The sequence below is a fragment of the Callospermophilus lateralis genome, chromosome 6, assembly GCF_048772815.1.
Source record: "Callospermophilus lateralis isolate mCalLat2 chromosome 6, mCalLat2.hap1, whole genome shotgun sequence".
NCBI classification, from domain to species: domain Eukaryota; kingdom Metazoa; phylum Chordata; class Mammalia; order Rodentia; family Sciuridae; genus Callospermophilus; species Callospermophilus lateralis.
Window position 1 is genome coordinate 43,131,976 of NC_135310.1, and position 288,358 is coordinate 43,420,333.

Genomic DNA, 288,358 nt, shown 5'->3' on the forward strand with positions numbered 1-288,358 from the left:
TCTTAGATGGCTCACCAGAGTAAAAATTATGCAGAAAGATTGCATTCTCCCAAATGATACAGTGCCTTAAAAGAGTATTCGTAAACCCTGCAAGTATTTAGGTATCTAGTGATAAGAAAGTTAACAAGAACAAAATAATACTTTGAAGTTAAACCAATATAGATTTTATTGAATTGGGCTGTTTAATAATGTTTTGTTTTAAATAACCCAGAGGGAACACTTTCTTTGCAAATTCTTACTCTCTGGCTCTGGCCCTGCTATCAGGTAGGCTCTACTATTGAGCTGGCATAGTTTCACTCTTAATTGCCGAGCAAAGAATGTAGCACTTTAGCTTGTGCAGAAACATACCAGTTCTTTTCTTTTTCTTTGCTTCCTTACCTCCCTCCCTCTTTCCTTCTCCTCTCTCTCTCTCTCCTTCCTTCCTTCCTTTTCTTTCTTTCTTTTGACAATTTACTTAACTTTTTCCTATCTCTTTCCAAAAGTGACCTCCCAACTTTGTTTTCTAATCTCTTGTCTCTGTTAATTTCTTCCTCCCATCTGTATTTCTCTGGAACTGCTAACGTCTTTCATTAACCAGCAGAGCCCTCTTGAGCTATCAAGCTAAGCCTAATCTGTGAAAGAAGCATATTAACAGGTTACACATATGCCATGTCTGGAATTATTCTTGCTCATATAATTTGAGTATTTGGTGGTTTGAATAAAGTGCACAGTTTTGCCCCAGAGGAAAACATTATCTTTATTATCTTAGTTAGGAAACAAATCAGCCCCTGCCCAGAAATGATAACCTAACTTCCTGAGTACTCAGCAAACTGAATGGGACCAGGATGTAGAGATTGGCTCAATTCTTAGCACTGGTTTTTAACTTACATGTTCCTGTCTCAGATGAACCTTGACCCCAAGCATACTCTACTTGACTGGAGCCCTTCCATGTTACCCAGTGTTGTTAATCTGTTTTACCAAGGTGTGATATCATCTCTGCCTTGTGTCCCTTTAGTAACTGATGAATGCACCTTTGACTCCAAGGACTTGAATTTGAATCAGATTGGGAATATCAAGGTAAGCAAACACACACTAAGCATAGCTCAATCATACATTTTGGGGCTTTTGTCAGACTATACAGTAGATTTCACAGAAATCTACTTCATTCAGATTTTTCCTCTGATACTGTTGAATTGTGGAACAATTCTTCATGACATTTCCGTATGACTGTGTCAGCTTTTATTTCTGGATAGTTTTGTAAGAATGTTTTCCTGTCGGTCAGTCTTAATAGCCTTGATAAATAAGATGGTGTATCCCCGTGATAAATGCCAGATTTGTTTCCTGACTAGGAAAATAAAAATAATATGTCTCTTTTGAACAAAAGTTGACCAAGTTAGTTAGCATCACCCTTTATAAGATCAGGGGTTTTCTAAGTGTGGAGTTTGTGAACTGTGAAAGAAACCATTGTATGTTCACTGTCCACCTTGGCCAGTCTATATTACCCCTGTGGAACTTGGGGGGCACAAAGAACAAGATTCAAATATGCTTCTGCTTGCAGCACTTTGAGTAATAGAGCCCTCAGCTGTCATAGGAGTTTTGTCTTCCACAAATGTGTATGAAATTGTGGCAGGCTTAAAACTAAGACCCTACAGAGTTCTTGCTATTGTTCTACCAGTTTCATGAAGTGGGAAGAATGCAGATTTTAGCCAATACAAGAGTTTCAATTCAGTTACTTATATACTTTATGATCTCAGAAATTAATAGCCTGTCTCTCTGTTTCCCCTTTCATAGCACAACTGGAAATGAAGAAAAAATATTTTCTTGGTGTATATTACATTGTGGATCCAATTCACAGATTTTTACTTTTCACCAACTAATTTGATTAATCCAAGATACTCAAGTCTCTAAATTTCTTATTTGTTTCTAGAAGTAGAATTTTCATATTGTAAAAAATCTTGCTATGGGAACAACTTCTGAAATAAAATAAATTTAATTAGAGTATATACTTTAAAAAAAGATCATAAGAACTCCTTCAAAATTTTTTATTTTCAAAATTTAAATTAAATTAATTTTAAATTGATGCATTATTTTCAAAATTTAAATTAAATTAATTTTAAATGGTACATACGAATGGGGTACCATTTAACATTTTGATACATGCATACACCATATAATGTTTTATTCAGATTAAACATACCAATCTTCTCAAATATTTATCATTTTTTTGTGGTGAAAAGATTCAAAATCTCTTCTCTTCACTGTTTGAAATGTATAGTACATTGATGTTATCTGTAGTTACTCTTCTGGGCAATAGCACACCAGAACTTCTTAATCCTATTTAACTCTAACTTAGTATTTAAACAGCATACAGCTATATTATTTTGGAAGGAAGAAATTGTGAAATATAATTGTTATTCACCAGAGGGTGCTATCGCCATCTGAAATGAACAGTACCACACACAAACTTCAGGTGTCAGGAGCTTAAACTTTTGCTTTGGAATACATAATATTAAAGATATTTTCTCACTATAAAGAACAGAGGCAGGGGGAATAATAGTATTTTCCCTTCAACTTTTTTTCCCTTCTCTTATTTCACCAAAACTCCATCAAATGTCTATCCCTCTAGTTAAACTACATGTCAATTGATATTAAAATTATTTGAGATCACTTGGGTCATAAATATTGATAGTGACTATGGTTAAAGAACATGTTGGTATTTCACAAAATGTTACAGGCATATGTAAGCAAATTTGATATTCTGAAATACATTTTTTTAAATTTTAAATTTACTTCATGTTTTTATCATGAAAAACACTAACACTGGGGTACAGGTTGTGGCTCAGTGGTAGAGTGCTCATCTAGCATTCAAGAGGCACTGGGTTCGATCCTCAGCAACACATAAAGTAAAATAAAGATATTGTGTCCACCCCCCAAAAAAACCCCCAAAAAATACATATAAAAAACCCCACTAATATATATATATATATATATATATATATAATTCTCTTGTCATATATATATATATGACAAGATAATAATAGTATGTCTTTTGCTTATGAGGTTCATAGCTCCTATTCAAATAAGAAAATAAACATCCATTGTTCTCGGTTTCATTTCTTTTCCTATTTAATGCTTCATGTATATTTCCCCCTGTGTAAATAAAAACTTTGTGAATATTTTAATGGTTGAGTATTATTTTATTTTGTTGGGATGAGTAAATGTCTTAATCCACAATGGTTTGGACATTTTAATTGTTTCTAGATTTTTAATTTTATAAAATTGATATAAAATTTAACATTTCTTAATGAGCATAGCTTTGCTCACTTCTCAGGCTAGTCCTAGCTTAATAAAAATTGTCTGACTGAAAACATGTTTTAATCATATGAAATACAGTCATATAAACTTGAAATATATCAGGATTGTATAATTCTGTGTCCCCCTTTTATTTCAAATTATTTCCTACCAGTGTTTATATTTCCTGAAAAATAGGCTCCTATGTCTCACTTGTACAAGTTTGCACTCCCTGAGATGATACTAAACCAGCAGGGAATATCAGCATTTACAATAATTTTGCATAGTTTATCTTCCCCTTCTTGTATATAATTTTCCTTTGTATTGGGGGGGTAAAATATGTTTCAAAGCACGATCCATATAGTCCCCTTCCTCTTCCTCTAACTTTGTCTCCAGGCAGAAGAGAAAATTTTATAAACCTTCTACCAAGAGCAATAGTCACAGTGGACTTTCTATACAAGACACTTGTTTTGTCTTTCCTCTTCCATGTAGAACAGTAAAGAAGGGCATCTAGGCCCAGTATATGCAACGAATCACAATTGTCTGGCTGGTGCAGACTGTGCATGAAAGACAAATGGATGTGCCTCTTCACTGATGACACTGTAACCCTGGTGGTATTCAAGGCGACTGAGAATAGTGGTGTGATTCTACTTGAAGTGATTGAAAGGTTGCTTATACTAATGTGCACATTAGCAGAGGTACACATTTTTTCACTTTTTTTAAAGGAATTCTTCATGATCTGTAACAACCCAATGCTTAGGACTCAAATATTTCCAACTGTCACAGTTTAGGGTTAAAAATGTCTCTGAAAGAGCATAATATATGCCAAAAAATAAAGTGTGATGCAAATAAAGTTTTTTTTTTTTAAATCTGAGAACAAATCACTTGCTTCCCTTCTATTACCCTACCCTGTACACTGTATTCATAGAAATAAACAAGAAGGAAATAGAAAATAATTTTAAGTTGCAATTTAAATGTAGTACCCATAGAGACTGATATGAATATATGATGTTTGCATTCTCCTTTAGGAATATAGAAGGGAAGACTCAATTTTTCTGAGAGCCTATTTTATGTAGATGGTATGGAAAATGTTAAAAATAGCCAGGCATTCACAACCCTGAAAACCTCATAATTAAAGTTGAATGTGTAAACTGAAATGAGCATGTGAGAAGAACAACAGATTATTTTTCAGACCTCCATTCTCTGTGTATAGGTGTATGATGTTCAGTTTAATAGGTAGCACTGCCAACATCTCAACAACTCCCCCAAAGTTTTCTTTCTGTGTTGGTTTTTGCCTTCTATCAGACAATGTTGTTGCTGGGAAAAAATAAATAAATCATAGTTCATTTACTGTGTACTGTACTGGTCATTCCTTATTAAAGTGGCAATGGAGAATCAGGCTAGAAAGTTTATTAAATTTGAAGATTGATGATTATTGAGAGCCAGCGTCTGAGTTCTGTAAATACTTTGTAGGTTTCAGTTTCAATGACTAATACAGAGAAGTCCTCCTCAGGCCCCTGCTGCTAGATGATACAGGCATAAAAAGGAGACTTCCAATTAAAATGAACAACGCATTTTGCTTTGTGTTCTGGGATTGTTTCAAAAAGTTGGGATTGAATAAACTTTTCTCCTAAATCAAACCCAATTTTTTTTTTTTTTAGACTTAGAACAGTTCTCCAAATTTTGTTTTAATACTTTGTGGGCACATTAGTAACATTAGTAATATTTTTCAGAGGGAGACTTCCCAATAGCTAAAGCAGGAGCTAGGGTTGAGAACCAGCACTAAGGTAAATTCAGGGGCTTTCTATTAAAGATAAAGAGGTCTGAATACTTGGCCATGACTGGCACTACCATCTATTAAATCAGGACATCTGGACCTTATCTCCAACATTTGACTGAAGACTTCCTAAAAGCTTCCGTGTTTATAATAGAGTAAGAATTATAAGAGTTCTATAGCCATGGAGTACCTGTTCTGTGTCAGGTAATGTACTAACCTGTTTATTTCTCACAAGGTAACTAGTCATATTATTTCTATTATTGTATTGGTGAAGAAAAAAATTAGACTTAAAAATACACTGCAAGTCACACATTAAGAGACAGAGTGAGGATTAAATGTTAAGTATTTCCTTCCAAACACTATGATTTGAGTCCCTGTTATAGTATTTGAAATTCCTAAAGCTTCATGTTAGCTTAGATTAAAAAGTTTGCTTTCATATGAATTTTCAAAATCTCTGAAACATTTGTCTGAACATGAACTTCTCTTAGTTCTACACTATAATATCCCAAATTTGAGCAGTGGAAACAGCAGGAGGCCAGTGTTATAGTTAAACATAATCAAACCTAGCTTTGTGAATCTCAGGCTCTAGATTTTAGAAATTAAAGGTGTTGATAACTTTTGTTTTGTAATGATGTATAATTACATTTTTAAAAAAACTTATGTGACCAAAACATTGTTCCTAGGATTCAAAGCATCTAAAAATACCTGCTTTAAAACAAATTAGTAATGTAATATCTATTGATGAGACATTAACGTTTATTCTGTGACATAATTAGTGTTTTCATATCACAGAAAGGACATGCACATAGTATCTTTTGAGGACAGAATGGGAAAAAGAGTTTGATTGTTGGCACTAATGCCAGTTTAACCAAGTCATTCTAAGTACCCAGTCTGTATATTTGAAAACATGTACATAAAAGTTTATAGTGTGAAAGTGTGATGTGGAAGCAGACTTAAACTTCTCATTTTTGAGTGTGTGTTTGATGTACCTAATTAATAAAGTACAATACATGGGAGGCTTAATTCCAAGGGGTTTTTAAGGGTGGTGATGAATTTTGCTTTAGACAGCAAGCAAAAATCTAGAGAGGGAATTTTCTAAAACAAACATTAACCTTTCATTGAATCGCACTATTTCTTGTTTTTTGTGCCATTTTAAACTTTAGCTATGCCCCTCTCAAGTATAGCTGTTATGGTTGGATCTTAAATGTCCCTCAAATGCCAGGCACTAACGTCTGGGTTGCCAGCCTGTGGTGCTAGGGACAGGTGATGGAACCTTGAGGAGGTGGAGCCTAATGGAAGGAATTTAAGTCTTTGGGGGGATGTCCTTGGAGAGGATATTTCTCTTTCTGCATCTTGGCTGCCATGAGGTGAGCAGCTTTGCTTCACCATGTGCTTCCCCATCATGATTTTCTGTCTCACCTCAGGCCCCAAAGCAAGGGAACCAGCTAACTAAGGACAGAAACCTCTAAAACTGTGAGCCAAAATCAATCTTTCCACCTCTTCAGTTAATTTCTTTAGGTATTTTGTCGTAATGACAGAAAATCTAACACAATCCACATTTTATTGTTGAGGGTCACTAACAAGGTATTCGACAAGATAAAATAGGTTCCTAGGATGTATGAAAGAAGAAAATATTTCATTACTCTCCTTTTCCCACCTTTATTTTGTTTTAGTTGTTTAGAGGTTACCATGTATACTCTCTTATAAGGAACCAATGATTACAAAAGGGTGTCCTTCTTACTTTAATTGATATCAACAAAAGATGGGGAGCATTATCTTTGTACCAGACATTGAATTAGGAGCAGTGTCCCTGTTGAAACCTGTCTCCAAATCCTCTATTACTAAGTTAGCAATGTTCCTCTGTAGTTTCAGCATGAAACTTCCCACAAATTACCCTTTTCTTTGTGAATTGTCCAATGCTGAAGCTCCCACTACTGTGAGCCTCTCATACTGTACATTCTATGCAACCCTATGTGGGCCCATGAAATCTCATGCTGTTACACTTCTTCCTGCTCTGAGCTTCCCTTCTAGTGTCTATAAGTATGCATTTAACCTGTATACTATAAAACCCCATATTTTGCTATTGTCTTTAGCCAACAGTACAAACTACTTGGTCTCCCTTATTTAGTTACTCAAAGTCTAAAATGGAAATCTCCAAAGGCTTTGTTATTTTACTATCCATTTACAAAGACTTGCATTTGAATCTGTTAAGATCAAAAAGTTTTATCCTTCAATAAAGTAAATGCTTTTTGTTAGTCTTTGTTTCTTTTTTGCATTAAAACAATTGTTCCTTATACATATAGTAGAATCTATTTTGATGTATTTGTACAAACATGGAATATGTAATTTATTTAGTTATTTTTGATGAAAGCTAGATAGAGCACTATTCTAAGCTATATATTTATTTGATACTACATAATCTCTTTGCTTTAATAATACTTACTTTATAAGACCCGTCTTCAATATGAGGTAAAGTGAGGACTATATATCTCAAGTAAACTTTGGGAAAATTTTGCTCAAGAACCTAGGAATTATCTTGATTTATATTCTTCCTAATCATCTTTTTTTTTCTTAATAGTACAGTTGCTTCTATTTTAATTTTTCTTGTTTTCATTTTCTAGAAATACAAGTCACTATGAAAGGATATTATGTTAGTTTTATGTAATTATATTGAAATATCTAAGGCAAGTAAATTATAAAGGGAAAAATTTTATTTTGGATTCCTGTTCTGTAGATTCCAGTTCAAAATTTCAGTGGCCCCATCAATTTGGATCTCTCACAAGGACAACACATTATAGTGGAAACATGTGGTAAAGAAAAATGCTTACTTCATGAGTCAAGAACCAAAAAGAGAGGGATAAGAAGAGATCAGGGTCCCACAGTCCCCTTCAAGAGCATGCTAATAATGACCCAGAGACCTCTTCAAGGCTCCAGGATTTAAATGTTACATCACTCGTCAATAGCACCATGCTGGGAATCAAGCCTTTAGCATATGAACATTTGGGGGAACTTCAACATTCAAATTGCAGCAGATAGCTGTTTGGTGAAAAGTTTGTTCAAATGATTAATTAACCAATTTTGTGTGGCATTGATTGATTATATCTAAGTGATACAGAGGAAAGGACCTCTGCTTTTACTGGATTTCTGGTTGTAAGGCAGCTGCTTAAATACAGCAGATTATTTTATAGCTACAGAGATATATAAAGCTTTTTTTTTTCCTGTTGTGCTGGGTATTGAACCCAGGGCCTTGTGCATGCAAGGTAAGCACTCTACCAACTGAGCTTTATCATAGTCCTGAGATATAAAACTTAATAACAACACTTAAAAGGCACATTAACCATTGATTTGCTTTAAAAAATAAATTTTTCTGTCCTATGCATTTTACATGAATGGAATTAAACAGTGTATAATTTTTATCTGTCTAGATTTTACCACTTAGCATGTTTTCAAAGTTTATCAATGTTGTAGCATGTTAGATTGTCAAATAGCATTTCATCATATGAGCATACTAAATTTAATTTATCACTTCTCCATTTGATGGATCCAAAAAAATTAATAGAATTAATAAATGTGTTTAGCACTGTTATAAAATGAAAATCGTTTGTATTTCTATTTTATAGTATTAAAAATCCTAAGCTGAAATTTAGTACAAAATACAACTCAGAATAGTATTAAAAATAATAAAATACTTAAGAAAAACTTAACAGAAGTTTAACTTTTGCACACTGAAAACTATAGAACATTGAAAAATGTAAAGGCATTCCAAATGTGTGCATTGGGAGCAAGTGTGATTAAGATGGCAATGCTTGATGAATACATCTATCGATTCAACATAATTTAATACTGTCTAAGTTGCCTTTTACCAGAAACTGACAAGCTGAGACAAAAATTCATATTGAAATGTAAAGAACCCAGAATGGCTGATACAATCTCAAAAAATTTGAGGATTCATACTTTATCAAAACAAGAACAAAAACAAACACAAAACAACAGCTACCAAGAGTAAGTGATGCTCACATAAAGAAAGGCATATAGACTAATAGAATATAATTGAGAATCACAATTAAACACACTATGAACAATAGTGTTTTTTTTAACCAAGGGTACCACAAAAATTTAATAAGGAAAGAATAGTCTCCAGTGATGAATTATCCATACACAAAAGAATAAGGCTAGACCTCCCACTGTATAAAATATTAATTCAAAATGTATCATAGGCCTATACTAATGAAAATCCTAAACTGAATTTGGTAAAAAATGCAATTTAGAATAGTATTAAGAATAATAAAATACTTCACTTTTGTTAAATTTTTAGAGCTAACCCAATAAACTGTCAGAAAAAAATGCAAGTTAATGTTCAAGATCTTATATTAGGCAATGGTGTCTTATGAAGGACAAAAGCACAGAAAATGAAACAAATAATTAAACTTCAGTGAAATTTAAAACTTTTAGCCTCATAGGACACTATTAAGAAAGCAAAATGGCAATCCACAGAATATGAGAAAATACTTGCAAATCATATATGTTATGGGAGACTTGAATCCAGAATAAATTACTCTTAATAATTCAACCATAAAAAGATAAATAACTAAAAAGTGGGCAAAGAGTTTTAGTAAAAATTCTCCAAAGTAGGTATACAAATGGCCATTAGACACAGAAGAGATATTCAAAATCATTAATCATGAAGGAAATGCAAATACAAATCACAGTGCAATGCCCCTGTAAACACACTAGGATGGCTACAATAAAAAATACATGCAGTCCCCTAAAGTTCAGGAAATAATGCTGAGAGTTATTAAATGGGATGGCATTGAATTATAAAGATTCTGCCAAGCAAAGGAAACAATTGAGAATGTAAAGAGAGAACCTACAGAATGGGAGAAAATCTTTGCTAGCTATTCTTTTGATATAAGATAAATACCTAGACTATATAAATAATTTTAAAAATAACACTAAAAATCAAACAAACAAATAACCCAATTAATAGTGGGCATATGACTTAAACAGACACTTATCAAAAGAAGAAATGAAAATGGACACAATGGAATATTACTCTGCACTAAAAAATGACAATATCATGGAATTTGCAGGGAAATGGATGGCATTAGAGCAGATTATGCTAAGTTAGCCAATCCCTAAAAAACAAATGCCAAATGTCTTCTTTGATATAAAGAGAGCAACTAAGAACAGAGCAGGGAGGAAGAGCAGGAGGAAAATATTAACATTAAACAGAGACATGAGGTGGGAGGGAAAGGGAGAGAAAAGGGAAATTGCATGGAAATAGAAGGAGACCCTCATTGTTATACAAAATTACATATAAGAGGTTGTGAGGGGAATGGGGAAAAAAAAACAAGGAGAGAAATGAATTACAGTAGATGGGGTAGAGAGAGAACATGGGAGGGGAGGGGAGGGGGGATAGTAGAGGATAGGAAAGGTAGCAGAATACAACAGTTACTAAAATGGCATTATATAAAAATGTGCATGTGTAACTGATGTGATTCTGCAACTTGTATTTGGGGTAAAAATGGGAGTTCATAACCCACTTGAATCTAATGTATGAAATATGATATGTCAAGAGCTTTGTAATGTTTTGAACAACCAATAAAAACAAGAAATTGTGAAAAAAAAGAAAGAAAATGGATAACAAATACATGAAGAAAATGTTCAACATCATTAGCAATCAGAAAAATGCAAATCGAAAAAACCGTGACCCCAAATCAACTTTTCCTCTTCTAAAATTATTTTTGTTGAGTTTTTTAGTTATAGCAGTGAAAAAGCTAAGACTATAGTGTAAAAGGATACCATTGTATTTTATTTATTAATCTCGTGTCTTGCAACCTTCACCATTTTTTTGGTTTACTTTTGATTACTTTACTAGTTCTAGCAGATTTTATGTTGGGGTGTATGTGTATTTTAGATTTTTCTGCGTAAAATAATATGTCATTTTTGCATAAGATAAATTTATACCTCTTTTTCAATATAATTGTCTTTATCCTCATCAACCTCATCATCATCCTTTGAGTTTGAAACCTCCTGTACAATGTTGAATGAGGCATCAAGATCAGACATTCTTGTGTTTTGCCCACTCTTAGGAGAAAAGCATTTAGTCTTTAATCAATATGATTTAGCCATCAGGTTTTATATATTTTCTTTATCAGGCAACCAATTCCCTTCCCTTCCCAATTTGTTAAGAGATTATTTGTGATTGTGTGTTTTATTTTCGAAATACTTTTTTCTGCATCTATTGTAATCAGGTGAGTTTTGTCTTTTATTCAACTGACAGATTGTATTACATCAACTGAATTTGAATGTTAAAACCTCCTTGCACTACTGAGATAAGACCTTATTTATGATGGACCTTTTGTAAATACTGCTGTTTTTGCTTTGCTAATATTTTATTAAGGATTTTGTGTCTTTGTATGAGCAATATTGGTCCATAGTTTATTTTTTCTTGTGATGTCTTCATTTGACTTTGGTTTCAGAGTAATTGGTATCAAGGTAACAGTTACAATTGGTACATTCTCCCACTGCCTGTATTATCTGAGGGCAGGATTAGGTATTTTCTACTTTTCAAATATATATAGAATTCACAGTCATGGTAGTGCAGTGGCTGATGTTAGTCACATGTACTACTACTGCCACTGTTAAGCTGACTCTTCACACATTTCATAGTTTAATTGTATGAAACAAGCCTAAATGAAGGCAGATAATTTAGTATTTAAACAACAAAAACAAGATAAGAATTATGTCAACTCCCTATGCCCTTAGTCCCACTTGATGACATCAGACCAGAGTGCATCTGACAACAAGTAGTATTTTCATGGAGAAAGAGACTTTAAACTATATCCAGTTTTTATAGATTTCCAGATAAATATAAAGATGTATCCTAAGGTGTGCCAGTTTGTTGAGAGCCACAACCAAGTCAAGATGGTGCCTGGCACTTTGCCAGAGGGAGTGGTTTGTGAAGTAATGCCAGGGAGCTATTAAGATGATGGAGATTCCTCAATGACTGACTGCTGTATCTAGTTTATGTTCATTGAGTTAAGCTGTGTGTAATTATTAACATGAGGATTTCTTAATGACTGATTGCTGTAACTGGATGATGCTAAATTGAAACAAGCTGTGTATTCAGTTATGTATAAATACCTCTGCTGTTCAGTTATTCTATGAGAAGTAATTAAATCTTCTGTGAAGAGTACTTTGAGGATAAAAAATAGCACTAAAAACGTAAGATTTTGTTGTTATTCTTTGACTTTCATCAGTACTTTTGCTAAGTGCTTTTCTGAACTAAAAAAAAAAAAAAAAAAAAATAGCCCTTGAGCAACCTTCAGGATTACCAAAAGACCAGGTAAAAGAACCTGTTTAGTACTTAGCTCTTTCACTGCAACTGTGGGTGAGTTATTTCTTGAATTCATTCTGTAGGTATTTTGAATGCTTTGACTTTATTTGAACATTTTTTTTATTGGATAGGAGTCTAAATTAGATTGGAGCTGATAAATAATTGAGCTGCCTCCAGTTAGAAACCTTAGGTAGGTACCATTTGAATGTGGGTTTTTTTGATTCTAAAGAGCATGGACCTTCATTTTCTGGGACTCTGGCTGATTTAGGCAAGAATTACCAGCCTAGAATCTATGTATGTTTGGAAAAATGGATTAGCCATACTAAGGACAACTTTTAATTATAGCAGACACTGAGGAGAATTATTAATCTAGATAAAGTTGCTCATTTGAAAGTCATATTAGAAAAGAAAAAAAATCCAAAAACATCAAAAGAAAAAAATGGAATGCAGTCTTTAACTGATACACAGAGTCATCTCTAAAATTAAATGAATCCAAGATTGCCTCTAAAAGATTCCTTTTAGAAGGCAAATGAAGTATACCCAATTTTTTTACCACAAGTATTAGTCACAAGCTTTGACAATCTGGGCCAGTAATCTTGTTCATTGCCTAGAAAAGCAATTCAGCTCCAGATATTCTTTAATAAATTAGTAAGCTTTGTATTATTATATTTGGCTTGTATATAAAAATTTTAAATAAAATATATAAGATATGCTTTTATTTATATGTGTTTATATGTTATCTGTATGTAAACTTTTCTACTCTTTGTAGTATTGCCAAAATTAAGTTGTCATAGAACTTTATTTAATTAACAAATATAATAATAAGTGCTTACATTAATTAAGTATTCCTTAAATTCTTACAAGGATATAAACTAACCCAAATTATTTTCCAAGTTAATGTATACTGGGATAATCTTTGGGAAAAAGAAAAACACCTAAAATGTGTCATTTTGATTAAAATAGACATGTGTTTTGAGTTGTCAGAAATAAATATAGAATGAAACTTTTCCTACTTAGGTTTATTAGTAAAATAAGCTGATGTTATCTCTATAGTACAAAATTTTTTCAACAAGGAAAATAACTCAAGATGATTGCTATCTATGCATTGTCTCATTTTCATAAGCAATAGTAGCAAAATTGCTAGTGTCTTAAAATATGTAAGTAAGATAAAATTCCCATGTGAGAGATGTTTTTCCTATACCAAAATGTTTTACTATTCTTATCATGATGCACAGAAAGTTGAGGCTGAGAGAAATCCCAATTAACTATATAATTCTCAGGCCTAACTTAAAAAAAAAAAAAAAAAGTAAAAGCTAAGAGGATTGAAATAAAATTTTTCCTCCTTACAGTTTTTTATTAAAGAGAGACTGAAGATATTTGGGACAGTTAGTAAACATGTTCTGTGATGCAATGAAAATTGTGCTATAAGAAAACAAATACTTGTAGAAATTATAATTCATAGACTTCCAATCCACACATTATTGGTGTGATTGACAGTTCACAAATTGCCAGTGTTCACTGAAAATTAAGGTAAATAAGGGTTAAGAATTCTAACTAATGTATATGTAGTTGAAATCAATGGAAGCAATAAAGGAAACAATACCATATGCAAGAATACAAAGAAGGGAAGATGTACTTTTTAGGAAATCTAAAAGGCATGAGAATGTTAAGGGAAACAGAGGATCATTTTTGTTTTAAAGTAGAAAGACTAGTGGTTTCAAAGTGAAAAAGAGGAAAGGTATGGGACAAAAACTGAATGGATATAAGAAAGTTTTGCAAGATTTATTGAAGAGTTTGAAAATGAATTGTGTGTATTAAGATAAAAAGTAAATTATAAGTTTTTCTAAAAAATGAAAATTGATGTCAAAATTACATTGATGAGAAACTAGAAGCTGATTCTCTCTGTTAAGTAATTTTTTTTTCCTGAAGTGTTTGTCTGCTCTAAATAGAGAATTAAGAAAGGATTTTCTCTGTATTTCAGAAAATTGAACTAGAAAACAAAGGCTCTGTTTCTATCAAGATATTTCTTTGTTTTCTCTATAAGATTGAGCCAGGGTCAAATTACCTATGATAATCTACTTAATAAACAGTGATACACACCTGAATTGTAGAAACAAAACAAACCATATTTAAAGATATTCCTTTGTTTCACTTTGTCTTTATTAGGTCATTTATTACTTAAGAAAACTGAATTTTATTAAATGAGCTAAGGGGTTTTCCCCCCTATAACTATGTAACTTTCTCTATTTGCCTTTGAAGTATTTTTTTAATCATTTGATTAATCAAATGACTATTGTGATTCTGTTTTAATGAAAAGCTTTAAACTCTTAGAAATTTTTGATAATTTCTCCAGAACAAATTTTAAAGAAATTCTGATGAGATATTTTTAGAGTATTAGTTTCTTATGGCTCCCTAAAATATCATAAAAACTTTATTACTTCTCCTTATAAAAATAGGACTACTAAATTAAGATGATTTGATATGTAAAATTGCATGAGAAGCATTATAAAATAATAAATTATACTTAGCTTTCTTTAAGTTATGTTGAGTATGTTGAGCATGTAACCAGGGTGTGTTTAAAAAATGTATGAAATCTGAGAGTCCAGGTGTAGTTATAGTCAGCATACTAATTATTATCTTAAAGTATTGTGTTTTGAAGAAATAACAAAATTTCCTGTCAATTGCATTCTCATAAACTCTCATCAGATCTTTAACCATGGTTATGTAAAACCTTGTCATCAGCTGATAGTTAATTATTTAATTTTGGTACACTTCTGAAAGCTATGCACGGAAGTATAAACCTAAGGTCTTTAATACTGAGAAGATTTATGGAGAGAACACTGGCAAGTACAAGTTTTTGATAACTTTAATATCATACCATTGAACTGGGTAAGAATTCTCAGAAATCCATTGAAGAAAGTGGTTGGCTCATTTAAAACATCTAATCTAACATTAAGTAGTGTAGGAATTAATTTAGTACTAGGGAAATGCTTTAGGAGACTTTTAAGTGAGCCAGTAATGAAACTGTTAAAATATACAAATTGAATGAACTCTATAAGATTGAGCCAGGGTCAAATCACCTATGCTAACCTACTTAATAAACAGTGATACACACCTGAATTGTAGAAACAAAACAAAACATATTTAACAGAATAAAAATTCAGTGTTAAGGGTGGATATATGGGTAGTCTAGATGACCAACTGGCCTTCTTGAGTACTTTTTAAAAATTTTTTTAAATTTGTTCTTTACAGATATACATGACAGTATTATTATGCATACATGGAGTATAACTGGTTCTAATTAAGATTCCATTCTTAAGGTTACACATGAAGTAGAGTTCCACTGGTGGGATGTTCATATATAAATTTGGAAAGGAATGTTCCATTCATTCTACTGTCTTTCCTATTCCTATCTCCCTCCCATTCATTCATTCCCCTTTGTCTAAACTATTGAATTTTTATTCTTTCCCTCCCTACCTGTTGTTGTCTGTTAGCATCCACATATCAAAAAGAACATTCAACTTTTGCTTTTTGGGAATTGACCTATTTCACTTAGCATGATGTAGGGATTCTGACCATGAAAATGTACAGAGAAGCATTCCCCTAATGAACAAACTCCTAGGAGTTAACAGGCACCCTGTTTCCCGCCCTTACAATGCCATGCAATCTCTTAGGATCTAGTAATATAGCTAATATATGTGCCATGTCTAGCTGGTATGCAATGCCCTGAGAAGCCTCTGTGTTAGAGCTTCATCAAGCCTTGACCTTGATTGCAAGCACATAGCTCCTGGGAATAAAGAAACTTGTTTGATAGATAACTACAATGTTTCATCAAGCTCTGTTGCTTCTGGATCTACCTGCCTAACAACTGCCTCTGCACCTTGTCTCTGTCTCCTCTTTATTATTATTCCCTACAACTGGTGACCAATGTTGGGGCACAAGACATCTCCCCCCAAATCCTCTCAATCCACAGAGAGTTTGGGACAGCAGAATCTGCCTTAATAGAGACCCTTTTTGACCTTGACAGGCAACAGGGAAGGGAGTAGCTTACTCATGCCTGGAACAGGCTTCTGACATGCATCTCTTTCATCGGCTAGTACTAACCGCTAATCAGTAGGCTATGGGTAATTCTCCATCTCTATCTGACACTCAAGGACATCATCAGGTTGAGCTTTCTCTCCTATTTGCAAGGCTGGACATACCATAAATAATGTTGATCTTACTGCCTTGCTGACAGAGATAAGCTCTTGTCTTTTTATCCAGAAAGGGGAAACTAAATTTAAAGGACCAGGACAAAATAGGTGAAACACTTCACGAGAAGCCACAAACTTCTATACCTATGCTTCAAACTTGGTTTCTTTTTAGATGTGCTTGATAAAACCTCTATTTCTCAACCTGCCTGCTCTTCTCCTTCTGTGCCTGGTTATGTGGCACCTTTAAATCCCTCACTGCTCCTCCAACAGCATTGACATAGCCCTGGCAACAACTCTTTGTCCTGGAGCCTCCCATACATAAGAGGCCTCTAATTAATTCACTGCCATTGCCTCTGTGGTCTGCTATAGCAACTGTGCTGCTCCCAGCTAGATCCCAGTAAATTGAGTGTTTGGGACAACCTGTGGAGGAGGGGAAGTCTCATAAAGATAAATTCTGTTAATAAACCTAAATAAGAACAGCTCCCTTTTGCTGTATTCAAAGAGTTAAAACATTTAAATGAAAGGAAAAATATAAGGTTTGACTCTACTGTCATTGAAGCATTTTTATCAGTTACTGTAAGTAGACCTAACTTAACTCTTTGTTTAAGTGAGCAGTCAAGGGTTATCAGACACAAATACTAATGTCATGGTAATAAATAATTTTATGGTATGGCTTTATGCATAGCCTCAAGAGGCCACCATGGTTTGGGGCAAAGGAAGTAAAAATAAACAAGTATCCAAAAGCTCCCTGTGGCTACCATGCTCTATCCTTTCTAGTCCACAACAAATCATTACTTATAACCAACCATATGTGGAAACTGTTACAAGATTTACAAGATTTAAAACAAAAAGAAAAAAGAAAAAATAACTCGCCACAAAGTATATAAACTACAACACCATGCTTTAAGAAAATTATAAAAGAAAAGAAAAAATGGTTACAACAGTTTTACTTACCTTGTAACTTCTGCTGGATCTCTAATTTTCCTAGCCTTATATTTAAAATATAAATTACAGGACCTACAAGATTTACCTTATGAAAAACAGTTAAAACAAAAGAAAAAAAGCATCTCTTTTAAATCCAAACTGCTTGGCTAGCTATCTTACCTTTTTTTCAGCCAGCTTTCTTAACCAGTTCCTAATGTTATAACACAGAGAAAAATAGAAACATTCTAAAAGTATAAGCTTCTTTTTGAAAAAAAGTTTAGTCATTAATATGGTATTATGTAAAAATGTGGATGTGTAACGGATGTGATTCTGCAACTTGCATTTGGGGTAAAAAATGGGAGTTCATAACCCACTTGAATCAAATGTATGGAAGATGATATGTCATGAGCTTTGTAATGTTTTCAACAACCAATAAAAAAAAAAAATTTCACAGGCTTTCACCTGGCTCTTATCTGAGCCAAAAGTGCACTCTGACCTGATAAAAAGTTAGTATTTCAGCGATGTAAATTTTTAAATATTCTATATAAGTTGATGTATTTTTCTGATCAGTCTTGTTTTAACTAACTATAAAGGTTTTTACATTCTGTCTTTATCCAAAGGCCAATTTCTCTGGAGTTAATTCTCAAATACATTCAAAATTTCTTTTAATAAATCCTAAAAAGATAAAAACATGGTTATATTGGGAATGAATATGATAATCATCAAGGACATATATCTGCCCATGGACTTAGGTTCTATACCTGACATTTCCAATTGTACAGGCCTGTTTTAAATCTCTATATTATGTACTTGATATTAAATTGACACTTAAACAAATACGTGGTTCATCAATTAAAATTTAAATTAAAAAAATGGATCCAAATAACTTAATTCAAATCAAGTAATCAAATAAAAATATAGATGTCTTTAAGGTTCTGGCTTATGAGTTTTTCTAGGTGACCAAACAATAACGTCTTAATTTCTAATATATAATATAATATTCATTATGCATAAAATTTTTCTTCAACAAAGATGATTAATAGTATAAATCATGTTTGTCTTATGTTTTTGTTATAATTAAAGTAAGTAAATTAAATTTAACATAAGAGAAATTAACCTTTGTAAGTATAGTTTCTTAAATATATAAATTAAAAATTACAGCTGATGCAAAACTGTTCTCTTATTTTTTCCAGTTGTTAAAAAAAAGACACTGACTCCTTTCTTTATTTAACTTCTTCTTTAAAACAGACTTTACAGGGGGCTGGGGATGTGGCTCAAGTGGTAGCACGCTCACCTGGCATGCGTGCGGCCCGGGTTTGATCCTCAGCACCACATACAAAGATGTTGTGTCCACCAATAACTAAAAAAAATGAATATTAAAACAGAGTTTACAGAAAATTAATAAGGATTATCAAAAATAATGATGGATCAACTTTCAATATCTAATGTGTCATTGTCATTGATAGTTATTGGTAAAACACCTATGTTTTAACAACAACATTTGATAATTATAATAAAAAAATGTTAAAATAATTAAATTGTCCTCATTTTTTCAGGCTATGATATTTTGCCTTTTGCTGACATGTATGCTCAATTAATTACTGATAATCATACTAAAACTTTATCTTTACCCGACTTGGACATTCATATTTTACACCTTAGTTATGAAAAAACTTCCATATCTCTATACTTACAGATTTCCTCTACTATCAAGTTATATAAACAGATATTTTAACACTAATTGATTTTCACTTGCCTCATATCAGGTTTCTTAATTATAGCCTCCTAATTTCTACCATTCTTCTTATAAATGGATTTAAGGTGTATACAGATAAAAATAAATAAAGAGGGGTAATATCTGTTCTTATTAATGATAAATGGACTACTATACCCTACATCTCTCCACAGTGAGAGGAATTAGTTGCCATTATCTTAGTGCCAAGACTATTTTCTACTATTTTAAATGTTATTACAGACTCTAAATTTATTTTATTTGTTTAATTTTATGTGGTGCTGTTAGAGTCTGTAAACAAGTCTGAATGGCACCTGGCAAAATGCCAGAGGGAGTGGTTTGTGAAGTAACACCAGTGAGTCATTAAGTGTGGAGATTCCTTATTGGTTGACTGCTGTATCTAGTTTATGTTAATTAAGATAAGCTGTGTGCAATGTATATATACCCCTCCTGTCCTACAATAAACGGCTCCCACTCCTGCTGTATCAATGTACACAAATTGTTCATCACACCCCCCCCCCCAACTCTCAGGACTTACAAAACCACTATAAAACTGGCCTGTGCTATTGTAAAAACATATAAATCATACCTCTATGACAATTGATATGCTTAATGTAGAACAAAAACAACATCATCAAACTCTTCTTGATAATCGGGCCACAATTGATTATTTGTTGCTATTACATCATAAAGGATGTCAGGAGCTTAATAATGTGTTGCTTCAATTTAAGTGATAATAGTAACTGTATCGCAAAGGAGTTAGACTACCTTAAAGATATCATTTAAAAGGCTCAAGAAGACAATGGAGGTTTAGATTTATTGGATTGGCTAATTTCTTGTTTATCCAACTTTACTTGGGTCAAACAATTATTCATAGGTACATGTTTATTAATATTGGGATTATTATGTTGTGCTTGATGTTGCCAATGTTTACCCTATTATTTTTGCCCCTGCTGACATTAACAAAAAAACAAACAATTATTATTCATCTGAAAGGCCTTAAAAAACAAGAAGGGGGCCATGAAAGGATTCTGACTGTGGAAATGTACAGGGGAGTGTTTGCTTGATGAGCAAACTCCCAGGAGATTATAGGTACCCTGTTTCTCACCCTTAGAAAGCCATGCAATCTCTCTTGGGATCCAGTAATATAGCTAATACATGTACAAGGTCTAGCTGGTATGCAATGCCCTGAGAAGCCTCTGTGTTAGTGTCTCATCAAGCCTGGATCTTGATTGCAGGCACATAGCTCCTGGGTATAAAGAAACTTGTTTGATAGATAATTATAATGTTTTATCAAGCCCTGGTGCTCCTGGATCTGCCTACCTAACAGTAACTTCAGACAATGGACTTTCTGGAGAACTGCACAAAGCTCCTAACCTTGAATATTGTAACTGTGAAATGTAACTGCAGTATAAGCAACCTTACTGCTACTCTAAACAATAATGTAGTTATGGTACTAATGACCTAATGTAACCTACTGGTATAAATAAATGTGGCCTCTTGAACAAAGAGCCACTCTGCTACCTTCCCTGCCTCTGCACCTTGTCTCTGTCTCCTCTTTATAATTATTACTTACAGCATGATAGTTTCCAGAACCATCCTTTAACCAGCAAAAGTCATAATCATTCTTTTTTATGGCTGAGTAATATTCCCTATGTACATATATACATTTTCATTATCAATTAATCTGTGGAAGTGCAGCTAGATTGGTTGATAGCTCTGCTCATAGTAGGTCAATTCACAATAAACATTGATGTGGCCATGGCCCTCTAGTATGTTGATTTTAAGTCCTTTGTGTATAAACCAAAGAGTGGGAAAACTGGGTCAAATGGTGGTTTCATTCCAAGTTTTCTGAAGAATCTCTAGACTGCTCTCCAGAGTGGTTGCACACCCATCAGCAATATATGGGTGAACCTTTTCCTCAACATGCTTATTTCCAACATTTATCATTACTTGTATACTTGATAATTGCCATTCTGACTGGAGCGAAATGAAATCTCAATGTAGTTTTTATTGTATTTCTGTCATTTAGTTTGATACCATACCAATTATTGATTCTTTATTTTACTCCTTGTGTTTTAGGAGTTTTGTTGAGGAATTTGGTTCCTAAGCTGATATGATGGAGATTTGGCCTACATCTAGTAGGCACAGGATCTCTGGTATAATGCCTAGGTCCATGATCCACATTGAGTTGAGTTTTATGCAGAATGAGGGGGGGGGGTGTGATTTAATTTTGCTACATATGTATTTCCAGTTTTCCTAGCATCACTTGTCAAAGAGGCCATTTTTTCCTCCAATGTATGTTTATGGCACCTTTGTCCAGTACGAGATAACTCTACTTATTTGGGTTTGTCTCTGTTTCTTCTATTCTGTTTTATTGTGTCCATGTTTGTTTTTTTACCAATGCTATGTAGAATTTTTGTTGTTGTTTTTTGTTTGTTTGTTCATTTTAAGGCCTGGTGTTGTGATGCCTCCTGCTTCACTTTTCTTGCTAATGATTGCTTTGGCTATTCTGAGCCTCTTATTTTTTCCAAATGAATTTCATGCCTGCTTTGCTATTTCTATGAATAATGTCATTGGAATTTTAATAGGAATTTCATTAAATCTGAATAACACTTTTTGTGTATGGCTATTTTCACAATATTAATTCTGCTTACCCAAGAACATGAGAGATCTTTTCATTTTCTAAGATCTTCTTTAATTTCTTTCTTTAGTGTGCTGTAGATTTTATTATAAGGGTCTTTCACCTCTTTTGTTAGACTGATTCCCAAGTATTTTTTTTTTTTTTTGGAGGATATTTTGAATGAAGTAGTTTTCCTAATTTCTCATTCAGGTGATTCATCATTGATGTATAGAAACACAGTTGATTTATGGGTATTTATTTTATATCCTGATAATTTTCTGAATTCATTTGTGAATTCTAGAAGTTTTCTGGTAGAGTTTTTTGTTTCTTCTTAATATAGAATTATGTCCTCGGCACTAGGGAAAGTTTGAGTTCTTCTTTTTCTATTTATATCCCTGTAATTTCTTTCATCTGTCTGATTGCTCTTGCTAGAGTTTCAAGGACTAAGTTGAATAGAAGTGGTGAAAGTGGGCTTCCATGTCTGGTTCCATGTGGGGGGAAAGCTTTCAATTTTCTCCATTTAGAATGATATCGACTTTGGTTTCCATCTACATAGCATTTGTGAAGTATGTTCTTACTATCCCTAGTTTTTCTAGTGTTTTGAGCATGAATGAATCCTAAATTTTGTCAAAATTTTTTTCTGCATCTATTGAGATAATCATGTTATTCTTCAATATGGTGAATTACATTTATTGATTTCCATATAAATAACAAAATTGCATCCCCAGAATGAAACTCACTTAATCATGGTGCACTATCTATTTAATATATTTTTTGTGTGTGATTTGCCCATATTTTATTAAGAATTTTGGCATCTATGTTCATCAGGATATTGGTTTGAAGTTTTCTTTCCTTGATGTGTCTTTGTCTGGTTTTGGTGTTAGGGTGATAGTAAATTCATAGAATGAGTTTGGCAATCTTTCCTTCTTCTCTAGTTCATGGAATAATTTGAGGATTGATGTTAGTTCTTCTTTAAAAGAAAAAAATTCTACAGATTCGGAGAATTCATCTTATCCTAGGCTTTTCTTTTTTGGTAGGTTTTTGATAGCATTTTCAATTTCTTTACTTGAAATTGATCTGATTAAATTTTCTGTATCCTTCAGATTCAATTTTGGTAGGTCATACGTCTTTAGAAATTTGTTGTCTTTAAATTTTTCTATTTCATTAGATTATAAGTTTTCAAAATATTTTCTGATAATCCATTGTGATATTTCCATTTTCATCATGGAATTTGGGCCTTTTTCCCTTTCTCTTGGTTAGGTTGTCTAAGGGTTTTATGTATTTTTTCAAAGAACCAACTTTTTGTTTTGTTGATTTTTAAAATTTTCTTCTTTCAATTTTATTGATTTCAACTGTGATTTTAAGTTTTCCTGTATTCTACTGCTTTGGTGTTAATTTGTTTTTCTTTTTCTAGGGCCTTGAGATGTAATGTTAGGTTATTTATTTGTTGAGTTTCTATTCTTTTAATGAGTGAACTCAATGTAATAAACTTTCTTCTAGAACTACCTTCATAGTGTCCCAGAGATTTCATATGTGTGTCACTATTCTCATTTGCCTCTAAGCATTCTTTAAATTTCATTCCTCATTTCTTCAGATGAACATTGGTCATTTAATAGCATGTTATTTAGTCTCCAGGGTTGTGTGAGACTCTCCATTTTTTATTTTCTCATTGATTTCTAATTTTATTCCATCATAATCTGACAGAATGCAAAGCATTATTTCTATTTTTTTGTATTTTCTAAGAGTTGCTTTTTAGCCTACGATGTGGTCTATTTTAAAGAAGGATCCATGTGCTACTGAGAAGAAAGTGCATTTAGTCACTGATGAATGAAATATTCTATGTATGTTTGTTAAGTTTAAATTAGTAATTGTATTTTTTAGTTCTATAGCTTCTTTATTTAGTTTTTGTTTGGAGGATCTATCTGGGTTTGGGAGAGATGTGCTAAAGTCACCCAGTACTATTGTGTTATGGTCTATTTGATTCTTGAAATTGAGAAGTTTGTTTGATATACATAGATGATCATTGTTTGGGCATAAATATTTACAAATGTTATGTCTTGTTGATGCATCTTTCCCTTAAGCAGTTTGAAGTGACCTTCTTTGTCCCTCCTATTAACTTTCGTTTGAAGTCCACTCTAACAGTGTGGTTTTGAGGCAGCAGAATTTCAATCCTGTGGGAGTATAGTATCCCTGAAGGATTGCAGTATGTCACTGCTTAGTGGGAGACAAATAATAACAACAACCAATGTAAACAATATACGGCATTAAACCAAATAGTTCCTGCTATGACATCTACAATGTTAGTCATCACAATAAATAGAAATGACATTAACAATTATTATCCACAGTAAAAACAGTAAGATTGCAAATGGGTTTACCATTTTGAGTGGTTAACAGGGAGCAAACTAGGAGTGATTGAGGATGTGTTGATTATAAGTGGGATACAAATATAAATAAAATATTATTGGGAGAGTGAATGATAGAGCAATAAATATTGGCTGTTAGCAGATAAAAAGAGAAAAATAGAATCAAGGGAAACAGATAAGTGAGAGAAAAATATGTAAAATAAAAATTTTTTAAATAAAAATAAAAGAATACAAAACAAAACCACAATATACTAATAAAACATCCTACTCCTTAAAATATTGATCAATGAAAAATAACTACCTTCAAAAAATTCTAGAGATGAGAAAGAAGAAACAAACATGAATATGTATAAATGTCCATAAACTGTTCAGGTCACAATTAAAGAGAAAGAAAGAAAGAAAAAAGATAAAAAATAAATAAAATTAAAAGAAAAGAAATAGAAAAAAATGATGAAAATTTATAGAATTGATTCTGTTGGAGTTGATTCTGATCTTCCCTTCTCAGCAGTGATTGGTGGGGTGGGATGGAGTGTGATGTCTGCTCTATCCTCAGGATGGGGTCATTGGAATATTCTGTGAGAGAAAATCCCATAGGCAGAGCTACTGGAGATGAGGTTTAGTCTTGGGTAGGCTCTGGTTTCTTCTTGATTGACAATTGGTCTGAAAGTTTTAAATCTATACATCTCCAGGGCCAAGAAGTTGTCAGTCCGTGCTGGAACACTGCACCCCAGTATCTCTCCTGGGTTCCACTCATGCAGTGGAAGAGCCAATCCTTAGTTAACTCTGTCACCTGCAGACCCTTTGTTTCCTGGTCACTCTTCAATAAATCACTCCTGTCCCTGCCCTTTCAAATTCCTGGCTGGGTGCTTCTCTCCTAGCTGGTCCTGCAAGCCACCAGTCTTGAGGGAGAGGGGAGCCAGGTGGGTTTCCATGACCTGCATTCCTCTGTGTAAACTTCTCTTCATGTTTGATTTTCTCCTGGTCACTTAGGCACACTCTATGCTGTGCAGCATTGGTTTCTCAGAACTGCAATTTCAGTTAAGCTCTAGTTTTCCAGGAATTGGCTCTGACAGCTGCTGAACTCAGTGAAGCAGATACAAACTATTTCCTTCATCTGTACTCCATGTCCACCTGGGAGAGATGTGGCTTCTTTCCAACAAAAGGATGTGCAGCATGCCTTTCAGTTTAGTCAGACAATGTCTTTTATCTCTGATCTCTCCATACCCAAGCATGCCTCAGGCTCCTAAAAATGTGGATTCCTTTAATTCCCTACCCTTCCACTTTGCTCACTGGGGTACCACTTTGGTTGGTGCCGCTGCTGGTGATGTCACTGGGAATTTCTCCCTTATTTTATTATAGACAACCTGCTGAGTTCCCATTTGCTTTGAATGTCCAGTTTTAATTCCCAGTAAAGTGCCCCCTCTTTTTTTTTTTTTTTTTTTAATCTACCTTCCTGTGAAGCTGCCTATTTGCTTTCTTGGTTTAACACCAAGAAGCAACCAGGAAAGCAACCCCCTCTATTCTCCTATCTTGAAAAAGTCCCCCATCTTGAGTTTATAAATAATTTTGAGTTTTTAAAAAGTTTTTAGGGGGCTGGGAATGTGGCTCAAGCGGTAGCGCGCTCATCTGGCATGCGTGTGGCCCGGGTTCGATCCTCAGCACCACATACAAACAAAGATGTTGTGTCTGCCGAGATCTAAAAAATAAAAATATTAAAAAATTCTCTCTCTCTCTCTCTCTCTCTCTCTCTCTCTCTCACTCTTTCTTTAAAAAAAATAAAACAATAAATAAGTTTTTAGTTGTAGATGGACACAACAATGTTATTTATTTATTTACTTTTCTATGGTGCTGAGGATCAAACCCAGTGGCTCATATCTACTCTACCACTGAGCTACAACCTCAACCCCCTTCTTGAGTTCTTAAAGCTTTCATTGTTAGAAGTTTTTCACTCCATGACTCATCACAAATTAGCTCAAACCAAAAGAAATTATGGAAAAAAAAGATTGGTATGATGACTGCTCTAAAATTGCTGGTTTATAACCCCCATGTTTGATGTGTTTGTAAACCCATAATTTGGTACAAGAATCAAATTCTAAGATAGTACTTTTCTGGTACTGGCTGTACTATATGAATACTTACAGATGCAATTCATTCAATTGATACCTTCAAAGCACATTTTCTGGTTGTATTGGAATTCTACCTTGTAGAATGTTGATGCCATATGGTATCTCAAAGGCTATTAGAAAGTATATTTTATTTATGGTGCATTCCTGACAAAATATCCAGTGATAGATGTACTTATATCATTGGATACTCGATCCATTTTATTCACATGCACTTGATAATTTCATGCCTTCTTGTTTGTCTATGGCCTGATTTTTGTAATTTATTTATTGGATTGAATGTGGCATTTAGACTCTGCTTCTCTGCCCTGAAGTTTTTTTTTTTTTTAATTTAATTTGATTGTTTGTCTTAATTTTGAGCTCTTATTAAATTTATGTCCTTATTAAATTCTTTTGTAGCACAATTCTGGGGAATGATATTTCACTAGGTTTGATCATTTGTTTTTCCTAAAACAAATTCTTCATCTAGCTTTTACATATCATGATCTCCGGCTTTTTTTTTTTTTTTTTTTTTTGCTTTTCTTTTGATGTAGTGTGTGTGTGTGTGTGTGTGTGTGTGTGTGTGTGTGTGTGTTTACAAATGTATGCATATAGTTCCTTCATTTAGCTTATGCTTCATAGAAGCAGCTTTGAATAGACCTCTCACTGGATCTTATTTAGAGAATATGTGGTCGTAATTTGCCTTTAATTACCATATCTGATATCTTTCTACTTCTGAGATAAATTTTAGAGCCATGATATGGTGTTTCAAGTTACATTTCAGAGCCTCTTTGTGGGCAAAACCCAGACAAGTCATGAACTTGTTAAGTCTTGAATATACCCTATGTTGAGTGGCCCTGTTCCTTATTTCCTGACTTGAGATTTTTGTCTTATGTCAAGTTGGAGTTGTACCATTTGTCCTATGGCAGTTGGTTTGGGATTATTTTCTCAATTTTGATTGAAGCTTTGTAAAATAGTGAGCTCAGGCAACTCTGCTGCATTTGCTGAGAGCACACAACCCAGTCACTAATAACACTCTTCAGGATACCATCATGACTTAGTCCTGATTGCTTATCTCTCTACTGATTATGTGATACTAATGAGATTTGTCAGAATTTGACTTTCTTCTTTCAATTCAGCTTTGGAGGCCCTGGATAGGAGGAGCACTTTGCTAGCCATAATTCCGTTTCTTACCTTGGCTGTCACTTTATAAAGGTCATAGAAGATATGTTGGAGTTCTAATCCCCAGTGCCTCAGAAGATATCTGTATTTGGAGAGAACATTATAAAGAGAGGATTAAAATAAAACGTGTGATTAGCATGAGTCCTAATTTGATAGGATTGGAATCCTTATAAGGTGAAATTTGGACCTAAATGTGTATGAGGGAAAGACCATTTAAAGACACCAGGAGAAGATGGCCATCAATAAGCCAGGGAGACTGGCTTCAAAACAGAGCTGCTCATCTCATGGAGATCAGAAAAAATGGTAAGGAAAAGGAAGAACTGAGGAATGAGATGTTCCCTTCTAGGGAATAAACTCCAATGATCTACCTTCCAACCAGGCCTTACTGCCCACAGTTTTTACCAAATCCCAATTATCCTGTCAAATTATGAACCCATTAGTGGATTAATGCACTGATGAGGTTAGAGCTCATGATCCAATTCATTTTTCTGTAAAGCCACCTGGGCCACCAACTGCAAGTGCCCCTCAGCTGTCTTTTGTAAACATCTCTATTTGAATTACAGATTAACACTCTCAGCTCTGAGATAGAAGCCAAAATTTATGTATCCTTTATACTGTTTAAACAACAACAGATAACATTTATGTCACTATACTAAGCATTTACATAATAGATAAGAGAGCAGAAGTCTTTTATTGGGGGGGGAGTGGCTATTAGGGATTGAATCAGGGACTCTGGACCCACATCCCCAGCCCTGTTTGGTATTTTATTTAGAGACAGGATCTCACTGTTTGGTATTTTATTTAGAGACAGGATCATCAGGAGTTCAAAGAAAGCCTCAGCGATTTTGTGAGTCTTTATACAAGTTAGAAAGACCCTGTCTCAAAAGAAAAAGTTAAAAAAGGGTTGTGAATGTGACTCAGGGTTTAATGCCCCTAGGTTCAATCCTATATACCAGAATAAAAAAAAATTAAACCTGAGCTACTCTAAATGCCTTTGATGCCTTGTCTTATCCACTCCCCCAGCCTCCACAGGGATCTCAGATCTGCCTCCCCTTATTCTGACGTTCCAATCCACCCGTCTTGTTTCAGTTTGTCAATTCAGAAAAAACTCTTTCCTGATACAGTTCACACATCAGTTTTCTTTGCCTAGAACTGCAAATTTCTTCATAATTTACCTGCTAAGCATACTTAATGCTGCAAGAAACAGATGATATTTCATTTACTCAGACTCTTTTTGGACAATCTATTGCAAAGCAAGCATTTCAGTTCTGCTTTCTTGCAATAATTGTACATTTTGAGTAGAGTATATTTTAAAATATGTACTTATTCATCTAGTTATTCACTTATTTATTCTTTCTTCTAAATTAGTTTTCTAATTGGACAGAACTTATGTCTGTTTGTTCCTCACGAATTCCTTTGCTGAGATAGTACCAAGAACCTTGTCGGTGTTAAAAGTATACTTTTGGAGTGAGGTAATAATATTGGCCCTATAGAGTTGCGCATTCTATGTATACTTTAGGAGAGCAAAGGAACACTATGAGGCTTATTTTCCAGATAAATAGAACACATGATTTTAAAGCATTGTACCTATTGTGAGAATTTAGAAAAAGCATAAGAGCTACAAGCTATAAAGTGCCAGGCATTTTATATTCACTATAGTTAATTTTTACAATGACACTGAGCTCTACAGATGAATTAACTTCAGATTAGGAAAGTCAAGAAATCTACCCAAAATCAGGTTATGAATAATAACTTAGTTAAGATTCAAAACTAGATGGTTTGTTTCTAAGACCTCCCTTTTCTTTGCACTACTATCCTGTATTGTATGCAACATTTGTTGACCTAAGAAATACTATTAATATTTTTACAAATTTTACAAGTAATTTGTTTTATGGAAATTAAAGTGACATTTCATGCTTGAACTTGATTTACAGTAAGACAGACATAAAATATAATTACTAATTCACATTATTTTTCCAATTTGTACAACTGAAGAAATATTCAAAATATCTCCTTATACTAAAGCCTTAGATTCTGTGAACAAAACAAATTTTGTTGAGTTCAAATTATCACTGTAAATAAGCATGACCATAAGAATTGATGGGTGTGTGAGTGTTAGTTTCTATTTCTTTGTTAAGGTTGTATGGAAGGGTTCTATTCAATACTTTCCATAGTTCAATTCTTCTATACATTATAATAACAAGTCACTTTGGGGCATTAAATTATTTCACATAGAGTTGACAAAAATATCTGAATGTTTGATTAAACATCTGGATGATTGATTAAATCAGTGACTACTCTATTGGAACATTTGTACACTATAAAATCACACAAAGAGCTGTCATTGTCTTACTGTGCAAGACAGAAATGGGAAAAAATCAACCTTTCCCTTTAAGACCTTTCTTCACCTGCCTAATACTCTAAATGTGTCTCACAGGGCCATAAGCATTGTGTGTGTTACATTCCTGTCTTCCCTAGAGGGGTGTTGTTTGTTTAGTTTCTGTGGCTGTAAATTGAAACAGAAACCAAGAGAACAACTTAGAAAGATTTTCAGAAAAACAATAGACTCATTCCACTCTTATTATAACATTATTTTCATTTAGCCTGTATTTTAATAAGCAGTTTGGCAATAGAAGCAAGAAAGAAATGATATAAAAACCTAGCACCCACTAGATTATAAATATTAGGAAAGAAAAATCAAAGAAAATGTAATGCATCAGTATAAAGTATATCTGCCTAAGAAAAAGTTCCATGATAAACCCATGAAATCAATGCAAAACAGGAGATAACCCAACCATATATCAATTACTGACTACCTTAATGTACATCAACAAAAACTCTCAAGGTAAGAATTAACACTTCTCTTGAACTAGTGATTTTTCACAGATTAAATTTAAATGACATATTTTTTTTCAAAATCACCAATTTATACATATATAAAAGGGAAGAGTCTCTGATATAAAGAAAATATTCAGAACTACTAGAAAGGAAAATACTTCATTGTTCCCTTTTCAGCATTCAGTATATGAATGGATTTTATAAATATGTGCTTAATGAGGATCCAGGATCCATGGGTCCTCTTTTTCAGAGAGAGAAACATGGAAGGAAATGAGACAGAAGACCACAAGGAGAAAGTTACAAGAGATAAAGTATGAGGGGAATTAGGTCTTGTTCTGTAGCATGAAGGGGATATGAAGGAAAAGGCACTATCTTTGTTGAATGCTGACTTGAACCTTTGAGCAGCTCATCCTGACTACCTTGAAATCCCACTTTCACGCCCCATGAACCACAAAGATCATCAATAACCAACTTCCTCAGGTTTCATCCTCAATGTGCCCCTCATGCAGCATCTGACCACGTACACCAACCTTTGCCCCCATCCTCTTTCCTTTTGCCTTAATCACAAACAATATCATGATTTTTCTTTATCCATTTCTCCTCTCATGTTCTTTCTTCTTCAAATCCTTCTCCTCTTTTTTTTTTCTTCCAGTTCTTCTACTAGATATTCCCCCCAAATTTTTATACTAAATAAATAAAATACTGTCTAGGAAAGAACAAACCAATGCTGAAACATAATAAGCAATTGAAAAACTGAAGCTTCCTTTTCCTCCCTGTGCCTTCTTTTCTCAGTGAAATCCTCCATGCTCATGATTTATCGCTTCCACATAGTCAAGACTTAACTTTCTTTATGATATTGGTGATTTATTTTGATCATTTTATACACAGCAGAACTACATTTAATTCTCTGTCCTAGTTATAAAAGTCACTAGATGCGAAAGCATCTAATTTCACAGTTTGTATAACATTTATGGACAATTTAAATTCTTTTTTAAAAAAATATTTATTATTTAGCCTTTATTGGACACAACATCTTTATTTTTTTTTTTTTTAATGTAGTGGCTTCTAAAACGCACACACACACACCGACACCCAAACACAAACACCCCCCCCCCCACACACGCACACACAGGAGGAATGGTCAAAAGGGAGAAAAGGATACTTGGTATTGTTGATGGCTTCTTCAACAGTAGACACAGCTGGGATATAGCGTGGATTCTCAACTTCAGCAGATGCTGAAAGGGGCTTAAATTTTTATATTAGTCTTTTATGAAGAAAGATTGACTAATACAGGCCTGATTTCTCTCTCAGATTTGGAGATGAATAAGAAAGACAAAGAAGATTTCCTTTTCTAGCACAAGACACAAATGCAGTCACTAGTTTCTGATAGCAATCTGAGGAATTATGTCTACTTGCTCTATCTTGAAGGCAAGAGACATTATGAGGTGATTAATATAATCCTTAGAATCTATTTAACCATTAATTTTCCTAAAATTCTTCCTTTTTAAAATTTTATTTCTGCCACCTTGAGTATTTGCTCCCTGAATACACATATAGAAAGAAGAGCTCAAGGAAAAGAGTCTCCTGAATATGGGCTCTGGGAAGAGAGTAATGGGAGCAAACCCAAACCCCTTCTAAAGGGTAATAAGGAAAATGATCCTAAACAAAACAAAAAGCAAATATGAACAAAATGGCAGCAGGCTCTATTTGTTGGCCACTTTCTCTGCACCAGCCATCAGGTGAGAACTACACACTATGTTCTCATTTACTCTTCAACTCTTGCAAGTGAGAGAGGTTTTATAAATGCATTCTGTCAGTTTAGCTCCAAAATTGCTTTGGTCCCAATTGGTATGCCTGTTACATCCCATGTGCTTCATCTCTTTGCTTTGTCCCCAACTCTACAAAACTGCCTCTTCATTAACTTGTTGGAATTTAAACACCTTGGAAAGCAGGGCCTTATCTTAACTCCTTCAGATCCTTAACTTGAGGTATGGGATTTAAATTTAGGATTGTTCCTCCATAGTAGAAAATTTCTCAACTTTTTATTTCACTCTGCACTGTTCAAACCTGGATTATATTTGGCATTGATAAACAACAATAGGTTAAGTGAACATCAACCTTTTGGCTCAAAAACAATGTTTCTTAAGTGCAACTGAAGTGGAATTTTTGAGCACTTAAATGAACTTCAATCAGAACTTACAAGGACCATATAATGTTAAAATGAACTCAAAAATTTATAGATTAAGAGCAAAAAATTATTTTTGGAAAGGGTAAAGATGGTTCTTTAGTGACATTTAATCCATATTATAATCTGAATTCTGAGAATGATTAAGACTTTGTGATGGTTAATTTTATATGTGAAATAAAATTAACCATCTGAGCTATGATGCTCACATATTTGGCCAAATATTACTCTGGTAATTACTCTGGTGTTTTGGGGTGAGATTTACTTTTGAATCGGGGACTTTTAATTAAATAGATTGCGTTCTGTAATGGAGCGAGACCTCACCTTGTCAACTGAATGCAACTGAAAGCAACAAAAAATCCACCTCTCCCAGACAAGAGGGAACTGTCCAGTGAACTACCTTTGGATTTCAACTACAACATTGATTCTTCGTGGGAGTGCCTTTGGACTCAAACTAGGACACTTTCCTGTATCTCTAGCTCCTCCCAGCCAACCCTGCCCAATCCTGTGAGCCAATAGCTGACAGGCAAGTGCAGGGAAGAAGCAGAGGCCCTGCAGGGGGTGAGTGTGCTACTGGCTGCCAGCCCCCGGTCAAAGCCCAGGACCGGCTTCTGAGTTTAGAGGCAGGGAGGGATGGTTGGTATTGGTGGAGCCCCAGGAACCTCGCGCTGTGAGGAATTCTGAGCGCTTGGGTCATAATTGACCCTAGCAACGCTGGAGGACGTTCGGGGCAGAGAAGTGGACGGTGATGGACGCGGTTTTTGGAGCTGGTCCGATGGATCACTGAAGTGGCGGCGATGTCGTCCTGGTTTGGAGGCCTGGTCTCAGGCTTGGGCCACTTCTTGGGTCAGGTGGGGAGCAGCTTGGCTTCCCTCACTGGCCATATCTCCAGCTTCACCAGGAAAATACTTCTGGATGACTTAGGAGACCCAGAAGCAGCATTACATCATTGCTGGGAAGAGGAAATGGAAACTACTGATTCCACACTAAGATGTGAGAATGAAAGACTGAAAAAGTATTGTACTGATCTGGAAGAAAAGCATGAAGCATCAGAGCTGCAAATAAACCATCAGTCTGTAAGTTACCAAAATCAACTGCAACAGAAAGAGGTAGAGATCAGCCGCCATCTTAAAGCAAGACAGATTGTACTGCAAAATCAAGTGTTTCAACTACAGGCAGCTGCTCAATGGGTACCTTCAGGAGCTGGTGGCGTACCAACAACAACTGCTCTGGCTCCATTCGGTTCCGGGATCAGTAGTCATTTTTCAGCCTTTCGTGATGATGACATGGATTTTAGTGACGTAATTTTATCACGACAAGAAACAAGCAGATTGTCAATTAAAGTTGCAAGATATGAACCTGAAGTTGGTCACTCGAGGCAGATTGCTGAGGCTCAGGGAAAATATCATTCTGACACAAGTGAAATCTGCAAAGTACAAAATGCTATCAAGACTCTTCAACCAAACCAAAGTCCAGACATAGATGATCATCAGCATGAAATGTCAGTTTTGGAGCAGAGTTCTACTGTGGCAGAAAAGGGAAAAATCCTTCCTCAGAGTTCAGCAGTGGAAGAAGTGTTCAGGCTAAAACAAGCCCTGGCTGATGCTGAGAAGGAAATCATGAGACTAAATGGCTTAAACCAGGATAACCGTCTTGCTGAAGACAATCTGAAACTTAAAATGCATGTTGAAGCTTTAGAAAAAGAGAAGTCATCATTGAGTCAAGAAAAAGAGGAACTTCAGATGTCACTGTCAAAATTGAGCTGTGACCATCAAGTCATGAAAAACAGAGCTTCAACAGACATGAATTTGAATGTACGATTACTAGACTTACAAGTTCACTTGAAGGCAAAGGAGGAAGAACTGAATGAGACTATCAATGAAAAGAAAATGCTGATAGCTGAGTTAGAAGAACTGGATCATCCGAATCAGGAAGCTACAAAGCACATGATTTTGATAAAAGATGAGCTATCCAAACAACAAAATGAAGGAGACCTTGTCATCAAGAAGTTGGAACAAGAACTAGATGATGAAAAAAAGAGAGTTCATCAACTTGAGGATGATCAAATGAACATATCCCAAGAGTTGCATGTGCAGAAGGAGAAGTTGACTGGGAATGCACAGAGCCTCAGTGATTTGCATTTAACCAAGCAGAAGCTTGAAGGTAAAGTAGAAGATTTAGTAGATCAGCTAAATCAGTCACAAAAAAATAGTTTAAACATCCAGCAGGAAAACCTTGGGCTTAAGGATCCCATTAGACAAATTGAAGATGAGCTGTCTGGATTTAAGAGTAAGTACCAAAGTTCTCTGAATGAAGACTCTAACAGTCATTGTAAGGATGACATGCTTAAAGAACGGGAAGCTGAAATTGGCAACTTAAGGCAAAATCTTTCTGAAGTAGAACAGCTCAATGAAAATTTAAAGAAAGTTGCTATTGATCTCAAAACAGAAAATGAAATGTTGATTTTAGCACGTGAAGATGTAAGGCGTAAGTTGGAAGAATCTATTGCTGCTAACAATCAAATCTCTCAAGAAAAAGACACTATCATGGAGACTCTAAAAAGAGACAAAGAAGAGATAGAAGCCAAACTTCACCAGGCAGAAAAAAGACTGTTGGAAGAAGCAAATAATCACAGGCAGACTATTCAGGAACTCTCCAATGCACATAATTTGAATACCTCTGCCTTACAGCTGAAACACGAGTGTGTCGTGCAACTCAATCAAGAGAAGGACTTTGAAATAGCAGGACTCAAAAAGAATATTGAGCAAATGACTGCTGATGAAAAAGAAATGGAGGAAATTTTGGCATCTTATATAGAAGACGAGGAGCAATTGAAACAAGTCCTAAATGAGAAAGAAGTTTTTATTGAAAAACTCGAAGAAAAAAATTCAGAACTACAAAAGGATTTAGATAAGTGTTCTCAGGCCTTAAGAGAAAATGAAACTTTAAGGCAAGTCATTGAAAGAAAGGACAGAAATCTTACCTACATGAAAGCAGAAAACAACTATCTGCAATTAGAACTGGAAACACTTAGGGAACAGCAAAATCAAGCTGTACCAGTGGCTGAGCCTAAAGCTCTTGATGCTATCACAGAACTAGAATTGGAGGTATCTCAACTGAATATAGTCAAAAATCATCTGGAAGATGAAATTAAAGACCATCTGAATATAATTGAAAATCAAAACCAGCGTAAAATGCAACTACTTCAGTCTTTACAGGAGCAGAAGGAGGAAATGGATGAATTTAAGTACCAATACGAGCAGATGAATGCTGCGCATAGCCAGTTACTTTTAGACAAAGAGGAGGAGATTAAGAACTTGCAGACAACTATTGAAAAAATAAAAGCCCAGTTGCCTGGAGAAAGAGGAGATGCTCAAACATTGAATTCTGATATTTTTCAAGAGACCAAAGTAAAAATCCTAAGAACAAAAGAGGTTCAACACTTACAGGACCAAGAATTACGCCTAAACGGGGAGCTAGAAAGGCTACGCAGCCAGCTCTTGGAATCAGAAGAGTCTTACGCCCAGGAAATATTGGCTGCGGAAGACAAAGAGATTCAACTGAGACAGAAAGTCACACTCTTGGAGGAGAAGCTAGCTACATCTTCTAAGGCAAGTCATCAAGCCAGTGTGCAGATAGAGTCCCTGCAGGAACAGTTGAGTCTGGTCTCTCAACAGAGGGATGAGAATGCACTGCAGCTTTCGCTCTGCCAGGAACGAGTAAGGCAGTGTGCCCTGTCATCAAGTAACCTAGAGCACTCCCAAGAAGAAGAGAAAGCTATGCATTCTGCTGAACTAGCCAAAGAAAAACAGTTGGTAGCTGAATGGAAGAACAAGGCCGAAAAGCTAGAAGGAGAAGTATCATCATTGCAGGAACGTTTGCATGAAGCAAATGCTATGTTGGATTCTGCTTCCAAACTGAGAGAAGACTTAGATCTCAAGGAAGAAGAGATGGAAGAACTGAAAAAACAAAACGAGCTCCGAAAAGAAATGTTGGACCATGCACAACAGAAATTGTCCACTTTGGTCAACAGCACAGAAGGAAAACTAGACAAGGTCCTCATGAGAAACCTTTTGATCGGTCATTTCAAGGCACCAAAAGGCAAACGTCTTGAAGTATTGCAGTTGATGGGGAGCATTCTGGACATTCCAAAGGACAAAATGGAGCAGTTGTTGCATAAAGATCATGGTGGTGTCAGTAAGAGAAAGCAAAAAAGCGGGTGTATGTAAGTGTATAGGTACTAGGCATTTTATTTTATTTTTTGAGTTCTTGTTGTTGTGATTTTTTGCCATAGTACTTTTTTAAAAATTTGTTTTGTTTTTTGTAGCACTTTTTGTTTATAGAATTTTGTTCCAATGTAACAGTTAATCATCACCAGTCATCAATTCTGATGTAATTTTGTGAGCAACTGTACAGAGCAGCATTCTTGAACCATTAGTTCCAACCTCTTTTTTTAAAAAAAGAATAATATTTCTTAAATTTAATGGCATTAAGATAAAAATGATACATGTAATTACAGGAAACAAGAACAATCCAACCCATAAGAAGGAGGTCTCAGATTTAGAGTACATGAAAACCAAATATAATGTTGCAAAAAGTTGAGAATATTTATTTTATCCAAGATAACATTGTACAACTACCAAGGGAAAATTCCAACGGGGAGGACCTAAACATGAAGCTTAGTGGATAAATTCTAAGATGCTTTGAATCCCAATTCTATGACCCCTATCCATTTTGCTTATTTCCACTTCTACAGAAAAGTCACTTCACATTAATCCAGTTTTCCAGATGTTAAATATGTCCAGAAGGAAGAGTATTTTTATGAGTCAACCCCAAAGTGGGATCACATGATCCATTGCCAATGCAAAAGTTAATTAGTAAGAATGCATCATTAAATATCTGGACTGTTTATCTACATACTATTGGGGGCTCTACAATAATTCTTATAAACACATTTTATACAACAGTAGATCAAAACAAGTTGGGGAGAGAAATAAGCTAACAACAGTTTTTGAAAGATGAAAAGCTTAAAATAGTAGTAGTTACAAACTTTTGATAAATTAAGGTAAAAGATGAATCAAAAGTTTCTATCTTAAGTAGGTGAAATCAGAGAAGAGAAAAAGCAGATTGCATAGCACATACTTCTCTGACACCTGTCGTCTCTAAAACCACTCAGAACATTTTTATTAAAATTAATTTAAATTAAATTTAATATATTTTTAAATATAAATTATATTATCATTTAATATAAATTAATCGAATTTAAATTTACTTTATTAATTAGTATTGTTTAAATTTCTTTTATTAATACTATTGTTTGATTTACATTTATTTTATTAACTGATATTGTTTATTAACTTGAATTATAGTATGATTTATATTTAAAAATTCATTAAATTTCATTTAAATTAATACAATTTAACAAAGTAAATTTAAATAATATAATATAGATTGAATTATTTAATATTTACTCTATAATTTAATATACATGTCAACAAAGTTAATTTTAATAAAAATGCTCTTAGTTGTTTTAGAAATTACAGGTGGCAGTGAAGTATTAGCTATATTATCTTCTTTTTTCTCCTCTTTGATTTTACCTAACTTAAGATAGAAACTTTTGGTTTATCTTTTGTTTCACTTTACAAAAATAAAAAAAAGGAAGACAAAACACCCAGTAGCTACCCATATCAGCTTTTCCTTTCTTATTTCTAAATTTCACCTTAACATTTACATTATTTTACCAAAATTAAGATGCCATCAGTTGTTAGGCATGAACAAAATCACTGAGACAACAACTGGAAGATGCATCCCAAAGTCAGATTGGCTAAGTATTCAAAACATATAAATATCTGAGAACTGATGACCTCTAAGAGTAAAGTTTCCAACCTATGGAAAGTTTCCAAATGCTATGGAAAATGATGACATTTCTTTTTTTTGTGTTTTTAAGTTGAGAACCTTCTAAGTACCAAGGTACGTTCTCAGAAATTGAAGGTAACTCAAGTCTTGAAATTTCTTATTTTTCCTGTACTATAGAAAAAGGGACTCACAATTCCTTGAGCTCTGCTAGCATTTTAGTGACAGGAAAAACTTCAATGATGCATAGTTTTTTGTTTGCATTCAATGTCTACCGATCTTACATACTTTGGGAAGGGTCACAAGCCACAGACCTTATGCCTTCTGCTCTATTTCGAAGCTTCCAGCATCAGTTGCAACAATTCTAGGAAACACTGGGAATACTCTATGGTACAAAATGCACAATTAATTTTTTTTGAAACCATCCCTAAGACATGAGTCATTAGGTGACTTTCTCGTTCTAAGTATATTTACTGAATTATTATTAAATGATAACATGTTAAGCCAAAATGAAAAATGAAAGCACATGCTTCACATCAGAGCAAGGAAGAAGGAAGAAGGTCTGATGTGTGGTAAAATGCATGAACATGCAAATATTATCCAGCCTTCTGAAGTCTAATTTTCTCCCTTTATAATTTATTTTTTGGAGGTTACATTCTTGCATGATATGCCTGGAACAACTTTTGGGGGGATACAATCAGAAATTCAGCACTAAAATCTGCCTTCCTGCAACATAACATGGCTAACTCCTGAGAAGAATATCAAAGTATATATTTTGCTTCGACGTGCCAAATTACTTGGAATCTTCTTCCAATAGACTTCACATGGTTGGGAAAAGCAGAGTTCAGATTTGTCAGGAGAGATTTTTATGTATTCTGCTCACTCCATTGTGTCTAGGTGAGCCTTTGGGTTTCAATGCCTGGAAACACACTTCTTATATTTCAGAATTGAAGAGCTCTTGGAAACAGCGACCTCACTGCATGCTTGAGAAAAACATGTTATATAGGTAGCCAGAAAATTACAAAGATTAATATAGATTCAAGATTTTTAAGACAGGGGTTTAATGGAGAAAACAGCAAGAGAGCCTTAGAAATTTCATACTCCCTGCATTCTTAGGAAAAGCTTCTATGTTGTAAAGAAGATAACACCAAACAGAAAAGTTCCTAAGAAAATATTGTGCTTTCAGTTTCCTTGTCTCATAAATTTTATTAAAGTTTCATTAAAGACCCTGAATTTGCTAGCCTTTTTATTAAATACTTATTTGAGATATTCTATTAATGTCTATCCCTGGATTTGATTTGGTCTCACATTAATGTCGCTCCCTGTGACAAAGGGTACACGGGAGGCAGGCAGGATCAGCCTGTCCTCTCCAAGGCACCAGCTGTGGGAACCACCCTCTGACAGAGGTAGTGAAGCACACTAGCTTCTCCTGGGCTGAGCTAGAGGGTAAGTATCTCAACCTGGCCTGCCACCCAACCTGGCCCACAATCACACTGAGTCGGGAGAGGAGTCAACCAAGAAGGTGCAACAGTCTCAACTTTATTTTGTCAGGGACAAGTTTATATAGTGATAGAAGGAGGGAGTAGGAAGAGACAGTAGGAAGAACGAAGAAGGGGCAGGTACGTCACTATCACTAAGGGGCCTAGGAAGATTTCAGATTCAACCATTAGGCAGCACTAAGGTCAAAAGCCCATGCAGAGGCTAAAAGCCTGCGAACACCAATCCAGCCAGGTCATGTATACGGAAATGCTCTGGAAGAACCCATGAGGCCACCTCAGCCACCAACCAATAATGGCCTCGGTCCCAAGAGAGGTAAAAGGTTCCAACAATTAAAATGTGTCTACTTTTTATGAGCACAGATGAAATAGTATTTGAGATGATTTATTGCAAACCTTTAGTGCCACAGTCCGGCTGCAGCAAAATAACCGGGGTGTGAGGAGCAACTTGTGTACATTGATACAGCAGGAGTGGGAGCTGTTTATTGTAGGACAGGAGGGGTATATATACATTCCACACAGCTTATCCTAATTAACATAAACTAGATACAGCAGTCAACCAATAAGGAATCTCCACACTTAAAGGCTCCCTGGCGTTACTTCACAAACCACTCCCTCTGGCAAAATGCCAGGCGCCATCCTGACTTGTTTACAGACCCTAACACTTTAGTAGTTTATGGACATGGAGTGAGTATCAAATGATGTAAAAAAATGGAGTTTTCTTTCATGTCTATCATAAGTCTTTGTTTCCTCAGTTGCTGGGGAGGAACATTAGGATGATTTGCTTAGAGTAAGAAAGACTAGACTGGACAGAAGGGACTGGAGCAGCTTTTCTGGTTAGCTTGTCCATTTGAAAAACTTTTATTTGGGACAGGCAAAATATAACAAAGACCAAAATCTATTGAACTGATCAAACCCTGCAACAGTTAACCAGAGTAGCTTCCTCTTCTCTGCCCCCAATTTTGGAGCAATGCACTGTAGGTGATACTTTGAATGATCCTTGGCACTGAAGAACTGTCATCCAGCAATTTATTTCCTTTTTTCATGTCCTTCTCAGGGATGATAATAAGTGATTTCCAGACATGAGGAGAGGGAGGAGTAAGAGAAGGTACTGGGAAATCTAATAACCCAAATTAGGTTATGTGAATGTACCAATGTGTAATAACAAAGGCCATTATTTTGAACAATTGTAATGCACCAAACAATGATGTTACTAAAAGAAACAAAAAGAATAATATGATTTCTATAACTTCAAAATAATCTGATCTTTAGGAAAACTATTTTAAAAATAGTTTGTGCCTATCTATCGGACTTTTTACCTGTTTATCAAGGCTTAGTCTTATGAGGACATGGATTAAAAAAAAAAAAAAATCTTGTAAACTTAGCAGGGTGTGGTGACAGATTCCTTTAATTCCAGGGGTTCCAAGCCAGCCTCAGCAATTTACAGACACTCTGTAACAAAATAAAATAAATACAACTGGGAATATGGCTCAGTGGTTAAGCATCCCTGGGTTTAATCCCATACCTAAACAAACAAACAAAAATCATATAAACAATCTTTTTTTAAACCTATGCAATTGAGATTGATCACAAAGTCATTCAAATCACCAGTGGCACAAACACATAATGAATTTGAATTTGAGTTTTAGATACCAATGAATCTTATGCAAAATGACTGTCCTAACAAAAAATGTGTGGACTTTCATCTGTGTATGTGCAGAGATTCATGTATCTTCAGGTCTATAAAGAAATTCAGTAACCTCATGAGGCAGTTTTTCAACAATCTAATTTCACAAGTGCTAATCTCTTGCTGTAATATATGGGCTAAAAATAACCTTTCTAACTCCATATTCTACCTGTTATGGTTTCCTAGAGATGCTGAGTCTATGTAATCTTATTTAGTCAGCTTAGTAACTACTTTAAAAAACAATGACAACTCTGAAGGTATTTTAATTAGGGAACTGGTTGGAAATAGTGCTCTATCCTTCCTATCCTGGTAGAGCAAGAGAAAGAGGTTCAATTGTTGCTTCTAAAGACCTAAGTTGGATTCAGGCTTAGGAAGCCCTTTGATTTACTTCTCTAGCAGCCACGCTGAGAGTTTCCAAGTCATTTATGTGTATACAGAACAAAATCAGATCAAGATGAATAAGCAAATGAGGGTATGGAATCCTGGAGTGCCCATCCACCTGAGGATGTGTGTGGGAGCCACAGAGAGTTCCTCTCATTGACAAGCAGAGGGAGTGCTTCATTGAATCCTTGGGTCCATCTGTGTTGACACACACCTTGTGGTCTTCAGGCAAGGACAATGATATTGGAGTTGACAACTGAAAAACTAGTCAGGTGACTTTAACTAATGGGACTTAAGAACCAACTGATAAGCTTGATGGAACTTTCACAGTAACTAATGAAATGTGGACTTATTCTATCTTATTTTTGGTGCTCTGGGCAACTTGCCAGACAACAATATTTGAACATATATTCACCACTGACATTTTAAGATGTTCTGGAAAATGCCAAAGCAACAGGACTTCAAACCAATATTTCTATCTATTTCACAGTGCCAATCTCAGCTCTTAGCTAGGGCTGGTTACATAAAGACATGAGCTAATGGTCTTTGGCGGTAATGTGTGTGTGTGCATGAGGATTAAGAGTAGTGGTGGTGGAGAGATGTGGAATGTCCATTCAGTAGTTTAATTACTTCAGGATTTTTGAGTGATTATACATACTTTACCTGGCAATTTCCATTAACCAGTAAGAAAGGGATGATATTCTCCTTCCCATTGAAAGGAAATCTGGGTCACTAAGTTAAGAAATACATTTTCTATTTTATGTAAGGCTTAGGGCTAAATGCAGCTTTTATTTTTTTATACAAGAGTAGGCCAGTGCTGAGCACAGGGAGCATATGAAGCTGGAGGTGGCACTTACAGTGAGCAAGGCTGAGCCACACTAAGGAAGGCTAAACCACAGTAGTCTTTGGCCTAGGACCTTAGCTCACCTTGGCTACAAGAATAGTATTGTCACAGGGCAACACATTTCTTCTCCTTTCATATTCAGGATTAATGCTTCTAAAGGAATTGGATGGTTTGGGTACAGAATTAATAGCAACTTCATCTTGAATATCCCCCATACAGGCCACTTCATCCTCAGGATTATGGACTCTGGAGCTTTGTTCTCATGGAATTTATTAAGGGGCATATAATATCATGAAAAGAAAGACTAAAAAACAGCTCCAAGAACAATACAGCACTTTAAGCTCCATGAAGAGTATATAATACCCTTGAAGCTAAAAGGAAAAGTATTTGTTGAAATAGTTTTGCTAAAATATATACTTCTGCACATAAGAATAGCCAAGAATTGAAGATGATAAAAGTAATAATATAAACGTTGCTTTATTATATAGAAAGGGGCCTTAATAAGTTTTAAAAAGTTTCTTACAGGAACACTTTTTATATTTTATCTCATAAAGACATTTAACAAATATATACAGAGAGGGAAGTATAAAAATCTTTTTAGAGCAAATGTTCATATGCAGAAATGTTTAACAATTTAAGTGTTCTATCAGAATTCTCCTTGGGATGTTGATTTTTTAGTTTTTGTGAGAGACTGAAAGAATTTTGACAAATAAGGTGATCCCTTAGGCTTTATAAGGAAAAATCATAAATTAATTAGATTTCTTGGTATACAGTTGATAGTTTTTTCTCTAAACTTGTGACCTAAGCCAAGTATCTCTAGTGGATAAATATCTCCCTGTTTATTTCAAAAATTTTCCCAATCATCCCTGAATAGTGCTTTCAAGGATCCTTTAGCAGTAAAAATCGTAGTTAAAAAGTATATCCTCTGTATCACACTGAGAATAATTGATGGCTAGATATCCCAGATTTCAAGTCAAGTTTCTTCCAGACACATCTGTGCAACAAATGAAAATGCAAAGCATTTCATTGTATAGTGTTTCATTTGATTGGGGAATAAATTGAAAATTTATTCCTGTTTATTTTTCTGTTCACATTAAATATGTGATATAGAATATGAAAGCAAGTTACAATTTGGTAATGTCTTGAGTATAACCAACTTGTCAAAAGCGAGGATTTATATATTTCTAAAAATAGATAGCTATCACTACTTCAGCTATTTGATACAATATTTTGAATGTTTATCTTAAAAATAAATTTTCCTTCTATGTAAGCATATCTGTTTCCTGAATGAACATACTATGTTCTGTGTATTAATTAGCCTTATGCTTGAGTACAGAGATTGCAAAACTTTTTCTTCATAACATTGTATTTACTGTTACAAAAGCAGAAAACATTGCTGAGAAAGCTCAATCTAGTGAGTTTTGAAACCCACCAGAACATAACAATGGTAACATAAAATAATGGAAAATTGCATTGAGGAAAGAAAGAGAAAATAGTGTATTGCCTCTTTTAGAACTCAATTCAAGATGGGAAGAAATAAGTGAAGGGATTTTGTTGTTTTGAAAAATTATAGAGTCACAGAAAGTGTTAAAGGAAGTATAGAACAGTAGTATGTACCTTCCACTCGGTTTCCCCAATGGTTTCTTCTTATACAACTGTAGTGCAATATCAAAACTAGGAAGACCAACCAATGTTAGAACAATGGGTTGTAGTTCTATGACATTGTATCATCTGTGTAGTGACCAATACAAACCAGATAGAGAACTATTCCATTACCACTAAAATTTCTCTTTCCACTTTCTATTTTCTGTTGTGTGTATGTCTGTGTGTATGTGTAGAGTTTACATATGGTAATCATAGTATTTAATATATGTATACAGTGGCATTTCAATATATAAATACAATGTATAATAATCATGTCATGGGCATATCTCTCACAGAGGACATGCCAATTCTTTGTGTGGGGAACATTCAAAATTCTCATTATTAGCTGTTTTGAAATATTACTTATTGTGAGCCGTAGTTATCCTACATGTTACACAAAATAAGGAGTCATTCCATCCATCTGCACCCCTGCACCTATTAATCATTCTCTGTCTACACACCCACACACACCTCTCCCAGGCTCTGTTACCACTATTCTTTCTTTTACTTCTTTGAGATCACCTTTAGTTTCCACATGTAAGTGTGAACAGGCAGTATTTGTCTTTCTGTGCCTGACTTGTTTTGCTTAATATAATGTCCTCCAGTTCTCTTCCCTCTTGCTACCCTTTTACAACATCACTGCCAACACCACCCCCATCACTATCCACTAACTTTCTCTCCCTCTCCATAATTTTGTCATCTCAAGAATGTTTTATGAATGGAATCATGCCACTATATGACTTTTTGAGATTGGCCTTTTTCCATGCAGCATGATATCCTTGGGATTCACCTGAGTTGCTGCATGGGTGAACATTTCATTCCTTTTTATTGGAATAAACATCCACCAGAGTCAGAGCTGGTCCCTGTGATAAGGGTAGGTTTACTTGTTTAAGAAACTAGTGACCTGTTTTCAGAGTGGCTGTACCATTCTCAGTATTCACCAGCAAGGTATGAGAGATCCAGTTTCTCTGCGTCCTGTATCATCTGTATCTGGTATTACCACTTTGGTTATCTTTGTTTAACCTGTGAAGTGTGATGATGCCTCAAGATGGTCTCAGATTGCATCTCCCTAATGCTAATGATTTCCAACATCTTTTCAGATCGTTATAGTCATCTTTATATCGTCTTCAAAAAAACTATATGTCTTCTTATTTTAACTATATTCATAGGTACCGAGTGCTATTGCCAAGCACCAAGTGATTTCTTCAAGTAGTAAGAGCATTTTTAAATTAAATGTTAGTTTTTCTACAGAGGACCCTTTAGCAAGATACCCTAGGAAGTGTATAGAATAAAATTACAATGCATATATACCATTCTATAGTTAATGATTATGAGTAAAATTTAAGAATCACTTTCAAATTGCCAAAGATACAAATAATATAAATTTCTCAAACAAAGTGAAACAGACAATTACATAACATTTTTCAAATTTTAAAATAATAAGTAAGATTATAGTTGTAGTAGAATACAATGGAAAGGATTATAATTTTTTTTCTGGGTAAATCTGTATAGAATAATATCATGTAATGAATATGGTTATAAGAATCAGAAAGTGGCTGGGGATATAGCTCAGCTGGTACAGTGCTTGCCTATCATGCACAAGGCCCTGGGTTCAATGCCCAGCACCAGTAATAATAATAATAATAATAATAATAATAATAATAATAATAATAATAATATCATAATAATTATAGTCGGAAAGTAAGAAAAGATGACTAAGCACATGTCTTTATATAGGATTAATTGTTCAAGTGACTTCTCTTTATTCTCCTTTTCACTTTTAGTTCATAACACAAAGAAAACTACTGACTCAAAAATTCAATGTAAGTAAACAGTGTAGGGGAATCAAATGCTCACCTGAAAGCAATCAAAATTGTGTTTTGAAATCTCCTGATAATTCTCCTGAATGACTGACTTAACTTATCTGAAATTATTCATCATTTTATCCAACCAATATTTACTAGCACTCATGTGTCTTTACTAAGCTAGCACTGTGTAAGACTCTTGGAGTCCATGACACATAAAATATATTTGATGCTCTTAAGAGACTTAAAATAGAGTAGACAGAGACAAAATTGTAAACTGCTTAATGTTTCCTTAAAAAATTTAAAAAAAAAGAAATGATCTCTGTGGTTCAGAAGGGTTAACTCTCTGAACTATTTTAAATATTTTCTTGATAATTCAAATTCATGACTAGAAAAGAGAAAGCAAGAGAAAGACGGAGAGATAGTAGTTGAAAGCAATGGTCTATACATAAAAGTTACTCAGGACATTTTGTTCATTTGCTCTATCATTTTCTCTAAATAAGGCGATGTGCTTTTGGCTAATGAAAATGGTTGTATCTATTGTGTACTCTATGTATGCATTTGCATGTCTTTGTTACTTAATAACTAACCAGCCCCACACATTGCACATAATGGTTTTATCAGTTACCTTTAGAGTACTTTTTTTTTTTTCTTTCCCATTTGAGATTTGATAATCAGAAAAATTCTTCTGGGATAAGCTGAAGAGTGTCCCTGCCCCAAATTAATATGTTGGGGTTCTAATCCCCAGTGCCTCTGAAGGTATCTGTATTTGGAGAGAACATTTTAAAGAGAGGATTAAATTAACACGAGATTATTAGGATGACTTCTAATTTGCTAGGATTGGAAATCTTATAAGGTGAAATTTGAATATAGATGTGTATAAGGGAAAGAATATTTAAAGACACCAGGAGAAAATGAACATCAACAAGCCAGGGAGCCTGGCTTTAAAACAGAGCTGCTTATCTCACAGAGATTAAAAAAAAAAAAAAAACCAGTGAGGGAAAGAAAGATCTGAGGAATGAGATGTCCCCTTCTAGGGAATCAACTCCAATGACCTACCCTCCCATTGGGAGTTGGTAACAAATGTATGCCCTACTGCCTACAGTTTTTACCAACTCCCAATAATCCTGTCAAATTATAAACCCATCAGTGGATTGATCCACTGATGAGGTTTGACCTCATGATCCAATTCACCTTTCTGTGGAGCCACCTGGGCCACCAACTGCAAGTTACCCTTCACCTGTCTTTTGTCCACCTTTCTATTTGGATTACAGATTAACACTCTCAGCTCTGAGATAGAAGCCAAAATTGATGTATCCTTTATACTGTTTAAACAACAACAGATAACATTTATGTCACTATACTAAGCATTTACATAATAGATAAGAGAGCAGATGTCTTTTTTTTTTGGGGGGGGAGTGGCTATTAGGGATTGAATCAGGGACTCTGGACCCACATCCCCAGCCCTGTTTGGTATTTTATTTAGAGACAGGATCTCACTGTTTGGTATTTTATTTAGAGACAGGATCATCAGGAGTTCAAAGAAAGCCTCAGCGATTTTGTGAGTCTTTATACAAGTTAGAAAGACCCTGTCTCAAAAGAAAAAGTTAAAAAAGGGTTGCGAATGTGACTCAGTGTTTAATGGCCCTAGGTTCAATCCTATATACCAGAAAAAAAAAAAAAAAAAAAAAAAAAAAAACCATTAATCCTAAGCTACTCTAAATGCCTTTGATGCCTTGTCTTTTCCACTCCCCCAGCCTCCACTGGGATCTCAGATCTGCCTCCCCTTATTCTGACGTTCCAATCCACCCGTCTTGTTTCAGTTTGTCAATGCAGAAAAAAACTCTTTCCTGATACAGTTCACACATCAGTTTTCTTTGCCTAGAACTGTAAATTTCTTCATAATTTACCTGCTAAGCATACTTAATGCTGCAAGAAACAGATGATATTTCATTTACTCAGACTCTTTTTGGATAATCTATTGCAAAGCAAGCATTTCAGTTCTGCTTTCTTGCAATAATTGTACATTTTGAGTAGAGTATATTTTAAAATATGTACTTATTCATCTAGTTATTCACTTATTTATTCTTTCTTCTAAATTAGTTTTCTAATTGGACAGAACTTATGTCTGTTTGTTCCTCACGAATTCCTTTGCTGAGATAGTACCAAGAACCTTGTCAGTGTTAAAAGTATACTTTTGGAGTGAGGTAATAATATTGGCCGTATATAGTTGCACATTCTATGTATACTTTAGGAGAGCAAAGGAACACTATGAGGCTTATTTTCCAGATAAATAGAACACATGATTTTAAAGCACTGTTCCTATTGTGAGAACTTAGAAAAAGCATAAGAGCTACAAGCTATAAAGTGCCAGGCATTTTATATTCACTATAGTTAATTTTTACAATGACACTGAGCTCTACAGATGAATTAACTCCAGATTAGGGAAGTCAAGAAATCTACCCAAGATCAAGTTATGAATAATAACTTAGTCAAGATTCAAAACTAGACGTTTTATTTCTAAGCCCTCCCTTTTCTTTGCACTACTATCCTGTATTGTATGCAACATCTGTTGATCTAAGAAATACTATTAATATTTTTACAAGTTTTACAAGTAATTTGTTTTACGGATATTAAAGTGACATTTCTTGCTTTGAACTTGATTTACAGTAAGACAGACATAAAATATAATTTCTAATTATAATATAATTTCTAATGTACGTGTTAAGCATACTTATGCTTCAAGAAACAGATGATATTTCATTGACTCAGACTCTTCTTGGACTATCTATTGCAAAGCAGGCATTTCAGTTCTGCTTCCTTGCAGTAATTGTACATTTTGAGTAGAGTGTATTTTATAATATGTACTTATTCATCTAGTTATTCACTTATTTATTCTTTCTTCTAAATTAGTTTTCTAACTGGACAGAACTTATGTCTGTTTGTTCCTCACGAATTCCTTTGCTGAGATAGTACCAAGAACCTTGTCGGTGTTAAAAGTATACTTTTGGAGTAAGGTAATAATATTGGCCCTATAGAGTTGCGCATTCTATGTATACTTTAGGAGAGCAAAGGAACACTATGAGGCTTATTTTCCAGATAAATAGAACACATGATTTTAAAGCACTGTACCTATTGTGAGAATTTAGAAAAAGCATAAGAGCTACAAGCTATAAAGTGCCAGGCATTTTATATTCACTATAGTTAATTTTTACAATGACACTGAGCTCTACAGATGAATTAACTTCAGATTAGGAAAGTCAAGAAATCTACCCAAAATCAGGTTATGAATAATAACTTAGTTAAGATTCAAAACTAGATGGTTTGTTTCTAAGACCTCCCTTTTCTTTGCACTACTATCCTGTATTGTATGCAACATTTGTTGACCTAAGAAATACTATTAATATTTTTACAAATTTTACAAGTAATTTGTTTTATGGAAATTAAAGTGACATTTCATGCTTGAACTTGATTTACAGTAAGACAGACATAAAATATAATTACTAATTCACATTATTTTTCCAATTTGTACAACTGAAGAAATATTCAAAATATCTCCTTATACTAAAGCCTTAGATTCTGTGAACAAAACAAATTTTGTTGAGTTCAAATTATCACTGTAAATAAGCATGACCATAAGAATTGATGGGTGTGTGAGTGTTAGTTTCTATTTCTTTGTTAAGGTTGTATGGAAGGGTTCTATTCAATACTTTCCATAGTTCAATTCTTCTATACATTATAATAACAAGTCACTTTGGGGCATTAAATTATTTCACATAGAGTTGACAAAAATATCTGAATGTTTGATTAAACATCTGGATGATTGATTAAATCAGTGACTACTCTATTGGAACATTTGTACACTATAAAATCACACAAAGAGCTGTCATTGTCTTACTGTGCAAGACAGAAATGGGAAAAAATCAACCTTTCCCTTTAAGACCTTTCTTCACCTGCCTAATACTCTAAATGTGTCTCACAGGGCCATAAGCATTGTGTGTGTTACATTCCTGTCTTCCCTAGAGGGGTGTTGTTTGTTTAGTTTCTGTGGCTGTAAATTGAAACAGAAACCAAGAGAACAACTTAGAAAGATTTTCAGAAAAACAATAGACTCATTCCACTCTTATTATAACATTATTTTCATTTAGCCTGTATTTTAATAAGCAGTTTGGCAATAGAAGCAAGAAAGAAATGATATAAAAACCTAGCACCCACTAGATTATAAATATTAGGAAAGAAAAATCAAAGAAAATGTAATGCATCAGTATAAAGTATATCTGCCTAAGAAAAAGTTCCATGATAAACCCATGAAATCAATGCAAAACAGGAGATAACCCAACCATATATCAATTACTGACTACCTTAATGTACATCAACAAAAACTCTCAAGGTAAGAATTAACACTTCTCTTGAACTAGTGATTTTTCACAGATTAAATTTAAATGACATATTTTTTTTCAAAATCACCAATTTATACATATATAAAAGGGAAGAGTCTCTGATATAAAGAAAATATTCAGAACTACTAGAAAGGAAAATACTTCATTGTTCCCTTTTCAGCATTCAGTATATGAATGGATTTTATAAATATGTGCTTAATGAGGATCCAGGATCCATGGGTCCTCTTTTTCAGAGAGAGAAACATGGAAGGAAATGAGACAGAAGACCACAAGGAGAAAGTTACAAGAGATAAAGTATGAGGGGAATTAGGTCTTGTTCTGTAGCATGAAGGGGATATGAAGGAAAAGGCACTATCTTTGTTGAATGCTGACTTGAACCTTTGAGCAGCTCATCCTGACTACCTTGAAATCCCACTTTCACGCCCCATGAACCACAAAGATCATCAATAACCAACTTCCTCAGGTTTCATCCTCAATGTGCCCCTCATGCAGCATCTGACCACGTACACCAACCTTTGCCCCCATCCTCTTTCCTTTTGCCTTAATCACAAACAATATCATGATTTTTCTTTATCCATTTCTCCTCTCATGTTCTTTCTTCTTCAAATCCTTCTCCTCTTTTTTTTTTTCTTCCAGTTCTTCTACTAGATATTCCCCCCAAAATTTTTATACTAAATAAATAAAATACTGTCTAGGAAAGAACAAACCAATGCTGAAACATAATAAGCAATTGAAAAACTGAAGCTTCCTTTTCCTCCCTGTGCCTTCTTTTCTCAGTGAAATCCTCCATGCTCATGATTTATCGCTTCCACATAGTCAAGACTTAACTTTCTTTATGATATTGGTGATTTATTTTGATCATTTTATACACAGCAGAACTACATTTAATTCTCTGTCCTAGTTATAAAAGTCACTAGATGCGAAAGCATCTAATTTCACAGTTTGTATAACATTTATGGACAATTTAAATTCTTTTTTAAAAAAATATTTATTATTTAGCCTTTATTGGACACAACATCTTTATTTATTTATTTTTTAATGTAGTGGCTTCTAAAACGCACACACACACACCGACACCCAAACACAAACACCCCCCCCACACACACGCACACACAGGAGGAATGGTCAAAAGGGAGAAAAGGATACTTGGTATTGTTGATGGCTTCTTCAACAGTAGACACAGCTGGGATATAGCGTGGATTCTCAACTTCAGCAGATGCTGAAAGGGGCTTAAATTTTTATATTAGTCTTTTATGAAGAAAGATTGACTAATACAGGCCTGATTTCTCTCTCAGATTTGGAGATGAATAAGAAAGACAAAGAAGATTTCCTTTTCTAGCACAAGACACAAATGCAGTCACTAGTTTCTGATAGCAATCTGAGGAATTATGTCTACTTGCTCTATCTTGAAGGCAAGAGACATTATGAGGTGATTAATATAATCCTTAGAATCTATTTAACCATTAATTTTCCTAAAATTCTTCCTTTTTAAAATTTTATTTCTGCCACCTTGAGTATTTGCTCCCTGAATACACATATAGAAAGAAGAGCTCAAGGAAAAGAGTCTCCTGAATATGGGCTCTGGGAAGAGAGTAATGGGAGCAAACCCAAACCCCTTCTAAAGGGTAATAAGGAAAATGATCCTAAACAAAACAAAAAGCAAATATGAACAAAATGGCAGCAGGCTCTATTTGTTGGCCACTTTCTCTGCACCAGCCATCAGGTGAGAACTACACACTATGTTCTCATTTACTCTTCAACTCTTGCAAGTGAGAGAGGTTTTATAAATGCATTCTGTCAGTTTAGCTCCAAAATTGCTTTGGTCCCAATTGGTATGCCTGTTACATCCCATGTGCTTCATCTCTTTGCTTTGTCCCCAACTCTACAAAACTGCCTCTTCATTAACTTGTTGGAATTTAAACACCTTGGAAAGCAGGGCCTTATCTTAACTCCTTCAGATCCTTAACTTTAGGTATGGGATTTAAATTTAGGATTGTTCCTCCATAGTAGAAAATTTCTCAACTTTTTATTTCACTCTGCACTGTTCAAACCTGGATTATATTTGGCATTGATAAACAACAATAGGTTAAGTGAACATCAACCTTTTGGCTCAAAAACAATGTTTCTTAAGTGCAACTGAAGTGGAATTTTTGAGCACTTAAATGAACTTCAATCAGAACTTACAAGGACCATATAATGTTAAAATGAACTCAAAAATTTATAGATTAAGAGCAAAAAATTATTTTTGGAAAGGGTAAAGATGGTTCTTTAGTGACATTTAATCCATATTATAATCTGAATTCTGAGAATGATTAAGACTTTGTGATGGTTAATTTTATATGTGAAATAAAATTAACCATCTGAGCTATGATGCTCACATATTTGGCCAAATATTACTCTGGTAATTACTCTGGTGTTTTGGGGTGAGATTTACTTTTGAATCGGGGACTTTTAATTAAATAGATTGCGTTCTGTAATGGAGCGAGACCTCACCTTGTCAACTGAATGCAACTGAAAGCAACAAAAAATCCACCTCTCCCAGACAAGAGGGAACTGTCCAGTGAACTACCTTTGGATTTCAACTACAACATTGATTCTTCGTGGGAGTGCCTTTGGACTCAAACTAGGACACTTTCCTGTATCTCTAGCTCCTCCCAGCCAACCCTGCCCAATCCTGTGAGCCAATAGCTGACAGGCAAGTGCAGGGAAGAAGCAGAGGCCCTGCAGGGGGTGAGTGTGCTACTGGCTGCCAGCCCCTGGTCAAAGCCCAGGACCGGCTTCTGAGTTTAGAGGCAGGGAGGGATGGTTGGTATTGGTGGAGCCCCAGGAACCTCGCGCTGTGAGGAATTCTGAGCGCTTGGGTCATAATTGACCCTAGCAACGCTGGAGGACGTTCTGGGCAGAGAAGTGGACGGTGATGGACGCGGTTTTTGGAGCTGGTCCGATGGATCACTGAAGTGGCGGCGATGTCGTCCTGGTTTGGAGGCCTGGTCTCAGGCTTGGGCCACTTCTTGGGTCAGGTGGGGAGCAGCTTGGCTTCCCTCACTGGCCATATCTCCAGCTTCACCAGGAAAATACTTCTGGATGACTTAGGAGACCCAGAAGCAGCATTACATCATTGCTGGGAAGAGGAAATGGAAACTACTGATTCCACACTAAGATGTGAGAATGAAAGACTGAAAAAGTATTGTACTGATCTGGAAGAAAAGCATGAAGCATCAGAGCTGCAAATAAACCATCAGTCTGTAAGTTACCAAAATCAACTGCAACAGAAAGAGGTAGAGATCAGCCGCCATCTTAAAGCAAGACAGATTGTACTGCAAAATCAAGTGTTTCAACTACAGGCAGCTGCTCAATGGGTACCTTCAGGAGCTGGTGGCGTACCAACAACAACTGCTCTGGCTCCATTCGGTTCCGGGATCAGTAGTCATTTTTCAGCCTTTCGTGATGATGACATGGATTTTAGTGACGTAATTTTATCACGACAAGAAACAAGCAGATTGTCAATTAAAGTTGCAAGATATGAACCTGAAGTTGGTCACTCGAGGCAGATTGCTGAGGCTCAGGGAAAATATCATTCTGACACAAGTGAAATCTGCAAAGTACAAAATGCTATCAAGACTCTTCAACCAAACCAAAGTCCAGACATAGATGATCATCAGCATGAAATGTCAGTTTTGGAGCAGAGTTCTACTGTGGCAGAAAAGGGAAAAATCCTTCCTCAGAGTTCAGCAGTGGAAGAAGTGTTCAGGCTAAAACAAGCCCTGGCTGATGCTGAGAAGGAAATCATGAGACTAAATGGCTTAAACCAGGATAACCGTCTTGCTGAAGACAATCTGAAACTTAAAATGCATGTTGAAGCTTTAGAAAAAGAGAAGTCATCATTGAGTCAAGAAAAAGAGGAACTTCAGATGTCACTGTCAAAATTGAGCTGTGACCATCAAGTCATGAAAAACAGAGCTTCAACAGACATGAATTTGAATGTACGATTACTAGACTTACAAGTTCACTTGAAGGCAAAGGAGGAAGAACTGAATGAGACTATCAATGAAAAGAAAATGCTGATAGCTGAGTTAGAAGAACTGGATCATCCGAATCAGGAAGCTACAAAGCACATGATTTTGATAAAAGATGAGCTATCCAAACAACAAAATGAAGGAGACCTTGTCATCAAGAAGTTGGAACAAGAACTAGATGATGAAAAAAAGAGAGTTCATCAACTTGAGGATGATCAAATGAACATATCCCAAGAGTTGCATGTGCAGAAGGAGAAGTTGACTGGGAATGCACAGAGCCTCAGTGATTTGCATTTAACCAAGCAGAAGCTTGAAGGTAAAGTAGAAGATTTAGTAGATCAGCTAAATCAGTCACAAAAAAATAGTTTAAACATCCAGCAGGAAAACCTTGGGCTTAAGGATCCCATTAGACAAATTGAAGATGAGCTGTCTGGATTTAAGAGTAAGTACCAAAGTTCTCTGAATGAAGACTCTAACAGTCATTGTAAGGATGACATGCTTAAAGAACGGGAAGCTGAAATTGGCAACTTAAGGCAAAATCTTTCTGAAGTAGAACAGCTCAATGAAAATTTAAAGAAAGTTGCTATTGATCTCAAAACAGAAAATGAAATGTTGATTTTAGCACGTGAAGATGTAAGGCGTAAGTTGGAAGAATCTATTGCTGCTAACAATCAAATCTCTCAAGAAAAAGACACTATCATGGAGACTCTAAAAAGAGACAAAGAAGAGATAGAAGCCAAACTTCACCAGGCAGAAAAAAGACTGTTGGAAGAAGCAAATAATCACAGGCAGACTATTCAGGAACTCTCCAATGCACATAATTTGAATACCTCTGCCTTACAGCTGAAACACGAGTGTGTCGTGCAACTCAATCAAGAGAAGGACTTTGAAATAGCAGGACTCAAAAAGAATATTGAGCAAATGACTGCTGATGAAAAAGAAATGGAGGAAATTTTGGCATCTTATATAGAAGACGAGGAGCAATTGAAACAAGTCCTAAATGAGAAAGAAGTTTTTATTGAAAAACTCGAAGAAAAAAATTCAGAACTACAAAAGGATTTAGATAAGTGTTCTCAGGCCTTAAGAGAAAATGAAACTTTAAGGCAAGTCATTGAAAGAAAGGACAGAAATCTTACCTACATGAAAGCAGAAAACAACTATCTGCAATTAGAACTGGAAACACTTAGGGAACAGCAAAATCAAGCTGTACCAGTGGCTGAGCCTAAAGCTCTTGATGCTATCACAGAACTAGAATTGGAGGTATCTCAACTGAATATAGTCAAAAATCATCTGGAAGATGAAATTAAAGACCATCTGAATATAATTGAAAATCAAAACCAGCGTAAAATGCAACTACTTCAGTCTTTACAGGAGCAGAAGGAGGAAATGGATGAATTTAAGTACCAATACGAGCAGATGAATGCTGCGCATAGCCAGTTACTTTTAGACAAAGAGGAGGAGATTAAGAACTTGCAGACAACTATTGAAAAAATAAAAGCCCAGTTGCCTGGAGAAAGAGGAGATGCTCAAACATTGAATTCTGATATTTTTCAAGAGACCAAAGTAAAAATCCTAAGAACAAAAGAGGTTCAACACTTACAGGACCAAGAATTACGCCTAAACGGGGAGCTAGAAAGGCTACGCAGCCAGCTCTTGGAATCAGAAGAGTCTTACGCCCAGGAAATATTGGCTGCGGAAGACAAAGAGATTCAACTGAGACAGAAAGTCACACTCTTGGAGGAGAAGCTAGCTACATCTTCTAAGGCAAGTCATCAAGCCAGTGTGCAGATAGAGTCCCTGCAGGAACAGTTGAGTCTGGTCTCTCAACAGAGGGATGAGAATGCACTGCAGCTTTCGCTCTGCCAGGAACGAGTAAGGCAGTGTGCCCTGTCATCAAGTAACCTAGAGCACTCCCAAGAAGAAGAGAAAGCTATGCATTCTGCTGAACTAGCCAAAGAAAAACAGTTGGTAGCTGAATGGAAGAACAAGGCCGAAAAGCTAGAAGGAGAAGTATCATCATTGCAGGAACGTTTGCATGAAGCAAATGCTATGTTGGATTCTGCTTCCAAACTGAGAGAAGACTTAGATCTCAAGGAAGAAGAGATGGAAGAACTGAAAAAACAAAACGAGCTCCGAAAAGAAATGTTGGACCATGCACAACAGAAATTGTCCACTTTGGTCAACAGCACAGAAGGAAAACTAGACAAGGTCCTCATGAGAAACCTTTTGATCGGTCATTTCAAGGCACCAAAAGGCAAACGTCTTGAAGTATTGCAGTTGATGGGGAGCATTCTGGACATTCCAAAGGACAAAATGGAGCAGTTGTTGCATAAAGATCATGGTGGTGTCAGTAAGAGAAAGCAAAAAAGCGGGTGTATGTAAGTGTATAGGTACTAGGCATTTTATTTTATTTTTTGAGTTCTTGTTGTTGTGATTTTTTGCCATAGTACTTTTTTAAAAATTTGTTTTGTTTTTTGTAGCACTTTTTGTTTATAGAATTTTGTTCCAATGTAACAGTTAATCATCACCAGTCATCAATTCTGATGTAATTTTGTGAGCAACTGTACAGAGCAGCATTCTTGAACCATTAGTTCCAACCTCTTTTTTTAAAAAAAGAATAATATTTCTTAAATTTAATGGCATTAAGATAAAAATGATACATGTAATTACAGGAAACAAGAACAATCCAACCCATAAGAAGGAGGTCTCAGATTTAGAGTACATGAAAACCAAATATAATGTTGCAAAAAGTTGAGAATATTTATTTTATCCAAGATAACATTGTACAACTACCAAGGGAAAATTCCAACGGGGAGGACCTAAACATGAAGCTTAGTGGATAAATTCTAAGATGCTTTGAATCCCAATTCTATGACCCCTATCCATTTTGCTTATTTCCACTTCTACAGAAAAGTCACTTCACATTAATCCAGTTTTCCAGATGTTAAATATGTCCAGAAGGAAGAGTATTTTTATGAGTCAACCCCAAAGTGGGATCACATGATCCATTGCCAATGCAAAAGTTAATTAGTAAGAATGCATCATTAAATATCTGGACTGTTTATCTACATACTATTGGGGGCTCTACAATAATTCTTATAAACACATTTTATACAACAGTAGATCAAAACAAGTTGGGGAGAGAAATAAGCTAACAACAGTTTTTGAAAGATGAAAAGCTTAAAATAGTAGTAGTTACAAACTTTTGATAAATTAAGGTAAAAGATGAATCAAAAGTTTCTATCTTAAGTAGGTGAAATCAGAGAAGAGAAAAAGCAGATTGCATAGCACATACTTCTCTGACACCTGTCGTCTCTAAAACCACTCAGAACATTTTTATTAAAATTAATTTAAATTAAATTTAATATATTTTTAAATATAAATTATATTATCATTTAATATAAATTAATCGAATTTAAATTTACTTTATTAATTAGTATTGTTTAAATTTCTTTTATTAATACTATTGTTTGATTTACATTTATTTTATTAACTGATATTGTTTATTAACTTGAATTATAGTATGATTTATATTTAAAAATTCATTAAATTTCATTTAAATTAATACAATTTAACAAAGTAAATTTAAATAATATAATATAGATTGAATTATTTAATATTTACTCTATAATTTAATATACATGTCAACAAAGTTAATTTTAATAAAAATGCTCTTAGTTGTTTTAGAAATTACAGGTGGCAGTGAAGTATTAGCTATATTATCTTCTTTTTTCTCCTCTTTGATTTTACCTAACTTAAGATAGAAACTTTTGGTTTATCTTTTGTTTCACTTTACAAAAATAAAAAAAAGGAAGACAAAACACCCAGTAGCTACCCATATCAGCTTTTCCTTTCTTATTTCTAAATTTCACCTTAACATTTACATTATTTTACCAAAATTAAGATGCCATCAGTTGTTAGGCATGAACAAAATCACTGAGACAACAACTGGAAGATGCATCCCAAAGTCAGATTGGCTAAGTATTCAAAACATATAAATATCTGAGAACTGATGACCTCTAAGAGTAAAGTTTCCAACCTATGGAAAGTTTCCAAATGCTATGGAAAATGATGACATTTCTTTTTTTGTGTTTTTAAGTTGAGAACCTTCTAAGTACCAAGGTACGTTCTCAGAAATTGAAGGTAACTCAAGTCTTGAAATTTCTTATTTTTCCTGTACTATAGAAAAAGGGACTCACAATTCCTTGAGCTCTGCTAGCATTTTAGTGACAGGAAAAACTTCAATGATGCATAGTTTTTTGTTTGCATTCAATGTCTACCGATCTTACATACTTTGGGAAGGGTCACAAGCCACAGACCTTATGCCTTCTGCTCTATTTCGAAGCTTCCAGCATCAGTTGCAACAATTCTAGGAAACACTGGGAATACTCTATGGTACAAAATGCACAATTAATTTTTTTTGAAACCATCCCTAAGACATGAGTCATTAGGTGACTTTCTCGTTCTAAGTATATTTACTGAATTATTATTAAATGATAACATGTTAAGCCAAAATGAAAAATGAAAGCACATGCTTCACATCAGAGCAAGGAAGAAGGAAGAAGGTCTGATGTGTGGTAAAATGCATGAACATGCAAATATTATCCAGCCTTCTGAAGTCTAATTTTCTCCCTTTATAATTTATTTTTTGGAGGTTACATTCTTGCATGATATGCCTGGAACAACTTTTGGGGGGATACAATCAGAAATTCAGCACTAAAATCTGCCTTCCTGCAACATAACATGGCTAACTCCTGAGAAGAATATCAAAGTATATATTTTGCTTCGACGTGCCAAATTACTTGGAATCTTCTTCCAATAGACTTCACATGGTTGGGAAAAGCAGAGTTCAGATTTGTCAGGAGAGATTTTTATGTATTCTGCTCACTCCATTGTGTCTAGGTGAGCCTTTGGGTTTCAATGCCTGGAAACACACTTCTTATATTTCAGAATTGAAGAGCTCTTGGAAACAGCGACCTCACTGCATGCTTGAGAAAAACATGTTATATAGGTAGCCAGAAAATTACAAAGATTAATATAGATTCAAGATTTTTAAGACAGGGGTTTAATGGAGAAAACAGCAAGAGAGCCTTAGAAATTTCATACTCCCTGCATTCTTAGGAAAAGCTTCTATGTTGTAAAGAAGATAACACCAAACAGAAAAGTTCCTAAGAAAATATTGTGCTTTCAGTTTCCTTGTCTCATAAATTTTATTAAAGTTTCATTAAAGACCCTGAATTTGCTAGCCTTTTTATTAAATACTTATTTGAGATATTCTATTAATGTCTATCCCTGGATTTGATTTGGTCTCACATTAATGTCGCTCCCTGTGACAAAGGGTACACGGGAGGCAGGCAGGATCAGCCTGTCCTCTCCAAGGCACCAGCTGTGGGAACCACCCTCTGACAGAGGTAGTGAAGCACACTAGCTTCTCCTGGGCTGAGCTAGAGGGTAAGTATCTCAACCTGGCCTGCCACCCAACCTGGCCCACAATCACACTGAGTCGGGAGAGGAGTCAACCAAGAAGGTGCAACAGTCTCAACTTTATTTTGTCAGGGACAAGTTTATATAGTGATAGAAGGAGGGAGTAGGAAGAGACAGTAGGAAGAACGAAGAAGGGGCAGGTACGTCACTATCACTAAGGGGCCTAGGAAGATTTCAGATTCAACCATTAGGCAGCACTAAGGTCAAAAGCCCATGCAGAGGCTAAAAGCCTGCGAACACCAATCCAGCCAGGTCATGTATACGGAAATGCTCTGGAAGAACCCATGAGGCCACCTCAGCCACCAACCAATAATGGCCTCGGTCCCAAGAGAGGTAAAAGGTTCCAACAATTAAAATGTGTCTACTTTTTATGAGCACAGATGAAATAGTATTTGAGATGATTTATTGCAAACCTTTAGTGCCACAGTCCGGCTGCAGCAAAATAACCGGGGTGTGAGGAGCAACTTGTGTACATTGATACAGCAGGAGTGGGAGCTGTTTATTGTAGGACAGGAGGGGTATATATACATTCCACACAGCTTATCCTAATTAACATAAACTAGATGCAGCAGTCAACCAATAAGGAATCTCCACACTTAAAGGCTCCCTGGCGTTACTTCACAAACCACTCCCTCTGGCAAAATGCCAGGCGCCATCCTGACTTGTTTACAGACCCTAACACTTTAGTAGTTTATGGACATGGAGTGAGTATCAAATGATGTAAAAAAATGGAGTTTTCTTTCATGTCTATCATAAGTCTTTGTTTCCTCAGTTGCTGGGGAGGAACATTAGGATGATTTGCTTAGAGTAAGAAAGACTAGACTGGACAGAAGGGACTGGAGCAGCTTTTCTGGTTAGCTTGTCCATTTGAAAAACTTTTATTTGGGACAGGCAAAATATAACAAAGACCAAAATCCATTGAACTGATCAAACCCTGCAACAGTTAACCAGAGTAGCTTCCTCTTCTCTGCCCCCAATTTTGGAGCAATGCACTGTAGGTGATACTTTGAATGATCCTTGGCACTGAAGAACTGTCATCCAGCAATTTATTTCCTTTTTTCATGTCCTTCTCAGGGATGATAATAAGTGATTTCCAGACATGAGGAGAGGGAGGAGTAAGAGAAGGTACTGGGAAATCTAATAACCCAAATTAGGTTATGTGAATGTACCAATGTGTAATAACAAAGGCCATTATTTTGAACAATTGTAATGCACCAAACAATGATGTTACTAAAAGAAACAAAAAGAATAATATGATTTCTATAACTTCAAAATAATCTGATCTTTAGGAAAACTATTTTAAAAATAGTTTGTGCCTATCTATCGGACTTTTTACCTGTTTATCAAGGCTTAGTCTTATGAGGACATGGATTAAAAAAAAAAAAAAAATCTTGTAAACTTAGCAGGGTGTGGTGACAGATTCCTTTAATTCCAGGGGTTCCAAGCCAGCCTCAGCAATTTACAGACACTCTGTAACAAAATAAAATAAATACAACTGGGAATATGGCTCAGTGGTTAAGCATCCCTGGGTTTAATCCCATACCTAAACAAACAAACAAAAATCATATAAACAATCTTTTTTTAAACCTATGCAATTGAGATTGATCACAAAGTCATTCAAATCACCAGTGGCACAAACACATAATGAATTTGAATTTGAGTTTTAGATACCAATGAATCTTATGCAAAATGACTGTCCTAACAAAAAATGTGTGGACTTTCATCTGTGTATGTGCAGAGATTCATGTATCTTCAGGTCTATAAAGAAATTCAGTAACCTCATGAGGCAGTTTTTCAACAATCTAATTTCACAAGTGCTAATCTCTTGCTGTAATATATGGGCTAAAAATAACCTTTCTAACTCCATATTCTACCTGTTATGGTTTCCTAGAGATGCTGAGTCTATGTAATCTTATTTAGTCAGCTTAGTAACTACTTTAAAAAACAATGACAACTCTGAAGGTATTTTAATTAGGGAACTGGTTGGAAATAGTGCTCTATCCTTCCTATCCTGGTAGAGCAAGAGAAAGAGGTTCAATTGTTGCTTCTAAAGACCTAAGTTGGATTCAGGCTTAGGAAGCCCTTTGATTTACTTCTCTAGCAGCCACGCTGAGAGTTTCCAAGTCATTTATGTGTATACAGAACAAAATCAGATCAAGATGAATAAGCAAATGAGGGTATGGAATCCTGGAGTGCCCATCCACCTGAGGATGTGTGTGGGAGCCACAGAGAGTTCCTCTCATTGACAAGCAGAGGGAGTGCTTCATTGAATCCTTGGGTCCATCTGTGTTGACACACACCTTGTGGTCTTCAGGCAAGGACAATGATATTGGAGTTGACAACTGAAAAACTAGTCAGGTGACTTTAACTAATGGGACTTAAGAACCAACTGATAAGCTTGATGGAACTTTCACAGTAACTAATGAAATGTGGACTTATGCTATCTTATTTTTGGTGCTCTGGGCAACTTGCCAGACAACAATATTTGAACATATATTCACCACTGACATTTTAAGATGTTCTGGAAAATGCCAAAGCAACAGGACTTCAAACCAATATTTCTATCTATTTCACAGTGCCAATCTCAGCTCTTAGCTAGGGCTGGTTACATAAAGACATGAGCTAATGGTCTTTGGCGGTAATGTGTGTGTGTGCATGAGGATTAAGAGTAGTGGTGGTGGAGAGATGTGGAATGTCCATTCAGTAGTTTAATTACTTCAGGATTTTTGAGTGATTATACATACTTTACCTGGCAATTTCCATTAACCAGTAAGAAAGGGATGATATTCTCCTTCCCATTGAAAGGAAATCTGGGTCACTAAGTTAAGAAATACATTTTCTATTTTATGTAAGGCTTAGGGCTAAATGCAGCTTTTATTTTTTTATACAAGAGTAGGCCAGTGCTGAGCACAGGGAGCATATGAAGCTGGAGGTGGCACTTACAGTGAGCAAGGCTGAGCCACACTAAGGAAGGCTAAACCACAGTAGTCTTTGGCCTAGGACCTTAGCTCACCTTGGCTACAAGAATAGTATTGTCACATGGCAACACATTTCTTCTCCTTTCATATTCAGGATTAATGCTTCTAAAGGAATTGGATGGTTTGGGTACAGAATTAATAGCAACTTCATCTTGAATATCCCCCATACAGGCCACTTCATCCTCAGGATTATGGACTCTGGAGCTTTGTTCTCATGGAATTTATTAAGGGGCATATAATATCATGAAAAGAAAGACTGAAAAACAGCTCCAAGAACAATACAGCACTTTAAGCTCCATGAAGAGTATATAATACCCTTGAAGCTAAAAGGAAAAGTATTTGTTGAAATAGTTTTGCTAAAATATATACTTCTGCACATAAGAATAGCCAAGAATTGAAGATGATAAAAGTAATAATATAAACGTTGCTTTATTATATAGAAAGGGGCCTTAATAAGTTTTAAAAAGTTTCTTACAGGAACACTTTTTATATTTTATCTCATAAAGACATTTAACAAATATATACAGAGAGGGAAGTATAAAAATCTTTTTAGAGCAAATGTTCATATGCAGAAATGTTTAACAATTTAAGTGTTCTATCAGAATTCTCCTTGGGATGTTGATTTTTTAGTTTTTGTGAGAGACTGAAAGAATTTTGACAAATAAGGTGATCCCTTAGGCTTTATAAGGAAAAATCATAAATTAATTAGATTTCTTGGTATACAGTTGATAGTTTTTTCTCTAAACTTGTGACCTAAGCCAAGTATCTCTAGTGGATAAATATCTCCCTGTTTATTTCAAAAATTTTCCCAATCATCCCTGAATAGTGCTTTCAAGGATCCTTTAGCAGTAAAAATAGTAGTTAAAAAGTATATCCTCTGTATCACACTGAGAATAATTGATGGCTAGATATCCCAGATTTCAAGTCAAGTTTCTTCCAGACACATCTGTGCAACAAATGAAAATGCAAAGCATTTCATTGTATAGTGTTTCATTTGATTGGGGAATAAATTGAAAATTTATTCCTGTTTATTTTTCTGTTCACATTAAATATGTGATATAGAATATGAAAGCAAGTTACAATTTGGTAATGTCTTGAGTATAACCAACTTGTCAAAAGCGAGGATTTATATATTTCTAAAAATAGATAGCTATCACTACTTCAGCTATTTGATACAATATTTTGAATGTTTATCTTAAAAATAAATTTTCCTTCTATGTAAGCATATCTGTTTCCTGAATGAACATACTATGTTCTGTGTATTAATTAGCCTTATGCTTGAGTACAGAGATTGCAAAACTTTTTCTTCATCACATTGTATTTACTGTTACAAAAGCAGAAAACATTGCTGAGAAAGCTCAATCTAGTGAGTTTTGAAACCCACCAGAACGTAACAATGGTAACATAAAATAATGGAAAATTGCATTGAGGTAAGAAAGAGAAAATAGTGTATTGCCTCTTTTAGAACTCAAGATGGGAAGAAATAAGTGAAGGGATTTTGTTGTTTTGAAAAATTATAGAGTCACAGAAAGTGTTAAAGGAAGTATAGAACAGTAGTATGTACCTTCCACTCGGTTTCCCCAATGGTTTCTTCTTATACAACTGTAGTGCAATATCAAAACTAGGAAGACCAACCAATGTTAGAACAATGTGTTGTAGTTCTATGACATTGTATCATCTGTGCAGTGACCAATACAAACCAGATAGAGAACTATTCCATTACCACTAAAATTTCTCTTTCCACCTTCTATTTTCTGTTGTGTGTATGTCTGTGTGTATCTGTAGCGTTTACATATGGTAATCATAGCATTTAATATATGTATACAGTGGCATTTCAATATATAAATACAATGTATAATAATCATGTCATGGGCATATCTCTCACAGAGGACATGCCAATTCTTTGTGTGGGGAACATTCAAAATTCTCATTATTAGCTGTTTTGAAATATTACTTATTGTGAGCCGTAGTTATCCTACATGTTACACAAAATAAGGAGTCATTCCATCCATCTGCACCCCTGCACCTATTAATCATTCTCTGTCTACACACCCACACACACCTCTCCCAGGCTCTGTTACCACTATTCTTTCTTGTACTTCTTTGAGATCACCTTTAGTTTCCACATGTAAGTGGGGACAGGCAGTATTTGTCTTTCTGTGCCTGACTTGTTTTGCTTAATATAATGTCCTCCAGTTCTCTTCCCTCTTGCTACCCTTTTACAACATCACTGCCAACACCACCCCCATCACTATCCACTAACTTTTTCTCCCTCTCCATAATTTTGTCATCTCAAGAATGTTTTATGAATGGAATCATGCCACTATATGACTTTTTGAGATTGGCCTTTTTCCATGCAGCATGATATCCTTGGGATTCACCTGAGTTGCTGCATGGGTGAACATTTCATTCCTTTTTATTGGAATAAACATCCACCAGAGTCAGAGCTGGGCCCTGTGATAAGGGTAGGTTTACTTGTTTAAGAAACTAGTGACCTGTTTTCAGAGTGGCTGTACCATTCTCAGTATTCACCAGCAAGGTATGAGAGATCCAGTTTCTCTGCGTCCTGTATCATCTGTATCTGGTATTACCACTTTGGTTATCTTTGTTTAACCTATGAAGTGTGATGATGCCTCAAGATGGTCTCAGATTGCATCTCCCTAATGCTAATGATTTCCACCATCTTTTCAGATCGTTATAGTCATCTTTATATCGTCTTCAAAAAAACTATATGTCTTCTTATTTTAACTATATTCATAGGTACCAAGTGCTATTGCCAAGCACCAAGTGATTTCTTCAAGTAGTAAGAGCATTTTTAAATTAAATGTTAGTTTTCCTACAGAGGACCCTTTAGCAAGATACCCTAGGAAGTGTATAGAATAAAATTACAATGCATATATACCATTCTATAGTTAATGATTATGAGTAAAATTTAAGAATCACTTTCAAATTGCCAAAGATACAAATAATATAAATTTCTCAAACAAAGTGAAACAGACAATTACATAACATTTTTCAAATTTTAAAATAATAAGTAAGATTATAGTTGTAGTAGAATACAATGGAAAGGATTATAATTTTTTTTCTGGGTAAATCTGTATAGAATAATATCATGTAATGAATATGGTTATAATAATCAGAAAGTGGCTGGGGATATAGCTCAGCTGGTACAGTGCTTGCCTATCATGCACAAGGCCCTGGGTTCAATGCCCAGCACCAGTAATAATAATAATAATAATAATAATAATAATAATAATAATAATAATAATATCATAATAATTATAGTCGGAAAGTAAGAAAAGATGACTAAGCACATGTCTTTATATAGGATTAATTGTTCAAGTGACTTCTCTTTATTCTCCTTTTCACTTTTAGTTCATAACACAAAGAAAACTACTGACTCAAAAATTCAATGTAAGTAAACAGTGTAGGGGAATCAAATGCTCACCTGAAAGCAATCAAAATTGTGTTTTGAAATCTCCTGATAATTCTCCTGAATGACTGACTTAACTTATCTGAAATTATTCATCATTTTATCCAACCAATATTTACTAGCACTCATGTGTCTTTACTAAGCTAGCACTGTGTAAGACTCTTGGAGTCCATGACACATAAAATATATTTGATGCTCTTAAGAGACTTAAAATAGAGTAGACAGAGACAAAATTGTAAACTGCTTAATGTTTCCTTAAAAAATTTAAAAAAAAAGAAATGATCTCTGTGGTTCAGAAGGGTTAACTCTCTGAACTATTTTAAATATTTTCTTGATAATTCAAATTCATGACTAGAAAAGAGAAAGCAAGAGAAAGACGGAGAGATAGTAGTTGAAAGCAATGGTCTATACATAAAAGTTACTCAGGACATTTTGTTCATTTGCTCTATCATTTTCTCTAAATAAGGCGATGTGCTTTTGGCTAATGAAAATGGTTGTATCTATTGTGTACTCTATGTATGCATTTGCATGTCTTTGTTACTTAATAACTAACCAGCCCCACACATTGCACATAATGGTTTTATCAGTTACCTTTAGAGTACTTTTTTTTTTTCTTTCCCATTTGAGATTTGATAATCAGAAAAATTCTTCTGGGATAAGCTGAAGAGTGTCCCTGCCCCAAATTAATATGTTGGGGTTCTAATCCCCAGTGCCTCTGAAGGTATCTGTATTTGGAGAGAACATTTGAAAGAGAGGATTAAATCAACACGAGATTATTAGGATGACTTCTAATTTGCTAGGATTGGAAATCTTATAAGGTGAAATTTGAATATAGATGTGTATAAGGGAAAGAATATTTAAAGACACCAGGAGAAAATGAACATCAACAAGCCAGGGAGCCTGGCTTTAAAACAGAGCTGCTTATCTCACAGAGATAAAAAAAAAAAAAAAAAAAAACCAGTGAGGGAAAGAAAGATCTGAGGAATGAGATGTCCCCTTCTAGGGAATCAACTCCAATGACCTACCCTCCCATTGGGAGTTGGTAACAAATGTATGCCCTACTGCCTACAGTTTTTACCAACTCCCAATAATCCTGTCAAATTATAAACCCATCAGTGGATTGATCCACTGATGAGGTTTGACCTCATGATCCAATTCACCTTTCTGTGGAGCCACCTGGGCCACCAACTGCAAGTTACCCTTCACCTGTCTTTTGTCCACCTTTCTATTTGGATTACAGATTAACACTCTCAGCTCTGAGATAGAAGCCAAAATTGATGTATCCTTTATACTGTTTAAACAACAACAGATAACATTTATGTCACTATACTAAGCATTTACATAATAGATAAGAGAGCAGATGTCTTTTTTTTGGGGGGGGGGAGTGGCTATTAGGGATTGAATCAGGGACTCTGGACCCACATCCCCAGCCCTGTTTGGTATTTTATTTAGAGACAGGATCTCACTGTTTGGTATTTTATTTAGAGACAGGATCATCAGGAGTTCAAAGAAAGCCTCAGCGATTTTGTGAGTCTTTATACAAGTTAGAAAGACCCTGTCTCAAAAGAAAAAGTTAAAAAAGGGTTGCGAATGTGACTCAGTGTTTAATGGCCCTAGGTTCAATCCTATATACCAGAAAAAAAAAAAAAAAAAAAAAACATTAAACCTAAGCTACTCTAAATGCCTTTGATGCCTTGTCTTTTCCACTCCCCCAGCCTCCACTGGGATCTCAGATCTGCCTCCCCTTATTCTGACGTTCCAATCCACCCGTCTTGTTTCAGTTTGTCAATGCAGAAAAAAACTCTTTCCTGATACAGTTCACACATCAGTTTTCTTTGCCTAGAACTGTAAATTTCTTCATAATTTACCTGCTAAGCATACTTAATGCTGCAAGAAACAGATGATATTTCATTTACTCAGACTCTTTTTGGATAATCTATTGCAAAGCAAGCATTTCAGTTCTGCTTTCTTGCAATAATTGTACATTTTGAGTAGAGTATATTTTAAAATATGTACTTATTCATCTAGTTATTCACTTATTTATTCTTTCTTCTAAATTAGTTTTCTAATTGGACAGAACTTATGTCTGTTTGTTCCTCACGAATTCCTTTGCTGAGATAGTACCAAGAACCTTGTCAGTGTTAAAAGTATACTTTTGGAGTGAGGTAATAATATTGGCCCTATAGAGTTGCGCATTCTATGTATACTTTAGGAGAGCAAAGGAACACTATGAGGCTTATTTTCCAGATAAATAGAACACATGATTTTAAAGCACTGTTCCTATTGTGAGAACTTAGAAAAAGCATAAGAGCTACAAGCTATAAAGTGCCAGGCATTTTATATTCACTATAGTTAATTTTTACAATGACACTGAGCTCTACAGATGAATTAACTCCAGATTAGGGAAGTCAAGAAATCTACCCAAGATCAAGTTATGAATAATAACTTAGTCAAGATTCAAAACTAGACGTTTTATTTCTAAGCCCTCCCTTTTCTTTGCACTACTATCCTGTATTGTATGCAACATCTGTTGATCTAAGAAATACTATTAATATTTTTACAAGTTTTACAAGTAATTTGTTTTACGGATATTAAAGTGACATTTCTTGCTTTGAACTTGATTTACAGTAAGACAGACATAAAATATAATTTCTAATTATAATATAATTTCTAATGTACGTGTTAAGCATACTTATGCTTCAAGAAACAGATGATATTTCATTGACTCAGACTCTTCTTGGACTATCTATTGCAAAGCAGGCATTTCAGTTCTGCTTCCTTGCAGTAATTGTACATTTTGAGTAGAGTGTATTTTATAATATGTACTTATTCATCTAGTTATTCACTTATTTATTCTTTCTTCTAAATTAGTTTTCTAACTGGACAGAACTTATGTCTGTTTGTTCCTCACGAATTCCTTTGCTGAGATAGTACCAAGAACCTTGTCGGTGTTAAAAGTATACTTTTGGAGTAAGGTAATAATATTGGCCCTATAGAGTTGCGCATTCTATGTATACTTTAGGAGAGCAAAGGAACACTATGAGGCTTATTTTCCAGATAAATAGAACACATGATTTTAAAGCACTGTACCTATTGTGAGAATTTAGAAAAAGCATAAGAGCTACAAGCTATAAAGTGCCAGGCATTTTATATTCACTATAGTTAATTTTTACAATGACACTGAGCTCTACAGATGAATTAACTTCAGATTAGGAAAGTCAAGAAATCTACCCAAAATCAGGTTATGAATAATAACTTAGTTAAGATTCAAAACTAGATGGTTTGTTTCTAAGACCTCCCTTTTCTTTGCACTACTATCCTGTATTGTATGCAACATTTGTTGACCTAAGAAATACTATTAATATTTTTACAAATTTTACAAGTAATTTGTTTTATGGAAATTAAAGTGACATTTCATGCTTGAACTTGATTTACAGTAAGACAGACATAAAATATAATTACTAATTCACATTATTTTTCCAATTTGTACAACTGAAGAAATATTCAAAATATCTCCTTATACTAAAGCCTTAGATTCTGTGAACAAAACAAATTTTGTTGAGTTCAAATTATCACTGTAAATAAGCATGACCATAAGAATTGATGGGTGTGTGAGTGTTAGTTTCTATTTCTTTGTTAAGGTTGTATGGAAGGGTTCTATTCAATACTTTCCATAGTTCAATTCTTCTATACATTATAATAACAAGTCACTTTGGGGCATTAAATTATTTCACATAGAGTTGACAAAAATATCTGAATGTTTGATTAAACATCTGGATGATTGATTAAATCAGTGACTACTCTATTGGAACATTTGTACACTATAAAATCACACAAAGAGCTGTCATTGTCTTACTGTGCAAGACAGAAATGGGAAAAAATCAACCTTTCCCTTTAAGACCTTTCTTCACCTGCCTAATACTCTAAATGTGTCTCACAGGGCCATAAGCATTGTGTGTGTTACATTCCTGTCTTCCCTAGAGGGGTGTTGTTTGTTTAGTTTCTGTGGCTGTAAATTGAAACAGAAACCAAGAGAACAACTTAGAAAGATTTTCAGAAAAACAATAGACTCATTCCACTCTTATTATAACATTATTTTCATTTAGCCTGTATTTTAATAAGAAGTTTGGCAATAGAAGCAAGAAAGAAATGATATAAAAACCTAGCACCCACTAGATTATAAATATTAGGAAAGAAAAATCAAAGAAAATGTAATGCATCAGTATAAAGTATATCTGCCTAAGAAAAAGTTCCATGATAAACCCATGAAATCAATGCAAAACAGGAGATAACCCAACCATATATCAATTACTGACTACCTTAATGTACATCAACAAAAACTCTCAAGGTAAGAATTAACACTTCTCTTGAACTAGTGATTTTTCACAGATTAAATTTAAATGACATATTTTTTTTCAAAATCACCAATTTATACATATATAAAAGGGAAGAGTCTCTGATATAAAGAAAATATTCAGAACTACTAGAAAGGAAAATACTTCATTGTTCCCTTTTCAGCATTCAGTATATGAATGGATTTTATAAATATGTGCTTAATGAGGATCCAGGATCCATGGGTCCTCTTTTTCAGAGAGAGAAACATGGAAGGAAATGAGACAGAAGACCACAAGGAGAAAGTTACAAGAGATAAAGTATGAGGGGAATTAGGTCTTGTTCTGTAGCATGAAGGGGATATGAAGGAAAAGGCACTATCTTTGTTGAATGCTGACTTGAACCTTTGAGCAGCTCATCCTGACTACCTTGAAATCCCACTTTCACGCCCCATGAACCACAAAGATCATCAATAACCAACTTCCTCAGGTTTCATCCTCAATGTGCCCCTCATGCAGCATCTGACCACGTACACCAACCTTTGCCCCCATCCTCTTTCCTTTTGCCTTAATCACAAACAATATCATGATTTTTCTTTATCCATTTCTCCTCTCATGTTCTTTCTTCTTCAAATCCTTCTCCTCTTTTTTTTTTCTTCCAGTTCTTCTACTAGATATTCCCCCCAAATTTTTATACTAAATAAATAAAATACTGTCTAGGAAAGAACAAACCAATGCTGAAACATAATAAGCAATTGAAAAACTGAAGCTTCCTTTTCCTCCCTGTGCCTTCTTTTCTCAGTGAAATCCTCCATGCTCATGATTTATCGCTTCCACATAGTCAAGACTTAACTTTCTTTATGATATTGGTGATTTATTTTGATCATTTTATACACAGCAGAACTACATTTAATTCTCTGTCCTAGTTATAAAAGTCACTAGATGCGAAAGCATCTAATTTCACAGTTTGTATAACATTTATGGACAATTTAAATTCTTTTTTTAAAAAATATTTATTATTTAGCCTTTATTGGACACAACATCTTTATTTTTTTTTTTTTTTAATGTAGTGGCTTCTAAAACGCACACACACACACCGACACCCAAACACAAACACCCCCCCACACACACGCACACACAGGAGGAATGGTCAAAAGGGAGAAAAGGATACTTGGTATTGTTGATGGCTTCTTCAACAGTAGACACAGCTGGGATATAGCGTGGATTCTCAACTTCAGCAGATGCTGAAAGGGGCTTAAATTTTTATATTAGTCTTTTATGAAGAAAGATTGACTAATACAGGCCTGATTTCTCTCTCAGATTTGGAGATGAATAAGAAAGACAAAGAAGATTTCCTTTTCTAGCACAAGACACAAATGCAGTCACTAGTTTCTGATAGCAATCTGAGGAATTATGTCTACTTGCTCTATCTTGAAGGCAAGAGACATTATGAGGTGATTAATATAATCCTTAGAATCTATTTAACCATTAATTTTCCTAAAATTCTTCCTTTTTAAAATTTTATTTCTGCCACCTTGAGTATTTGCTCCCTGAATACACATATAGAAAGAAGAGCTCAAGGAAAAGAGTCTCCTGAATATGGGCTCTGGGAAGAGAGTAATGGGAGCAAACCCAAACCCCTTCTAAAGGGTAATAAGGAAAATGATCCTAAACAAAACAAAAAGCAAATATGAACAAAATGGCAGCAGGCTCTATTTGTTGGCCACTTTCTCTGCACCAGCCATCAGGTGAGAACTACACACTATGTTCTCATTTACTCTTCAACTCTTGCAAGTGAGAGAGGTTTTATAAATGCATTCTGTCAGTTTAGCTCCAAAATTGCTTTGGTCCCAATTGGTATGCCTGTTACATCCCATGTGCTTCATCTCTTTGCTTTGTCCCCAACTCTACAAAACTGCCTCTTCATTAACTTGTTGGAATTTAAACACCTTGGAAAGCAGGGCCTTATCTTAACTCCTTCAGATCCTTAACTTGAGGTATGGGATTTAAATTTAGGATTGTTCCTCCATAGTAGAAAATTTCTCAACTTTTTATTTCACTCTGCACTGTTCAAACCTGGATTATATTTGGCATTGATAAACAACAATAGGTTAAGTGAACATCAACCTTTTGGCTCAAAAACAATGTTTCTTAAGTGCAACTGAAGTGGAATTTTTGAGCACTTAAATGAACTTCAATCAGAACTTACAAGGACCATATAATGTTAAAATGAACTCAAAAATTTATAGATTAAGAGCAAAAAATTATTTTTGGAAAGGGTAAAGATGGTTCTTTAGTGACATTTAATCCATATTATAATCTGAATTCTGAGAATGATTAAGACTTTGTGATGGTTAATTTTATATGTGAAATAAAATTAACCATCTGAGCTATGATGCTCACATATTTGGCCAAATATTACTCTGGTAATTACTCTGGTGTTTTGGGGTGAGATTTACTTTTGAATCGGGGACTTTTAATTAAATAGATTGCGTTCTGTAATGGAGCGAGACCTCACCTTGTCAACTGAATGCAACTGAAAGCAACAAAAAATCCACCTCTCCCAGACAAGAGGGAACTGTCCAGTGAACTACCTTTGGATTTCATCTACAACATTGATTCTTCGTGGGAGTGCCTTTGGACTCAAACTAGGACACTTTCCTGTATCTCTAGCTCCTCCCAGCCAACCCTGCCCAATCCTGTGAGCCAATAGCTGACAGGCAAGTGCAGGGAAGAAGCAGAGGCCCTGCAGGGGGTGAGTGTGCTACTGGCTGCCAGCCCCCGGTCAAAGCCCAGGACCGGCTTCTGAGTTTAGAGGCAGGGAGGGATGGTTGGTATTGGTGGAGCCCCAGGAACCTCGCGCTGTGAGGAATTCTGAGCGCTTGGGTCATAATTGACCGTAGCAACGCTGGAGGACGTTCGGGGCAGAGAAGTGGACGGTGATGGACGCGGTTTTTGGAGCTGGTCCGATGGATCACTGAAGTGGCGGCGATGTCGTCCTGGTTTGGAGGCCTGGTCTCAGGCTTGGGCCACTTCTTGGGTCAGGTGGGGAGCAGCTTGGCTTCCCTCACTGGCCATATCTCCAGCTTCACCAGGAAAATACTTCTGGATGACTTAGGAGACCCAGAAGCAGCATTACATCATTGCTGGGAAGAGGAAATGGAAACTACTGATTCCACACTAAGATGTGAGAATGAAAGACTGAAAAAGTATTGTACTGATCTGGAAGAAAAGCATGAAGCATCAGAGCTGCAAATAAACCATCAGTCTGTAAGTTACCAAAATCAACTGCAACAGAAAGAGGTAGAGATCAGCCGCCATCTTAAAGCAAGACAGATTGTACTGCAAAATCAAGTGTTTCAACTACAGGCAGCTGCTCAATGGGTACCTTCAGGAGCTGGTGGCGTACCAACAACAACTGCTCTGGCTCCATTCGGTTCCGGGATCAGTAGTCATTTTTCAGCCTTTCGTGATGATGACATGGATTTTAGTGACGTAATTTTATCACGACAAGAAACAAGCAGATTGTCAATTAAAGTTGCAAGATATGAACCTGAAGTTGGTCACTCGAGGCAGATTGCTGAGGCTCAGGGAAAATATCATTCTGACACAAGTGAAATCTGCAAAGTACAAAATGCTATCAAGACTCTTCAACCAAACCAAAGTCCAGACATAGATGATCATCAGCATGAAATGTCAGTTTTGGAGCAGAGTTCTACTGTGGCAGAAAAGGGAAAAATCCTTCCTCAGAGTTCAGCAGTGGAAGAAGTGTTCAGGCTAAAACAAGCCCTGGCTGATGCTGAGAAGGAAATCATGAGACTAAATGGCTTAAACCAGGATAACCGTCTTGCTGAAGACAATCTGAAACTTAAAATGCATGTTGAAGCTTTAGAAAAAGAGAAGTCATCATTGAGTCAAGAAAAAGAGGAACTTCAGATGTCACTGTCAAAATTGAGCTGTGACCATCAAGTCATGAAAAACAGAGCTTCAACAGACATGAATTTGAATGTACGATTACTAGACTTACAAGTTCACTTGAAGGCAAAGGAGGAAGAACTGAATGAGACTATCAATGAAAAGAAAATGCTGATAGCTGAGTTAGAAGAACTGGATCATCCGAATCAGGAAGCTACAAAGCACATGATTTTGATAAAAGATGAGCTATCCAAACAACAAAATGAAGGAGACCTTGTCATCAAGAAGTTGGAACAAGAACTAGATGATGAAAAAAAGAGAGTTCATCAACTTGAGGATGATCAAATGAACATATCCCAAGAGTTGCATGTGCAGAAGGAGAAGTTGACTGGGAATGCACAGAGCCTCAGTGATTTGCATTTAACCAAGCAGAAGCTTGAAGGTAAAGTAGAAGATTTAGTAGATCAGCTAAATCAGTCACAAAAAAATAGTTTAAACATCCAGCAGGAAAACCTTGGGCTTAAGGATCCCATTAGACAAATTGAAGATGAGCTGTCTGGATTTAAGAGTAAGTACCAAAGTTCTCTGAATGAAGACTCTAACAGTCATTGTAAGGATGACATGCTTAAAGAACGGGAAGCTGAAATTGGCAACTTAAGGCAAAATCTTTCTGAAGTAGAACAGCTCAATGAAAATTTAAAGAAAGTTGCTATTGATCTCAAAACAGAAAATGAAATGTTGATTTTAGCACGTGAAGATGTAAGGCGTAAGTTGGAAGAATCTATTGCTGCTAACAATCAAATCTCTCAAGAAAAAGACACTATCATGGAGACTCTAAAAAGAGACAAAGAAGAGATAGAAGCCAAACTTCACCAGGCAGAAAAAAGACTGTTGGAAGAAGCAAATAATCACAGGCAGACTATTCAGGAACTCTCCAATGCACATAATTTGAATACCTCTGCCTTACAGCTGAAACACGAGTGTGTCGTGCAACTCAATCAAGAGAAGGACTTTGAAATAGCAGGACTCAAAAAGAATATTGAGCAAATGACTGCTGATGAAAAAGAAATGGAGGAAATTTTGGCATCTTATATAGAAGACGAGGAGCAATTGAAACAAGTCCTAAATGAGAAAGAAGTTTTTATTGAAAAACTCGAAGAAAAAAATTCAGAACTACAAAAGGATTTAGATAAGTGTTCTCAGGCCTTAAGAGAAAATGAAACTTTAAGGCAAGTCATTGAAAGAAAGGACAGAAATCTTACCTACATGAAAGCAGAAAACAACTATCTGCAATTAGAACTGGAAACACTTAGGGAACAGCAAAATCAAGCTGTACCAGTGGCTGAGCCTAAAGCTCTTGATGCTATCACAGAACTAGAATTGGAGGTATCTCAACTGAATATAGTCAAAAATCATCTGGAAGATGAAATTAAAGACCATCTGAATATAATTGAAAATCAAAACCAGCGTAAAATGCAACTACTTCAGTCTTTACAGGAGCAGAAGGAGGAAATGGATGAATTTAAGTACCAATACGAGCAGATGAATGCTGCGCATAGCCAGTTACTTTTAGACAAAGAGGAGGAGATTAAGAACTTGCAGACAACTATTGAAAAAATAAAAGCCCAGTTGCCTGGAGAAAGAGGAGATGCTCAAACATTGAATTCTGATATTTTTCAAGAGACCAAAGTAAAAATCCTAAGAACAAAAGAGGTTCAACACTTACAGGACCAAGAATTACGCCTAAACGGGGAGCTAGAAAGGCTACGCAGCCAGCTCTTGGAATCAGAAGAGTCTTACGCCCAGGAAATATTGGCTGCGGAAGACAAAGAGATTCAACTGAGACAGAAAGTCACACTCTTGGAGGAGAAGCTAGCTACATCTTCTAAGGCAAGTCATCAAGCCAGTGTGCAGATAGAGTCCCTGCAGGAACAGTTGAGTCTGGTCTCTCAACAGAGGGATGAGAATGCACTGCAGCTTTCGCTCTGCCAGGAACGAGTAAGGCAGTGTGCCCTGTCATCAAGTAACCTAGAGCACTCCCAAGAAGAAGAGAAAGCTATGCATTCTGCTGAACTAGCCAAAGAAAAACAGTTGGTAGCTGAATGGAAGAACAAGGCCGAAAAGCTAGAAGGAGAAGTATCATCATTGCAGGAACGTTTGCATGAAGCAAATGCTATGTTGGATTCTGCTTCCAAACTGAGAGAAGACTTAGATCTCAAGGAAGAAGAGATGGAAGAACTGAAAAAACAAAACGAGCTCCGAAAAGAAATGTTGGACCATGCACAACAGAAATTGTCCACTTTGGTCAACAGCACAGAAGGAAAACTAGACAAGGTCCTCATGAGAAACCTTTTGATCGGTCATTTCAAGGCACCAAAAGGCAAACGTCTTGAAGTATTGCAGTTGATGGGGAGCATTCTGGACATTCCAAAGGACAAAATGGAGCAGTTGTTGCATAAAGATCATGGTGGTGTCAGTAAGAGAAAGCAAAAAAGCGGGTGTATGTAAGTGTATAGGTACTAGGCATTTTATTTTATTTTTTGAGTTCTTGTTGTTGTGATTTTTTGCCATAGTACTTTTTTAAAAATTTGTTTTGTTTTTTGTAGCACTTTTTGTTTATAGAATTTTGTTCCAATGTAACAGTTAATCATCACCAGTCATCAATTCTGATGTAATTTTGTGAGCAACTGTACAGAGCAGCATTCTTGAACCATTAGTTCCAACCTCTTTTTTTAAAAAAAGAATAATATTTCTTAAATTTAATGGCATTAAGATAAAAATGATACATGTAATTACAGGAAACAAGAACAATCCAACCCATAAGAAGGAGGTCTCAGATTTAGAGTACATGAAAACCAAATATAATGTTGCAAAAAGTTGAGAATATTTATTTTATCCAAGATAACATTGTACAACTACCAAGGGAAAATTCCAACGGGGAGGACCTAAACATGAAGCTTAGTGGATAAATTCTAAGATGCTTTGAATCCCAATTCTATGACCCCTATCCATTTTGCTTATTTCCACTTCTACAGAAAAGTCACTTCACATTAATCCAGTTTTCCAGATGTTAAATATGTCCAGAAGGAAGAGTATTTTTATGAGTCAACCCCAAAGTGGGATCACATGATCCATTGCCAATGCAAAAGTTAATTAGTAAGAATGCATCATTAAATATCTGGACTGTTTATCTACATACTATTGGGGGCTCTACAATAATTCTTATAAACACATTTTGTACAACAGTAGATCAAAACAAGTTGGGGAGAGAAATAAGCTAACAACAGTTTTTGAAAGATGAAAAGCTTAAAATAGTAGTAGTTACAAACTTTTGATAAATTAAGGTAAAAGATGAATCAAAAGTTTCTATCTTAAGTAGGTGAAATCAGAGAAGAGAAAAAGCAGATTGCATAGCACATACTTCTCTGACACCTGTCGTCTCTAAAACCACTCAGAACATTTTTATTAAAATTAATTTAAATTAAATTTAATATATTTTTAAATATAAATTATATTATCATTTAATATAAATTAATCAAATTTAAATTTACTTTATTAATTAGTATTGTTTAAATTTCTTTTATTAATACGATTGTTTGATTTAAATTTATTTTATTAACTGATATTGTTTATTAACTTAAATTGTAGTATGATTTATATTTAAAAATTCATTAAATTTCATTTAAATTAATACAATTTAACAAAGTAAATTTAAATAATATAATATAGATTGAATTATTTAATATTTACTCTATAATTTAATATACATGTCAACAAAGTTAATTTTAATAAAAATGCTCTTAGTTGTTTTAGAAATTACAGGTGGCAGTGAAGTATTAGCTATATTATCTTCTTTTTTCTCCTCTTTGATTTTACCTAACTTAAGATAGAAACTTTTGGTTTATCTTTTGTTTCACTTTACAAAAATAAAAAAAAGGAAGACAAAACACCCAGTAGCTACCCATATCAGCTTTTCCTTTCTTATTTCTAAATTTCACCTTAACATTTACATTATTTTACCAAAATTAAGATGCCATCAGTTGTTAGGCATGAACAAAATCACTGAGACAACAACTGGAAGATGCATCCCAAAGTCAGATTGGCTAAGTATTCAAAACATATAAATATCTGAGAACTGATGACCTCTAAGAGTAAAGTTTCCAACCTATGGAAAGTTTCCAAATGCTATGGAAAATGATGACATTTCTTTTTTTTGTGTTTTTAAGTTGAGAACCTTCTAAGTACCAAGGTACGTTCTCAGAAATTGAAGGTAACTCAAGTCTTGAAATTTCTTATTTTTCCTGTACTATAGAAAAAGGGACTCACAATTCCTTGAGCTCTGCTAGCATTTTAGTGACAGGAAAAACTTCAATGATGCATAGTTTTTTGTTTGCATTCAATGTCTACCGATCTTACATACTTTGGGAAGGGTCACAAGCCACAGACCTTATGCCTTCTGCTCTATTTCGAAGCTTCCAGCATCAGTTGCAACAATTCTAGGAAACACTGGGAATACTCTATGGTACAAAATGCACAATTAATTTTTTTTGAAACCATCCCTAAGACATGAGTCATTAGGTGACTTTCTCGTTCTAAGTATATTTACTGAATTATTATTAAATGATAACATGTTAAGCCAAAATGAAAAATGAAAGCACATGCTTCACATCAGAGCAAGGAAGAAGGAAGAAGGTCTGATGTGTGGTAAAATGCATGAACATGCAAATATTATCCAGCCTTCTGAAGTCTAATTTTCTCCCTTTATAATTTATTTTTTGGAGGTTACATTCTTGCATGATATGCCTGGAACAACTTTTGGGGGGATACAATCAGAAATTCAGCACTAAAATCTGCCTTCCTGCAACATAACATGGCTAACTCCTGAGAAGAATATCAAAGTATATATTTTGCTTCGACGTGCCAAATTACTTGGAATCTTCTTCCAATAGACTTCACATGGTTGGGAAAAGCAGAGTTCAGATTTGTCAGGAGAGATTTTTATGTATTCTGCTCACTCCATTGTGTCTAGGTGAGCCTTTGGGTTTCAATGCCTGGAAACACACTTCTTATATTTCAGAATTGAAGAGCTCTTGGAAACAGCGACCTCACTGCATGCTTGAGAAAAACATGTTATATAGGTAGCCAGAAAATTACAAAGATTAATATAGATTCAAGATTTTTAAGACAGGGGTTTAATGGAGAAAACAGCAAGAGAGCCTTAGAAATTTCATACTCCCTGCATTCTTAGGAAAAGCTTCTATGTTGTAAAGAAGATAACACCAAACAGAAAAGTTCCTAAGAAAATATTGTGCTTTCAGTTTCCTTGTCTCATAAATTTTATTAAAGTTTCATTAAAGGCCCTGAATTTGCTAGCCTTTTTATTAAATACTTATTTGAGATATTCTATTAATGTCTATCCCTGGATTTGATTTGGTCTCACATTAATGTCGCTCCCTGTGACAAAGGGTACACGGGAGGCAGGCAGGATCAGCCTGTCCTCTCCAAGGCACCAGCTGTGGGAACCACCCTCTGACAGAGGTAGTGAAGCACACTAGCTTCTCCTGGGCTGAGCTAGAGGGTAAGTATCTCAACCTGGCCTGCCACCCAACCTGGCCCACAATCACACTGAGTCGGGAGAGGAGTCAACCAAGAAGGTGCAACAGTCTCAACTTTATTTTGTCAGGGACAAGTTTATATAGTGATAGAAGGAGGGAGTAGGAAGAGACAGTAGGAAGAACGAAGAAGGGGCAGGTACGTCACTATCACTAAGGGGCCTAGGAAGATTTCAGATTCAACCATTAGGCAGCACTAAGGTCAAAAGCCCATGCAGAGGCTAAAAGCCTGCGAACACCAATCCAGCCAGGTCATGTATACGGAAATGCTCTGGAAGAACCCATGAGGCCACCTCAGCCACCAACCAATAATGGCCTCGGTCCCAAGAGAGGTAAAAGGTTCCAACAATTAAAATGTGTCTACTTTTTATGAGCACAGATGAAATAGTATTTGAGATGATTTATTGCAAACCTTTAGTGCCACAGTCCGGCTGCAGCAAAATAACCGGGGTGTGAGGAGCAACTTGTGTACATTGATACAGCAGGAGTGGGAGCTGTTTATTGTAGGACAGGAGGGGTATATATACATTCCACACAGCTTATCCTAATTAACATAAACTAGATACAGCAGTCAACCAATAAGGAATCTCCACACTTAAAGGCTCCCTGGCGTTACTTCACAAACCACTCCCTCTGGCAAAATGCCAGGCGCCATCCTGACTTGTTTACAGACCCTAACACTTTAGTAGTTTATGGACATGGAGTGAGTATCAAATGATGTAAAAAAATGGAGTTTTCTTTCATGTCTATCATAAGTCTTTGTTTCCTCAGTTGCTGGGGAGGAACATTAGGATGATTTGCTTAGAGTAAGAAAGACTAGACTGGACAGAAGGGACTGGAGCAGCTTTTCTGGTTAGCTTGTCCATTTGAAAAACTTTTATTTGGGACAGGCAAAATATAACAAAGACCAAAATCTATTGAACTGATCAAACCCTGCAACAGTTAACCAGAGTAGCTTCCTCTTCTCTGCCCCCAATTTTGGAGCAATGCACTGTAGGTGATACTTTGAATGATCCTTGGCACTGAAGAACTGTCATCCAGGAATTTATTTCCTTTTTTCATGTCCTTCTCAGGGATGATAATAAGTGATTTCCAGACATGAGGAGAGGGAGGAGTAAGAGAAGGTACTGGGAAATCTAATAACCCAAATTAGGTTATGTGAATGTACCAATGTGTAATAACAAAGGCCATTATTTTGAACAATTGTAATGCACCAAACAATGATGTTACTAAAAGAAACAAAAAGAATAATATGATTTCTATAACTTCAAAATAATCTGATCTTTAGGAAAACTATTTTAAAAATAGTTTGTGCCTATCTATCGGACTTTTTACCTGTTTATCAAGGCTTAGTCTTATGAGGACATGGATTAAAAAAAAAAAAAAATCTTGTAAACTTAGCAGGGTGTGGTGACAGATTCCTTTAATTCCAGGGGTTCCAAGCCAGCCTCAGCAATTTACAGACACTCTGTAACAAAATAAAATAAATACAACTGGGAATATGGCTCAGTGGTTAAGCATCCCTGGGTTTAATCCCATACCTAAACAAACAAACAAAAATCATATAAACAATCTTTTTTTAAACCTATGCAATTGAGATTGATCACAAAGTCATTCAAATCACCAGTGGCACAAACACATAATGAATTTGAATTTGAGTTTTAGATACCAATGAATCTTATGCAAAATGACTGTCCTAACAAAAAATGTGTGGACTTTCATCTGTGTATGTGCAGAGATTCATGTATCTTCAGGTCTATAAAGAAATTCAGTAACCTCATGAGGCAGTTTTTCAACAATCTAATTTCACAAGTGCTAATCTCTTGCTGTAATATATGGGCTAAAAATAACCTTTCTAACTCCATATTCTACCTGTTATGGTTTCCTAGAGATGCTGAGTCTATGTAATCTTATTTAGTCAGCTTAGTAACTACTTTAAAAAACAATGACAACTCTGAAGGTATTTTAATTAGGGAACTGGTTGGAAATAGTGCTCTATCCTTCCTATCCTGGTAGAGCAAGAGAAAGAGGTTCAATTGTTGCTTCTAAAGACCTAAGTTGGACTCAGGCTTAGGAAGCCCTTTGATTTACTTCTCTAGCAGCCACGCTGAGAGTTTCCAAGTCATTTATGTGTATACAGAACAAAATCAGATCAAGATGAATAAGCAAATGAGGGTATGGAATCCTGGAGTGCCCATCCACCTGAGGATGTGTGTGGGAGCCACAGAGAGTTCCTCTCATTGACAAGCAGAGGGAGTGCTTCATTGAATCCTTGGGTCCATCTGTGTTGACACACACCTTGTGGTCTTCAGGCAAGGACAATGATATTGGAGTTGACAACTGAAAAACTAGTCAGGTGACTTTAACTAATGGGACTTAAGAACCAACTGATAAGCTTGATGGAACTTTCACAGTAACTAATGAAATGTGGACTTATTCTATCTTATTTTTGGTGCTCTGGGCAACTTGCCAGACAACAATATTTGAACATATATTCACCACTGACATTTTAAGATGTTCTGGAAAATGCCAAAGCAACAGGACTTCAAACCAATATTTCTATCTATTTCACAGTGCCAATCTCAGCTCTTAGCTAGGGCTGGTTACATAAAGACATGAGCTAATGGTCTTTGGCGGTAATGTGTGTGTGTGCATGAGGATTAAGAGTAGTGGTGGTGGAGAGATGTGGAATGTCCATTCAGTAGTTTAATTACTTCAGGATTTTTGAGTGATTATACATACTTTACCTGGCAATTTCCATTAACCAGTAAGAAAGGGATGATATTCTCCTTCCCATTGAAAGGAAATCTGGGTCACTAAGTTAAGAAATACATTTTCTATTTTATGTAAGGCTTAGGGCTAAATGCAGCTTTTATTTTTTTATACAAGAGTAGGCCAGTGCTGAGCACAGGGAGCATATGAAGCTGGAGGTGGCACTTACAGTGAGCAAGGCTGAGCCACACTAAGGAAGGCTAAACCACAGTAGTCTTTGGCCTAGGACCTTAGCTCACCTTGGCTACAAGAATAGTATTGTCACATGGCAACACATTTCTTCTCCTTTCATATTCAGGATTAATGCTTCTAAAGGAATTGGATGGTTTGGGTACAGAATTAATAGCAACTTCATCTTGAATATCCCCCATACAGGCCACTTCATCCTCAGGATTATGGACTCTGGAGCTTTGTTCTCATGGAATTTATTAAGGGGCATATAATATCATGAAAAGAAAGACTGAAAAACAGCTCCAAGAACAATACAGCACTTTAAGCTCCATGAAGAGTATATAATACCCTTGAAGCTAAAAGGAAAAGTATTTGTTGAAATAGTTTTGCTAAAATATATACTTCTGCACATAAGAATAGCCAAGAATTGAAGATGATAAAAGTAATAATATAAACGTTGCTTTATTATATAGAAAGGGGCCTTAATAAGTTTTAAAAAGTTTCTTACAGGAACACTTTTTATATTTTATCTCATAAAGACATTTAACAAATATATACAGAGAGGGAAGTATAAAAATCTTTTTAGAGCAAATGTTCATATGCAGAAATGTTTAACAATTTAAGTGTTCTATCAGAATTCTCCTTGGGATGTTGATTTTTTAGTTTTTGTGAGAGACTGAAAGAATTTTGACAAATAAGGTGATCCCTTAGGCTTTATAAGGAAAAATCATAAATTAATTAGATTTCTTGGTATACAGTTGATAGTTTTTTCTCTAAACTTGTGACCTAAGCCAAGTATCTCTAGTGGATAAATATCTCCCTGTTTATTTCAAAAATTTTCCCAATCATCCCTGAATAGTGCTTTCAAGGATCCTTTAGCAGTAAAAATAGTAGTTAAAAAGTATATCCTCTGTATCACACTGAGAATAATTGATGGCTAGATATCCCAGATTTCAAGTCAAGTTTCTTCCAGACACATCTGTGCAACAAATGAAAATGCAAAGCATTTCATTGTATAGTGTTTCATTTGATTGGGGAATAAATTGAAAATTTATTCCTGTTTATTTTTCTGTTCACATTAAATATGTGATATAGAATATGAAAGCAAGTTACAATTTGGTAATGTCTTGAGTATAACCAACTTGTCAAAAGCGAGGATTTATATATTTCTAAAAATAGATAGCTATCACTACTTCAGCTATTTGATACAATATTTTGAATGTTTATCTTAAAAATAAATTTTCCTTCTATGTAAGCATATCTGTTTCCTGAATGAACATACTATGTTCTGTGTATTAATTAGCCTTATGCTTGAGTACAGAGATTGCAAAACTTTTTCTTCATCACATTGTATTTACTGTTACAAAAGCAGAAAACATTGCTGAGAAAGCTCAATCTAGTGAGTTTTGAAACCCACCAGAACGTAACAATGGTAACATAAAATAATGGAAAATTGCATTGAGGAAAGAAAGAGAAAATAGTGTATTGCCTCTTTTAGAACTCAATTCAAGATGGGAAGAAATAAGTGAAGGGATTTTGTTGTTTTGAAAAATTATAGAGTCACAGAAAGTGTTAAAGGAAGTATAGAACAGTAGTATGTACCTTCCACTCGGTTTCCCCAATGGTTTCTTCTTATACAACTGTAGTGCAATATCAAAACTAGGAAGACCAACCAATGTTAGAACAATGTGTTGTAGTTCTATGACATTGTATCATCTGTGCAGTGACCAATACAAACCAGATAGAGAACTATTCCATTACCACTAAAATTTCTCTTTCCACTTTCTATTTTCTGTTGTGTGTATGTCTGTGTGTATCTGTAGAGTTTACATATGGTAATCATAGCATTTAATATATGTATACAGTGGCATTTCAATATATAAATACAATGTATAATAATCATGTCATGGGCATATCTCTCACAGAGGACATGCCAATTCTTTGTGTGGGGAACATTCAAAATTCTCATTATTAGCTGTTTTGAAATATTACTTATTGTGAGCCGTAGTTATCCTACATGTTACACAAAATAAGGAGTCATTCCATCCATCTGCACCCCTGCACCTATTAATCATTCTCTGTCTACACACCCACACACACCTCTCCCAGGCTCTGTTACCACTATTCTTTCTTGTACTTCTTTGAGATCACCTTTAGTTTCCACATGTAAGTGGGGACAGGCAGTATTTGTCTTTCTGTGCCTGACTTGTTTTGCTTAATATAATGTCCTCCAGTTCTCTTCCCTCTTGCTACCCTTTTACAACATCACTGCCAACACCACCCCCATCACTATCCACTAACTTTTTCTCCCTCTCCATAATTTTGTCATCTCAAGAATGTTTTATGAATGGAATCATGCCACTATATGACTTTTTGAGATTGGCCTTTTTCCATGCAGCATGATATCCTTGGGATTCACCTGAGTTGCTGCATGGGTGAACATTTCATTCCTTTTTATTGGAATAAACATCCACCAGAGTCAGAGCTGGGCCCTGTGATAAGGGTAGGTTTACTTGTTTAAGAAACTAGTGACCTGTTTTCAGAGTGGCTGTACCATTCTCAGTATTCACCAGCAAGGTATGAGAGATCCAGTTTCTCTGCGTCCTGTATCATCTGTATCTGGTATTACCACTTTGGTTATCTTTGTTTAACCTATGAAGTGTGATGATGCCTCAAGATGGTCTCAGATTGCATCTCCCTAATGCTAATGATTTCCACCATCTTTTCAGATCGTTATAGTCATCTTTATATCGTCTTCAAAAAAACTATATGTCTTCTTATTTTAACTATATTCATAGGTACCAAGTGCTATTGCCAAGCACCAAGTGATTTCTTCAAGTAGTAAGAGCATTTTTAAATTAAATGTTAGTTTTCCTACAGAGGACCCTTTAGCAAGATACCCTAGGAAGTGTATAGAATAAAATTACAATGCATATATACCATTCTATAGTTAATGATTATGAGTAAAATTTAAGAATCACTTTCAAATTGCCAAAGATACAAATAATATAAATTTCTCAAACAAAGTGAAACAGACAATTACATAACATTTTTCAAATTTTAAAATAATAAGTAAGATTATAGTTGTAGTAGAATACAATGGAAAGGATTATAATTTTTTTTCTGGGTAAATCTGTATAGAATAATATCATGTAATGAATATGGTTATAATAATCAGAAAGTGGCTGGGGATATAGCTCAGCTGGTACAGTGCTTGCCTATCATGCACAAGGCCCTGGGTTCAATGCCCAGCACCAGTAATAATAATAATAATAATAATAATAATAATAATAATAATAATAATAATAATATCATAATAATTATAGTCGGAAAGTAAGAAAAGATGACTAAGCACATGTCTTTATATAGGATTAATTGTTCAAGTGACTTCTCTTTATTCTCCTTTTCACTTTTAGTTCATAACACAAAGAAAACTACTGACTCAAAAATTCAATGTAAGTAAACAGTGTAGGGGAATCAAATGCTCACCTGAAAGCAATCAAAATTGTGTTTTGAAATCTCCTGATAATTCTCCTGAATGACTGACTTAACTTATCTGAAATTATTCATCATTTTATCCAACCAATATTTACTAGCACTCATGTGTCTTTACTAAGCTAGCACTGTGTAAGACTCTTGGAGTCCATGACACATAAAATATATTTGATGCTCTTAAGAGACTTAAAATAGAGTAGACAGAGACAAAATTGTAAACTGCTTAATGTTTCCTTAAAAAATTTTAAAAAAAAGAAATGATCTCTGTGGTTCAGAAGGGTTAACTCTCTGAACTATTTTAAATATTTTCTTGATAATTCAAATTCATGACTAGAAAAGAGAAAGCAAGAGAAAGACGGAGAGATAGTAGTTGAAAGCAATGGTCTATACATAAAAGTTACTCAGGACATTTTGTTCATTTGCTCTATCATTTTCTCTAAATAAGGCGATGTGCTTTTGGCTAATGAAAATGGTTGTATCTATTGTGTACTCTATGTATGCATTTGCATGTCTTTGTTACTTAATAACTAACCAGCCCCACACATTGCACATAATGGTTTTATCAGTTACCTTTAGAGTACTTTTTTTTTTCTTTCCCATTTGAGATTTGATAATCAGAAAAATTCTTCTGGGATAAGCTGAAGAGTGTCCCTGCCCCAAATTAATATGTTGGGGTTCTAATCCCCAGTGCCTCTGAAGGTATCTGTATTTGGAGAGAACATTTTAAAGAGAGGATTAAATTAACACGAGATTATTAGGATGACTTCTAATTTGCTAGGATTGGAAATCTTATAAGGTGAAATTTGAATATAGATGTGTATAAGGGAAAGAATATTTAAAGACACCAGGAGAAAATGAACATCAACAAGCCAGGGAGCCTGGCTTTAAAACAGAGCTGCTTATCTCACAGAGATAAAAAAAAAAAAAAAAAAACAGTGAGGGAAAGAAAGATCTGAGGAATGAGATGTCCCCTTCTAGGGAATCAACTCCAATGACCTACCCTCCCATTGGGAGTTGGTAACAAATGTATGCCCTACTGCCTACAGTTTTTACCAACTCCCAATAATCCTGTCAAATTATAAACCCATCAGTGGATTGATCCACTGATGAGGTTTGACCTCATGATCCAATTCACCTTTCTGTGGAGCCACCTGGGCCACCAACTGCAAGTTACCCTTCACCTGTCTTTTGTCCACCTTTCTATTTGGATTACAGATTAACACTCTCAGCTCTGAGATAGAAGCCAAAATTGATGTATCCTTTATACTGTTTAAACAACAACAGATAACATTTATGTCACTATACTAAGCATTTACATAATAGATAAGAGAGCAGATGTCTTTTTTTTTTGGGGGGGGAGTGGCTATTAGGGATTGAATCAGGGACTCTGGACCCACATCCCCAGCCCTGTTTGGTATTTTATTTAGAGACAGGATCTCACTGTTTGGTATTTTATTTAGAGACAGGATCATCAGGAGTTCAAAGAAAGCCTCAGCGATTTTGTGAGTCTTTATACAAGTTAGAAAGACCCTGTCTCAAAAGAAAAAGTTAAAAAAGGGTTGCAAATGTGACTCAGTGTTTAATGGCCCTAGGTTCAATCCTATATACCAGAAAAAAAAAAAAAAAAACCATTAAACCTAAGCTACTCTAAATGCCTTTGATGCCTTGTCTTTTCCACTCCCCCAGCCTCCACTGGGATCTCAGATCTGCCTCCCCTTATTCTGACGTTCCAATCCACCCGTCTTGTTTCAGTTTGTCAATGCAGAAAAAAACTCTTTCCTGATACAGTTCACACATCAGTTTTCTTTGCCTAGAACTGTAAATTTCTTCATAATTTACCTGCTAAGCATACTTAATGCTGCAAGAAACAGATGATATTTCATTTACTCAGACTCTTTTTGGATAATCTATTGCAAAGCAAGCATTTCAGTTCTGCTTTCTTGCAATAATTGTACATTTTGAGTAGAGTATATTTTAAAATATGTACTTATTCATCTAGTTATTCACTTATTTATTCTTTCTTCTAAATTAGTTTTCTAATTGGACAGAACTTATGTCTGTTTGTTCCTCACGAATTCCTTTGCTGAGATAGTACCAAGAACCTTGTCAGTGTTAAAAGTATACTTTTGGAGTGAGGTAATAATATTGGCCATATATAGTTACACATTCTATGTATACTTTAGGAGAGCAAAGGAACACTATGAGGCTTATTTTCCAGATAAATAGAACACATGATCTTAAAGCACTGTTCCTATTGTGAGAACTTAGAAAAAGCATAAGAGCTACAAGCTATAAAGTGCCAGGCATTTTATATTCACTATAGTTAATTTTTACAATGACACTGAGCTCTACAGATGAATTAACTCCAGATTAGGGAAGTCAAGAAATCTACCCAAGATCAAGTTATGAATAATAACTTAGTCAAGATTCAAAACTAGACGTTTTATTTCTAAGCCCTCCCTTTTCTTTGCACTACTATCCTGTATTGTATGCAACATCTGTTGATCTAAGAAATACTATTAATATTTTTACAAGTTTTACAAGTAATTTGTTTTACGGATATTAAAGTGACATTTCTTGCTTTGAACTTGATTTACAGTAAGACAGACATAAAATATAATTTCTAATTATAATATAATTTCTAATGTACGTGTTAAGCATACTTATGCTTCAAGAAACAGATGATATTTCATTGACTCAGACTCTTCTTGGACTATCTATTGCAAAGCAGGCATTTCAGTTCTGCTTCCTTGCAGTAATTGTACATTTTGAGTAGAGTGTATTTTATAATATGTACTTATTCATCTAGTTATTCACTTATTTATTCTTTCTTCTAAATTAGTTTTCTAACTGGACAGAACTTATGTCTGTTTGTTCCTCACGAATTCCTTTGCTGAGATAGTACCAAGAACCTTGTCGGTGTTAAAAGTATACTTTTGGAGTAAGGTAATAATATTGGCCCTATAGAGTTGCGCATTCTATGTATACTTTAGGAGAGCAAAGGAACACTATGAGGCTTATTTTCCAGATAAATAGAACACATGATTTTAAAGCACTGTACCTATTGTGAGAATTTAGAAAAAGCATAAGAGCTACAAGCTATAAAGTGCCAGGCATTTTATATTCACTATAGTTAATTTTTACAATGACACTGAGCTCTACAGATGAATTAACTTCAGATTAGGAAAGTCAAGAAATCTACCCAAAATCAGGTTATGAATAATAACTTAGTTAAGATTCAAAACTAGATGGTTTGTTTCTAAGACCTCCCTTTTCTTTGCACTACTATCCTGTATTGTATGCAACATTTGTTGACCTAAGAAATACTATTAATATTTTTACAAATTTTACAAGTAATTTGTTTTATGGAAATTAAAGTGACATTTCATGCTTGAACTTGATTTACAGTAAGACAGACATAAAATATAATTACTAATTCACATTATTTTTCCAATTTGTACAACTGAAGAAATATTCAAAATATCTCCTTATACTAAAGCCTTAGATTCTGTGAACAAAACAAATTTTGTTGAGTTCAAATTATCACTGTAAATAAGCATAACCATAAGAATTGATGGGTGTGTGAGTGTTAGTTTCTATTTCTTTGTTAAGGTTGTATGGAAGGGTTCTATTCAATACTTTCCATAGTTCAATTCTTCTATACATTATAATAACAAGTCACTTTGGGGCATTAAATTATTTCACATAGAGTTGACAAAAATATCTGAATGTTTGATTAAACATCTGGATGATTGATTAAATCAGTGACTACTCTATTGGAACATTTGTACACTATAAAATCACACAAAGAGCTGTCATTGTCTTACTGTGCAAGACAGAAATGGGAAAAAATCAACCTTTCCCTTTAAGACCTTTCTTCACCTGCCTAATACTCTAAATGTGTCTCACAGGGCCATAAGCATTGTGTGTGTTACATTCCTGTCTTCCCTAGAGGGGTGTTGTTTGTTTAGTTTCTGTGGCTGTAAATTGAAACAGTAACCAAGAGAACAACTTAGAAAGATTTTCAGAAAAACAATAGACTCATTCCACTCTTATTATAACATTATTTTCATTTAGCCTGTATTTTAATAAGCAGTTTGGCAATAGAAGCAAGAAAGAAATGATATAAAAACCTAGCACCCACTAGATTATAAATATTAGGAAAGAAAAATCAAAGAAAATGTAATGCATCAGTATAAAGTATATCTGCCTAAGAAAAAGTTCCATGATAAACCCATGAAATCAATGCAAAACAGGAGATAACCCAACCATATATCAATTACTGACTACCTTAATGTACATCAACAAAAACTCTCAAGGTAAGAATTAACACTTCTCTTGAACTAGTGATTTTTCACAGATTAAATTTAAATGACATATTTTTTTTCAAAATCACCAATTTATACATATATAAAAGGGAAGAGTCTCTGATATAAAGAAAATATTCAGAACTACTAGAAAGGAAAATACTTCATTGTTCCCTTTTCAGCATTCAGTATATGAATGGATTTTATAAATATGTGCTTAATGAGGATCCAGGATCCATGGGTCCTCTTTTTCAGAGAGAGAAACATGGAAGGAAATGAGACAGAAGACCACAAGGAGAAAGTTACAAGAGATAAAGTATGAGGGGAATTAGGTCTTGTTCTGTAGCATGAAGGGGATATGAAGGAAAAGGCACTATCTTTGTTGAATGCTGACTTGAACCTTTGAGCAGCTCATCCTGACTACCTTGAAATCCCACTTTCACGCCCCATGAACCACAAAGATCATCAATAACCAACTTCCTCAGGTTTCATCCTCAATGTGCCCCTCATGCAGCATCTGACCACGTACACCAACCTTTGCCCCCATCCTCTTTCCTTTTGCCTTAATCACAAACAATATCATGATTTTTCTTTATCCATTTCTCCTCTCATGTTCTTTCTTCTTCAAATCCTTCTCCTCTTTTTTTTTTCTTCCAGTTCTTCTACTAGATATTCCCCCCAAATTTTTATACTAAATAAATAAAATACTGTCTAGGAAAGAACAAACCAATGCTGAAACATAATAAGCAATTGAAAAACTGAAGCTTCCTTTTCCTCCCTGTGCCTTCTTTTCTCAGTGAAATCCTCCATGCTCATGATTTATCGCTTCCACATAGTCAAGACTTAACTTTCTTTATGATATTGGTGATTTATTTTGATCATTTTATACACAGCAGAACTACATTTAATTCTCTGTCCTAGTTATAAAAGTCACTAGATGCGAAAGCATCTAATTTCACAGTTTGTATAACATTTATGGACAATTTAAATTCTTTTTTAAAAAAATATTTATTATTTAGCCTTTATTGGACACAACATCTTTATTTTTTTTTTTTTTTAATGTAGTGGCTTCTAAAACGCACACACACACACCGACACCCAAACACAAACACCCCCCCACACACACGCACACACAGGAGGAATGGTCAAAAGGGAGAAAAGGATACTTGGTATTGTTGATGGCTTCTTCAACAGTAGACACAGCTGGGATATAGCGTGGATTCTCAACTTCAGCAGATGCTGAAAGGGGCTTAAATTTTTATATTAGTCTTTTATGAAGAAAGATTGACTAATACAGGCCTGATTTCTCTCTCAGATTTGGAGATGAATAAGAAAGACAAAGAAGATTTCCTTTTCTAGCACAAGACACAAATGCAGTCACTAGTTTCTGATAGCAATCTGAGGAATTATGTCTACTTGCTCTATCTTGAAGGCAAGAGACATTATGAGGTGATTAATATAATCCTTAGAATCTATTTAACCATTAATTTTCCTAAAATTCTTCCTTTTTAAAATTTTATTTCTGCCACCTTGAGTATTTGCTCCCTGAATACACATATAGAAAGAAGAGCTCAAGGAAAAGAGTCTCCTGAATATGGGCTCTGGGAAGAGAGTAATGGGAGCAAACCCAAACCCCTTCTAAAGGGTAATAAGGAAAATGATCCTAAACAAAACAAAAAGCAAATATGAACAAAATGGCAGCAGGCTCTATTTGTTGGCCACTTTCTCTGCACCAGCCATCAGGTGAGAACTACACACTATGTTCTCATTTACTCTTCAACTCTTGCAAGTGAGAGAGGTTTTATAAATGCATTCTGTCAGTTTAGCTCCAAAATTGCTTTGGTCCCAATTGGTATGCCTGTTACATCCCATGTGCTTCATCTCTTTGCTTTGTCCCCAACTCTACAAAACTGCCTCTTCATTAACTTGTTGGAATTTAAACACCTTGGAAAGCAGGGCCTTATCTTAACTCCTTCAGATCCTTAACTTGAGGTATGGGATTTAAATTTAGGATTGTTCCTCCATAGTAGAAAATTTCTCAACTTTTTATTTCACTCTGCACTGTTCAAACCTGGATTATATTTGGCATTGATAAACAACAATAGGTTAAGTGAACATCAACCTTTTGGCTCAAAAACAATGTTTCTTAAGTGCAACTGAAGTGGAATTTTTGAGCACTTAAATGAACTTCAATCAGAACTTACAAGGACCATATAATGTTAAAATGAACTCAAAAATTTATAGATTAAGAGCAAAAAATTATTTTTGGAAAGGGTAAAGATGGTTCTTTAGTGACATTTAATCCATATTATAATCTGAATTCTGAGAATGATTAAGACTTTGTGATGGTTAATTTTATATGTGAAATAAAATTAACCATCTGAGCTATGATGCTCACATATTTGGCCAAATATTACTCTGGTAATTACTCTGGTGTTTTGGGGTGAGATTTACTTTTGAATCGGGGACTTTTAATTAAATAGATTGCGTTCTGTAATGGAGCGAGACCTCACCTTGTCAACTGAATGCAACTGAAAGCAACAAAAAATCCACCTCTCCCAGACAAGAGGGAACTGTCCAGTGAACTACCTTTGGATTTCAACTACAACATTGATTCTTCGTGGGAGTGCCTTTGGACTCAAACTAGGACACTTTCCTGTATCTCTAGCTCCTCCCAGCCAACCCTGCCCAATCCTGTGAGCCAATAGCTGACAGGCAAGTGCAGGGAAGAAGCAGAGGCCCTGCAGGGGGTGAGTGTGCTACTGGCTGCCAGCCCCCGGTCAAAGCCCAGGACCGGCTTCTGAGTTTAGAGGCAGGGAGGGATGGTTGGTATTGGTGGAGCCCCAGGAACCTCGCGCTGTGAGGAATTCTGAGCGCTTGGGTCATAATTGACCCTAGCAACGCTGGAGGACGTTCGGGGCAGAGAAGTGGACGGTGATGGACGCGGTTTTTGGAGCTGGTCCGATGGATCACTGAAGTGGCGGCGATGTCGTCCTGGTTTGGAGGCCTGGTCTCAGGCTTGGGCCACTTCTTGGGTCAGGTGGGGAGCAGCTTGGCTTCCCTCACTGGCCATATCTCCAGCTTCACCAGGAAAATACTTCTGGATGACTTAGGAGACCCAGAAGCAGCATTACATCATTGCTGGGAAGAGGAAATGGAAACTACTGATTCCACACTAAGATGTGAGAATGAAAGACTGAAAAAGTATTGTACTGATCTGGAAGAAAAGCATGAAGCATCAGAGCTGCAAATAAACCATCAGTCTGTAAGTTACCAAAATCAACTGCAACAGAAAGAGGTAGAGATCAGCCGCCATCTTAAAGCAAGACAGATTGTACTGCAAAATCAAGTGTTTCAACTACAGGCAGCTGCTCAATGGGTACCTTCAGGAGCTGGTGGCGTACCAACAACAACTGCTCTGGCTCCATTCGGTTCCGGGATCAGTAGTCATTTTTCAGCCTTTCGTGATGATGACATGGATTTTAGTGACGTAATTTTATCACGACAAGAAACAAGCAGATTGTCAATTAAAGTTGCAAGATATGAACCTGAAGTTGGTCACTCGAGGCAGATTGCTGAGGCTCAGGGAAAATATCATTCTGACACAAGTGAAATCTGCAAAGTACAAAATGCTATCAAGACTCTTCAACCAAACCAAAGTCCAGACATAGATGATCATCAGCATGAAATGTCAGTTTTGGAGCAGAGTTCTACTGTGGCAGAAAAGGGAAAAATCCTTCCTCAGAGTTCAGCAGTGGAAGAAGTGTTCAGGCTAAAACAAGCCCTGGCTGATGCTGAGAAGGAAATCATGAGACTAAATGGCTTAAACCAGGATAACCGTCTTGCTGAAGACAATCTGAAACTTAAAATGCATGTTGAAGCTTTAGAAAAAGAGAAGTCATCATTGAGTCAAGAAAAAGAGGAACTTCAGATGTCACTGTCAAAATTGAGCTGTGACCATCAAGTCATGAAAAACAGAGCTTCAACAGACATGAATTTGAATGTACGATTACTAGACTTACAAGTTCACTTGAAGGCAAAGGAGGAAGAACTGAATGAGACTATCAATGAAAAGAAAATGCTGATAGCTGAGTTAGAAGAACTGGATCATCCGAATCAGGAAGCTACAAAGCACATGATTTTGATAAAAGATGAGCTATCCAAACAACAAAATGAAGGAGACCTTGTCATCAAGAAGTTGGAACAAGAACTAGATGATGAAAAAAAGAGAGTTCATCAACTTGAGGATGATCAAATGAACATATCCCAAGAGTTGCATGTGCAGAAGGAGAAGTTGACTGGGAATGCACAGAGCCTCAGTGATTTGCATTTAACCAAGCAGAAGCTTGAAGGTAAAGTAGAAGATTTAGTAGATCAGCTAAATCAGTCACAAAAAAATAGTTTAAACATCCAGCAGGAAAACCTTGGGCTTAAGGATCCCATTAGACAAATTGAAGATGAGCTGTCTGGATTTAAGAGTAAGTACCAAAGTTCTCTGAATGAAGACTCTAACAGTCATTGTAAGGATGACATGCTTAAAGAACGGGAAGCTGAAATTGGCAACTTAAGGCAAAATCTTTCTGAAGTAGAACAGCTCAATGAAAATTTAAAGAAAGTTGCTATTGATCTCAAAACAGAAAATGAAATGTTGATTTTAGCACGTGAAGATGTAAGGCGTAAGTTGGAAGAATCTATTGCTGCTAACAATCAAATCTCTCAAGAAAAAGACACTATCATGGAGACTCTAAAAAGAGACAAAGAAGAGATAGAAGCCAAACTTCACCAGGCAGAAAAAAGACTGTTGGAAGAAGCAAATAATCACAGGCAGACTATTCAGGAACTCTCCAATGCACATAATTTGAATACCTCTGCCTTACAGCTGAAACACGAGTGTGTCGTGCAACTCAATCAAGAGAAGGACTTTGAAATAGCAGGACTCAAAAAGAATATTGAGCAAATGACTGCTGATGAAAAAGAAATGGAGGAAATTTTGGCATCTTATATAGAAGACGAGGAGCAATTGAAACAAGTCCTAAATGAGAAAGAAGTTTTTATTGAAAAACTCGAAGAAAAAAATTCAGAACTACAAAAGGATTTAGATAAGTGTTCTCAGGCCTTAAGAGAAAATGAAACTTTAAGGCAAGTCATTGAAAGAAAGGACAGAAATCTTACCTACATGAAAGCAGAAAACAACTATCTGCAATTAGAACTGGAAACACTTAGGGAACAGCAAAATCAAGCTGTACCAGTGGCTGAGCCTAAAGCTCTTGATGCTATCACAGAACTAGAATTGGAGGTATCTCAACTGAATATAGTCAAAAATCATCTGGAAGATGAAATTAAAGACCATCTGAATATAATTGAAAATCAAAACCAGCGTAAAATGCAACTACTTCAGTCTTTACAGGAGCAGAAGGAGGAAATGGATGAATTTAAGTACCAATACGAGCAGATGAATGCTGCGCATAGCCAGTTACTTTTAGACAAAGAGGAGGAGATTAAGAACTTGCAGACAACTATTGAAAAAATAAAAGCCCAGTTGCCTGGAGAAAGAGGAGATGCTCAAACATTGAATTCTGATATTTTTCAAGAGACCAAAGTAAAAATCCTAAGAACAAAAGAGGTTCAACACTTACAGGACCAAGAATTACGCCTAAACGGGGAGCTAGAAAGGCTACGCAGCCAGCTCTTGGAATCAGAAGAGTCTTACGCCCAGGAAATATTGGCTGCGGAAGACAAAGAGATTCAACTGAGACAGAAAGTCACACTCTTGGAGGAGAAGCTAGCTACATCTTCTAAGGCAAGTCATCAAGCCAGTGTGCAGATAGAGTCCCTGCAGGAACAGTTGAGTCTGGTCTCTCAACAGAGGGATGAGAATGCACTGCAGCTTTCGCTCTGCCAGGAACGAGTAAGGCAGTGTGCCCTGTCATCAAGTAACCTAGAGCACTCCCAAGAAGAAGAGAAAGCTATGCATTCTGCTGAACTAGCCAAAGAAAAACAGTTGGTAGCTGAATGGAAGAACAAGGCCGAAAAGCTAGAAGGAGAAGTATCATCATTGCAGGAACGTTTGCATGAAGCAAATGCTATGTTGGATTCTGCTTCCAAACTGAGAGAAGACTTAGATCTCAAGGAAGAAGAGATGGAAGAACTGAAAAAACAAAACGAGCTCCGAAAAGAAATGTTGGACCATGCACAACAGAAATTGTCCACTTTGGTCAACAGCACAGAAGGAAAACTAGACAAGGTCCTCATGAGAAACCTTTTGATCGGTCATTTCAAGGCACCAAAAGGCAAACGTCTTGAAGTATTGCAGTTGATGGGGAGCATTCTGGACATTCCAAAGGACAAAATGGAGCAGTTGTTGCATAAAGATCATGGTGGTGTCAGTAAGAGAAAGCAAAAAAGCGGGTGTATGTAAGTGTATAGGTACTAGGCATTTTATTTTATTTTTTGAGTTCTTGTTGTTGTGATTTTTTGCCATAGTACTTTTTTAAAAATTTGTTTTGTTTTTTGTAGCACTTTTTGTTTATAGAATTTTGTTCCAATGTAACAGTTAATCATCACCAGTCATCAATTCTGATGTAATTTTGTGAGCAACTGTACAGAGCAGCATTCTTGAACCATTAGTTCCAACCTCTTTTTTTAAAAAAAGAATAATATTTCTTAAATTTAATGGCATTAAGATAAAAATGATACATGTAATTACAGGAAACAAGAACAATCCAACCCATAAGAAGGAGGTCTCAGATTTAGAGTACATGAAAACCAAATATAATGTTGCAAAAAGTTGAGAATATTTATTTTATCCAAGATAACATTGTACAACTACCAAGGGAAAATTCCAACGGGGAGGACCTAAACATGAAGCTTAGTGGATAAATTCTAAGATGCTTTGAATCCCAATTCTATGACCCCTATCCATTTTGCTTATTTCCACTTCTACAGAAAAGTCACTTCACATTAATCCAGTTTTCCAGATGTTAAATATGTCCAGAAGGAAGAGTATTTTTATGAGTCAACCCCAAAGTGGGATCACATGATCCATTGCCAATGCAAAAGTTAATTAGTAAGAATGCATCATTAAATATCTGGACTGTTTATCTACATACTATTGGGGGCTCTACAATAATTCTTATAAACACATTTTATACAACAGTAGATCAAAACAAGTTGGGGAGAGAAATAAGCTAACAACAGTTTTTGAAAGATGAAAAGCTTAAAATAGTAGTAGTTACAAACTTTTGATAAATTAAGGTAAAAGATGAATCAAAAGTTTCTATCTTAAGTAGGTGAAATCAGAGAAGAGAAAAAGCAGATTGCATAGCACATACTTCTCTGACACCTGTCGTCTCTAAAACCACTCAGAACATTTTTATTAAAATTAATTTAAATTAAATTTAATATATTTTTAAATATAAATTATATTATCATTTAATATAAATTAATCGAATTTAAATTTACTTTATTAATTAGTATTGTTTAAATTTCTTTTATTAATACTATTGTTTGATTTACATTTATTTTATTAACTGATATTGTTTATTAACTTGAATTATAGTATGATTTATATTTAAAAATTCATTAAATTTCATTTAAATTAATACAATTTAACAAAGTAAATTTAAATAATATAATATAGATTGAATTATTTAATATTTACTCTATAATTTAATATACATGTCAACAAAGTTAATTTTAATAAAAATGCTCTTAGTTGTTTTAGAAATTACAGGTGGCAGTGAAGTATTAGCTATATTATCTTCTTTTTTCTCCTCTTTGATTTTACCTAACTTAAGATAGAAACTTTTGGTTTATCTTTTGTTTCACTTTACAAAAATAAAAAAAAGGAAGACAAAACACCCAGTAGCTACCCATATCAGCTTTTCCTTTCTTATTTCTAAATTTCACCTTAACATTTACATTATTTTACCAAAATTAAGATGCCATCAGTTGTTAGGCATGAACAAAATCACTGAGACAACAACTGGAAGATGCATCCCAAAGTCAGATTGGCTAAGTATTCAAAACATATAAATATCTGAGAACTGATGACCTCTAAGAGTAAAGTTTCCAACCTATGGAAAGTTTCCAAATGCTATGGAAAATGATGACATTTCTTTTTTTTGTGTTTTTAAGTTGAGAACCTTCTAAGTACCAAGGTACGTTCTCAGAAATTGAAGGTAACTCAAGTCTTGAAATTTCTTATTTTTCCTGTACTATAGAAAAAGGGACTCACAATTCCTTGAGCTCTGCTAGCATTTTAGTGACAGGAAAAACTTCAATGATGCATAGTTTTTTGTTTGCATTCAATGTCTACCGATCTTACATACTTTGGGAAGGGTCACAAGCCACAGACCTTATGCCTTCTGCTCTATTTCGAAGCTTCCAGCATCAGTTGCAACAATTCTAGGAAACACTGGGAATACTCTATGGTACAAAATGCACAATTAATTTTTTTTGAAACCATCCCTAAGACATGAGTCATTAGGTGACTTTCTCGTTCTAAGTATATTTACTGAATTATTATTAAATGATAACATGTTAAGCCAAAATGAAAAATGAAAGCACATGCTTCACATCAGAGCAAGGAAGAAGGAAGAAGGTCTGATGTGTGGTAAAATGCATGAACATGCAAATATTATCCAGCCTTCTGAAGTCTAATTTTCTCCCTTTATAATTTATTTTTTGGAGGTTACATTCTTGCATGATATGCCTGGAACAACTTTTGGGGGGATACAATCAGAAATTCAGCACTAAAATCTGCCTTCCTGCAACATAACATGGCTAACTCCTGAGAAGAATATCAAAGTATATATTTTGCTTCGACGTGCCAAATTACTTGGAATCTTCTTCCAATAGACTTCACATGGTTGGGAAAAGCAGAGTTCAGATTTGTCAGGAGAGATTTTTATGTATTCTGCTCACTCCATTGTGTCTAGGTGAGCCTTTGGGTTTCAATGCCTGGAAACACACTTCTTATATTTCAGAATTGAAGAGCTCTTGGAAACAGCGACCTCACTGCATGCTTGAGAAAAACATGTTATATAGGTAGCCAGAAAATTACAAAGATTAATATAGATTCAAGATTTTTAAGACAGGGGTTTAATGGAGAAAACAGCAAGAGAGCCTTAGAAATTTCATACTCCCTGCATTCTTAGGAAAAGCTTCTATGTTGTAAAGAAGATAACACCAAACAGAAAAGTTCCTAAGAAAATATTGTGCTTTCAGTTTCCTTGTCTCATAAATTTTATTAAAGTTTCATTAAAGACCCTGAATTTGCTAGCCTTTTTATTAAATACTTATTTGAGATATTCTATTAATGTCTATCCCTGGATTTGATTTGGTCTCACATTAATGTCGCTCCCTGTGACAAAGGGTACACGGGAGGCAGGCAGGATCAGCCTGTCCTCTCCAAGGCACCAGCTGTGGGAACCACCCTCTGACAGAGGTAGTGAAGCACACTAGCTTCTCCTGGGCTGAGCTAGAGGGTAAGTATCTCAACCTGGCCTGCCACCCAACCTGGCCCACAATCACACTGAGTCGGGAGAGGAGTCAACCAAGAAGGTGCAACAGTCTCAACTTTATTTTGTCAGGGACAAGTTTATATAGTGATAGAAGGAGGGAGTAGGAAGAGACAGTAGGAAGAACGAAGAAGGGGCAGGTACGTCACTATCACTAAGGGGCCTAGGAAGATTTCAGATTCAACCATTAGGCAGCACTAAGGTCAAAAGCCCATGCAGAGGCTAAAAGCCTGCGAACACCAATCCAGCCAGGTCATGTATACGGAAATGCTCTGGAAGAACCCATGAGGCCACCTCAGCCACCAACCAATAATGGCCTCGGTCCCAAGAGAGGTAAAAGGTTCCAACAATTAAAATGTGTCTACTTTTTATGAGCACAGATGAAATAGTATTTGAGATGATTTATTGCAAACCTTTAGTGCCACAGTCCGGCTGCAGCAAAATAACCGGGGTGTGAGGAGCAACTTGTGTACATTGATACAGCAGGAGTGGGAGCTGTTTATTGTAGGACAGGAGGGGTATATATACATTCCACACAGCTTATCCTAATTAACATAAACTAGATACAGCAGTCAACCAATAAGGAATCTCCACACTTAAAGGCTCCCTGGCGTTACTTCACAAACCACTCCCTCTGGCAAAATGCCAGGCGCCATCCTGACTTGTTTACAGACCCTAACACTTTAGTAGTTTATGGACATGGAGTGAGTATCAAATGATGTAAAAAAATGGAGTTTTCTTTCATGTCTATCATAAGTCTTTGTTTCCTCAGTTGCTGGGGAGGAACATTAGGATGATTTGCTTAGAGTAAGAAAGACTAGACTGGACAGAAGGGACTGGAGCAGCTTTTCTGGTTAGCTTGTCCATTTGAAAAACTTTTATTTGGGACAGGCAAAATATAACAAAGACCAAAATCCATTGAACTGATCAAACCCTGCAACAGTTAACCAGAGTAGCTTCCTCTTCTCTGCCCCCAATTTTGGAGCAATGCACTGTAGGTGATACTTTGAATGATCCTTGGCACTGAAGAACTGTCATCCAGCAATTTATTTCCTTTTTTCATGTCCTTCTCAGGGATGATAATAAGTGATTTCCAGACATGAGGAGAGGGAGGAGTAAGAGAAGGTACTGGGAAATCTAATAACCCAAATTAGGTTATGTGAATGTACCAATGTGTAATAACAAAGGCCATTATTTTGAACAATTGTAATGCACCAAACAATGATGTTACTAAAAGAAACAAAAAGAATAATATGATTTCTATAACTTCAAAATAATCTGATCTTTAGGAAAACTATTTTAAAAATAGTTTGTGCCTATCTATCGGACTTTTTACCTGTTTATCAAGGCTTAGTCTTATGAGGACATGGATTAAAAAAAAAAAAAAATCTTGTAAACTTAGCAGGGTGTGGTGACAGATTCCTTTAATTCCAGGGGTTCCAAGCCAGCCTCAGCAATTTACAGACACTCTGTAACAAAATAAAATAAATACAACTGGGAATATGGCTCAGTGGTTAAGCATCCCTGGGTTTAATCCCATACCTAAACAAACAAACAAAAATCATATAAACAATCTTTTTTTAAACCTATGCAATTGAGATTGATCACAAAGTCATTCAAATCACCAGTGGCACAAACACATAATGAATTTGAATTTGAGTTTTAGATACCAATGAATCTTATGCAAAATGACTGTCCTAACAAAAAATGTGTGGACTTTCATCTGTGTATGTGCAGAGATTCATGTATCTTCAGGTCTATAAAGAAATTCAGTAACCTCATGAGGCAGTTTTTCAACAATCTAATTTCACAAGTGCTAATCTCTTGCTGTAATATATGGGCTAAAAATAACCTTTCTAACTCCATATTCTACCTGTTATGGTTTCCTAGAGATGCTGAGTCTATGTAATCTTATTTAGTCAGCTTAGTAACTACTTTAAAAAACAATGACAACTCTGAAGGTATTTTAATTAGGGAACTGGTTGGAAATAGTGCTCTATCCTTCCTATCCTGGTAGAGCAAGAGAAAGAGGTTCAATTGTTGCTTCTAAAGACCTAAGTTGGATTCAGGCTTAGGAAGCCCTTTGATTTACTTCTCTAGCAGCCACGCTGAGAGTTTCCAAGTCATTTATGTGTATACAGAACAAAATCAGATCAAGATGAATAAGCAAATGAGGGTATGGAATCCTGGAGTGCCCATCCACCTGAGGATGTGTGTGGGAGCCACAGAGAGTTCCTCTCATTGACAAGCAGAGGGAGTGCTTCATTGAATCCTTGGGTCCATCTGTGTTGACACACACCTTGTGGTCTTCAGGCAAGGACAATGATATTGGAGTTGACAACTGAAAAACTAGTCAGGTGACTTTAACTAATGGGACTTAAGAACCAACTGATAAGCTTGATGGAACTTTCACAGTAACTAATGAAATGTGGACTTATGCTATCTTATTTTTGGTGCTCTGGGCAACTTGCCAGACAACAATATTTGAACATATATTCACCACTGACATTTTAAGATGTTCTGGAAAATGCCAAAGCAACAGGACTTCAAACCAATATTTCTATCTATTTCACAGTGCCAATCTCAGCTCTTAGCTAGGGCTGGTTACATAAAGACATGAGCTAATGGTCTTTGGCGGTAATGTGTGTGTGTGCATGAGGATTAAGAGTAGTGGTGGTGGAGAGATGTGGAATGTCCATTCAGTAGTTTAATTACTTCAGGATTTTTGAGTGATTATACATACTTTACCTGGCAATTTCCATTAACCAGTAAGAAAGGGATGATATTCTCCTTCCCATTGAAAGGAAATCTGGGTCACTAAGTTAAGAAATACATTTTCTATTTTATGTAAGGCTTAGGGCTAAATGCAGCTTTTATTTTTTTATACAAGAGTAGGCCAGTGCTGAGCACAGGGAGCATATGAAGCTGGAGGTGGCACTTACAGTGAGCAAGGCTGAGCCACACTAAGGAAGGCTAAACCACAGTAGTCTTTGGCCTAGGACCTTAGCTCACCTTGGCTACAAGAATAGTATTGTCACATGGCAACACATTTCTTCTCCTTTCATATTCAGGATTAATGCTTCTAAAGGAATTGGATGGTTTGGGTACAGAATTAATAGCAACTTCATCTTGAATATCCCCCATACAGGCCACTTCATCCTCAGGATTATGGACTCTGGAGCTTTGTTCTCATGGAATTTATTAAGGGGCATATCATATCATGAAAAGAAAGACTGAAAAACAGCTCCAAGAACAATACAGCACTTTAAGCTCCATGTAAAGTATATAATGCACTTGAAGCTAAAAGGAAAAGTATTTGTTGAAATAGTTTTGCTAAAATATATACTTCTGCACATAAGAATAGCCAAGAATTGAAGATGATAAAAGTAATAATATAAACGTTGCTTTATTATATAGAAAGGGGCCTTAATAAGTTTTAAAAAGTTTCTTACAGGAACACTTTTTATATTTTATCTCATAAAGACATTTAACAAATATATACAGAGAGAGAAGTATAAAAATCTTTTTAGAGCAAATGTTCATATGCAGAAATGTTTAACAATTTAAGTGTTCTATCAGAATTCTCCTTGGGATGTTGATTTTTTAGTTTTTGTGAGAGACTGAAAGAATTTTGACAAATAAGGTGATCCCTTAGGCTTTATAAGGAAAAATCATAAATTAATTAGATTTCTTGGTATACAGTTGATAGTTTTTTCTCTAAACTTGTGACCTAAGCCAAGTATCTCTAGTGGATAAATATCTCACTGTTTATTTCAAAAATTTTCCCAATCATCCCTGAATAGTGCTTTCAAGGATCCTTTAGCAGTAAAAATCGTAGTTAAAAAGTATATCCTCTGTATCACACTGAGAATAATTGATGGCTAGATATCCCAGATTTCAAGTCAAGTTTCTTCCAGACACATCTGTGCAACAAATGAAAATGCAAAGCATTTCATTGTATAGTGTTTCATTTGATTGGGGAATAAATTGAAAATTTATTCCTGTTTATTTTTCTGTTCACATTAAATATGTGATATAGAATATGAAAGCAAGTTACAATTTGGTAATGTCTTGAGTATAACCAACTTGTCAAAAGCGAGGATTTATATATTTCTAAAAATAGATAGCTATCACTACTTCAGCTATTTGATACAATATTTTGAATGTTTATCTTAAAAATAAATTTTCCTTCTATGTAAGCATATCTGTTTCCTGAATGAACATACTATGTTCTGTGTATTAATTAGCCTTATGCTTGAGTACAGAGATTGCAAAACTTTTTCTTCATCACATTGTATTTACTGTTACAAAAGCAGAAAACATTGCTGAGAAAGCTCAATCTAGTGAGTTTTGAAACCCACCAGAACGTAACAATGGTAACATAAAATAATGGAAAATTGCATTGAGGTAAGAAAGAGAAAATAGTGTATTGCCTCTTTTAGAACTCAAGATGGGAAGAAATAAGTGAAGGGATTTTGTTGTTTTGAAAAATTATAGAGTCACAGAAAGTGTTAAAGGAAGTATAGAACAGTAGTATGTACCTTCCACTTGGTTTCCCCAATGGTTTCTTCTTATACAACTGTAGTGCAATATCAAAACTAGGAAGACCAACCAATGTTAGAACAATGTGTTGTAGTTCTATGACATTGTATCATCTGTGCAGTGACCAATACAAACCAGATAGAGAACTATTCCATTACCACTAAAATTTCTCTTTCCACCTTCTATTTTCTGTTGTGTGTATGTCTGTGTGTATCTGTAGAGTTTACATATGGTAATCATAGCATTTAATATATGTATACAGTGGCATTTCAATATATAAATACAATGTATAATAATCATGTCATGGGCATATCTCTCACAGAGGACATGCCAATTCTTTGTGTGGGGAACATTCAAAATTCTCATTATTAGCTGTTTTGAAATATTACTTATTGTGAGCCGTAGTTATCCTACATGTTACACAAAATAAGGAGTCATTCCATACATCTGCACCCCTGCACCTATTAATCATTTTCTGTCTACACACCCACACACACCTCTCCCAGGCTCTGTTACCACTATTCTTTCTTGTACTTCTTTGAGATCACCTTTAGTTTCCACATGTAAGTGGGGACAGGCAGTATTTGTCTTTCTGTGCCTGACTTGTTTTGCTTAATATAATGTCCTCCAGTTCTCTTCCCTCTTGCTACCCTTTTACAACATCACTGCCAACACCACCCCCATCACTATCCACTAACTTTTTCTCCCTCTCCATAATTTTGTCATCTCAAGAATGTTTTATGAATGGAATCATGCCACTATATGACTTTTTGAGATTGGCCTTTTTCCATGCAGCATGATATCCTTGGGATTCACCTGAGTTGCTGCATGGGTGAACATTTCATTCCTTTTTATTGGAATAAACATCCACCAGAGTCAGAGCTGGGCCCTGTGATAAGGGTAGGTTTACTTGTTTAAGAAACTAGTGACCTGTTTTCAGAGTGGCTGTACCATTCTCAGTATTCACCAGCAAGGTATGAGAGATCCAGTTTCTCTGCGTCCTGTATCATCTGTATCTGGTATTACCACTTTGGTTATCTTTGTTTAACCTATGAAGTGTGATGATGCCTCAAGATGGTCTCAGATTGCATCTCCCTAATGCTAATGATTTCCACCATCTTTTCAGATCGTTATAGTCATCTTTATATCGTCTTCAAAAAAACTATATGTCTTCTTATTTTAACTATATTCATAGGTACCAAGTGCTATTGCCAAGCACCAAGTGATTTCTTCAAGTAGTAAGAGCATTTTTAAATTAAATGTTAGTTTTCCTACAGAGGACCCTTTAGCAAGATACCCTAGGAAGTGTATAGAATAAAATTACAATGCATATATACCATTCTATAGTTAATGATTATGAGTAAAATTTAAGAATCACTTTCAAATTGCCAAAGATACAAATAATATAAATTTCTCAAACAAAGTGAAACAGACAATTACATAACATTTTTCAAATTTTAAAATAATAAGTAAGATTATAGTTGTAGTAGAATACAATGGAAAGGATTATAATTTTTTTTCTGGGTAAATCTGTATAGAATAATATCATGTAATGAATATGGTTATAATAATCAGAAAGTGGCTGGGGATATAGCTCAGCTGGTACAGTGCTTGCCTATCATGCACAAGGCCCTGGGTTCAATGCCCAGCACCAGTAATAATAATAATAATAATAATAATAATAATAATAATAATAATATCATAATAATTATAGTCGGAAAGTAAGAAAAGATGACTAAGCACATGTCTTTATATAGGATTAATTGTTCAAGTGACTTCTCTTTATTCTCCTTTTCACTTTTAGTTCATAACACAAAGAAAACTACTGACTCAAAAATTCAATGTAAGTAAACAGTGTAGGGGAATCAAATGCTCACCTGAAAGCAATCAAAATTGTGTTTTGAAATCTCCTGATAATTCTCCTGAATGACTGACTTAACTTATCTGAAATTATTCATCATTTTATCCAACCAATATTTACTAGCACTCATGTGTCTTTACTAAGCTAGCACTGTGTAAGACTCTTGGAGTCCATGACACATAAAATATATTTGATGCTCTTAAGAGACTTAAAATAGAGTAGACAGAGACAAAATTGTAAACTGCTTAATGTTTCCTTAAAAAATTTTAAAAAAAAGAAATGATCTCTGTGGTTCAGAAGGGTTAACTCTCTGAACTATTTTAAATATTTTCTTGATAATTCAAATTCATGACTAGAAAAGAGAAAGCAAGAGAAAGACGGAGAGATAGTAGTTGAAAGCAATGGTCTATACATAAAAGTTACTCAGGACATTTTGTTCATTTGCTCTATCATTTTCTCTAAATAAGGCGATGTGCTTTTGGCTAATGAAAATGGTTGTATCTATTGTGTACTCTATGTATGCATTTGCATGTCTTTGTTACTTAATAACTAACCAGCCCCACACATTGCACATAATGGTTTTATCAGTTACCTTTAGAGTACTTTTTTTTTTTCTTTCCCATTTGAGATTTGATAATCAGAAAAATTCTTCTGGGATAAGCTGAAGAGTGTCCCTGCCCCAAATTAATATGTTGGGGTTCTAATCCCCAGTGCCTCTGAAGGTATCTGTATTTGGAGAGAACATTTTAAAGAGAGGATTAAATTAACACGAGATTATTAGGATGACTTCTAATTTGCTAGGATTGGAAATCTTATAAGGTGAAATTTGAATATAGATGTGTATAAGGGAAAGAATATTTAAAGACACCAGGAGAAAATGAACATCAACAAGCCAGGGAGCCTGGCTTTAAAACAGAGCTGCTTATCTCACAGAGATAAAAAAAAAAAAAAAAAAAAAAAAACCAGTGAGGGAAAGAAAGATCTGAGGAATGAGATGTCCCCTTCTAGGGAATCAACTCCAATGACCTACCCTCCCATTGGGAGTTGGTAACAAATGTATGCCCTACTGCCTACAGTTTTTACCAACTCCCAATAATCCTGTCAAATTATAAACCCATCAGTGGATTGATCCACTGATGAGGTTTGACCTCATGATCCAATTCACCTTTCTGTGGAGCCACCTGGGCCACCAACTGCAAGTTACCCTTCACCTGTCTTTTGTCCACCTTTCTATTTGGATTACAGATTAACACTCTCAGCTCTGAGATAGAAGCCAAAATTGATGTATCCTTTATACTGTTTAAACAACAACAGATAACATTTATGTCACTATACTAAGCATTTACATAATAGATAAGAGAGCAGATGTCTTTTTTTTTGGGGGGGGGAGTGGCTATTAGGGATTGAATCAGGGACTCTGGACCCACATCCCCAGCCCTGTTTGGTATTTTATTTAGAGACAGGATCTCACTGTTTGGTATTTTATTTAGAGACAGGATCATCAGGAGTTCAAAGAAAGCCTCAGCGATTTTGTGAGTCTTTATACAAGTTAGAAAGACCCTGTCTCAAAAGAAAAAGTTAAAAAAGGGTTGCAAATGTGACTCAGTGTTTAATGGCCCTAGGTTCAATCCTATATACCAGAAAAAAAAAAAAAAAAAAAAAAAAAACATTAAACCTAAGCTACTCTAAATGCCTTTGATGCCTTGTCTTTTCCACTCCCCCAGCCTCCACTGGGATCTCAGATCTGCCTCCCCTTATTCTGACGTTCCAATCCACCCGTCTTGTTTCAGTTTGTCAATGCAGAAAAAAACTCTTTCCTGATACAGTTCACACATCAGTTTTCTTTGCCTAGAACTGTAAATTTCTTCATAATTTACCTGCTAAGCATACTTAATGCTGCAAGAAACAGATGATATTTCATTTACTCAGACTCTTTTTGGATAATCTATTGCAAAGCAAGCATTTCAGTTCTGCTTTCTTGCAATAATTGTACATTTTGAGTAGAGTATATTTTAAAATATGTACTTATTCATCTAGTTATTCACTTATTTATTCTTTCTTCTAAATTAGTTTTCTAATTGGACAGAACTTATGTCTGTTTGTTCCTCACGAATTCCTTTGCTGAGATAGTACCAAGAACCTTGTCAGTGTTAAAAGTATACTTTTGGAGTGAGGTAATAATATTGGCCGTATATAGTTACACATTCTATGTATACTTTAGGAGAGCAAAGGAACACTATGAGGCTTATTTTCCAGATAAATAGAACACATGATCTTAAAGCACTGTTCCTATTGTGAGAACTTAGAAAAAGCATAAGAGCTACAAGCTATAAAGTGCCAGGCATTTTATATTCACTATAGTTAATTTTTACAATGACACTGAGCTCTACAGATGAATTAACTCCAGATTAGGGAAGTCAAGAAATCTACCCAAGATCAAGTTATGAATAATAACTTAGTCAAGATTCAAAACTAGACGTTTTATTTCTAAGCCCTCCCTTTTCTTTGCACTACTATCCTGTATTGTATGCAACATCTGTTGATCTAAGAAATACTATTAATATTTTTACAAGTTTTACAAGTAATTTGTTTTACGGATATTAAAGTGACATTTCTTGCTTTGAACTTGATTTACAGTAAGACAGACATAAAATATAATTTCTAATTATAATATAATTTCTAATGTACGTGTTAAGCATACTTATGCTTCAAGAAACAGATGATATTTCATTGACTCAGACTCTTCTTGGACTATCTATTGCAAAGCAGGCATTTCAGTTCTGCTTCCTTGCAGTAATTGTACATTTTGAGTAGAGTGTATTTTATAATATGTACTTATTCATCTAGTTATTCACTTATTTATTCTTTCTTCTAAATTAGTTTTCTAACTGGACAGAACTTATGTCTGTTTGTTCCTCACGAATTCCTTTGCTGAGATAGTACCAAGAACCTTGTCGGTGTTAAAAGTATACTTTTGGAGTAAGGTAATAATATTGGCCCTATAGAGTTGCGCATTCTATGTATACTTTAGGAGAGCAAAGGAACACTATGAGGCTTATTTTCCAGATAAATAGAACACATGATTTTAAAGCACTGTACCTATTGTGAGAATTTAGAAAAAGCATAAGAGCTACAAGCTATAAAGTGCCAGGCATTTTATATTCACTATAGTTAATTTTTACAATGACACTGAGCTCTACAGATGAATTAACTTCAGATTAGGAAAGTCAAGAAATCTACCCAAAATCAGGTTATGAATAATAACTTAGTTAAGATTCAAAACTAGATGGTTTGTTTCTAAGACCTCCCTTTTCTTTGCACTACTATCCTGTATTGTATGCAACATTTGTTGACCTAAGAAATACTATTAATATTTTTACAAATTTTACAAGTAATTTGTTTTATGGAAATTAAAGTGACATTTCATGCTTGAACTTGATTTACAGTAAGACAGACATAAAATATAATTACTAATTCACATTATTTTTCCAATTTGTACAACTGAAGAAATATTCAAAATATCTCCTTATACTAAAGCCTTAGATTCTGTGAACAAAACAAATTTTGTTGAGTTCAAATTATCACTGTAAATAAGCATGACCATAAGAATTGATGGGTGTGTGAGTGTTAGTTTCTATTTCTTTGTTAAGGTTGTATGGAAGGGTTCTATTCAATACTTTCCATAGTTCAATTCTTCTATACATTATAATAACAAGTCACTTTGGGGCATTAAATTATTTCACATAGAGTTGACAAAAATATCTGAATGTTTGATTAAACATCTGGATGATTGATTAAATCAGTGACTACTCTATTGGAACATTTGTACACTATAAAATCACACAAAGAGCTGTCATTGTCTTACTGTGCAAGACAGAAATGGGAAAAAAATCAACCTTTCCCTTTAAGACCTTTCTTCACCTGCCTAATACTCTAAATGTGTCTCACAGGGCCATAAGCATTGTGTGTGTTACATTCCTGTCTTCCCTAGAGGGGTGTTGTTTGTTTAGTTTCTGTGGCTGTAAATTGAAACAGTAACCAAGAGAACAACTTAGAAAGATTTTCAGAAAAACAATAGACTCATTCCACTCTTATTATAACATTATTTTCATTTAGCCTGTATTTTAATAAGCAGTTTGGCAATAGAAGCAAGAAAGAAATGATATAAAAACCTAGCACCCACTAGATTATAAATATTAGGAAAGAAAAATCAAAGAAAATGTAATGCATCAGTATAAAGTATATCTGCCTAAGAAAAAGTTCCATGATAAACCCATGAAATCAATGCAAAACAGGAGATAACCCAACCATATATCAATTACTGACTACCTTAATGTACATCAACAAAAACTCTCAAGGTAAGAATTAACACTTCTCTTGAACTAGTGATTTTTCACAGATTAAATTTAAATGACATATTTTTTTTCAAAATCACCAATTTATACATATATAAAAGGGAAGAGTCTCTGATATAAAGAAAATATTCAGAACTACTAGAAAGGAAAATACTTCATTGTTCCCTTTTCAGCATTCAGTATATGAATGGATTTTATAAATATGTGCTTAATGAGGATCCAGGATCCATGGGTCCTCTTTTTCAGAGAGAGAAACATGGAAGGAAATGAGACAGAAGACCACAAGGAGAAAGTTACAAGAGATAAAGTATGAGGGGAATTAGGTCTTGTTCTGTAGCATGAAGGGGATATGAAGGAAAAGGCACTATCTTTGTTGAATGCTGACTTGAACCTTTGAGCAGCTCATCCTGACTACCTTGAAATCCCACTTTCACGCCCCATGAACCACAAAGATCATCAATAACCAACTTCCTCAGGTTTCATCCTCAATGTGCCCCTCATGCAGCATCTGACCACGTACACCAACCTTTGCCCCCATCCTCTTTCCTTTTGCCTTAATCACAAACAATATCATGATTTTTCTTTATCCATTTCTCCTCTCATGTTCTTTCTTCTTCAAATCCTTCTCCTCTTTTTTTTTTCTTCCAGTTCTTCTACTAGATATTCCCCCCAAATTTTTATACTAAATAAATAAAATACTGTCTAGGAAAGAACAAACCAATGCTGAAACATAATAAGCAATTGAAAAACTGAAGCTTCCTTTTCCTCCCTGTGCCTTCTTTTCTCAGTGAAATCCTCCATGCTCATGATTTATCGCTTCCACATAGTCAAGACTTAACTTTCTTTATGATATTGGTGATTTATTTTGATCATTTTATACACAGCAGAACTACATTTAATTCTCTGTCCTAGTTATAAAAGTCACTAGATGCGAAAGCATCTAATTTCACAGTTTGTATAACATTTATGGACAATTTAAATTCTTTTTTAAAAAAATATTTATTATTTAGCCTTTATTGGACACAACATCTTTATTTTTTTTTTTTTTTTAATGTAGTGGCTTCTAAAACGCACACACACACACCGACACCCAAACACAAACACCCCCCACACACACGCACACACAGGAGGAATGGTCAAAAGGGAGAAAAGGATACTTGGTATTGTTGATGGCTTCTTCAACAGTAGACACAGCTGGGATATAGCGTGGATTCTCAACTTCAGCAGATGCTGAAAGGGGCTTAAATTTTTATATTAGTCTTTTATGAAGAAAGATTGACTAATACAGGCCTGATTTCTCTCTCAGATTTGGAGATGAATAAGAAAGACAAAGAAGATTTCCTTTTCTAGCACAAGACACAAATGCAGTCACTAGTTTCTGATAGCAATCTGAGGAATTATGTCTACTTGATCTATCTTGAAGGCAAGAGACATTATGAGGTGATTAATATAATCCTTAGAATCTATTTAACCATTAATTTTCCTAAAATTCTTCCTTTTTAAAATTTTATTTCTGCCACCTTGAGTATTTGCTCCCTGAATACACATATAGAAAGAAGAGCTCAAGGAAAAGAGTCTCCTGAATATGGGCTCTGGGAAGAGAGTAATGGGAGCAAACCCAAACCCCTTCTAAAGGGTAATAAGGAAAATGATCCTAAACAAAACAAAAAGCAAATATGAACAAAATGGCAGCAGGCTCTATTTGTTGGCCACTTTCTCTGCACCAGCCATCAGGTGAGAACTACACACTATGTTCTCATTTACTCTTCAACTCTTGCAAGTGAGAGAGGTTTTATAAATGCATTCTGTCAGTTTAGCTCCAAAATTGCTTTGGTCCCAATTGGTATGCCTGTTACATCCCATGTGCTTCATCTCTTTGCTTTGTCCCCAACTCTACAAAACTGCCTCTTCATTAACTTGTTGGAATTTAAACACCTTGGAAAGCAGGGCCTTATCTTAACTCCTTCAGATCCTTAACTTTAGGTATGGGATTTAAATTTAGGATTGTTCCTCCATAGTAGAAAATTTCTCAACTTTTTATTTCACTCTGCACTGTTCAAACCTGGATTATATTTGGCATTGATAAACAACAATAGGTTAAGTGAACATCAACCTTTTGGCTCAAAAACAAAGTTTCTTAAGTGCAATTGAAGTGGAATTTTTGAGCACTTAAATAAACTTCAATCAGAACTTACAAGGACCATATAATGTTAAAATGAACTCAAACATTTATAGATGAAGAGTAAAAAATTATTTTTGGAAAGGGTAAAGATGGTTCTTTAGTGACATTTAATCCATATTATAATCTGAATCCTGAGAATGATTAAGACTTTGTGATGGTTAATTTTATATGTTAAATAAAATTAACCATCTGAGTCCCTACATAGCCACTGGAATACAGCTGGCCCACCAGTCCAGACTGGTCAAGGTTTCATGAAGGAAGAGATAGAAATAGAAATAGAGATGTGCGGGGGGGGGGGGGGGGGCAGGGAGTATGGGAGGGGGAAAGAGGGAAGGAGAGAGAAAAAGAAGGAGAGGGGTTGAAGAAGGGAGGGGAGGGAGAAGGGTTGAAGGAGGGAGGAGGGGGGGAGGGGCTGAGACAGAGAGCTTACAAACTATTTAAGCTTTTGTATTTGGGGGTCGCCTTTTCCAGCTAAACATTACCTTAACTACTATACTTTGAAAACTGAATGTTGCTGTTGCCCCATCCCCCCTTCCCCTTACTGTTCCTAAATTAATTCTTTATAGCTCCTTCAACTTAACTATTAATCAAATAGATACAAACTAAAGCTTCTGCACATCAAAGGAAACAATTAAGAGCATGAAGAGAGAGCCTGCTGAATGGGAAATCTCTGCCAGCTGCTCCTCTAATAGGGGATTAATAATCTGAATATATGAAGAACTCAAAAAAAAAAACCACCAAAAAACAATCAATTAACAAATGGGCAAAAGAACTAAACAGGTACTTTACAAAATAAGAACTACAAATGGCTAACAAATATATGAAAAAGATGTTCAACATCTCTAGAAATCAGAAAAATACAAATCAAAACTTCATTGAGATTTCATCTCACTCCAGTCAGAATGTCATCATAAATACAAATAATAATAAATGCTGGTGAAAATGTGGGGAAAAGGTACACTTATGCACTGTTGGTGGGACTTCAAATAACTACAACTACTCCGGAAAGAAGTATGGAGATTTTCAAAGAACTAGCAATGGAAGCACCACAAGACCCAGCTACCTTACTCCTTAATATTTCTAAAGAACTGAAATCAGTATACTCTAGTGTTTCAAGCCAAACTTCAATGGTTGTAACAGTGCAGTTCACAGTAGTCAAGTTATGAAACCGGCCCAGGTGCCTGTCTGCAGATGAATGGATGAAGAAAATGTGGCCAAGGAAGTCCTATTTAGCCATAAAAAAAGAATGAAATTGTAGCATTCTCTGGTAAATAGATAAAACTGGAGAACAACACACTAAGTGAAATAAACCAGACTCAAAAAGTCAAGGGTTGAATGTTTTCTCTCATATGGGGAAGTTAAAATAAGGGGAAAAAAGTGGATATGAAGAATACAATAAAAATAGAAGGGAGATCAGTGGAGTAGAGGAAGGGGACAGTGGGACAAAGAAAAGAGAGGGGTAATCACTGGGGACTTAAATGAAGCAAATTATATTCCATGCATGTATGATTATAAAAATGAACCACAATAGTATGTATAACTATAATGTACTTATAAAAATATATAAAGAATGTGATGTTTTCATGTATCACTTTATAAAAAACTAATAATATTCACTGAAAGTGCAAATGTGGAAAGTAGCACTTACTAATTGATGGTGGGATGACAAACTGATACAAGTTCTTTGGAGGAAAATTTGGCATAATTAATAAAAAGTATGAAAGCATAGACTCTTTGATCTAACAATAATATCTCTAGGAAGCCATACTATTTATACAGAAAGTTCTGTTTATAAAAACATTCATTGTAGCATTATTTTCAGTAGCAAAAAAACTTAAAGCTATTAATAGGAAGAGCATAGATTAGTGTTTGCCTGTATTTTGAAATTCTATACCACAATTAAAATGAGATTGGTCCACATAGAAGAATTGAATAAGTAATATAAAAATGTCCATAATATCACATGAAACAAATAAGTATTGGTATGTGAGGACCCAACATGGCGGCTGGCAAGGAGGCAGCACTTTCAATGCCTCCGCAGTAACGGGATCAGAGAAACCCATTCATACACCTACATGTGACCTGCTGAGAAACTTCTAGCAAAATTCCGCTGAAAGGAGACCTGCCGGGAATTACATCAAATAAATTAATAGGAGTAAACAGTAACTCAGCAGTCAAACAGAACAAGAAGCAACATGAGCAGCATGAAAAAGCAAGGAAGAAAAGGAGTACAAACAATGCAGGACAGCCTAAATATTCAGGAGGATATAGAGTCATCAGAAAAAATGGTCATATAAAGAACTCAAGGAATACCTTAGACAGATGGAATGGAACCTTAACGAAGATATGAGACAGCAAATTCAAGCAGCGAAAGAACACATTGAGAATGAATTACATAAACAGATAAAAGAAGAAGTTAAGCATCTTTATCAGAAGATAGAGATTATAAAAAAGAATCAAACAATAATCTTAGAAATGAAGGAAATTGTAAACCAAATTAAAAACTCAAATGAGAGTATCACTAATAGAGTGGAGCAAGTAGAAGCCAGAACATCAGATAATGAAGACAAAATATATCATCTTGAAAAGAGTCTAGCCAACTCAGATAGGCTGGTTAAAAATCACGAGAGAAACATCCAAGAGATATGTGATAACATAAAAAAACCAAATTTAAGAGTCATTGGGATAGAGGAAGGAATAGAAATTCAAACCAAGGGAATGAGTAACCTGCTACATGAAATAATTACAGAAAACTTTCCAGAAATAAAAAAGGAAACAGATATACAAATTGTAGATGCATACAGGACACCGACCATACAAAATCACAGTAGACCAATGCCAAGACACATTGTTATGAAGATATCCAATATACAGAACAAAGAGAAAATATTAAAAGCTACAAGAGAAAGGAGGCAGATTACATTCAGGGGTAAACCAATAAGGTTAAGAACGGATTTTTCATCACAGACGCTGAAAGCGAGAAGATCCTGGAACAACGTATTTCAAACACTGAAAGACAATGGATGCCAACCAAGAATTCTGTATCCAGCAAAATTAAGCTTCAGGTATGACAACGAAAGAAAAATCTTTCATGATACACAAAAGCTAAAAGAATTTGCAGCCAGAAAACCAGCATTGCAAAGCATCTTGAGCAAAACACTACACGAGAAAGAAATGAAAAACAATAACCAAAGCCAACAGTGGGAAGTACCTCAGTAAAGACAGACGGAGAGGGGAAAGCTAATCATGGAGAAACAAACTAAATTAAAAAAAAAAGAGAGAGAGAGATAAATAATCAAACATGGCTGGAAGTACAATCCATATATCAATAGAAGAAACTCTAAACATTAATGGTTTAAACTCTCCAATAAAGCGACGTAGGCTGGTAACATGGATTAAAAAAACAAATCCAACAATATGCTGCCTCCAGGAGACACATCTGACTGGAAAAGACATACACAGGCTGAAGGTGAAAGGCTGGGAAAAAATATACCACGCACACGGTCCTCGCAAGCAAGCAGGGGTGGCCATCCTCATATAGAATAAAATCGACTTCAAGACTAAGTTAACCCAAAGGGATAAGGAAGGACATTATATACTGTTAAAAGGAACCATTCACCAACAAGATATAACAATTATCAATATTTATGCACCAAATAATGGTGCTGCGACGTTCATAAAACAAATTCTCCTCAAGTTCAAGAATCAAATAGACCACAACACAATAATTATGGGTGACTTCAACACACCTCTCTCACCATTGGACAGATCCTCCAAACAAAAGTTGAATAAAGAAACTATAGAACTCAATATCACAATCAATAACCTAAACTTAACTGACATATATAGAATATATCAACCATCATCAAGTGGATATACTTTTTTCTCAGCAGCACATGGATCCTTCTCAAAAAGAGACCATATATTATGCCATAGGGCAACCCTCAGTAAATATAAAGGGCTGGAGATAATACCATGCATTTTATCTGCTCATAATGGAATGAAACTGGAAATCAATGATAAAAGAAGGAAGGGAAAATCCTATATCATATGGAAAATGAACAATATGTTACTGAATGATCAAGGGGTTACAGAAGACATAAAGGAGGAAATCAAAAAATTCTTACAGATAAATGAAAATACAGACACAACTTATCGGAATCTATGGGACACAATGAAAGCAGTTTTAAGAGGGAAATTCATCGCCTGGAGGTCATTAGGCAAATCCACTCACCAATACACATATATTTAAATATAAATTTGATGAAACAATATTAGTGTTCATGAAAAACTGAAATTCAATGTAACTATTATACTAATAATTCTTGTATAAAAAAAAAAACCCTACAGATGAAGGTGTATTTTAAGTTAACATTTAATCAAAATTGTGTTTTCTGAAAAATATTAAAGTACATATTAAAATACATGTCTTCTTTTATATCAGATATTCTTAAAAGTGGTATGCATTAGAGACCCCAATAAAAATGTTTAAAACACATATTTAAACTAAACACTTAGATTTGAATTCTCCTATATTCAACCTTCATTTGCACACTGATTAAAAAAAAAAAAGAAGAATCTATTTTGACTACAGACCAAAGGCTGCAATTACTATTTATTTCTGCTCTAAGTTTGCTCCACTAGACCCAGATCTTGTCAGTCACAGACCTATTTTTAGTTCAAGGGCCTTCCAAGTAGGAACAAGCTGAAGCTCTCCCCCATCTTCCCATTAAAAAACCTGCAGCTTAGAGTCCATTTACTCATAAGTAAAAAAATAGCTGCCTTAATTATTTTTATATTTCATCTGTTATTAACAAATGAAAGTTGATATGCAAACATTAAATCAGAAGAACACATTTTAGGTTCAATATAAAATCTAAGAGTCATTTTACAGCATTATATTAATGATTTTATTTTATTATGGTAATCATCATATTACGATTTCATGCAGAAACTAATAATGGCATCCACTGAAAAATCCTTTTGAATTCTTAATTGGGTCAAATTATTTAAAAATTAACTATGAATATTATAGTAAAAAGTAAGGGGAAATCTCCCACAAAACACAGTAAGACTGTTTTATAATAATAATAATAATAATAATAATAATAATAATAATAATAAAAAGAGCTAAGAAATTGGCTAGTGTATTAATTAAGCTCCCAAGAATAAAGTATCTCAAAATTGTTATGCCAGGTAAAAGCTAATGAGATATTATATGAGAGTATAGAACAACCATCATTATCTATGAGAAATGTTTCTGCTGTTGTTAAAAAGGATATATAACACTTGGCTTAATTTGGTTGTCTTCAAAATTTTACTTTTGTGTACCTAATACATAAAAAACTAAGATCAATTACTAACTACTCAACAGAGGTTTTTTTTGTGTTACACACATTACTCATTAAACGAATGCAAATGATAGTCACAAGGAAAAGAGCTTCTTACCTTTCGAATAACTTGTTGCTGCTTTGCATGCTTTGCTCTTAATTCAGACAACTCCTTCCAAAGGGACTCATTCTCACTATTATAATTAAAAAAAAAATAAAATAAAAAAGATTTAGTCAGAAAACCAAACCCCAGTATCTTTAATTAAGAATACTAGAGAATTAAAAAACACAAACCTAGAGAACTTAACTGTGTTTGTTTTCAGTATGATATGTATTTTTATGAGACCAGAAAGCTGGTTCAATAATACAGGAATGACAACTATCAACAAAACTCCAGAATCATTCCTTCTTAAATGTATTATCTGCTATTCATGGCAAAATATAAAAAAAAAAAAAACTTAAAACACACTTCTATATCCATATACATTACACAAATGGCCCGATTCCAAAGAATACTTTGCCATTTTCTATTTAATGTTTGAAAAAGCCATTGATAAGCAATAGCCTGCGTTTGAACATCTACCTACTCCCCTACTCCCCGACAGCTCTCCTCATAAAAGATCCCAGATGCAAAGTGAGGGGTGTGTGCGTGTGTTCAGGTCGCTAGGGTACAGATTTCCCCAGCTAACCCCACGCCAAAGAGCCCGGCCTGGATCTCCGGTTCCCATCCCTACCGGAGCCGGATGGAGGATGAGTGTGCAATAACGTGGCTCCAGCGTCCTAGGTACCTAGTCTGCCTAGGCTGCGCGGGCCAGGAAAGCGACCTGGCCAGACCTTTACGGGCCGCCACTCCCCCACCTCGGCCCGCGGCGAGCATTGCGGCCTGGCCCCAGCTCCCCTCGTGAACAGTACCAGGGGTCCTCTAGAGGCTGCGCGCAAAGGCCGCGCGCGGTGGCTCACAGCCACCAAGCGCCGCGGCCGGCAGGGAGCCTCCAGCCGCAGGCCGCGAGAGACAACCCCGCGGGAGGGAGCGGGAGGAGGCGGGAGGAGGCCGCGGTGCCCGACCATACCTGGCTCCAAGTGATGAACTCCTTGCTGTGGGTTTCCTCCACAAGCTTCCACAACTTGCTGAGGAAAGCGGTGGCGGGAGGCGGCGGCAGCGGCGGCGGAGCAAGGGCGGAGCACAGAGATTTGTCTGTCATGTGTGGTCGCCAGGCCTCCCAGCCTACCTGAGCACCCCGCGGGGCTGGGTGGCGGTGCCGGTCCCAGAGCAGCTGCACCTGCGTGGTGAGTGTTCTCGGGGCGCTGCCTCCCGCGGGGCGCCGCCTCCCGCGGGGCGCCGCCTCCCGCCTCCCGCGGGCGCCGCCTCCCGCGGGCGCCGTGAGAGGTGCCTAGTACCTTAGTGCACCTTCCAAAATGCAAATTTAGAAAATCAAAAATACTATCAAAGTGTGAAATATGATATATCAAGAACTATGTAATGTTTTGAACAACCAACAATAAAAAAAAAAGAAAATCAAAAATACACTGCATACCCATGATTATAATTCAAAGCTTCCCTATTATAAGAATTTTTTGTGATCTACTCAAAGGGAGATTTTGTTCTAAAAGCCCAGGGTGGAATTCTAGGAAAAGAATAAACTTCACAGCTCATCAAGAGAGAACCCAAGAAATAATCATTAAAAAAAAAAAAAATTCTTTAAGTTTCCGTGAGCAGTAACATCTTAGGGTTTTTTCTTTTCCTTCTGCTAAATTCCCTGTAATTTTCTCAAGCCTTTTTATTACCACATTCCACTTTTAATTAAATTTATACAGTAATGGCTACATGGCAGGTCATTGCCTTTCATGGTTTACAGCCCTTTTATGGATTCAGTAAAACTAGCTTATTTCAGTAAAAGATATTCATTCAAAAATGTAATAGTTAATGCCTATCATGTACAAAGGACTTATTCTATACAATGGATATATATAAGTAAACAACAAAAAAAGTCCTACAGTGAGGACTTTTTTTCAGTCAAAGCAGGAATGAAACTTCCTATTATAATAATGACTCTTCATCCTCAATCAGAATGTTGTAAGCATTTTCCTTTCATCAAGAAAATGAAGAATGAGCTCTCTCTACAGATGAACACAGGGAAAGATGGAGGATAGAATATTTAATCAAAGTTTTATTGGTCTGATTCATTCTAACAAAGGACACCTGTGTATTTTCCGTACATTCTGCATTACAATAGCTAAAATTGCTCCTTGGTCAACCATCCATGTCAAAATCTTAGCTAAATAATGTTAACAACAACTCACCTTCCTTTTAATGTTCTCCAACAAGTCATCCTGGCCTTGTTTGAAGTAAGGATGCTGAAATTCAACAGGACCATCTCTTTCCTGCTTTACTATTCCAGAGTCAATAATTTGTACTACTTTACGGAAACCATCTGAAAAAAACTGAAAATTTACTCACACTGGAATTAGACAACAGTCAAAAAGTCACAATGCTTGTGTGGAATTTTCCTTTATCATCTTAATGAGAAAAAAATGGTTTAATCAGTAATTGGTTAGCAGAACTAATAAACTGCTGTCCATACTTAAACATATTTAGTTGCCTTACAAAGCTTGCCATGTTATTGTGCTTGAAGTATTTTGGATGAATTTCTTTTGCAAATCTTTGTTCATCCAGGACCAGAAAACTTTGGCCATTCTAAAGAAAACCAGAAAAGGTCAATTCTTTCACACCTCTGTATATTTCCACCACTGCTGCCTCTCCTGGAGAGTCCTTCTGGTTCCCCATTATACCCTAAATTCCTCCTTAAAGTTCAAGGTCAGTTGCACACAGATCTCATCTCTTTGGTGAAATCTTCCTTGGTGATCTTTATTATAGCACTTATTACATCATATTGAAATGTATGTGCCTTTTTATACTGGACTATGAAAATACTTTTAATATAAAGACTGTCATAATTACATCCATTCACCTACAAAGCTATCACAGTGTTTTGTATACATTAAACTCAATAAGTATTAGTTGGATAAATCATGAATACACAGATAAGGGCTAACCATCCATTTAGTCAAGCTTCCTTTTCCTTTAAAAGGCCAGGATAGAACTGAATGACTTCTGACCTTTTAGATCAAAGTCTGAATCAAGGACTCCCTGGGACACATTAAAGACTTGCTAATTAATGACAGAACTCTTGCTTTATAAAGCCCTTATATGTGGTGATTTTGTTAGATTTGCTATAATTTACTCTAAAATACTCCTACTTAAACAGTAATATGTAGTTTGACCCTTAATTGTAATTTGCACACAGACCTGAGTTCATTTTCATTTTCCTACTGGCATATTAGAAAAATGAGTAGTTCAAATATACACTAAGCTGGGCACAGTGTCGCACGCCTGTAATCCCAGTGACTCAGGAGGCTGAGGGAGGAGGGCTGCAAACTCAAAGCCAGCTTCAGCAACTTTTGAGACCCAGTCTCAAAATAAAAAATAAAAAGGGCTGGGGATATGGCTCAGCAATTAAATGCCGGTGGGTTCAGTCCCCTGTGCAGACAGGGGAAAAAAAAAAAAAAGCTAAGACTTAATAATTTAATAATGGAATAAAAAATTACTGTCTTATTTCTTTGCTTTAAAATTCATGAAACTAAGTATTTGTGGATGAGTATGAAACTCTGCATTTGATACTGCAGAGAAAAAAAGACTGTTATTAATATACTGGGCTTATGAGAATTTATTGGACTTGCCACTAACATAATAATAACCTTTTATTAAAACCAATTACCAATATATTTAGGTACCATTTCTAAGTAGTACAAACAAGGCTTTTCCAAGTCAAAAAGGTATGATAAAGTCAGCTCAGGCAGAAAGAGGACCTCATCCAATTTCTAACATGAATACATAGATGAGTAACAGACTGTGCTGATCCATCCTTGTCAACTTTTAATCCTTCTGACTGATGAAAAGCATGAGACATCCGTTTATTTTAAGTACATCCTAGTGGCTGGCTTTCTTATTTTCACCTTTCCTTGCACAACTGTACAGAATTCATCAAATGCTTAATACGCACAGCTTCACCCAGAAGGGTTTAAAAAAAAAATCCAGTTGACAACACAAGAAAATTAAACACTAGAAAGTTTAAAAATGAATAAATGACACTAAGAATAGTCAAAATCTCATATGCTTGATAGGGTAGACTATTAAAAATAAAATTGAAAACTATTAATAAAAAGGAAAGAAACAAAGAAAAGGGAAAAGGAGACAACATTTATTTAGCATGTAACAGGTGTCAGGCATTATGCTGGTAGTTTTGACTTGTTCTCAAAAACTCCATACATGAAAATATTCCCAACTGAGTGATCATCTACAGTTAAGAAAAACCCAAAATGCCTCATAAATTGATTCCAATAATCCAAGTGTCTACTAAAGTAAATGTAGTGTCGATGTTAATAATCATTCTGTCTAGACTCTTTGTGTTTGGAACTAGAAAGGGTCTCGGGTCATGGAGGCAACCTATCCATCCATCTTATGCACAGAGAAACTTAGACCAGACAGGATAAGAGGCTTGAGTGGGGTTATCCTTGTTTGGAAGCAGAGTCATGATCAAATAATCTAGGCACCCATATACCATTCTGTGGGCAACTGTTTGGGGAAATTTAGTAATTCATCCTTAGCTCCTCATCAAGTTACTGAACACGGTCTATTAGCACTTTCATTATCATAATTATAAAATACCCGATTACACAAATGGCCCGATTCCAAAGAATACTTTGCCATTTTCTATTTAATGTTTGAAAAAGCCATTGATAAGCAATAGCCTGCGTTTGAACATCTACCTACTCCCCCGAAAGCTCTCCTCATAAAAGATCCCAGATGCAAAGCGAGGGGTGTGTGCGTGTGGTCAGGTCGCTAGGGTACAGATTTCCCCAGCTAACCCCGCGCCAAAGTGCCCGGCCTGGATCTCCGGTTCCCATCCCTACCAGAGCCGGATGGAGGATGAGTGTGCAATAACGTGGCTCCAGCGCCCTAGGTACCTAGTCTGCCTAGGCTGCGCGGGCCGGGAAAGCGACCTGGCCAGACCGTTACGGGCCGCCCCTCCCCCACCACGGCCCCCGGCGAGCGTTGCGGCCGGCCAGAGCTCCCCTCGTGAACAATACCAGGGGTCCTCTAGAGGCTGCGCGCAAAGGCCGCGCGCGGTGCCTCACAGCCGCCAAGCGCCTCAGGCCGGCAGGGAGCGTCCAGCCACAGGCCGGGAGAGACAACCCCGCGGGAGGGAGCAGGAGGAGGCGGTTCGGAGGCCGCGGTGCCCCGACCATACCTGGCTCCAGGTGATGAACTCCTTGCTGTGGGTTTCCTCCACAAGCGTCCACAACTTGCTGAGGAAAGCCTGCACGTTCAAACTCTGCTTCAATGGTAACGGGAGGGAGGCAGCGCCGGCGGCGGGAGGCGGCGCTGGCAGCGGCTGAGCAAGGGCGGAGCACAGAGATTTGTCTGTCACGTGTGATCGCCTGGCCTCCCAGCCTAGCTGAGCACCCGGCGGGGCTGGGTGGGGGTGCCGGCCCGAGAGCTGCTGCGCCTGCGTGGTGGGCGTTCTCGGGGCGCCGCCTCCCGCCGGCGCCGCCTCCCGCCGGCGCCGCCTCCCGCCGGCGCCGCCTCCCGCCGGCGCCGCCTCCCGCCGGCGCCGCCTCCCGCCGGCGCCGCCTCCCGCCGGCGCCGCCTCCCGCCGGCGCCGCCTCCCGCCGGCGCCGCCTCCCGCCGGCGCGGGCGGAAGCGGTGCCTAGTACCTTAGTGCCACGGGCTGCAGGGAGTGTCCAGCCGCAGGCCGCGAGAGACAACCCCGCGGGAGGGAGCGGGAGGAGGCGGTTCGGAGGCCGTGGTGCCCCGACCATACCTGGCTCCAGGTGATGAACTCCTTGCTGTGGGTTTCCTCCACAACCGTCCACAGCTTGCTGAGGAAAGCCGGCACGTTCAAACTCTGCTTCAACGTTAACCAGAGGCAGAACGCAGCGGCGGTGCCTGTCAGAGGCGGTGCCGGTGGGAGGCGGTTCCCGCGGGAGGCGGTGCCGGCGGGAGGCGGTGCCGGCGGGAGGCGGTGCCGGCGGGAGGCGGTGCCGGCGGGAGGCGGTGCCGGCGGGAGGCGGTGCTGGCGCAGGCGGTGCTGGCGCAGGCGGTGCGGGCGGCTGCTGCTCCCCGCCCACCACGCAGGCGCAGTAGCTCTCGGGCCCCGCCCCCCCACCCAGCCCCGCGGTGCGCTCAGCTAGGCTGGCAGGCCTGGCGACCGCAGGTGACAGACAAATCTCTGTGCTCCGCCCATGCGGCTGGTCTCCCGCTGGTCCTCCGCGGATCCCGTCCTAGCCCGGCCGCGCCGCAGAGAAAACTGATTGGATGCTGCCGGCGCGATGGGTGGGAGTTAAAGGGGGCGCTGCCTTCTCATTTGCCTTTTATACCGGAGGTTTGGCTGTAGCGGACCTTCAGCTTAGGAGAAGGCGCTCAGTTGTTTCTATTGGGAAGGGCATTGAATTCTCTGGCTGTGCCAGAAAGGGCTATAAAAAGCCATTAGGGGCTTTGTAATTTGCATCTGGGTAGTGGAAGGGATAAATCACTGAGGCAGAGGGCAGCTTTCCAATGTGATGTGTTAGGCCCAAATACAAACTGTTAAAATAATGAACCTTATCCTTAAATTTTAATTAGAGGAAAGCGACTCCTTTAAAATATTTATCGAAAAGAGGAATTTAAACAATAACTATTTTGTAAATACGGATTACTGTAAACCAGGCACTGTAATAGGCATGCTGTTACATATTGTTTATAATTATGCAAACATCAGTGCCTACTCTGTGCCCAGCCTAAAATGAATTAGCCTAATTCTTTTCTGGGGAGTGGGTAAGGAGAGTGAGGGGGAGTTTAGGAGGCGGAACAGAATTAAACCCAGGCGCACTTAACCACTGAGTCACATCTCCAGTCTATTATTATTATTATTATTATTATTATTATTATTTTGATGTAGGGTCTTCCTAAATTGCTAAGGGCCTCAGTAAATTGCAGAACTTTAATTCTCCTGCCTCAGCCTCTGGAGCTGCTGGGTTTACAGGCCTGTGCCATGAGACCCAGCTCATTGTCTAATACTTTATATTATTTTAGTCAAATTAATTGTTCCTTCAGGTACACTGTAGGTACATTTTTATTTACCTGAAATAGTTTGGCATATGGAAAAAATTATTGGGCAAGGAAAAAGTAAGTCTGAGTTTGGGTTCAGCTTCAGGGACACTTTAATGTATGTTAAATTACACTGGTACTGTGTCATTTGGAAGAATTCTTTAATGTATCTGCAAAGTTTTTTTCCCATTTCTTCCTTGGAGATAAGAATATATTTTCCCTAATAATATAGCTGAAAAATTCTTTGAAAGTATGAAGGGTTGTGCAAAATTAAACTTTTAGCTTTTACAATAGTCAGCAAAAAATAAGATTTGCAAATAAAGATAATTCACTATAGAATTAGTTTCCTTCCTAGGTATATGTAAAATAGTCTATTTTTTAAAATGTACATAATTTCCAATGAGCACATATTGATTGAATACTGACTTTGTGTTCAGCACTGGCTTATTCCCTGAAACAAAATCAGATGTATGAAGGGATACAAGTAATAAAGGATTTTTGATTAGCTTGTATATATGACAAGGGCTTTACAGCTCTTATTCAATCCCCACAACCATCCAATTATTGAAGCTTCAAAGTACTTGATTCAGATTCTGATCCAATCAATTATGCAAAAATCTGGTATCAACAGTGTAACCAGACTTAGTGATTAATAATTATTTTCAAGGATAAGAAGACTGAAGCCAAAGATGAACTACACAGAGGTTTCTACCTACATTCCTTTCTGGACAATGTGTTGATTTTTCTCCATTTTGGAATGGTATTTACCAGATCTAGTGCCTCTTACATCAAATGTGAGTGAAAATACCCCCTATACTTACTTCACAGAGTGAAACTCAACGAACTGACATTTTTCTCCACAATCCTACAGACACCTTTCTAAAACACAAATCTGAAAACCTTATCTTCTCTTTGAAGTCATTCAGTGGCTTCCCATAATTTCCAGAACTAAGTCTAAACCTTTAAGATGGCATGAAAGACCTTCAGTGTTCTGATACTACCTACTATTCGAGTCATGGTCCAGCACTCTTCACACCTTAGCCTGAGCCACATCTGACTGCTTCACTGCTGTTATTTTACAAGTCACATTCTTTCACACCTCTGTATATTTCCACCACTGTTGCCTCTCCTGGAGAGTCCTTCTGGTTCCCCATTATACCCTAAATTCCTCCTTAAAGTTCAAGGTCAGTTGCATGCAGATCTCATCTCTTTGGTGAAATCTTCCTTGGTGATCTTTATTATAGCACTTATTACATCATATTGAAATGTATGTGCCTTTTTATACTGGACTATGAAAATACTTTTAATATAAAGACTGTCATAATTACATCCATTCACCTACAAAGCTATCACAGTGTTTTGTATACATTAAACTCAATAAGTATTAGTTGAATAAATCAATGAATACACAGATAAGTGCTAACCATCCATTTAGTCAAGCTTCCTTTTCCTTGAAAAGGCCAGGATAGAACTGAATGACTTCTGACCTTTTAGATCAAAGTCTGAATCAAGGACTCCCTGGGACACATTAAAGACTTGCTAATTAATGACAGAACTCTTGCTTTATAAAGCCCTTATATGTGGTGATTGTTAGATTTGCTATAATTTACTCTAAAATACTCCTACTTAAACAGTAATATGTAGTTTGACCCTTAATTGTAATTTGCACCCTGGGAATAGTTAATGGTTGAAATACTCTAATTAAGAATACACACTCCAGATGCATTTGGTTAGCATTTGAAAGATGTATCAAATTCCTACTCTCTGAAAGCATTCTTTCTTTCTTTCTTTTTTTTTAATCAGCATCAAAGTTTTGTTAATTAGGATAATATATGTGAAAATGAATTTGTGTGTGAAATGAGTGAAGTTCAGGATATTTGTGTTTACAAAAAACTGTGTACACCTCCACTTTGGACTAAACTGGGAATCCTGATACTTGAGCAATAGCATCCTTCTTCGGAAGGTGCCCTTGTCCCTGACCTTAGGATTCTTATCCTCTTAATCAAAGCATTTGGGTGATCTGGGGCGAAAGTAAAAATGGAGGCTCTCCTACAATTTTTTTGCCATAGTTTTCATAAGACATAATAGGTTAGGGATGTGGTAGAGTGAATGCTGGTAGCATGGGTCCTTGGGTTTGATCACCAGCACAAAAAAGAAAAAGAAAAAAGACATGTTTGGTAAAATATCCAAGAAGATCAAATTTAATTATTATTGTCTGGTATTCTGTTAATGGAACAGTGATGTGTAAAATAATTAATGAATAAAGACACAATTATTAAATCATGTTTATTCCATATAATTATTTTTTCTTGATTTTATTTCAACAAAATCACTGATTTGGCTGTCATCATCAAAATTGTTACATAATCTGTGTTGTATGGATGTTATTTATCAAACTATTAAAAATGTAATTGCACTCAAAGCACAAATGTATTTAAAACCAATCTATTTTCTAAAATTATTAAAAATAAATGTTGAATGTTGAAAAATTAGATATGTTCATATTTTAAGTTATATTCAGAATTGTTACAAAATTAAAATCCAATAAAGTATTATTTAATAAATTTTAATTTTTAAAAACTATCCACATAAATATCATATTTTAAATTTAATATTTTTAAAGAAAATCAAATGGATTAAATGCTTCAAAAAATAAACTCTCTTTTACTCTGAAACAGTTCTGTCTCTGGCATGGATAGAAAGTAGAGTAACCTAAAATCTTGTATTTCAAAGGCATAGGAGATGGAGTGATGTTAAGAACTGTAGGATGCCAACACTGAGTGCTAGATCCCAAGTGATAGAGGGCCATATTTCTTTCTTTTTTTTAATATATGAAAAGACATTTTATTATATTACTAAATAACATATTAGTGAATACACTAGATTGCATTTTCTCAAATGGCAAATGAGACACCAGATAACATTTTTCTTTTATTCTCCCAGGAGTCTCAATATCATCTGTCTTTTGGTTTGGATTCTTACGACGTCTATGATACTGTCCATGAGGATTCCAACGATGTTTAGTAGTAAAGAACATTTTGCTAAATTTTTCTATCATGGGTCCTTGCTCAAGGTGTTCATCTTTTTCTTCTAATCTGGTTTTTAGCACTTGATCATGTGTTTCTTCATTACTGTGCACAGGATCTGGTTGAGGAATAGGTTGTGTATGTTCATATGGGATATCCACAGAATAGGACACCATACCAATGTCCTGCCAATAGATGTCAAAGCAAGCTCTACTTTGCAATTAGAGGCATCTGGAAGAGAAGAAAATGTGGATTTATGACAAATACCAGAAAAAGCACTGTTTTGAACTGGAAATAAATGCTTCCAGAGAATTCTCTTTGATATCATCCATTTGAATGCTATCGCTGCCGTGGTGTTATAAAGATGATCAGACCATATGATGAAAGATGTTCTGAAGAGCAACCACCTTTAAAATCTGCTTCTAGGCACACCAATTTTTATTCCAGGAGACTGCCTCCGCCTATTTGATTCTTAGTGAGTGTATGCATTAGGATATTCAAGGCCTTCTAAACTCCTGGGTTCTAGGCAGAGAACTGCTCTAGAGTATAAAAGTAATACATCTAGATTTTACCAACTCTCTTGAACATTTGCTGAGACCTAATGTTGGAACATTGTGACATCAGTGTACTTCACCTGGTTTATAGAATGGGGGACTAGCTTTTTGCATATTTTTGGTAACATATCTTTGTAACTGTGGCAGAATAGCAACTGATTCTTAGTTCTTCTACTTGATGGTACCGTTGTGAAAAGAAAATGAGTCGACTTTCACTAATTCTGATTCTTTGGGACTACAAAAAATCCAATCACTGAAACAGTCAAATTGGCTTAGATTAGTCATCCAAGAATATAAATCTGGCAAAATTCTCCAGATTGAAGCAACAAAACAGATCCTTACATTGAACTATGAGTTCAGTTAGATGGAAAACTAAATTTCAGTGCTGGATTGTAGGTTTAATTTCATGGCACCTTTCAGATATTAGTGGTTAAGGATATATTCCAAGATATATTTCCAAACTCTGATGATAAAGACCTCCTAACATCACTCTGTGAAGAACTCCCATTTCCTCCATATAAGTTCTATACCATTTATTTTCTTGATCTACTGAAACAACCTACCAAACATTTGTACAAATTACCTCATTTGACACCTGGTGGCATCCTTTCAACTTTGACATAATTAGTAATCTAATACCAGATTTACATTTTATATATATAATATACACACACGCACACACACATATACATATATATGTATATATACACACATATATATATTCACATACATGTAGATGGTTTTGTGGATTATTTTTATACACAGGTATTTAATATTTTTTTTTCTGAGGTGGAGTCTTACTATGTTACATAGATTGGTCTTGAACATCTGGGCTTAAGTGATCTTCCTGTCTACTCTTACAGAGTAGCTAGCATCACTGTACTTGCCTAAAAAAAAAAATCTATATTTACTTTTAATTGTGGTAAAATATATATTGTATAAAATTCACTATGTTAACTTTTTTTTTGGGGGGGGTACTGGGGATTGAACCCAGGGGTACTTAACCAATGAGCCACATTCCCAGCTTTTTAATTTTTTTTTTTATTTTGATAGAGAGTCTAAGTTGCTTAGGATAGGACCTTGCTAAATTGCTGGGTCTATCCTTGAATTTATGATCTTCCTGACTCAACCTTCCTAATCACTGGAAGTACAGACTTGCACGACTAGGCCTGGCTATGTTAATTATTTTTAAGTGTTCAATTTAGTAGTTCAGTACATTCATATTCTTGTGTAAACAATCTCCAAAACTCTTTTAATATTATAAATGTAAAACTCTATTCTCATGACAACTACCATTTCTCCACTCCCCCAGTCTCTGGCAACCACCATTTACTTTCTGACTTTATAAATTAGATTACTCACATATATCTGTATCTCATATATATCTGTTCATGCAGTATTCATTCTAGAGAAAGGCTTATTTCACTTGCCATAATATCCCCAAGATTCAACCATGTTGTAGCATGTTTTATAATTTTCTTTCTTTATAGGGTAGAATCTTCTATATGTGCCCACACACACACACACACACACACACACACTCAACATACTGCATTTTGGTATCCTTTTATCTGTCAATGGACATGCTAGTTGTTTCCATCTTTTGGCTGTTATAAATGGTGTTGCCATGAACATTGATATATATAATTTGATAAATTTTGCTTTTCTCATTTGACAACACTTGGTGAAAATTCTTTCAATTGGCACAATTATAATTTACTCCTTTTAATAATTTCGTGGTGCTCCACAATGTGTTTAGAGCAGAATATATCCAGGCTACTGATGGACATTTGTTTCATTTCAAGGAGCTTATTTATTTAATTATTTACACCCCTCCTCCACCGGGAATTAAATCCAGGGGCACCTAACCCCTGAACCACATCCCTAGCCCTTTGTATTTTTTATTTTGAGATAGGGTCTCCCTAAGTTGCTTAAGGCCTCACTAAGTTGCTGAGGCTGACTTTGAACTTGTAATCCTCTTACTACCTCAGCCTCCCCAGATGCTAGGGTACAGGCATGTACTATAATGCCCAGCATTTATTTACACTTAAAGATCCTGAAAAAAAAAAAAACGGAGAGAGAAAGAGGGTAAAGAAGGTAGAAAGGAAGTAAGGAAGGGAGGGAGGGAGAGAGAAGGAAGGAAGAAAAGAAAGAAGGAAGGAAGGAAGGAAGGAAAGAAAGAAGGAAGGAAGGAAGGAAGGAAAGAAAGAAAGAAAGAAACAAAAGAAAGAAAGACTGGCTGAAAGAAAGAAATCTCAAGCTTAAATCCTTAAATATTGGTGCTTTTATTTCTTTGGATTAATGAATTCAGATCTTCATGTATGACTTACATAGCAAATCTATATTTTCCATTATTACCAGCATACAAAAAGAAAGTAACACTGATTAAAAAAAAATTCCCCTATTTGAGCCAAGAGAAAGCTATTGTATATGCATCCAAGGCTATGACGCTCCTAGCAACCAGAAATGTCAACATCATGCTTCTATGACAATAGCAAATATTTTAGCTTGACAAAAGAATCTAATATTTGGTGCTCAGGGGAGATTTCACCATTGGATAGAAATGAAAGAAAATACCTTTATTCTTTGGTATTTTCATAACCATTAATGCAACATCAGGAAACTAAATCTTACTTGTAATTTTTTGGGAATTGGTAGCTGAAGATATATTCTATATCTGTTTTGGACTAATTTATTTATGTTTTATTTTTCACTAGTTCAATTAATAATTTATGGTAACTATCTCCTGTAGGCTTACTCAACTGAAAGAGGAGAAAAGCAGCTAATATTTATGGAGATATTTACGGGCATTGAGATCCAAAGAATTTTGGTCACATTCCCACAGGCTCACAAATCAGCATGTTTATGTATCGAAATATGTATGTACATATGAGAGGGTACTGGGAACATGCAAAACATTTCCACTTTGAAGCCTATGTCTTTCCACTATGTTGTTTAGGATTTATCTTATGATGGGCCTATTCTATGATAGATGAAACCTGGTGTCTCAAGTCTCCTGTATCTGATGTGTCTGGAATAAGTGCTTGCCATCCCCAGTCCAAAGTGGTAGCCTTCCCTCTGCTTCTCTTTCTCTTCTCAAGCCTATAACTGGGCTGCAGTTTTCTGATTTGGTGCAGATTTGGGCCTCCAATATATACCCACTTGGCTTGGCTGCTCTCTTAGCTCTTACACATGGTTTGTCACAGGCAGACTGACTTTAGGGGCCAGTTAAAAATTAAGACTATTATAATAAATACAAGAAAGTACAACAAAATGCTGCTTTTTTTCAGGATAACTGTTTTTGACATTTTTTAAATTACCAAAATCTGTAATAACAAATATGCTACTCCCACAAACAAACAAAAACATATTTTGGGTCTCCTGTTTTACCTGGAGCTTAATTAGGTAACTGAGTACTCCAGACCTGAGTCTTGTTTCAACCAGATAGATCATTTGGATCTTGATGCAAGGTGTTATAGGCTGATTCATGCTCCATAAAAATTCATATGTTGAAATCTTCACCCTGGTGCTTCAAAATGTGACCATACTTGGAGATGAGGTCCTTTAAGGTCATATCCACCCTTCCTACTTCATTTTTATTTTTCTTGTTTTCATTTTATTTGTTCACTCTATAATTATATGCCATCTGAATCTAAAAAATGAAAATTATTTTTCTCCAATTTCTTTATATCAGTAGGACATGTGGATGGATTGAATCCAATATGACTGGAAGAGCATACAATACAGACAACACACACAGCAAGGGGTGACTATGTGAGAACATAAGGAAAAGACAGGTAGTTGGAAGCCAACAAAAGGTGCCTTAGAGGAAACCAGACTTGCCAACAACTTGATCTTGGATTTTAATCTCCAGAATTGTGAGAACACAGATTTGTGTTGTTTAATCCACCTAGTAACTCTAGCACACTAATATAGTAGGTGAACAATGTAGCAGCCTATTTGGCTTCCCTGCCTTGGGTTATCTGTCAGTGCTGTCCTCAGTAGAGAAGTTCGCCACACACAGCGAACACCGGATCTGCCAGTGTTCACTCCCATCTGGTCTGTAGCCAGTTTTAGCCCTGGTTCTTCCTGTTCTCTCTCTCTCCTTTGCACACTGTTATTACTGGAAACTTCTGTAGTTAAGACTGCTCATGTATGCTCTGCAGGAGGTTCATGATTTCAAACTACACCAAATTCTCCAGATGTCCCGAAAGCCCAACTACTATGCATATTAGAACAAGTTTAACCAAAATATTTTATTATGACAGTTGATTTATAATGACTGGATAGATTAATACACATTTTAAATTATTATTAATATTTGTATTTAATAACAAAAAATTAGCAATTAGATATTAAAGCATTATTCTTGCCCTACGTGAGCCAAGAATTATTTACTTATATTAAAATTAGAATTATCTGTGTGATATTTGTCATTAATTAAAAAAGAGTTTAATGAATATGCAATAAGTCCTTGAAAACCTAAGGAAAAAAATTGACATGGATGTTTTAGAGGTTAAACCAATTTTTCCTCTTTGCTATCTTCCTGCTTTTGAATTAAATAAATAATTGCATGACTTTATGTTATTTACTTTAAACTGAAACTGTACATCAGAAGATGTCACTCCTATGCTCACTCTGCAAAAGGTCCTCATTTGCCTCCAAGAAACAACTTTTAATGCCTATAAGAGCCTACCTGATCTGTCTCCCCATGACCTGTACCCTCACCCCTCCAGCTTCTCTCTTACTATTCTCATTTCTGTCCAGATAGAGTGGACTCTTTATTATTCTTTAAACATGTCAGGAGCATATTTCCCTAGAAATTTTTTAATGACAGCTTCCTCTGTCTGGAATACTATTTGCCTATATTTCCTAGAGATAAGAATCCCCTTAGTCTTCCCTCAAATGTAATATTTTCCATAAGGCCTATCTTGATCAACATATTCAATACTGCAACTATCTCAATGTCCCATCCCACATACTCGTAATGTCTTTCAAGGATAGGGATCTTTGTTTTTTCACAGATGTAAATCCCAAATTCTAGAAGTGTGCTTGGAACAGTATAAATGCTTAATAAACATTTGTTGGAAAATGATAAACAAAAAGAGCAGATTTTTTGTAATACATTATTTGTAAACATTATTTATAAACTCACATTAATTGTATAAATTGAGGGTTTCACTGTGACATTTTCATAAACTCATATACATGTTTTGATCATATCCACCCTTCCTACTTCATTTTTATTTTTCTTGTTTTCATTTTATTTGTTCACTCTATAATTATATGCCATCTTAATCTAAAAAATGAAAATTATTTTTCTACAATTTATTTATATCAGTAGAAGATGTAATAGGCAAAACAGTACATACTTGAAGTTTGGTAAACATAGATTTAAAACTTAACTTTATCACTATTAACAAAAATGTACTCTATGAACCTCAATCATTTACAAAACCCTCTAAGATTGTTGTAAAATTCTAAATAAATTTATTTTCAAATTTATTGTGAGTAAATGTATAGGAAATTGTAGATGTCAAATAAATGTTCCCTGATACTACTGAATAATGTTGAAATAGTAAAATGCTGTGTTTATTTGAGCATGTTTGCTCAAATGTCTCCTGAGCTTATTTATAATGTTCACTTTCCATTAGCTAATGGGTAATTACATCTCATGCTATTCACTTTTTCATTTCTAAGATATGAACAACATTCTTTCACTGTCCATTAACTGACCTCAATTTTATTGGTCCCATGGACACATCAAATGAGTATACAGTATTTGATGGTCCCTACCAAGAAAAATACGAGCTAGTGAAGGCACAACATGAAGACATACAAAATAATTGGAGAAATATTAAATATTATCTAGGTAAAATTGAATTTGAGTACAGTGAAATGAAAGATCAGAGTGGATTGGAGAGATTAGAAAACTCTTCATGGAAAGAACAGAGTATTTGGATACCAAATAACCAACAATGGCATCAACAAGAAGAAGCATCTTTATAGTATTTAATATGCTCCAGGAACAGTTACAAATTCTCTGTCTTTATTAACTTGCTTAATTTCATTATACCCCTATGAATTAGTACAAGTTTAATTTTTTATAAATGATAAAAGAAGCAGAGCGAAGATTGGTAATTGAAGTTTTCAATCTTCCTCTTCAAGTCTACAGAAGGGTAAAAGAGGTTTACCAAAAGATAGTCTGTTATGAATATTGTAGGGAAAGAATCTATTGTAGGGAAGGAATCTTTATCATCTGACAAGGTACACGATTTCCAGATACTCTTTCATATTTATCTCTCGCTTCAGCACAATTATTTATTCCTGCCTCAGTGTTATTCATCTTGACCTCTGCGTTTATATTTACTGATCTTTTACCATTCTCCCAGATCCGTTACAAAGCTTATTTCCTTATAAACATTTTTTATGACATATCCCAAGAAAAATTATTGTATTTTTTATGGTACTCATGATACATTTATGGATATTTATTTTTATTTCTTATATTATGAGCGATAGAAAAATAAATAATGACTTTTTTATTTTGATCTTCCTGATTCATTCCTTTAAGGCAATACCCCAAACATAGTTGCTGACATTTATCCTCTGGCCTGTGCCTCTGGCTCCCTCTAGTGTTCATTATTTGTTACTTCTGTGATCTGTAAATACAAGAAGAAAAAGACCACCTCTAAGAGAAATGTCTACTAGAAACCTGAACCTGATTTTCAGAGATCCCAAATGGCATTTAATGTGATTAATTTCCTAGTTTCCACTTTCTCTAGGCCCCTAGTGTCATTTAATATGATTAATTTCTTAATTTCCATTAGAATTTCTCATTATTAGAAAAACTATGTTATTGAATGTATTTTAGAGTGTTGCATTTCCTAAGATCAGATTTTCTTCCCTTCCTTAATGTTATTTTTTTAAATAAAAGATAATGAAACTGACTAAATACTGTTCACTTCAGGTATGACTATACACAATGGCCTATTATTTATATTTATAACAAGCTCATAAAATGTTTTAAAAGGAAACTGTGATATATACTTACAATGTAATATCATTCTACAATAAAACTGGAATAAAATACTAAAAAAAAAGATAAAATATGAACACATAGCAAGTGCTTCTCTTGAAGGTATAATTTTACAAAAAAGTATACAGATGTTAAAGGCATATGATTTCTCCTATTTATTTAAATGATTCACTAGGATATTGGAAGTTCAGAATATTTCTATATTATTGTTGTTATATCATTAAATACTTTAAAAAATTATTCTCTTAAATTAAAAACACATGGTCCCTTCTGAGATGTTAGGAAACAAGTACAGCACATTATAATATTTAATGTTTTATTTACATTAATAACTATGTTATAGAAATCAATAAAATGTCTGAAATTCTGTTTTTATAGGCATGAATCCATTGAGTATTAAAATCAGGCAAAATAAACTTCAAAGATGCTTTAGAAATGACAAGACCAGTCCTCCCCAAGCCTGCCAACATCAAGAAAACATACTAAGGGAAACAGAGAAACTGGCACAAAATGAAGGTGACTCGAGAAACAAAATTACTATAGATAGTGTGATATTCTGACTTGGATCTTAGAATACAATAAGATATATTGAAGTTAGAAAACATAACATGTGAATGAAGCTGTAGTTTATTTAATAGTAGTGAACAAATGTTGGTCTTTTGGTACTAACAAATATATCTTGGCACTGTAAAAAATAACATAAGGGGAAACAGGATGGAGAATATTTAGGAACCCTTTCTGTTATCTTTGGAACTTTAACAAATAAAATTTTATTCCAAAATAAATTTATATTAAAAATTTCAAGTTTAATTAAATTGATCAATTTAATTAAAGAGATTTATGGTAAATTAAATTTTTTTATTTAATAGCACTCATGTTTAATGCTTTAATTCAATTTTACTTTATGTAGATTTTTAAATTAGTTCTATAGCAGAGCTTAAAAACTCATGGGATAGGGCTGGGGATGTAGCTCAGTAGTAGAATACTTCCCCAGCAGGCATGATGTGTGAAGACCTGGGTGAAGCTGGGAGCACCAAGAAGAAAAAAATGTGGGATAAGTGTAAATTTGGCATCTCTAGGTTTTGGAATTGACTCTTTTCAATATTTTTAAAAAGTATATATTTTTTTTTTGGTAATCAAAACAACACATATCTTTTGTTAGAACAAAAAATTATAAGAAAGGTGACTAATGAAAATTAAGAGCCCTGTAATTGCTTTCTCCATCTCCACCATATCACTCATCAAGAGACGTTGATATATATATATATATATATATATATATATATATATATATATATATATATATTATTTATTTATTTATTTATTATTTGTATGTGGCACTCATAATGCACCAGACCACATTATAAGTGACTTACATATATTGACTTATTTAATGTTCCTAATAAACATGAAGAGGCCACACAAGATGAACATGTACCGCTATTATTCTCATTTTATAGATGAAGTAAATGATGCACAGTGGCTTTATCTTAGCTGTCACACAACCAGCATACCACTAAGGTATCCTCAAAATATTCTTATCTTTGTATTCCTAGATTTACGAATTGTGAAGGCTCTTTATTGGCTTCTTGCAATGATAGATGAAGATTTAGCTCATTTTTATCAAGCTCTCCTATATCCTGATCTTGCAATTTGTTTTAATAAGAAAATCTGTCTTCTATAGAATCACTTTAGTTCCTGCCATTTTAAGTTTTATGCTACCTTGACATCTCGTTTTTCCAGCTGTGGAGAGTGTCTTTTCTTTCCACTCTGTGCTACAGGAGCAACCTCCCTGCTTATCTGGTCAGTTCTACTTTCCCTTCTTTCCTTTCTACCTCCAGACAACAAAGCCACATCCCCAGTCCTCTTGACCTTTCACTTTTAATGAGGTTCATACCACTGCATTCTACTCTATAGCCACAAGACTTTCATACTTTCTCTGTAAGTTGATTCTAAAGTACAAAATTCAACAGAGTGTTAACACTATTATGATCCTGTAAGTACTGTTGAAATATAATGCTGGGAATGCATTATATTTGCATTTCCCTTCTTTTATATCGTTTTTTTTTTTCTTGTAGTTTCTAATTTTTTTCTCTTGCACCATCTATCTTTCTTGGATTTTAAATTGTATTAGAACTTCCTATCACGAGTCCCTGGTATTGTAGGTCTTTTTGCCACCTAGTTCCTGCTTGGAGCTCTCCAACTTCCTGATCCACCCTGCTGTCATCCTGGGACTCACTATTGCTCTTCTGAAGAGGACTCATTGTTTTTTTGAACTTTCCTCTTTCTTAGTGTATTCCCTCCTTTTGATGAATATGTTACATCAATTCTAAAGAAATTTCATCAGAAAGCACTATAATAACTGAACTTACTCATTACTTACATGTCAGAAGATATTGATTTTTTTCAGCTCTCATATTTGGTGAATGACTTTGCTGACTAGAGATTTCTGGGTGAAAAATTATTTTCCCTCAAAATTTTGAAAACATCCTTTCATGATTTTCCCTGATCTAGTACTGCTGGTAATTCTGATGATAGTCTGTGTTTTTTTTTTTTTTTTTTTTTTTTAGGGAATTTGTTTTTATCTCCACACTGGACAACTTATTTATAAATTATATTTATATGTTTCATGTTTATAGTTTTGAAGTTTTATAATGATATATCTCAGCCTATGTCTTTCTTTTAGCTATTGAATCAGATACATCATAGATGCTTTAAATTTGTTGTTGTTGTTGTGCCGTGGATTGAACTCATGGGCATTTGACCACTGAGCCACATCATCAGCCCTATTTTGTATTTTATTTAGAGACAGTGTTTCACTGACTTGCTTGGCACCTTGCTTTTGCTGAGGCTGGCTTTGAACTTGTGATCCTCCAGTCTCAGCCTCCTGAGCTGCTGGGATTACAGAGACGTGCCACTGTGTCGGCATGGATGTTTTCAATTTGCTGATTTCCATGTAAGAAGCATTTTAGCAGTAGGAGATTTCTTCTATTTTTATTTATTATTATCACCTTTTCCTGTTTATTCTGTGCTCCCTAATATTGGACATCTGCAAGTAAACCATGTCTCATTTTCTCTTATATTTTCTATTGCATATTTAATTTTATTATTATGAAGATTTTTTAATATTAATATTTTAATTTGCAAGAACATACTGATTTTTTTGTGGGGGTACTGGGGCTTAAACTCAGGGATGCTTCACATCTGAGCTACATCCTGAGCCCTTTTTATTTTGAGACAAGGCTTGTTAAGTTGCTGAGTGAGGCTGACCTTCAACCTGTGATCTTCCTGCCTCAACCCTCTGAGTCACTGTGATGACAGGCCTGTGCCACTAAGCCTGGCCTTCTTATTTCTAATAACATCTTGTACTTGTACTTTTTGTTTGTTTTGTAGATAAGAAAGATATCTTCCCAAATATCTTTGATGGTACCATCAGAAAGGTACCTATCTATCTGTCCTTCCTTCCTTCTTTCTTTTCTTCTTTTTTTCTGTGTTGATGAATTATCTCTTTTTTCTGGAGTCACTTTTGCTTATTTTGAGCTTTCTCATATTGCACTTTTTCCCTCCACATTTTTGGTGGTTCTTGCTGTCCGTTTGCACTATGAAAGCAGTAACAGAAAAACCAGGTGAGTTTCTGTCAGGTGCTGTTATTGCACTAGCAAGCTTTGTTCTAAGATATGTGGGTGGGAGCTAAATATTATAATTTTAGACTCCTGAATGTCAAAGTTCCAACTCCCACACAAGCTGCCCTGCTTCTTCCAAAGAACCATGTTAGATTTTATAGAGAAGAATGGCAGGTTTTACTCCTTCCTTCCCTCTTCCTTCTTTTCTCTTCTCTATCTCTCTCTCTAGTTGTGATGGGGTAAATCTTAGGCAGCAGCTGAACCATCTAAGAAAGCATATGGGTGAAAGAGATGGGTTTTGGGGAAGGTGACATGCTTTGTTTGAAATCTTTCAATTAATCTCTCCATTTTTAGCCTATGCCTTAGTTCTGTTCTTCAAGTTGATCAACCCTTCAAAGTTCTCAGAGTTCCCTGGATTCTGTGGGGGCAGAACATCTTGCTACTTCTGCCTTTTCTATGTGAGCACTTGATAACACTTTCCATTGCCTTATTTATCGGGCACTGGTTTATCGTTTTTTATTCTTCCCAGTATTTTTTGAAATTACTTCTCAAATGCCCTCTCTCTCCCTCTTTTTCTCATTACTGGCCTAACCTATTTTGTGTGTGTGCGCGTGTGCGTGTGTGTGTGTGTGTGTGTGTGTGTGTGTGTGTGTGATTGTGTGTATACCTTTACTACCAGTTTTGTTGGTTTGTGGCAAAGAGAGAAGATAATTTGGTCCTTTATCTTTTTCCTCCCGTTAGAATGAAGAACAAAATTACCATTCTTGTTCATGGCTGCTGTGTGGTGAACTGGAAGGGAGATGAATTTGGTAGTTAAGGCAATTGCTCGCGTGTGGAGTGTTAATAATTTGCACTAGAATTGCAGAAGTGGAGATGGACTGGAGTGAACAGATTGGGGGTGACTTTACAGTGAAATTGGCGATCTGGATGATGCATTAAATAGGGAAGTAGAGAGTTTTCCAAGGATGACTTCAATAATGCCACAGAATAAAGAGGTGCACTTGAAGTTTGGGAGACACAACATAATACCTTTGAGCATGTTGAGTTGAAATGCCTTTCAGACATACACATATAAATTATAAGTTTTCCTTTGGATATTCAGAGGTGAGATCTTTGTTACAGATATTAATTCAGAGTCATTGGAATATAACTGAAATTTTAAATGAGATTTATTAGGGAGAGGGCAAATACTGAGAACAAATGAAGGCATAGATTTAGTCCTGATTAGGTGTTTTTGATATAGCATAACATGGTACTTCCTCATTAAAAATGTGTTCATAATAAATATTGTTAGGAAATAATAACACCACAAGTACAGAGTTTCATATTAAAAATGTTTACTCATAGGAGGTGATTTAACCATTAAAGCAACTCACTTCGTTACAGGGATGCTATGAGGCCTAGAAAGATAATTTCTAAAAATATTTGGTGAAAAATTCAGATCTTCTGATTTTTATTTTTTATTTTTTTGGTAATAAAATGTTTAGGTTTGGATGTTTTTTAAATCTATGTTTCAGTTTCCTTGTTTAGATAGGAAAAAAAAGGAAAGACAGGTTTTTTTTTTCCTTGTGTAAACTATTTATTGACAGCACAAATGATATATTTAATTAATAACAATAGATTTGAATGTTAGAGGAAAATCTAGTTGTGCTGTCTCCAATTTATTAAAGGAAAGTAGAGTTTAAAATATATTTGAGTGATAAGTTTAAGTAATTTCAAATATTTGTGCTAGATTCTAATTGATATCTGACTTCATATATATAATATTGGAAGTCATATTCCATCAGTACTACATGAAAATCATCTTAGATAGATGAAATTGTCTCTATTTCACAAATCTCATAATGAACATTAGATTTGTTTCTATAACCCACACAAGCGGTTATGTTCAGTGCAAATCTTACATATTTCCTGTAGGTGGTGCACAAGGCATAGTTATGCTAGAAAATCAGTAGAACATTCTTAAGACCTTTCTATATTTTATTCTGTATCTGAATAAAACCAAATCCTTTCTATCTACTATAATTTAATAATTGAGATGATATTACATCATATGTTTGAGATATTGAAATGTATACGATATTTTTTTGAAAATTGCTAGTATACTCTTTTTCTTGGTATTATAAAACTAATTCTTCATTTTTAAAAAGGAAAAATTTGATATGCATAAGATCCATTCTTTCAGTTATTTCAAATGAATGATGAATATCTAAATATCAAGACCACCATAACAAAACAGCTATCAGTGCAAAATGGAAGATGTGTATGAGTTGCAAGTACTTCGGTTGAGTTTTTCAAAGGTCTACTACTTCCATATACATTAAACAACTTGATCATAAGTACAGGAAGTCTGAATGATCAGCATATGCATTTAGGGTTATCTTCCCTTTACTATAAACACTGTTGAGGATGTTTGCTGCAAAGGAGAGAAACCACCACAAGAGTGCAGGGCAGCTTCTTGTAGGAAATGATACAGCAGTGGATTAATGAGCATTCGACTAGATGTTTGGACAGAGTTCATTTTTAAGTATCAGTATGATAATTTTAACATTTTAAAAAATTGATCCTGCTTTTTCATAGCTATGTTGTGTTAGTATTATAATTATGAACATTTCTTAGGAACCTACTACTTGAAGGTATAAAATCGCAGGACACTTTCCTAAATCCCAAATATATAGTGTTGAACAGTAAGTCTAATACCTCTAGTGTTCAGAGTTCTGTTGACCTCTCACACAGGAAATTGTCAAACAGGTCTTGAAAAATTATGATGGGCAAAGGCTCAGAGGAGGAATTCCTTTTCCTTTCATTTATTTTCCCTTTTTGTTTTCTTCCTCCTTATTTTCCTGACCAATATTAAATTACTAAATAAATATACACCTATACAAAGTAAAGTTAAATGTTACAGAAAACATAAAATTTTTTATTAAATTAATAAAAAATAAAATTTTCTACTCCTTATTCCCAATACTCCCTGTCATATTTCCTAGAAGAAAAAATTATTAATAATTAGGTATATATATTCCTGCTATTTTAATTACATAAATGTTTAAATATTGAAAATTAGTTATAATCATACATCTATTCTACAACTGTTCTTTTTATTCTTACATATTTACAAGAAGAATTATTAAGAGGTTTACAAGAAGAATTATTAAGATTATGCTAACATGTATTAATACTTCTAACCTTTATATAATACCCCTACCATCTTCAAGTATTATCAATATTCAGCTTCTATTCTAGTAAGATACTTCACTCTAATACTGCATTTGTTGTAAACACAGAGGAGTTCCCTAGGCTTTTCTAAAGTGTTTTTATTTTGAAATAATCATATCTTTATAGGAAATGGCAAACATACGTACATGGAGGTTCCATGCACCCTTGATCCATTCTCTCCCATATATGGTACAGAAAATTGACATTGATAAAATTCACAAAGTTTGAGTTTATTCAGATTTTACCAACTATATATGTACCTTTTTTTTTTTTTTGGTGGTGCTGGGGTTTGAACCCATGGCCTTGTGCATACTAGGGAAGCACTCTACTGACTGAGATATATCCCCAACCCTTATATGCACCCATTTTTTAATGTCTATGTATATACTTCAGTGGAACTTTATCTTATATGTAGCATCCTGTAATCATTACCACAATCAATATAGGGAATGCCATCATGACCACAAGGTTCCTTTATGCTACCCCTTTTAGCCCCAATCCCTCACCCCTGGCAGTCACAAATTTGTTCTTAATTTCTATAATTTTGTTATTTTATGAATGTTCTATCAGTGGAATTATACAGTATGAAACTTTTTTTGAGATTGTCTTTTCTTCTATCTTGTTATAATTTTCCTGCAAACTCATTGATTTTGCTGAAGAAATTTGTTCTTTGCCCTTAGTATTATATCATAAATATCTTTCCATATTAGCACATGAAGACCAATTATATATATGTGTATGTTAATATATGTATATATATATATATATATATATACACACATATATATGTGTATATATTTTATACATATCTCCTTTTTAAGCAAAAGTGAAGTATACACCATAAATTGTTTCACTGGTTACTTATTTCTATTTTTTTTTTTTTTTTGTAGTACTGAGTATTGAATCTGGGATCTGGAGCTATGTTGTGTATGATAGGCAAGCACTTTACCACTGAGCTACATTCCCAACCTTTCTTATTTTTTACTTGGCATATTATTATTTCCTAGGTAGTAGTTGTTTAATTGACACATAGGAATCATTAATATGTATTGGTTAAAATAAAATGTTTTGATATATATGCAGTAGACACATAGATTTCTTCATTTATCATTTCTAGTGAAAACACTCAAATGATTTCTTTTAACTTTTTAGAAATACACAGTACATTATTGTTATTTATAGTCCTCCTTCTTGCCATAGAATTGAACTGGATAGTATTTGTAATAGCACAGTGCTTAGTAAATATGTTGTCATGTACAACATTAAGATTTTAAGGATTCTTATGTCAGGTACACCCAAGTTCTAGTTCTAATTTCATTTCCACTTAGTTTTGTGGACTTGGGTAATGTTTGACCCATAAATCTCAGTTCCTTTCTATCTACAATGTGAAAATAGCACTAATTATCCCAAAGAATTGTGGCAATATATGGAAAATTCCATGGAAGAATGTTCAGCATAAGTCCTTGCATTCAAGATGATGATGATGATGATGATGATGATAATGATGATGATAATGATTTGGTACAGGGGATTTAATTCAGGGGCATTTGACCACTGAGCCACATCCCCAGCCCTATTTTGTATTTTATTTAGAGACAGGGTCTCATTGAGTTGCTTAGCCTCTCACTTTTGCTGAGACTGGTTTTGAACTTGCGATCCTGTCCCACCTCAGCCTCCCCAGCCGCTGGGATTACAGGCATGCGCCACCGGTCCAGCTTAATTATTGTTTTTATTAGTGACTTGTGATTGGGAAAAACTGATTAAACATTTTCAGTTCTCCCCTCTAGTTTCCCCTGAAAAGGATTCTGGGTCTGCTCACTTGGCTTCATTCCTCTATCACCTTACAAAGGGTTCTGACATTTCCAGAGAGCATTTTAAGCATTTTAAGTCAGGAGAACAAGTGCAGATATGGAAAGAACCAGGCCAGTGGGCTGGTTCTCAGGGGGAAATCTATACATGCTAAGGGGGCATCTCTCGGGAAGCTATGATTTATGGAAAGGCTCCAAAGCATCATATACAGACAGAAATGAAGAGTAAGGAAGAACCAGGAGGAAGAGGAAGTGTTTAAAATAAATTACAACAAACTCTGGGTTGAGAAATTGGATCTTAGGGAATAAGAATTTTTAGAGACATGAAGGGAGGAAGAGAATCATATATAAAGGAATTCTGCTATGTTGTGGGCTATGCATTTGGTTCTCCTTTGTATGTTTTTTTTTTTTTTTTTTTTTGTACTGGGAATTGAACCCAGGGGGAGCTTAACCATAAAATATAAAAAAGAACTTAACATCCACAGTTCTTTTTAATATTTTATTTGGAAACAGAATCTTGCTGAGTTGCTTAGGGCCTTGCTAAGTTGTGGAGGATGGCTTTGAACCAGCAATCCTCTTGTCTCAGCCTCCCAAGATGCTGGGATTACAGGCATGTGCCACTGTGCCTGGTATTTCATGATACTGAATGAATGTTAAGTAAAGAATTTGTATAGAGCTTGTATTTTACTGTATGTTGTTTGCCACTGTTCTTGCTGCTGGTGCAGCCCAGCAGGAGCAATGGGTAATTGGCAAGGCACCCCTGGATCCCCTTTTGTCTGTATACTATTAACTAACAACCCAGTGCCAGCACACAGCATGTACCAAGTAGATATTCAATTTTTTGAAAGAAGAGTGATACCAGGCTGAGCTCTGTTTTCTCTTCTTTTTAGTTCTCTTATTGGAAGCACCATCATTTTTCTGATTCCTCTGCTGTGCTCCCAAATGAAACATTTGACATCATCTACTACCCAGTAATACTGTAATAATCTATCACCAAATCCTATCCATGCTTATTTAGTAAACCTTTCTTCACTCCCACTGTGATTACTCTGGTACAAGGGCAACTTTCAGAAGTTATCTTCCATTAGGCAGGTTAGCAGGGCTATCTGCTGTGGGGCAACAGCATGTGGTCGACCTTTAAGAACCTTTAAGAGCTGGGGTTTAAAGAGGAGCAGTACATAACATCTCTCAGAATTCCTTGTCTTAATTCTGATTAAATTGAAATGGACAAGGAAGTCCAGCTGGGGAGGATCTGAATGTTAGGTGTTTTTTTTTTTTTTTTTTTTTTTTTTTTTTTTTAACTGCTGGAGCTATTGGGACACTTGTATGGGTGCGTGGTAAAGATATCAAACCCTATAAATTTTGAACCCATAAACAGGCCAGTTTTCCCACCCACATGCCTGTACTATAGCAGGCCACTTCCCAAAAGGCAGAGTTGTAAAATTTTAGTTGTGTTAAGAATAGAGAATAATGTGTGCTCCTTAGGTGGATTGTTCCCAAGAAAGGAAGAAGGGAACGGGAGGAATCTCAACTCAGCTTGTCCAGTGCTTGCTCCCAAATTTATCAATATAATAATGTGCTGAGTTTCCCTCTACTTCTGTCTCATGGCCTGAATATTTATATTCCCCCCAAATTCATGTGAAATCCTCAGCTCCCAGGTGATGGTGTTAGGAGGTAGGGTCTTGGGAGCGGACTGCCTCAAAAGCAGCAAACTCATGAGTGAGCTCAGTGTCCTTTTAAAACAGGCCTCAGAGGGCCTCTTGCCTTTCTGCCATGTGAGGTTAAGGGTTAAGGTTAAGGTTAAGGAAGAAGCCCCCATGTTACTCTGAGCCTCCTGGTGCCTCAATCTTGGACTTCCCGGGCTCCAGAAATGTAAGAAACATGTTTCTGTTGCTTACTGGTTCCCCAGTTTATGACATTGTACTATGGCAGACTGAAGGGACCAAAACACTCTACCATAGTCTTAGTATATAGAATGTTTTGATTGTTTTTAACCCTTTGGGTTTAATCATTTGGCTTATGCTCACTGGGAAGTGTGGCTTTTCCTTTTGGGAGAAAAATGAGCTTTTTGAGACAGTTTCTCTCTTTGTGAGGCCAGTCTCCTCTTACCAATTTTTAAACATTTTGGAACTATCAGTTGACAATGCAGATGTATTCAGAAGGCCCTGAAATAAGTCAGATCAGTTTACTGTCTAAATTAACATTTTGCATCTAAGGATGATGATAGTCCAAAATTCCTTGTCCAAGTTTTGCAATGAGATTCAATGATACATTAAGACTTTTTGGTAGAAAACTATCACACAGAGATGTCCCAAATTTGAATATAAGTGCTTTCTAATTATTGAATTTGGGGAAGATGCCTCAGATTTTAAGTCCCAAGTCAAATTATACCACTTAAGTAAAATTAAGATAAAAATTTTCAATTATTCCCCAATTTTTTATTGTCTCTCTGGTATTCAGGTAGAGTCAGATTATTTACTTAATTGTAAAGAGACACAATACTTTTATTTATTTGTTTTTTTTGTGGTGCTGAGGATTGAATCCAGTGCCTCACATGTGCTAGGCAAGTGCTGTACCACTGAGCCAAAACCCCAGTCTATCTTCGATTTTTTTCTGCTAGCATCTGTGATCAGAGTTTTTCACTATAGTATGTATGATTCTTTCAGTTGTTTTAGTTAAGTCTTAAATCTTGCTTTAAATGAAAACACTTATGAAAGAGTTAGTAGAACAAAATATTATCTGAGCGTCAATCCTACATTCATGCAATTTGAAAAATGGGTCGGTTCCTATCTCCTAGAGTAGTTGTCTTAAGAAGTGCATTCCCAGATCCTTAAATTTAACTTTCCTAAGGTCTTAATAGTAATTTTAGAGAAGAAAGTTAGATGTAGCTTTTTTGGGGGGAGGTTCACACCTCAAATGATTCCCATACATAATTTTAGTTCTTTCAAATCCATGACTAGTGTTATACTTTGGATCTGAAATGTCTCTTGAAGGTCCATGTATTAAAGATTTGGTTTCCAGCCTGTGGGAGATGGTAGGATCTTTAAGAAATAGGCCTAGTGGGAGGAACTTAGATCACTAGATATGCGTACTCATACTGAAATTCCAGCCCCTGCCCTTCTCTCTGCTTTCTGACTGCTGTGAGGTAGACAGTTTCTTTTACCACATGCTTCCACCATGATGTGCTACCTCACCCCAGGCCCCAAAACAAAGGCCAACTAAGTATGAACTGAAAACTCCAAAACTGTGAGCCAAAATAAACCTTTCCTAAGTTCGTTATCTTAGGTATTTTGTTATGGTAACAGAAAGCTGACTAATTTAAACAATGAACTTGAAAGACTGCAATATCTTCTAGAAGGAATTAATTTTGGCATTATCTCATGATCAGATTTAGAGATCCAGGTCCTTTGTACATTTTTCCAAGCTCAGAAATTATAATGGTGGTAACTTTGGCCCATGGATCTCATTTCAGGTGCTTTATTCTCCTTTTGCATATTTAAACCTTTTAAATTTCTGTTTTCCCCTTTGAGTCTTGTATGTCCAGCATCCTAGACCTTAGTGAGGATGACTGTACCTACAGATACAGAGTTCCAATATCTTGTGAACAGTCATTTTCTCATTTTGTATCTTTTCATTTCTATGTGATATAAATTGCATGAGTCCAGACACCTGCTGAGAGGGAAGTTTTCTACTGGTACCTATTTAAGAATGACTCTTAATAGATTTCAAAACTGAAATTACTTTTGATTATTCTGAAAGTTCTGCCCCTTAGGGGCCTGCACATTGAAACGTTATACTTTTTTTTTTTTTTAATTATTTCTATGCTCAGTTTTCAAATGTTCCAGGTCTTGAGTAACAATATTTTCTCCCACATCTTGTTCTGCACCTGTAGGGTGTTTGTCTATAATTTCATTTCCCTTTCTTGTATTCCACCTTCAGAGAGGCCCTGTTGAATTTAAAACTCCATCATAAATTGTTTGATTTCATTCTCTGACACTGTTTCATGTAATCGCATTTTCCCTCAAGATTATTTTTGTTGAATAATCCAGATTTTTCCTTCAGATTTTTGTAGATGCTGATAATGATATCATCTAGACTCATCAAAATAGCTACTTCTTATATAAATATTGTTCAAGTTAAACTCGTTGATAATCCCACCCAGGAGATATTCTCCATCAGACCAACATCTAACACAGATTTGTGCTTTTTCCTGGCTCTGTTTTCATATGCCCCACCTTTGGTGTGTGCTTCCAGGGCACTCTGAAACTCACCTAATAATTCTTGGAATTATTCCTTTTGATGATGCACACTATATGCCCTTCAAGCTATGCAGATTTTTATTTTCTTTAGCAACTTAATGTATCTATAATAACCCTAAGGAGTTGTTCCCCAATTACTTTTGCAATAAGTTGTATATTTGCAAAAATTCTTTATTAAAAAGCCACCTCTTCCCCCCCCCCCCCACATCCTGGCTAACATTTATTGTTGCTTGTATTCTTGATAATTGCTATTTTGACTGGAGTGAGATGAAATCTTAGTGTAGTTTTAATTTGCATTTTTCTTATTACTAGAGATGTTGAACATTTTTTCATATATTTGTTGACCAATCATATTTCTTCTTCTATGAAGTATCTTAGCCCATTTACTGATTTTTTTTTTTTTTTGGTGTTAAGTTTTTGTGAATTCTTTATATTGAAGCTGTATCTGAGGTGCAGGTGACAAAGATTTTCTCCCAATTCTGTAGACTCTCTCTTCACATTCTTGCTTGTTTCTTTTGCTGTGAAGAAGCTTTTTAGTTTTATTCCATCCTGTTTATTGATTCCTTTTTTTAAGGTTTTTTTAATAGTTGTAGATGGACAGAATGACTTTATTTTGTTTATTTTATATGGTGCTAAGGATTGAACTCAGGGCCTCACAAATGCTAGGCAAGCCCCCTGCCACTCTACTACCTTGCTACATCCTCATCCCTTTTTAAAGTTTTTGTTTTGATAGAGGGTGTTACTAAGTTATCAGGCTGTCCTTGAAATTGTGATTCTCTTGGAGCAGTTTTCTGAGGAGCTGGGATTATAGGCACTCTACTGATTGACAGGTGATTACATTCTTGGCTCTTTACTGATTTTCTGTATGCTCATTCTATCAAGACATATTTCAATGCTGAAATCTCTAAACATAATTTTGAATTTTTCTATTTCTTTTATAGTTCTTTCAGTTTTTGCTCTATGTAATTTCATATACTCATGTATGAGATACATAAAAAACTTACAATTATATTATCTTAATGAATTTATCCCTTTATCATTGTGAAATGAATCTTTGAATTGTTGGTAATATTCTTTGCTTAGCAATCTACTGTGTTATTTAGTGTTTTATCACTATAATGAAATGCCAGAAGCTGCTAATTTATAAAGAGAAAAAGGTTATCTTAGAATTTTAGATGTTTAGAATCCAAGATTTTCTAGCCTCCATTGGTTTGGCCTCTAGTGAAGGCAGTGGATGGTGCTACATTCTGGCTCTTTGCTGACAGGTCCTAATTGAAACTGGTTTTTCAGAATTTATGGTCAGTGATCTCCAGTCTTAATCATCATGCTTTCTTAGGCATGATGGTCAATCTGATTTGTCAACTTCATTGGATTAAGAGATGTCTAAGATTTAGAGGCTTTTGGGTGTGTTAATGTGGGTGTTTCTAGAAAGATTGCCATATGGGGCAGCAAACTGACACAGAGACCACACTGAGTGTGGGCTGCATAGTCCAATAAGTTGGGGGCATATATGGAACGAAAGCTGGAAGAACAAGGAAGCAGCAGCAAGTAAAAATTCAATTCTTGAGTGAGTTCTTTGATTGCTGTTGTGATCACCTGAGATCATCAATCTCCAGATCCTTCTTGCTTCCAAAGTAGACTCTTGACCAGTGACTCTCCAGGGAGTTTCCAGGCCTTCAGTTCTGGACTGGGGCTGCATCATTGATGCCTCTTGTTCTGAGGCTCAGTTTCTTATCCTGAGCAGCTACTGGTTCTTTCTGCTGTCCAGCCTGCAGATGGCCATTATGGAACTATGTAGCTTCTGGTTGTGTAAGCCAATCTAATAAATAAACCCCCTTATGTTATATATATATATATATATATATTTATATACGTATATATGTATATATATACACAAATATCCCCCCATTGGTTCTGTTCCTCTAGAGAACCCTTATTAATATGTCTGAGAATCTCTAGTCTGTGTTGTTTGTGTAGGGCTTTTCTTAAGATGTCTTAATAATTAGGTTCTCCTGAGCAAACATCTTTGTCTTCCCCTGAATTTATCTATTTTCCTCCTGACGTAAGAAGAATAGTTTATATGGCTGAGGTCAGGCAAAGGTCCCAAATAGCTATACTTTTTAGACCTTGCAATGCCCTTGAAGCAGAGCTGTTGATCAATTGATTTGCTCTGTATAATTTTCATAAACTCCTGATCCACTGCTCATGTCTAATGACTGTCTAACAGTTTAAATTGATATTTTCTTTACTATTGATTTGTATTGTTCCTTTGCATGCTTTGTGATTTTTTGTTGTTGTTGTTGATTGTCAGACATCAGGAATTTAACCCTGTAGGTTTTTTTTTAAAGAATTTTAAAATTCTAAATTTTAAAATTTTAAATATTTATTTTTTAGTTATCGGCGGACACAACATCTTTGTTTGTATGTGGTGCTGAGGATCGAACCCGGGCCGCACGCATGCCAGGCGAGTGCACTACTGCTTGAGCCATATCCCCAGCCCCCTTGTAGGTTTTTGAACATTTTTTTTCTTATAAATATTCTTGAACTTTTCTTCTGGACAACTGTTAAGTTACTTGGAAACATATTAATACCTTTATATCTTCTATGTAAAATTTGTTAGATAGAATCAGAACAGCCTTTCCTAGGTCTTAATTTGCCCCACTACTTGGGCAGAACTCTTCTGAGTGGTCTCCTCAGAAACCCATGAACCATGAGGTTTCGCACTCTGGGTAGGGGAACAGTTACGGTCTCAGTTTCTTTGTAAACTCCAATAATATTCCCTCTGTTTCTTTCTGATGGTTCTTTCTCTAGCCATAGGTAGCACTTTAGATATCATATGATAATGAATACTTGTTTGGAGAGTGGAGGAAAACTCTGCAGAGCTCTGGAGAACTCTGTGTGAAGTTCCATTCTCTCTACTACTCTGCTTTGCAAACTCCAGCCACCACTAGCTCCTGGGAAATTCATCTGTCTTTCTGCAATATGGCTCTATTTTTCTTCCATGGGCCATGGCCAGAAATCTCTCTCCAGGCTAGAGTTGGGCAATGGTACGGCTGATCTCATTTGTTTTTCATCTCTCAGGATCACTTTCCTTCATTGCTTCATGCTTAGTGTTACAAAATCCATCATTATATCCTATATTTTATCTGATGATTTAGTTGTTTCAGGTAGAACTTTAAATCAATTCCTTGTTACTATATCTTGGTTGAATGTGGAAGTCTTAGCATAGATTCATTTCTTTCTATGGTTCTTCTCCTTTTTAATTTTGCAATTATGTGGCAAGTACTTTTTTGTGTCACTATAAATATGGATATTTATATATTGCTATAGTATACTGACTTTTAAAACTTTTTTGGATAAATACTGAGGAGGTACATGTGTACTGGTGAACATTTTCTTTTCTCTTTCTTCATTTCTCTCTCTCTCTCTCTCTCTCTCTCTCTCTCTCTTTTTGGTACCATGGATTTTGAACACATGGGATGCTTAACCACTGAACCACATCCCTAGCTTTTTCTATATATGTTATTAAGAGATGGGATCTCCCTGAGTTGCTTAGGGCCTCTCTAAGTTGTTGAGGCTGGTTTTGAGCGATCCCCCCTTCCTCAGCCTCCTGAACCACTGGGATTACAGGTGTATACCACCATGCACTCCTTAAATGTATTTCTCTTGGGAATATAAATAGTAATTGGATTATTGGATAACAGAGTATATAAAGCTATATATATATATATATATATATATATATATATATATATATATATATATATATATCTTTATTAAACAGTGCTGTTTGGTTTTCATAAGGTTTTATACCAATTTTGACTCTTACCAGCAATGTATGATTTTTTTTGTTTTACATCATTGTCGTACATTTTGTACATATTAAATTTTATCTATTTAATTTTATCAAGGCTAGTGTATATGCAGTCATATTTTATTGTAGTTTTCATTTTTTCTTCCTTTTTTTTTTGGTACTAGGAATTAAGCCCAAGGGCACTTTATCACTGAGTCACATCCCCAGCCCTTTTATTTTGAGACAGGGTCTCACTAAGTTGCTTAGGGCCTTGCGTAGTTGCTGAGGCTGACCTTGTACTAGTGATCCTCTTGTCTCAGGCTCCTAAGTTGCTAGGATTATGGCCTGTACCATCACCCAGACAATTTTCTTTCTTTCTTTTTGAGAAAAAGAAAAAAAGAGGTTTATTGTTTTGCTAGAAAAGGAGAAACACAGAGGACTCCTGTCCTAAAGGATAGGATTCTCCCCATTATCAGGAACAGGGGGTTTTTAAAGAAGTAATTCAGCAATTTTTATTTTTTCAAAAATTAATTTATTTATTTATTCTAATTAGGTATATATGACAGTAGAAGCATTTTGACTCATTGTACACAGTTGTAGCACAATTTTTCATTTCTCTGGTTGTACACAATGTAGTGTCTCATCTTTCATATGTGTATTGGGCATTTGGCTATCTTCTTTTGTGAAGTGTTTTCTATTAAAATATCTTAATTTTTACATTAATTTCTATGTTCTTTGTATGTTCCAAATACTATCATTTTGTAATGTCTTGTGAATATCTCCTGTAACTCTGGTTATTTCCATTATAGAGGCTGCAAAATCCTAGCTGTAGGCTGTAAGCTGGAGAACCAGGAAAGTGATACCATAATTCAATCAAAATTCCAAAGCCTGTGTGAAGGACTAAGAACCAGGAGAGTTAATGGTGTTAGGTTCTGGTCCAAGCCTGAAGGTCAGAGAACAGGAGCACCAATGTCAGAGGTAGGAGAAGACAAATGCTTCAGTTCAAACAGAGAAAGTGAATTTACTCTTCTCTTTCCCCTGGCTGCCTTTTTATCCTGTACAGAGCCTCAGTGGATTGAATGATAACTGCCCACATTTGTAAGAATCTCCTTTTTTATTCAGTGTTTTGATTCTAAATGCTAATCTCCTTTGGAAAAACCTTCACAGACACATCCATAAATAATGCTTTGCTAACTCAGTCAAGTTGACACATAAAAGTAACCATCACTCTTTTAATTATTCTTTAATGAACAGAAATTCTTAACTGTGTTATAGTCTAATTTATGATTATTTCTTCATCACTAGTAGATTTTGTGTCTGGATTAAAGTTTTCTTGCCCATCTCAAGGTCATGAAGATATTCTTTTATGTTTTTGATTCTTTGGAGTTTTAATTATTTTATATTCATTGCTTAGTTACTTTAGAGTATTACTCACAGACCTGTAAACTTCTTGAGGCAGGCATTGTACTGCACTTACATATAAATCTCCAACACTTAGAACATTGTGTAGTATATAGTCATATAAAAAATGAACGATTAGATGACCCCAGCTTTGCTATTTATATGATGATCTTGAGCAAGTCATATAACTTTGCCTCAACTAGTACTTCATTAACAAATTTGAAGCACTTTTTTTTAAGTTCCAAAAATATATAAAAAGGATTTTGACAGTACTCAGTAACTACGTTGTAATTACAACTAATTAGCTGCACAGGGAAAGGATAGAAAAATAATTGCCTGAATGTTCTGAACAATTAAAAGTATGGACGTTTCTTTTTTTCCTCTCTCTCTCTCTCTCTCTCTCTCTCTCTCTCTCTTTTTTACTAAAGAGATGATACTTTCTCTCTCTCTCCTTCCCTCCCACTTTCTCTCATTTTTTTCCTTCTTATTTAGAGAATTAGCATAGTACAAAGAAAAGTACCTTCAATTTTGGAATTGATAAATTCAACAACAATTATATTTTAAACATCTACTGTATGCGTGATTTTTTTAGCAACTCATAAATGAATTAAACTATATTCATATTGATAATATTTAAGTGAAAGAATATATTAATTGATCTCTCCTGTTTCCTCAACTCAAAAATGGAGCTGTGTTAAAATAGACCTACTGAAAATGAAGTAATGATTGCCAAGTTTCTAGAACATAATATATGCTTATGAAGTTACCAACAAATTATTTTTGGTACATAACTAATTTTCAATATGTTTTGGAAATATACTATACTCCAGTTGAGCAAAAGTTACTTCCACATTTGATACAGTTGTATGCTACCCATTAGTCTGTCCTTTGAGCTACCAAAGCAGGTATATGCCAGTAACCAGAAACCAGATATAAGCTGCAGAATGTCCTTATAAAGCTGGAGAACTTTATACATGTCTTTAATCCCATGGTACTTTACAAACCAAAGTCTATCATGAACATGAAGAAAAGGCAAAGGGAGTGTTCAGCCTGCAGCAGATTTTTCTTTTTTAGTTTTTATTCGTTCTATTTCATAATAGCAATATGAGAGCCAAGCAAAATGATTTCTGGTTGATTTATACAGTACTTGGAAATCACTTTGCTTTTGGCCGGGGGCCTTGCAATAGTCACCTGAGGTAGGGTTTGTGATAACCACTCAGAAAAGTGTACCCAGCAGGTTGTCATGCTAAATAATCTAGTTTTGTTATTTCACTCAGCAGTAATGTGGTTTGAGGAAGATGAACTTAATGCCAAACACTCTTTTCTCAAGTAAAGCAAAGTTCAGGTTTTAAAGGAGTAGTTTCTCACTTTGAGAGGTTTCTGATCATTGAATATTATGTGAATGTCTGCTTTTTCAGTATTATAAAAGAGCAACCAATATTTTCATTTTCTTACAAAGCAGAAGGAGGTTCTGAATTGAAAGTGAATTTTGAAGATTTTTCTCAACATTTTCATGTTTGTCAACTGAGGTTTTTGGTAACTGAATATATGACCGTTGGGAACTAATACATATAGCTAACATGTGGGGTTTTGGAGGGGTGTCAGGAGCTCATAGATTATCTGAGCCAGACACTTTCATTGATGATAGATTGATTTCTATGAGGTCAACATGACTAGTTCTCTGTAGGTGCCAGTTAGTGTCACACAGAAGCACACACTGTTCCTTGGCACAGGCTTCCTTCAAATCTCTGGTTAGCTATTCCTTACATACTTATTCAAAATTGAAGGTTGGAACTAATATCTATTATTGGAAATCAACTCAAAGTTGCATCCAATGACAATTCTGAGGAATTTCATCTATGAAATCATCTTACCACTAATTATCCCTTCTAGTAGGGAAATATGGGGGGAATGATAAAAGCCATTAAATACATATTCAGAAAATAATGCATTGAATAATTTAGGGATTTTTCTAAATAGTTTTATTAGTTATTTGTGCATCAATGATATCTTTTTTTGAGTGGGGAGGGTACCAGGGATTGAAATCCGGGGCACTCAACCACTGAGCCACATCCCCAGCCCTGTTTTATATTTTAATTAGAGACAGGGTCTCACTGAGTTGCTTTGTGCCTTGCTTTTGCTGAGACTGGCTTTGAACTTCAGATCCTCCTGCCTCAGCCTCTGGAGCTACTGGGATTACAGGTATGCTCCACTGTGCCCAGGTGCCTCTGTGATATCTTAATAAAACATCATGGTGATTTCATAGCATAGCTTGTTAAAATCATCGTCTAATTGACATTTTTGGTTGACCACCTGCAATTGCTAGTGGCTGTAGAGTGCTGTGTCATAGTAGACTCCTTGGTATCAGAGGTCAATAATATACACTTTCTAAAGTTACTGTAAAAATTGTACTTAATACCCTTAGCATCAGTAGAGGAACACAGTAATTGTTTAATCAATTAGGTTACTTTTCCTCTTGAGATTTTTATAATATACCTAGCAAGGGGGATTGATATATGTGCAGTCATTTTGTTATTGCCATGAATATTGTAAATATTATAACTATAAGAAAAAAGATCATCCATGCCAAAATTACTTAACAATGGAGAAACCATTCAACAGAGAAACAGCAATTTCTAATGTTAGTCAAAAATGCAAAATACATTCTTATCTTTTCACTAACTCAGAAGTCTGTATCCAGTCTCAAAACAACAAAACAGGAAACTAATAAGCTTTCTGATTAAATTAATTTTGTTAATTTTATGAAGGTATTTAATAAGAAACTTTGTTTATATCCCTATGTACTTTATTTAAAAATGCACACACAAAAAGTTCAAAGTAAAAAGTCAGCCTTCCTGTGTACATGAGAAACCAAGCTGGACTCAGTTTTTATCTTTCCTTTTTACTGATAAATTTCTCTTGAGGGCTTGGGAAGTCAGATGTTCCAACTTTTATTCTTCCTGTTTCATTATTTGAGCTTATTCTCCTCTGAGACTTGTGGAAAATAGAAACAGTAGGGGAAGGATATATTGACCTGAACTGTAAATCCTAGTTCTTCAGGGTAAGACATTTTTCTTACCATCTCTTGATTTATTTCCATGACAAGCATCCAATAAATGCTTTACACAAAGCCATGTTAGTTTTAAAGCACTTAAATTAATGTTTTCATTTTTGGTGGGGAAGGGTGAAATTCATGTGGGTTGTTGCTGGAACAAGCTGTGATTTGAGACTCTGGAATTCTCCTGTGATTTTTAACCCTCTGTGCCTCTCAGGGTTGGACATGCTTGTGTCATTGTTGATATTCGTTTAACTTATCTTCAAAAGGAATTGAAATCCAAAGACAAAATGAGCTTCCAACTTGTTAGACCACCCCTTTGGCAATTTGGGATGCAGAATTATCCTTTTGAAATAGTACTGAATCATGACTACACAAACTAGTTCTATGCTTCTGGGAAGTGTTAAAGTTTTAATTTCTTATGAAACCCCACGAAACTTCTCCTTGAATGGTAGTAGTTCTCCGGGAGCATTACTAACATGACAATATATTTGAGCTGTATCCATTTTATAAATTTTGATAGCTACTCAGCATCATTTAGATTCTCCATATCCTTTCAAATGGATATTGCTACTTATCTGTTGCTTGAATTTGTTCCCAGTGAATAGCTTTAGTAGCTATTATATTTCACTCCAGGAAGATCTCAGTTTTAGAAGTGAAAATGAATTAGCTATCCATGTAATGAAGCTTAGTAAGATACTGGAATATAGAATGATGTATTTACAGATGATTACCATAAAATTACTGTTAAATTGGGTCTTAGCCCTGGGATCATAGGTAAGGAATAAATAAACTTTTGTGGTAAACAAACCATTGAAGTAGAAGATATAACATTTGGTTCCAAGGCTTGAAACTGCCACAAATTTGCCTTATGGCCCTGCTTAGTTAATAGATCTATCTGTGCTCAGTTTTTTCATCTATAAAATTACTGTATTCCACATATTTCCCTCACTACTTTAACATTATGATTTAGGTTGTGTGTAAAGGTCATCAAATTTCCTGCTGGTGAAAAGCCCAGAAACATCCTTGAGTATAAAAAGTTTAGTTTGAAATGATGTTAGACACTAGGACAAAAAACAAGAGTCAAGGAATCCTTGAATATGGAAGTTGTATATTGGTATAACATGGGAGAAAATGTTATACCAGCACAAGGGAAACCAGAGGGTTCAAAGTCTGAGCTGTCTTTGCTTAAGACACTGATAAGAGCCTGAAGTGTAGGGCAAGTGAATGAACAAAAGGACCAATTTAAGGCAGCATCTCCAAGAAAATTTCAATAGTTGAGATAATACTGTCTGCCCAGTTTCTTACACCCTTATGGTTCAGGTAATAACAAATCTCATTTGTTTCAGGTTTAAAATAAAACAGGAATATAGCTCATATAAATTGAGTCTGGGAAAATAGAGTAGCAGAATTCATTCTTAAATGTGTACATCAAACCAATTTTTGTCTTTCATTTACAATTTTTAGTGAAGATAGTTTTTTTTTATATACCATTGAATTTGGGTGCAGATTGATATTAAGGTCACATAGTGTAAAACATAACTTAAATTGATAATTGTCCTATTGATGGCCTCTTAATTCATAAAAAGTACTGTGGATAATGTCAATGTTTTGAGCATCCATGAAGGATGCCCTGAAGTTCAGAACACAAGCTAGAAATTTGATTTATTTACAAAAGGAAAGGATAAATTCTCATTGAGATTCCCCACCCTCTGGATTTATAGATACATTAGAGATAACAGAGAATACTGACATGACTTCTATAAATAAAAAATGAAAGGGAAGAATGCAGCTTCTAGGCTAAGTGATTAATTGAGGTACCTAGTGGGTACATTCACTTGAGGATAACGCCATCAATATGTCTGCTGAACCCTCTCTCCTGCTTTGCAGTCCCTCTTGCTTTTCTAATAATATCTTTTAGGCATCCAAGGTTAAAATTCAAAATCCATCCTTCACTTCTTCCTTTTCTTGTAGCCAGGCAGGTTCTAAGCCCCACTGATTCTCCAACTAAAATGTATCTGGCATCTAACTTATTTTTCCATGACTGTTGTCATCCTAACCAGCTCCCCATATATGCTCCCCACACTGCGCATTGCCTTCTTCATTGATTCTTAGCATGCTTTAATAAGATGAAGATTCCCTCTTATTAACTTTCTACAAATCTGTTTATCGACTCTGAACTTTATGTTTTGAAAAGTTCTAGTGATTAACAAACTGTATTTATAAGTTTGTATGATATTTAGCTAATTTATCTATTTTGATAAACCCAAGATCTATTCCCATACAACTTTTAGAGTTTATATTTCTTACTAAGTTTCCCTACTAAGAATTAATTGCTGTGATTAATTGCTCTTCTCTTTGAATTAGTAAGTACTGGTTGATTACTTGACCCATACATGAGATCTGACGTTCCTAATAACATTTTAATCTTAATTTAGGATCTCTCTTAAATATATTTCAGGTTCCCAATGACACCATTGCTATCTTATACTGCACTTCCTTTGGTATTTTAGAGTCTGCTTTCACCCTTTCTTTATATTCTTATTACCCAAATGTTGGCTCATTTATGAGGAGCTCTGGAGGTGACAACAAATGAAGCAGAAATTCCAGAGAGCAGAAACTAGAAGTGGAAGGCTTCATTCAAAATAAGAAACATAGAGACTGGAGATATAGACAAAGCTACACACTCCATGGACAGACACATCAATATAAAATAGAAGAGGAGTTGGGGTAGGGGTTATAAAAGATGAGTCATGGAGAAGGGAATAAGAAGGTTGTAAGAAAATTGTGGGAGAAGCTGGAGTCAGTGCCAACAGTAGAATTTTGAATATCATCTAGCCCTGGGAAATTGTTATTCAAAAATGGCCCTTAGTCTAGTAGGATGGACATCATCTGGGAACTTTTTAGAAATGCAGATCATGAAGCTGCACTCTTCTTAGTGACAAGATCTCTAGGTGATATGTTTTTGGAAAGGACTAGCCTAGAAGACCCACTTATTTTTGGACATCTCTGAATTGAGTATTCAGGGATGACATTGAAGATATCCAATAATAAAGTTGAGTTGATTATAACAGCAGGTTGAAAATTTACATTTATTTCCCCAATGGTTTCTTAGTGCTTCAAACAACAAAATAGATCTTTTATAGACTTTCACAAAGTTAGGGATAGAGGTGATTTGAGCTCAAGGTGTATTAGAATAATATTTTTCAGATAGCAAACTGTGCCTTAGTATGGGTTGGGTGGAGAATAAATGAAATAATCTAATTATGGGCGAACCAGAGTTTTCGAGAGTCTGTTCACGTACTTAGAATCTGTAACTTTTTTGACCTTAAATCTATTCTTCCCAGTTTTTAGTGTCTTGGGACATGAAAACAGTTGGCCATCTGGTTTTACTAAACACTTTCTCACGTATGAGGACAAGATGTATTACTTGGAGCTGCTAGGAAGTGCACTGTGGAAGAATTTAGGACACTTCTCTATACAAACTATTTCTCAGGGATAAAGAACTTGGCCTGTATCAAAAGTTAAAGAAAATTCTGTTGGGAGTACTTGTGATTCTTTCTTCATGTGCCTTAGGTATCTGTAGATGCCATATAAATAAGCATTTAATTAACTACAGAAGGTATCTGACAGTTTGAGCTATACTTGACCACTCATCCACCCTTCCCTTAATAGAATTTAAAAGTTTGCTATCCAAATTTTTGGTAAAAGGTTCTGGTTTTATTTTTCTTGTTATTTTATCATTAAATTAGAGATGATACTTGGCTAGATAAAACTATGTTACTTACCAAGAAAAAAATTAAATCACATATTGAAAAAGAATAACGATAAATTTCTGATAAAAGATTAACTATAAATTTCTGATAAAACATTAACTGTGTTGTTCAACTGAAAAGGAACAACATGAAATTATTGAAAGTAACATAATTCACTGTATTTTGCTAAACGTGTTGCGTTCACTGTAGTGATAACAAACATAAAAACCTTTTGACATTTCTAACTTTATACTTAAAAGAAATCTTTCCTTTCCTCCTCCCCATAATTTGATTTTACTAATCTCTAGCAGACATTATTTTTCCTGAGGATCCCCTTAAAATTTGTCATAGGATGCTTTAATCACAGTTAATAGCAGCACAGAACTGTAAGGTCAAACTGCCCATTTATATTTAGGAGGATAGATCGAAACAGATGTCAGCTGGCATATATATTTGTCCAGCCACAGGCAAGATTACTCAGCAAATACTTAGTAGATTGTGTTTCTTTATTTTTGTATTTTATCCAATACTTTGTTTAACTAGTAATTTGCTTTTGAGGCAGCATCATACAGGCATTTGTCAAAACATTGACCATTGCAAGATATTAACCAGTTGCTAAATTTTAGATGTAATTCAACCAGAGGAACAGATATTTAAACTGAGGGTCAAAAGAACTAGGAAAAATTGTCACATAATATCCTCAAATTTACCAAGACCAGAGTAGATGTATTTACAGAGAATTCGTGACTTTCAGGACTCCTCACACATATAAATTCTCTTTAGAGTTTAAGTCAAGTATAATGACATAGATGAGGCAGCAACAAGGCAAAAAAAGTATAAAAGTAAACAACTAGTAGTAGGGTGGGTTTGCAGGCTTCCTTCCCCGTACTTCCCCATCCCCATCAATGGCACCCAGGGTGGCCAACCCCACTCCTTTTCAGGCTTATAACTATGCATTGTGCAATCTTCAGGGATTCTGAGATCTTTATGCAATGTTAGTGCTGCCAGAATATGCTCTCTTGGGTTGGTCTTAAGCCATGAGGGATATAGGATTCATATTCCTGTTTAAATATGAACATTCTTCTCATTTCACCCATGGGTCCCTTCCTTGTCTTTCTTGGTGAGGTGGTATGAGGAGAGTACCATGCAGTCAACGTTACTAGACGATGTTCTGTTCTGCATCTATTTTGTAAGATTCTGAATGATAAATTTAATGTGGCCCATAAATGAAGTATTGTCCAGGTTTCCTTCCTCCTCTGTATAAGACAATATTTGTTAATCATCATTATTCTTTGAGAAGAAAAATCAGCAGCTGGATGAAAATATCCATGGGCAGTATGAGGGATATTTCAGAATCATCAGTAATGATGTAACCAGCATTCAGCAAATGGTATTAGGGAGATGCATAGGAAAGGTGTGCATTGTTTCAACACAAACAGGTTCTGATGAGCCATGACATTGGATAATAACAGTCTCACAGTAGGAGATAGTGAAATTAGCACAGTTGAGAACAAAGAACATAAGAGGATGGTTCATAGCTCTGAACAGTAAGAGGTGACATCTGGACACTGTGAGACTTCACATGACTAGATAATAAACACACAAATACTTCTTTTCTACCCATTATTATAATCTTCATCAATACCTTGCTAATTTTACAGTGACCTATTAGATCTGCAATTAATTAATTAATTAATTTGATGCTGAAGACTGAGCCCAGGAGTGCTTGACAACTAAACCACATCCCCAGCCCTCTATAATTTATTTGAAGTCAAATTATTTAGATAGGAATTCTACAAAAATATTTTCTAAGGTCTAAAAAAGCTCACAGGGGTTTACAATTATGTAAGTACTTCCAGTTGCAATTTCAGACTTTTTTCCCCCTAAAGTTTTGATATAATTAATTTTAATACTTAGGAGAGAATAATGAATCAAACAAAATGGGAAAGATAAACTTTGCTGGGCTTCTCTATAGCATGTTTTAATCAGTGCTGAACTTTGGAATTAGGAGTTGGAACTTGAAATTAAGATATAATTGGGTGAGGCCTTAGTTCTGCTATGTTTGTGTAATCCTCAGCAAGTCTCTAACTGCAACAAGTCTGTTCCATTTTCCTCATAAAGTTGTTTATGAAGATGGAATAAAAGAATTTTATAAGCAACTAACAGTGTTTTTCAATATTTTCATAAACCATTAAATGGAGAAGACAATGCACCAAAATTATATGCTAAAGATACTGTCATAATTAATTTATAATTTTTTGTTATTTGAAAAAAAATTTTTTTGAGTTGTAGATGGACACAATGCCTTTATTTTATGTGTTTATTTTTATGTGGTGCTGAGGATTGAACCCAGTGCCTCACACATGCTAGGCAAGTGCTCTACCACTGAGCCACAACCCCAGCCCTTTTTTTGTTATTTTTTTTTACCATAAAGATAGATAGTAAAATTTTTATTTGTGCTCTTAAAAATAAAAAAAAATCTACTAATATTCAGTAAATCCATAATTGTTATTATACTTAATCTTGTACTCAGAATCATCACGGGGGTTGACACATAGGTATAATCTGATGTTCTTGTACTTCAGGTAGTGAGTGTAAGAATGAGTCAGTGGAAAAGTAGAAGGAGTCTTTTCAACATCTCTTACTTGTAGCTAATTTGAAGGAAAGCAACACTAACTGAATTCCATGCTTCTTTTCATTTAATTTAGATTGCTTGTAATGGATAATACCTTTTTTGAGAGGCTAGGGTTGACCAACACTTTAAGTCCCTTTATATTTCTGGGATTCCACACATAATTACAGTAGGCCCTCCATATCTTACAGTAGGCCTTTCACATCTGTGGATTCAATCAACTACACATAGAAAATATTCAGAAAAAGGAAAATTGTATCTATACTAAATATATAATGACATTTTTCCTTGTTATGATTTCCCATACAACACAGAATAACAGCTACTTTGATAGCACTTTCATTGCATTAAGTACTATGAATAATCTAAAGATGATTTAAATGTCCAGGAGGATGTGCATAGGTTATATGCAAATATTATGCCATGTTATATAAGGGCCTTGAGCATCTACAAATTTTGGGCTCCAAAGGGGGCATGAAGGTGGGATTGTGTGTATAGAGGTGTCCTGGAAGCCAACCCTGTGGATAACAAGGGGATAACTATAGTGTTGGTGACAGATAGAATCTGTCTTATATAATAGATATTCTCATACTTGATATTTGTATCCCCAGAGATATATGATGTGAGCACATAACCTTTATTCTACAACCTAGACAAATACAGAACCTCTTCTAACTTTTTTCATGTTTCATATTAATTATTCAGAATATTGCATTTCATTGTGGCATATTCATAATGCTTATAACATAGTTTGCTCAGATTAATTTCCTACTACCACCTTTTACTCTCTCTTATGCCTCCCCTTTCTCTACAGTTAGTTTCCCTTTTACATTCATGATGTCCCCCTTCACCTCTTCCTTTAAATTTCTCATATGGGAGAAAATATATAATACTTTTGAATCTGACATTTTGCTTAGCATGATGGTCTTCATATCCATCCATTTTCTTGTAAATGACAGGATTTAATTCTTCTTTACAGTTGAATTAAATGCCATTATGTATATATACATCATATTTTCTTTATATATTCATTTCTTCACAGATATCTAGACTAATTTCATATCATGGTTATTCTGAATTGTACCACTATAAACATAGGTATGCATGTATCTGTAAAGTATGCTAACTTTGATTCTTTTGTGTAAATGTCTGAATTGGTATAACTGGATCACATGGTAATTTTATTTTTAGTTTTTTGAGGAACCTCCATACTTGTTCTAATTTGTATTCCTACCAACTATGTTTAAGAGTTCATTTCCTCCCCTATCCTTGTCAACATTAATTATTATTTGTGTTTTTGATGACTGCCAGTCTGGTTGGAATGATAACCTCTTTTGACTTTGAATAAGAAGTTACTGATTCAAAGGAGTAAGATTTGGAGAAAATCCATTTTGGAGATGAATAGTGTCAGCAGAAGTGGCAGTAATACTGTTTCTAGCAGTGTTACTATGGTTTTACTACAATATTACTATAGCAGTATTACTATGGCTTTCGATGTTCAGTGCCAAAAGCTATGGCAGACCTGTCTCCAACCTTTAGTGACAGAAGCAGTGGTGACTTTTATGGACTGGTTCTGGAAGTTGGCCTTGCTTTGTTGCCCTCATTTCCTCCTGCTCTCCAATGCAAAGAATTGTGAACAACATTGTAAGTTCTCAAATAATACCCATTTTCGCAAAGTCGGTGTTGGTTTCTGTTGTTTGCAACTTCAAACCCTCTGATGATGAAAGTTCCATGCTGCTTTAACTATTGTTTTATTGTGATACTGGAACCCTTCCCTGATTTTCTTTCCATTTAGGTATCTACTGAGGCTCTTCTCATTCTGATCTGACATTTTTTTTCTGATCTCCTCTCCCACTGGAAGATGAAAACAGGGTGATATTCTTTATTGTTGAACATTTTACATTGGAAATTAGTCCTGTTGCTTCCTGGAGTCAACTTTCTAGAACAAAGGTTGTTGAATGTTGTAGAAAGAAGAGGCCACTATATCTGAATAGATTAAGCTCATTTATAAGTCTCTATCTTTATATCAACATATTTTTATATTCTTTAGCAACTTCATACTTGAGATGCAGAGATTTTGTCATTAAATTATGTGAACTTATTTTTAGGTAATTTTCACTTTGTTGCATAATGAAACTTCCATTATTTAGAAACGTAAAATTTCAGAATACTTTTATTGACATCCCTTCCCCCTTCTCTGAGAGTTTAAAGATTGTGCATGTATGGGGCCCAATTCCTGATGTTTTTCATTGCAATATTTGTACTGATTCCTTCCAACCAAGATTATAACTAATTTAGAGTTTATTAAAAAGTTATTATGCTGACATTTAAACTTATTTTGGTGGTAAATGTGGCAGAACTTTCTTTAAATACCACAAGGAGAAAAACTTTAACAAAAAAAATCATTTTATAGGTTTTCAATTAGTTTTTTTTAAAAGCACTAATGGTGACACATTCTGAACACATAAAAAACCAACAAAATTTCACACTTAAAAATCGACTCTACTTAATTAGTTTAAGTAGTAAATCTTACTCTAAAATAAAAATGAAAACCACTAATTTTGAGTACTTTTTAAACAAATTCCAGATGCTCAGTTAGTGCAATAAAGTATATTATATTGTCATACACATGCACCACTGACTCTTACATAAAATGAGTTTCCTTATAGTTTTGAAGCTTGAAAATAAAGTAGCAATTCAGAGGACAAAAGTTTCACTCAAATCTTATCTAATTTTTAAAAAGAGAAACTCATGATATTATGTAGACAATTTGAGTTAGCTCTTTATTCAGTAAAAACATGTGGTATGGAGAATCTATTAGTTTTCTATTGCTTCTATAACAAATTACCACATATATTGGATTAAAACAACTCAAATATGTTATTTTACAATTCAGTAGAAGTATGAAATGAGTCTCATTGAGCTAAAATCAAGATATAAGTAGGACTGCATTCCTTTGTGTAGGCTGTGGAAGAAAACTGGGTTCTGCTTGTAGTCCCAGCAGCTCAGGAGGCTGAAGAAGGAAGATTGCAGGTTCCAAGCCAGCTTAGCAATTTAGCTAGACCCTGTCTCTAAATAAAATATAAATAAGGGCTGTGGATGTGGTTCAGTGGTTAAGCACCTTTGGGTTTAATCCCCAGTATCAAAATAAATAAATAAATAAATACTCGGTCCTCATGTTTTCCAGCTTTGAGAGGCTGTCCATATCCCATAACTACTCCATTGTGTAGTCTGTGGGTAAAAATCTGGGCATCAACTTACAAGATCATCGGAAAGGCAGATTCTTGGGCTTATCACATACCCACTGATCTAGGATCTGCAGTTTAAACAGGATCCTCAGGTGAGATTCATGCACATATTAAAAGTATGTAGAAAATCAATCTCTTCCTTCCTTCCTTCTTTCCTTCCTTCCTTCCTTCTTTCTTTCTTTCTTTCAATCCAGGTGTATTTACCCACTGAGTCACATTCCTAGCCCTTTTTATTTTTATTTTGAGACAAAGTCTTGCTAGGTTGCTTAGGGCTTCATTAAGTTGCAGAGGCTGACTTTGAACTTGTGATCTCCCTGCCTCAGATTCCCAAACGTATGGGATTACAGACATTCACCACCATGCTGTGATGTATTCCTTTTATGCAACCACAGGCACTTCAATCTTGTCTTCTTCAGTCATTGGACTACCATTAAGTACTAGTAAGTAGTCTTTCATTTGAAGAATCATAAGGGAACTGAAAGGAATCTGAAAACCTCAGGTGTGACCATGCAGAAGCATCTCCTTTCAGCCATTTCTGTTCTCACTGTGAGCCTGTCTTCATTTTTAGCATTAGTAAGTGCCTAGTTCCATAGGAAGAATCATTATTTTCTTGCTAATTGGGAGTAAGGGGAAGGCTGGGGGATGAAATGTGACAGAAAACTGTGAATCAATGGCTTAATTTCCAGAAGACAAAAAGAGGGAACTTGGAAACAATAGATCTGAAAACATAATCTCAATACCTAGAAAAATTATAGAGTGAAGTAATAAAACATTTGTGAGTATTTAGAAGAACTTTGGAGAACTTGACATCACAATATGAGTTTACTGAGAACAAGACATAAGAAACCTTATATTCATTCATAATGGAATCTTTAACGTGGTAAATCAGAAAAATATGCTCACAGTGTATCCTGAGTAAAGCTCTTGGTATGCTTGGTGAAGCCCTTGATATGATTTGTGAAGCAACTGATACTATGTTGGGTGAGTGACAGCAGTGATGTGTTCTGATCTGGTAATAACTGTTGTGCCCACCATGACTTAAGGAGAGCAGAGAGGTGTCTGTCCCAAATGTCCTATTTGCAAAGGCCATTCAAGAAAAAAAAATAGAACTTTTTTTCTCATCCTCATACAAGTTGAAAGGGATAACAAGCAGACTATATAGTTTGGAAAAGGAGAATAAAAATTTCCCATTAAAAAAGGAACATTGTGATTAAAGTCAGTGAACTTCACAGTTTGGGAGGTAAATTTCTCTGCATAGCAATGGATAGAGGTAGTGATCAGCTTGCAGAAATACATATGCAGAAGTACTAATCATAAACCCTCATGAGTTAATAGGGCAATGCAGCTGTAGGAGGGAAGGAAGGAAGCCTTCTTTGATTTTAAATTCCCAAGGCCTAGCTAAAACTTAGCATTTAGTAGGTACTTGGTGAATCATTTTTTTATACTGTGCATTGAACCCAGGGGTTTTATAACTATGGAGCTATACCACAGCCCTTTTAATTTTGAGATGGAGTCTTGTTACGTTGCTTTGGGCTTCACTAAGTTGATGAGGTTGCCCTCAAACTTGTGATCCTCCTACCTCAGCCTCCTGAGTTTCTGAGATTACCGGCATGCACCACCATGCCCAGTGATAAATATTTGCTAAATGAACAATCCTTGAATTATACAAGCGTTAGAATTGTGTTTGGTTGCAGTAATAGAAATTTAAAGTCTATGGTATATAAAATGGCTAACATCCAAAATATTACATCTGCTTCTGAGTACCATATTTTTAGTGTTACACTGACAAAATGCTATGCTGTAGGAAAACTTGGAAACCTCTTTGGAGAAAAAAAAAACTGAAAATTATCTTCTGGGAAATGTTTTAGTGAAATAAAAAAGTAAAAGGGGATATTTTAATTTTTTGCAGTGCTGGAGATCGTATTCAGGGCCTAGCACATGTTAAGCAAATGCTTTACCACTGAACTGTATCCCCATCCCCTAAGGGGATATTTTAAACAGGCATTAAAAATCCTTAAGTAAATCTAAGGATGGGCTTGTTGTTCTAATAGACACAGAGCAAATGTAGGAAAGCTACAAAGTAGTAAATTGAATTCTAACATAATTTTCTAACCAGTAGAGCTGGCTAATGATGGAATAGGCCTCCCTTGGTGGTGATGCATTTTCTATTTTTGGAGGCTAAATGATCATTGGTTACAGAGATGCTAGAGATAGCAATCTTCATGGCAGGATTTCTTAAAGAAAATTATGATTCTTAAGCGTGTTCCTTCATGGGATTCAGATTTTTGGTTTTTTTTATCCTACTATATTATTCAGGAAACATTTATTGACTTTTCATTTGTTAACTTGTAGAATTAATATCTTCACTTTACTTCTGTCATTTGAATGAGACAAAGCGAGAGATGATGGTGGGAGCAGGGCATAGAAATTATAAGAAACAGGACTCTCTAAGACATTTAGAATATTTACATTTCTAGGTAAACTTCTACTTGCTAGATTTCTTTGCAATTCTTGTATTGATTTCTTTCCTACAGTGAATAAAATTTTTTTTTGATATGTTAATAAAGTAGAAATTTCTCTGAATTTCTTTTAATTCCTAAGTAACTATGGCAGATTTGTATTGTTGGAAAATGTTTTTCTCAGCTATTCACTGATTTTAGGAACATAAAAATCTTCAGATATCACCCAAAGAATGTGAGGACACAAAACTTACATTTATAAGAGAAAAATGGATATTTAAAGTTCATGGATGTGACGATCATTGCCACTAAAAGTGTTACATTGTTAAAAACAGCTTTGCTTTTCATGTGATATGATAGTGAAATGTTATCATTGAGTGATTTCCTAAGGGAGACAGATGGATATACAAAGAAAGCTTGGCAGGTATAATGGCTCATGGGCTAGGACACTCCAGGAAGGTGAATTAGATGGACCTTATAGCTTAGTGACAAAACCTCTTAAAAGGAGATGAGAAATAATTGGCTCAATATCTAGGTCAATAGTTTCGGCTGATCACACTGAGTCAAAGAGCAAATGTTTTGTGTCACAAGCAGACCACATAAAGTTCTAGAAAAGTTCTTTGTAATGAAATTGCTAAAAAAAGAGAAAGAAAAATGCTGCAAAATTACATAGAAAAACTAAACAAAAACACTTGAATTGATATTTGTCACAAACCACCCCCTCTGCTTGTCCCTGGTAAATTTGAGGACAAAGCCAGTATTCTGGCTAAACAAAAAGATTGTTTGGGGCATGACAATGTGAAATAAAAGATTTTTTGTCTAATTCTTCCCATATGCTGGACAAACTAAGTTCATTGTTCAGAGTACTTTGATGAGGAAAAAAAGTTAATGAAGTAAAAACAAGAAATGAATCCAGCAAAGTCGTTATAATCTTGAATGTCCCACTGTCATATGATACTATTAGTTGTTATTAACATTGCCATTTCTCTAGGGTAGGACCTACAAATTTTGTCTATGTATAACTCAGTGTTTTTTCCCCTTAAAAAGTTATTTGTAGGTTGTATAATAGGATAAAAAGCAAAAATCTGAATCCCATGCTGTAACACACTTAAGAATCAGCCTACAAATTTTTTTGAACATTTTTGCTTTATAATCACTAAAAATAATAATTGCTACATAAGACTAGGTGTAACATATATTTAAGATATAAAACATATACCACATAATGCACACCAAAAACTTATCATTGCAGTTGACCATACTCTTTTCCAAAGTGGTCATTTTGATTTACTCTTTCTGTCATGTATGCATTGCAGTTGATCCTTCTCCTCTCCAGTATTTGACATTGTTAGTCTTCTCAACTTTTGCTAATTGAGTTAGGTTATATTATAAGTGTCAAGATTTATAGACATTTTTAAATAAAAGAGATATTAATAAAATGATAAGTCAGTGAAAAATTGACATTGCTCATTTATTCACCAAATATTTATTGTGTGCCTCATAGTTACCTATCACTAAGAAAACCATTGAAGCATATAAAGAACATTTTTAAAAAAGAAGATACAAATGCTCTTACCGTAGATTACAATATATGCAAAATTGAAGCATTCAAATAGTTCAAAATGACAGTATTATCATTTTTCACTTTTTGGTTTTCCTTCTTCTCTCCCTTCATAGTTTGTTTCTATACCTTTGGACTTTCCAGGAAAGAAACCTAGAAATGACCTCTAAGTCTGTTTATTTTTGTTTTATTCCTGCCATTCATCCTGTTAGCTCATACTTTGATTGCCAGTAATGTTAGTTCTCAGTCGTTATTTAAATACCTGAGGTAATAACTTTATACAGAGTAAATATTGGCTCAATTGCTTTTGTACCTGTGGTGAGGCTGCACTTCATGGTGGGGTACACATGGCAAAGAAAAGCTGCTTACCTCTCTGGGCATGGTGGTGCTTGCCTGTAATCCCAGCAATGTGGGAGGCTAAGGCAAGAGGATTGCAAGTTCCAGGCTAGTCTCAGCAATTTAGCAAGGCCCAAAGCAACTTAGCAAGAACTTGTTTCAAAGTTAAAATAATAATATAGGACTGGGAATGCTGTTCAGTGTTAAAGTGTCCCTGGGTTTAATCCCCAGTGAGAAGCGGGGGTAGGGGGAACCTATTCATCTAATGGTCAGAAAGAGAAAGGGGAAGAACAATGTCCCACAGTCTCCTTCAAGGCCCTTCAAGGGCAAGTCCCCAAAAGACAGAAAATCTCACACTAGATCCCACTTCTTAAAGTTTGTGCCACCTCCCAATAGTGCCAAGTTGCAGATCAAGCCTTTAATGCATGTGCCATTAGGCGACATCCGAGATCCAAATTATAGTTCTATTACAATATTCTGCTGAAGGATGATCCAGATCTGAATGTGGGCGAAGGGAGAGGAGAATGAGGGAGGATTTTTGATTGCCTGTAAAGATGTACGAAAATTGAAGGAAGGAAGGTTTTGTTCAGAACCTCTAGTGCGGGACCTTAAATGTCAGGCTGAAAAGGTGTGGACATTAATCTGTAGTCAACAAGGAGCAGCTAAAGCAATGAAAACTATTTTTTTTTCTGATTTATTTAGAAAGGATTATACTTGTAAGAAATTTATTAAAGCTAAATGTACAAACAAAAAAAGAATATATATATATATATATATATATATATATATATATATATATATATATATTCCTAGAATGTGTGTGTGTGTGTGTGTGTGTGTGTGTGTTTCCATAGAGTAAATAAGAGCAAAATAGCTTGTGGTAATGAAGGCAGTATCTAAGACAGTCTCAAAACTGGTATATTCCACAGATACAGCAAAATTATCCAGACCATACTGTTTAAGGGGAAAAAAAGAGGAATAAAATTAACATTCTTGACTTCTTACCTGGCATAAATTATTCTGGATACATTTAAAGCTTACCCTAAATTTGTATTATGTTTCCAAATAGTTTATTGCTTTAATTTTTAAACTTTTGTTTTGTATTATTTTAATGTCAAACATGATTAGTTACTTTCCTAATTTGTATATAACACAAATTCCTACCAAACCCTGTAGCTCAGTATTCACTGATTTGGACTTTTAGTTTACATTAGTCAAACATGTTTTTGGAATGACTGTAAAGATCAGCTTAAAGACCCAGAGTCCAAATAAAGTGGAACAAATGAGAATCATGCAATGGACTGAATGAAATTCAAAATCCCCGTTTCTCTTAGTAGCTCTTTACAGCATCTTTATTTTGTGACTATTTCTTACGTGAATATTTTCTAGTGAGTTGTGAAAAAAAAAAGATGCTACTAGTAAAGAAAAAAGAGAGTTGTAAATTCTGGGACACAAATATAATTTGTCTTCAGTTCTGATGAAATTTAAAGTATTCAGGGTGTTCTAGTGATCATTGGTCCTAACACAAAGTTAGTAACTAAATTTGTGACTGCCAAACAAATGTCAGAAAGAGCTTTTTGTTACTTGCAAGATAGTATCATTAATTTTTTGCTTTTTTTTTTTTGGTACTATGGATCGAACCCAGGAGTGCCTAACCACTGAGCCACATCCCCAGCCCTTTTTTGTATTTAATTTAGAGACAGGTTCTCCCCAAGTTGCTTAGGACCTTGCTAAATTGCTGAGGCTGGCTTTTGAACTTGCAATCCTCTTGCCTCAGCCTCTCAAGCTACTGGGATTACAGGTGTGGGCCACCACACCTGGTTCAAAAATCTTAAGGAGGGGCCATCTGAAAGTTAATTATATCTAAGAAAAAAGTAAAAAAGGGACATTAAAACTACAACAATAACAAGGCAACTGATTCTGTTAAAATGAAAGGATACTTACTTTATTACTGTCTCTATTCAGTCCATATAGACCAAATTAACCCTTGATATTTTAAATGATTTCCATAGGTGGATAAGTTAGTCTCAACGTTTTATGCAAATTTAGTGCTGGTAGAACTAAATTTTTTCTGATAAATCTATAGATAAACTAATACATGGCATTTTTGATTATACTGTAGAAGTACCTCCACATTTTGCTGAGCTGCATGAGCTGATCCCTTGTTGTACATCACTGTCAATGAAGAGAGGGGAAAGAAAATGTCAAGGAGGCAGAAATTGGTCTTGAAACTTTAAAACTGTAAGTGGAAAAGGGCATTGGATTTTGATACATTATGTGTAGTTTACAGACATAATTTTTTTAAAAGTAGATATTAACTTTCAAAAATAAATGATGAAACCAAAACACACAATCTTAAAGTTATATTTTTTTCTCTTAAAACCTGCGTGGAGTATATTTGCTAATGATTGGAGGAAGGCATCTTATGACATTATTAGAACAGTTTATTTTTGTATTTTATTTATTCACGTATTTATTCTTTTATTCCTACTCCTCCCTTCCATTTTCACAAAACCAATAACTAATGTGTTTCATGTATGTCCTATGCATTATACATTTAAAATATTTTATAGATCTTTAACTATTAAAACAGAATTCCAAATCCAAACCAAGCTAAAAATCTACTTACATTTTTCAATGATTTTTTTTTTTTTTTGTACCAGGGACTAAATCCAGAGATGCTTAACCACTGATATTATTCTTGATCTTATAACAAATAAAACATTTTCCCTTATTTGGTGTGTATCTGCATGTTCTGTTTTTGCTATTGTTGTTTACAGTTTTTAATGAAAAAAATGTGGAAAGTATTAATTAGGATAATGAGTCAGAGAAAAGTAAATGACATATTATCCCACTGCTTAAAGATGGCCAGTTATCATATTGGCTAATACTTTGAAAACTTTTAAAAGTGATTGTTTAAAAATAAAGTTGAGTTCTTATGTACAAACAGTTTGTGGTTGTTCTCCATGAACATTATAAGAGAAGCATTTCATTTAAGCTCTTTTAAATGTAATTTTCCTCATGGTTATATTTTATCAAAGCAAAAGGATACAGATTCAACTCATAAAAAGAAGAGAATGAAGAGACCAGTCTGGGAGAGGCCAGGTGCAAGCATCCAGTTGACCTTACCCAGTGGAGTTGTATCACCAACACTTAATCTTCCCAGCAATGTGAAACACTATAAACACAATATTGCCAACCAAGAAAAATCAAACAAGCTTCAGGTGCAGAGTTTCTAATGGGATTCAACCATGGAGTCACAGAGTGCCTTGTAACTTACTTAGGTATTGAGATCCCAGGGTTCCTTAGAGTCAAACTGGTAACACAAGGCCCAATTCATCTACCTAAATCCCATGTTAGCATTAACCATCTGCGGCTCCAGGTCAACAAAGACACTCTAATCAGGCCAGATAGTGTAAGACATGAAGGATCATTTCCCAGAAAGTCAGTGTCAATCTTTCCTTTGGAATGTACAGGATTTAAACCAAGTTAACCCTTTTCTGACATTGGATTCCATAATTTTATTAGTTATTTAATATCCCACTATATAACTCTATCACAATTTAACCATCCTCTAAATGTTTGATTTTTGTTGTTCCATTTTTGTTATTATAAGCAATATTGTACTAACTTTTTTGCACACAATATAGATTTTACATTTTATATATTTCTTATAATAAATTTTTGAATGTGAAAATATTTTTTAAATACTTTGCCAAGTTATTTTCAGAAAATCTCTACCAATTATCATTTTTGAGAAGTTTAGTTTGAGAGTCCATTTTATTGAGTTCTTGAAAATATTATTTTTATTGCTTATTTGGTGAGTTAAAATAAAGTAGCATCACATTTTTACTTTAGAAAACTCAGTTTCAAAGTTTAAATAAGTGTGTATTTATTTATTAAATCTAACCTTTAATCAACACTTAGTAAGTAAATTCAAGTATGTTGGACATGCTTTGCCTTAACCTATGATTCATGATTCTTTTTCTTGTTGCTAAGATCCATTTGGGGATTTTTCTATTCCTGTGATCTCTCTATTCATACATACCTCAGAACTATACTGATTTAATTAAATTTTGTGCTGTGTCAACTATATCACATATATTTGCTGGAACTCTCCCTGAAATCTTGAAGTTAAAACATTAGTCACTCATTTACCCTCAATTTTGGGGTTTTTGACCCCAGAAAACTTCACTGCTTCTTATCAACAAGTGGAATAGTGTTTTTTTTCCATGGGCAACAGCCATTTACTCTGGTCAAATTACCTTAGGAGATAGAGGATGCTTGGGTGTTAAAGTGGAAAATAAGGAAATGTATCAGCAAAGTAGATGCCAGTGACTGTAGCACAAGAAGAGGGAATCATGGACAGGTCCAAAGGAAGAGGCAAGAATTCCCTGAAACTTTGGAGCCCTCTGTGAGGAAGTGGTAGGAGAAGGAACATAGAACTACAAATGGTTTATGACACAGAAAGGAAGGAAAGGGATCCAAGGAGAAATACCCACACAAACCTTAAGGGAGTTCTGTGAATGATAAATTACTATGAAAATTCAAAAGGATGAAATACAATTGTCTTTACTGATTAAAAGGGTTTTAGATAAATTGGGGTAATCTAAACTTTTAATACAGACCAAACTCTATGGCAGTCCTTCAGTGAGTTATATGATTATTGTAGTCAATTAGGTGTGAGATGAAAAGTAAGATGATTTCAATTCCTAGTAGAGTCACATTTGGGATAACAGTATGAAATGAGACTTAAAATTCAATGATGATCATAGTGTATTTTCATGCATTATGCTCCTGAGAAGAAGGTAGAAGGGCTCAAGTCTCGTTGTCCCTGCACAGCACAAGCAAGAAGGCGTAGAAGCTCAATCAGCACAGCAAAGCATCTAAAGACAAATGCCTTAGAAGGGGTGCTAGCAATGACTCTTGGCTGCCTAATGGAGGTGCTTAATTGCAAGGATCAGATGTGTGATTTCCCCTGAGGAGAGGCTGAGGGGACCCCATGTTGTCACTGGGTAATTGGCCTCCCCTGGCTGCATCTCACCTAAAGGTCATTTTCCTGCACAAGAAGCTTTCTTCATTATCTTGCATTGTTGTCCTAAATAAGAGAGAAAGGCAGTAGAAGGATGTGTGTGTGTAAAATATGTATATATTTACCTCTCAATTTTTTGTCCCTTACAAAACCTAGCCTGAAAGATACTGTGCAAATAAGCAGAGCTGGAAGAATTTTTCGAGTTCTTAACTTGATATTTTTAGCACTCCTAATGATCAAGGAAGAATTTTCCCATTACCTTGAAAATCAGCTTATTGCTTCTGATTTCCAACCAGGCAGAGGGTTAAAGGGAAACAGCTGCATAGTCCTTTGATGCCACAGGGAAAATACTCTCATGTCCTTCTCCCCAATAGAAAAATAAGAAAGAAATATTTTTAAATTTTACCTTTTATGGCCATTAGTTCTCCCACTATTTTAGGCCAAAGGCTGTTGTTGGTTAGCTGTGATTTTATTTATGCACATAATTAATCATGTCTCTCTAGCAGATGGTTATTTTGGATAATGATTCACAGCAAACCTTTTTTAACAATCATATTATGAGATTGCAGACCGGGTGGTCAGTACTACCACAGAATGCTGGAAGTTAGTTTAAACAACTATTTTCATTAACTAGAACAGGACATCTTGGACAGGAGTTTTTTTGTTTGTTTGTTTCTTAATCTACATTCTGAGGTTTACATAATTTTTAGTCAGAGACGATCTTAAGACATTCTATTATTAGCCTCCCAACAACTCTTTAGTAAGAATTGTTGTGCAGTGGCCTTACTATCGTGTGTACCAAACAAGGGTGGCTCACACTAAGTTTGCATAATGCCAGTATTAGGAGCACCCAAATTTGATGTAAAAATACTAATATCTACTAGTGTTTTAATAGATCCTTTTACTAAAAAGTGGAAGTCACAGTACCAATAGCAACACATTTTCCTCATGGTACGTTTGGTTGATTTCAGATCATCAAGTACTTAGTATCACAGAATGTAGGCCTTGCAGTTCAGTGATTTTTCAAACTTTAGTATACCTAAGGATTATTTGGGGGGAGGTATTGTTAAAAATGTGTTATTTCTAGTTCTTTTCCTTAGAGATAATAATTTATCCAGCCAGGAAAGGGACCAGTAGCCTGCATTTTTATCAAATATTCCAAGCAATTCTGCTGCAGACAGTTCTCAGTCATCATTTAATGAATGTTTAAGGAAGAACACAGACTTTGGGATTATTTTGACTAGCTGCTGTCCCAATTGCCAACTAGGTGATCACATGTAAGTTCCTAGTTCTTACACTCATTAGATCTGTTTTCTTGTTTGTAAAATTCCTACCTCATAGAATTATTGAGAGTTTGGGTAACAAGGTATATAAAAATTACTTAGCAAAGAGCTTTGTCTGAGTGGAAATTCAGTGTCTTTACTAGCATTAATAAACAAATCTGGACCAACTTTACTATTTTTGTGTAATTTGATTGGAAAATGTTCAAACTGAGAGTCTGGGGCTAATTGAGGAGCCTAGGAGGAGCTGACTTATGATGAAAGGAGAAATAATTCAGCATTTACAACTGCATAAAGTTAAAAGGATTCAAGTGGTCATGGGAAGAGACATAGCTGAAGGGCATGAGGAAGGCTCAACTGACCAAAGTGTAGTGAGATGATTAGAGTGTTTGATGTGATTTGACAAAGGAAGAGGAAATTGCAACAGCCTTTCTAATAATCAGCGGGGAGGATTCCAGGTCACCCTAATATGTTGGAAGGAACATTGATTTAAAAAAAACTGATAAAACACCGTTTCAATAAGAGCAAAGCATTGTTCTCTTTTCCTGTGTTGATATTTAAAAAAAAAAGAATAAGAAAAAAGCACTCAGATACTTTGTCTCCAAAGAGCAAGGAAACAAAAAATTGAGTATTTTGTAAAGAATAGAGTCTATCAGATCAATGGTCCAGATCCTGAGGTTACTATTATTTTTTTAAATGCTATGCATTTTTACTGAAAATGACAAAATGTACTTTTTGCATTTTAGTGGTCTTATGAAGTCATAATAAACCAACAATTATTATTTCATTGTACTATTTTAATATTATCTTATACTAAAAATTTCTATTAAGTGTTTAAATGAGAAGTTTCTAAACAATGTAAAGAACTGTTATTTTTATAAAATCTTATGTAATGTTGGGCATAAAAGATGATAAAGATAAATAAGAAATCATTAAAAGTAAATATACTGGAAAATAAGTTATTTTTATGCATTGCTTATTCAAACCTGGACTTCAAAGTCAAGAATCAGATTGTACTTTAGTTGAAGCAGGGAAACCCATATGACTTCATCCAGACCAACCTTATATTCATCGTGTGTGTGTGTGTGTGTGTGTGTGTGTGTGTGTGTGTGTGTGTATGTGTTGAGGAAGTGGGGAAAGACTGAGAGAAGGAAGAGCAGCAAGTCTTAGTTGTGAGAATGGGAATCATATAGGTAAATACAGAGTAAAGATGAAATCAAGTAAGGATTTGAAACAAAGTTATTTATTTCCCTGGCACATTATAATGCTTTATAAATATTTATGAAATACATATATTGGCTACTAATAATAAGAATATACATCTTTTGTGTTCATATTAAGCTAATATCTTCTAGTAAATATATAGAAAACAGTTCGGGGCTGGGATGGAGGGTATTTTCAGAGCCAGCTTTACCTGTTTTGCAAATAAACCAGATATTTCATGCCACATGTTAGAGTCCTGGAAGGTGACTATCTCAGAATTTCTCTCACACTGAATGGTCAAGTTGACTAAAATCTACACCAGTGGAAGGATAAGTGTTTATATAATATTGGCAAATAAACTATATCTATTTTAGAGGGCCATTTAAAAATGTCACTATGTTAGCTGAAAAATATGACACTTTATTATATTAGCACCCACCAGTTCTTAATATTAATTTGTTTGTGATTAAGAATTTCCAGAGGCTGAGGCAGGAGGATCGCAAGTTCGAAGCCAGCTTCAGCAATGGTGAGGTGCTAAGCAGCTCAGTAAGAACTTGTCTCCAAATAAAATACAAAACAGGGCTGGGTATGTCACTCAGTGGCTAAGCGCCACTGAATTCAATCCCCAGTGCCAAAAAAAAAAGAATTTTAGACAATCAATGATTCTGGGGTTAATGAATAGTTACTCAAATAAAGAAAAGAAGTAAGAAATAAAGGTGAGTGTAAAAGGCAAGGAGTTGGGGTTGTGCCTCAGTGGTAGAGTGTATGCCTAGCTTGCGTGAGGCACTAGGTTCAATTCTCAGCACCATATATAAGTAAATGAATAAAATAAAGGCATATCAGCATATAATTTTTTTTTAAAATTTACATTGTTATTAAAAAAGGCAAAACTTGCTTATGTCTAAATTACCAGCATTTCTCTAAGTTATTAATTATATGAAATTTTCCTAGAGAGTCATATCATGCAAAATAAACCAGACTCAGAAAGTCAAGGGTCATATGTTTTCTCTCATATATGGAAGCTAAAGATGAAAGAAAGGGGGAGGAAGAAAGAAAGAAGGAAAGGAAAGAAAGAGAGAAAGAAAGAAAGAAAAGGGATTTTCTGAAAATAGAAGAGAGACCAATAGAGGAATGGGATTAGAGGGAAGCAAGAGGGGATGGGAAAAAATTTCTGGGAAACGAAACTGATCAAATTGTTTTATGTGCATGTAGGAATATGTCACAATGAATCTATTATGTTTAATTATAATGTACAAATAAAAAAGCAAAAAAGAAGCATTTGAAATCTCTTATGTTTTTTTCCTTTTCCTTACCTCCAATCTTCCTTTCTTTGTTTTCTTTTCCCTTTTGCATTTATTGAGAGTAGAATCTTACAATTAAAAATCTCATTAAGGGGTGAAATTGAAATGGCCACTGGCCTGATTTAGCATCTGTTGATGTGATAGATCAAAATAATTTTGAGAACTTTGGCAGACCTCACTGGGGATAATGTATGATGCGACAGCTGCCAATTCACCCTTGGACAAAAGGATTAACATAAACATGACCTGAGAGAATGTGCAAGCCCCACCCAGATTCCAGCAGGCATGGCTGCCCTTGTATTACATGGCAAGTACACTTGTCTGGGAACTAGGGAACAGCCCATTAAATGAGTTATAGAGAAAAGAGAGCTTGCAAAAGAAAATATCTCTAGCTCTGAGCCTAGTGCAGTAATTCCTGGGAATTAAAAAAAAAAGGAAGTCCTAAAAATGGATTCATTAACAACTGCTAACACATATTACACACTTGCACTATTTCAAGTTCTTCTCTAAAAATTTACATGTCAAGATATATTTATTTCTTACAATAGCCCTTTGAGGCAGGTGTTGATATTATTTCCATTTTATAAATGAGAGGCTCATCAATATTAACAAGGTACATCAATATTAACAATGGTGACCTTTCTTGTTCCTTTCTGGTAGTTCCCTGGGTGTTCTCCAGGTCACATACTTAGGAGTGGAATTGCTGAGACTGGACACAGGGAATTCACATCTTTTTTTTTTTTTTTAATGTTCTAATTAGTTATACATGACAGTAGAAGTATTTTGACACATCAGATATAAATGGAGTATAACTTCTCATTCTTCTGGTTGTACATGTTGTACAATCACATCAGCCATGTAATCATATATGTACATAGGGTAATAATTCATTCTATTATCTGATTGTCTGATTCATTCTATTTTTTATCCTTCCTACTCCCACAAACCCCTCATCTCCCTTCACTTTCCTTTGTCTAATCCAAAGTACCTCTATTCATCCACCCCACACCCCAGACCTTATTGTGAATTAGCATCTGCATGTCAGAGAAAATATTTGGCCTTTGGTTCTTTGGGGTTGACTTATTTTGATTAGCATGATATCCTCTAGATCCATCCATTTACCACCAAATGTCATAATTTCATTCTTCTTTAAGGCTAAATAATATTCTATCATTTATATATACCACGTTTTATTTATCCATTCATCTGTTGAAGGGCACTTAAATTGGTTCCATAGTTTGACTATTGTGAATTGAGCTGCTATAAACATTGATGTGTCTGTGCCACTGTAAAATGCTGATTTTAAGTCCTTTGGTATAAACCAAGGAGTAAGATAGCTGGGTCAAATGGTGGTTCCATTCCAAGTTTTCTGAGGAATCTCCATACTGCTTTCCATAATGGTTGCACCAATTTGCAGTCCTACCAGTATCGTATGAGTGTACCTTTTCCCCTAAACCTTGCCAACATTTATTGTTGCTTGTATTCTTGAAAATTGACATTCTGGCTGGAGTTAGATGAAATCTTAGAGTAGTTTTGATTTGCATTTCTCTAATTGCTAGATATGTTGAATATTTTTTCATGTATTTGTTGCTCAATTGTATTTCTTGCTCTGTAAAGTGTCTGTTCAGTTCCTTAGCCCATTTATTTATTGTTTTGTTTTGTTTTGTTTTGTTTTTTTGGTGTTGATTTTTTTTTTTTAGTTCTTTATATATCTTGGAGATTAATGCTTTATCTGAAGTGCATGTGGTAAAGATTTTCTCCCATTCTGTAGGTTCTCTCTTCACATTTTTGATTGTTTCCTTTGATGTAAAGAAGCTTTTTAGTTTGAATCCATCCCATTTACTGATTCTTGAGTTTACTTCTTGCCCTGTAGGAGTCTTGTTAAGGAAGTCAGCTCCTAAGACAACATGATGAAGATTTGGGCCTACTCTTTCTTCTATTAGTCCCAGGGTCTCTTTTTAAATGCCTAGGTCTTTGGTCCACTTTGAGTTGAGTTTTGTGCAGGGTGAGAGATAAGGGTTTAATTTCATTTTGTAACATATGAATTTCCAGTTTTCCCAGTTCCACTTTTTAAATAGGTTATCTTTTCTCCAATGAATATTTTTGACACCTTTGTCTAATATGAGATAACTGTATTTATGTGGGCTTGTCTCTGTATCTTCTATTCTGTACCATTGGTCTACATGTCTGTTTTGGTGCCAGTATCATGTTTTTTTTTTTTACTGTGACTCTGAAGTAGGATTTAAGGTCTGGTAATGTGATGCCTCCTCCTTCACTATTCTTGCTAAGGATTGCTTTGGCTATTCTGGGTCTCTTATTTTTCCAAATGAATTTCATGATTGCTTTTTCTGATTCTTTGAAGAATGTCATTGGGATTTAAATAGGAATTGTATTAAATCTGTATATCACTTTTGGTAGTATGACCATTTTGACAATATTAACTCTGTCTATCCAAGAGCATGGGAGATCTTTCCATTTTCTAAGGTGTTTTTTCTTCTATGTCTTCCTTTAGTGTTCTGTAGTTTTCACTGTAGAGGTCTTTCACCTCTTTTGTTGGATTGATTCCCAAGTATTTTATTTTATTTTTTTGAAGCTACTATGAATGGGGTAGTTTTCTTAATTTCTCTTTCACTGGATTCATCTCTGATTTATAGGAATAAATTTAATTTATAGGTGTTGATTTTGTATCCTGCTACTTTGGTGAATTCATTTATTAATTCTAGAAGTTTTCTGGTGAATATTTTGGTTTTCTAAATGTAGAATTATATTGTTGATAAATTGTAATAGTTCGAGTTCTTCTTTTCCTATCTGTAGCCCTAAAATTTCTTTAGTCTATCTAATTGCTCTGGCTGAGTTTTCAGGACTATGTTGAATAAAAGTGGTGATAGAAGACATCCTTGTTTTGTTCCAGTTTTTAGAGAGAATGCTTTCAGTTTTTCTCCATTTAGAATGATATTGGACTTGGGTTTAGCATAGATAGCTTTTACAATGTTGAGGTATGTTCCTACTATCCCTAGTTTTTCTAGTGTTTTGAACATGAAGGAGTGCTGTATTTTGTCAAATATTTTTTTCTGCATCTCTTGAGCTGATTATATGATTCTTGTCTTTAAGGTTATTGATGTGATGAATTATGTTTATTGATTTCTATATGTTGAACAAACCTTGCATCCCTGGGATGAACCCCATTGATCATGGTGCACTATGTTTTTAATATGTTTTGTCAGAATCCTATTGAGAATTTTTGGACCTATGTTCATCAGGGATATTGATCTGAAGTTTTCTTTCCTTGATGTGTCTTTTTCTGGTTTTGGTATCAGGGCGATACTAGTCTCATAGAATGAGTTTGGAGGGATTCCCTCTTTTTCTATTTCATGGAATAATTTGAAGAGTATTGGTGTTAATTTTTTTAAAAATTCTAATAGAACTCAATTGAGAATTCATCTGGTCCTGGGCTTTTCTTGGTTCATAGGCTTTTGATGGCATCTTCCATTTCTTGCTTTAAATTGATTTTTTTAAATTGTGTATGTCTTCCTGATTCAATTTGGGTAGATCATATATCTCTAGAAATTTGTTGATGTCTTCAAGATTTTCTATTTTGTTGAAGTATAAATTTTTCAAAATAGTTTCTAATTATCTTATGCATTTCAGTAGTGTCTGTTGTGATATTTCCTTTTTCATCACAAATTTTAGTAATTTGAGTTTTCTCCCTCTTTCTTTTTTTTAGCATGGCTAAGGATTTATCAATTTTGTTTATTTTTTTAAAGAACCAAAAATTTTTAATTGATTTTTAAAATTGTATCTTTTGTTTCAATTTCATTGATTTCAATTATTTCCTGTTTTCTACTGCTTTTGATGTTGATTTGTTCTTCTTTTTCTAAGGCTTTGAGATGTAATATTAGGTCATTTATTCATTGACTTTCTACTCTTTTAATAAATGAGCTCAATGCAATGAACTTTCCTCTTAGCACTGCCTTCCTACACAGAGATTTTGGTATGTTGTATTGGTGTTTTCATTTACCTCTAAGTATTTTTTATTTAATCACTGATTTCTTCTGTTATCAATTTGTTATTCAATAGAATGTTATTTGTCTCTAGGCATTGTAGTAGCTTCTATTTTCATTTTATTATTGATTTCTAATTTTAATTCCATTATGATCTGATAGGATGCAGGATAGTACCTCCATTTTTTTGTGCTTTCTAGGAATTGTTTTGTGGCATATGTCTATTTTGAGAAGGATCCATGTGCTGCTGAGAAGAAAGTGTATTCACTGGTTGATGGATGACATATTCCATATATGTATGTTAAGCCTAATTTATTGATTATATTATTTAATTCTATAGTTTCTTTGTTTAGTTTTTGTTTGGAAGATCTATCCAGTGGTGAGAGAGATGTATTGATGTCACCCAGTATTATTGTGCTGTGGTCTATTTGATTCTTGAAATTGAGAAGGGTTTGTTTGTTGCATGCTGATGCTCCATTGTTTGGAGCATTAAATAGTTATGATTGTTATGTCTTGTTGATGTATGATTCCCTTAAGCAGTATGAAATGTCCTTCTTTGTCCCTTCTTACCAGCTTTGGCTTGAAGTCCACTTTATTTGATACGTGGATAAAAACCCCTGCTTGTTTATGTGTCCATGTGAGTGATATGTTTTTTTCCCCCATCCTTTCACCTTCAGGTTGTGAATGTCTGGCTATGAGGTGAGTGTCTTGGAGACAGCATATTCAATTTGCCAGTCTATGTCTTTTGATTGTGAGTTTAGACCATTAACTTTCAGGGTTATCATTGAGATGTGACTTATATTCCCATTCACTTTGGTTTATTTCTGGACTTTAATTTAAATTAGTTTCTCCTTTGATTGTCTTTTCCTTTAGTGTAGCTCCTTCCTTTGCTGGTTTTCACTTTTAAAAATTTCCTCATCATAGAATATTTTGCTGATAATATTCTGTAGTGAAGGCTTTCCAGTTGTGAATTCTTTTAACTCATGGAAGGTTTTTATTTCATCTTCATATCTGAAGCTTAATTTTGCTGGATATAAAACTCTTGGTGGGCATCTGTTTTTGTTCCGAGCTTGGTATACATTATTCCAGGTTCTCCTAGCTTTGAGGGTCTGCATTGAGACATTAGCTGAGATCCAAATTGATTTCTCCCTATATATAATCTGATACTTCTCTCCTGGGGTCTTTAAGATTCTATCCTTATTCTGTGTACTAGGCATTTTAATTATGATGTGCCTCGGTGTTGGTCTGCTGTAATTTTGTACATTTGGGGTCCTATTATCCTCTTGTATTTGATTTTTCATTTCATTCTTTAGTTTTTGGAAAATTTCCAATATTATTTCATTGAAAAGATTGTGTGCATCCTTTTGTTTTGTATCTCTACACCTTCCTGTATTCTGATAGATCTTAAATTTGGTCCTTTAGTGTTATTCCATAATTCTTGGAAGTTTTTTTTTATGGTTTCTTACCATCTTCTCTGTGTGGTCAACTTTATTTATAAGAGTAAATATTTTGTCTTCATTGTCTGAGGTTCTGTCTTCCAAGTGGTGTAGTCTGTTGGTGATACTTTCCATTGAATTTTTAATTCAGTTTATTGATTACTTCATTTTGAGGATTGCTGCCTGATTTATTTTCATAATCTCTAATTATTAAATTGATTTTTCACCTCCTAAAATTGATCTTTGATTTCACTCCTGACATTATCCTCTATGTCCATGGATTATTTTAACTATGTCCATTCTGAACTCCTTCTCTGACATCTTCTACTGTGTCATCAATGGACTCTATAATTGGAGCATCCTGGTGTGTTTGAGGTGCTTTGTTCCCTTGTTTTTTTTCCCATGGTATTCATGTATCTTTCATCTAGAAGTGTGAATCTGAGATAGTACAGTTTCTACCCTATAGACTTACAGTGTCCCTGAATATTTTCAGTACCTCATGTTTAAGGGAAAGATCAATATTAACAGTACCCAACACAAGCAATATACAACTTTAAACCAAATAGCTCCTATTAAGATGTTAGGTACTTCTCTCCCAGGCAGTCCTGAGGGCTGAGCACCAAGACCTGTGTGCCTGTTGTGGAGAGGTGCTTTGTATTAGGCATATCAGGACCAGGCCCTGAAAGTGTGGGCTGACCTTGTAGCTGCAAGCACTGGGCTGAGTTGGTGGCTAAAGAGGGACTGGGGAACCAGAGGACCCTGATTGGTGTGGGACTGAGGCTCAACCTGGAAGGACCAGGGGATTGGTGGATGTCAGACCGGGGAGGAGCCAGGGACCATATTGTTGCCACGACACAGCAAGTGTCAACACAAGTTGGCCCCAGGAACATGATGGGTGCCGGACTAGCTGGCTGGGGAAACCAAGAGCAAGATGTCCTCACACACTCTTTCTAACTTTCCCCTCACTGTAGCCAGTCCAGCTCATCCCCACATGCTTCAGGACTCACAAAGCTGAGGAGAGCCTGGCTCCCTCCTGCCTCTGCAGCAAGATGTAACTACCAGCACACTTAGCAGGAAGACCTAAGGTATAGTCAAACCTATAGAAGCCTTGATAATGTACCTCCAGGCCCTGGTTTTTGTCCCCAGAAAGAGGCATCCATGTCCCAAGGTGTTGGTGAGTAAAACCTGCAGGCAGCACGACACTGGGCCTCTAGGCCCTTGCAAGTGTCCCAAGATAGAGGCTGGTGAATCTTGAGATGGTGATGGTGGCAGCAACAGTGTCCCAAGATGGAGGCATCCACACCAGGAGATGGGGCAGTTGTTGTGGGAGGCATTGCGAAAGTGGGAAAGTTGGAAATGTACATCTTTATCTTAGTAGATAAGACCAAATTTGCTCTCCAGGCCAATTGCATCATTTTACCTCCAGGAATACATGAAACCTTACACTGCCCTTTTATCAGGCATTTAAAACTTGCCAAGTTGAGGGGTGTGAAAATCTTATTTACCTTTGTATTTCTCTAATTACTTAAGCTTTATCATATCTACATATGTTTATTGGCCCCTCTATTTTCATTTTCTAGGAATTTACTTTCTGTTCTTTGATAATTTTTATTGACTTGTACTTGTTTTAATTAGTTACGTGTGATTATATATCTTGGTTACTGATTTTCTGCTGCTTATATTCAGGTTAAATATTCTTTCTCAGTTTTCTCCCTTTCTTCTCTTTTTATTTCTCTCTTTCACAGTGTCCTTTGATTACATTAGTTTAAAATTTATAGGTTAATTTACAATCTTTTCCTTAATAACTTACTGCTTCTATCCTGAAGAACTAGAGACATTCAGCCACTATAGCAATTTTTGTTATACACGGAGTTCTCATATGTGCATGTCTCTTCCTAGACTTTCTTCTCTTCCTCCACTTCCTCTCCCCTTTTCCCCTTAAACACCTGCACCAGTACCACATTGTCTCAATTGTTTTTACTTTATAGTTAGCTAAGAAATCTCTATATCATACATATTATTTTTTTTTTTGGTATTGTATTATATTTATTTTTAATCTTATTATTTTTCTCCAATATTATATTTACTATTCTTGGGTCTTTTCTCATTCTTATACATTTGAAAATTGATTTTGTTAACTTGAATAAACTGACCTGTAAGTATGAATGTAATTTAATGATTTAACAGGTTCATTTTGGGGTGTAGATTTCCATTTATTTAAGTCTTCTTCAACCTTTCAATAATATTTTATCATTACTTATGACATCTCATATTTATATCTGGTATCTTATTATTGTTATTATAAATGGAAACTTGGAAAATTTTCATTTTCTAGCTGTTTGCTATTGTTGTATAAGAATGCAATTGATATTCTGCATTGCTTTTTATGTTGACAGTAATTCAGCAACATTTCTGAAATCTATGATTAATTGTAGTATTTGAATTTCAGGGTTTTTTTTTTACAATGGCAGTTTGGGTATATTATTTTAAATATGTATTTTCTTATATATATGTGTAGTATTTATACACACATATATGTATATATAAAGGGAGAGAGAGATAATCTACATATGAAAAACTAAATCTTCACTGGGCTCAGTGGCACATGTCTGTAATCCAATGACTCAGGCAACTGAAGCAGGAGAATCACAAGTTCAAGTGTAGTCTCTACAATTTAGTGAGCTCTCCTCTCAAAATAAAAAGTTAAAAAAGAAAAGGGGCAGAGAATGTAGCTCAGAGGTAAAGTAGCCTTGAATTTAATCCCCGCCCCCCACCCCAAAAAAAGAAAGAAAAATCTTTCTCCCATCTGTTATGTGGTTTTTTTTAATATTTATTTTTTTAGTTGTATTTGAACACAATACCTTTATTCTATTCATTTATTTTTATGTGGTGCCAAGGATCAAACCCAGGGCCCCATGCATGCTAGGTGAGCTTTCTACAGTTGAGCCAGAATCCCAGTCCTCCGTTACATATTGTATTTTTATTTTCTTATTCTTGCCTGTAGTGCTAACTGGGACCTCCAGTACACTGTTAGATAATATTGTTGATTGTGGCTATCCTTAGCTTTAACCTAGCTTTCACTGGGAGCGTAGTTCTGAAGTTCTACTATTAAGTGTCATCTTTGCTATAGTTAAGAAGGAAATCTCCTCCTATTTTGGGGTAGTTTAGGTTAGGCTGTAATAACAAATGACCTTTATGTTACAGTGACTTGCAATGAAAGATTTACATTTTGTTCACACTTTCTTTCCCTGTGGATCAACTGTAGCCCTTTCCCATTTTCTATGCCAGGACAAAGAGGATGGAACTACCTCTGACTGTAACATTGTCAATCAGCGGCTGAGGGAAACAGCTCATGATGAACAATATGGTGGCTTGGAAAGTTTTTGCCAGGGGAAGAGGACATAGTCTTCAGTTTGCATTTCATTGACCAAGGGAAGTCCAGAGATTATGCCTTATTTAAACATTTGAGAACATACAATTCTCCCTTAGGGACAGGGCATCATGAGGAGAGACTGAAAGTATTTTGAGCACCGGTAAAATTGGCCACAGTGAGTAGGTTAAATTGGCTAATAGTGTTGTCTCCTGAAGTTTTAGAAGGCATTTTGTCCATGATTACAAATGTACTGATATGAAGTTAGTTTTTCCCTCCCTCTTTTTTCTAAACCTAAGGAAGAACTATCTGAATAAACCTATAAACTTTCTTCAAGTCTAAAAAGTCTTATTTGAAAAATCAATGTATTTTTTTTTACTTCATCTAAAATCTTTTGTGGGTGAAAATTATAAAGAAAATTTGTTGGCATTCTCCTCTGTCTTGGGTATGGTTTTAACTATTATGATGGATACAGGTAAGTTAAAAAGCACACACTTACTTTTTCTCTTTTCTCTTTTTATAAATGAACACACTTTTCTTGATATAAAATGTACATTCCTGATATTTTTGATATGAGGTATTAGAATATTATCTTCAAAGACTGACATTATTACAGAGATGGGTACTAGGGAATCTGGGATGGTTTAAGGTTGGGACTAATTTTAATGGTTTAGGAAATTATGTCTTATTATTATGATTATTATTATTATTATTGAGACTGGAATTTATCCCAGGGGTGCTTTACCACTGAGTGGCATCCCCAGTTTATTTTTTATTTGAAGACAGGATCTCACTATGCCAGGCTGGTCTCAAATTTGCAATCTCCTGCCTCAGCCTCAGGAGTCTTTGGGATAACAGGCATGCACTACCATGCCCAGTAGGAAATGAGGTATTTTTAAAATGCATTAGAAAATCCAAAGAAAAACATCTAAAAATGAATTTTTTAAGAATATAAATATGTGGATATGAATCAGTATAATGACGAGAAGGAAGTGTGTGTGTGTGTGTGTGTGTGTGTGTGTGTGTGTGTAAAGAAAAAGAGCTTAGAGAAGAGATTATAATAGTTGCCAGAGGCTCATGTGTAAAGGCAGGGTGCAAGTCTTTTGTTGTATTAGGCTCACAAAGAGTTCAATATGCAATATGTTAGACATATGCCAATAAATTTGATAATCTTGATGAAATTAACAAACTCCTACACATATACACCGTACCCAGATTGAATCATGGAGAAATAGGAAGTATGAACAGAACAACAACAATAACAACAAAGAAAGGAAACAGTATTGAATCAGTAATAAAAATAAAAATCTCTCATTGAATAAAAGCCCAGGACCTGAGGGCTTCACTACTGGAATATGCCAAACATTTAAAGAAGATTTAATGCTGATTCTCCTTAAGATATTCCAAAATGAATAAAATAAAGTCTTCCAAACACATTCTACAAAGCCAGTATCACCCTCATATCAAACTAGGTAAGAATACAACAAAACCAAACAAAAAGAAAAGAAGGAAGGAAAGAAAACTACAGACCAATAAGCCTGGTGATATAGACTCAGAAATCTCCAAACAAAATACTAGCCAACTGAATCCAATAGCACATTAGAAAGATTATTCACCATGATTTAGTGGGATTCATAAGAAGGATGCAAGGATGGTTCAACATATGCAAATAAAAAAATGTGATACTCCACATCAACAGAATGAAGAGCAAAAATGGTATGATCATTTTGAGAGATAAAGAAAAGGCACTTGATAAAATTAAATATTACTTCTTGATAAAAACTTTAAACAAATTAGGTACAGAAGGAAAATACATAATAAAGGCCATTTTTAATAAGCCAACAGCTGACATTATACTGAATGCAGAAAAGATGATGATCTGGAACAAGAAGAATGCCTACTCTCATCAGTGCTGGAAGTTCAAGACAGAGTAATCAGGGAAGAGAAAGAAAGAATGCCTATCAAATTTGGAAAAATGAGTCAAATTGTCACTTTATAGATGACATAATATTATATATTATATGTGTTATAATATATAGATGATATAATATTATGTATATTTAGAATATTATAATTGGAAGATTCCAAGAAATCTACCAAAAGATTATCAGAACTAATATATGAATTCATCAAAGTTGCAGGATCCAAATAAAGCTAAAAAACAGTAGCATTAATGTATGCCAGTATCAAGTGAACTAAAATAGAAATCAAAATAAAAATCCCATTTAAAAGAGCTACAAAACCAAAAAACAAAAGGAAAAAAAATCCTAGGAATAAATTTAATCTAAGAGGTGAAAGATCTGTACACTGAAAATTATGTATTTATGGATTGGAAGATTCAATATTATTAAAATGTGCATATTTCTTGAAGTGATTATAGATTTAGTCCAATCCTGTCAAAATGCCAATGTCATTCTTGAAAATACTGCAAAAAAATCCTAAAATTTATATGGAGTCACAAAAACTTCATATAGCTAAAGCTGTCTTGAGCAAAAAGAACAAAGCAAGAGGCATTACCTTATGTGATTTTAAACCATACCAATCTGTAATCATGAAAATAGTATGGCATAAACACAGGCATGTAGACTAATGGAACAGAACAGAGAGCCTAGAAGTAACCCCACACATCTGTGGCCAGCTAAGCACACACATTGAAGAACAATCTTTTCAATAAATAGTGCTGGGAAAATTAGATATCCACATACTCAAAGATGAAAGTATATTCCAATCATTCATCAGTTACAAAAATCAACTCAAAATGTGTATAGTGAAATATAAGGCCTCAAACTATGAAACTACTTGAAGAAAACATAGGGAAAATACTTTAGGACATTAAAATGGGCAAGGACTTTTTGGACAAGACCCTCAAAGCACAGGAAACAAAAGCAAAAGTAGACAAATAAAATTGCACCAAACTAAAAAGCTTCAACATGGCAAATGAAACAATGAACAGATTGAGGATACAACCTACAGAATGGGAGAAAATATTTGCAAACTATACCTCTGACAAGAGGTTGATATCCATCCAGGATATATAAGGAATTCCAACAACTCAATAGCAAAAAACCCCAAATAACCTGATTTTCAAAAAGGGTCAATAAGATCTAAAGATACATTTCTCAAAAGAAGACTTACAAGTGCTCAACAGGTGTATGAAAAAATGTTCAACATCACTAATTATCAGGGAAATGCAAATCAAAGCCACAATGAAGAATCATCATGACCACAGTAAAAAAAAAAAAAAAAATGCTGCTATCAAAATGTCTAAAGATAACAATGCTGGTGAGGATGTGCACACTGTTGGTGGGAATTTAAATTTGTACAACCATTATGGAAAACAATGTGGACGTTCCTCAAAAAATTCAAAATAAAACTGTGGTATAATCTAGCAATCCCACTCTTGGATGTGTATCCAAAGGAAAAGAGTAAATGTCAAAGAGACATCTGTGATCCCATGGTCACTGCAATATGATTCACAATAGCCAAGAAATGAAAACAACCAATGTATCCATCACAACTGAAGAATGGATAAAGAAAGTATGATTCATGGATACCATGAAGTGTTGAGGATTTTAGCCCCCCCCCCCGCCCCCGTGTCCTCCTGACCAGCGGGAGAAGCAGGGAAAGCACAACCCGACCAGGAGGAGCCAAGAGAGGTAAAGGTCGACTGGCTGCCCTCACCCAGCCCTCCCTCGCTGGAGGACAATCAGACGCTCCAGGGAGAACAGTCAAAGCAGGATCTCCTTTAATGAGGAAGTACACACAGCTTATATACTGCACAGAAGTCAATCAGAAAAAGGTCGGAGGGGTGGAGCAAGTTCACGTGTACACACATCCCATAGTCTATAAGGGAAGGCACGAGCTGTTCACAAGGGCGGAAGGGTCCTGGACTTATCCTGGAGGTGGTTCGCCTCCTGGCTGATCACCAGGAGCGGACCCAGTCACATGTGTGACCCCAAGACCTGGAAGCAGGCAGGCATGTCCTACAGTGAAGTACTATTCAACTATACAGATGCATGAAATTCTGTCATTTAACACAATATGAATGGTACTGGAAATCATAATGTGAAATAAAATTAGGCAGACACAGAAAGAAAAGACATGATCTCACTCATGAAGAATTTAAAAGAAGTTTATCTTCAGAGGCTGGGGAGAAGAAGCAGGGGAGAGAGGGATAGAGAAAGGTTAAAAAATGGGTGCTAAGTTACAGCTACATAGGTGCAGTTAGTTGTGGTATGCAACTGCACAGTGCGGTGACTATAGATAATAATAGTATCCTACACATTTCAAAAAGCTAGAAGAAAGGATTTTGAAAGTTTTCAACATAAAGAAATGATAAATGTTTGAGGAGGTAGACATGTTTAACCTGAATTGAACATTGCACATTGTACATATAATGAAATATTAAATATTATCACACTAATATGTACACTTTTTAAGTTTTTTGTATAAAATAGAAATAAATTTGAAAGTAGAAAAGAAATCTTAACATACACTATTTTCTTTACTTTAAATGCTCACTTTTACCTTATATGTCTTGTGTGTCCCTAGTCTTAAGAAATCAGTACTTCATCTCCCTCAAGAGCACTGTTTTTTTTGTTTTTGTTTGTTTGTTTTTTTGAGCTATAAGCATTGCCTAGCAGGTTGTTCTATTGTGCCCTTTATCACGGATGTCTGTGTTTAATTGTTGAAAATTAGAATGTACAGAAATTCTTAGCAGAACACTTAGTCCATAAACTGTACTAAATTAATTGTGGTCATCATTGTTAGGATTATTGTTCATCTGTCTTTTAATCCTTTTAAGTTTAGCTACAGAGTCTGGTCTATTTTCACATTCCTAGCAGTAAAGAGTCTGGTAGCTGCTCAAAAAAAAAAAAAAAAAAAAAAAAAAAAAACAAAAAAAAACCCAACAACAACAACAAAAAACCTGTTAAATTAATTATTTTTGAAAGTTTTAAGAGCCCAAGTCCTTTCTTTACTTCATTAACCCCATTAACCCCCTTTGAATTCTTGGTTTTATCTTTAAAATTTCAATTTAAAAAGGAAATAATTAAAATTCATTTTTTGTTTCTGGATTCACACACAAATGATTCCCACATGCTGTGATCAAAGAAAATATATCTTTAATCAGTTAAGATGAAGAATTCTTATAGAGAACATCTCTGATGCTACTTTAAAAGAGGGTGGCCTTTCAAGAGACTTTTTTTCAGCATGCTGCTAGTTTTATATTGCTGTGTAAAATTATGCCACAAATTTAGCCTCTTAAAACTACACTGATTGATTATTTCATAGTCATACAAATAAATAGTCCAAGTGAGCTCAGCTGCCTACTATACCTAGTCAAAAGACTGAAATTAAGAAATTAAGAGATGAGTAGCCTGGATTTCTATCTGGACAGTCTAGGAGTAATTCACTTTAAGTCTTATTCAAGTTACTTACAATTCAGTTCCTTGTGGTTGCAGGGCTGAGGTCTCTTTTCACTTCCTGACTGTTTGCTGAAGGTTTTCCTCAGCTTCTAGATGTCACCTGAATGCCTTGGTTCATGCCCCCTCTGCCTTCAATGTCATCGCTGACATACTGAATCCTTCTTCTGACTTCCTCTATTGCCATCAGCTAGAAAAAAAGCTCTCACCCTTTGAGATTAGATTGGGGCTTGTATGATTACATTAGGCTAAACCAGATGGTCTCCCTGTCTTTGGCCCAATACTGACATTCATATAACATTACATAATCACAGGAGAGGTAAATATCATATTCACATGTACTGGGGTCAAGACATCTTCAAGGGTCCATTATGCTATCTACTACAGGCCACTCTAGCCCCTAAAAAATTCATATCTATTTCATATATAAAATATATTTATTCAATACCCTCCAAATTTTTATTACATTATGGCATCAGCTCAAAATTCAAAATCTCATGTATAATCTAAATCAGTTAGGATGAATTTTATGTTCATAATCCTACTCTATGGATCTATGATACTAAATAAATATTTATCTGCTGTTATCATATAATGGTGGGAGAGAACAGGATAATAACTGTGGACATTATGTTTCAAAATAGGGGAAAGTGGAAAGTAAAAAGGAGTCATTGATTCAAAGAAGTTTTGAAATCCAGCTGCAGACTCCTTAGGTTTCAAAGCCTGGGAAAAGTGCTTTGTGGTTCTTAGCTCTCCTCTGGGCTCTTGTGTCCCAACTTTTAGCTCACTTCCTGCCAATAGAATTTTAGAGGTCCAACAACTTTTCCTTTTTTAATCTCCTTTTCTGTTTAGTTCATGCTGTCGGTATTGCTGTTGGTATAGATACATCAAGAACCCATGGGTCTCCTATAGTACATAGATTCATGCCATTTGACACATCCTCAGGTCACTTGCTTGCATGACTACTAAATAATAAATCAATGTAATTTTTTAGAGGCTAAATTTGTAGCATAATTTTACACAGCAATATAGAGCTAATAACATGCTGAAAAAAGTCTCTTGAAAGACCACCCTCTTTAAAGTAACATCAGAGATGGCTTCTATGAGAATTCTTCATCTTAACTGAGTAAAGATCTATTTTCTCTGATCCAAACGTGGAAATCATTTGTGTGTGAATCTAGAAGCAAAAATGAATTTTAATTATTTCCTTTTTTAAATTGAAATTTTAAAGATAAAACTTTAAAAGAATTCAAAGGTGGTAAATGGGGTTAATGAAGTAAAGAAGGGACTTGGGCTCTTAAAACTTTTTAAAATAATTAATTTAACAGATTTTTTTTTGAGCCACTACCAGACTTTGTACTGCTAGGAATGTGGAAAAAAAAAAAAAAAAAAAAAAAACAGACTGTGTGGCTAAGCTTAAAAAGATCAAAAAACAGACGAACAATCATCCTGACAATGATTACCACAATTAACTTGGCACAATTTATGTGCTAAGTGTTCTGCTAAGAATGTCTGTACATTCTCATTTTCAACAATTAAACACACACATCCATGACAAAGGGCAAAATAGGACAACCTGCTAGGCAATGCTTATGGCTCAAAACAACAACAACAACAACAACAACAAAACAACCAACAGTGATCATGAGGGAGATGGAGTACTGATTTCTTAAGTAAAGACTAGTTAGGGTTCTGTAGTTTTCATTGTATAAATCTTTCACCTCTTTTGTTAGGTTGATTCCCAAGTATTTTATTTTATTTTATTTTTTGAGGATACTGTGAATGGGGTGAGAAATAGAAGAAGATCTTAGAAGATGGAAAAATATACCCTGTTCATGGATACGCAGAACTAACATCATCAAAATGGCGATATTACCAAAAGTTCTCTATAGGTTTAATGCAATGCCAATCAAAATCCCAATGGCATTTTTTGTAGAAATAGATAAAGCAATCATGAAATTCATATGGAAAAATAAAAGACCCAGAATAGCAAAAGCAACTCTAAGCAGGAAGTGTGAATCAGGCGGCATAGCGATACCAGATTTCAAACTATACTACAGAGAAATAGTAACAAAAACAGCATGGTACTGGTACCAAAACAGGCAAGTGGACCAATGGTACAGAATAGAGGACACAGAGACTAATCCACAAAGTTACAACTATCTTATATTTGATAAAGGGGCTAAAAGCATGCAATGGAGGAAAGATAACATCTTCAACAAATGGTGCTGGGAAAACTGGAAATCCATATGCAACAAAATGAAACTGAATCCCCTTCTCTTGCCATGCACAAAAGTTAACTCAAAATGAATCAAGGAGCTTGATATCAAATCAGAGACTCTGTGTCTGATAGAAGAAAAAGTTGGCTCTGATCTACATATTGTGGGGTTGGGCTCCAAATTCCTTAATAGGACACCCATAGCACAAGAATTAATAACAAGAATCAACAAATGGGACTTACTTAAACTAAAAAGTTTTTTCTCAACAAGAGAAACAATAAGAGAGGTAAATAGGGAGCCTACATCATGGGAATAAATTTTTACTCCTCACACTTCAGATAGAGCCCTAATATCCAGAGTATACAAAGAACTCAAAAAATTAAACAATAAGATAACAAATAACACAATCAACAAATGGGCCAAGGACCTGAACAGACACTTCTCAGAGGATGACATACAATCAATCAACAAGTAAATGAAAAAATGCTCACCATCTCTAGCAGTCAGAGAAATGCAAATCAAAACCACCCTAAGATACCATCTCACTCCAGTAATATTGGCAGCCATTATGAAGTGAAACAACAACAAGTGCTGGAGAGGATGTGAGGAAAAGGGTACTCTTGCACATTGCTGGTGGGACTGCAAATTGGTGCGGCCAATTTGGAAAGCAGTATGGAGATTCCTGGGAAAGCTGGGAATGGAACCACCATTTGATCCAGCTATTGCCCTTTTTAGACTATTCCCTGAAGACCTTAAGAGCGCACTACAGAGATACTGCCACATCAATGTTCATAGCAGCACAATTCACAATAGCTAGACTGTGGAACCAACCCAGATGCCCTTCAATAGATGAATGGATAAAAAAAATGTGGCATTTATACACAATGGAGTATTACGCAGCACTAAAAAATGACAAAATCATGGAATTTGCAGGGAAATGGATAGCATTTGAGCAGATTATGCTAAGTGAAGCTAGTCAATCCCTAAAAAACAAATGCCAAATGTCTTCTTTGATATAATGAGAACAACTAAGAACAGAACTGGGAGGAAGAGCAGGAGGAAAAGGCTAACATTAAACAGAGACATGAGGTGGAGGGAAAGGGAGAGAAAAGAGAAATTGCATGGAAATGGAAGGAGACCCTCATTGTTATACAAAATTACATATAAGAGGCTGTGAGGGGAATGGGAAAAAAAACAAGAAGAGAAATGAAGTACAGTACATGGGGTAGAGAGAGAAAATGGGAGGGAAGGGGAGGGGGGATAGTAGAGGATAGGAAAGGTAGCAGAATACAACAGTTACTAATATGGCATTATGTAAAAATGTGGATGTGTAACCGATGTGATTCTGCAATCTGTATTTGGGGTAAAAATGGGAGTTTATAACCCAGTTGAATCTAATGTATGAAATATGATATGTTAAGAGCTTTGTTGCCGCAGTCTGGCTGGGCACAAATCACGAGCCACTCACAGCTTTGTAGATTCAAACAGCAGTTCTTTATTCCCGATCTCACACCAGCCTTCTACAAACACGTTCTGGGGAAATCCACGTTCTCTGCCCAAATCCACACTTCCACTGGGCTTCTGTCTCCCAAAAATACTGTCTGTATGCCGTGAGAACTCAAGAGGAACTCAGGCAGCAGGATACGCCCTACTCCCAGCAGGAATAACCTTCCTAAACCGGGAACGCCCTAAACCCGGATCCGCCCTGGTCCTAGAGCAAGGCCACCTTACATGCAATGTCACTGCAAAATGTCCTATTTCCACGAGTCCTTTCACTAAGCCACATGGGGTACGCTGGCAAGGAAATTGTCATACCTACTTGGCTAATGGCTCCCAGCACTTTGTAATGTTTTGAACAACCAATAATAAATAAATAAATAAATAAATAAATAAATAAATAAAAAAGACTAGTTAGGAATGCACAAGACAGATAAGGTAAATGTACGTGTCTAAAGCAGAGAAAATAGTTGATTTTTGTGGTGCTCTAATATACATCTGTTCATATCTTAGCATAATATGACTCCGAGGATCAAATTGCCAAATCAGTTTAGCACAAGTTAAAATTTTTACCAGTATCAAGCTTTATGGATAATTTCAAATAGAGTTAATCTGAGTATCAGAGGAGAATTATTTGCATTTTTAAAGATTGGTCTAGATTATTTTTCTTTCATAGGTAAAGGGAGAGAATAAATTGCAGACCATTTACTTTCCACAATGCATGAAAATTAAGGAGTCAAACACCATTGTTATACTTTAGTGTAATAAAAAAAGGCTTCTTTTTCATTTTATTATAAATTTTGTGCTATGGTAGATCAGAATTTATCTCATACACGTGTGTGCATATACACATTTTAAGTATATTGATATTTTTAGGAGAAAATAGTGGAGCCAGAGAGAGATAAGCAGAAGTGAAATTTTAAGGAAAGATAATAAAAATGTAGGGATGATGTAGCCTACACAACATTAATTTTCCTTTTCATACTCAAAGAATTCAGATTGGAGTTGGAGACAGCAATGTTTAATTCAAAACAATATCTTAACCTCTCCTGAAGATTAACAGTGGTAATGTAACCCAATTGTGGGCAGTGATATGCAAGTAGAAGTGAGGTTTCTGGGAAAATTTCTTGCCAAAGGGTCAGGTTCAGCTGATATATGACTTTTCCCTTTCTTCTTCATGACTGGAATATGGATTAGTTCCAGATGTGGAGCATCATGTTTTGACCACAAAGCCACCTTGAGGGAAGGGTCAAGAGGAATGCACAGACTTGGATCTTGATATACATGAGCTGCTGAACCAATACCAGTAAACAGTTATCTCTGGACATTTCTTGATGTGAAAGAAGTGCAACATATAATTTATTTAAACCACTGGTTTAGGGGTTGTGTTACTTGGAAGCAATTCTTCACTGACAGAAGAGGTTATTCAGAATAATGCCCAGAGAAGATGTTTACAGCTAAGGAGTAGGAGTATACATGAAACCTTTCACCTGCCAAAGCTCTTGATTTATATCTTTAATTGCATTTGTGGGTAACAACTGTGTGTATGAAAATCTTTCCTGAATTATTCTAGATCCCCTCAAAATGTGTTCAGTCTTCATCTCGGTCACATGTTAACTTCTGGCGGGACTTACTTAGGTTGTATGTGATGAAAAAAGGGAACTTAAAAAATCACAAGATGTTTCCAAGTTAGACTCTTGCAATTATACACAATATATAGGATGTTTTTATTATGGAAGGGGCACAAGAAATAGAAAATGCTCCCTGATAAAGAAGAAAAGAAGATCACTCCAAGTTATACTTCAGTATGACTTTACAGCTAGCACTTTAGAAAACTAAGAAGGGCGTCGTCCTCAATATCACAGGAGTAGACTCAGATAGGAGGAGCCACAGTACTGGCTAAAATAAAGACTGGCATGGGATTGTTTGAAGTATGTCAAGAACCTTGAAGGAAATGCTTCTGAAAAACTAAACAGGGAATAATTTTTTTAGTTCTGTGTAACACCTACGTGATGTGTGCTATGAGAAAAATTTTAGTTTTATTCTGTGTTGAGTATCCCAGTTATCAAGCCAGAAACAGGTGTGGGACATTTTTTTTTTCACGGGTATTTGAATTCCATTTAATGATATTGCAAAAATGGATGTGTAATTAAAACAGGTTAAGTTTATAAGAAAGTTTCTAAATTCTATTAATTATTCTGTCTCCTGATTGGGAGAGATTTTGTTATAACTCTAGTGGATAAACTATGTAAGTGGATGTCATTCTATTTTAATTAACTATGGTTCTTTCAACAAATCTCTTGAGTCCCAATTGCATGCCAGCACTCTTTGGAGTAGGAGATAGAGCAATGGACAACCAGATCTGTTTGTGTGCTTATTTTTTTTTCTACTTAAAAATAATGTATTTCCAGGAATATAGGCATAATAACCACAATGAAGTGTGACCATTCTTAGGCTGGTGACCTGTGCAGGTGGCACAGAGAGACCTATCTCAGCCCAGACATTAACAAGTTCTGGGAAAACAGGGAAAGAATCAGAGTTTGGTCTGTCTGACAGATGATAAATTGTGTCCCTAAAGGAAGTCACTTGGGTTTTTATTTAAAAACTGTTACAAAGGTTCTGTCATTTCTCTGTTTAGGAGATTTAAATATTCTAAACTAAAACACCAACTTGTGCAATTTAGTATGCTTATATCTGGTATGTATGGACCTATGATATAATCAGGGGTAAACCCATATTATAACATGTGATAGATTAATGGAAATAAAAGATACTATATTCTAAGCTTTCTTAATTTATTCTTCTTAAAAGGTTCTTATTTTTAAAAAAGGAAAAACAACACAATGGAAAAAGCCACATGACCAACCCACTTTCTTGTAAAACAATTTTTTATGTAGCTTTTCTTTGCTCTGGAACATTGTAAATAAAACTACTTTTAAATTTCAAAAGGACTCTTTGCTTCATTCTGTAAACATCTCAATTGATAATACTATTGTTCAATTTAATAATGTTAGAATGATGAGTTTGATAAAATATTTTTCTATTATAAGAGAATATATCCTTTTAATCCAAAATACCATTCATCAATATTTTTTTCTCATATGCTTCCTCCCAATTAATATTAGCTTATGCTTCATTGTGCATTCAGTGTCTTAAGGCACAGTTGTTAATTGTGAAATGTTTAATTTTCAGAGGAAAATAGAAATTTTATGTGTAATCTCAGGCATATAAATTACTAACCTGAAGAAGTGAAGAGAAACATTTGTTTGGGATGCTCCCAACACACTGGAAGTGAGAGAGGATAGAGGGAGAAGGAAGAAAAGATGTGAGGTAAAAGAGCAATGTTTATTCACCAGTAGTGATTTCAGCATTTTATTAAATGATCCCAACACAGGCAATGTGAAAGTGGTCTAGGAAAGTGTTTTTTAAAATTTAGTATCTATACCATTCATCTGTGACCTTTTAAAGATGCAGATTCTGATTCAGTAGTACAGGGTGGGGACCGAGATGGTGTGTTTCTAACTGCTCTTGTGGCATAGCCAGGGTTAGACATGTGGTTTTGAATATTGGCTCATTTCAGAAATTGAAAAGATCCTGATGGTCAGGCCATACCTCTGAACAATTCAGACATTTTGGTGCAGAGGCCCAAGCTTCAGTGTTTGGTAACCACCTTCCCACACCCCATCAATGTGTAGCTAGGCTTGAGAAACCTCTTGTTAAAAGGCAATCTTCATCATTGGCAGGAGCTGGTGGATTCACTCCAATGGTACTTAAGAATCACTCATAAACTAAAAGTCAAATTACTACATTACAATGGACTGCAGCTGAGAAAACAAAACGTGCAGCACATTATTTAAATAAAAACTCAGCACACATAGGATATGTTTGGCTTCATAGATTCTCAGAAATGTTATTGTTTCTGTCCTTGCATAATTTCACTATTAAGTTCCTGTGTATAAGAACATCTTGGGAATAGTGGTAAGTAAGAAAAATAAGCCATTAAGGTTCTTCTTACATGAGCCTGGAGTGATTGGAAGGCTGACTTCTTCACATTGACTTGTCTGATTTCAGAGATGGCAGGATTTCAAGAACGGAGTTTTGAGTGTTGGTTCTAATTTATCCTGGTCTGTTCTCTACAAATTGGATTTCTCTCTAGTCTAGCCTTTCTGATAGCCAGGATTACCCTTATTTCTTACCTGTACAGAAAACTATCAGTTTCAATTTTAATATATCAGTGAATCATAATAGCTTTCCTTCATTCATACTAACTGGATTTAGCAAGGCTTCTTCTAACAGGAAGCAAAAAGAATCAGGATAAATTAAATAATAAAAGGTGTTTATTTAAAAGAACAGATAGTGGGGAGTTTGCAGGACCACTGGGGATCCAAAGAACCAGACTTGAGGCTGAATGTTCAGGAACCATACCCAAACCACACTGTAGCGTTGTGTGAAGGGAAACTGCTGTTGGTCCTAGTTTCCCTGCTGCCATACTGCAGCAGGAGCACAAAATTGCAGCCACCTAGCAAATAAAGATGGAAACATTCCCACCTCCATTTTTGCTAGAAAATGCATTCTGTTTCTCATACCATTTACTAAGGTCTCCAAGTAAAATGTAGGATTGAGTTTCAGGATCAATCTTAACTTAGGGGTGCTGCAGTCTGGCTGGGCACAAAATCACGAGCCACTCAAGCAGGAACAAACTTTATTTCTGAAACTCCGGCCAATGCCATGCATGCTCCAGGGAAATATGCCGAACCACACACATGGTGTTCTCCTGGGCCACACTACACCAACAGGAAAATCCCTCCTCCGGAAATCCCTCCTACCGCATTTCCCCAACTAATGGGAACTCTCCGGGAGTCCCACTAGAGCTCCAAAGTAGCAGACCCGAGGCAGACAGCAGGGGTCTAATATCCAATTGAATGCAGATCTTAACATAATCATATCATCTCAATGGCTTGCTGGCGTCACCTTTCAACCAAAAATGCCATGCGTCATTCCTACTTGGCTATGCTCTCAGCATAGGGGTATTTCTACCTTGATAAAGCAGGGGCTTAAATGAGGGGACATTCCTCAGTCATAGGACATTTATTTAAACCATGCTGGGGCAGCAGGGAAGTATGTCAATGGTCTATACCCTTCCTTGAGTCTCCTCCTTTTGTAATTTAGGTTGGTATAGATAGCATAAGTTTTATCCCACTCCAATAACCACTTACTGTCTACTCAGTATTCAAAATATAAATAAGTTGAAGATAATTTGTAGAAGGACTTATAAATTGTTAGAAAATGATTCAAATGGGTTCTTTAAATCTAGCAATGCAAAATATACTGGATGGACATTTACAAAAGAGGAGACTTTACTGTCACAAACTGCAGGGTGCAAAGTGGGAGAATGTAATACACATTTTAAGTCTCATTTGTCATCATTTAAGTCAGGTATAGTGAAATACCTAATAAGTACATGGTGTCTTGTATATATTGTTTTATTATATGTTTCCAAATTTTACATAAGTTGTTAAGGGCAAGTATCCATCTTTTTAATTTTTGTGTTATTCATAGTGTTTACTACAAAACCAGGCACATAGTATTTACACAAGTATTTCTTGTTGAATTGAATTATTTGGGAAATATATATAGTATATTAGGCAGATTTTCAATGCTGTTACCAAAATGCCTCACAAGGAGAAAAACTTTATTTTGGGCTCATGTTTTCAGAGGTTCAGTCCATAGATAGTTAAGTCCATTGCTTTGGACCTGGTATGAAGCAAAAAATTATGAACAAAGGAAATGGCAATGGAAAGCTGTTCATCTCATGGAAGACAGTAAGGAGGGGAAGGAGCAGAAACAAGATATAGTCACTGGCATGTCCTCAGTGACCTTTCTCCACCACTTCCCACCAACCCACCCAGTAGTCCATTCATTTTGTGTCAATTTGTTCTTTTTCTAGGGCATTTTTTTTGGGGGGGGGTATGACATTTTATTCTTTTAAAGAATTCACTCAGTACGATGAAGATTTTGATAATTTGTGTTATGATTCTTATTTACCATAAGTATTTTTTAAAATTTTCATTCTTGATTTTTTCTACTATCCATTGGTCATTCAATACAAATTATTTAGTCTACAGGTATTAGAGTAGCTTCTATTTTTTTAAACTTTCTAATTGACTTCTAATTTCATTCTATTATGATCTCATATAATGAAATGTATTATCTCTATTTTTTTTTGTATTTGTTAAGAGTTGCTTTGAGGCCTATGATATGGTCTATTTTACAGAAGGATCCATGTGCTACTGAGAAGAAAGTATATTCAGTCATCGATGGATGAAATATTTTATATATGTCTGTTAAGTCTAAATTATTAGTTGTATTTATTAGTTCTGTAGCTTCTTTATTGGCTTTTTATTTGGAGGATCTATCCAGTTATGAGATATGTGTGTTGAAGTCACCCAGTATTATTATGTTGTGGTTGACTTTATTCTTGAATTGAGAAGGGTTTGTGTAATGTACATAGGTGCTCCATTGTTTGGGGCATAAATATTTATGATTGTTATGTCTTATTGATGTACAATTCCCTTAAGCAGTATGAAATGGCCTTCTTTGACCCTTCTGATTAACATTTGCTTAAAGTCCACTTTATCTGATATGAAAATTAAAAACCCCTTCTTGTTTATGTGATGCATGTGAGTGATATTTTTTTCCATTTTTTTAACTTCAGTCTGTGGATGTCTTTGCTTATGACGTGAGACTCCTGAAGACAGCATACTGTTGGGTTTCTTGTTTAATCCAATCTGTCAGTTAATGTCTTTTGATTGATAAATTTAGCCCATTTACATTCAGTGCTATTATTGAGATATAATTTTTATTCCCAGTTATTTTGGCTTATTTCAGATTTTTAACTTAATTCATCTCTCTTTTAATTGACTAGTTTTCTAGTGTAGTTCCTCCTTTGGCTGGCTTTCACTTTTACTTTTCATGAAATATTTTATAGAGTATGTTTTATAGTGCAGGCTTTATAGTTGTGAATTCTCTTAACTTTTGTTTATCATGGAAGGTTTTTATTTCATCATCAATTCTGGAGCTTTATTTTGCTGGGTGTAGTCTTGGCTGGCATAAATTTACTTTCAGAACTTGGTATATATAATTCTAAGACTTTCTCAGTTTGAAAGTCTGAGTTATCAGCTGAGATCTTGGGTTGGTTTCCCTCTAAATGTTACCTGTCACTTTTCTCTGGCAGCCTTTACTATTCTATCCTTATTTTACATGTAAGGCATTTTCATAATAATTTGCCTTGGTGTGGGTCTGCTTTAGTTTTGTTTGGGGTCCTGTAAATCTCCTGTATTTGGTTTTCCATTTCATTGTTAAGGTTTGGGAAATTTTCTGATATTATTTTATTGATTTGTATTCATTTGATTTGTGTGTTTGAGCCTTTGTCTACCCCCAATAAATCTTAAATTTGGTCTTTTCATGTTATACCATATTTCTTGGATGTTTTGTTCATGGTCTCTTAACATCTTTTCTCCATGGTCAACTTTATTTTCTGGATTATGTATTTTGTTGTTGTCCTTGCCTGAAACTGTCTTCCAAGTGATCTAGTCTGTTGGTGATTTCCATTGAAGTTTTAATTTGGTTTATTGATTAATTTATTTTGAGGATTTCCAACTGTTTTATATCTCCTTATTGAAATGATCTTTCACTTCTTATATTTTCACTCTGATTTCATTTCTTACCTCATGGATCAGTTTAACCATGAACGTTCTAAATTCCGTCTCTGACATTTCCTCCACTGTGGTGTCAATGGAGTCTATTCTTTAGGTGTTCTGGGTTATTTGAGATGGTTTGTTCCCTTGCTTTTTCATATTGTTTGTCTATCTATCTATCTGAATGGATCTGATGTTGTAGAGTTTTTACCTTGTGAATTTACAGTGTGTCTCTATGTTACTAGTACCTCACAGATTAGGGAGGGGAGCCTAATAATAGCAAAACTGAATGCAAACAATATACAGCAGTAGACTAGGTCCTTAGTTCCTATTTTGATATCTAGTGTTAATTGGTACAATATATAGAGATAGCAGGACCAGCAATTTCCATCAGCAAAAACAGTAAATAATTATGCATTATGTCTGGTTTAAAATCAAACAGTAGGCATTGTCTATTAAACAGTAGGTGTTCTGCAATATTAATTATTGCTGTGACATTGGTGGTGGAAGTAGATGTTATACATCTCAATTAGTGTTAAGAAGTGTTAAGGATAGAGTTGAGTATGAGAGAGGAAAATAGGAGTGTGGAAAAGTGTTTGCAATTTCAAAGGGTGAATAGGGCAGATTCAGTGGTAACTTAGGATATGTTGTTAATGTGAAAGGGGACAAATAGCAGAATATAAAGGCAGTGAGAGAGAGTGGAATTTGGTGTCAGGAGCAGGAAAATAAAGAGGGGGGAAGAAAGAGAAAGAGAGAGAGAGAGAGAGAGAGAGAGAGAGAGAGAGAAGGGAGATAGAATAGTTGCAAAGATGATACAAAACAAAATCAAAATAAGCTAATCAAATATCCTAATACTCAAAAATACAAAGCACGGGAAAATAACACTTTCAAAAAACAAATAAACAAACAAACAAACAATAAACAAGTCTGGAAATTAGTAGAGGGAAAAACAAAGATGAAAATGTGTAGGAGACCTTGAATTAGTCAGTACACATTCAAAGAGAACAAAAACCCTATAGAGAACACCAAAACAAAAGAAAAACAGAACTGCAACAAACAAACAAGAACAATCACCATACCTTGATGGAATGTTATGAAATTAAGAAATCAAATCCACCACGGTGGACAAAAGAGTCAGTGAGTTTAGATGTTCACTGACTTTGTCCACCTGATTTTGTTTTCACTTTTTCTTGAGGTATGAACTAAGTGTGGGAGTATGAGCTGTTATTGGTGCATTCTTCCCTTTTATTATGTTGCTAACAAGGTTGAAGTTTGAGGTTTATGACCTCTCAATTTCCCTTCTTGATAGATTTGGGTAGGCCAGGCCTGGATGTAAAGTGGTGTTCTGGGGAGGCTGAGTGGTGTGCAGGTGTGAAGCAGCTGGTCATGTCCTGGGGGCTGGTTTGCCACATCCAGAGGGCCTAGATGGCCTGTACCTGGTGAGTCAGGGCCAGACATTGGGTTGTAGGGGATAGTGGTGAAGCTGGGTGCTGGGTGGGGCAGGTCTGGCAGTGAAGCAGTGGCCTGGCATGAAGGCCTATGGGCAAGTGGCTAAGCTATAAGCCATGTAGGCAGAGCATTAGGCCTGGTTGGTGGGTAGGGGGTTGAGAAATTGGGGACTGGAGGGTCTGGGGGACACTGGCAGGTACTAGACTGGTGCTAGACCTGGTAGATCCCAGGGTCTTGGGGACCAGTGGACCAAATGGGGAGAGAGCCAGGAACTAAGCTGCTGCCAACCTGGCTTGGACCCTGGGAGCCTGGTGGGTGCCCGACTAGCTGGTTGGGCAAGCCAAGAACCAAATGCCCTCCTACCACCCTTCTAACCTCCTGACCCACTATAGCTGGCCCCATTAGTCCCTTCCAGCTGCAAGACTCACAGGGCTTGGGATAGCTAGGCTCTCTCAAACCCGTCTAACCTGTGTTCCCCTGGGTGAAATTCTCCTAGTTTCTGACTTTCCACAGGTTTGCTAGGGTCTTACAGGCCCATGCAGACCTAATTGCAAACTCATGGATCTGAGTTTTCAGTTTCTTTTGGCTCCACCACACTGGAGTCCCAAGATGGCTCCTGGATCAGCTCTCTGTGGACAATTGATAAACTCAGGGTGATAGGATTTTTTAGATCTGATTACTGAGTCAGTCTCTGGTTTGATTAGGGCAGTCTGCCCTCCAGTCTTAGGATTTTTTACTTTAAGCCTTGGGGAGACATAATATTCCTGCTGTTTGAGTTCTGGATAGCTGAGCTAGGAGAAATGCTGCCTCATTCCTAATTCACCATCTTGCTTTCTTTCTTTATTTCTATTCATTGTTCTTTTCTTCTGAGTTCCATCTGCTATTAATCCCATTAATAACTATTTAAATTTATATATTGTATTTTTCAGCTCTAGAATTTTAATTTTTGTTAGATTTAAAAATACTCATGAAATCTTTCATTATTTTAGTTATTTATCCATCTTCTGCTCACGGAGGGGGGCATTATTAGCATGATGCTAATAGCCTATGTCCAGACAATGATGCCGAGCTGGGAACAATTCAAGGTACCGAGTATCTTCATCTTTTGATAGATACTATTACCTCATTAAATTATTTACGAAAGGCAGCAAACTCCTCCATGTACATAGAGGAAAGCACTTTTGAATTTTAAGGTAGCTTCTAGAAACAACATTTAATGACAAATTCAAAGGACACTTGCAGAAAAAGATAATTCATATAATTCATAGTCATGCTTCCCACTGGTTTTCAAGATTGTGTCAGAACCTAAATTACTACTTCCCCTAGCAATGCATCTTTTTTTCACTTTTCACCAAAGTAATAATAAGGTATTTCTTACTAATAAAAAACTTACTATAAGCATTTACCAAGGCCCCATTTTTGGTTCAGTGTTAATTTACTTTCTTTGACAAACAGCCATGATGTTATTTGCTCACCAGAATGCTTACTGCTTCATTCTACCAGTAGATAATATTTGTTGATGGTCAAAAATAGACTTGATCAAAATATAAGAAAATCATAAGAATAAAGTCAACAATTTTAGGCTGCTAATAAATGTTTATTTTTTTTGTTATTTGATTGACTTTACTAGTATTTTTGTTTTCTTTGATTATATGTAAACTATTAATGAATAGCTTATTGAAAATTATTATACATTCAGAAAAGTGTACAGCTGAAAGTTTTATGGCTCAATGAAATTTTCAAAACTAAACACACCTATGTAACAAGCATTCAGAATGAGAAACAGAAAATTACCAGAATCCAAATGATTCCTTATTCTTTTCTAGTCATTAATTTCTCCTCAAGAATAGAATTGGATATAACTTTCCTATGTTTATATATGAATACACTACAGTGAACCTCCACATGATGTACAACCACAAAAATGGGATCTCAATTAGAATAAGTTTGGCTCCATGTATGTATGTCAAAATATATTCTACTGTCTTGTAGTTCTAAAAAGAATAACCACTATTCTTTTTTGTAATTAGCGCATTATAGTTATATAGTAGTTGGATTCATACTGACAAAATCACACATGCAAAAAATTTGATTTCAGTATGTGATCTCCCCTTTTTTCCTTCTATCCTCCCTGCCCTGTCTGTTCTCCTTCATCTACTCTGCTAGACTTCCTTTTGCTTATCTATTTATTTATTTTTGCATTGCAATTCTCATACCTTATATAATCAGAGATATGATGAATTATTGTGTAATGGTGTATTAAGAATTGCAATGCAAAAATATTAAGGAATGTTTAAATTTTTATCCTCATAGTTCAGCCATGAATCAATTTTGACATAAGGTAGGTAGATACTAAAGGGAAAATCAACATGAATTCAAATAACATTTGTAAGTCAGCATATAAAATTTAACAGTGGTATCAACTTTCAAATGGGCCTGATAATAATGTTTCATTGGCAATTTTGCTAAAGAGAATAAACATAAACAGATTCATATAGGACATTTCTATTTACCATCACGTTTTAAAATATATCTATAATCTGTTACTAAATTTGGCTAACATACTTTCATATATTTTTATTACATTTCTCTAAATTGTCTTATTATCTTTAGAGATTTACAATCATATTATCAACTGTAATTTGAGTAAATATGCATTGTTAGCAATATTAGAACTATATTAGTGGACATTTTAGTAATAAAATCTATTTATAATCCGTAGACGTTAACATGTTTATCTTTGCTTTACCCTTCTTATTATAATTTTCAAGACCTTACTTAGGTATTTGTGTGTGTTTGTAACAGGATATTTTCTATCATTGTCCTACAAGAGACATTCTATGATTTGAGGACCATGACTCCTTTAGTAATGGTAGCTCTTGAGACAGTGGATCATTTGAAAGGCTACATATTTGCCTAGACAAACTATAAAGTTATTTCTTTCTTCATCTTGTTTCTTTGCTAGGGCATTGATATAAAGAATGAAACATGCTCTCTCTTCTCTCACAGCTTCAAAAGTTTTCTTTCTTTCCTTCATTTCCTTCATTGGTTGGTGGGTAAGAAGATGGGAGGGAGAGGGGGTATCTTGTTCCCAAAGCCAACACTAGGTTAGAAGACCAGGTGGAATGCTGGTTAATTATTTTCATCCTTCTTTTCTTCTGCCACTTGTATTTTAACTACTTCTAGTAAGGCTGAGTGTACCTAGGAACAGTCCTGTGATTACATGAAAATGAGCTAGTTGAGACTGGGATGATGCTTCTATGCAAAAATAGAAAAAAAAGGAATGGATAATAAATAAGAGAGACAAGAAAGTATTCAAATAATGGAATAGTAGGGAAAAGAGCAATGATAGAATGGGCATTTTAATGGGAAGTCTTCAGGGTTTAGTTTCAGTAGTTTCCTGTCTATTTAAACATGCATACACATATATTAAATAGAATCCTATCACAGCATGGATTTCAACATGCTGTGGATACTCTTTGAGGTGTCCTTACAAATAATAAAACCTGAAAAATGGTGCCTGATAAAGACATCATCAAATATTTGTGTGCTTCTCATTTCCTAATCTCTTTGTAGTTGATGGAGACCTTGTGTCTCATTCTGTCTTGTGGACCATTAGCAGAAATGATGCATGCTATTTATATGTCTATCCATGAACAGCTTTTTGGGACCTTCTAGCTACATATTTTGCTAACATAGTAATCCAAAGAACAAGGCATTGAGATGGACAGAACCTAAATCTCTGAGTCACTGCATGAAAAAAAATGCTTTGAAATATTTCCTAATATCAGGAAATGATAAGTAAACATTGATGTGATAATACACTGATCCTTGGGGATTTATTTGCTATTGCAATACAGGCTGCCTCATTTTAACTAATTTAGTTTGGAAGGTAAGATGAGTATTCTTTTGACTCCTGTTCTGTTACATGAGTCTTCTTTGTTTCATAAAAACACTCATTGCAAAGACTCTTTTTTCTAAAAGTGATATGTATTGGTTCTTTTGTTGTAAAATTATAAATCATTTACTATAGGACAGATTCTTGACAGGGAAACTAAAAGCTAAATTGTTAGCCATGTCTGCCAATTGAAGAATGACTTGGGATAAAGACAAAATATATTAGAATTATCCAGTAGTGGAGAAATATGATTCCATTAGAAAAAAAAGATTTATTACCAACCTTTTGGTGGCATGTCTGATACATAAAATGAGGTTTCCTTGAGATCTAGAGGTCATTCAGTAGAAGTAGTTCCTTGTCATTAATAATTGATTTAAATATTCTTTATTATTTCAGTAAAGGTCAATATCCACTATACAGAATACACGAAAACTTCATATTTTGATTTATTTGATATGGATATTGCTCCAAATTTTAAGGATGCAAGTTAAGGAGATCTCAATGTTTTGGGGTATAGGAAGCCCTAAGTCTTTCTATCAGTTTATAAATGATGAGAATAAGATTCAGAAAGTTAAGTTTTTCACTGAATAGGAATTTGGATTCACTGTTTCCTCCTACCTTTCTCTTTTCCTCTCTCTCCTATTCCCTTCTTCTCCCTCACCATCTTTTATTCTTCCTTTCCTCCTCTCTTCCTTTCTTTCTTTTCTCTTTATATTCTTCAGACTCTAAAACAGTTTATTCAATATTTTTATAATTACCTGAAATGAAATTTCCATAACTAGTTTTAAAGTATTTGGCACAATCTCTGCAAATCCGTTTATTTTTTCCATCTTTTCTCAGATATTTTATATTTAAACATTAGAGGTTTTAAAATACAGATTGGCTTCCAACTTATCACACTGTTATTACTTCTGTGATTTTTATTTTATTCACAAAGAAATTTACTTCTTTAGAGATTTATCAGAAAATCGATTTTATTTTCTTATTTTAGTAAATTAAAATTATTTCTCCACACATAAATAAAACATTATTATAATTTATAGAGATTTAGACCAAAATGAAACACATGCTCTTAAGATCTTCCATTAACATGCATTATAACTATATTTTCACACAGATACTATAATTAGAATTTTAGGGATCCGTGGTCTACAGTGAATAGGTAATTTAAGGAATAATGAAGCTATTGTATGATAGTGTGGCAAAAGAAACACTTAACTGCTGGTGATCCAATACAGCTTAATATAAGAGTCCAAGAATCCTAAACTTCTCTTATAACTCAATCAGAATGTTTTGCCCTTTCCCAGTATATATCTAATGGTGAGAATCCATATAGGAAGAAAGAACTGGGAATGCAGCTCAGTGATCAAGCACATGCTTAGCATGTATGAGGCCCTAAGTTCATGCCTCAGTGAAACAAACAATCAACAACAACAACAAAAACGTAAGAAGTTGTGAAGAATGGAGAATGATAGTTGTAAAGTTAGCTCTCAAAGTAAAATCAAATATACTTCCTTTTCCTAGGGACAATGGGGGGGACACAGCTTTGTCTAGCTTGAGGGCACAAATTCAACAGAGGGATATTCTCTTTCTCCCTCTCCTTCCCCTCCACTCCTCCACCATCTTTGGACAACTACACATGGTCAGTGTTGCCTATTGCCCTGGTTCTGGATGACAATGTATAAACAGCATGGAGAGAAATTAGAACTAAGCATAATTTTGTGGCCATCGATTTCATTGATTCATTCCTTTCCACAAGCTAAGCTAGAGCTGTGAGCACAAGGGAAAGAGGGTGGATAGCTCAGTCTTTTATGTCCAAGGATTGGTTGGTCTCTCCTTTGTCTTGCTCATTGTTTATTACTAGCTAGTTTGAGTTGCCTTTTGGCCAGTGTATGGTGGTCCACAGCCAGCTCAACATGCCCTAGAAAAATGGAGATAGTTGATTCTCACTTGCAGTTCAATGCAGCAGGTTTACATGCTGATTGAAAGGATCTAGACACTGATTACACTTGGTCAGCAGCTAAAATGGCCATATGAAAATTGATTATAATTAATGTTATATAATAACTCATTAACTGACTGGCTACATAACTTTTTATGAGTTTGTGTATTGATATGATCCTCAATACATCTCTTGCATTTCTAACTCCATCTTGGCATCTGCTCCTCAAAGAATGTGAACTGACAAACTTCTGAAATGCTCTCCTCTTTGAACTCTTGTTTCCTTCCAAATTTCCTGATGTAGGCAGCATGGTTTTATACTTCCTTATGATTCTATAGTCAAAATCTTTCATTGGCTTCCATTGTTTATGAGACAGTGATCAAAAATCACTCTCATTGTATAAGTAGCTGACTATTGCTTGGCCTCTCACTCTATGTCATCTTGTCCCAAGATTTCCTTTAGTTTCTTGAATGTTCTCTCCTTTTGCCATATAGTTTTACCTATCTCACTATCTTTTCCTCTACAGCTTTTAACTAATTATTTAGAATGCAGCTTAAACATTTCTTTCTCAGAGAAGTTTGATCTGATATCATGAAATTCATCATGTCCTCCTGTTATAATGATCTGTATCTTTATTTCATAAAACCTACCATTGCTATGACTCATATTTATTCTTGATGCTTTTATTAAAAAGCAACTCCCCCAAGAGACTGAGAGCTCCTGATTCAGCATCTACTGTTTTGCTTACTGATATCTCTACACCTAAAACAATAGGTAACACAGAATAGTTACTAACAACTTTTATTAAGACAAATAAATGAAAATGTTGAGAGGGTTATCCTTCATTCAAACCCATTTATTATAAAATTTTATTTCAAATAGACATTTACATTTTAAAACTTCTAATTTCTCCCAGTAAATTAGAGATGTTTTTCAACCTTCCCCTCAAGCAGGAGCTAGATTAACATGAAACTTGAGAACATCTCCATTTCAAATAGCCTTTCCCTTTTCATGTCAGTGGGCTGTTTGGAAGGATAGTGCTAGCCTAATGGCAATTCAGGCTTTGTGTACCTTGTAAAAGACAAGCAGACATAGAAAACAAAAGAGAAGTAAGTATGCAACAGCACTTTGGAAATCAAGTTAGTTCCATAGGTTTGGATTTCAGGGTGACCTTTCATACATAAGGTTTAGACTGACTTAGGAATGTGATGGGTAAGGTAGATTTATTTTGAGAACACTCTTTGGTAATTCTTCTTCTAGATTCTTTAGAGAGTCTAGCTCAGGCTGGAGAGGGTCCAATATGTCCTAGAAATTAAGAGCATGGACTCTGGACTCAGCATGACTGGACTTGAATTTTGATTTCATCACATTTGGTTGTTGTAACCAGGGGAAACTATTAGCTTGTATAAGAACAGGCTCATCATATGTAACAAAGGAATAAGAACTCCCATTTCACCTAATTTTATGAAGATTAATGAAGAACTTTATATCAAGCTCTTAACATAATAAATGTATAGTAAGTGTTAAAAATCCTCAGCTATTATCAGTATTGGTCTGTTTTCTTGTGTTATTTTTTGCATTTGAAGTTCCTGAATTAAGAACATGCCATTCCCAAATGTTTTCTCTGATATGTGGATATTGATCGATAATGGGGGAAGAATGGAGAAACTTTGGATTGGGCAGAGGGGAGTGAGGGGAGGGGAGGGAATGAAGGAAGGGGAGGGGTACAGGGCTGGGAAGGGTGGAATGAGATGAACAATATTACACTATGTACATGTATGATTGCCTGAATAGTGTGGCTCCATTGTGTACAACCAGAGAAATGAAAAGTTGAGCTTCATTTGTATACAATGAATCAAAATGCATTCTGCTGTCATGTATAACAAATTTTTAAAAATGACTTTCCTGGGTAGAAATATTTTTCCATTCTGTTTGTTGATTTTCTACAATCATTTCCTATGAATGAATCAGGAGGCCCTGTACGTGTTATGGTGCACACTGTGGAGACAGTGTAATGTCCTCCATAGTCAGACTTCCACTACCTACAAGCCACCATGCAATCCCTTAGTTTCTGATGACTCAGTATCTTCCTATATGAAATGGTGATAATAGAAGTTTCTATTTCATAGGTTTTGTGAGCAATAAATAAGTTAATGAATATACAGGCCATTGCAAAATGCCAGGCATATGATGTTTGACATTAGTGAGCCTTGACTTCTCAGTAATTTTAAAGTTCTTTGAAGGCAAGGACTGTGACAATAAATTCTTTATTCTTTTTCACAAAGTACTTGCCTTTGTTCTGGGCATGTAGCAAATGTTCAATATATAAATGCTTGATAACTGATTAGCTATTTAGTATGCACAAGAAGGCCTTAATTATAAGTCTGCATTTATCTGTATTTGAATGATTTTTTCTCTGAGCCTAGGTTTGAGTCCTATTTAATACTTGGCACCAGATTTTCATCTCATTTGGAATGTGTTACATGGTTTCGACGATACAGTTTTAATGAAAGAATTTTTATATTCCTAAGTAGTAGCCCAAATTTCAATAGCATATTCATAATCATGTTTTGTTGTCCTTTCCTGAACTGACTGCTGGTCTAGAAATCTGATATCAAATTAGTGGTTATTTGCTCATGCCAAACTATATACATTACACTCAAAAGAAATAATAAGCTTCCGAAAAAGGACTGAAATTTCTGGGTAGTCTTTTAACAAAACTGCAATCTATGTTTTTGGGAAGTCTCATTCAAAGATCAAAAAACATGTAATTAGGAGATAGGCTTCAATTTCCAGAAATAATCTTTAATGACTGCTTGATTGAAGAATGTCTATCTGAGGGATACATAATAATTTAAAATTATAATTTGCTTAATATTGGCTCCTTTGAACAAGCAGTGATTACCAGCTTAGGTCTAAATCCCACACAGCTGTTCCCTCACATTTTGTTTATGATTCAGGCCAGTTGACCCTACTGTTAACTTCTTGAAAATTTTCATGTATTTGTGTAAGTATGTGCACATAAGTAATGCATCTCAAATTTACAATTCCAATATTAAAAATGGGCCAACACCCATAAAGTTTAGGCAAAGAAAAAGTCATTATGCAAATTATGTTTCCAAGTTAAAAGTTTTTTAAAAAATTAATGACTTCTTGGGTATAATTTAAAAAACTATGTGATGGAGAATCTTACTTCCCTAGGAAAAGGATTGCTAAATTGCAGTTTTCACTATTCCTCAATGGAAAGCAGCATATATGGTGGTTAAGACTTGTGGTTGTAGAGTTAGGTAATTCTGGGTTAAAAGTTCCAACTTTATCACTTTCTACTTGTATAGTCTTAAGTAATATAATTAATATCATCCAGTCTCAGTATTGATACCTGAAAATAAAGATACTTTGGATCCTTTCTTATGGAAATATAGTAGAGCTTGTATGAAACAATTCATCCAAAAAATTAGCCTAGAGCTTTGAAAATAATATGCTTACAAATAATGTTATTATTAATATTTTTTATACTTCAGTAAAAAATTCTATATTTTCTTAGGTTAACAATCAAGTTTATCCATGTGAATCTGTAGAGTTTCCCTATTTTTTGATACTTCCTTTTTCTTTTTAATTTTGTTAAATTTCTTATAAGAACAGTATACAGAGAGAAGATGGATTAAGTGGTTGAGACAAAAAAGATGCCGGTTGCCTCTCGTATAATCATCCAGAGATAGGTGGATAATTCCAGGCAGGGGCTAGGCTTGTTCAGTCAGGTCATGAGGAGTGGCTTCCTTTCATTTTTTTTTTTTTTTTTGCCCATGGTCTCCTAGGAGGATATCTTTTCTCTTATGTCGCTGGAACTTGTTCCCCCAAACCTTGCCTATACTAACCTTTAAGAAGGAGCAAGTAGAGACCCTACAGGTTTCTTTTTGAGAGTTGGCCCCCAAGTGGCATATTCCAATTTCATTCACATCTCATTGATCACAATGTAGACACATGGGAAAGCCTACCAGTAAGGAGGATGTGAAAGGGAGTGTCTCATTGTGTGGCTCTTTGGCAAGAAAAAATGCAAGGTTTCTATGACTAAAGTGAAGGAGATAGTTTGCAGTCTCTAGCACAAATAATGGTATGCAGTATGAAAACATTTTTAGACCAGGGGCCAAGATAACTGAGATTATGTCTTAGATCAGTTCAAAGTAGACATGTGACCTTGAAACCATTGTACTTCAGAGGTCTCAGCTTTCTATAGTTCTCATTGTCCTATCTCCTCACTGTCTAGGGCACTCTGTTGTCACATACATAACAATAATTAACACAGATTGGGCCCTTGCTATGTGGGTGATACTGATCTTATTTTACATGAATTATCTCATTAAATACTCTCAACTCCTCTGTGGGGTAGATACTATTATTAACTTTGATTTCTTTCTTTCTTTCTTTCTTTTTTTTTTTTTTAAAGAAAAAGACTATATTTTTTATTGGCTTCATTTTAAATTTTAAAATCAGGTAACACTTTATTTCATAAAACAGAATCAGTTTTCCTATGAGCCAAGCAGTCATCAAAAATAATTTGATGAGTTAACATCAGAGTATTTATTTTGCTTACACAATATAAGGACAAGGAATCTTCACTATTTCGCCAGTTGAGAATGGCTCTTCTCCCTCCAATCCAGATTTCTCTTGAAGGACCAGATGTGTCAGCTTGGTTTGATTGACTCCATGTTGTTTCCTCCCCCTGCCACCCCCCCACCTCGGAATATTGTCTCTTTTGAAAACTGGCTTCACAAAGAAGGTGGCAGCAGGAAAATTTCAGAATCTAAAGCTTAAAAATAAGTCTTGTGCAATGTGAGGTTATTTTCTGTCTCTGGGAGGAATCTGGTGTCTGAGGCCTGGGAACAGAGGCAAAGTCCCCAGCCACTCATCCAGGAGATGTCACTCTCAGTAGCGTCTGGTGTCCTGACCTGTGCTCGCCCAGGATGATGGTGGGTAAGGAGCAGCAGGTCACAGGGGCCCCCTGACCCTCTGGGAGACAGTTCTCTCCCTGGGCAGACCCTGGGCTGAGTCAGTGGCCAGGGCCGAATCATGTCAACAACTGTCCCCGCTTGTGGTCCCTGAGGTCCTGGGGCAGGGATGCAGGAGGCAGCCAGTGTCACAAGACATCTCTGTCCCCAGCCAGGCTGGGTACCTGGCTAAGTGAGGAGAAGACGTGTGCCTCCTCAGGGCCTGGCCTCTGTGTCTGGTCTCACTTTCTCCCCAGCATTGCCTGGAAGGGGAGGAACTGACACCCAGGGGAAGGCCGGGAAGTGAGGCCACTGTCACATTCAAGTTCAGGGTGCAACAGCTCAGTCTGCCCCCCAACAGGCCACATACTCAGCTCCCCTTCATGGACTATGTCCCTTATGAGAGTCACACCCTGCCCTTTATAGGCACAAGGATCCAGAAGTTCCAGGGACACATCCATGTTTAGGCCCTCGGATAGGGAAGTTCCTCTGTGTCCATGTTTAGGCCCCCAGATCCGGAAGTTCCAAAGGTACAGGTCCATGTTTAGGCTCTAGGATCTGGAAGTTCCTCAGGTGTCCATGTTTAGGCCCCCGAATCTGGAAGTTCCTTAGTTGCACATCCATGTTGAGACTCTAGGATCCGGAAGTTCCTCAGGCGTTCATGTTTAGGGCCCCGGATCAGGAAGTTCCTCAGGTGCACGTCCATCTTTGGGCCCTCGGATCCGGAAGTGCCTCAGGTGTCCATGTTTAGGCTGCAGCCTCCAGAAGTTCCTCAGGCACACGTCCATGTTTAAGCCCCCGGATCCGGAAGTTCTCAGTCCTCCATGTTTAGACTGTAGCATCCAGAAGTTCCTCAGGTTCACATGCATGTTTAGGCCCCTGGATCCAGAAGTTCCTTTGGTGCATGTCCATGTTGAGACTCTAGGATCTGGAAGTTCCTCAGGGGTCCATGTTTAGGCCCCCGGGTCTGGAAGTTCCTCAGGTGCACATCCATGTTTAGGCTCTAGGATTATTAACTTTGATTTCTAGAGAAGGAAATTGAAACATGAATAGTTGAGTAACTTGTGCAGTTGAAATTCAACCTCAGAGTTCTTAACTCCACAACTCTTCAAGTATTCATGTGAAGAGTAAGAACTTATTTTACTCCTTAACTGAAATGTTATGTCAGTTTCTTATGTCTAGTGTATCAAATTACACAAATTAGCAGTTTAAAAGCCGGTTATTTATTTAAGATAATAAATATCTTACAGTCCTGCAGGTCATAGGTCTAAAATGGGTCACATGGGGGTAAAATCAAGATATTGGCAGGACCTGTTCCTTTTGGAGGTTCCAAGCATGAGACTATTTCCTTGCCTTAACAGCTTTTAGAGATGACCTGCATTCCTTGGCTGGTGCCCCATCCAGTAATCACATCACTCCAAACTTTGTTTACATCATCGAATCTCCTCTCATTTCTGCCTTCCTCTTTCACTTGTGAGTTCACTGTGATTACACTAAGGATAATCCAAGGTCATTTTTGAATGTTGAAATTCTTAATTAAATCACATCTATAAAGTTGCTTTGTCATATAAGGTAACATTCACAAGTTCTAAGGATGTAGATAAGCACATCTTGTTCTGCTTACCACAAACAATTTCCTTAAGGATGTCAATAACTATTAATTAGCTAATTCTAGGGACTTCCTCAGGCATCCCTACCTTTGACCTACATGTAAATTTTGATATGGTCCACTACATTCTCTTTCTAAACTCTCCTCACTTGTAATTTCATAATTGCAATTTGTCTGAGTTTCCTTTGTCTTTTATGACTAATTTTATCTTTTTAATTTCTTCTCTTTGTTCTAGTCCCTGTTGATGTTTTCCAGGGACTTTTAGAATTCATTATTTTTCTCAAAACTCTACGTTACGTGTGCTGATGTGTGTTGATATACTTGCACCTGATCTTTTAACAGAATCTGTAATCACCATGTAGACAGCACCAGCATTTGTGACTTTAAAGCTGGCTTTGCTCTCAAATTTCAATGCAACATTTTAAAGATGTCTCTTTCCATGATTATTCTGATATCTAATTTCAAGATAAAATTATGGTCCACTTTCCATATCTGGGTTTAATATTTTTGTGGATGTCCTTATTTTTGTCCTCTCAGTCATCTTGATACAAGGACTCAGTGTACCTGAAACACTTACATCTCATTTCTTCCTATATTGTCATTTCTATTTGCATAACACGCTGTTATTTCTTCAATTTGCTCAATTTCCACTTCCATTTTTTTCCAGTTCTTATTAACACACCAAACTATTTTGTACAATGCTGTCTTATCACTCCCTTCCAGCTCAACTACCTTTATTTATAGAATCACCTAGTTTTTCAGAACCTCCTTCATCTATTTTCAACAATATTTCTTCTGATGTGCATTTATGTATTTTTTGCTCTGGTAACTGGGAATCCTCTCCTTTCTGGCTTATCAAGCACCTACTTATCTCTGTCCTTGCTCTCATAATTCTCTTAAACCTGGCACCTCTTTTTCATTAATTATACATTTATCTAAATTCAATTCATTCTTTAGAATTCCATTTAGTGCTCTGCATCTACTGGGAAGCCTTCAGGTAGTCTCTCCCTTTTGAATTGCCAGATATTTTCCCATCTTTTATCAAATTTAATATATTTTATTCAATTTCATAGTTATTTTTGAAAATGTCACTAAAGAAAAAAATTGTATTTGGTTCAGCACTCAGCATATTCTTAAATGTGTGAATAGAAATATTCTTAAAAGTGTGAATCTCTAAAATGGGAAAGTTAGACAAAAGTCATGGTTTTCAGTTTGGGAAATGAGAAAAAGTATCAGAACCTTGGGTTTGTGTGATCATTTTTTAAAAAATACTATAAAGGACTTAAAGAAATTAAAACCTATTTTTAAAAATTAAATATTGAAAAAGGGCATATCTTTGGTTATGTTTGCTGTACATTTTAGTGAATGCCAGTGTGAGTTTGACGCCAGCTGCTTGGGTTTGAATCTTGCCAGGCTGGGCAATAAGTTACTTAACCTCTTTGTTCTTCGTGTCTCTCCTCTCAAAAGCTGAGAAATAGCACTAGCTACTTCAAAAGGAAGCTCAGAATACACAGAAGTGTTAGCACATGATAAATTTCCAGTACATTTAGTCAATTATCAGCCAATTGTTATTTCTCAAAAAGCAAATTTGACTTTAAAATATTGAGATATTCCGGGGTAGATAATCTTTAGCATTTCATATCCCTAAATCTCTATTATTTTAACACCAGTATAATTCTATCTAATCTATTTCATCATATGGATTTACATACAGAGACAGTTAATTGGTAACTATTTCATTTTTATTATGGTTTTATTAGTCATTTAGTGCTTTTAAGACTTACTCATTTTGAGTAAGTACTTAATGATTTTATCTTTTTTTAAATTTTGTGGCAATAAGCTTATAAAGAATAGAGAGAGGTCTTTAAAATTATCATTCGGGGAAAATTTCTATCCTTTAGTTTATATTATAACCTTACAATAGTTTATAATATAGTCTTGATCTCTAGTACTGACAACTTATAGTACTTATAACTCTTGCTTGTATGTGTGACCAAATGTATGTTTAGTACATTAAATTCACACAAAATTTGGTTAAGTAATTACAATAAAATGCTTTGTTTTATAGTTTGTTTATATTTAAAAAGCCTATTCTTCCTCCCCTCTTTGTATGCTTTTACTTTGAGTGAAACAGTTTCATTGTTATAATTTCTTGTTTGAATCATATGTCAACCAGGGTACCTAGACCACATGAAGTTAGATACTATGGAAATGAACAGAAAATTATTTGTTTAGACTTTATAATCTGCCAATATATTTTAGCTGAGCAATGCTCTATAAGTAGAAAACCATTTGCTAAAAATTTCCATTTTAAAATTAAGGTTGCTACAGAAAGATATTAACTTGTTACTGTTTGCATAGTCATACTGTTAATTGAGAGCATTTGTTTAGCCATGCTAAAATTGTTAGAACTAACTCAGATTGCAGTTAGAATGCATAATAAAACTTTTACATACTGAGTAATTGTTGTGGTGCTAGGCAATTAATAAAGAGACTTGTCTATATATCTGACTGCATTTTTAAAATTAATAAACATTTGTATTGACTCTTCGCCACTTAATCAAGATAAGACACAATCTCTGTAAACATTACCTAGTGATTTAAAAATTCAAAATATACTTACATAAATGTAAAATTCTGATCACTTTGACTACAATAACTTTTTTCTTTATACTTTTCTTATCTGGCATATTATCAGATTACAAATATACAAGAATGCTTTAGTTTCTATTCCTATTTCAATCAAAATTTGGCCAGAGTAACTTTCTGAAAAATGAGGTTCAAAAATTCCCAGGTTTTCAAATCATAAACTAACAAGGGAAATGTTCATTTGTACTTCAATTACAGAATCTATACTGGTGTTGCTAGTAAGTATAAATATGTTTTTTTTTTTTAAATTCATTGGTAAAGTCTGCTGACAAGTAAAGAAATGGTCCATTTCATGAATGTTTTAACAGAGATGTATTTGGAAGGGAATGTGAAGGCATGATAAAAGTCCTACAGTTGATGAATATCATAATAAATTTCAAACTCTTGCCTATAGTTGAAATAATTCATGCATATATTAGTTTTGTTATATAATTAATATACAACTAAATACATAACATTGGTTTCAGCTTTGGTCACACATTTGACTCATTTAAGGTGTGAAAAAAATAGTCAGTAACATCACAATGTCTAGGAGTAAAGTTGTAGTATCTATGATTTTTAAGAATTCCTAAAGTGATTCCAATGCTCAGTCAGGTTTGTGCATCATTGGGATAAGTACTTTCTTTTTTTTTTCTACAAGATTGACATATGGGAATATACAATACCTGAGTATATGTATACAGATACACAAGTACATAATTATATGCATATGTCTACATGAAAATTTACATACACAGGTATAATAAAATGTTATTCTTTAATTTGGCATGTTTGGATTTTACAATGATGACATTTATTATTATAAGGCTAACTCAATGAGCTAAGTTATTAGCTCCCTGATGTATTCTTACTTAAGCCTCACAATACTCTTATGCAATGTGTATTCTCTCCATTCTAATGATGAAAAAACCGAGGCATCTTGATGTCAAGTTACTTGTTCAATGTCATACCACCAGCGTGTGGTGTGGCCAGAATTTGAAAACAATTCCTCTGAATTAAGATTCTGAGTTGCTAATCATTTTGCTACACTGTCATTAATAGTAAATTATAGGTTATTAATTACATGGTTATATCTTTAAAATTAGATAATATTTAAGACTGCTGTGGAAACATAGATAAGGTCATCAGAGATATTTATTACTATTTAGGTATTACTTGATATAAATAACTAATTTACTAAAATCTATGTTTCAATATACTCTTTAAAAAGTTAAGTGTATCCTACTTTAAAATATGATCTCTGACTGATGTGCAGAAACCTGATATTATTTGGAAGATCATAAAAAACAAGGAATTCTCTCTTTTAGGGAATGTAGACTGATACATTAAATCTGTTTACTCTGGGAGTTCTTTGTTCTTTGATTTCAGAAAGATGTTTAAATATTTAGGCTAAACTACCCTGACACCGGTAGATGGCAGCAACTTTCTGTTACTGAGCATTTTGCTCTTACTGTACACTCTCCTGGAGAACAGACTGAAATAAGATGTAGGACCACAATCTGTGGTGGCGGTACACAAATGGAGGTGTGTTTTCTATTGGCTTTCCAAAAGCAATTTTCTATTATTGGTTTTGAAAACCTATTCCATGCCTTTTATTTGAATAGGGATTGAATTGTATTTGTCTGGATCTGAAAGAAAACACTGAACTAAATGCAGGACATTCTCAACAAAAGTCATATTTGAGAGCATTCTGTTATTCTTTGACATTTCTTTCATACAGGCAGTTACACACTTTTCCTAAATACAGTGACCTGCGTGATATATGTAGAATTCCAAAAGCAATGATCCAGCAAATTTACTAACAGTTCCAGTAAATTTGCTTCACGGATCTCGAATCCAATGATTGCCTTCTGCTTCTGGCATTTTCTGCCTAATATACCATGTAATATGGTTTGAATCGAAAGTTTTATTTTGTCAAATCATTCACCAGAGAGACCAGTGAAGCCCTTTGCTGTGTTTTAGAAAAATTGAAGCCACTGATGGCACGGGTTGCCTTGCTCCTGAAGGCTTTATTAGAGTTGTCAAAGAAAAAAGTCATACATACTCCTATTGTCCTTTGAGTAAGTTTACTTAAATATCTTGGCTGCTTCATATTTTTATGTTAAATACGTAGAAATATTCAGATGGCTGTTATTAAGATAACTTCTTGTTTTGAATACCATTCTTTGGATTGAGTAATTGGGATTGATGAAAAAGGATGTTTCAATTAATACATTTTAATAGAATTAGAACATTAGCTCTCCAGGCCCAAAACACTGGGAAATTTTCCAGCATGGTTTTACTTTAAAGAAACAGAGAGAAACTTTTTATGGATCTGATCCTCCAGGGGTTGTCCTAGGAATACTATTCAGATAAGTTTTGGCATTGCTATAGCATGCAGGTTTCTGATGTCTGTTTTTATTTTATTTTTTAAAAAATTTCAGAGGACCAGAATCCAATAAATAAATATTTTTTTAAAAACAGGACACAGTATTCAAAATTGGCACATTCAAGTAAATATTTATGTTTACTGAGGCCAAATTAGAGATGAAATGAATCCAAAGCACTTATTTGTGGAAACTCATTTCTTTACATAATTGTTCCTAAAATGAAGATGAAAGCTAATGAGCTCCAGGGATTTACCCTATAATTAACTTTATACTGTCATGGACACAATGAACATAAAGTGAACACAATTGATATTGTTGAATGCTTTTACAATTCTGACATATAAGGACAAAAGAAACATCTGCTTTCTGTTGACTTAGTGAAGTAGTGTCTTTATAAAACATCTCTAGGGATATGATTAACACTGAAAAATCATCTTATAGTAGCATCGTAAATGGAATAATTTTGTTTTATAGAACTGCCATTTAACCATTTTTAATTGTCTTAAAGAAAAGAGACTATTAGGATAGTCAGTTTCTCTGTTTTATAAAAGTGTTTAAATGAACCAGAGAAAGATATCTTCACTTTATTTCTACCAGCATCATGGTCAATAATAGAGCTAAAAATAATGAGTATCCATGATCCAAAGAAATTGGGTTTAGTATCAACAATCAAACATTCTATGGGCCATTTCTTAGAGCCACAAGATATCATTCTCAATTTTAATAGCAAGTAGGAAACTTGAATTCCATTAACTAATTCTTTCATTCAATAAATAGTCCAGTGCCTATTTCATGTAAACAATGTACTAGGGAACAAGAGAGATATGGTTTCCATGCCCAAGGAATATATAGTCTTTCAGGGGACAGGCAACTTAAACAACTAATTTCAAACTAATTTTATTTAAAGAGTTATAAACTACTAACTGCAAAATATTCTTAAAATATATAACCATGCTATTTAAACTAAAGAAATATGAAAGTCATGAAAACATTCAGTTGAAGAGTCTAGGACAATTTTAGAGTTCAAAGAAAAGTTCCTTAATGTTTATTTTAAAATCTTTGAAATAAAATAAGACTTTTATGTATACATAGTTTATCTATTTGCACAGATAAATAGAAGCTCTACTTTTATGAAGTGTGACTATAGAATAATTTGAAGAGCAGAATATACACAAATTAGAAAAAAAAGTTGACAAGTTATATTATGGACATGGCACATCTATTACAAATCTCATACACATGTAAGATGGACATACATAGTTGGAGAAAATACATTTTTTTATAGAAATTTAGTTCACTGTCATTTAAATAAACTAAAAATTGCTTTTGGGGTTACTTTGTATTATGATCCACTGCATGGAAATAAATGAGTGGATTAAGTTTTCCTGAAAATGAATATACTAAAACTTGAGACTATTTCCTAGGAACATGCATGTTGAATTTGAATGAACAAAAATCTGTAGAAAAACAGTTTAGGAAAATATATGATTCTCAGTCCTGTGTATAGGTTTGTTCAGATCAGGTTTGTAAAACAAAAACTTCATCTCAGAGTATGAGAGAGACAAAAAGTCATTCACACATTATAGATTAAATTCTAATAATTTTTCAAATAAAGAATTGGTTAACAGTGGTAGAATTTGATTTTAATAATGGAACAGTTTTTTTTTAAAGCTTAACAGTTGCTATAAGTGTTTGGAAGCACCAAAAAGATAGAAGGCATGCTTGAGAGAATGACTGTCAGCAACAAATTCAGTAAAAAATAAGCACACAGTAAACAGAGAAACACAATAAAATGACAGAAAAACCAAAATGATAAAATTTAATCTTTGAAGATGCAGATAAACAAACTGTCCTTTTGACACCAGAAAGCTTTCTTTCACTCTTGGAATATATTCAAACATGCTCTAACTATTGTACATTTTTCTGATTTCATCTACTCAGTCCTTGACATACTCCTACATCTTTTTGTCAGAATTAACAGATGTTTACTTTTCTTACCAATTTTATCAAGGCTTCTTTGATGATATGCATTTTTTATTCAAATTTTTTTTTTGTTTTTATAAGGTTCAATTCTCTATAACTTGTTCTGTATATATTAGCCTAGGTAAATTAATTTTAAAGCCATTCAGTTCTAAGCTGAACATGAATTTAAAAATATCCTATCAATTTGCCTTTCTGCAGAAGTTATTCTACTAGAGTTGGTTCTCCATATGTGTGTTATCTATCTGTGAGTTCCACATCTGCAGACTCAACCACCTTTAGATCAAAACATTTGAAAAGAAATGTTCTATACAGAAATATTTGCAGATTTTTGGGTCATTATTTCCTCGATAACAAAGAATAACAACTATAACATAGTACTTATATCATATTTAGTATTATAATAATCTAGATATAATTTAGAGTGTATGATAAGTTGTGTGTAATTTATATGCAAATACCCACTTTGCATAAGCTACTTGACCATCTGAAAATATTGGTGTCTGCAGAAAGTCCTGGAACCATCTCCACAGGTACTGAGGACAACTATAGAATAATGTACTGTGTATTTTCAAAAGCTAGAATAAAGGATTTTAAATGTTTTCATGTTATTTAACAAATGAAATGGTAAATATGTTCAACCTGATTTAAACATTACACTATGTATACATGTACTGAAACATCACACAGCAGCTCATTAATATGTACACTTTTAAAGTTTTTATATATTAGTTAAAATACATTTAGTAAGCAATTTGCACTTATAAAAATTCTGGGAGACACACACTAAAAGGAAATTCTTAATTTTATTTTGTGTTTAGTTCACAGAAAACTTTTCAAAAATAATCAGCAAATAAATTATTTGCTCTTTCTGTTGTATAATAAATGTTTGCTCCAAACAGTCAAATTTGAGAATATTTTGTGCATTTTAATAATGATGGATATGTTTTTCCTTCATATTTAGCTCTTGTTTGTTATATTGAAACATAGTGCTACTGGTCGTGTTTAATGAACTAAACTTATTTGTTGTAATGAAAAAATAATCAAGGAAAGATTTAGTGAATCTTTGAACCCACAAAACATTATTATTAGTATTATGCAAAGGATAGTGACCATCTGTTTTCTATCTCCATTGAAGCCAGAACATGAGGAAATAAACAGCAATATGAGCTAGTTAGGTTAGAATAATTGAAAGATTTCCTGACAGCATTGTTAAACACTGAAATGAATCAGGAAGACAAGTTTTGAAATCTTCTTATATTCTTTTACTCCCTTAATAAATAGCAAAATAAATCTTTGGCATGTGTTAGTCATCTACAAACTGATAGATCAAGTTTAATTGTTTCTACCTGTGATTTTATGAAGATGTTCTTTCAAACATTAATGTAAGAGCAGGCATCATGAAAAACTAACAATACTCAAATAATAGCCAAGATTTACTGAGTTTTTATTGTGTAGTAAGCTCTGTGCAAAGAAATCTACAAACAGTTTTCCATTTGAATATGGCAATGAATTGGGAAGGTCAGTGTATATGGATTTTGGGAACAGATTCTGTGGACAGATGGTGCTTGCCACACACCCATTGCTAGCTGCATATTTATCTGTTTCTTTAAACTTACCAGAAATGTTTCTAAAAGAAGCATCCCTTCAGTAACACTTCTAAGTTGTGCAGCATGGAAAGTGACTTGGACAGGTCTCTTTGGGTATGAAATAGAAAATAGAAAACCAGACTCTTAGGGACCTTGTCATTTCTAATGGTCCATGCTATCCATGATTACGGAAGCTCTGAGATTCAGAGCTTGCCTTGAAAAATTCAGTGAGCTGAAGATTACAGCATTTTCTTCCAAAAGGTATAATGCATTTCTGCAAAAGTATGATCCTGAGTATCTGTCAATAGTATTCTGGGAAAGAAACCTATGGTTTTAATAGTTTAGACCTTATACTTATCTCCTTCCCATGACCATTTCTTTTTTTTCTGAAATGAACCCTTCACTTGAGGTTTCTGTAATAGATAAATCCTAGGCCTTTGTGGCATTTTTTTTTAATTGTAAACTTTAGCAGCAGGAATTGGTCTTGATTTCACAACCCTGTAGATTTGCCCAGAGGTTTTACTGATGGGAGATGCAATAAGTTCAATTGAAAGAAATAATAATAGTAAAAACATGTAAGCTGGCAGAAAAGTTTGCTAGAATCCTGAGTTGATGAAAATAAAGGACATTTTCCTCTTTGATAAGCATTTCTAAATTAACTCCTTTTCCTTAGCTGTGCTTGTATGACTGTTACTGTTTCTGTGAGTTCTAGAAGTCCCCCAAGGACAAGAGTACTGAACAAGAAGTTCAGAACTCTGAATTCTAATTCAGGCTTGCCAGTTGGTTACCAAAATTAAATTGACACAGACCTTTAAATTGAAACACATTTTCTTTGTGGCTTTGAAGTTGTTTCAAACAATTCTTTTGTTGTTGTTGTTGTTTTGTTTTTTTCTTTTTAAAAGAGCAGGGCATCAGAAAAAACACAGAATATTTAAAGCCAGATATTTCCATGGTTTAGGTCGCTCATAGACTGTAAGTTAAGGCGGTTGGAAAAAAATTAATAAATAACTTTCATTTATTATTGTCTTCTTGGCTTTGTTTGAACTTTTTTTTTCTTTTTTTAGAAGACTTGCTACTAGAATTTTGTCATTCCTATCTACGTGGACAAGTGGCCTTAAATCCTTTTTGGCTTAATAAGCAGGCAGTACAACAAAGCAGATGTTTGGCCTCTGTAGTTAGGTAGTCCTGACTATTGTAGTGTGAACAGACTTTGTTTTATATAATCAAGAGATGAAGCAGATTCTACAGCATGCTTTTTACAATAGCAGGATATGATGTAGAATATTCGCTAGGTAAGTGATGAAGTGTCCCTGTAAGTCTGATCATGTTGATGAATTCTCTAAAAGTCAGGTTACCTAGTCACATATGGACAATATTTACTGATTCATCCTTTTGCTTATGAACCAAACCTGAATTTACTGCTTCTCCAGAGCTGTCAGGAATCATGTAGATCCTTCTTCAAAAGTAACAACCAAATTAAATTCATAATGTAGGTAAAATGGCAGAAAATTTTATACTTTAATAAAATCTTCAATATTTTGATTAAATGAAGATGAAATGAAACTATAATTAGCTGCATTTTATTTTGCTTAGTTATCTTTATGATTAATAATTTCTTTGTATTTTCAAAATTGATTTTACTAAGCTTTTAACTTTGGAATAAATTTATTTTGCAGAAAAGTAACAAAATAGTATAGAGAACCATCATATGTTTATTATTTAGTTTCCCCTCTTCTTAATATTTTATTTTAATCATGCTGTATTTGTCACAATTAAGAAACCAACATTAATACATTAAAAAACTCCATTAACTAAACTCAAGATTTTTTTTCACATTTAACTAGTTTTCCTATGAATGCCTTTCTTCTATTCCAGAATTTACGCTTGGATAGAAATTGCACTTCATTAAATCTCCTGACTATCTTTAGGTCTGTGAAATCTTTCCTTATTTTTCAGGAGCTTCATAGTTTTGAGTGATATGATCAGGGATTTTGGAGAATGTCCCTCAATTTAGGGTTTTCTGTTATTTTCTCGTGATTAGACAGGGATTAAAGGCTTTGGGGTGAAAAGACCACAGAGGTGAAATGACAATCTATGTTACATCAGGCAAAACACACTATGAGATCAATATTGTTACAGAACAAAATATCAACAATTTTAGTTTCAAAGATCTAATTGTTTTTTAGTAGTGATTCATCAATGGAATAACATCCAGTGTACAAAACAGAAAGGAGTTCCAATCAGCGAGAAAGAGTGGGTTAATTTTACATACGGGAGAAAGCAGAAAGGATCATCAGACAAATAGTAAATTGGTTGTTTCAAGATTATTTTCCTTATCGGGATGTCCATAAAATCTTGTCTTAATGGGGTTTGGTTATCATCTCTCTTCTGATTCTAAGAAAGTTAAATCTCTCTCATTTCTTGAAAAATCAGATTTTGCAGATTCACAGTTTAGGTTTCAGTTTTGTGGTGTGGAAGATTAGCTTGAGCGACTGCATTTTGAGTCTGCTGTTTCTTTTTCCTTTGTCACTATTGACACTGTCATTGACCGCAAGGCTGAAGTACTATAGTGTCTTTCAGATTTCTCTACTGCAAAGTTACTTTTCATCTCTTTTTATATTCGATGCAAGAAAGTTCATTAAGTCCATCTCAAACTTCAAGTGAGACAAGTCAGGATTGGTAACCTATATGCCTTTAACATGCAGGCATTTAGAAGTACCTCTATGTGTGTGTATGTATGTGCACACATGTGCACAGAGACATGATTTTACTTTTTCTAACTATTCTTATAAGCAATAAGCACAAATTCATAAGAATACATATATATTAGTATATACATAAATATTCACAGGTATTTGGATGCGTTTTTCTCAAGGAAGAGCACATAACTGACTTCAAAATACTCTTGATTTTTGCATTTTATTTTCTCTTAAAAATGGCACATTGAGACTTTTGAATTCAATAAAATTTGAGTCTGTCTGAGAACACTGACAAGTGAGTAGGCACTCAAGTTGGGATTTGGCAAGTTTTCTTGCAGAAATCAAAGAGTTCTATGACCTTCATTTATTCCTTCAAAAGCTATTATATTCTTTATGTTCTAAGATACATGCTGCTCAGCATGGTATAAGTACAGTCCCTCATGTCACAAAACTTACAGAATAGCAAGAAATAAAGATAATAAATCATTTCAACTGTTAAGAATATTATGAAAGGTGAGGTACAAGGTACAATGAGAATGGATCACAAGGATTTGATGAGGACAGTGGTCTTGGAAAGACTCTGGAGAGGCAGAGTTAAAGCTGACTTTGGAGGATGAGTGGAAGTGAGTCAATAGGTGTTTCAGGGATTCTGGAAATGGGGTGAAAGTGTTGATAGTAGTTTAGATCAGTATTTCAAAGACCTGTAGGAAAAAGAACACAGTGAATATGGGGAGCAGAAAGATCAGAAAAGCAAGAGAAATGGATGATGGAATGTAGGCAGAGCTGGACCCTCTTAGGCTTCATTATGTGTTCAGGTTTATTCTTACCTTATCCTAAGGAAAATGAAAAGCTAGGGAAACGCCTTCACCGAGAGCATACACAACATGACACAAGTCTTATCTTAAACTCACTTTCAGAGTGAAAAGTGGATGTAATTAGAAGAAAGGGGTTCAGTTATAAAAATACTGCAAAGTATGAGTGAACAATCCTAATCATTTGGATGAGGATGGTAGCAGTGGTGGGGAGAGAAATGGGGTTGAGAGAAGTGGGAGGCAGCACTGTCAGTATTAAACCATGGCTTAGACATCTATTTCCCTCAAAATATCTCTCCTTGTCCATGGTCTAATAAAAATCTCAAGAATCAAAAGGTATTATAGGTATTAGGGAAAGAAGACATTTTAAGAACAGGTTTCTGAACACCTTAGAGCAAGCAGGTAAATAATTCACACATTTCGAAACAAGTCCTGGACATGATAGAGATGGCTCCAAATAAACCCAAGTAACCTTAGAGGCATTATCAAATATAATACCTGAGTATTTTTTGAATGATACTGAGCGCCAGTTTTATTGCTTGATCTCTGTCTGAATATTATGCTTCCCTGCCTCTTAAGAGTTTAAATCCTCTGGACAAACTTGATGTCATAGATTTTAAACAAGTCCTATAGGATGGTTAAGACCTCAGCAAATCCTAAGATTCAGTTCAGTGGAGTGTGCAAGAAGGCATATATTTCACAGTGAATTTTTGAATGGTATTTTGACTTGTAAAACTGCCCAACTATACAGAATAATTTGCAGAATTTGCAAACAATAGCATTGTGCCTATTGTGATGTCCAAAATTAGGCTTTCTGGAACTCTTTCAGACCTTTTGCCTGAATTTGATCTGGGTATAAGTCATCTCTTGAAGGCAACTGTTCTCTACTTCAAGGATTAGACAGTGCCCCTTCTTGGTGATGCTGTGTCTATCTATAGGAATGACCTGCTGAATACTAGCATTACTAGCATGAAATAAAAATTTTATTTTATGAAAATAAAAATAAGCTTTAGCAAAAAGAATGGGCAGGCACATTAAAAAGCCAATGAAAATCAAGGCTACAGGCCTAAAACGACTAAAGCATTACACTAAAATTAAGTGGAATGAATTTTGCTTTTCTTCCATTTTCCTGGGTATCTATGTCCCATAGCTACAAGATATGTTCTCAGCTTAGTAATTTGAAAAGCGGTGACAGAAATAAAGAGATTGCCTCTGAGGGGTCAAAATGTTTTTAGGATATAGGGACAGAACACTAAAATATTATGGCCTGAATAAAAATTTTGCAAAACCAGAAGAAATCTAAAAAGTGATTTGCAATATAATTGTATAGTATGGAACTTGAGATTTTCCAGACCATTAATTCTAAATATTTAATCTTAGAAACATCTTTCACTTAATCCTGCTTACTTTCTCAAAACAATCAGTAAACCTGTAAAGGATCACAAAATTGTTTATTTTTGCAATGAAGTGCAGGCAGACAACTGAGCTCTTAGATTAGGCCCATGCAAACCCTATGACAGTACTTTATATTTTTTTGGGGGGGAGGCAGGTTAAGCTAAAGTTTTTTTTTTTGTCTTTACAATTCTACTTGAGTGATTCTTATAACTGTGATGAATGGGAAATAGCTAGAACTTACTTAATTAAGGCTCATGCAGCAATTTTTACAAACACCAGAATGCAGTTTACCTAAAATATTGGCCTTTTCCTGACTCCTATTGCCTCCAGCCCCACTGACATATTTAATTTTCTAGCATGTGTTATGTCCCATAATAACTTTATAATTAATGTGTTAATGTGTTGTAACATCTATGTATATTTGTAAAAATATATTCTTTAAAGTTGTTGCACAATAAATTTCTACCCATTAGTGGTGACTAATTAATGTAATTACCTATTATCATCTATTACAAATCTCATCATAGTCATGAGGAAAAAAAGTAAACTTTGGTTTGGCAGAGAATAAGAACAGTAGAAACTAGTTAGTGTGATCTTACAATAAGAATGCTGATCTAGGCAGTGAGAGAACAGAATGCCAGTTCTTGTAGGGCAAAGTTCTAATGAATTGTTGCTTGGGCAATAATAACAAAGTGTGTAATTGTAGTAGAGAGATTTAAAAGCACAGTCTTTAGATTCTGACATATTGGGTGACCTTGGGAAACTCATTTACTTTCTGTAAACCTTCATCTCCTTCCCTATATCTCAATCATTGTAATAATACCTATATCATTCATTTTGATGTGCATAAAATGTTATTTTAAAATTGTTAGTATCATTCTTATTTGGAAATTTGAGATATTTCTATTTTATGGAAGAGACTAGCAAAAACACGGATTGTCAAAGAGGCTTTTATGTGTATGAAGAATCCACTGGTGAGAGGATTATTGTGGATGAAACCAGACAGGGTCCACTTAGGTCATTCAAGGGTAGGGTCTAAGGCTTTTAGTAGGTATTAAAGGTAGGATAGAGATTTCAGTACATGTTTCTTTTAAAAGCATCATTTATGTGTTGTGTTCCCAGGAAACATTACAAAGTGCTGATACACTGATGGCACCTGCCATGGTTTCCAGTTACCTTAGAGAACTAAGGTCCATCATTCAGTTTTATGTGTAGGTGAAATCCAGTTTTGCTTAGGGTAGCAGAAATAAAAAAGGATTTGATTCAGAAGATTTGGTTTTAAATCCTTATTCTCAGATACTTGATAGATTTATTATCATGGGAAAATCACCTCAGCTTTTTATCTATAAAGCTGGAATAATACCTATCTCATAGCATTGTTATGAGGTGAGAATGCTATAATATATGGAAATATCCTTTGCAAGATAGAAGACAATAAGAAATTTAGCTTTAAAAATAGTTTTATAGGCAGCTGACTGCACTGAGGGAATCAGTGATGTAGAAAACATTGTAATCTTGCCAGTCCTTGGCAAATTTGAGATATGTTATATATCTCACTTCTTTAAATATCCTTCTGAGACCTAGCCACCTTATAGATCAAATTCCCTATATATTAGTTCAGGTGAATTCAGTTGTAATAATAGAAACCCAACAAACTTATTTAAATAATTCATGAAATTGATTTGTTCACATAACTGAAAAGCCAATGACAGATGAAGTTTGTGCCAGCGGGCTAAGTAAATGCCTCAGTTTCTTCCCATTTCTTAGCTCTGCATTCTGTGGTGTTACCATTATCTGTAAGATTACTAAATGCATGCCAGTTCATGTTCTTGTTCATATCTAATATGAAAAAGAGTCTACATTCCATATTCTGACTATAATTACTGAGTCTTTCTGATTTTGTCACTTGATCCTCTTTGTGCCAATCTTTATGATCAAAAGATAGCAATGCACTGAACAGACTGATCTTATGTCCTGTGTTCCATTCTTGATTCTGAAGGTGGCATCAGCTTCATCAGAGTCACCTGAATCTGCAAATTTAAATAAAAAACTATTTAAGTAGGGGAAGAGAAGAGGATAGGTAAAGGATTACAAAATGTCCACTACATGTTAGCTAAACAAAAACAGAGAGAATGGTTTTCTGGAGGATAGAATCCTGGGTTTATTTAGAAGTGCCTTGGCTTGGAGTTGTCATTGGCTGGTGAGGTAGTTCTTAGCTGGTGGTGTGATTCCACTTATGAACATCTCATGTATTCATGGGATACCAGCATAACTAGTGGTAGAGAGTTTCAGCCCATGTGTCAATTTTAGGTTTGGATTCTGGCCCAATGACTCGCTAGCTATGTAACTTGAGTGAATTGCTTTTTCTCTGCACTTTGATTTCCCCATGTGTAAAATGGTGGTAGTAGTAAAAGTATCTCCAAGTCTGTTTTGAGTAATAAATGAAATAATTCAAATAAAGTGTCTAGTATAGTTTCTGAGACACATAGAAGGAGGGACTTAGTAGATTTTAATTCTCACCAGAATTATTTTCAGGCACTTTTAACAGAAATCCCTGAATAGCCCCTAAGCCCAGATAATTTATATGATAGTTTATGAATATGTATAGCATAATATTCAGAAAGTGAGCCTCTCTTTCCCTTTTTCTATCATTAATTTGATTCTTAGAGACAGAATCGTGCCCATTTTAGGTTTGGATTCTGGCTCCAAAAATAGTATCAGACACAGTTCAGTATTATCTACATTTAAAAACACAAAGGATTTAAAATGTCCCATACAGTGAGCTGTTCTTGGAAACTATGAAAATTCATCATACTTAGGGTGAAGATATTTATTTAAATCAAATGCCTTTTGGAAATAAGAGGCATTTAAAAATTAACATTCCAGTTAAACTATCTAATGATATTGAAAGTCTTTACATAAATTAGAAAGATTTGGAGTAAAATTGCTTAGGGACCTAATAAAGGCAAATAATTCTAAAAAAAATGTTAAATATTTTCCTTCTTTTTTCTTCTGTATTATCAGTGAAAACTCTCCCCAAACTAAGAATTTTGATTTGTTATTTTTTTCTATTTAAAATATTGTTATATAGATTCATATATCCACACTAATATTATAGCAGACGTATTTGCTCTTAATTTGAGTTCATCTAAAATAAGAAATTGAGCCAACCAAAGCACATTGATATGACTATAGTTAAGTATATCTACGCTTTTAAAATAATAAAGCTGATTATCTTTCATCCTGTTGATGAACAACTAATGTGTTAGTTTGAAGTAAATGCATAATATCAGGTTTCTGATTTTTTGAACCTTTGGCATTATTTTTTTCTTATGTCTTTATTTTTCTCTGAGTTAAGCAGAATTTATGCATCTTTTGTCCAAAGTCTTTACAAACATATTTAAAATAATAAACCTGATTAATTGCAATGCCCTATACTTACTGATCTCAGAGATAAGAAGGTAATATAATTATCATTCTCACTCCATATTAATAAGTGTATTATATTTGGTGTCTTAATGGATAATTAAACATGCCAAATATTAGCATACTGTACTAGTTAATTAAATTGGAACTGACATTGTTCCAAATTGGCATCAGAAAGAGTTCAGTAATATCTATATTTAAAAACATTAAAGATTTAAAATAACTTCAAAGAAGAAAAAGGAAAATAAGATTGAGGAAGAAAAGCTGGCCTCTGGAATGACATTAGCACAAGAAATGTATGTCATAGATTGATACAGACTTTCTAAAAGGGTTTCATAAATATGTCCCCAAGTTTTAGGAGTCAAAGAAAGAGGAAAATATAACCAGGTTCAACAGTCGAAAAGATTATAAGCTAAAAACAAAGCTACTGTTAACAAAAAAAAAAAAAAAATACATTTTTTTTTCTATACTAAAAGCAGAGAAATCCATTTCTCAGAAATATGCATAGTATGAACTCCTCTCTATCTCCATGAGATAAATAATGTTATCATCTAATAATATCAGATAACATTATTTTTCCTTCCCAAGTTAGTGGTTCTAACACTTAAAAATTGACACTTTTCCTTAATTTTTAAGGTATTCATACAAGTAGCTTGCTTAGGTACTATTTACCTAGTGGTTGATGCATTAATTGTGCTTTTCCAATATCTTCCATAAAAATATATGCAGACTTGGCCTCTGGACCTTGCATTTATGATTTAAATAGACTGTCTTTTTATGTGTGTACTTCGGAGTTGAATTTATAAAGCAAATCTACTGTTTTAAATGTGAGTATGGTGTAAAATGGATCTTTGATGTGTGTACTAAAGCAGGACTAAGTAGTTTCTGAAAATCCTATGTAGCACAAGTTGAATTGAAGAACAGGCTGACAGGGTAAATTTGAAATCCACATGAATGTTGAACTTTAGGGTCTCCAAATTCTCTGATAAATATCATTTCTGTCCTCTGGGTTTGAAACTAATTGAAAAAAGTTTGCCTGAAGTTTTTAAAAGTGTGAATTTGAGAATACACCATTACCTGTGGGCACAATCTATGATCTCTCCCTGGCTTAGAGAGGGTCATGGTAGAGGTCAGTAGTACAGGTTCTGAGAAGAGGGTGATGCAAAAAGTAGAACTTCAAAGAAATGAGGCTACATTTAATAGAAAATGATTTCACTTAATAGAAAATTAAAGCTAACAGAGGCTCTAACAAGTAGAAATTTATTTTGTCTTACATAAAAGAAATCAGGGAATTGGGTTGAACCAGGACCAATAGTGCAATGGACATTAAGGTGCTGAGCTCCCTCATTAACTGGCTGCATGAACCTAAAAAACGGCTTCTTATTATGAGTCTCAGTTTTCTCATAAATAAAATTGGTTCAGGGGCACTTGCATTATAAAGGTGATATTGAAATTAAATAAGATAACTTATATAAGGCAACTATCAGATTTGGCTCAGTGTATATTATTCAACTTTCAGAATCCTAGAAAAAAAAAAAAAAGAAAGAAAATAAGCAGGCTTAAGATTTAAAATACAAAACCTTCCAGTGGTGTAACTACAGTGACAGAAAACAGAGCAAAAGTTGCCTGGGAAAAGAAATGTGATGTGGTCAACTATACAGGGCCACAAGGGAATTTTGGGGAGTGATAGAACTGTTATATATGTTGATATTTATGATAACAAAACTGTCTGTCAAAATTCACAGAACCGTATACTTAAGATGTGAATTTACTGTATATAAGTAACTGTTTAGTCTAAAAAGTGGGAAAACATAAACTAGAACTATAAAATGAGAAGCCCAAGATTTCACTCATTAGCAGGCATATGCTAATGCATACATAAGTCACACAGAGAGATACAGATGAGTAGTTATATATTTTATTCTTTGATGTAATGATAAACAGAATTCTCTTGGAAAATCAAATCAAGATTTTCCAAGCTAAAGAAACTTCATAAATTGTACAGACTAACTTCACCAAAAGCTAAGAAACTTGAGTTCTGTCAAGGTGAGGTGAGGACCCAAAGCTATTTCTTTGGTTGCAGGGTGCTATTTGAATCATTTCCTAACTTGATGTCCTGTTCTTTATGTCACATCATAAATATCTTTCTAATAAAAATGTTGCTTTTTAAACAATGGAAAAATACTAATATTAGCATCTTAATTACTGGGCTCAGAAATATATTTAACACTATTCTGAAATATAAGCTAAATGGGTATTAGAAATTTGAAGTTGATATTGATGCTCTTACAGTCACATGTGCATCTATGAGCAGCTATGTCAGTTTAACTCTGGTGTGGTTGGCTGCCCACATTTTATTAATAAATTTCTGTATTTTAGGCATAAAAATTCTGGACCAGGTGTCTGAAGACCAGCATCTCATCTGAGCTTCACCAGCAGTCAGCTCTCTCTGATCTTCTGTAAATCTTACATTCTTGAGCTAATTCTCTCATCTGCTTTGGACTATATCAATGCTTTTCAAACATTTATTAAGAGTCCCCTTTTAAAAATGAAATATCAGACTGAAACTTAACATATTAAAAGATGAAAGAAAAGCTTCTCCCCTTGAAGCAGGATGAGGAGACTTGTTCTTCCCATTCAACCTCCGCCCTCCATCCCACTGTAGGCAATACCCTAAGCTACTTCTGCAGAGTTGTAGAGCACCAGAAGCACAATTTCATAACTCATCTCCCTTTGAAAATACTCTAATTTGTGAGACCAAAGATGGAGGTCATTTTTCCCAGCTGTAAGGATTAGAAATCATAGATATAATGTTAAACATTGTTGATGCAGTTGCACATTATTTTCATATATATTTTATTGATTGATTACATTTATTAATTTTACATATTAATGGGGTTCAGCGTGATATTTCAACACATGTATGTAATGCATGCTAATCACATCAGGGTAATTAGCATTCCTTCTCCTCATCACTTCTTTATGTTTGAGCTTTGAAGCTCCTTTCTTCTAGATCTTCATAAAATAAATATATTAGGTTGTTGTGAACTATAGTCATCCCTTGTGCTATGGGACACCAGAATTTTTATCTATGTCTTTTGGTGCCTGTTATCCAACCTCCCTTTATTGACCCTCCCTCTCAAAATGCCCATTATTTTATTGAAACTTTAATTTTTATCTTTTTTTAAGGGAATTAAAGACTAAAAGAGAAGAATGATCTTCTTGTTTGTAATTAATCCAGGTTGTGGAATATTATCAACAAAGCTTACATCAGTGATAGAAACATACATAATTGAATTACAGCACCTCAGGTAACACCTGCAAACACGTTGTCACAGTAGCTGTCGTATGCTGAGCATTATTCTAATGGGAGAACTTCAGAAGATCTATAAAATGTCAGGAAATCTGGTAAATATTAGTAAAATAATGCTTTCATTGCTTGATTGCCCTTGGTCAGGCATGCAGAGAACAGATAATAAACAGACGCACAAATGCATGTTCTGTGGTGATAATCAAAAAGGCAGAAATAAGATTCAGTGCAAGAAAGCATGAAAAAAGCTTCAAACAACTCCAGTGAGGTCATGAAATGATGAAAAACAAATGCCATGGAGCCCAAGGACAGCAGCCTAAATACTGCGAATTTGTTTAAGTCTGGTGGCTCAAGACACATACCACAAAGCAGCTTTTCTTTGTTCAGAAAGAGAAGAAACACTAGTCCCATCATATTCTTTTGCCACATACCTTGGTAAGGCTCTCACCAACATCATTTCAACACATTAAAAAATGTTTGGAATGAGGTGCAGGAAGTTCTGTTTTGTTTTGTTTTTTTTTTTAATTATTTGTTCATTTTAGTTTTACATGAACGAAGTTCCAATTTGATTATATGACAAAGAGACCAAAACACAGTGGCTCAAATGGAATAGATACCCAGTATAACACACCTGGGGGAGACTACTGAGTCCTTTAAGACCCCAGGTTCTAAATATATTGTTACTCAGCTATTCACTAGATGAACTTCAATGGCCAGGAGGACATTGGCTCACAGCCATCTTTCCTTCTAGGCTGTGATATATGGGAAAATGAAGGTATTCTTTTCTTTTCTTTTTTCAAGTGGGAAGGTTGAACTGATGCATGTTGCTCCTATTCAATTACTGTTAGCGAGGAACCCATCACATGATCACACAGCACTGCTAGAAATGATGGGAAATGTGACTCAGGTTGGATACATCTGGAGGACAAGAATGTTCCTGAAAGAAAGAAAGAAAGAAAGAAAGAAAGAAAGAAAGAAAGAAAGAAAGAAAGAAAGAAAGAAAGAAAGAAAGAAAAGAAGAAAGGAAGGAAAGGAAAGTAGGGGATGAAAATCTTTTCTCCAGCACCTAGACCCATTTCTGAAATGAAGTTTCAATTTTTAATGCAGAATATGCTTTTATGATAGACTAGGCAAAGGCAAAAGAAAGAGGCCATTCGTGAGAGGGAGTTAGGTAACATGCCCTGTAGCATGAGTATCACAAGTGGAGGGTAATACAGTTCTGTTGCTGACGTCATCTGGGTTTAAAGTGTTTTTGAGTCCCCTTCAGGATGCAGTATCCATTTCCACTGGAAGAGTAGAGTAGAGCTGGATAAATCTTTGCAGAATCTCGCAAGGAAAGAAGTTTAATTTTATATTCTTCAGACTTCTGTGACAAGATGATAATTATGCAAACATATGTTATTTTTAACACTCTCTACTGTGTTCAGACTCCCACACATTAAACTCCAGTCCTTTTTGAGAAGATGACAGGGAATAAATCTAATTTATTAGCAGAACTCTGTGTTATCAACATTTGCTTATAGGGATACCCCCGGCACTACTGACTTTGGATCAGAGGCTAGAAGCTATATACCAAATTTGGCACTAACATGGGTGCTCCCTGAATAACTGGCTCCAAACTTCCCATGTTATTTCTGTCTCGGTTTAGCTAATAATATATAGGAGACAAATTGGTAAATTAAATAAATTTAGGGTATCAGAAGTCCTGTCTAAAAGTTAGTAATTTATATGAGCATTTTAATCACTTTTTGGTATCAACTCTGCTGTGATAAAAGCTAAAAACTTTTTATTCTCACAGAATCCCTTGCTCAAATTCCTAAGTAGACTCCTACAGAGTCACATTGTTTGCCTTTGAAAGATCATAGCCTGACTTTGCCTATGGAGCTTTGTTTAGAGTTCTGAAAATTTTTGCAGCTGGAGTGAACCTATACCTTGCTGGGGAGAATCAACATGAAGCAATTGATCATTTTTCCAAAAATAAGAATTCTAACAGAAAGGGTGGTAACTGTTGAAAAAGCATGCTGACATCAAATAAAAAATGTGTAGGAACAATAATTCTGTTGACATGGAATCGTTTTTAAAATAAATTCTTTTGTGTTTGGGAATCATTTTTTCTTTGCTTTTTTTTTTTTTTTTATCAAGCAGATGAATTTTGTTTTCCTGAGTAAAGAAGAGCCTTATTTCTAAAGAGCTGTTTTCTTGTTGTTTATCCCCTATATGAAATCATCTTGTCAAATAACATGGCCTGCTACAATGAAAATTACATATGGGGTTTTTCAGTTTAAGATCAAAGTTCCATGACTGAAAGTTAGAAATCATAGTTCTTTTTTTCCTATTCATATTTTATTGATAAATGCCAACTGTATATATTTATGATATGCAATGTGATGTTTTAAAAATGTAAATACATTGTGAAATAGTTAAATTTAGCTAATCAATATATGTACTACCTTATATACTTATCAGATTCTTTTTTGTGTGATGAGCAAACTTAAAATTTCTGTAGTAAATTTCAAGAATACAATACATTATTATTAACTATTGTCATCATGTTTTACAGTAGGTCTCTTACATTTATTTCTTTTGTATAAAAAAAATTTTGTGTCACTTGATCCGTATCCAGATCCCTTCACCCCCACCAGAGCCCCTAAATCCATCATATTACTTGTATGAGTTTAACTAGGGTCATCAAAAGACAGATTTGTTTCTTTTCTAAGGCTAAATAGTATTGTATTTTGTGTATATACCACATTTTCTTTGTTTATTTACTTAATGATGGCCATGTGGATTGTGAATAATGTTGCAAAAAACTTGAGAGTGCAGATTTCTCTTTGATATATTGATTTTATTTTCTTTGGATGCAGAAGAAACAAAATGGACAATATACAGAAAATTTAGTGTGAAGTTGATTTAGGAACTACCTGAGAAATAAATCAAGAAAACAATCCCATTTACAATCAATATCTATGAAAAATAATAAAGTACTTAAGAGTATAGTTAACCAAGAAAGTGAAAGAAATGTAGTAAAATTGATGGGCCATATGGTAATTCTACTTTCACACTATTTTCTATCATGTCTGAATTAATTTACATTCCATCCAACAGTGTGCAAGTGTCCTCTTTTCTCCCCATCCTCACAAACACTTGTTATCTTATTTTTTTTTTATGCTAACCATTCTTATTGGAGTGAGATGATATCTCATTGTGTTTTTACTTTGCCTTGCCCTAGTGGTTATAAGGTTTTAAATCAACAGTTAGTTCCTAAATCAACTTCACATTAAACTTTTGTACATGTTGTCCATTTCCTTTCTTCTGCATGTGGATATCCAAACTCCATAAAAAAAAAAGCTATTAGAACTAATAAATGAATTCAGTAAAGTTGCAGAATACAAATCCAACATACAAGTATTAGTATTTCTATACATTAACAATGAACTACCTGAGAAAGAAATCAGTAAAATAATCCCATTTACAATAGCTGTGAAAAATAATAAAGTACTTAAGAGTATACTTAACTAAGAAAGTGAAAGAAATATATACTGAAAACTATAGAACATAGATGGAAGAAATTTAAGAAGGTACAATGTTATCTTGTGTTTTGAATTAGATGAATTTGTATGGTTAAAATGTCCATACTACTCAAAGTGATATACAGACTTGATAACAATCACTGTTAAAAATTCAATGACATCACAGAATAAAATAACACACACACACACACACATATATATATATATATATATATATATATATATATATATATATATTATATATATAACATGTATATTAAATCTCCACAAAAGTCATAGAATAGCCAAAGCAGTTATGAACAAAAAGAATAAAACTAGAGGTATCATGCCATGAGACTTCAAATGTCCTATAAAGCTGTAGTAATCAAGAGCACATGGTGCTAATATTTTAAAAAATGGCCGCCAGGTGGCGCACATCTGTAATCCCAGCAGCTTGGAAGGCTGAGAAAGGAGGATGGAGAGTTCAAAGCCAGCCTCAGCAACTATGAGGTGCTAAGTAACTCAGCGAGACCCTGTCTCCACTAAAATACAAAAATTGGGCTGGAGATGTGGCTCAGTGGTTGAATGCCCCTGAGTTCAATCCTTGGTAACATCCCCCACAAAAAAAAGAACACCCAAACTAATGGAACAGAATAGAGAATTCCAAAATAAAAATATGCATTTATGGTTACCGATTTTTTGACACAGATGCCAAGAATAGACACTTCAAGAAATACTAATAATTAGAAATTAAAAATCTTATATTCATAAAAATTTTCTAGTGATTGGATAAAAGAATAGTTTAAAAAATCAGTGATTTTTCTAAAATTTAATTTAAAAAATACACTTTTTTTTTAGAGAGAGAGAATTTTTTTAATATTTATTTTTTTAGTTTTCGGTGGACACAACATCTTTATTTTTATGTGGTGCTGAGGATCGAACCAAGCACCTCGCACATGCCAGGCAAGGGGGCTACCACTTGAACCACATCCCCAGCCACTACACTACAAATTTGATGCTTCAAAGTTCATTTTTCAGAAAAATATTTTATTGATTGGTTATGTTAGTACCTACTTTAGTCTAATATCAAAATTACTATTTTGACTTGCACATTTTCTATCATCAGAAAAAGTTGGTACTTATAACTGAGGAGATGATAGAACTTTGTCTCTCAACAACCAGAGAGAAAATTCAATAAAATGAAAAGTGAAACTGTCAGTTTCTGGAAGAATGATTCATCTGCTTTGTGTTTGAAGACATTCAATATTTTGAAATAGTTAATTAACAAATTGGTTTTGCTATTTCTTTTACACTGAAATTTGACATTTCTTTACATTCAAATCTATTACCTGTTTATGAAATTCTTCCAATGTATTTAAAATTAAATGTCCTTCCTTATTAAGAGATAGTAAAATAAATATATTTTCTTATAGTATTTTATTTTTACATAATTTTTTTATCTCATGAAATATATTTTGATATATGGAATGATAAAATGATATTTCCCCCAAATAATTAAATGTCCTAGAGCTAATTATTGCAAGTTCCCTTCTTTCCTTTTTGATTTTATTCAGGGTAATATGTAAGACATTATTAAAGCCAATATATAAAATCAATATTTTTAGTACATATTGTGCTTTATTGATACATCTATACTTAAATCAACATTAAACTCTTTAAATTACAGTATGTTTTACTATAAAGAGCTACTTTCATCTTATAACTCTTTAATGAGGAAATTTATGGAATAAAACTGCAGGTACATGAATATACACATGCACAGAAACACACACACATACACACATACACACACAACACATATACACTCTACTGGAAAATTACATTGCTATTCTAACATATCTACCTACTCAAGCCCACAGGCCGGGGCATACTATCCTCTTTAATCTCTGCTTTATCCTATCTATTTACTTGGTCCCAGAAAGTTCAGCATCTAAACTACTCAGTCTGTCTTGACCATCCTTTATTACAAACTCCGTTGGAGCCTGAAAAATCATACTACTTTGAACTTATTGAGATTTGCAGTCCACTCCTCATCCTGAGAACACACAGAAATTTCTGCTTATTCTCAGGGTCTAAAAGAGTTGTGAGTGTTGGGCAGTCACGAATACGGACTCATGGTGAAAAGTTCAACTCTATCTAGAACTGATGTCACATTCTACTAGCTGTATTGACTACTGCTTGAATTTTCGTGTCCTATGACACTGTCACATGTTTTCCCCTGCTCACAAAGGATTTGTACCACATAAGGTAGACCATGAAGTGGAACCATTCTGATGCCACTCCCTACTATTGATCCTCCTAGAGTTTATCAGTTAGCCTGAAATTTGAAATAAACCTCTTTTCAATATTGCCTCCCTGCCAAAATAAAAGCTTTTAATATTGACTTCTAAATTTTTTGGGGGGAGATAAAATTGATTATGCTGAATTCCTTTTAGATATCAAATACTATTCTACTATATGAAAAAGAAGGAGATAATATTTCTTTGAATTAGTATTCTATCTATGTGGTCCAAAAAAGAGTGGCAGAAAACAGGCTGTGTAGATATTTTCTGTAATTTACATCAGATAAGACACTTTATACAAGCCTAGTGTGCAAAAGGCAATTAATAACAATTGGACTTTTTAACATGGAAAACTAAAGACAACAAATGAGATAATAAAATATTCATTATCTATTAAACATAACCTTTAATAAAGTCAAAAGCTAAAAGTGTTAAAAAACCAAATTCGTTTTAAAAATTTTATTGCAAAAAAATTATAGTTGTATGTATTTAGGGGATACAGCATGAAATAAATGCTTCTAAGAATTAACTATCTTCAACTGAAGAAATACACAAGACCAAATGATCAATAATAACTATGCAGTAGTTTTATTTAATCTTATTCAACTCTTCCGAATTCATATAACAGGAACTTTTCAGAATAAAAGCAATTTTTTAGTGACTGAACAGCCTAGTCAAGCTTTAACAAATGCTCTTGCAATTTGGAGACAAAATCCAGAAGCCCTTTAGGACCAATTAGGGATGTCAACCCTTGATCCTCTCTAATGAGACATTTATTATAAGTCCTATACCCATTTAACTTCCAAAAATTGAAAGCTACAGAGATCTGTTGAAATTCATCCTTACATATGCAATAATATTTTCTATTTCATCTTTAAAACATTAAGAAAAGTACTTGGCATTAATAATTCAGTATCAATGTAAGTTAACAGGAAACTTTGTGAAAGAGCCCAAAACAGCTCTATATCTAGTCATCCATTGGTTGACATTTCATTTTGATTTTCTATCTGGGCTACTGAGACTCACTTCTTTAAGCCCAAGCATCGAATTGTTTAATGTCACAGAAAACTACTATATGCTTTATTTTTGCAATATCTTCAATCTGAAATGAAAGGGTATAAACACTCATTGTATCTAAACCAATTAAAAATTTGACATTTCAAAGTCACTGAGATTAAATTTCAAATATTCTTACCACAAAAATGATAAATATTTAAAATTATGAATATGTTAATTAGCTTGATTGAATTATTCTACATTGTATTCATAAATCAAAACATCATGCTGTATCCCCTTAATACATACAACTATAATTTTTTTTTGCAATAAAATATTTTAAACTTCAATTATTGTAATTACCTTCTTGGAAATATGTAACACCCTATACATCGACCAGAAGTCTCTCAGAAATATTTGAATTGGTGTAACACTCCAGAATGACCTTTCTTTTCTTAGAAGCTCCTGAACTTTGAGCTTTCTGTCAAGCGTGTGTCCCTGAAGCACGAGTTCGGTAGCCTAATCTCGCGTCTTCCTAGGGCTCCCTGAGTTAAGGACCCAGAATTCCATTACCAGGAAAGATATTAGCTGCAGTGGGTGCACACTCGCAATTGAAAACGACACATGAATGTCAGTCTTAGCTGCTGCTTTGAATCTCATGTGAAGGGTGAGAGAATCACAGCCTGGAAAACACCACCTACCCACTTTGACCTCATCTTGTCTCTTTCTTAAGGATCCTGCTACAATTTTTCTGCTGTGATAGTGTGGCAGTTCATTTACACAAACTGCAAAATGAAGGAATTGATTCTGGTAGCTTGTGTGCTATAAATTTTTTGAACTTCTATGCCAATCTTGAATAGCTCCTATTAGTATTTTGAACATCTTTATTGAAACATGAATTTTCAATGTTTCAATAGCTTCTCTGCTGATAATTTGATTTTTTGACTTTTATTTCCTGAAATGACACTTAGATGTTTTGTTGGGTCTTGTGGCTTCATTGATATTTCTCTAGAAGAGCTTTTGCTCTGTTTTGGATTTAGAAATATCATGCATGTTTCTATTTTATTTTATAGGACTTGGTTTAAGATGCTTAAAATAATGCCTTAATAATAAATACTATTTAGTAATTTGGAATAATCATTACGTCTTCTTCTAGATATAAGGTTGAAAGACAAAGACAAATGAATGAAAATTTTGCTCATCTTTAAAATTTTTTCTCTGGCAAAGAAGAGTGACAGTACATTGAGTAGGAGGATTATACTGAACTGTTTGTGCAGAACCAATATTTCAGCAAGAAGTAGCACTTTAAGGTAATGACTGCCAGTCTAAAAGAAGGCCCACTGAGAAAATTTGGATTTGATGATATGACACAAATGTGCCAAATCAGTGGATAACACAACTAGACACACAAAGCCAGAATGTTGAAGCAGGCATTATCACAGTTGGTAAAATTGCCATAGCCAAAATAATTAGAAGGGATTATGGGCAGTCCAGAGAAATAAAATTAAAATGAAAGGACTGTAAACATTAGACTTTAATCTTGTGGTTCTGAGTAGAAGCCAAAACAGTAATCAGGCAAAATTGTGGAACTGTTGTGGGCAAAAATAATTTTTCTAAAATATATTTTCCTTAGTACAAGTCCTAGAATAATAGATTTTTCTTTCAATTGGAAACAGGCTGACCAATGGGGAACTTGAACTTGAAAAAAAGGATACACACTATATAACACATGAACACTATACATAATGCATATATGAAATGAAAGTTAACATTGGGCAACACTGGAATTCTATTTAAGGTAATGGGAGAGATTTTTATAGTTTATATTTCAAAAGACTATGGGTGGGAAAGAAAGTAGAAGGCTGATCTACCTAGTTTTTAAGTTTATTTACCTTTGGAAAAAGGTCTTTCAAATATTAAGAAATCAGATTTAAGATTTTTTAAAGCACTTTTAACTTAAATCTAGAAATATCTGCGATTGTAGAAAAATTATATTTTCTTTTTGTTGAGTATTTTTATCCTAAGAAATTTCACAAAAACTTTGACCCCAAAAGTGTAATGATTTCATCTGTGGTTGTTTTCTTCATTGTGTCTTTGCATTTTCTTAAGTGTGAAACACATTCTAAGGTCAAGAGACACTGTTTACAATAGGAAACTTGGTGAGAATGAGCACTGTTAGGATTTTAGAGACGTGTGTTCAAATCTGGTATCTCCATTAACCATCTGTGTGATCTATGTCTTTGACTTCTAGCATCTCCACTTGTTTCTTGGAGTGATGAGTTGGATCTCTAAGGTGACTTTTGGCTTGGTAGTTTTGTTTAACTCTCTCCTGAGCTAAAGTTGCTGACTTTTCAACATAAGCATAAAGTTCTAATTGCATAATAAAAACATTTTCAGTTATTTGGGAACTAATAACAGAAAACCTTTGAATATGTGGGTGCATCTTGCAAATTTGGGAGAACTTTTAATGAAGCTTGATTACCTGCCTTTATCTCTGTTCTCCTTAATTGGTTTTAATAGAAATGAAGAAATGTTTATAAATTGGTTCATTTCCATTTTCTTCTTTGGGTCAGGTAAGAAAAACATTAAATTATGCATGATGTAGCAGTTAAAAAACAGATGTCTCTTACTTTCCAAAAGATGAGGATTATTAGGTTTTCTATCATTTGTAATCTCCAGATATGTTATAAGGTAGTCTGGGTAAACAGTGTCTGAAATATTTGGGTTAGATAAGAGAATCAAAGAAGACGTACAGTTCTAATGAATCAGAAACCCAAATTCCAATATAAGACATGGGCCCTTGAATTCCTTTTGGTTGAGGAAAGATTTTCTTACTATTAGTTTCAAGTCAATTGTTAAGTATAGTAAGTTTGCAGAACTTAAAATTTTACAACTTTGCTTTGAAATAAATCAGAAATGAGGTATAGGAAATTAAAAATTTGATTTTGATGTCTATAGGAAACAGGTCTGATTCTAAGAGCCAAATGGGACTCAACGGGAAAAATTAAAGTATATATCTTTCTCTTGATTTATAGATTACTAACACTTCAATGGTTGGCCAGTTGCTAGGAAAAAAGACTAAGCAATGAAAAAATTTTGCCTTTCATGAATTTTGCAACTGATATTCTAATTGATCAAATTTCTCATTAATATAAAAAAACCTGCTTAGAGAAAATGAAAACTGAACAAAGTCTTACAAAATAGCCAAGAAAGTGCTATTGAGAATAAAAAACAAGACAAAAGCCCATTAAAATGTGAAACCTCAAAAGAAAGCAAGCCACATTGGAAAAGAAAATGTTTCCAAACCACAAATAATGTGCTCAAGAGAAATGTCACAGAAGTCCAGTGGTAATGATGAAACAAAATATGACTGGTATTTTTTTCTGCACATCTTGTCAGTTAAATATAAAGATAATGACCCATGTAGCTGTTAGCATATTCTTATAAGTAATTTTCACAGTGTTTTAAAACTGCCAGCTTGCTTTATAGCTATGAAAATTATGATTTACAGAAAAGTCCAGTTTTGAATAGTAAGACAAGATGAATACTTTGAAGTAAAATGTTCTTAGAACCTTTGATTTTGACTATTTTATTTTTAGTATATCTTGGAGTTGTTCCAGGTGTCTTAAAACAAATGACTTTTCCAGAGTCATCTTTTTCTGAGAGGATGAATACAAAAAATGAATAGACATTTTTTTTGAGAGGATGAATACAAAGCCACATATTTTATCTTCTATGTACTATACTATCACCTCAGTGTATATGAACCAGGACACAAGATTGAGGCATTACAACAAAGGAAAAACAACAGATAAATATTTCTTGTGAATACAGATGCAAAAGTTCTCAAGAAAATGATAGCAAACTGGCTCCACCAATATAAAATATTTGACTTATACATAGTGACCACATAGGAGAATAGGATTTCACTCAGAAATGCATGTTTGGCTTAACATACAAAAATCAGTCAGCATAATATATATGTCAATATGACACAGGACAAAAAAAAAACAGGATCATCTCAAAATACAGAGAAAGTATTCAACAATATCCAAAATCTTTTATAATAAAAACTCAACAAACTAGAAATTGAAGATGACTTTCTTACACTGATAAAGTACATCTATGCAAACACCACAACTAATATCATACTTAATTATAAAAGATGGAATGCTTTATTACAAAGACTGGGAATGAGATAAGAATATCTACTTTCACCAATTCTATTAAACAGTAAACTAGAGATTATAACAATTAGGCAAGAAAAAGAAGTTAAAGATGTCCAAATTGGAAAGGAAAAAAAAAAGACTATTTTTATTTGCAAATAACATGTGTAATGTGTAAGAGAACCCACAGGAATACAAACACATTTGTGTTTCATAAATTTTGCAACTGATATTCTAATTGATCAAATTTCTCAATAATTAAAGAGAATGTTTAGAGAAAATGAAAGTGGAACAAAGTCTTAAAAAATAGCAAAGAAAGTGCTATTGAGAATAAAAAACAAGACAAAAGCTCATTAAAATGTGAAACCTCAAAAGAAGGTATATACACACGCACACACACACACAGTTATTAGAGGTAATAAATGAGATCAGCAAGTTGCAAAATACAAAAGTAATATATAAAGATAAATTATATTTCTATAAAATATTAATGATGAATCCAAAAGTAAAACTTTATAAAAAGAAATTTAATTTATAATAGCATCAAGAAGAATAATGTACTGAGGAATAAATTTAACAAAAGAAATGTAACACTTGTGAACTAGAAACTACAAAACATCATTGAAGGAAAGTAAATAAGACACCTAAATGAAAAGACCTTCCAAGTTTATAGCTCAGAAGACTTTATATTGTTCAAATGTCATTATGCTCAAATTGATCTTTTGAGTCAATATAATATCCCCATCAAAACCCGGATTATTTTTTTTCCAGAAATTGACAGGTTGACCTAAAATTCATATGGAAAGGCAAGGCACCCAGAATAGCCAAAAGTATCTTGAAAAAGAGGAACAAAGTTGGAGGGCTCACACTTTCAATTTCATGACTTACTACAAAAGCTACAGTAGTACAAATGATGTGGTATTGCCATAAGGACAGACATATTGATTAACAGAATATATTGGAGAGTTTAGAGATAAACCCTTACATTTATAGTTAGATGCTTTTGGCCAAGTTATTGAGAACTCAATGGGGATAACAGTCTTTTAAATGTATTATACAGGTACAATTGAATATCTACATGCCAAAGAGCACATTTTCATTTAAGTCATATAAAAATTAACCCCAAATACTTCACAAGCCCAATTGAGAAGCTAAATTACAAAACACTTAGAAAAAAATAGAGGCATAAATATTTGTGACGTTGGATTAGGCAAGGTCACAATGACATCAAAAGTGCGAACAACAACAAAATAGATAAATTGAGCATCATCTATAAATAGTATCCAAACTATTGAAAGAACTCTTATGACTTAACAAAACATATTACATAACTCACTTAAAAATGGGAAAACGATGTTCTCTGTAACTATGAAAAACAAATGTCCAAAAAGCACATGAGAAAATGCTCAATATCATTAGTCATCAGTTAATTGCAAATGAAAACTAGAAGGTATCACTTTGCATTCATAAAGATGGCTATAATTATATAATTATTATAAGTTTTATGAAACATAGATATGTATTCATATATGTGTGTGTTCATTTAATTTGATTAATTGAATAACTATAGTACCAATGTATTTTATATTATCTGTTCTCTTATTTCAATACCATTAGACTTAAATTTCACTTTATCTAATATTAATTAACTATTAATATCTAATATTAAGTGTCTAAACTTGTTTACCTTTTTGCACATAACTGTTCTGTCATTTTCAATTTATTTTGTTACTGTAATAGGTGTAGCTTTTGGAAACAACCAAAAGCTGCTTTAGAAAAACAGTTTGATTATTTGCATTTTGACCAGAGAAAGTATTTTTATATTTATTGAAATAACTGGAAATTTTGCTTATATTTCTTTTGGCTCATTTTATTTTATTTTATTTTATTTTATTTTATTTTATTTTATTTTATTGTTTCCTTTTCCTGATTGGATCAAGTTTTAGTTTATTCCCTTTCTTTCTTGTACATTTAGAAGTTTTGCTGTCATTAATTTTGGTCATGATTAGTAATGCATTCACTTATTACCAAATTAAAGGCTGATAATTGGCCACCCATTGAGGATACATGCAAAATAAGAGAATTAAGGTGATTCTGTCATAAATCTTATATTGTAGAAGGTGTTGATGAAAATCAATCAACCAACAAATAAGCAATTATTCAGTAAACAAGAAAATATTAGGCAATTACTATGTAGAGAATTCAAATAGAAAGGTACAATAGCAAGTGACTAAGAGGCTTCCTAGAAGTAGCCAAGTTTACACATGCACACACGTATACCCATACACACATATGTGCACACAGATTCTCTTTTTCTTTTTCCCTTTAACATAATGTACATATGGAACTTGCACTGGGAAAAGAAAGAACATGTGTGTTTCAGTAAGACTAGATGGTTTTCCTTCAGTAAAACTGAATGTTTTTCCATTGTGACATTTCACTAATTTTGTTGATTGAAAGCGGAAAAATATGACAGTAGGAGCATTTTGTGGTAATATATTTATCTCAAGTCAAATTAATCAATAAAATATGTGAAGATTATGTTGTAATAATTTCATCATTTAGTTGGAGTTGTTGAGAACTTTTTTAAGAAAACTGTTAACAAGCTGATTTATGTCATGATTTCAGAAAGTTGATGCTATAGTTTCTATTAAAAACATTGCATTTTTTAAGACAGAGTGAAGTACAGTAATATCAAAGTAAATGTATTAATTTATATATTCAAAAGGTATCTATTCAACTCTACAAAACATAACAAACTTAGACAATTAATTAAAACTTTCATTTCATCACATATAAACCTTAAACTTTTCCCTATGTGTTTGCTATCCTGTTTGAAACTATTTATTTCCTAGTTATTAATAATTAATAACTTATTTTTTGTGGAAAATTTATTTTCTTAATAACTGGGACAATTTGAAGCATGAAATCACTTAAGTGATTAAAGTTATCTTAAATGTTCACTTGTCCACTGCTACCTTCAACAAATTTTTGTGTGTCTGTGTAGCTCTAAGACAGATCCAGATTTGGTTTTACTCATGATACTACATGATAATTGGTTCAATGTTATTTAAAACTGTCTGAGATACTAAGCGCTTAGTAGGGTTTTGATTAGTAACTGGCAAACTTCAAAAGCCCTGGATATTTGGTTTGAATAAAAAGTTGATTAGTTTGGATGACTATTTATATTTTTACCAAAACCTCTGAGGGCATTTTTCCAGGCCTACTTTGCCTGAATATTTCATTCTTCATACATCTCTCAAGAAGCCGAGTTTCATGTTTTGGACTGCAGTTTTCAGCCAAATATTCTGGAAGCCTGACTTTCCAAAGACTGATAGATCATATGACCAATTATTTTTTAGGACCTTATATAAAATCCATCATTTTTACCTATTTTATAAAATCCATCTTTCTTTTTCTATTATTAGACTCATGGGCTTTTAGAACCATATGGAAAATTTCAAAATCATCTAGCCACTCTAGTTACATATGTTAGGAGAACAAGTTCTTTAAGCCCATGGTTATACAAGCTCAGTTGTTAAGTGGCAATACCAGTAGTTCCAATAAGACTATAGTGAGGAACAAACCTAATAATGTCATAAAAATATCTGTCCACTCATGAAACACACACACTCTCACACATGCATACTCTCTCACAGTTCTTTTCTTTCTGCCCTATTTTCTTATAGAGTGAGTGAGTGGTTAGCAGATGGACTAAATTCTGCTTCATGAGTCCTCATTTGATCACAACTCCTTAAACCAACTTCCTATTTTCCCTGACTTTAAATAATTTCCTTCTTTTCCATATATATATATATATATATATATATATATATATATACATTTATATTATATACATATGTATATATGTATGCATATGTGTGTGTGTGTGTGTGTGTGTGTGTGTGTGTATCCCTCCTCTTGGCTTGTCAATCTTTACTTTTCCAGTCATGTGGTTTTTTACCCATACATTATTTCTTGGACTAATAACTAGAATTTCAAACATGCTGTTAATATGCTTACTACTTTCCTTGATAATCCATGTTAGGATTTGGAAATGAGGCATCACTCAAAAAATTCTGTTTTTGCTATCCTGTTTGAAACTATTTATTTCCTAGTTATTAACAATTAATTATTCATTTTTGTGGAAAATTTATTTTCTTAATCACTGGGACTATTTGAAATTCTCTTAATGTAAGAATATTCAGAGGTGAAATTATTAAATTATGAGAGATATAACCTCGTCAGTCCATCTAGTTTGAATGACTGGGTGGTAAATGTAGGCAGGTGGGGTGCAGCTGGAGAAGGTGTGTCACTGGGAACATGGGAACATGTGTGGGAAGGGGGTTGTTCTTTCTGCATGCCCTTTTACTCTCTGTTTCCTGACCCCACCATGAGCTCAGCAACTTTCCTTTTCTGGGTCCTTCCACCGTGATGATCTGCCTTTTCTTGAGCCCACAGCAGTGGAGCCTCCTGTCTATGAAGACTCCTGAAACTGTGAGCCCCCAATAAAATTTTCCTCTTCTAAGTTGTTCTCTTTGGATATTTTAGTCACAGTGATGAAAAGCTTACTAAACAATTCATCACAAATAGAGAGTATTATAGATGTAAAGATATTCCTATTTTTATGTTCAAAGATGTTCCATATAGGAATTATATGTTATAAGAATTTTGGGGGGGATACCAGGGATTGAACTCAGGGATGCTTCCACTGAGCTACATCCCCAGCCCTTTTCATTTTACTTTGAGATAGGGTCTCTCTAAGTTGATTATGGCCTTGCTAAATTGCTGAGGCTGGCTTTGAACTTTCAATCCTCTTGCTTCAGTGTCCCAGGTCACTGGGACTACAGGCAAGTGCCATTGCACTTGGCTGTTGTAAGGATTTTTTATATGAAAAAAATTTTTCTTTGAGTGGAGTTCCTGATTGTAGAATATTTTCTATATATCAATCTCTGTAAATAAAGCTTCTGTAATATTCTTTCCTTAATCCTAATAAATATTTAATGCTAATAAAATATATATTTCCTCTATCTGTAACATCCTGAATCTCAATCTTCAGTAGGAAGTTTTTCTCCTCTTTTTTAGGTTAGTCTCAAATATTTCCATAGTGAGATCTTCCATAATATCTCATCTAACTAATCTCCCAGGGTTTCTATAGAGCATCATTCCTTTTCACTTCCTACCAGCTAACTTATCAATACATAAGATTATCCTTTTTAATTTTTTTTTCTGTTTTTCTCCCCTGGTAACTTTAACTTAAGCCCCATGTCTGTTTAGTTCATTGCAGAATTTCTAGCACTAGAATGGTGCCTAGCACAGATTGATGGGTATTGCATAGTTATCAAGTGATTTAACGTTACTTCCAATGAAACAAATCTAATAAGGTTGATGAACTTAACTCAATTTGCAGAACTGGTGAGGGCAAAATTGGAAATCAAACCATGTCTCCTTCATGTTCACATCTATGCTCCTCACCAAGACCTTAGAATACAGATCATTTTCGGATTTTAACTAAAAAAGAGAAAGAAAACAAGTCATCCCATTCTTTTGGTTTTGGTGTCAATTCAGAGCTACATATTTTTAAATGTTTTAGTGAATATTGTTGTAATTATAGTTAAGATTACAATGAACATTTTCAAGATTCACAGATTTATTGTAGGTGTATTTTAACAACTTAATTAGTCATTAATGGGGAGGAAATAGAGAAATTCATTTCTTCCCAGTTATTGAGAAATTTCAGGTTTTTTGCATTCTTTTTCATAAGTTGATTTATAAATATGACCGGTTTTTGATGTCCTCTATTTATTATTTATCCATTAAATCCCTTCTTGCCTACAAAATAAGTTATGATATTAAATTGGTCCAGCAATCTTTGCACTTATGTGTTTATGGCATAAATGTGATTATAGTATTTGAATAAGTTTTGAGGTGTCCATGCTTCCAGAATACTTAAAATAATTCCTGATATATTATTATGAGAATCTGGTAGCTGAAATTTATTGGCATTATGTTTTTTATATCTCTAGTATCACTGTTCTATTACCTAAAGAAATAAAATTCAGTTCTTAAAACAGAATGATATTGGCATTTTCCTTCACTATAATTCACCTATGAATGAGGGCATTTATAAAAACTAGAAATAAGGAATGATTATTTTATCATGTACTGAAAAATATGAATGTCTTTTTAAAAAGAATTTTAAAAAATTTATTGTACTTTTTGCTGTTTTTTTTAATTGACAATTATATGATGGAGGGAATTTTTAAACAAAATTTGTAATCCAGGTAAGTTATTGATGCTTATATATAGAAAGTAATTAGTATATTAATTACAGTAGTTGAGTCTATCTTATTCACAGTATGAGGGTGTAAGAAACTCAGAAAAAATATATGTAATTCAGGTACTTAACTATACAAATATTTTCACCTGGATAGATAGAAAAGTTTTAAAATATATCTAAATCTAAACATTATAAACAAATTAATTTTACCTACTTTTTGAAAAGAAATGAGTTTTATATAGGAATTACATAAGAAAAATATTTTGATAGAAGATGTTAAGTCATTGTTCTTATACAATGTAGAGTTATCATAGGTGCATTATTAAGGAAGATGCAAATTGAAAGCTACCTATACTAAATAAACTGGGACATTGCAAGAAGTTTCTACTTTAATTTATTATGATACTCTTAGCCTTGGAAGTGCAAAGCAGTCAGAAAGATCTGAAGGAAAATTCCACTGAAATTGAAATTGTTATTTATTTCAAAATATTATTTTTAAAAATTTTAGCTTTGATGACTGAGAATAATATTTTGCTGAAAATCTATTAACTAGCATTCAGAGTTAATTTTTTATGAGGGAGTCAATTAAAATTTTCTGGTCTTGTGAGGCTTCCTAAAATAATTCAAAATATGTTAGTCCAATTTACTGTGAGGATATTTTACCTGAACCTCAATTCTTTGGTGTTCAAAAGTACATTTGAGTGGTCAGAGCTACTACTTACTGCCTGTGAATTTTAACATGGGGGCATTTTGCCTCTTTGAGAGGTCAAGTAATAGTTTCTAATTATCCTTTATAAAAATGTTATTTGATTAATTTTGTTTGCATTGTAAACTAGCAGATTTTTCTAGTAGCAAGATAGTTTCAATTTATTTAAATACTAGAAGATATGTGTTTGCTAGCATACATATGAGTAAATAAAAAGCCAGTCATCTGGGGCTTGTTTTACTTTATTTTATTTTATTTTTAAATTTTTTAAAATTTTTATTATTAGTTGTTCAAAACATTACATAGCTCTTGACATATCATATTTCATACATTTGATTCAAGTGGGTTATGAACCCCCATTTTTACCCCATATACAGATTGCAGAATCACATTGGTTACACCTCCACATTTTTACATGATGCCATATTAGTGACTGTTGTATTCTGCTGCCTTTCCTCTCCTCTACTATCTCCCCTCCCCTCCCATCTTCTCTCTCTACCCCATCTACTGTAATTCATTTCTCTCCCTTTTTTTTCCCTTTCCCCTCACTTCCTCTTATATGTAATTTTGTATAACAATGAGGGTCTCCTTCCATTTCCATGCAATTTCCCTTCTCTCTCCCTTTCCCTCCCACCTCTAGTCCCTGTTTAATGTTAATCTTCTTCTCATGCTCTTCCTCCCTGCTCTGTTCTTAGTTGCTCTCCTTATATCAAAAAAGACATTTGGCATTTGATTTTTAGGGATTGGCTAGCTTCACTTAGCATAATCTGCTCTAATGCCATCCATTTCCCTGCAAATGCTTTTTTTAATATCAATGTGCACACAAAGGGCATAGAACAATTAATACCAGCCAAAATATTTCTTTCCTTAGTTTTCTTGGCTCATCTTTATTTAAATATTAGCTAATACAGCATTATTTGTAGATGTATTATAAAAGTGCTGTATCTCATAATGGGACCAACTCTTCAATAATAACAGAAATTTAGAGGTTATTTGATTTACATTGATTTAAGCTGCCTATCATGACAATGTTCCCCTCTTTAAGCTTAAGAGCATATCTCTATGACTGGAAATTATTTTCTTTGTACTTAAATCCATAATGCTACATGTTTGTTTGTTTGTGTGTGTGTGTGTGTGTGTGTGTGTGTGTGTGTGCATGTGTGTGTAATTATTTTTCTGTTATACTAGTTATATTTAAATGTTAGCTAAATCGTTGAATGTTGCTTTAAATCATAAAAGGGTTTGGGATAACATAACAAATTGATTCAATTTTAAAGCAAAGTTTAAGCACTACAAAGATTTGACTTATTATATTGATTGAAAGAGAGATTTGTTCACAAAGTAGATTATTTACAACTCTCACTGAAATGAAATAATTTAAGATTTTCTCTGTTACCCGGATCTTTCTTAGAATTATAAGACATACCTAAGTAAGGCAGAACAATACTGATATTAACTTATGATACTCTGTTTTTGTTTTGATTTTAATCTCTGCACAGCATACAGGAAAAGTTAAATTAGCTCAAAAAAGAAATTAGCTCAAAATGGTTGAGACAAAATATTTGGCATTCCTGGAGAATTACAACCATGATTCTTAAAAGACAGGGGGAAAATTAGAATAACTTATAGAAAATTTCAATGTAAATGTTCTCTATACACAAAAAGACTTTATCAAGAATTATAAACCAAAACAAGGCCTTTGGGGAGAATTACTTCTGGCTCTGAATACCAAGCTTGGGTCTTTGTAGTAAAATCCTGGACAATTTATTCTAAGCTGGGGATCAAAAAGTTAAATGTCAATAGTGATTCAGCAAAAGTGAAAGCAATGAAATCAGTCTATATTTGGGGATTTGGTGTGTCTTTATCTCATCCAAATTGGAAGCCACTGGTTTTCCTATTCCATATTGTTAAGTCCTCAAGAGAGGGTGGATATATACATTTTTCTGTTAAATCACCTGGTTTTTAAATGTTGGCAAATAATTAAAATATTTAAAAAATATTTCTTTGCCTAGGTTTCAGCCTTTTAGCACCAGATTGTGATTTCTACTTTAAATTTTTATTTATGCATAAGAAAGAATATTCAATGAAATAAGGTCAAAGTTCCTGACATGTTGCTGATTATTAATGCAAGTTGGTTCTCATTGACCCATCCTGCCTACTTTTCAATTTCTCTTTCCCTTATCTGTAGAAGTAGTTAATAAAAGGAACATCTAATATGTAGCTGTTAGCTTTATTATTTATTAAAAACTGTGGATTTAGCTTCTGAATATGTTACATTGCCTTTTTGTTGTTGTTGTTTTTTTAATTTTTATTTATATATGACAGCAGAATGCATTACAATCCTTATTACACATATAGAGCACAATTTTTCATATCTCTGGTTGTGTACACAGTATATTCACACGAATTTGTGTCTTCATACCTGTACTTTGGATAATAATGATCATCACATTCCACCATCATTAATAACCGCATACCCGCTCCCTTCCTCTCCAACCCCTCTGCCCTATCTAGAGTTCCTCTATTCCTCCCATGCTCCCGCTCCCTACCCCACTATGAATAAGCCTCCTTATATCAAAGAAAACATTTGGCATTTGTTTTTTGGGGGGATTGGCTAACTTCATTTAGTATTATCTTCTCTAACTCCATCCATTTATGTGCAAATGCCATGATTTTATTCTCTTTTATTGCTGACTATTACTCCATTGTGTATATATGCCACATTTTTTAAAATCCATTCATCTATTGAAGGGCATCTAGGTTGGTTCCTCAGTTTAGCTATTGTGAATTTTGCTGCTATAAAAATTGATTTGGCCATGTCCCTGAAGTATGCTGTTTTTAAGTCCTTTGGGTATAGACCCCAACTTCCTTAATAAGACTCCTGTGGCTCAAGAATTAAAATTAAGAATCAATAAATGGGATGGAGTCAAACTAAAAAGTTTCTTCTCAGCAAAAGAAACAATCTGTGAGGTGAATACAGAGCCTACATCTTGGGAGAAAATCTTTACCCCTCACACATCAGATAGAGCACTAATCTCTAGGGTATATAAAGAACTCAAAAAGCTAAACACCAAAAAAAAAAAAAATGCCTTCTATTATTTAAAATTTTCAAGTAGCAGAATTTTTTCACAGACTTTGAAAAATATTTTTACAAGGTGTCTACCTGGATGGAAAACATGGTTAATATAATTACTTAAGCTACTTTTAAGATCCATTAAATGTCTCTTGGCTGATATGTCCAACCCATATGGATGATCAATGAACCAAATTACCTTTTAGATACTTTCATGTGCTGCCTTATCCCTGACTTTAGAACCTTATCATTAGGCTTCAGAACAAGTGTCTAAGTATCTCTTACATATTTTTTCAGCTGAGAATCTATATGGTTTTGATTCAGATGGGTCTTGGGTTGACTCTGTCATAAATTCTTATAGTTATTATTTTGTTTTCATTTTTGCAAAATTGGGGATACTGCTACTTATCTGAAAAGTAACTACCTAATCCTGTACTTATAAATATTTGACTTTATACTAAATTATGATTTGATTTTTTTTTTTGGTGATGCTGGATATGGAACCCAGGACTTTGAGCATAATAGACAAACTCTGTACCAAGTGAGCTACATGCCCAGCCCTGCACTAGATTATGGATTATCAATTGGTCCTAATTTTTAAGGAAGATAAATCTTTGATTCTGGATGCTTCCTCAATGCCTATAGATTTACGAGTTACTTGCTAAAGAAGCAAAGGTTTTTGTTTTGTTTTGATTTTTAAATTAGACATTAAAGATACATTGGTTAAATAAAATATGTTGATAAAATATACTTTAAAAATCTCAAGCATATTAATAACACAAATTTAGGGATCATATGACTCAGGAAATTTCATTCTACACAATATGTTTTGTCTTATTCTTCCCCTTAGAGACTCCTTTACCTTTTCCATTCTGCTGTTAGTAACCATTAAACATATAGCACAAACTCACTATCTACACAATATTTAATATCCAGAGAAGAATCATATGACTGATGACACCAAGCCATTGTTAAAGGTAAATGAAAATATTTAAAGAAATGAGTAAAATATTAATAGCTGTTTTTCAGGAATGAAACATTTGTGTGACTGTTATTTTCTTCATATTTGTGTGTGTGTGTGTGTGTGTGTGCGCGCGCGCGCTTTGAGGTTTTTATGCTGGATACATCTTATTTAATTAGATGAAATAATAAAGCTACTTTCATGAAAAGAAATACAAACAAACAAGAATATTTTAGAAAAATGGATCACAATATATTTTATATTTTTAACATAATAGTTGTTAATTCACTTTCACTTTAAGCTATAAGAAGAACTGAAGTGGAACTTGTAAAAATTGCCAGAGCAGTATAAATATATTTTTATTCTCTGTGTGATTTTACTTTTAAAATAATACACCTAAAAATAAAAGATTACAAATTTTTAATGTTAAAAAAAAAAAAAGAAAACATGGAGAGAGCCAGGCAGGGGTTATACTACAGCAGTGGATCATGGTGTGTGATACATGAAACCAACTGAAAGGCATGGATCACATAAACGACCCTCTTATCAACAGGCCTTCTCATCAGATATTCTACTCTTGAATACTTTTCATAATATAATGTTACTTTTAAATCCAGAAGCATCCTTTGTTACTTTATTTTCTTTGGTTTCTTCTTTATTGATCACGCACTTGACACTCCTTTCCCTTAACTTTCATCACATGATCAATTCTTAATATTTTTTTGTTTGATTTCATCTGTTTTGGTCAGGCTGTCTTGCAAATACCCTCAAGTTAATATTTATGTCTGGTTATACTTCTGTTGTTTTTGACATGGGCTGGGCTAAGATTAACAACACCAAAATTAAAAGTGAGGAAATTAATTTTTTAATTACTTGTAAAAAATTTAAAAAAATTTTGGTCAGAAGATAACCTATGTTGGTACTTAATAAATTATTAATAGACATTTAATATTTGTTAAATAAATGAAAAGAAGTTACATAAATATCATGATGAAAATCTGTGGGGGTGGGGTTGTGGCTCAGTGGTAGAGCGCTTGCTTAGCATGTGTGAGGCACTGGGTTTGATTCTTAGCACCACATATAAATAAGTAAAATAATGGTCCATTGGCAACTAAAAATATATACATATCTATTAAAAAAAGGAAATCTATTACCATTTTAAATGTCACTTCTGAGTAAATACTATATAGTATTTCCACCAAGAGGGCTTTCATATAGTATCCCAAGAATAAGAAGTACTGGTCTATCCAACTTTAGGATTCCCATGGCTTTTGATTTTGAAAAATATTAGTCAACTTCCAAGGCAAATGTCTGTAAGAACTTTTACATGAGGAAAGGTAAAATTGATCATAGATAATATTGGATTCGATAGCTTTAAATTGTGTTTTGACATCCCAAACTGTGCGGTGGCAGAAATATGTTCAACATTTGCTTAAATACTTGTCAAACCTGTCTCACATTTAGTAGACTAAGTGAAAAGGAAAGATCAAAATGGAAAAGTCAGTCAGTGTATATCTTTAGTTGAATTTAAGCATGTCAGTAAAAAAATCTATACTGCCATTCTTGGAAACAGGTAACCGTGGCATTTCAAGAGTGCATTCAGATTGAATCAATAATATCAAATCTGTAATCATTTCAATTTAGTACTACTTATGAATATAAGTTTAATTAAAATTATTTTCTGATTTCTGCATTTCTTTTTGTTCTTTCCACAGTTAATTTAGTTATTATGTTTCTCCCTTTGTTGTTTATTGCAGGAGATTTTTATAAATGACTTAGTTTTTATGTTTGGAGTAAACTGTGTTCTTTGAAAAGGTTGGCTTAATGTCTTATTTTCTTTCTGAAGTTTACTATCTTAAATGATTTGAAGCTAGAAAGTCTAGAAATGAATCACTATTTGTAAGCAAATTTTAACAAATGTTGATTAGTATTAATAATCATTAGCTTTATTAATGATAAAAGTAGAATAAGTGTATTTTTATCATGGGTGCTCGCTGAAATGAGAATGATAAAGACCTGAGGTTTTTACAACTGTATTTATTATTATGTCAAGATTCATCATTCCAGAATAGAGACTACATTATTAATTTTATAAGGACAAACTGAAGCTTATAATTTTGTATGGTCTAAAATATTTGTCATTATCATGAGTTGTAAAAACTTTTAACCATTTATATTAGTTTATTATCCTGAGTTAAGCAGAGGTTCTGAAATTAGTTAAATATACCAAAAAGTTGATTTATTTTTCCAGAAACAAATATATTAACTAGAATCTAATGACACCTTTAATTTTTAAATTGCAAAACACTTGATTTTCTTCTTTCTTTCTTTCTTTCTTTCTTTCTTTCTTTCTTTCTTTCTTTCTTTCTTTCTTTCTTTCTTTCTTTCTTTCTTTTTCTTTTGGTACTAGGGATTAAGCCCAGGGATGTTTAACCACCGAGCTACATCCCCAGTCCTATTTATTTATTTATATTTATTTATCTTTTGAGAGAGGGTATTGCTAAATTGCTTATGGTTTTGCTCAATTGCTTATGATCTTGCTAAGGTGCTGAGGCTGGTCTTGAACTTGTGAACCTACTGCCTTACCTCCCTAGCCGCTGGATTTACAGGTGAGTGCCACCACACTTGGCTCCAAGATTGATTTTTAATCAATATTGAATTATTTTCCAGTAATAAAATGTGTCAAATAATAACTTTTTATTAATATATCTTTTAAATTAACCAGAATAAAGTGCATATTAAATTAGTATACTGTAATAACAAGTAATTATAGAAGCTTAAAAAAGAGCTATAAATTGTGACTGGGAATTTCAAATGGTACTTACTTCTTAGTAGTCAAGTGAACTCAAACTTCACAGATTTTAGTGTTTATTAAGTAATTAGCTTAAAATTAGTGAGTTTCATCTCTCTGAAAAAATATGTCAAAATCAAGCTATGTGGTAAAAAATACAGATTATTTATAATATTATGAAGGCTTTATGAAGGTTTGTTTTCTGAAAGGAGGATAACAACTCTTAATCTTGTATGTCCAGCTGACTAGGTGATATTTAAGATAAAATACCATCCCCTTAAGGAATAATCTTAGAAAGTCTAATATTTTGAACAGACTAGTTTCACTATTAAAAAACCCTTTAAATTCTATTTTGTTTCTCAATACTTTACTGGCAATTTTTAGGAAATTTATATTTGAGAATAAATAATTTCAACTAAACTCCACTTTATATTATTGTAGCTATCCAATGAATCCATCTTGTGTTGTTTGAAAGCACATCTTTGTAATGCTCCATTGCACAAATTTTGGAAAAATTATCTCTTGTGTTTAAATGACGTATTGTATAAATATCAAGTTGACAGTGCTATGGTTTTCTATATCTTTAGTAATACCCTCTATTTTTTTAAAAAATAATTACCATGTAATTATACATATTTATAATATATGGCATGATAACTTGATGTTTATATACAATATGATGATCATATTCAGGTAATTAGCATTTCTTTTGGGGCTTTTCATGGTTTATTTAGTCATTTCTTCTTGTTGGAAAGCTTTAATTTTTTTTTTCTTTTACTTACTGGGTTTTTAACCTATGGATAGGCAAGTGCTCTACCTCTGAGCTACATCCCTAAACTTTGAAAACCTCTCTATTAGTTATTTTAAAATATCTAGTAAAATCATTTTAAACTGTAGTCACACTACTGCACTACAGAACACTAGAACTAATTCCTCTTTCCAGCTATATTTTGGTACCTTGTTTTCATCATCTGTCAGACTTCTAACCTCTCATTTCTAAGCCCTAGTGAAATATTCACTCTTCATTTCCCAATAATTATCCAAAGCTTAAGTCTGTAATCATAAATTTTTCTATTTCTCTTTAATTTTATTAAATTTTGATTTCATATTGTAGAGCTCTTATAATTGTGCATGTATACATTAAAATTAATATGTTCTTGATGAAATTACCTTTATGTAATTTCTTTATTTTTCTTAGTAATATTTCTTATTTTGAGGTTTACTTTCATCTTGTTTCAATCATTCCAACTTTAGTTTTGATCCTTATTCTATGGTATATCTTTTTCCTTACTTTTATTTTAAACATTTATGGCTATAATCAAAGACATTTCTTGTATATAAAATATAAGCCTGGCTATTTCTTTCTCATCCAACATGACCATCCCTGCCTTTTAATTGAAATGTATGGACCATTTGGATTCAAAGCACTTATTAGTTTCATCAAGGGATTGTAATATTTCTACCATCTTTCTATTTGTTTTCCATTGTCCATCAGTTTATCTTCTTATGTTTCTTCAACTGTTCTCTTTGATACAAGTCAATTGTCTTTTGATTTCATTTTACCTGCTGTATTATGATGCTTGTTAACTCTACCTCTTTTTGTGTGGTTGGTCTAAGATATTCCATATAAGAATTAACTTACCTAATCTACCTTCAGATGTACTTATTTCATACCCTCCATTTCATCATTGATAGTATCATTCATGTGAATTTTACTTTTATTTATTTATTTTTTAAAAAAATTATTCATTTCTTTATATATGACGGTGAAATGCATTACAATTCTTATTACATATATAGAGCACAATTTTTCATATCTCTGGTTGTATACACAGTACAGTCACACCAATTCATGTCTTTATACTTGTACTTTGGATAATAGTGATCATCACATTCCACCCTCATTAATAACCCCATGCTCCCTCCCTTCTTCTCCAACCTCTCTGCCCCATCTAGAGTTTGTTCCTCCTTATCCCACTATGAATCAGTCTCCTTATATCAAAGAGAACATTCAGCATTTGGTTTTTTGGGATTGGCTAACTTCACTTAGCATTATCTTCTTTAACTCCATCTATTTACCTGCAAATGCCATGATTTTATTGCTGAGTAATATTCCATTGTGTATATATACCACATTTTTTTAAATCTGAAGGGCTTCTAGGTTGGCTCCACAGTTTAGCTATTGTGAATTGTGCTACTATAAACATTGATGTGGCTATATCCCTGTAGTATAATGCTTTTAAGTCCTTTGGGTATAGACCGAGGAGAGGGATAGCTGGGTCAAATGGTGGTTCCATTCCCAATTTTCCAAGAAATCTCCATACTGCTTTCCAATTTGCAGTTCCCATTTGGTTACATTTTGTATTGCACGTTGCACTTACAATATGTAGGATGTTCTTTTACCTTCCCTCCTCAATTTCCAATCTAACATCTTAATAACATAAGGAGCAGCAGCTACTATCATTTGTATGGAGCTTGACAGTTTGTAAATTCTTATACTTGCATTATTTCAGATAATTTTATGAAATATGATATGTCAAGAGCTTTGTAATGTTTTGAACAACTAATAATAAAAAAATAATTAAAAAAAGACAGAGACAGGGAACAGATATTGATCACACTGATGGAGTGGTCAAGGACCATTCAGACCTCTGCATCTGGCAGCACGTGCTAATAATGAAAAAAAAGTGGGACTATGAGGGATATGCATGAAATCCCAGACACAGTACATTCAAGCTGTTTAACCTTGGGAAAGTTACTTAAACTCTCTGACACAGGTCTCTCCACATAAATGAATCTCACTTTTTAAAAAATCTTAATTTTCTCTTATCTTTTGTAAGACTTCTTTTACTGAGAGTAAAATTCTGAAAAGACATTTATTTTTCCCTGACAGTACTTTTAAAAGATCATCTTTTAGCATGTATAGATTTTAATCACAAGTGGGCTATAATTCTGTTTCTCTATGTAATATTGAGTGCCTTTGAATATTTTTTCTATACAATTTTTTTTTCTTATTTTGGGACTCAAATATCATGCATATTAATGCAATTGATATTATTTTCACCTCTCAGCTGCTTTATCTGCCTTCTTTTCTCTTCTTGTAGTGGACTGGTTAATTAATATTGACCTATCTTCAAGTTTGTTAATATTTTTCTTCTACTGTGTCCATTCCCTTTAATTTCCATGGAATTGACTCAGGAAAAAAAGCTTCAGAATGAGTGCAAACTTGTTCCTGAGGTTTTCAGATTTTCTAAACTGACAATCTAGTCAAGTTTCTGCCTTTGTAATTTTGTAAAAAATTGAATGTGGTTTATTCTCAGTGCTCTGTGATGATCTCCTCTTCTCTATGTCTTGCCATGATGGAATTGAATGTACTGTTTTCATCAAAAAGCTTGTCACTCTTTGGTATTCAGTTAACTTTCTTATTTGACAAACTCAATTTTCTAAGGACTAGAGAAAATGTATGATTTTGTAGATTATTTGAGGTGTTTTTTGTTTTTGTTGTTGTTAAGATGAGAGCAACATTTTATCGTGGCTTTCTCTATTCTAACCAGGTGCAGAACCTCCCTGAATAAATAATTGTTTTAAAGCAGTCAATTAACTGAACAATGTATTTACTTAGAATTAATTTTAATTAACAGAAAACTGTGAAACATGGGATATATTATTCACTTAACTTGAGACTTAAATATTAGTATACATGACTTCAACATTTACAATATTGAGACATTATAAAAAAATTGTAGAGAAGTTTTACATGTGATGACTGTACACTGGTACTTGGATTAGTGTGTACAAATAGTAAATTATATGATACTTCATTGACTTCTATAGTTACATTCACAATAGAAAGATTAGTTTTACTTCATGGCAGATGAATAGCTTGAAAGAAGCAGAGCATATATTTTGTTTTAAATTATATGTTATTTGAATTAGCCTCCAAAGGGAGATAGGCAGTCCAGGTGAAGAAAACTGCTCAAAGACTTTAAAATAGAAAATGCGTATCAAGATGAAAGCATATTGGAAAATCATGCACACTAGTTGCATCTTGTTTGTCTATATCAGAGATTAGCAAACTATAGTAAGGGGTCACATCTAACCTTTTGTAAGAATTGTTTTTAAAGAACTGCTAAGAAATAAAAACAAGATAGAAGAGGACAGAAAGAGGAGGAGAAAGAGGAAGAAACTGTATTGTGGCTTGTAAAGCCTAAAATGTTTGCTATCAGAAACTTCATGGGAAAAATCTGCCAGTCCCTGGTCGGTATAGTTCTTTTCTTTTTGTTTTGTTGACAGATGTTTGTACCTCGTAATGGAGTGGTGTGATGTTTTGATATGTTTATACATTGCACATTGATCAAATCAGAATGATAGGTAGCAGACAGACATGAGGATAGAAGCATGGGGTTGGGAGATGGTTCTTTAGACTGGGCCTGCTGTGCTGACCCCCACTTGTTTTTCTTTGAAGAAGTGGCTTGCCTGGGGCCACTTCAGTGGGATATGTTGCATTCCTTGGCAAATAACCTGTTGTCTGTGAGAGGAAGGAATGCAGGCCCAAAGACTCCTCCTGGAGCTCAGGGGGACTTTTGTGACCTTTATACAGAACAAAGATTCCAGAGCTCTGTAAGTCAGGATAATTAGAAACAAAGCCCACTGACCATAGAAACTGTAAGAACAATTTTCAGGCCAAGGTGACCTAGAGTTGGCTTTGGATATTTAGTCTTTCATTATAATAGTAAAATCCTGTGGACTTTGCTTGGGTAACTGTGGGTAAGACTTTGTGCAGTGGAGACTTGGAAGTCTGATGTAATCCTTCTGTTAGTCAAAAGTTGAGAGGTAGACCTGACTGGGACTCTCTGGAAACTTCCATAGGACTCCCAATAAAACAGGAGTGTGGCAGGAGCAGGTGTGTGCACTCTTCCTCTCTTCCAGGAGAGGACTGACACTCTTTCTCCCTTGAGAGTGTTCTTTTCCATTTCCCTTTCCTTTCTAACAAACTCCATCCTGCTACTACTTGTGACTCTTCTGAAATTCTTTTTGTGAGATTGCAAGAACTGGTGTGGTCTGTGGTTCCCTTTGGTTTCTCCAGTTCTTGGTTCTTCCTCTCTGCATCAAGGTATATTTAGGTTATCCATTATGCTGAACATTTATCATTTCTTTGTGATGAGAATATTCAAAATCCTCTCTTTTGCCCATTTTGAAGTGTATGGCATCCTAGTGTGAATTGTCACCAACCTCTGTGTAATCGAGTGCAGGTTTGTTTTCCTTCCTTTTGGTTCTGATTCTGTACCTGCAAACCAGTTTCTCCTATGCCCCACTCTTCCTTACCCTCCCAGGTGTCTGGCTACCACTATTCTTTTTCTCTATGATGGGCTTGGCATTTTGTATGTGTGTGTGTTTAACTAAGGATTGACCCAGGGCCTGTGTGTGCTAGGCAGGTGCTCTTTCACCTAGGAACATCCTCAGCCTTGGATCTTTTTTTTTTTTTTTTTTGAATAGTTTTCTTTCTGTTTGTTATTGTATTATGGAGAAATAGAGATTCTTTAAAATTTTCAAAATTTACATCTAATGCATGTAATTACCATATTTTCCATCCAATCCTCCTGCATTTACTTTCAATTGATTTGTCAAATTAAACTTCTTATAATAATGTTTTAATACTACATATTTTTGTACAACCCACAATATAATTTTTCCAGTTCTGATACCTTCAATGTGAAATCATAATTTAATAATTACATATATTTTCTCCTGGCTACTACGATGTCTTTTCCTTTTTTGTTTGTGAGCCAGATACAATCATAATTTCGTGTCTCAATTTTTCATTTATCCATCACCTACTTAAAGAATATGATGAGGAAGACTGGACTGCAAGATGTAGAAGTGTGTGACAAGCTTTGTTGGGTAGCATTTGGACAGGTTACATGTGAGTTACTTATAGCAGGAGACCTTCCAGAGATGTTGCACAGGGCCACCATCTATAAGAGGAAGAGAGGGGAGTATGTTTGGGGGAGAGGGAAATATGTTGAGGTAATGGTGCTTGGCAGTACAATGCAGGTATCTCTGGATTGGAGAACTCAGAAAGGCAGCTGGAAGTTCCAGTCTTTTATAACCACAGTTTGTTTTATCTTTGACCAACAGATGTTGGTGCTGTTTTGTGAAGCATACAAAACTGTCAGGCTCTACTTGTTGAAACTACACTTACTGGAGCTAGATTTAACACAATTGGATGTGTACGCAATTGAGTTTGAGGCTGGTAGGTTTGGGCTACTGACTTTAACCCACTGTGAAGAAATAAGCAACACAGTCACTATTACACAGGGGTCACCTTTAATAACAAATTGTGCTAGAAACCAAATAAAACCAATTGAAGAGATCTCATGGAAGAAGTACTCAACTCATCATCAATAATGAAACAACAGACTGGCGCTGGATTCTTTTCTATGAAAATAGTTTTGATTTTTGATTCCTTTTTAAAATTTTTTTCTCTTTGGCCACCCTTTATAGAACGACTGAGACTGCCACATTAGTTTGATAGGGCTGATTTGTCAAGCTCTGTTCTCTTCTCCTCTTTTTCTGTTTCACAGTGACAGTGTTTATCAGTATAACCCTAGGAAGATGTGGAGTTGCAGGAAAATTAAAAACCAAATTCACAATCCTGATATTGTTTTCTAACATTGTTTTCCAAAAATAGGGTAAAGCAGATGGAAGGAATGCCATTTGAATGGATAACTGTTGGATTTTATTAAAGTATTTCACACTTGTTTTCCATTTGTGCAAACAATCAATAATAGTATGTCAAAATAACATACAGTGTTTCCCCAAATATTGCTTAAAATTTAACTTTTTCTGGTCAGGTTCTCAATCAAGAATATATGCTTAACTGGCAAAATATTTGAACTTTTTTCAGAAACTTTCTTCAGAATCTGGCATGCTGAAGACAGAAAAGCCAGGTACTTTACCTATTGGTGACTATTTCTTCCAACAAATGCATGCTAAATTAAGCAAAATATTTGCTTATAGTTTAGTTTTAAAATTTTTAGAAAACAATTTATAAGACAGAAAAGTCTAATAAGATATTGTTTAGTTCTAGATATAAGACCAAAAGAAGTAGATAAAAGTTAAAGTAAGAATAAAGGAGAAATGAAACATGAATTTTCTTCTATTGGTTTTGTTTTATTAGTGAAATTGACAAAAGAATGTCATACACTTTCTGCTAGTTCATTACTTGACCCTATGGCTATAATGATTGTTGGCATTTCTTTAGGTCAAATGGACTTAATGTTAGGAAAAATTAACTTCTGTTGTTAAGATAAAATGTCAAGATAAGGCATAGAAACTTCAACTTTGGACTAAAAATACAGTGGAGGAAAAGAAAACACATATTTTGACATTCAAATTCAGTTGTGAAGAACTCATAACTATATTATCAGTGACATGTTACTAATGATATGGCCTTAAACATTTGGGAATAAATTCTTCAGGCTTGGGAAATTACTAACACTTGCTTTTAAACCTTAGGGTCAACAGTAATATGGTACAAGTCTAGTCTTTATCATCTTCAATGAAAACATTAATTTATTTACTTAATTTTACTTGGGTCAAGAAGGAGCAATAGAGCATAGTATTGTATATTCCTAAAGATTATGTTTAAGATATAAGATTGATTGACTAATACTATGAACTAAATACTATTTCCAAAAACTCTTATATCAAAGTCTAAACCTCAATGTGACTGGATTTAAAGATATGGTCTCTAGGAGGTAATTGAGATTAAATTAGTTCATAGTATAGCACTACAATCTGATAAGACTATGGCTTTCTAAGGAAAAAGAGAACTCTCTATTTCTCTCTGCCATATGAGAAGGCAAACATCTAAAAGCTGGGAAGAAAGCCCTCATTTGAAACCCACCCCAAGACCTTGATCTTGTTCTTTCCAGACTTCAGAACTGTGAGAAAATAAATTTCTGTTGTTTAAGTTACCCACTCCTTGATCTTTGTGTGTGTGTGTGTGTGTAAGCCCAAAGACTAGCATGGAATATTAAATTTCTATTATATAATTATCTTAATTTTATACATGATGTATTAGCATAAATATCTCCTGAGATCCTTTAAAAATTTGTCCCTTAAGGGAAAACTAAAAAGCAGAAATACAATAACAGCCTCGAGATGTTGATAATTAATACCATAGTTAAATCACCTTTCATAATCATTCCAAACCACAGTTGCCTATTATGGTTCAGAAGGAGCATAGCATAGTGTTCCTTGTTCCGATGGACCAGAACTTTTTAGGAAACATATTCCACTATTCAAAGGTTACAGCTCTCTTTAAAATTGTTTACTGAAGATGTTAATTAGATAACGGCTCAGTATTATGTCTAGTATGTCAAAGATTTTGTTAAAATATAAACTCATATCTACTTGAACTTTTCTTTTCTTTTTTTGACTGGTTTTCACCCATGAATGACTTTCTTTGCTTCCAGAACTTTCCAATAGTTCCTCTGATCTTTATTTCATTTATATGATTTGACTTCATGATATGAAGTTTAACCTTCTATTTATGTTTTGCATTTTTTTCCACTCTGAAAAGTTTCATTAAATTACCTGTGAAATAATAGTTACTCTTTGGCCATGAATTTGTTTATTTTCAGGAAAAGAACATTGGAAGAGATGGAATTCAAGAACATGAAAAGAAAATATTATGTTATTGTTTTAAGTACATTAGGTATTACCCTAACTCAATTTATGTTTATAAATGCTTTTACCTTATGATAAAATAATGTTTATCTTTTAATTATTAAGTATGAAATTATCTAAGATGATACATATATTGCATATTTTATGCAACATGGAACTTGTATAAGGGTCATATGGAAGCTTAGGTTGAAGCACAGTCAACTTGGAAGCAAAGATATTTGGTACAATTTAATTGTATTATCCTGAATGGTGATGATAGGGATGTTTTTCATGCATGTTCTTATCATACATGATCATGATCTACATGCCAGAAGGGGTGGTCTTTTTCTTTTTTTGTATGTTTGCTCAGTTAGAGTTCATTGAACACAAATGCTTTTGATTACTGAGAGGAGCCTGGTGGTTAAAAAACAAGATGCTCTTTTTATGAAGAATGTCGTTGTAATTCTAATAGGAATTGCATTAAATCTGTATAGTACTTTTGGTGGTATGGTCATTTTGATAATATTATTTCTACCTGTCCAAGAACATGGGAGATATTTCCATTTTCGAAGTCTTCTTCAATTTCTTTCTTTAGTGTTCTGTAGTTTCCATTGTAGAAGTGTTTCAACTCTTTTGTTAGATTGAGTCCCAAATATTTTATTTTTTTGAGCTTATTATGAATGGGGTAGTTTTCCTGTTCTCTTTCAGTTGATTCATCATTGGTGTATAGGAATGGAACTGATTTATGAGTGTTAATTTTATATCCTGCTACTTTGATGAATTAATTTATGAGTTCTAGAAGCTTTCTGATGGAAATTTTGGGTTTTCTAAATACAGAATCATGTTGTTAGGAAATAGAGATAGTTTGCGCTCTTCTTTTCCTGTTCATGTCCCTTTAATTTATTTCTTTAGTGTAATTTCTCTGGCTAGGGTTTCAAGGACTATGATGAATAGGAGAGGTGAAAGAGCACATCCTATTTTGTTCCAATTTTTAGAGGGAATGCTTTCAATTTTTCTCTATTTAGAATGATGTTGTCCCTGGGTTAACATATATAAAGTGCAGTCAGTAAATTCATTTGGAAAAATAGGACACCCACAATATCCGAAGTAATTCTTGACAAAAAGAGAGAAGCAGGATGCATCACAATACCAGACCTTAAATTATATTCACAATACCAGACCTTAAATTATATATGCCAACAATAAGTGTTGGCAAGGGTGTGGAGAAAAAAAGTTCACTTATAGGTTCTGGTGGGACTGCAAATTGGTGCATCTATTATGGAAGCAGTATGGCGATTTCTCAGAAAACTTGGAATAGGACCACCATTTGACCCAGTTATCCCACTCCTCAGTTTATACCCAAAAGACTTAAAATCATCATACTACAGTGACACAGCCACTTCAATGTTTATGGCAGCTCAATTTACAATGGCCAAGCTATGGAACCAACCTAGATGCCCATCAGTAGATGAATGGATAAAGAAAATGTGGTACATATAAATTGTGCAATATTGCTCAGTCATAAGGAAAAATTAAATTATGGCATTTGCCAGTGAATAGATGGAACTGGAGAATATCAAGCTAAGTGAAATAAGCCAGTTCCAAAACACCAAAGGCAGAAATTTCTCTCTGCTATGTGGATGCTAGCCCACAACAAGGGAGGGGAAGTTAGAAGTTCATTCAACTAGACAAAGGGGAAAGAAGGGAAGAGAAGATAAATGGAATGGTAATAGGAAAGACAGTTGAATGAATTGGACATATCTTTCCTATCCTCATATATAAATACATGACCAATATAAATATGCTTCATGTACAACCACAGTAATGGGATCCTAACTGGAACAAGTTATACTTATTCTATGTATGTATAGTATTTCAAAATATACTCTTGTTTTAGTCAGTTTTTTCACGGCTGTGACTAAAGGATCTGACCAGAACAATGTAGAGGGGGAAGAGGTATTTGAGGGATCACAGTTTCAGAGGTCTAAGTCCATAGAAGGCTGACTCCATTTCTTGGGGCTGGAGGAGAGGCTGCACATGGTGGAAGATTGTGGCTGAGGGAAGCAGCTTATATCACAGTGATCAGGAAAAAGAGATAAATCCCACTCTTCAGATGCAAATATATATATGCCAAAGCCTTGCCCTAATTCCCCCTAATTCTCCTCCAGCTACACCCTAGCACTTCAGTTACCACTCAGTTAATCCCTATCAGGGGATTTGGTCAAGACTCTCACAACCTAGTCATTTTTTTCTCTGAACCTTCTTGCATCGTCTCACACATTAGCTTTTGGAGGACACCTCACATTCAAACCATAAAAACTCTGCTGTAATATATAAAAAACTAAAAAGATTATGTATTATATTTTAGAAAATTTTTTTTAAAAAAAGTGAAATGCTCATAAGAAAACCCCAAACAAATTTCTTCCTTTTGACTCCAGAGACAACTAAATTGAAGGAGAAGCTCTTGAGAATTGTATTGGTAGAATGCATTTTACCTGAGTTCCAAATTCATGCAAAACCAGAAACCACACACACACACACACACACACACACACACAAATGAATACAAACATAAAAGTTCTCCTCTTTAGGGTATAGTGGGTGGTAGAAAGGGATATTTATAGAACTAGCAAGGGCATCAGATGGCAGTGTTTCTCTTCCAACTCCATGTGTTTTGCCCTCCAGATCCATAATCAGTGATGCAGTAAGGGACATCAGAAACATCTAGGCAGGTATAGGTAGTCCCTAAGAAGATGAGGGAGAGTAAATCCTTTCACAGCAGAAAACCACTATGCCATGGAGAACCCCAAGGCTATGTCAGTCACCTATGCAGGTTGCACAGGCCTATTTCAGCTACATCAGGGCTCACCCCATACCATCTCAAAGACGCTGTATATTCTCTTATCCATTCTGATGCCATCCGAAGACAGGAAGGTGAAGAGTCCAAACCCTAAAACACAGAATTTCCCTAGGGAAGAACAAGTCATCCCGGAGAGCTATTTAAATCAGACTAAATACAGAGCTAAACTTTAAATAGACAAAGTATTTGAATTAAGGTGTCTATTTCATGTAGAACAGAATGCTAGTTCGTATATTAACAATTTAGTTTCCTTGTTACCCAGTGGTGTTAAAAACATTATATTAGCTCTAGAAATTGAGATAGTATATTTTTAAAGTATGTGTATATAATGTAAGTTTGTAATTCTAATTTACATGATCGTATATTCACAAAAACATGAATATTTCATGGTGATGGACGAGGCCACTTTTCTGTATCACATTTCATTTATCTTTGTCAAACACAAGGTTGACCTAGCTTTATGCATATGTTAGTCCTTGAAACTTGAGGTGTTTGCATTGACTGAATATTTTAGAATTATATTTTAAACTCAAAATTTTATCTCCTTACATAGTAAAGGTGTTTCTGAAAAGTCCCTTTATTTCATTGAATACTATACAGTTAAATGATAGAGAACACCAGGCAATGTATCAAAGTACATTCTACCCTTGACTGTTATTCACAGTGACAAGGCTAAGAGTCAATGATACACCCTATGTAAACATGCTGTTCCTCACCAAACCTATCAATTGATTGATCATTTCTGCATTTAGTGTTCATTGATAATTTTTTGCCTGAGCAAGGGCTTATTCTAATGGTGGGAAATGGATAACTTTCTAATACCATTGTTTCTCCCATATTTGACACTACCTAAGAAAGAGTTTTCCCTTCTCTTATTTACACATCTGTCTATGCATTTATTGAATCTTAATTGATTCAATAGGCTACCACTCTAATTTGTTCAATATTCTGACCTGTCAACTTGATATTCTGAGAGTTTGAAATATTGAGATTTCCCCCCACTAGCTGTATGCATCTATTTATTTATTTTTATTTCAACAATCATAGAGATCATGTTTGTGTGGCATTAGCCTAAGCATTTTATGGCTAATAAATGAAAATCTTTTTTCCCATCCATTCTAAATCAACTAAAACAGAATACTAATCAGAGCATTAAAAAACAATAGCTTTCTCATTCAAACCTGTTGGAAAACTTGACACTTTGTTAAATCAGGAGATTTTCTCAAATTCTATCCCATAGTACAGGTAGCTGAAGAATGAAAAACTTTCCATATAAGGGCCTGTCTCTTTAAATGTATGGCATGAAATGTAGATCAGATTTTTTATTTTGGCAAACAGGCAGACTTTGAAAAGAAGGCAAGAGAATTGGGTGGGTCTGAGCTGCACATTTCCTTCTACAGAAATCAGATGAGTTCTCCTTTTAAGAAGCAGAGTACCTAAAGCTATATGGAGAGGCCAGGATATCGCTCTAATGAAGGTCTCCCCACAAGGAAGCATCAGGGTTGGGGAGGCACAATTTTCCTGAAGGCCTGGAAATAATCACTGTACTGCTCTAAATGTCATTTTTTTAATCTGTCAAAAATTAATTCCTTCATACCATTTAATACTAGAAAATTATCATTGTTGAAATCAATCCTATGCCTTCTAAGAACTCAAGGAGTGAGCCATTAGACTTTGCTTTGAGAACCTCTGACACTGGAAACCTGGGTAGAACAATTTGGCAGTGGAAGGCTCTAAAATACAAAGTATGGGAAGGTGAGTGAAAAACCAAGAGTTACTAAAGCTAAGGAAAAAATGCTTTACAAAGCAGTGGAGCACTGTTTTGTTTTTTACTGATGAAAACTGGAGCATGGTTAAAACTGAAGGCTCACTGGGTTTCTCAATGTGGAGTACACTGATGACATTAGGGGAAGTTTGATATGAAGTCAGTTGGACCTAGAACGCAGTCTGCAGAATGGTATGAAAGAGAGGAGGATGGAAAGACAGTGGGATGATTCCCACATAAGTTTCCTATTGCATATGTATGAATACACCACAGTGAATCTCCACATCATGGACAACCACAAGATTAGGATCTTAATTAGAGTAGCTTGTACTCCAGATTTATATAAATAAATAAAATTATACTCTACTGTCATGTATAACTACAAATACCAAAGGTAAAATAATTTAAAAATGAGAAGAGGAAAGGGAAGCATTGGCTGCAAAATCACAACTCTTGGAAATTTTGCTGTCAAGCAAGTAGGACAGTAGCTAAAGGGGAATTGAGGGAAGGTTTTAAAGGTGGAAGAGCTTTGAGACTGTTTATAACATTGATGGAAAAGAGGACAGCGGAAGAATACAGGAAGTATCTAAGAGGTGATGAGTTAGGTATGGGAGAAACACTATTTTATCAGTAGGTGAGGCAAAGAGAGGGGCCCAGATACAAGCGAGCTTCTAGATTATGGGGAGTTGAAGTGCATGTCTCATGGCTTGAAGTTTCTTTGCTAAGTAGACCATATCACTTGCCAATATAAAATGGGTGATGTGGGATATTTTGGGGGTGGTGGGTAAAAGATTTAAATACAGTAGGGAAAGTTAAAAATGGTTGTTAATATTAGGTGACCAGAAAAACTCCTTGGCAGGCAAGGAGAGAGGGTCCAGGGAAGGCTCTTGGGTCAGGTCTTATGTCAGTTCTCTCTTTCTTACTAGAATGCTAAGGTCTGAACTGTTAACAGTTATGCCTTTACAGCTGGTTTATTCTAGAACTAAATAAGCATTTCCTTTAATGTAATTGCCAATATTTTCCTTAGTTTAAAATATAACATTCTACTTATCAAGATCACTGGTGAGTTTTTCCAATCATGTTTTAAACTATTAACTCCTTATTCTTACATTTTGTAATAAAACAATTTAAATATTAAAAGCGACCTCAAACAATAACCAAACAACCCAAAATATATTTTAATATTTTAATAAGCAACTGAAATGATGCAAATCCTTCATTGTTTCTAAGATCCTACCTTATTTTGAAAGTATGTTTTAGTTTCTTGGAAAATTTGCTAAGATAATTGGAGATTGAAACTTAATCTTTGAATTTCTCTCTGTAAAATGAGAAAGTAGTGTTTAGATTGGGGGTTAACTCAGTGTGGGGGGTTGATGTAACTGAGTGTTTATGTATGTAGACTAAACACTAATGATTTCATTTTTCCTATAATAGCAGAGGATGTTTAAGGATAATTGGGTGGGGATTATTCAGGATTCTGTCTTTTTTCACTCATTTCACATGGACCTTTTATGTTTTATTGCACAAGAAGTCTGAGTAGGTTTCTTTTTCTTTCTTGTAACAGATAATCAAAGACAATGCGGATGTCTTTTTAGTGGGTTTTGGCTTTGCTTGCTGATCCCTTTCTGCTCTATTTCCATTTTACATTCAACAAATTCATGTCCAGTGGCTCACATAACCAATTTATTATAAAATCACCAGGTCTTTATTTCTCTTGTTTTTTTTTTTTTTTTTTTTTTTTTTTAAAAACAGTTTTTGGCATCTTTCAATCATTGTACCCTCAGTCTCCTGATACATTATCGCAGAAGATATTTTGGTAAACTAAATCCTAATGATTATGTTGCTCACATTCAGTTTTTTTTCTCAAAAGATTTTTTGCATTTGGGAAAGATCAGTTTAGGAGCTGGATCTTTATTTTAATCATCTTTTTAAGAATTTTTCTTATTTTGGCCTGCATTGACTTCATTTACAAGAACCATCTGAAGGAATTTGACAACAGTGACTGTTCTAGAGATGTGCCTTGATGTCTGTCTAGACAGCTAATTGGACCTTGATTTGAAGTTGCAAAATGGTTTTTAAAGAGTTTGGGGTTTCCCCCAAACCTCATATGGCTTGCATATGTCTTTTTTTTAAAAATAAAGGCACTTGTAACAGAGAAATTTGATCTCTTAGAATGTTTACCCTCAAATAATTTAAAAAGAATACAAATTGGCTTTCTTTAATGACTCATATTTTCAAAAGCCTTAGTGCATTTTGTCTCACAAAACATATACATCTGTTAAAGTATGTCATTTATGGTGGGAACCAAAGACTAATGCTTTTGGAATCAGAGAGCTAATATTCTCCTTCCTTCATTTACAGGTCTTAGATTTCTTTTTAGAGTGATCAATTATACCTGTTGGTGTTTATGATGATTCAGTTTCAATAATTAAGAGGAAAAACTGTGTGTGTGTGTGTGTGTGTGTGTGTATGTACATGCGCATGAGCACATGTGTGTATGTACAACAGCATTCTCTCAAACACCCCTCATGTAGACAAGGCTTTGTTTTTGATTGCGTTCTTCAACATCTGCCTTGGTATTATTGATGTCAGATATTATTCTGTGGTTTTATGTTCCTTTAACAACTGGGGAAATTATTATTTTATTTCTCTTACTTGTTAGTAAACATTTAAAATCACTATTCTATAGATTCTTTATTTAAAATGAATTTATTTTAATTTACATTTGTTAAAATCCTGCATCCTTCTTAAAATGGCTTGAGGCTCCATGAATTGAATTGAAAGAAACCTGATAACACAGTTTTGATAGCAATATGCAGAGTATAAATTAAACTAGAAGTTTTATGTGATAAACAATTTGTTGGAATATCCTTTCATTTTAAACTGGTCTGGAATAGCACAATAAAAAATTCATAGCTTAGAAGTCACTAAGTCAAATTTATACAGTGGTGAAGAGCTATAATACTAACTGCAGGATTTAGAATGGACAACATTGACTGAAAGACCACCCCGTTTATAAAGATTGGAGGGTCAGACAGTTTTTCACTATGGGAGATAAATCTATTTAATGAGAGAGAACTTGTCACTAAGACACAGCATCATCTCCTTGTAAGGACAGCAAGACATTAGATTTCCTCCAGTCTAGAAAGTCATACCTTTTTAAATCAATGAAAAAATATGATATGATTTTTGGTTTTGTCTTAAATAGCAATTCTACTAGAATCCTATTAACTAAACTTAGTATACTACTTATTGTGTTGTTGTTTTGCATTATCCTCTTATTATTCCTATCATATCTCCTTAAGTGGTTTGCTTCCTGAAGGCAGGAACCTTCTTGTATATATCTTGATCTTTCTAAAATATTCCAGAGAGGACAAGATAAAAAACATTTAATCAATTATAATGAGCCAAATAATTTGATGATGAATGGCTGCCTATAGTTTTCTGTCCCCAAGGCAAATTTTGTCTATGATGCTATGTGCATGCCATGTAACTTAGATGGAAACCCTGTGACTTCAGCTGGATGAATACATAAGCAATCAAGCAGTTAAACAAAAACTGTGCTTTGATGCCACAGAGCACCTCCGGCGAATGCAGACAGTCTTGTTAACACAAGAGATCAAGCATTTCCACCTGAAAAGTGTATTCATGTTTCCTATCAAGATGTTCTCCACTGGATACTTTTAATAAATAATGCTCTATTTTCTGTACTTACTGAAAATGTCTCACACATTTGCTTTTGGTTGTTGACTGATAGGGTAGAACTAGAAATACATAATCTTTGAAGTTTTACATAGTTTGTTTATAATTTGGGTTTCTTATATATATCTAATAAGTACACATTTGTAGCATGTCTTATATGTTTGTTTTTTTTCATTTGTAATATAGTAAACATTGAGTGCAGGAAAAGGTTAGCAGTAATGAACAATAGTATTCATTTCAAAATTAAGCCTACAAACTATGATAAAAAATTTACAAGTGGTTACATTTGTTTTTTTATGTTTGTATAATGTTGCCATTATAATACGACATAATACATTACAAATATATTTTATGATATTTCACATGCTTATTTGATATAGTTCTTCTCCCCACCTTAAAAGATGCAGAGAGAAGATAGAATCTAACCTTAAATGAGACTATCAAGATTTCTTCCCTAAAGTTGACTTCATGCTTAAATCATGATGCCCATTCTCATCAAGCATGACCTGCACCCTTCCCTAGTAGCTCATTTCATTGTTCAGGTTTTATGACCATGTTTTAATGTGGTATCATCTTGCTTAGCAGTAACTTTCAGTTTGCCACTGAAAGACCTATCAGAGGTACTCAGTGGCCAGGAAAATTAAATATCATTATTTTGTTGTAATTGTGTGTTTGTACTTTCAAAAGAAATTGCTAATAAGATGAGAAAGAATATTTTAGTGGAAGAAAACTGGAAATAAACTTAGAAGTGAATTCTTCAGAGTAAAGAAATTGCCTTCAAGAGAATAATCTGCAATATAATCCCCCAGCACCCCATCTATCCTATATGAAGTTATAGAGATCCACTAGACCCTTATCATTAAAATAAAAGAAAGAATTTTGTAGAAATTATTGAAGTGATTTTACTTTCAATAAGTAATTTTTTTAGTTTAAATAAGTTTACTTTATGAATTTTCAACATTCATATGTATATAGAGTAAAACTTAGTAAAAGAACTAGAGCAATAAAAATATGCCTGACAGAGTTTGTGTACATTTCATTCACTAAATCTGAGATCTTTAACAGAGATGCTCAAAACCAGACTGTATTTAGAATATTAACTTTGTTATCAAGAAGTAGTGAGATAATTATATACCAGATGAAAGGTCACTTAGTTCTGGAACAACAGAAACATGGAATATGGACAAAGATAAGACGTTTTACTCAGTATTTCTGGGGATAAAGTTTTTAGGAGAAATATTATTTAATATACAACATTTTCATTGATTTTGCATGTTATTTCTATAGCATATACAATTACTTTTTTCCATTTTTATTTGTTCTTATTAGTTATACATGACAGTAAATGTATTTTGACATGTTATACATATATGGAGTATAAATACTCATTCTTCTGGTTGTACGTGATATAGAATTACATTGGTCATGTATTCATATATGTACAAAGGAAAGTAATGTCTGATTCATTCTACTATCTTTCCTATTCCTATTCCCCTCCCTTCCCTTTATTCACCTTTATCTAATCTGAAGTATTTCTATTCTTCCCTACCCCTTATCCCCCACCCCCTTATTGTGAGTTAGCATCCACATATCAGAGAGAGCATTCAGCCTTTGATTTTTGGGGGGGTTGGCCAATTTCACTTAGCAAGATAAACCTCCAGTTCTATCTATTTACTGGCAAATGCCGTAATTTCATTTCTCTTTATGGATGAGTAGTATTCCATTGTGTATATCAATTTATCAGTTGAAGGGCACATAGGCTTATTCCATAGTTTAGCTATTGTGAGTTGAGCTGCTATAAACATTGATGTGGCTGCATTCCTGTAGTATGCTGATTTAACGTCCATTGGATATTTATTGAGGAGTGGGATAACTGGGTTAAATGGTGGTTCCATTCCAAATTTTCTGAGGAATCTCCATACTGCGTTCCAGAGTAATTGTACAAATTTGCAGTCCCACCAGCAATGTATGAGTGTACTTTTGCCTCTACATGCTCACCAAGATTTATTCTTTTACTTGTATTTTTTTTTTTTTTTGATGGTGCTGGAGATTGAACCCAGGGCCTTGTGCATGCAAGGCAAGCACTCTACAAACTGAGCTAAATCCCCAGCCTTTTTTACTTGTATTCTTGATAATTACTATTCTGATTGGAGTGAAATAAAATTTCAGTGTAGTTTTAATTTGAATTTCTCTAATTGCTAGAGACGGTGAACATTTTTCATATATCTGTTAACCATTCTTAGTTCTTCTTTTGGGAAGTGCCTGTTCAGTTCTTTGACCCATTTATTAATTGGGTTTCTTGTTTTTTTTTAGTATTAAGTTTTTTTGAGTTCTTTATATATCCTGGATATCAATGCTTTATCTGAGGAGCAGGCAGAAAAGATTTTCTCCCAATTTACAGATTCTCTCTTCACATTTTTGATTGTTTCTTTTGCTTTGAAGAAGCTTTTTTAGTTTGATTCCATCCCATTGATTTTACTTCTTAGGCTTTAGGAGTCTTGTTAAGGAAGTTGGTTTCTAAGCCAATATTACCTTTTCTTCTATTAAGCATAATATTTTTGTTCTAATGCCTAAATCTTTGATCCACTTTGAGTTATGTGCAACGTGAATGAATGATAGGGGTTTAATTTTCTTTTGCTGTATATGGTTTCTGGTATTCTTAGCACCATTTGTTGAAGACATTATCTTTTCTCCAATGTGTATTTTTGGCATCTTTGTCTAGTATGAGATAATTTATGTGGGTTTGTGTCTGTGTCTTCTATTCTGTACCATTGATCTATGTGTCAATTTTGATGACAATAGCATGCCATTTTTGTTACTATAACTCTGTAATATAATTTAAGGTCTGGTATTGTGATGCCTCCTGTTTCACTTTTCTTGCTAAGGATTGCTTCGGTTATTCTGGGTCTCTTATTTTTCCAAATGAATTTCATGACTTCCTTTTCTATTTCTATGAAGAACATCATTGGGATTTTAATGGAAATTGCATTAAATCCATATAACACTTTTCTAGTATGCCCAGTTTGACAATATTAATTCTGCCTATCCGAGAACATGGGAGATATCTTCTAAGGTCTTCTTCAATTTCTTTCTTTAGTGATCTGTAGTTTCATTGTAGAGATCTTTTACCTCTTTTGTTAAATAGATTCCCAAATATTTTTTGAGGCTATTACACTACATATAATGACTTTTAATAAACTGTCCATTTCAAACATGGGCCCAGTATTCAGCATATCCTTTTGTTATTTGTACAAAGTCTCAAGCCAATGCAGTTCTTTAAGTATTCTGAAAAAAAAAAAAAACAGCGAAATGGGTGGCCCCAATATTTGAAGTCATTATCCTCTGATCAAAAAGGGGAGACCACATAGGTAATATCCCTTTAAAATATGCAGAATAAGAATAAATAAAGATTTATTGACTTAAAAGTGAGTATAGTTGAAGTAAACTGAATCATTCACTTATTTTTTTAAAGGTTTTTTTTTTGTGAGTTAGAATGTATGTCTTTTATTCTTCTAATGGATGTTGTTTTAGAACATTCAAGACAGTTAAGTAAATTCTTCCAATTTACAAAGCAATGAGATGCTATTACCCCCATTAAAGCAGCTTTAATACTTTTATTAGTATTCATTACACCTTGTAATGAATGGTTTCTTTTCCAATGACAAACATTATCAATTTTTATTATCTAGTCCAGAAATTAAAAAGTATCTGATTTATAAATTTTCAAGAAAAAAATAACCATCCCTTGCTTAGGACCATTTTTCAAGAATCAATAAGGGTTCTGTTTCAAAGAACCTCCCATCCACCCACAAAAAAGTACAAAGCATTCTCAGTGTTGATGCTCTTCCAATTTCATTTTTGCAGGGAAAGAAATTCTAGATTGCCCCCCCTTCCTTTTTTCCTTTTCTTTCCTTTCCTTTTCTTTTTCTCTTAGCACTTCGTTGATATTGCTCTATTGTCTTATGGCTTGAAATGACATTTCTATGGTGATTTTTATCTTTATTTCTCCTTATGTTAAGCTTATTTTTTGCTCTGGGTGCTTAAAATTTTTCTCTTTATCATTGATAAAGAAATTTGATGATTTGATTTGGTGTAGTTTTCTACATGTTTCTTGTGCTAGAATTTCATTGTGTTACTTGCATATGTGGGTTAATAGTTTTTATTAAGTTTGTAAAAATTTCCATTTTTTTCTTTTCTTTATTTCCTTCTTTTTTGGGGGTGGGGGTGTCTACTATCACTCTACTCTCCTTCAAAGCCTTAAAGTACATTTATAAGAAGCCCCTGCATGTGCCCTCGTCAAGGTGGTTTCTTTCTGTAAATTCTCTTTAAGTGTATCTCTGTCTTCTCCACTATTGGCCCCATGAATTTCAGTTGTCTAAACTCATCTTGACTCTCAGGTCTATCTTCTTAACTGAGAGACTGTTGGGCCACAAGTGGAACCCCACCTTGTACAGCTGCTGGGAACTACTTCAGGCAGGCACCTGGATGTTTGTGGCTGCCCTGGATCTCAAGGATGCTGTCCTCCATTGACTGAGTCCAGGGTGTTGAGAATTACTTGTTCATTTTTATAATCACTATGGGGGTATTATTCCTTTTTCTCTAAGTGAAAGTCCTATCATTTTACATTAATTGCTTTTAGTCCACTTATTAAAAGATTATTTGTTGTTGAGAGGATATAGTTGGGTCTTGCATTTTTATACAGTTTGATAATTTTTGCCTTTTAATTTGACTGTTTATACCTGTGCTATCAAAAACTGCCGTCACTGGTCACATGTGGCTTTCAAACACTTGATATGTGGCTGGTCAGACTTGATATATGCGGTGTAAACTACAGAGCAGATCTTGATGCTCTAGTGCAAAAAAAATGTAATGCACTTAATTTATAAATTTTATACTAATTAATTATTAAACATTTTGAAAATATTGACTTTAGCATATTATTAAAATTGTTTTTTACTTTCACATTTTCAAATGGGTTTATTAGACCATTTGAATGTATATATGTTGTTTGAATTTTATTTCTGTTGCAAGTATCTGTTTTAGACTCTCATACTTGCTTAGATTTTAGGCATAATCTTCTGTTCTCACCCTGAAGCTCTGCTAAAATAAATGGTCAAGTTTATTTATATCTCAACCACCTTCAAAGCAAAATCGACTTTATTTCTCTGATGTTCTGGTTTAATGACTTTCTTTACATTTTGACCTATGTTCTTACATTGTCAGTTCTTTGATGCCCTTAAGGAATATTAATAAATATTTTACTCAGAATTTTAATTAGTTGATTTCTTTGAGAATTTTTTTTTTGAATAGATATCCTGGGATTTAGAAATGGAAGTGTGACTGAAAGCAGCAACATCTCACTGTATTAGTTTGCTAGAGGGGTTATAACAAAGAGTCACAAACAGAATGTATAGAATAATATATTTGTTGTCTTGCTATTCTAGAGGCCAGAAACCTAAATCAAGGTGATGACAGGGCTCTATTCTCTCTGAAGACACTAGGAATAATCTATTCTGGGTCTGTCTCCTAGCTTCTGGTTGTGTCAGACATTCTCTGTACACTTTTTTTTCTGTGTTTTTTTTTTTTTAATTGTGTCTGTCTCTGTGCTAAATTTTCCTCTTTCTCTAGGGATGCCAGTAATACTGGATTAGTAAACTATGTGAAAAATTTTATTTTAACTTGATTTACCTCTGCAAAGACCTTAAAGATATGCCAAGATATCAGGTGTTGGAAATTTAACCTCTTTTAGGGAGACACAGTTAAAGCTACAACACTTGTCAATCCCATTACTTCTTCATGAGCACCCTGAAGGCAAAGCTTACTGATCCCCTTTGCAGTGGGTTAGGTTATCTGCTTGATTCTGACCAGATGAGTATAGGTGGGAGTGATATGTAGTACTACTAAGCCAGTCATAAAACATCCTGCACCATAACCTTGACTTTTTCTTTTTACTAACTGGCTGTCTAAATGTACAATATCTAGGAGAGAAGTTGAAGAAGCTGAGGAAACCCTGAGAGATAGCAACAACTCAAGATGGAGAAGCCACAGTCACGGACCTTTAAGTGGAAGGCTGGTTGGACGTAACCTATCTGGACTGTGGTGTGTGGGAAAAGCACATGCTTGTATGAAGGAATAATCAACAGC

General features: G+C 34.6%; 1 protein-coding gene across 1 annotated transcript; it reads right to left on the reverse strand.

Annotated features, from left to right (window-relative positions):
• Window positions 1-101,938: 101,938 nt before the first annotated feature.
• LOC143401843 (uncharacterized) lies at window positions 101,939-219,133 on the reverse strand. Its single transcript, XM_077109724.1, has 7 exons — window positions 218,838-219,133; window positions 124,829-125,120; window positions 124,256-124,399; window positions 121,248-121,388; window positions 120,017-120,074; window positions 119,065-119,140; window positions 101,939-102,145 (listed from the first exon to the last, which is right to left on the reverse strand). Exons 1-6 carry the CDS (start codon window positions 219,131-219,133, stop codon window positions 119,103-119,105), a joined length of 969 nt encoding a protein of 322 aa, XP_076965839.1. The 3' UTR covers window positions 101,939-102,145; window positions 119,065-119,102.
• Window positions 219,134-288,358: the final 69,225 nt, after the last annotated feature.

What these genes read in the sequence shown, in the direction of transcription:
- LOC143401843 (XM_077109724.1), bottom strand. Translation starts at nt 219,133, where the DNA reads ATGGACCTGTACCTTTGGAACTTCCGGATCTGGGGGCCTAAACATGGA. An exon ending in CAGGCAATGCTGGGGAGAAA is followed by an intron (nt 125,121 to 218,837) that starts GTGAGACCAGAC and finishes GGCGGGGAGCAG; the next exon opens with CAGCCGCCCGCACCGCCTGC. An exon ending in AGTTCATCACCTGGAGCCAG is followed by an intron (nt 121,389 to 124,255) that starts GTATGGTCGGGG and finishes GTAAATTTTCAG; the next exon opens with TTTTTTTCAGATGGTTTCCG.